The 238,190-nt window shown below is 38.7% G+C and overlaps 4 protein-coding genes and 2 long non-coding RNA genes across 19 annotated transcripts; 4 read left to right on the forward strand and 2 right to left on the reverse strand.

Annotated features, from left to right (window-relative positions):
* Positions 1-14,256: 14,256 nt before the first annotated feature.
* On the forward strand, positions 14,257-47,663 carry EDNRA (endothelin receptor type A). The gene is made up of 8 exons (XM_023926292.2): positions 14,257-15,042; positions 17,836-18,337; positions 31,596-31,723; positions 37,213-37,411; positions 41,636-41,788; positions 43,734-43,867; positions 44,270-44,378; positions 45,716-47,663. The coding sequence occupies exons 2-8, from the start codon at positions 17,936-17,938 to the stop codon at positions 45,854-45,856; spliced, it is 1,266 nt and encodes a 421-aa protein (XP_023782060.1). The 5' UTR covers positions 14,257-15,042; positions 17,836-17,935; the 3' UTR covers positions 45,857-47,663.
* An 8,859-nt stretch (positions 47,664-56,522) lies between these two features.
* LOC147653153 (uncharacterized) lies at positions 56,523-64,056 on the reverse strand. Its single transcript, XR_015286887.1, has 2 exons — positions 63,369-64,056; positions 56,523-59,847 (listed from the first exon to the last, which is right to left on the reverse strand). It is a non-coding gene; the product is annotated as an uncharacterized LOC147653153 (long non-coding RNA).
* A 90-nt stretch (positions 64,057-64,146) lies between these two features.
* TMEM184C (transmembrane protein 184C) lies at positions 64,147-74,040 on the forward strand. Its single transcript, XM_023926294.2, has 10 exons — positions 64,147-64,472; positions 66,231-66,361; positions 66,459-66,495; positions 67,245-67,450; positions 68,363-68,437; positions 69,235-69,328; positions 70,266-70,378; positions 71,078-71,177; positions 71,637-71,808; positions 72,232-74,040. Exons 1-10 carry the CDS (start codon positions 64,356-64,358, stop codon positions 72,522-72,524), a joined length of 1,338 nt encoding a protein of 445 aa, XP_023782062.1. The 5' UTR covers positions 64,147-64,355; the 3' UTR covers positions 72,525-74,040.
* Positions 74,041-77,769: 3,729 nt separating this feature from the next.
* On the reverse strand, positions 77,770-93,639 carry PRMT9 (protein arginine methyltransferase 9). Of its 8 annotated transcripts, none has more exons than XM_086889401.1 (14): positions 93,137-93,639; positions 92,780-92,882; positions 92,008-92,220; positions 91,450-91,598; positions 90,327-90,563; positions 89,665-89,832; positions 88,496-88,598; positions 87,334-87,440; positions 85,259-85,451; positions 81,487-81,670; positions 79,651-80,362; positions 78,807-78,960; positions 78,290-78,412; positions 77,770-78,099 (listed from the first exon to the last, which is right to left on the reverse strand). In XM_086889401.1, the coding sequence occupies exons 3-14, from the start codon at positions 92,191-92,193 to the stop codon at positions 77,884-77,886; spliced, it is 2,532 nt and encodes an 843-aa protein (XP_086745527.1). In that variant the 5' UTR covers positions 92,194-92,220; positions 92,780-92,882; positions 93,137-93,639; the 3' UTR covers positions 77,770-77,883. The 8 variants fall into 8 exon arrangements, with proteins under 8 accessions (XP_086745527.1, XP_023782065.2, XP_023782064.2 ...); XM_023926297.2 differs by having other exon boundaries at positions 93,159-93,633; XM_023926296.2 differs by having other exon boundaries at positions 92,008-92,217; positions 92,776-92,882; positions 93,159-93,495.
* On the forward strand, positions 93,263-95,954 carry LOC111928845 (uncharacterized). The gene is made up of 2 exons (XR_002864338.2): positions 93,263-94,087; positions 94,364-95,954. It is a non-coding gene; the product is annotated as an uncharacterized LOC111928845 (long non-coding RNA).
* A 2,708-nt stretch (positions 95,955-98,662) lies between these two features.
* On the forward strand, positions 98,663-235,118 carry ARHGAP10 (Rho GTPase activating protein 10). Of its 7 annotated transcripts, XR_002864339.2 has the most exons (24): positions 98,663-99,052; positions 138,874-138,969; positions 139,061-139,122; positions 150,814-150,885; positions 153,842-153,943; positions 156,882-156,992; positions 159,021-159,125; positions 162,587-162,716; positions 163,996-164,102; positions 165,717-165,811; positions 168,558-168,639; positions 169,648-169,690; positions 170,973-171,038; positions 177,217-177,291; positions 182,190-182,277; positions 183,459-183,517; positions 186,033-186,138; positions 186,761-186,920; positions 200,319-200,469; positions 215,135-215,297; positions 225,498-225,629; positions 226,587-226,678; positions 228,880-229,022; positions 234,165-235,118. XR_002864339.2 is itself a non-coding variant. In XM_023926299.2 (23 exons), exons 1-23 carry the CDS (start codon positions 98,899-98,901, stop codon positions 234,251-234,253), a joined length of 2,340 nt encoding a protein of 779 aa, XP_023782067.1. In that variant the 5' UTR covers positions 98,663-98,898; the 3' UTR covers positions 234,254-235,118. The 7 variants fall into 7 exon arrangements, 6 of the variants coding, with proteins under 6 accessions (XP_023782067.1, XP_086745537.1, XP_086745540.1 ...); XM_023926299.2 differs by lacking the exon at positions 228,880-229,022; XM_086889411.1 differs by lacking the exons at positions 228,880-229,022; positions 234,165-235,118 and adding an exon at positions 227,755-227,967.
* The last annotated feature ends 3,072 nt before the right edge of the window (positions 235,119-238,190 follow it).

Raw genomic sequence — 238,190 nt, forward strand, 5'->3', positions numbered from 1 at the left:
ATGTTAATAAAGATGGCTGAAGGCAGAAAGGATGGTATTTAAATCATCACATGTAGGTGCCTATCTTAGCAGGGCTTTGAGTTTTGTCTTTACAGCAAAGATCTCTCTCCCCAGCAATTAGGAAAGATTCTAGACAGATGACCCTTCTAGTTTAGGTGCATCAATTTGGTGGGATGAGTACAGACACCTCTGTGCGTCCTTTGCCAACATTTAAATGTCAAAACATTCCCTGATCATGCAAATCAGGACATTAGGTATATCATCATCATAGATATCATCTCTGAAGGCAAATAGATAACCTTTACATATAGAGGCAAGCAAATAAATGCAATATGCACTTATTTCTCAAACGGATCACATGGGACTTCACCAGAGCTTTGTAGAACTTCCCTGAATCTGTGGGAAATGCTCCTACCTGCCACTGCATCTAAATACTGCACTTTCTGCACTGATCATTAAAGCTCCATCCAACCCCAGCTATTCTGCAAGTCTGTGATCTGTTTCACATTGCTGGCTTGTACTCAAATGTTGACTAAATGCTGTTGGCTTTTTTTTATTTTTGTCCTTTCTGGTTGTCCTGGTTCACAAAAAAAGTTTAAATTCTCCAGAGCAAGGCAAGATCCTATGTGAAGAATCCAGCACCTGCTAAGAAATCCAAAAATTTGTAGAAATGTACAAAGAAAAGAACACAATAGATAAGCAATTAGATAAACAGGAAACTACTGAAACACTCTAATTTACAGGTAGAATAAGATGTATGCCTTGGATTCAGAAGTGTTCTCCTCAAGAAAACACACTTAAAAAGTATTTCTGTGAATGTAAATTAAACCAATTTCACTGACTGTCAACATCAGCTCAGTCTGAGATTTGGTAAGTTACATTTTTAAATATTCAAGAAGCTTCTTTAGACAAAGCCAAGTCTCACAGCACCAAAATGCTGTGGGAAAGATGGTCTGAAGAGTACTTCCATCAAAGACGGAACAATTCCAAGAAAGCCTGGTCTCCCGAGGCTTCCAGACTAGTTTTGTTCTTCTCAAGAGTGGGCAATACATTTTTGAGAAGCATCATGGAATCATAGGAGGATTGTATGTGTTTATTGGAAGCACAGATGCTTTTCAAAAATAAAAATTTAGTAAAAATGATCTCCCTCATTTCTTTCAAAATCTACAGTAATATTATTAATGTCAATGTTGAGAGAATTGACAAAATACCTGCAAAACCAAGTAATCAAATTAGTTGAAACCCATGGAATTCATCATGGTCAAAAAAAAAGAGGGTGTCCTCATATGAACATGATCTGCAAGGCAGAGTTTTGTGACCCAAGGTCTTTACTACCAACTTTTCTGACAAGTCACACAGTACAATCTTATCTCTTCATTTAGGGCAATGCCACTACATCCTGGACTGACCTCAGGTATTAATCTTGACCACTGAAAACTTTTTCACCATGGGCTCAAACTGATTTTATATGATACTGGTTTTATGGCACAGGGAAAGATTGCCTTTTTTTCTTTATCCAGTTACATAAACTTCACACACGGGATAAATGCAATGATAGAGTCATTATATGTATATATTTTAAAATATGCATTTGTAACTTAATTACATCATCTGCTTCCTTCCTCATAAGGGGAAGGGACAGGAAGCCAAGAAAAATATATAATGGCTGTGAGCCAATAACTCAGGTCTAGGGATAAATAAAACCTGTTCATCTCCATGGGGGGTTACATTTTTCCCATGCCCTATAAACATTCAAATATAAACTTGTTCTATAGATTACAAGCTATCACTTATTATTTACTAGCTTTACTTACTTCACCATACTTGTTTATGGACTATATTACTGGATACCCTCTACAGGATGTTGCTATATTGAAAGGAATTTGGACTGGGTTTATAGTAAAAAACATACTATGCTTCTTGTAGCTCTGGAAACACAAACAAATTTTTCTTGGCAAGACATACCCTGAGCTTTTCATCCTCTTTCTTGGAGCATCTACTATCTTTTCTATCTGTGTTCTGCTCAATATTTTATCCCATGTAGTTTCAGAAGTGTTACAGTTTACTTTCCTGGCAATAAAAAAAAAAGAAAAAAAATGTAGTTTGTAACGTTGACATGGTTTACATCAGGCCTGGACAAGCTACCAGTTCTGCATCCACAGAATATTCTATGCCAGACACAGAAAAGGGAAAGGGGTTTAGAAACTCCATACAAATTGCTGAGATTTTTTAAGTCCTACTGATAGCAGATCTTTAAAGTCATCACTTTGACAACTGTGACCTCACTAAGTGTCTCTTCCAACACAGAGCTTGTTATGTCTGCTGAATTAGTGTAAACCCACAAAATCTTGAATGCTATGATGATAATAATCACAAAACAAGCACAATATTTCCAGACAAAAAATGAACCGGCAGAAAATAAATGGAAGCAAAGTAATCAATTGGAAATGCACAAATAAAAACTCTTAATGAGTGCCAAATCCCTCCTCTGCAATAGGTTTGTAATCAGTGGAGAGAAACCCAAAAACTTCTAATGTAATGTCAGTGAAATAGGAACTCTGACTCTCCAGGAATCATGTCTGTTGGACTTGCTGCTTTTTGTTGCAGAAAACTTCCTTAATTCTCCTGAAGCAATCTTTCTGTATAAAATCTTCAATGTACAGTCAGAGGAGCATAAACACTTATAGTGCTTTCTGTTTTTCAGTATGCAAATGTCAAAAAGTCCATATTGGTTCTCAGATCTCTGTCACAAGGTAGGGCAGCTGAAAAGAATAATCTAAGGACTTCAAGCAAGATGCCAGTTGGAATTTTTTTTAAAGTCTGAAACGGAAAAATGGTATAATATGGCAATCTGATGTCCTCCACAATGCAATTTAGAATAACATAATATTTGAGTCACTTGGGGTGAAATTCTAGCTTCACCGAGAGACAAAAAGAATTTTTCAAGTATCTTGACAGTGGTCAGGATTACATTCCTTCTATGCTTCAGATATTTTATTCAGAGGAGGAAGAAGCTGGTGAAATATAAAAAATACGCTTGCTTTAGTTAATTTTCAAATGCACCAAGATGCTGGAAGTGCACAAATACTTTAGCTGTAAACAGGCAAAAAAAATCTTTTAAAATGTCACTTTAAAGAAAAAAACTGGGCTTCTTATTAAAGGGTCTTATTTGGTAACAACAAATTGTAGCATGCATTCTCCTCTTACAACTATTATTTCTTACCATTACTGGGATGTGTTCTATAATTGGATTCTGGCACAGATCAGTGGAAAGAAGAAAACTTTCCAATCTGATTCCAAATAGGTTTTACTATATAAAAACACATATGCAAGAGTGGAAGATTATCTCTTTGCTCACCAGTAGATATTCAAATCATTTAGACATTTTAGTCTAGGCAGATGTTGAATGTACTGGAACTTGTGGAGCTGTTTTTATAAACTGTGGGTGATTTGGAGTTAGGGTAAATTTTTTCATATTTGTCAGATAGCTTTCTAATCATAGAGTGTGACTGAGAAAGTATTGTGTTCCTTTCAAGAAATATACTTTGAATGAAGTTTTCCTTCCAACAAAGAGTCACACACACCACAATCATAAATAAAACAAATACAATATTTTATAAACAGACTTAAAAGCTGAAAATCAGGCATGTTGATTAGGCATGAATCTGTGGTTCTACTTCAGCACCTATTCAGAAAGCATACTGAAGGAATTCAGTAAATATAAGTAAACACAGTAGTACAATAAAAGAACAGATACAAATGACAAGAAACAAAAAATCAAGTTAAGGCTTCTTCTGTTTAGAAGTTGGTCTTCCACAATTGAAGAACTTTTTCAAACATAACAGATTTCAACATAAAAGTGGCTAAGGTGAGAAGTGTAAAACACATTCATGTAGTATCAGCAAAGTATAAACTGAAAGTTTCAACTTTCAGGCTCATCAGAACAATACCCATAAGCTAATAAGAAACAAAAATATAAGGAAAAGTCAAACTGTGCAAAACAAGAAGCTGAAAGCACTAAACTAAATCAGTTTAGACTTTCGCTCCTGTCTACAAAGCTTAAGTTTAGCAACTACCAGCACACACTAGTTAACCAGCTCTCCCCAAGAAGTACTGCAGTTTTGACATAAAAATAATTGAAAAATATTCCTGAGTTTTAGAACAACCTCCAGAGTTAGAGCCACAGACTAACATCTCTTTTGACCAACATCACCTACCCCTCACTACCTACTCTTTCAGACAGATGGTCTGGCCAAGGTTCTCTTTATTTGTTTCAGACCAACTCAGCTGTGGTGATTTAACGCCTAAGTGCAAGTAGGGATTATCATCAGGTGGAGTTGGCATGGAGAGAATCAGAAATACATCTAACTTTACTTCACATAACAGAGTTTTAAGAGATCGATCTGTTCAGTTTCTAGTTGATAACAAGCAACGGATGGGTAGCACCACATGAAATTTGGGTAACTACATTCAGAAGATGCCTGTTTGTGGTCTACTTTGAACAGGGAGAGAGGAGCTATTTTACTTCAAAGCAATCAGAGACCAGATTCTGTGTACTGGTTCCTCCTACTGAAACCCCAGAATACCACAGACTTGCAGAAATGTTCTAATTTCTGTGCAAAGATATTTCTTTTCTAGTGCTGGCAATTTTAGAAGCTTAGTACCAGCTTGTTTTCATTAAGTGCTTGAGAACATCTCACTCAATCATTTTTAAATCAAAAAACCCTAAAATCCTTTATTTCTTTAACAAGCCCATAGGACTGCAACAGAGAATTTCACAGGTAATTACAGCAATGTTACATACAAAGAGTGTATTTTTTTAAAATATTGGTAGTGTTATTTCCTTGGATGTTTGTGAGTACAGGGAGGAGAGAATTAGATATGTTTAATGAAAGATCAGGTTAAACTGACAGTTCAGTCCTCTGCATGCTTTCCAGGATCAACATAGTCCATGAATATTTCTCTGAAGTTTATTATGTGTGCATACATTATCTAGCCTGTAGAATACTGTAGGTCATCATCGGGGACATAATCAAGTGAAGGAAAATAAGATAAACATAAGAATGGACAAGCAAATTAGAGAGTAAGAAAGCACAAGAAAGAGTTGCTTTCTTTGAAAAAGAATCTTCCTAAGATGGTGACTGGGTGATGCCATCACTTGATCAGCAAGGCAAGTGGTGTGAAGCTCAGCCAAGGAAAGCATTAGAACACAATAATACTCTGCGTCACTCTCTCTATTTACTGGCATTTAAAGCTGTTCTGAGCATGTGTTCCATGAAGGAGCGTTGTCATACAGAACTGAGGTCCCCAATGAGCCAATGTATTTTCACATAAGTGGTTTGACAATGGTTAAATAAGAGACCAAAAATTGCTGTAGTCTTCCAGAAGAAATATTTTTTTTAAAAAGTTGAGTCAATATCATTACACATCCAAAGTTCTAAGTGAAGAGGAGTCTCTTTGTGTGTCACTCATCCACATTCCTGAGCATGGGAGATGCTTTGTCAACTATAGTTGACAGAACCTTCAATTGACAATGGAAGGCAAGGGGTACTATTATGGGACAAACTTCTAGAATGAGATAGCCTGACCCTAATAGAAATTGCCAAACACATCGGTTAAAACTAGAATTTCTTAATATTGCAAATCATACCAGCCCTCCAGGGCAGAAGGAATTAAACTATCAGCTCCTATTCACCACCAAGAAAACCCTTAAAATTTGTTTCATGTTGAGACACTTCATGAGGGGTGGGAACTTAAATCTACAGACAGCATTATAGTAAGTAATAATAAATTTTTAAAAACAAAACACAACAATTGAGAATTTGAACCCTTTAGAAAACTGAAGAGACAAGGCATATGACTATCTGCAGGCAACAATTATTGTTACTATCGCTAGAGAGTGCTTGGCCCAGACATGTCTATTAATACCAGACTTACTAGGTCTTGACAGCTTCTAGGACATCTGTTTGTTTCATTTCCCTTTAGTCTCGCCAAATGCTAGCAGCAAAAAACATACACTTTTTGTTCCTACTTCTGCATAACTTGAAAGACTTCTTTGCATATATGAATTTTGACAATACATGAGATCTAGTGTTCTGTATCTGATATATATGTACAGGCATGTGTATTCAAAGAACTGCAAAGGTGGGTTAATTTCTTTCATCTGAGGGCATTTATCTAGGAGTAAAGGTGCTAACAAACACCTTTGTGTTTCTGGAGCTAACAAGTGGAGCTAACAAACATTCCTCAGAGGTGGGACAGTTTTCATAGATTTTTCAACCTGAACTAAGAAAAGGTTGCAGAGACCAAAATATCTCATCAGGAGTTTTGCACAAGCAACTCCCTCAAGTATTTCAGTATATTGCAATATTCTAAGTAAGCATTACAAAATTACAACAAATAATATTGAGGCTTTTAATACAGCTTTCCCTATTTTTCCAGAAGTCATCACACAGGTCCTGACCCAAATAAAGCTCAGTCTAAGGTATAAAATAAAGGTTCTAAGTTAAACTCTTGAATTTTGCTAGACTGTTACTGTATTCTAGGCCTAAATCCAAAAGGCATTTCTGTCCTAAATTGTTCATAATTCTAGTTCATAATTCTGTTCTTCTTGGCCATCACTTCAAAAGTAATAGTATGGGTGAGATTTAAAGATCACCTACTGGAAACAGAAGGAAAAGGAGATAGCTACTTGTATACTATAAATTAACCACAGGCAGTTGCTGATGCTTTGATCCAGATATTTCACTGTGACTATATGCCAAACAGCTAAACTATTTTATTTACAAGAATCCAGCCTTGCCCACTCATTTAATTTTCATATGGATGTATAAATAATTTGTTTACATTTTTTAAAATAACTTCATATTTTCTTATAAACTTTATATGATCAATATAACCTTACTCATATACATTATTTTGAGTTAATTTTAAAAATGCCCTCACTCAAGCTGTAGGGCCCATTCAGAATGTCAGTGCAAAGTACTTTTATTTCAGTTTAAAGCCTGTTTGGATGCATATTTTTAAAAACATTTTTATTCTCAGGTGAATGCTCAAATTAGAGATTATTTCAGAATTGAAATTTGATTTTCAACTTTTTTCAGCACTTATTGAAACCTTGCCTATCTAAATTATTATAGCCACTAGGTAATTAATAATCATTAAAAAATCAGGAAGTACTAAAAAATATTCAAATCAATCAAAATTCTTACAATGGAGGATCAGCTTTTGCAGAAAATTGCAGTATCTGTTCCATTTCAGGTATATTTTGAGAAACATGCACATGTTGGCATGGTTCCCCTTAACGTCCACTAATGTGACTTGAAAAGAATTACACCATTTGTGATCACTCCCTGAAAATACAAATACATGTATTTCCATTTCCAGCAAGAGATTTACACTTGATTATACCAGCTGAGAATCTGATCCAACAGTGCTGTAAGAGTCCCCCAAGAAATCTTTGACTTCAGTGGGTCTGCAGGAAATAACACATGACCACAAGCTTGGTATGGATGCTTTCAGCACCTGTATATGTAGTATATTCATAATCCAATACTCTAAATACAGTGGTTTCATGGGGAAAACAGAGCATTACATTCCCACCATCTTAGATCTAACCAAGTTAAGTTGAGCATTTATTCATGGGTAGAAAACATGAATTTTACATCTGAAAGTAAGTGGAAAGCATTTTTTCAGATGTTCTTCCCCAGGAAAGTATGATGCAAATAATAAACTTGGTAGTTCAAAGAGTACATAAATTTCTATTTGCATGCATTTATTTGCTGTACTTTTATCCTCCTTCCTAAATAATTTAATTGAATAACACATTAAATCATTTAAGAGGAGATGAAATTTTGTGATTAGGGTAATTGTTAGTTAAAAATACAAAACCTTAGCTTACTGTTGCTTGATACCTAAAATACATTATTTTAATTATTGACAATAGTTTGCTTTTGGATATTTTCATAGAAAACCACTATAATTTTTGACCTCACTGTGCTCAGGAATTGTGTCAGTCTCAAACTTTATTTTTTTTAGTCTATACAAGCATAATAGTCTTGTGTTACAGCTTGATACAAAGGACTTACTGTATACTCACTTCTATATATTATTTATGACAAAAATACAATATCATAAAATGAAAGTCCTTACAACTGTAATGGAATATCAGCCAGGAAAGGGAGACTGACAACAATATCTCTTGTTCCTTTTCATTTCATATTCTGAGCTATCTGTAAGTAGTGACTGTGACAAGAATAAAAATAAACAATACACATCTATTATTATATGCTGGTATATTTTAATAGAATCATTAGTTTACCTTTGCATAATTTCCCTTTATTTGAGAGGACATAGCAGCTTGACACATGGAAATTGTCTTAGTTTCAAGCTATTTTATAAGACCAAATAAAATTGCTGTTACCAGAGAAAGAAATATTTCTGTCCAAAGATAGCAGAACTCAGTTGTATCTTTTTTCTGGGATGGACTAAGGACTACGACACAGAAATTGATGCCCTCTTTTCTTCCCAGCACACCCTCCTTCTGTCAGGGAGCAGCAAGGGATGGCCAGCAGCCAAAGGGAATGCCACAGTCCACCCACGTTGCTTGTCTGCCTGTCTGACCCCACCAGGCCCCAGCACTGGGACTGGGATTAAGGGTAAAACAGCAAAATCCAACCTGTTCAGTGTATGAAGAAATGGGCACACTCCCAGCTGCTGGAGAAACCACAGTGGGTCATCAGTAGGACATGGGTCAGGAAGAGGAAGACGGCTGATGAACACTGGTGTCAGTGGCTGAGGACTACCAGGCACATGTGGAGATGCGAGGGGTTCTCATTAGACAGAACACAGCAGAAAAGACAAGGCTCTCTATGAAGAAGCTGGGATGCAAGAGGAATGAAGCCATAGTTAATTGCCTCCCAATCCTCTGGCTCCTTTAGACAAAATTCAGATTTCTTGACGATTCTGAAACTTAGTATCACTAAGTTTGCATTAACACCAGCAAGTACCACAGAAACACATCTTACACACACTCGGTAGAAGCCACTGCAGTGGAAATCCAGGGCACAGTAAGGCCATGACAACACGAGACAGCGCACCATACCAATCCTATGGCCAGGAATACAATCATGTCCCAACCCAGCCTTTCTGAACTTGAGATGGAGCCAGCTGCACTGTTAAAACAAACAGACAGAATACTCTCATGCATGAACATAAAAATAGAAGGATCCCTTTTTAAAGGATTGAGAGCCTTTATCACCAGCATCTAAAGAACTGTCAGTTCCTTCTCTCACAAGTATTATATATCTAAATTTTTCTATTCATACTGTCTTAATGCCATGTTAGTTTCCTAAATATGTGCTTTGGTTTCCAATAAACAATATTTTCTAGATAGTAGAAAAGAATGGTGAATCGTTTTCCAGAAACCATGATCATTTATCTCAAAATTGCATTGCAGAGAATTCCTTACATCTATAATAATAGTCAGAAGTTTCTAATTAATCTACCACTGAATAAGTCTGTAAATAGGCCTGCATATATGGCTTACAGTAAGATAATATGTGGAATAGTTTATGCTAGCCATTTAATATTGGATAGTATAAGAATGGGAACTTACTGAATCAAAGTAAATGCTTGTTTGTACAAGCAGCTTATTTCAAGTCAGCTTTAGTTACACTAGCAAAATTTAGATAATGTAGAAACATTAGAAAGAAGTGAGATGAGTCAGGGTTTTCCATGAAAAACAGCTTCACTTCAGAGTAGCCAATAGAAAGAATTTTAACCTTATTTAGATTAAGATTAAATGGCATTCTAATATCTCACTATCTTATCTAGATAATTTTATTAGTGCTTAAAATAATAAAAGATGCATCTGGCAGCGGAACAGCATTCCTCTATCGCAGAATTTGTGTTCTGCACAGGCTCACATCTGCAAATGCAGATTAACACTTTTGTAAATTATGGAAGATTTTCTGATCTAAGACATTCTCTTCCTCTTACTGTTCTTTAAATCATATTTTGATTTATATCAGGCATTCCTTCCTTCTGGTTTCTTTTTCTTTTGTATGCTTATAAACTCATTGCATAATTTCACTTGCATGATTATGTAACAGGCATCTTTGCTATTTTATTCTTCTTCATGTATATATATTTTACTGCATATTGTGGAGTTTATGTAAAAATATTTTTATCTGTCACCATTGAAGTCTGGCCTTTTTGGAGCAGGTTCCTTTGCTCACAGCTAGTTTCAGGATTGCCTGAAACAACAGGGATGAAGATCCCCAAATGCTCCCTACAGTCACTTGTTTTGCTATCTTGGCCTCAAAAGGGAAGAAGAAAATAATTGTTTTATTCTATAGAGCTGATATTAAAAAAGTACACCCTTTTCTAAATATTTCAGTTACCATCACCCATTATCCTTTTGGACAGTATCCAGCTCGCCACAGGACAATAACTTATAAGCATTCTTTTTTTGTTTGTTTGGTTGGTTTGGTTTGGTTTTTTTTGTTTTGTGTGTGTGTGTGTGTTTAGCTCATGCTCAACCCAATACCATGCCAGCTCCCAATACAAACAACATAGCTTGAAGAATTTTGAACGCCATAAATTCCAGAGCTCAAATCAAAATACCCTTGACATAAAGGAGGTCTCACCTGAATCACAGAATCACAGATTTGCAGACTTTTGAGACTGGAAGAGACCCTTAGAAGTCACCTGGCCCATGTCCCTGCTCAGAGCCCTGCTCAGAGCCCAGCCACCTAAAGCAGGTTACTTGGGACTGTGTCCAGTGGGGGTTTGAATATCTTCAAGGATGGAGATTCTCCAGCCTCTCTGGGCACCCTGTGCCACTCTTTGATGAACCTTAGAGTAAAAGTGGTTTTTCCTATATTCAAATTTAATTTATTGTATTTCAAGAACACATTCCTTGTGTCCTTTGCCTCCTCTTCTGTCACTGAGCATCAGGGAGAAGAGTCTGGTTCTCTCTTCTTTACTGCCTCCCACCAAATAGATTGATAAGATCCAGACCTTGAAAATTAGGGCTTCCATCTATGGAAATGGAGACCAGCAGCATTACCTCTTCCAGTAAATCTTTCTGGAATGTTCTTAGTCCATCGTATATAACACAATAGGTAAACCCTCCCCGGGGGAATCTGAAATGCTCAGCAGTTGAAGGGAATTAACAACACATATTATTATTTCTTCAATCTTCACACTAAAGGCCCAGAAAGCTCACTTCTTATTAAAACTTTTCCATCAAGATTCTGCAAAATTTAGACACACCCAATCCACAATTCTTGACTAATATTCCCTTTTGGGGTGCAGTAGCTCCTGCAGTTGTTCCTGTAGTAATTGTTTGGCTCCAAGGTTAGTTGCCCTTTAAACTTCAATCTTTTATCCCTTTTGATTCTATCACAGCTTCAGGTTCCCATAGTCAAAGGGCAGGAATATTTCAGTGGTTCTAACACAAGCACCTTTCCAGTTATAAGAATAAATTAATACAATAGTATTCTCTCTATAATTCTCTTTGAATTATAAATTCCTATTGTAAATTCCCAAGATTTTCTATTTACATGAAGGAAACAGATGAGAGAAACAGAGAAAGGGGAAGATGGAGGGAGGAAAGAAGGAAGGGAAGACGGCAAGAAGGGAGGGAGGAGCAAGACAGCCTTGCCAGAAAAAGGATTTATTTGTGCTAAGCACATAAATAGAGTTATAGATATGGCATTAGTGTAGAGAGAGAGATGGCATTAGTAGAGACACAACTGAAATAAAGCAGCTGCTGGGAGACAGAAATGTTATGAAACAGAAGCAAATAACTGGTTCAGTGATCACTGGAATTAATGAGCCCTGAGTTTCAATGAATTTAAATTTTCTGGATAGTGCCCTTTTAAAATGAATTCTTCTAAAGCAGCTGCATAGGTGCATCTCTTGTCAACGAACAGATAATCTACACAAGATAGAAATATTCCCTATGGTTTCAATGATTCTTCTTTTTTGTTCAGTGAGGTGCAACTTCTGACTCAACGGGGGTACTAAAAGCTGAAAAACCTGCCCAACAAGTGTTGTTCGAAATTAACATGATTCCATGAGAAGTTTTCTGAGTTCTTGTTCACTAGATGAATTCAAAGTGAAACAGCTATCCAGTATTGTTATCAAAGTATTTAGGTGTATTTTTCCACGTTCTCCAAGTGCTTACTATTTTCTATTGTTTGTATTGCTTCTGATAAAAAACTGTATCAGAAATCTAGTGAAAGAATTCAGAATAATTAGATATTGGTAATCTTTGTGATTAATAACTCTCGATTTTCTGAAAATACTACAGATTATAAACGCACCAACTGACTGCTTATGGAAATGCCAATTATAGACAATGCCTGGTTTTAGTTTTGGTTTCTTGAATCTCACCAATTCAATTTAGGACACCTGATGATCATATGTTCCTATTTTGTACTAAATCTGTGAAGGTAAGTGGCTTAACTGGTAATACATTTGCTTAGCACACCTTTCAATCCAATAAAATGAAAGGATTTTTTTCTAATACCTGAAGGCTTCATGGAAATTAATAACATTACAAAGGCTGATATTTGCTGATAGTCTTCTTGACTCCAGCTGAAAATCCAATTGTCTTTTTTAATGAGATTGATACGTTGCCCTTACTCTGAATCTCTGGAGTTACGCAAGAGAAGCTAAGCATTGTTGAAGACACTAAACAGAAGAGGTCAAAGGAAACACTTTCCCTGAGCTGAAACTGGTACAGAGTCCTCAGTCTAGAACTCTTCCCCACACAGGACAGCAGTACTACAATGATGGTGGAAGTGTCTCTAAAAGCTGAAAATGCATTTTATCACTTTTCTCAGTAGCTGAGGTCAGCTGCATTTCCAACTGAAGTTTTTACATAATTCCTATGTGAAAACGTCCTTTTCTATTTTACTTTCCTGAATACTATAAAAGCAGGAACAATTAAATATAGATTTTGAATTTATCTTAGTTTAAGACAAGATATCAACTGAGCTTTATACACCTAGAAGATTAAAGACAAAAACAAAGGTTCACTTAAAAAATCAGCAACAATAAAAATAACAAAGAACATGGATCAGTAATTTCTAATAGCTGATGCTACTTATGTGGGTTGGCAGTAAAAGGAGCACTCATAAAGACTGTCTAGAAATAGATCTTTAACAGCATAGTAAATATGATAATTACATTTATTTAATGTAATAGTAAATATAGTTATGCATGGAATTATGGTATTATGAATTGGAAGAACAAATGTGTGTTTGAATTAGACCAGAAATATACTTTTTGGCTTTGTTTTGTTGTTTTGTTTTTGCTTTGCTTTTTTTTTGTTTTTTTTTTTTTTTTTGGTTACAGCTCTAATTGTTTAGACATAAAGGTCAAATGATACCAGGAAATGAATTGGGTCATAACAATGTTTAGAAAACACACAAGAGATTTAAGGATTGCACTCAATAAAGCAGTCCATAAAGTGCACATGGTCTTTAATAACAGCCTTTCCAGCTCTTCAATGGTTTCTCCAACAAATTACCATGAAGATGATTCTTAACAAAGCAAATCATTAATACGAAGCATCTATGACAAAACTGTAAAGAATTTTTTTTAGTAGTATATGGATAATTTAGTGCCTTTATCAGCATTTATTCAACTTCACAGCAACTTGAGATTTTTAATTAAACTTTCTACCTGATTTGCAAACAGTAGGCTCCTTGTGATTCTCAGCCTGAACTTGTATGTTCCTTCAAAGATTCTGTGCTTTGACATTTCATTTAACTGAATGACTTTCTAGAAGTAATAAAGTACTGCTAATCCAGTTGATCTAGATGCTGGTTTTTCCTGTTCAAGATTTATCAGATTATTTCAAACAGAGAAGCATATTTTAACTATGCAAAACGGAAAAAATTCAAAAAAATTCCCACATGATTTAGTGCCAGATAGTTTAATTCTTCAGACCACTAGCATCACATTTTCTATTGTTCTTTTCAGTCTGCTTTTGTGGTTTTAGGATGACATATTTTTACATCTTATTTAGGAAGGTTGCCTTTTTTATTCAGAAGAAGCCCATATATGTTTATAAAATAATTTTTTGTGATACAAGCAGATGAAAACTTGCCAGGAAATGAGAAACCTGAAATGATTCAACAAAGGACTTAAAATTTCATAAACCTGCTATCATGAAAGAAAGGGTTTTGAAACTCTTTCCTGTACAAGCTGGTCTCTCTGATACAGTGGCATTTTTTTCTCATTGTGGGAAAATATCATTAGGTATAAGTGAAGTTTCCACTTTTTTTGCACAATTTCTTTGCACCTCTGCCTTGACAGAAGAACAGTAATATGAAACATAGGAACGACAGAAAATGCCACAAATGCCACACTCTCATTATCCTTGCAAATGCAACTACAGTGTATTAGCAAGGTGTGTACTGGATGGATCAAAGACATTTTCACTCAGGAGCAGTTTCTGTTTACGGATCCAGCATTTTTGAAACTCTCTCACATAATTTTACTGATTGTCTCAGAGACTGACCCCGGCCAGCCCCGGGGCAAATGCAATGCAAAAGCGGTTTATTTAATCAGATTTCCCCGTTTTGTCCATGGCTTTTCTGCCACGATGGGATCAGGTACAGACCCTTGCTGGGAACCCTGCGTGCCATTAGCGGGCAGCAATGGCAGTGGGTTCCCGGGGCTGTGGTTTAGATGAGTCCGGCAGAGCAGCCGTGCTCAGTTTCAGCGAGGAAAGAGTTAAAGAGCTCCGTGTTCCCCTGTGCCCGGGAGGCAGCCTTTGTGTTTAACATTGGCAGGGGCTCAGCTCGGGCTGGAGGTTTGTTTTAATTGGGGGAGGGGGCAGAGAACAGGGGACGCTCCGACTTCTTCAGTCTGTCTCTTTCGTTCACTCATTTAGCGGAGGTGGAGATTTTCAATTCCGCCCAGTCAGACGCAGGCAGGAGGATCTGGTAAGACTATCCCAGGAAAAGGCACTCAGAAGAAATTCTCCGAGGCGGCGGCGGCGCCAGCAGCCCCAGCATGAGGGTGAGCCGGGCGGGGAGGCGCGGGGGGAAGTGCGCGGGATGCTGCGGGAGCCCCATCCCGAGCCCACGCCGGGAACAGCCCGGCCCCAGCCGCGGGCACCTTCCGCACCGCTGGGATTCGGTGCCGGTGGTGCGCCTCTGTGTGCGGCTGTGAGTGTGTGAGAGAGAGGAAGGGAGAGAGAACGAGAGACGGGCACAAGGCAGCTTGGGGGGACTGCTATTCCGTAAAGTTAACAATGCATGGATCTTGCCAGAGGCTCTCTATATAGGCTGCAGGGCAGGCAGCACTGGTTTGCCAATTGATGTTGGAATTGATCCTTCCCTGGCGGTGCAAGGAGTGTGTTACTTCTCTTGGAGAAGGAGCAGCGGGCTGCTCTCGCTGGGAGCAGCCCAGAGGATCCCCCTTGCCGGCGTTGTTCCCCTCCGTGCCCTCCTGCCCTGCTCCGCTTCATTTGCTCCTGCTCGCATCTCAGCTGCCTTACACTCACCGGGCACTGTGAACGTTCTAGCTGGTCTTTAATACTTGGAACAATTTCATTTCCACTAGTACCGTCTCCTCGCGAATCTCGGCATGGGAATTTTCCCGGCTTGATACTCAGGCAAGTCAGGAATTTAGTTCCCTGCATCCGCGGCTGCTCCTGCAGCACTGCAGGAGCACAGGCACAACACAGGCGGGTGGCTCCCACATCAACAGAGCGCCCTTACACCCTCCAGGTACCCAGGCTTCGTGTGAAGAAGGACAATCCTAGATTACCTTATCACAGAAAGTTATCAGGGATGCCAGTGTGTTATTCATACCAGGTAAGCTGCATGTTATATTCTGCAGCAAGATAAATACTTTTAAAATACGCACAGAGGAATGAAGGGATGTCAGTAATCTATAAAAAAAGTACCCTTAAGTAGTTAGCCTATTAAAAAGCTTTCTAGTTTTGCTTCTTAGGGAAAAGTTTCTTCTGGGAGAGGAAGAGATGGAAAATGACGATTTTGTTCCCAGCTTTGTATGCTGGCGGCACGACTGCCATGCTGCCACCATGTTCATATGATACATATATCAAATTTTCACAAAAAGGGTCACAAAGTAAGGAGGAAACTGATATAACTACTAAAGCATAGGGCTGTGGGTTCTGTTCATAGCTTTATCACATTTACTTGGGAAAGCCATTTAATAGTGATACTTGTTTCCCATTTGTAAATTGAGGAACTGTAGTCATAGGAAATAATACAAGTATTAATCCTTGCCTGAAAAGAATTAAAGTCTAACATCTCTGTTGTTTCTGGTAAGATTTAGAAACCTAAAGTGAACACACTTGCACTACACTACTGCTAAGTGCCCTGAGATACCACCATAACCAACATTTAATTTAATTAAATAAAGAAGGATTTACTATGTGCTATGCTAAACTTTGAAATCAAGTCCATGGGAACTCACAGTTGGCCAGTTCCTGATCTCAAATCCAGTTGTATAATGATTGAAAGGTGGATCTGTGAGGGACAGCACTCTGCATGCCAGACTGAAATACTCAGGTTAGCATCGCATCTGCTGCTCTACAGACGTACACACACACTTCCACAGACCACATACAACAGCAGCTTGCAATACTAGTAAATATTTATACTCTGCCTGCTCCAGAAGTACTCTCAGTAAATTTTCTCCCTCCTCCTCTGGTAAATGTCATGCTATAAACTCTAACAGCCCCACAAGGAATGAAATTAGGATTCATTTATTTAAAAGGATCCTCCCAAATACTTCAGGCAAGTCCCTTGAAATCGGAAAGTTATAAATACTTTATTGTCTATTTTTCTTTTGTCAACACTGCAGCAATTCATCTTGTTTTCCAGATATATGGCATGTAAAAAAAAAAAAAATCTTAAATTAAATCAAGGCTTCAGGAAAATGGACGTAAGTGGCATCCCTGGTTTCAGAAGAGGTTTGGTATCTACAGTGCCTGTGGCAGCAGTTACACACACTTACTAGAGCAGGCTTCTATGATGCTTTCTTCCCTACCTGGAAATGTCATGAATCGTTGCTTAGAGTAATAAACCAAGTATTTTTATCCTTAAAGAGCTTAATTTTTTATTATTAACTTCACTGTGGCTAAGTATTGAGCATGAGTTGCAATTAAATTCAGGATCAAATGACAAAGTTTGAAGGTATTTTCCTGACCAGAGGTCTATCTGGCCAGAGGTCTATAAAATTTTCCTCCTAATATTTAGGGATTTTGGATCTGGTCCAGATTTTGATTTGAAATACATGTCTTTTCATTTTTCATTTGAAATCCAGGTGCTAAGTCAGACAAAAATAATATAAAGACTAATTATTGCAGTGTATCAAAAATACTCAGAAAATTGATGAATTTACTACCTTTAATTTTTTATGTAGTGCTTTTGCCCTTCTTTTTCAAAGAAAAAAGAATAAGTTCTTATTTTAGCTAAAATACCATTCAGCAGCCTCTAACACAGGTCGACTTTTCCTGCAAGACTATATTTTAAAACAGAATTTCATCTACCTTATATTTTCCATCCCTATACAAATTCTATCTCAAGTTAACAGGGTTTTATGGGAGCTTATTTGCATAAGCTATCACTTCAGGAATTTTTTGCATTTGCATTTGTCAGACAGGTAATGGGGGTAATCTAGATTTCAGAGCAGCCCAGTGAGTATAAACAGGTGTTTATACATATGTGCTGCAGAGGCTGAACATTCAGATACCCTCCCTAAGGGAGAAACAGGATGTGTAAGACTACCTGTTGTACTGATTATGTGCTCTTTTTTTTTTTTTCCTTTTGCTTACAGTTTCTCTCTGCAGGTGAAAAAGTGAGAAGTATCTCACTGAAATACTGAAGAAAAAAGCGAAACCCTTGTCTCATTGAATTTGCTCACTGGGGACTCCAGGATGGAAGCCTTGTGTTTAAGAGTTTCCTTCCTGCTGCTGGTCCCGGGATTTGTACTCAGTGACAGCTCTGACAGAGATGTTTCCAACAGGAGCGACTCAGGAAACCCCCTTTCCACCTTCTCAGGGATGGAATCCAGCATTCTCCTCACCACCATACAGCCCCCGGTGTCCAACCAAACTGTCAAATGCTCCCAGCAGACTAAGATTGCTGAAACTTTCAAATACATTAACACCGTGGTGTCCTGCGCTATTTTCATCATTGGGATGGTTGGGAATGCAACTCTGCTGAGGATCATTTACCAGAACAAGTGTATGAGGAACGGCCCCAACGCACTGATAGCCAGCCTGGCACTGGGAGACCTTATCTACATTGTCATTGATATCCCCATCATCGTGTACAAGGTAGGACACCATGACCCCTTCCACCTGCAGTTCCCTAAGAGTTCCCCGGCTGTTCCCTGTGCTTCCTCCTCTATTTAGTGCTCTTTTGTCAATGAATAGTGCACTTAAGGAAATAAAACTCCTTTTTGTTCTGCAACAAACTCCTTGCTCTCAGGTCCCACCTCCAACAAGAAAAAGTGCATTTCCCACTAAAGATTATGTAGCTCTTAGCTCTTAACCAGAGTGTGGCCTTGGGCATTTCACAGGAGCTCTTCATTTCTCATAGCTGTTACAGCTAGCAAAAGAATTTATGAGGGAAGACTTTTTATAAACTACTCTCCTCCTTGATAGACTAGTTGCTATTTTTATATTATCCAGTCCTTACTTTATATTTTTACAGAAAATACTCCGTGATATGCAGGTCTCATATTATGATTTTGCAGGGAGAGATTATGTCAGTTAAGCCTAAGTTGAGCCTTAAGGTTTTCATTTAATATTCATTAATAGCAGAGTCTCAAAATTAATCCAATTATATCACAGACCATTTCTGAAATATTAAATTTCATCTGGATTTGTCAAAGTGTAAAAAGGCTCCTCAGCAGTTCTTTTATCTGGTATAAAGTTATCTTGTCCCAGTGTTTTGATTTTCCATTTTAATTAAACAAAGCCACAAAACAGTGCTTTTTCTGATGCAATTTATATTTACCAATATAACTCAAGCCAGAACATGCTTGAATAAACAGAACTGAGCCCTTTTTAAATATATTTCATTGATACTAACTTCTCTTAGAAAATCATCAAAGAATTTTGTAAGCTTGTGTCTCTCTCTTTGTGGACCATGCATAGGTACATAGCTGACAGGATATTGGACTTTTTCTTCCTTTTTTCAGCAGAAACATGAAGTGTTTCTGTTTGTAAATAAAACTCTAAGTTATATAATATATATAATTATTCTATAATTAAGAAAAAGTATTCTTCACAATTTCAGCCCTTAAAGATTCTAATTACTTTTATTTACATGTGTTTTAAATGAAACATTTTAATGCATGGTTTTATAATAATTGGTGGCCTGTGGTTTTGAACTGGATTTTAAAATTAAAGAAACAATTATTTTAAGTCATGCATTTTGCATTTTTATAACATGGACATCATAACTGTGTTATAACACAGGTATTCATATCACAAAATGATAAAATTTGAATTAATTAATGGAAAAAAAAAATTCACTCTGTGCATATATTACATTTGTACAGAGGCACTGGGAGTCTGTTAACATTCACCAACCAGGAAGAGGAGGTGGAAAACTTAATTCTATAAACAGTTGGAGAATGTTTCAGGATCACCAGCCCTTGTTCTTGTAGATGACTTTAACCTTCCGGACATCTGCTGGGAACTTAATACAGCAGAAAAGAGGCAGTCTAGGAAGTTTTTAGAATGTGTGGAGGACAGCTTTTTGTTGCAGCTGGTGAGTGAGCCCACCAGGGGAGGGACTATGTAAGACCTATTGTTTGCCAATAGAGAAGGGCTGGTGGGAGATGTGGTGGCTGAAGGCCACTTGTGGCACAGTGATCATGGAATTCTAGAGTTCTCGATATTCGGTGAAAGCAGGAAGAACATCAATAAGATTTTTACATTGGACTTCCGGAGGGCAAACTTTGGCCTGTTTAGGAGACTTATACAGAGAGTTCCTTGGGAAGCAGCCTTTAAAAACAAAGAATTCAGAAAAGATGGGAGTGCTTCAAAACAGAGATCTTGAGGGCACAGGAACAGACTGTCCCTGTGTGCCGAAAGATGAGTCGATGAGGCAAACGTGCAGTCTGGATGGGCAATGAGGTTTGAAAGGAACTTGGGAATAAAAAGAGAATGTATCATCTTTGGAAGGAGGGTCAGGAAGCATTTGGAAGCTTCTCAGGAAGCATTTAAGGGGGCTGCTAGGACATGTAGGAAAAAAATAAGGGAGGCTAAACTCAGTTTGAACTTAATTTGGCAACTTTTGTAAAGGGTAATAAAAAATAATTTTACAATTTTATTGATGGCAAAAGGAAGGATAAACCAACCTTTGTTCTCTACTGGATGAGGGAGGGAACATAGTAACTACAGATGAGAAGGTGGAAGTGCTTAAAGCCTTCTTTTCTTCTTCAGTGGGAAGATGGCTTGTCCTCAGGACAACTGTTCTCCTGGGTTGGTAGATGGTGTCAGGGAGCAGAATGGCCCCCGTTATCCAGGAGGAGGCAGCCAGAGAGCCACTGCTGAGCAGCTTGAATGTTTATAAATCTATGGGAGCAGATGGGATCTATCCCAGGGTGATGAGGGAGATGGCAGATGAGCTTGTGAAGCCACTCTCCATCATTTACCAGCAGTCCTGGCTCACTGGTGAGGTTCCAGATGACTGGAAGCTGGCCAATGTGATGCTCATTCACAGAAAGGGCAGGAAGGAGGACCCTGGTAATTATAGGCCTGTTAGTCTGACCTCAGTGCCCAGCAAGGTAATGGAGCAGTTTATACTGAGTGTCATCACTCACAGGATGACCAGGGCATCAGATCCAGCCAGCATGGGTTTAGGAGGGGTAGGTCATGTTTGGCCAACCTGGACTCCTTTTATGACCAGGTGACCCACCTGGTGGGTGCAGGAAAGGCTGTGGATGTGTCTATTTGGACTTCAGCAAGGCCTCTGACTCTGTCTCCCACAGCACACTCCTGGAGAAGCTCTGGCAGCCCATGGCTTGGACAGGAGCATTCTTTGCTGGGTTAGGAACTGGCTGGATGGCCAAGCCCAGAGAGTGGTGGTGAATGGTGCTGCATCCAGCTGGGGGCCAGTCACCAGTGGTGTCCCTCAGGGGTCTGTTTTTTTGTTTAAAAAAGACTGGATGTGGTACTTGGTGCCATGGTTTAGTTGAGGTGTTAGGGCTGAGTTGGACTCACTGATCTTGGAGGTCTTTTCTAGCCTAGTGATTCTGTGGTATTATCTATGGTGAAATGTAGCACCTGGTTCTGATCTTCCAGTTGTATAAATTACAGATAAGTCTTTTAACTTTAACTGGGTTTAATATAACATGAATTTGAAACTAGGATGACAGTAAATAATTATGGATGTGTTTTAATGGCAATTCTTTCAATAATTTCACTTTTCAATACTCCACCTGGAAATTTAAATTCGTTGATTTTACCAATTTGCTGATAAGATATCTGTAGAGTATTTTGGATTAACAAGTTGACGAGAAAGATTGAAAGATTAGCTTCTGCATGACTTGAGATCCATCCGTCTTCCACAGATGGGTGAATGTCTAATGGGGCATCAGACTGGGGTTCTTAGCTGGACTCAGAGTCTACAGAAGGCCAGGCTGGATGGGACTCTGAGCAACCTGGGCTAATGGCAGGTGTCCCTGTCCATGGCTGGGGGGTTGGAACTGGATGATCTGTAAGGTCCCTTCTAACCCAAAGCATTCAGTGATTCTATAAATGCACCTCCCAGGATGTATTACAGTTTCCTCCCTGGTAAATTGCCCTTATGTCTTTATGGATAATTGCTAAGGCAGCATTCTCAATTCTCATGGTATATGTGATAGTACATTTTAAGGAAAAATGGCATGAGTTCTTTTCAGAGCCAAGTTTGAGAAAGAACAAGCAGTTTTATTACACAATTTTTTCTAACCTTTAAAGTGCTCTGCTTCTTTTTGCAAAGAGGAATGGAAATCTGGAATTAATTTTGCCTTTCAGAGTTGCCTTTTGATGGTCCTCTGAAAGTTCTTTAGAAGTCCAGTTGAAAGTAAAAAACAATTTTTTTATATTATCTTTATTATTTTGCAATAATTTTTTTTCCTATTAATTTTCTATCGCTTCTCTGGAATTCCATAGGTGCATTTTCCTTGCTCTGTCTTATATCATGATCTGATCTATGGTTCTGATTTGATGAATGAAATTTCTTTAGCCTACATGAGAAACTATTTTTGTGCTGCAGAGAAGTATTGGATAAATAAAGGCTATGAACAAAACTGCAGCCCCTTGACACCAATTTCCACATGTAAGGAGGCAGAATTCAAGTAACCTTTAAAGCTTAATTCTAGCTTTTAGTTATTTTTTCAGTTACTTAACTTTCAGAATAAATTATTTATAAATTACCATATGTAACCACCTTGTTGTCTGAGGTTATCTGCATTTACGAGAAGCATTTATGGCTTTATAAGGGAGCTCTGGCACACCCGATAAGAAATGCAATTATTATTATTATAGTCCATTTTTCATATGAACCAGCAAAGATTCTTACATTAGAAATTGGGATTAAAATCTGTTAAATGCCATTCCTGTTTGTACCACTAGGGATCCTAAAATCTGTGTCACATTTCAGCTCCTCTTGTTGAGTGACAGTGTGAAGGGTGGCCACTGGAAATATCATGATTGGATAATTGAAGTGATAGGCTTTTAAGGAAAAAAAATTCAAGTGTTTTTATTTTTGTTTTAAAGTAATTCATACCCTTCTGAACTTAATTTTAAAAGATTCTTTTAGTTTCAGAGTCAGCCTCATGTTGAAGCATATATCAGTATCCTATATGTAGTGTCAAACACTTCATACCTTTTAGGCCAGATCTTTATTTTTAGGACAAAACAGGTCTGAAATCAGAGTAAAAAAGCCTATTAAAATAACAAATAATACAGTGTTAAGATGGCCACATTGTATAGAACAAAATGTATAATACCTGTAATTATAATTGAAATAGTTATAATCACTTTCCTGAAACATAATGTAGTCTTAACTATTCTGAACTATTTTTGGACTATTTTGAAATGACTTTCAAAAGAGAAGTAGATAATGCTGCTGGTACGCAAATCATTTTACAAGCCCTTAGAAAGAAGCAGCTATAAAACTGTAATAACTGGCAATGTAAGATCCCAGGAGAATTGAGTCCTTCATTCTGTTATGCATTTACACAATTAACAAAGGTACAGTGTTGGGAAAAAAGTAATTATATAATTTATGTCAACTAAAGATGTGGTCACAGGTGTTTGACATTTTTAACCTTTCTTTTTGGTACGGTAGACTCAAAAACTCACTTTTTACTTTCTCCAATTACTGTAATTATATAGTGGATTCCCCTAGTTGTTAAGTGGATTGCAATGTGAGTAATATTCACTGTCCTTTGAAGATATTTTGGATGTATTAAAGCCTCATTATACTTAATTACCACAATATATCCACTTGCAGTATCAAATCAGTACTAAAAATCTAAATAAATTGAGTTTCACAGGAAGGGTGACTGTTATAAATCTAACCTTAATTGACCAAACTAAGAGAATTTAATTTTCAGTCACATTTTTATACCACCAGGACCCAAATAGTCTCATTTACCCAAAACATACCCATTTCAGACATTCAAGATGTCCAAGCCTGAAGCCCCGTATCAGTAAGAATTACTTCTCTTCAGGGAAAAGAAAAGCAGAAAATAAAAGTTTTTTACACTGCTCTAGAGGTAGGGTTAAGGCATTGAAGAAGAGACAAGTTTCTTTTCTTGTTTCAGGTGGCATTAGCACATAACTGAAAACTGCTGATCACCTGCATTACCCATCACTGCCATGTGCATTTTTTATCAAATATATTCAGATGCAATGCAAGAAAATTTCTTTAGAGGGCTGCTTTCCATGAAGGCTTTACATTGTTTCCTAAGGCTGTACAAAGGCAGCAGCAGAATATTCACAGCACCACTGTTGCCTTGGCTGTTCTGAGCTCTGGCAAATCCTTATGGCTGTTCCTGCTGCTGCTCTCATAGCTGAAGTTCAGCAGAGCAACAGGAACAACCACAGGCACTCACCACAGACATTGCTGTCTGCTGTTCTTTCCTGAGATCATTTAGCTTAAAACACTCTAGACCAAGGCTCTCACCTTGGCAAATGGAATGGCAAAATTCTAACTCTTATTGGGAAGTCCTGAGTTGTCTCTGCTTCCAGTTTTATGCACTTTAGAGAAAAAACATAAAAATGAGCTCTATTTCCTGGAAACAGGCTGGAAAAAATAGGACTGACATAAACTGTATTGCCTCAGATCAGAATATGCTTAACTCCTTAAACCATTACTTTATAAAGCAGATGAAGCTTTCATTAGGCATCTTTTTACCTGTTTCTTTAATAACATTTTCCTAATAATTTCATTGGTATAAAGGGGAAGACATCTACCCAGGAAAAAAGCAAGTGTTCACTCAGACAGATCAAGAAGATATTTTCTTGAATAAAACAGGGATTTTTGATTAGTTAACTGGTATTCTTACTTGCTTGAGTTGCAACATTATCTAAATCTGAGTCTCCCACATAGAACATTAAAAATCTATGTCTAGAAGGTAGCTGACAGCAAGCAAACACATTCATCTATTTTGTCTTCAGTGAAGGCTCAGTTAAGACATTTCTAGTCATGGACATTTTTTAACATCAGAGCATGTGCATAAGTGTCAGAGCAAACCCTTCTGAATCAAAAAGTATTTGGCATATCTGAATACCTTCACCAACAGAATTAGTAATTATACATACAAGGGGATGATAATTAACCATATTGGCACTGATCTTGTAGCTGACAGAAAAAGTGGTATCTTTTGTGCCAAAGGAGTATAAAGCCAAGCCAACAGCACACAAAATGTTAAGGGCACTTAGAAAAGAAACCCTTTAAAGGCAGAATTTTTCATATGTATAGTGTGTATTTCTCAATGAAGTACCAACACAAGTAGGAAATTCTGAGACTTCAACTTAACAACTACATTCTGGCTCTCAATAAATTCTTATCAGGGATTCCAAGAAGCAATCCCAGTGTGATGCAGAAATCCATAGAACCTGCTCCAAGCAGGACTTGTTATTTGGGTATATGTCTCCATATAGTGACCAAACACAGCAGAAACCCAGAGGTAGCACAGGATTGATCACTGAGTCCTGAAGGCAGAAATTTCCCAAAATGGAGCAGGGAATGGAAACCCATCAGGAATCTGTTCTATTTACAAACTGCAGCTTCCCAGCAGAGTGTGTTTAATGTGCATACCAGGGTAGCAGTTAAGGAAGAGATTTTATATTCTAGGTCTTAGTTCAAGATCCACTCTGCCTTTAACTCATAGTTCTTTAGGACTATGCAGGACATATGTTCCTATCAATGCACAGCTCCTCTCTCATCTTCAGTTCCTCATCTCATGCCTGCCCTGCTGCTCTGTGGATTTGAAATAGTGTACAGTACTTAGAGACTCTAGGTTTAAGAGAATATTTTAGTGTGTTTTCTTCTTTATTTCTCAACCAGCTGAACTCTACAGATAACAAGGAATTGTTTTGATTGCGCATATCCAGGGCTTACCAGTTCTGCAGTAACTTCTAAGAAATCCTGTCACTCTTTTTAGCAACACACAAAAGAAAACACAGCTGGAAGAATAACAAAAGAAATTTTATGCCCAGGGATTGAAATAATTCCTTTCAACAAATCACCATGCACATAAGCACACCTTGCAGCTCCTTTCCCTGAAGAAGAGCAGCCCAGCTTGAGAAACAGTTTACCTAATGAACGGGAAGATAGCCAAAACCATGGAAAGTAATCCTGCTTTGTAAACAGCAAAAATACCACAGGTGAGATGCCTAGAGTTTTTAGGAATGCTTTACTGCTAAGTAGATTTTTGTAATAAATATAAGCATTTTAATAAGAGCCTAAAACTTAGGATTTCTTTTTTTCCAATCAGTTGAGACAGAATGTTCTGCTGCAAAACCAGAGATTTTTTTTCCTTACTTTTCAGGATCTCTTGAAGTATAATCTATTTTCCCTTGTGTAAAAACTATACATTCCCTTCAACAGCTGCCTAAGCAGGAGAAACTGTAGGCATTCAGTGAATGGCATGAGACCATTTGCTACCTTCACCTTTACTCAGCTGGGCTAAAATAAACAAAATAGCAGAAAAAACTCTGGCAGGGCAATTCAGAGTAAAAAATGCCTTTGATGGTTCTCATGCATCCCCACATAACCTTTCTTCCTTCCAGGAAGAAAACCAGTCAGTCTTTTATCCACCCAAAGTGGAAAAAAAGACAGTTCTTGGTTGTAGCAAAATCAGGAATGTATTTCCTGCAAAGAAGAGTTGAAGAGATACAGTGTGTTTTCTCTACCATGCCAGTGTTGTGAATCTAAGTATAAGGAAATAAACAAATGATCCCAAAGCTGGAAGAAGCTTAAATAATCATCTCATTATGTACTCAATACTGGCCTTATCCCCTGCACTATAAAAGCTACCCTCATTCTTAGTTTTCCTCTACTCTTTGTTTCCCTCTAGTCACTGTCCTTTCAAAATCTGAGGTCTTTCACTTCAGCAGGGGGAAGGAATACTTAGAGACAGCCTGTGTTCCTCTCCACCTTGACAGCTCTCCTTCTTTCCTACTAAGTGGTGGGGCACAGCTGAGTTGTGAAGCAAGAAATGGATGAGCTTTGTCCAGCAGTGCAATTCTCTCCTGTATATATGGGTTTTAAGAAGAAGGGAAAGGCTTGAAAACATGCAATGAATTCTTACCCTATGACATTTCATGAGGACAGAAGAGTCCTGTTTCAGTCACCACAACCAAAATACAGTGAGCCAAGGACTCAATACATCCTTATTCCTAACTAAGCAGTCTTACAGATCAGAGGTGAGACATTTCATTCAGAATCATCATCTTTTGTCACTTAATGCAGTCAACTCAGTAGTATAGAACTTCTTCTGTGCTAAGCCAGATATCACCTAGATTCCACCCAAAACTCAAGATACCTTGTCTGGCCCATACCTTGAAGCAGACAACGGCATATATAATTGTAGAACACAATTTAAGACAGAGCTTTATCAAGACAGCTCATAGAGGAAACTGGCCTTAAAAAATATAAAATGGAAAAAGAAAACCCAGAAAAACCAAATGTGCTGATGTAACAAAACCAAAAGAATTTCCCTTATCTTTCATTCTGGGCTATATGGCAAGGAAAGAAAATCACCCCAGACTACACTGGTTTTGTAATTCCTGTTCCACAGTTAGGAGATGTTGGTCACTTACACGCCTGGATCGTACCTATACAGACAGAATCTGTTGGCTTGGTCCCTTTCTCCATTACTGCACAAATATAACTTAAGTCACGGAATAAAGAAGATATTTCTATTTTTCCCGGAGACAGAAGAGAAGCTGACTTCCATGGTGGTGCCAGAGTTGTTCCAGCAGTGTCATGAAACAAGTAAATGGCATGAAACTCAGGAGAGTGTCCTGGATGGTGGCAGCATCAGGGACAAGCACCTCATGTAAAGAACACAGTTCAGTTTCTGGGAAGAACGTCTTGTGTGCCAGCACAACAATGGTCCCAAGTGGATATAAGCAGAGGCAGTCTCTAGAGCACTAGGATGAGATCAGAGCAGGAAAGAGCAGGTATGAAGCCTTTGCTGCCACCCTTAATGTCACATGGCAGAGAGAGGTGCATGCATCCTGACATGCACTTGTTGAGCTGAAGGAGTTTTAATAGAGCAGCTCACAGCCGGTTCATATTCAGCACTCAATCAAGTCCATCTATTTTGGGCTAAGCTCCAGGACCATCATCTGCCTGCAAACACACAGTATCAGCCTGGCATGAGATAGGATGATGTGGCTGGACTTGAGTGTGCTCTGGCCAGCACTCACGTGGTGGGTTTACAATATTCTCTCCTTCAGACTATATATAAATTGCTTGGGATGCACAGTGGGACTTGATGTTTTGTACATCAGCTACCATACCGAGGGGGGTTAGAAAATAGAAGCAACAGCAGAATAAAATCAATGGAGTGACATTTAAAAATCACTGCAAAGGAATGTTCTCAGTGCTGATGTTTTGTTTGTCTTCAGCTGCAGCTCAGGGCAGAGAGGCCATATAAAGCAGCAGAGAAGGGAGGATGCTCAAGGAAGCTGTGGCTGTCTGGTCACTTTGCTGAGTTTTTACAGAGCAGTCTTGATTTCTGATTTCAGTGCAGAAATACATGTTGACCACACTCTTTTCTCAGGAATTGCACCACAGTATGAAATACCCCTAAGTTCCAAACTGCACAAGGGGAAAGTGCGTTTCCTTTGCCATATGTCTTATTTTGGAACCTCAGGGATTTCATAAGTGGGTTTGCAAAAGCACAATCCACTTCCATAACTCATAGAGAACTGGGACACAAGTAGGAGCAATCAGTCTGATTTCTTCTGTCCTAGAGCCTTGAGAGAAAATGTAATTTTCTAGAATTTTATAATCATTTTGTTTGGATAATAAAATATGCAAAAGCATTCAAAGAGCAAAGCCAGTAGTTCCAGTTCTTGTATTGTACCTAAGTAAATCAGGATTAGTTAAATTAAATTTCTGGGCTCATTTTTTTTAATACAAAATAAATGTATTATTTCCTTCTGAAATTTCCATTCCATGCTAGGGCAGAACAGAGGGAAATGGACTAGTTTTTATGCAAAAATTAGTAAAACTAAAGACAGGATCATTTTTGCTGACTAAAAATATCTACAGAAGAAAAATATAAATGGCACCTGATCCAAAGGGAAGTAATGAATGCATAGCTGATGCAGAGTGATAATGGAGTACACCCCCAGAAATGATTGTAAAGTGAATCTTGAAATCAAAAAACCTTATTTCTGGTCCCAGGAATTTTGATTAAAATCCACTTGAAAAGGAAGTCTAATGATTTGGTACTGATATTACTTCAATTAGTGGAAAGTGTAAGAAACAAAAGGAATAAAATACTTTTAATCTCAAAAGAGGAGAGCTTCCTGGGGTGTGGGGTTGAAGCGTACATGCTGGAAGCATGATAAAGCTTCCCTGTCAGGAGTAATGAGTTAGTGAACCTTTTTCAAGTACAGCACTTTTCCTTTTGAAGCTAATATTTGCCTTGTAGTAACAGTTTTGCAGTCACTACAAAGTGCTTGTTCATTTCTACTGCTGGTGTAGCTCCAGCCACAGTCAGGGCACTGAAATGAATAGGTAGCTTTCAGTTGCCTTTTAAAGTGCCATCTGTAATGATAAATGGGTTTGGGGGCTCTGGTAGGCACAGCGGATACCAGAACTGAGACTTCTGCAGAAGTCTGTTAGAGCTGCTTTTCTGTGGCAGTGCCACTTATAATTTAGCCTTCCCAGTCTAAGAGCTACTCTGATTTTACTCAAGCTCAGCCAAGAGTTTGGAGCTGAAATTCCATGTGACTACAACATGGTTGAATTCCTATGGGTCCTAATCATCCCTTCATTTTTCAACTTTTTTTCTGATAAAAACTAAAACCTCATATGAGAGTTCTAGGCAAAATGCAGAATATGCTCTGCAAACATTTGTTACACTATTGCAAACCTATCTGGAAAAGAGCTCTGCTGGAGCTTTCAATGTATTTCAGTCTATAAATACAGACAGAATCAGAGGAATTAATCAAGAGCTTGCAGATCTAAACTTATCACCTTTGCTACTGAAGGTACTGACTGCAGTACCTTCCTAGTGACTACACCAATCCCAGCAATCCAATCCCTAGCCTTTTGAGAAAAGGGGATTTCCTTTCTTCAAATGTGACTAACCTGAACTGGGGTACCATAGCAAAGGTGTTTGCACATGTAAGTTTTACCCACAGTTTCCACCCAGTTGGCTGAAAGCTGTGAGTTGCTAAAACCTGTCCTGAAATACAAATAATCAGGTGACAACATTAATACAGTTTTAGAGAGGCACAGGCAATTTGGAGCGCATAGCTGCTTCCAGCATTTTTGAGGTATCATTTGGGGGACAAAATCACAACTAATTCACCATTGTGATGAATGACAATAAAATAGAGGGGGTGAAAAAAATCCACAGCAGGAGTATGAGAAGATTAATTTCTTCTTAGGCAGAATTTTGTGATAAACATCCATACACCACAGCAAAGTTCTCTTAAAAACTCATGCTATGAAAAAACTGAAATGTAACACCTACCTTAACTGAGATAAAGACAGATGTGAATTTGAACTTCCCACAGTTAACTTTTGTATTGCTAAACGAAGTGATTATTAGCATGCTTCAATTTAACACTAATTTAAATAGAAATAAAATGTTTACTTTCAGTATTACAGTGCTGAGTTAAAACCAGAATTTGTTTTTCTAATTCTACAGCTAGAATACACCCACTTTTACCAGGTTAATGTGTTTTAGGACTAAGCTTCTACTGAAAAATATTTCTAGTCCTTGTGGTTGCAAAGCTAACTCTCAAAACATGAACATCCTACCACTGAGAAAGTCTCAGCAGCAGAGACTTAGAGAAGAACAACAAAATGGTAATGCATGAGTGAGAAGGTTTAGTGACTTTGTTTTTCAATAGCACTATTCATGAGGGCTGAAATATCCCACTTGAGTTAAAATAGCTAAGTTAGGGCTTAGTACTTTGTATGTACTTAATAATTTTTCATTTATTACACTTACACTGAATGTAATCTGCCATTTTACTGTCAGCACAAGTAAAGGCTGATCTTCTGTGACCCTGCAGCCAGTTGTAGATTTGATTATTCTGAATAATTTCATGTCCTGTATTTTGTGTGTATTCATGCTATCAGAGCTCAGTTCAAAGACATTTTCAAAGCTTTAACAATTATAGCTAGAAATATTACTTTTTATATGCTAATTCTTCACAACTGTGCACATGAATCATTGTACTAATATTTATTATGTAAATGCCTCCTTGGAAAAACTGCTCTAAACCTCAGTCAGTCACATCTTTCCAGAGGATCCCTTTCTGCTGCCTTGAAGCACTGCCCACATGTTTGCACGGTTGTCCTTTAAAATGTAATATGGAACAAATTATGTATGCACAGTGTTTTCTTCACACTCCTCAGAGCCTGGCACTGAATATTGCCATGAGTTACACAATAGTACATTTACAATGACAAGAATCTACTTGCGTGCAGCATCAAGATTTGGCTCTGAGCTATTTCATTATGAGCCCAGAGTTACGTTTTGACTGCCTGGTTCTGGGCATGCCAATTGCAACCATTTATGACAGGCTTGAGTTAAATTTTCATTATTTAGTACTGCTGGTAGATTCACAATAATAAAGAAAAAAAACTTCTTTACAATGCAATTTGCTCTTGCAAGAACACAAAGTCAAGACTTCAGTGTAAACTTTCAACTTCTGTGCTTCCACAGTAGCAGTTTTTTCCCAGATTCACTCAGGAATAAGGATATGTTTGAGGTGTGAAGAATTCAAGGTTACAATGGCTGTGTCTAAGACAAGAAATAACTACAATTGTGATGTACTTGTCAGGTTAATATTTAAATATTCTGATTATTTTGTATCTTCTCTTTAGCTCCTCGCTCAAAAGTGGCCTTTTGGAAATACAGAATTTGGACAGTTTCTTTGCAAATTCCTTCCCTTTATCCAGAAGGCATCAGTGGGAATCACAGTCCTTAACCTGTGTGCCCTTAGTGTGGACAGGTACAGTATGTTTTACTCTCTTGGCACTGTTCTTGCACATGCAGATTTCCTAAATCTGGGAGCACAAAGCATGGTTTTCTTAGCAGGCAGACTAAAATATAGATATAACTTAGATTCTGGTCTTTAATATTCTGGCTAATGCCAAGCATCACATTTGTGGCTCAAAGTATAATATTAAGTCCTTGGACTAATGAACTTTACATGCTTTTTAAAGGTATTTAAAAGCTCTAGTAAAGAATTATTTCAGCTTCTTTTACCAGACAAAAATGTATCGAGGTTTGACTCAGTATTCAGATTTCTTTCTTTCATATGAACTCATCTTTGTTTTGTATTTGAACAAGAGCATAATCTTTAGGCTTAAAAATCAGTTTTTCAGCCCACTGCCTATGGACAATAAACAAGGGTTTATTCTGATAACTTTCAGAACTAACAGAGCCCTACTGAAAAACATGTTGGAACTTGCTCTGATAGTTTGAAAATTAATGCCTCTGCTGTTTTTTCTTAATACATAAAATGCAATAGCAGATGAAAACTTGACTTCTGTAAAAGTCGGTTTTATGTCTTGAGTTACTTCATTGTGTTCTACTCCAAAACACCACTACCTCTAAGTACAGAAAATACTGTTAAATAAAATGCACTGTGTATTAGTACAGGGATGTAAAGAAGCTTTAAAATTAATTTTGGTTTGGTTTTACAGAAAAAGTTAATGTACAAGGTTTGCTTGTATTACTTAAATAAAGTAATACAGGTAACTGTTCTACTTCCATTTTTTGAGTCAGAGAACTACAAAAAGAATCACATTTCTCAAACAATATCTACCTACCATTAAATAAAATCCCATGGACCACTCTAAGGAATAAAACATAGATCAAGCACATGAAACAGACAGTTTGCTAGATAAATTCTGACAATCGCAGTTTCGCTAGATGAAGTTCCACTGTTATAGACATTTTTATAAATTGGAACTAACTCAGCTGAAGCTACCTTTTTGTAGATGCAGCCATACTTTTACAAGGATTGATTTGCTAATCCTCACAACAACCAAATGCTGTTTCCATTTGACTACAAAGTCTGGTTTGGGATCAGACTCAGACTATTTAATTTCCTCCCTTAGCTTAGACACTTTGCCAAGAACATATTCTTTATCATCTGTTGCTACTCTAGTAAGTGGTTGCAGAGGATGTGTGCTAGAAAACAGATGTATAGAGCCAGGTTCTGATATTGGCTAACAAGAACTGAATCTTGGTTCAATCACCATGAAAGCTCAGAGAACCTTCAGTAAGTTTGGTTGGACAGTGGAAGTTTGGCACCTTAACACAAAATTCCACATTAACTAATGGTTGCTTTCTAGAATGGAAAATGAGTAAATATGAAAGAGTGTGCTGTCACAGCTGGACTGTTTCTGGTCTATAGGTTATTTAATTCTTATTTTAAAACAGCTCCTGAAAGCTATCTTGTTTATAATTTTTTTGGGTCTGTAAATATTGCATTCCATGATACAAAAAAGATGTAGTCAACTGGTAGAGTGAATACAGAGCTTCATGTTTTTAATCATTGTTGACTCTCTGTCCCTGTTGCAGACTACAGCCTTAAGTTAGAACAGGATTCTTTTTTTTTGCTATCAGGACAGTTCCCTGTGCTAACTACATCCCATAGTGAAACTCCCCTCATTACTACTACCCTGGAGTGGCTTGCCCTGACAGCGTATTAAGGTTAAAGTGTGTGTGCCCAAGGGGAACAATGGCCACTCACATGTGTGGAAAGGGTTTTAAGAGGCTGACAGAAAGCCTGGGAGGAAGCTGACTTCGAAGTTGCCTCAGATGCCCCTAAGGCATTTTTAAACTCCAGGTCACAATGGTGACGATAGTGTGACTCTTTTTCTAAACAGTGCCTGAGTGTGACTAAGAGGAAGGATATTTCCCTGCCTGGATTTTTACTCTTGCTTACATGTTGAGCATAATGCATTTGATGAAGAAATGGGTTGAAGAAGAAAAGTTAAGATATGGGTCTCGTTTCACGTGTATACACCCTCTTCTTGATTCCTTTCTATAGCACATTGCATAGAACAGTAATCCTAAAGTAGATATTTTTATCTGGACCAGCTCTCATACACTCAGTAAGTGTATGAGACAAGTTGAGATTTTGCCACTGAAACAAAACTCTAAGAGCTTTATGGTATTAAGATATTTGCATAAAATGAAGAACAGCTGTGGTTGCTAACAATGAAGCAGAACAGTTCGGTATCAGCAACAGTGGGGACATTTAGGAACTGTCCTGGCACCCATCTTGATAGCCACTGCTTCATACCTGCTTGATTTTGTCCTTTACGTTTCCTGCATTGCTTTTCACTCTTACTAAGGGCTGATGATAGTCGCAGGACAGACACTGTTATATTACAGGGCCATCTGAACATCAATTTTTTTAATTAACACCTAATTCCCTAATTAACACCTAATTTCTAATCTAAGTTAAAAGGAATAGGGGAACAAAAGCACTCACTGGTGTTATCAGATCCAGACAAGGTGTCCTTCTGAAAGAAATGCTTTAAGCATGTTATAACTGGATAGGAGTACAAAATATTTAATTGTGTGCATGTATACAAGGGGACAGCACATGCATGAGCAGTTGGAAATGAAAATGGGAGAGAGAAGAGGAGCCACAACATCAAATAGAGAGCACAAAGTGATCTGGGGAAAAAAGTGAACACTTCAGACAAGATTAGAGACAAGAGGAAAATAAACCGAATAAAAGGAAAGTTAGGCAAATCTCATACAGATTTTAGAATAAGGAGTTAAATGCAATGCATTATGTATGTATTTTATATCAGCTCTCTGGCAGATATCCTATGTTTTCCAAGTATGAGGGAAACAAACCCTGCAGTACTTTGTCACTCTTAATTTTGGAAGATTTGTGGCTAGACAGAAGTCCTGTATATTACATAACCCACAGAACACCCACCTTAAAAATGATTACTACTAAAATTATTATTACAGCCACTATTTTTCAAATCACTCCTACAGCAGTGAGTAAAGAAACCGAGTAATTGCAGATTAATACACATTCAGAAAATTCTGATCTAATTACTGAGCTTCTTATGTTTTAGCTGAAAATATTCAGAAAATTATTCATCTAAAAATTCCTTATTTGAGAGTTATTTGAATTGTAAATGGGGAAAAAAAATCAGTAAAATGCATACAGGACCCAAATCCTTACTTTCTGCAAAACATCTCTTGTGCAAAACAGATGTTTTTGTTCAAAAGAATAGGTATAAAAATGAAAGAAAGGAAATAACTGGATTTGCAGTTTGCAACCCATTGGTTTCAGAGGTATCACAAAACAAATTTTACATTTGATACTTGAAAAATATATACAGTGAAATATACAGTGTACAAGACCCTGTTTGCTAAGAGCATCAGTTATTCAAGGATGGGGTTGTACCTTGTGCAGCTGACAGAAATGATTGTAAAATTGCCAGTCTGTAGAAAGTAAACTTTGAACTGATTGTTAAGTTTCCAAAGTTCACAAATAATTGAGCATTTGTGTGAAAGGCTAAGTTTCTATGAATATTCCATTTGGCAATGAAAGCCAGAATTTGATATTTGGCAAAATGAAATATGACAGGATGACAAATTATTTAAAATTAAATTTGGTTTTTAATATGAATATTTGTTAGAAGATATGATTCTGGATATTTCTTTCTTAATTCTCCCATGATAGTTTTGTTTCGATGGTCTCAAAATTCTAATCTCAGAGACCTCTTCCCCATCAGTGAACCATTGCCTCCCTCCTTTTTCACATTCTTGCAAGATAAGGATGTCTTTAGATGATATTTTTATTTTTAATGTGCAATTCCAAGTTGTAGTTTGCTTTATTATGCTCTAAGTATTTATACACACATTTCTGTAGAAATGATGCTCTGAGAGCCTGTGTGCAGTACACCTGTGCTATGCTGTGCATGACACTGCTGTAGATATCAAGGCAAAGCTTTCCAGTCTGTTTCCTGCAGGGGTGATGAAGGCATGCCAGGCCCTGACACCTTCCAGTGATGCTGGATAACAATGCTTGCTGAATTTTTTGTGAGGGGCTTTAGCCTGGGTTTGCACTCAGGTATTGTCATTCCCCTTACACTGGGGCTACAGGGGATGGAATTCCCTAGTCTTTCATCTAGTTAATAAGCACACCTCCAAACTAAAAAGGGGTTGCAATACAAGAAATCAGAATAAATGCTTTGTGTGTGAATCCAATGTCACTGTATCAGCTAAAGGAGGACTGAGAAAGCCTTTTAATAACTAAATTTTCCTGATCTCTGTAGCCTAGGTCCTGTAGCCCTCTTTTTCCCGTTGGAAGCTCTTCATTCCTTCCATCTTTGTTGGACTTGAAGATCTCAAAGGTCTTTTCCAGCCTAGTTCATTCTGTGATTCTGTGATCTCAAAAATTCAAAATCCAGTATTTCTCTTCTTAATCTGATACTTTTCTGAGCAGACAAACAACCTTTCTTGACGTTTTTTATCCTCAACTAAAGAAGACTATTTCATCAGTGGATGCCATGATATATCCATGCAGCACAGTCACTCCAAATGGGAAGGTGCTATTATTTTAGGGAAGTAAAATAAGCAGTTCAGAAGCTGTTGCATCATTAATGACAGAGAAATCTCTAGAATGAATTTCAGGTTATTACAAGGTCAAAAAATAATATTGGTTCTTTCTACTGATTCTGTCTTTGCTAAATTGTTGGAAATGCTAAGTAGTTTACTGCAGTCATTGTAGGACAAGAGTTAAATCTACTACTGAAAATTTAATTTATGGACTGGATTGTACTCTGTATTCTATGCCTATCAGCCTTCTCTGAAAAATTTTACAGCCTTCTGACCAGAGCTGACAGTGATTGAGGTCTCAAAGCTAATAAATTTCTAGAAGCTCATTGAAAACTGAGAGACAAGTAGAGGGGAAAGATCCTCTCAGTTCATTAAACTGTATAAACACAACAAATGCATTTTCACTTCATCAGGAGTATTTTCCCAGTCTTTCATTGCCTGGAAGCTGACAGCTTCACTTTGGATAGCACTGCTGCTACAGCTGAGGTAGCTGAAGGAGATGGATGTTTTGTGTCTGTTAGAATGGCTGTGTGCCTGGAAGCTTTTTTTCCTCTGTTGTGGCAGTTATTTAGTGAAAGATACAGTCTGTCCTCACAAGCATTGCCTACTTGAATTAGAAATCACTAGTCCATCGGTCCACCTAGCAGAATTCCACACAATCCCACACCCAAGTGGGACAGGAGCAGTCGCCTCTCTGCTCTCCACTCTTTGATGTGCCCTATTTTGTCCTAGGTAAGTTGACAGCTGGCAGAGGCCCTGGAATAGGCAAAAAAACCAAGTAATACAAATCTCAGATGTCAGCTTTAGGATTTTACTTGCCATATGACACTGACCGTGATTAAGTGATTGTTTTAAGGAAACTGCGGGCTGGAAACTAACGCCTGTCTCTTTCAGGTACAGAGCAGTGGCGTCCTGGAGCCGTGTTCAGGGGATTGGAATCCCAATGATCACTGCTATTGAAATTTTCTCCATTTGGCTTCTGTCCTTCATACTGGCCATCCCAGAAGCAATTGGCTTTGCTGTGGTACCTTTCAGATACAAGGATGCAAGTTATGTTACCTGCATGCTCAAACCTACAAACGATTTCATGTTGGTAAGTAACATCCTGTCTTCTCTTTTTTGGAACCCACAGTACATGGCCTAGACAATTAAGATACTGGATGATATCAGAGTTTATTCATCATTAAACTGAAAAATGTGTTCTAATGTGTATTGGTGCAAAGTTCACAGTGACTTGTCTCTGTTTTCAACCAGAGAGATTAAATGGGCCTTTACAGCATTTTCATTTTTTTGCTACTAAGGATTCTTACTACAGACATTTGCAATTCACACCTGCTTCAAGTACTATCAAGAGATGTATCAGGGTAGTCAGAGCCTTGAAAAGTTTTGAGTTTCAAAGTACAACACCTTGGAGCTTGTAAATGTCAAAACACATGTTTTACCATGATTAGTCATCTTTTTGTATGCAGTAGTCAGCTCTCCTGGCACATAAAGACAAGGGTGGGGCCACGCTACACGCATTAAAGTCAAATAAAAAATCATGCTTTAGTTTACAAGAATTCATGACTACAAAGCTGACAGACCCACACCTCCAGCTAGGTGCTTGTGCAGTGTTAGCTGCCATGAGATACAGCAGCTCAAGAGAGAGAGGAGTGCCTGAGACATGCCAGGCTGCTTTGGCATATATCCTACCACTCACCCTCTATGCTTCTGCAGATTAACAGCTGTCAATACCCACATCAACTTCTGCAAAGCAGCTCAGGTGAGAAGTCACTACAAAATCAATAGATTACTGCGTAAGGGTGTAGTGGCTTTCCACCTGGCCTTACAATGAGACAGTATCTTAATTTTTAAATTTCTGAATCCAGAGAAAGGCCAGGTACCATTCATTCAGTAATAAAAAGAAGGAGTAAGATTCTGATTTGTTGCAGAGAAAGCAGATAGCACCAGGTCCTAAGTCTTGAGAAAAACTCAGTATTTTTTTATGGACTAGAATTTTTCATAATAGAGTATAAGTTTCTCTTCTTTGAATGTCTAATGCTTCTCCTTTTATTGGACCATAACATAACATGGCCTAGAATTGGGAACAATAGGGTGAAGTGGAGCTAGGAATTTTAGAAAATAAGAAGTGTGGATAATTATTTTTTCAGAGGAACATCCCCAACTTTGGTAGGGTTACACAGACTATAGTGATGGCAAAAAGAGCATGAGATTGCAATACATGGCACGAAAAGATTTGTGCTAAAGTTATAATCTCATCTGAAAAGAATCCTAGCATATTTCCAGGAAACCTTCTCTGACAAGATTATAGTGATATGCACCAAGGCTAGTATGAATATTTGTCTGCAAGAAGTGTATTTCCTGGAAACTTCTGTCCAACAAGATTACAACGATGTGCACCAAAACCAGCATGAATATTTGTCTGCAAGAAGCGTATTCCAAGGGACCCCCAAAAAGCCTGAGAACATATAAAAAGCACCATGTGATAGTCACATTTTGTGAAACACAGCAGAGGGTGCTACAGAGAACCCCCCCTTCTCACCTGACGCTGTTTGCCCGGTACAGCATCAATCTGATATTTTCTAGTGGCTTTTACAATTGTATTTTGATAATAGAATAAATTCTTTTTGTTAATCAAATTGGATATTCATTTATAACAAGGTAATTGAAAGAGAAGACAAAAGGAATTCCCTAATGGAAATAATTAATTCAGGTAAAGACGGAATGGAATTTCCCAGAGCTTATTATATTTTTGTTTCTTAACTCCACAACCTATATGACTGTAGATACAGTAGTTACAAGACTGTGATTTATGAATTACACACTGCAGCAAAATTTCCCATCTCTACAAGCTGTTTTTCTCTTCAAATGTGCCTGGACAATCTTCACTTCCTCTCTCCCTAAGAAAAATAGTAGTTTTCCCTCTTCTCAAAAACATTACAGTTCAGGTCTTCCATAGGCATGCTAACTTTAATGATTACTGTTCTGGTCTTAATGTTACAAGTTGAATAGCTTGGTTTGTTTTCCTAGCAGGAAGTAGTATCTCTTACTTGCTCAGTATAATTCAAAAGTGCCAATCTCCCCACAGCAGCTTGATTTTTAAGGAAACAAACCAGAAGTTATGTCCAAGCTGAGAGTAAAATGTTGGATGTGTCAGCCAGAATGCAGAGCTTTGTGTTTCAATGTGTTGCAAGAAAATACAAACAAAATACAAATGAGATGAAAGTGGAAATAGTATTTTAACCTTAACTATAGTATTTACTACCACAAACACCACAATAAACAATTACTAAACTTCAGGAAGGGTTTATTATTAACTTTTGTTTTTAATAGGAGCTTTATTCATGTTTAAAACTATCTTTGAAAGATTTAAAAGATTCATGCAAGACCATGATTCCCAAGAGGCTGAGTGCACTAGGAAACTTGTTTAAAATGCACATTTCCTGTAGAAAACTGGTTCCATGTGGGCTTTCAAGACAAACAAAAGAATGTCTACTTCTCTTTAATCAACCCATTTTTGTGCTTTGATGTAAGCTTTGTGAAACTCAGATTCCTCAATTAATCATTTACAGACATTTTAGAGTAGGTTTTACAACTCCACAAGGCCAACTCCTCATTCAGCAGTGATGTATTGGTCAGGGCTGTGACACAGACCTTTGGTGTGTATTCTTGACCAACAGGCAATGCTCACGGAGGCTGGAACACTGGTAGGACACAAAGTTTTCCTTGTAAACATGGAGTGGATTCATGTAGTGCACATTTTGTTGCTGCCCAGCCAATGTGATTCTAGCCTGACTTGGAGGAATTTGCCGTGGAAAAGATAATTGTCTCCATGTACATGTAATCCTTGTCTCTGCAGAAGGAGCAGTAATTACATTTGCCCTCAGTACAAACTCCTCACATACAAGGCATATTGTTTTCAGGTTCTCTGCTGGCAAAAGCTCTGCTCCCAGAGGGGGAAATTCTGCCCCCAAGGAAAGTGCAGCTATGCAGGAGACTGTAGCCCCTCCTCAGGGAGGAGGTAATGAGGAGGAGGAAACAAGTTAATCAACACAACACAGTGTCCCAGAGTGAGGTGGGATTGTGGCCTAGAAACCAGCAGCATAATCTAAACTAGCAAATTCTGTATGCAGCTGTGTTGGGGCAGAGGGAAAAAAAATCAAAAGCATTAAATTTTTCTCAGTAAATCAACTTTCTAAAGTAACTGAAGTAGATTTTTAAAGTAACATTATTAAACACCAGTATATTAATTGTATCAACTTTTTTTCATCTTTCAAAGTTTAATGCTTTTTGGTTTTAAATGTAAACACGATGTCAAAAGTTTGACTTTTTGAAACAGGATTCATAACATCCTCAGGCATAAGAATTTTGACATTTGGTGTGGGAACTGTGATGTTACAAAAGCACATCCTCTAGGAACAAACAAGCTGGGGGAAAGAGTGACACATCCCTTTTATACTAATAACCTAGACACAGGAAGTATTTGAAATGCCATATTTCAGTGCATACTTTTGGCTGAACATAAAAATTAAAAACAAAGATACGGTATTTTCTAAAATCTGAAAACACAATCCTCTACAGAAAAGAGCTATTTTAAATGTTTTCTCAAATGTAATATTTTCCACAATACATAAATATATTCATTTACAAAACTGCTTACAATCACAGCTTATACTTAAAATTACACAGAGCGAAGTACTGCTATTCTATCAATACCTTAATGTCCTGTCACAACAGGCAAATGGTGGAAATGGCAGTCAAGGGGTTAAAAGTAATTGTACCACTGGAAGCCATCCCTAAGCTTTGCACATATCAGACAAACACTTACAAAGTGGCTCCTATCTGCACAGTACATAAGCAAACCAACTGCCAACCTTTTCACTGATAACAAAAGGTGATTAAACTTGCAAGACATCTTGAATTTTCCTTTTTTGGTATCAGGACAGAAGCTGTAGAGGTAAATGGCATTTCCTGAGACAGGCTTTTAGTAAGATTTGTTATCTCAGACTGACACTGTCTACATTTTGGCATGTCATTTTCATGCAGCTGTATTCCAGTTTTCACGAATGACTGTAAATGTTCAGAAAGTACAACCAAAAATATTAATTCCAACCCAAGACAGATTGCAACAAAGGTACAAGAAGGCAATCTATGTTTACACTGTCACAATTCCTATTTTGATATTGGTCAAAAAGAGATCAACAATAAGGAAACAGACTTACAGTGTACCAACCATCATGTTTTTCCAAGGCCTTTCTACTGTATTTTGCATTGAATCATAAGAAAATATCTGCTCTCTTCTTTTCCTTATCTACAGTTTTACAAAGATGCAAAGGACTGGTGGCTGTTTGGTTTCTATTTCTGCATGCCACTGGCATGTACTGCCATCTTTTATACACTAATGACTTGTGAAATGTTAAACAGAAGAAACAGCAACTTGAGAATTGCTCTCAGTGAACACCTGAAGCAGGTAAATATATTAGAAACACCAATTCTTGAAAATATTGTTCTTCTCTCTACGGGTTACATTAGAAATATTTCAAAGCATACTTGAATACAGTAAACTACCAAAGTAGAAAGTGAGTATGTGGGTTATTTATGATGTTAAGGCAGTCATTTAAACCTGGAACAAAAGACTAAATCATAGTATAACTAGGCATTGAAGACAGTATGCTCAGGAAACGAAACCTTTTCTTTCTTTTCTTATTTTGACAGTTGTGCCCTCTTTCTCTTCAACCTCAAATCACTAGTGCTAAATGCTTTGAAATTTAACTACAAAGATATGCCAAAATATGTTTCTTTTTCTGTATAAAGATATGACTCCATGGATCCTCCCTCCTTTTGGCACTCTTTGATATGTAATTGTAGTTTCATATAAAAAGCAATTGTAGAATAACCTGGTTTAGAAAAGAATGGATTTTGTATCTCAGGGTTATTGCACTGCTGCAGTACCACTGCTGTAGTTGCTTTGAAAAGAGCAACAGGAGAGCAGAACAAACAAATGATCACAGAACAAAGTTGCTCACGGAGCCGTCAGGTCTCTTTGCTGGTTTGGCAGCGCTGGCTGATGTTTAATGCTTAACTGAAATTTTAAAAACAATCTGGAGCTTTTCCCCAGTGTTAACATCAGCCCTTCAAGTTCCACCCTTTTAAATTCCATGTTCACAGCTGTGAATTCCTAAAGCAGTCCTCTCTGCATCAGAGCAAGTTCCTCCTCTGCTGGTTCATTCCAGATCAGGGCTGAGTGGAAAAACCTTCCCTTGTGCAGATTCTCCACTTCTTACCCTCATCAGGCCCTAGGACTGCAACACAGTGTGTCCTAGGGCCACACACAGGCTACTCCACCCTTTAGAACTAGAATGGTATGTACTAGGAGGTGGGGGAATCCACCCTTTCCCATCCTAAAATGCACTGCCCACCAAGCTTTTTAGACTGGCTGCTGCAGGATGTCTTTATGCCACGATTTACAACTGCTTGTCTTTTTAACTCTCACCTTTTTCCTTCCCTCCCTCCCTCCCTCCCTCCCTTCCTCCCTTCCTTCCTTCCTTCCTTCCTTTCCTTCCCTTCCTTCCTTCCTTCCCTTCCTTCCCTTCCTTGCCTGCCTGCCTGCCTGCCTTCCTGCCTGTCTGCCTTCCTGCCTTCCTGCCTGCCTTCCTGCCTCCCTGCCTCCCTCCCTGCCTCCCTCCCAACATTAATGTCTTAACAGAATTCTTTTCATATTTTGATAAAAGTTGCTATAACAAAAAAGAGGAAACTATAATAGTCATATTCAAAACTTAACAAGACTGTAATCACTTATTTGACCTCAAGTTCTTTCATGGCAGAGCCTTGCAGTGCTTGTCACTGTTACACTACATTGGAATCCTTAATTCTTCATATGCTTCTCTTTATCAAATCCATGCCTACCAAACACCACTGGTATTTGTTGTCAAAAATCCACTGAAACATCTGTAACTCTCTAGAGCCACATAAAATACCCATTAAAGTGCAATTATTTCTTAAGTGTTACAAGATTAAGCTGTAATAATGACATTTCTAAAATGTTTGTAGAGGAACTATTTACCTGAGAATATCAAAATCTCATAGTAAGGATCACATAGCAAAATCAAGATACTGGGCAGTATCCCTTTACAGAACCAGATATCAGAGAGACTCCTACAATATTCTAGCAACACAAATACTTGTGTGCCCAGCTGCTGCAGCCTCAGTGATGAGCAGGTTCTGTTGAGGATGGCCAGGATCAAGAACGTGACAAACCCCATAAGAAAGAGTAGTACATCAGTCTGGGAAGCTTCACTTTGGGAATTCTTTCATAATTTACCTATATTACTGACTTTGCTGTCATCATTACTAGCTACAATCACCTGCTAGTATGAATTTGGCATTCAGTATGTACTCTTATCTCCTTTATCTAGCGCCGAGAAGTTGCCAAGACAGTTTTCTGTTTAGTTGTGATTTTTGCTCTTTGCTGGTTCCCTCTCCATCTGAGCCGGATTTTGAAGAAAATGGTATACAATGAAAAAGACCCCAGCAGATGTGAACTGCTCAGGTACTTCATTTTCTATGCCAATAGTTTGTACTGAAAAAATATAATGCTGCATGCTTAGAATTTCTATGAGGAATGTCACTGTGCAATGCAACTGTGATGTTTATTAATTTTAAGCTGCAGCCACTTTCAGCAGTTTCAGTTTTAATGGGGAAGCATAATCTTAACAAATGTTGTCTATCATTATCAATCACTTTGCTTTGGATTTTTTTTTAATATCTGTGAGACCTTTTTTTAATTTATTTTATTTTTTTAATATCTGTGAGGTTACTATAGACATGGCATGGTACGAGATTAGATTGAGGGAGCTAGGTAAGAGAGAATCGTGTGACAGAAGAGCCTGTAACCACATGGATGCTTCTGTAGCATATGAACAGTTTAAATGTTTTTCTTCCTCTTCCCCAGTTTCTTGCTGCCCTTGGATTACATCAGCATTAACCTGGCAACCATGAACTCTTGCATAAACCCCATAGCTCTGTATTTTGTGAGCAAGAAGTTTAAAAACTGTTTCCAGGTAAGATTCTCTTGGTAAGGTTTTATATCCAGTTAACTAACTGTATTGAACCTATTGTATTGCTTGTTACCTATTTTAACAGCTGGGAGAAGAGACATGCAAAGGAATGAAAGAATATGCATTATCTGGTTTAGCAGCTAGCAGTTCACATAGCATATGTACCAACCTGAAAGTGAAACTATCCACTTTATCTGAAATACTAAACCAGTAAATTAGTTTGACATAGTCTTCATATGTGTAAACTGAGATAGACATGCTCTTGTAAAAAACTGCACATGACATGCACATGAAACAGAATTTGGTTGATAACAATTTTCCACTCTTGATGACACCAAGCTGCCTCTATTAAACAATCTCATTAATAACTAAAATTTTCAGGCTTGAATACCAAATCAGGTACCTGAATTGACTTTGGCATGAAATATGCATTATGTCTCTACCTGAATTTTCTAGTTCCTACACATGCAAACGTATTTTAAGGCTAAAATAATTTCTTTGTGACAATGTGCCTCTGCAAGTCCCTGTCCACCTATTAAAGGCAACACAGGGAGCAAAAAAATGAAAGTAAAGAAAATAATGAAATGGAAAACTGAAATAGCTTTATCTGCAATGAAAAACAAAGGATGATAGGACTGTACCCCTAAACTTTAAGTCTGAGAATAGGCCAAATGCAAACTACTGAGAAAAATGTAAAGAATTATTAGACAAAAGGAATACCTGTTTGTCCGTAGCCTGCTCAGATTTACAAACTATTTTAAGGGAGCATTTTCACCTGATAAGTATGAAGTCAGCTTCTATTCCTAACTGTGCAAAATGTTACACCTCAGTATGTTCACTGAACCTTTTCTGAAACAATATTGTCTTTTTTCTGAGATGTGAGAAGAGACCTAAGTCATGGCCTGAGGAATTTTTCTTCTTTTCTTTTCCACATGCTGATCCTTAAGTTTGTCAAGTACAATGATAAAGAGAGGGAAAAAAACAAACAACACAGCACCTAATAATATGTATTGAATTCTGTCAGTTCTCAATCTACTTACCTTAGTTGTACAAATTTCCCTTTTCATACAGTGGAAGACTTTTTTCTGAATAAGAGGCACAAGCTGGGCCTAATTTGCTGCATTTGTGATGTTCAATCACAAGAATCCTTTATGTCCTAGGATAAAAATTTCCCTGAATATAGCTAGCACTCCCTTCAGCTAGAATTATCTGTCATTTCTGAATGAAAAATATGGCTAGCAAACTGCACAGAACTGAGAGATTTGTCTTAACTTTTTATTTATTTATTTATTTACTTACTTACTTACTTATTTACTTATTAATTTTTTATTCATTTTCAGTCATGTCTTTGCTGTTGCTGCTCCCAGTCTAAGAGTTTGGTGACTTCAGTGCCCATGAATGGAACAAGCATTCAATGGAAAAACCAAGAACTAAATAATCACAACACAGACCGAAGCAGCCATAAAGACAGCATAAACTGAAAATTAAGGACTCTCACACCATTTCAGAATGAAACAGGAAAAGAAAGTCACTACAAAGCTATTACAACAGGAAGCCCAGTGACTGTTCCATTAAGAATTGAGACATGTGCACCATTGTACCTAATTCTAGAGGTGACTGAGTAGATGGAGTGAGTGTAACTGTGATGTTCTGTGAACTGAGATCCACTGGATGGTAATTCTGCCTCTGTAAAGGATATTGATGTGTCATTATGACACAAAAAAACTGGCTTGAACTACACAGGTGGTTTTGCTGTTCTGAAGCAGGCAGGAACTGTCCAGTGTACTGGTACAATGCAATCTTTTTACCTGATTTAAGGTCACCTAGAATTAATCACTCTGGAACTTTTGAGAAGATATCAAAATGGAATCTATCTGTGACTATATTTTCTCTCTGCCCATTTGTCTTTTAAGTTCTATTTCTGTGGTGGATAAAGTCCACACACCAGTTTGTTTTGCATGTTGTTGTTGTTGCTGTTTTTCAGGTTTGTGTTGGAAAATGTTTTGGTCCACACCAGCATTTTACTTACTTATGTTACAATGGATCAGAACATTAGCTGGGCAATTCTTATTTGTAGCACTTCAGTATTCAAATATAGGAAGAGATCATTTAAACAGCATCAACATTTGGCACTTAAGCACAGATTAATACCAAAAAAAAAAAAAAGAGGTATTAATAATACAGTACTATACTGTGTTATTTATTCTAATGCTCTGTACAAAATAAACATAATCTGTATCAGCAAAAAGAATGGAAGATGCTCGGAGATGGGCACTTTACAATGTGTTTCTATTAATCTGACATGTTAATTCTTAAACTGTATGAACCATTTAATCTATTTAGACTATAGCTGCATTAAATCTAAGTTGAAATGAGGGTAGTGGAGCATAGTGAAACATTATTAAAGCTGTCCACAGCTTTCTAAGAAAATGGTAATTATCAGAGCAGCTATGCACTCTATTTTCACTTGTGAACATGAAGTTATAGTCAGAGTGAATGTAGAAATGTGGAAGTCCATAACAGATGTGCAGAAGGATATTTTGTGCCTTATTTCTTACAGAATATTTCTCTGTCTTACACAACACTCAAAGATTTTAATGGGGTTTAGTAGGTTATCAGCATTGTTAACCATTCAAATGCTATTAACAATATATAGAAACTATTGCTTGCATATATGTAAACTGATGATTTCCTTATTTTTTCCATCCATTAAGACTACATGGCAAGAGATTCCTGGTTTGCCTATAAAAAATTTTAATAGGTAGCCTTTCATTAAATAGTGGAACTCAATAGTGTGGTGTCATATATAATATGTCTCATGCACAAATCTGTTAGGCAATTTATAGCATCTTTTGTGCTAGGCTAAGAAGCAGTAATCAAAATTCCACAAATTTTTAAACATCCATTTCATTTCCAGTGAAAGATGTAATCCTGCATAGTTTTATTTAAGAGGTCAAAATGCTACTGCCTACAGTGACTTCTGCTGCACAAGTTTCCCCAATGTTTACATTCACACAAATCTTCTGAAGTATATTTAAAAAAAAGGTTCTTTAAATTGGTTTGTGTATTTTTTGTGTGCTTATGTCTCTGTGATATATATGCGTGTATAAATACATATAAATCTATGTTCATATGTTATAAACGTAAATACAGTCCTCTGACAGTGCTCTGTGGTAGTGCCTAAGAGCATGGTATGGAATGAGACAGCTGAATTTTAAAGTAAAACATTTCATCCTCAAACTGTATCAGAAATCATAGTAAATGAGTGACAATGCTCTCCTTTGAGAAGACTGAGTTACTGAGTCTCTTTGCATCCTGAAATCTTTCATGCTGCTTTGACTGAACATATCGAGGAGATGATAAAGGTAAACAGAAAAAAGTCATGAAGAATGGATTTAAGTTTTAAAATCTTCCTTCTGTATTTCAAGGCATGAGAAAGCTTTGTGTGCATTACCCTTTCCTGCTATTTATCTGGTGGCTAGATGAACCAAAGAATTCATACCCCTGCAAACCAGAAATATGATTGCTGAGAGACAATATTTCTACCTATCTACAAAAAACAGTGGGCAATAGAGACAATCTAGGTCAGTTTAGAGTTCTTAGCTTCTACCCAAAAGCCCCATCTACCTGCAAAAGTTTCAGACTGTGAAATGGGTCATTTTTACACTTTACAAGCACTGATGCAAACCACGAGTCATGAAAATTTAAAATTTTTCTTTTCAGCACTGAGATTTCTAAATCTATTGCCTTCAACCCAAGAGCTGGCTCTTATGTGGCAGAGATACATGAACCTGCATACACAAAGCATCCTTTAAAGCACTTCAACCTAGATGGAAAGACTATCTTCCTACTACTCATAATGCTGACTGACCTTAGCAGCAGCATTAAAAAATACAAAACTTTTTAACTAATGAAAAGAAGAGGGTAAATTATCTAACAGAAGTGAGAGGTACTTTTTGGAATACCTTCAGAATTTTTTTGGTGAGCTTACTTAGGGATCAGAGCCTGCAAAAACTAACTGGTGACCCTCATGCCATTTCTCCAGCCTGTGGAAAGACAGAGAAAGTTTAAATAACAGTGACAAGTGAAGTCCTGGGATACATATACTGTTATACTATATATACTGTTTTTTGCCATGTTTGTCTTTTTGTATTTTTACTGGTGGCTGCTGCTCCCAGTCACAATCCAATTGTAAGAACAAAGGGTGCTGTGATGTGACAGCTGCAATCAGGGAGGGGTAAATGCTTCTGAAAAACTTCCCAAGATATTTTTTTAATTCTCTCCCCTTCTTCCCACTGAGAATGGCAAATATTGCTCCTGGTACAGTATCTACTCTCAGTTCTGAGAAAACTTTCTTTCAAAAAGAACCAACAAAAGTACTCCACAATTCTGGTGTCACACAGAATCTGCTTCCTCTTTTACATCAGTTCAACTTTCCACAAGTATCCTTCCATTCTCTCCCTATTTTATAGGCATTTTTTAATACTGCTGTTTGCATTCAACTCAACTGAATCAAGCCTAGTTTTCCTCTGAAGATAACAGGGTCTATTCCACAAGTTTCAGATTAACTTCATAAACTTTGTGTCTGTTCATCATAATCAAAATCTATTTAACTGTCACATTCCTCTTTTTTGTGAACTTCCGAAGTCCAAACTTCTGCCAGACCATTCAGTGTAAAATTTCACTGACAGTCTCACTTCTTAACTCAGTTTTAGAATACAGCTGTTCTCCTTGTTTTCAATATGCATTTTTCAAACTATCTCACTAAACATTTCGTCTTTGGTATATTTTATACTTATTTGCTTCAAGGAGACAGCGTACATGGGCTTTCACTTGTATCTATGTCTGTATTTATTTACATAAGAAACTCTGTGCTTCAGACCTGACCTATCCAGCTCTGTGCATTAAAAAATAGTGTTCATATAGTTCATCATAAATCTCACCTGACAAAACTATCAGCTTGGTTCTGAGAAAAGATACTTGTGCTATTAGAATATATATCTGAATATGTTTATTTTTGGTTTTAATACAGTCAGTTTCAGGTGTTTACCTGTCTGTCCCTCCATCCTTCCAAATCAACTATCAACCCCCTGTCTAATTTCAACAAATTTTACAGAACAGAGTTATCACCATTATGAAGCTCCAGAGAATTTCACCAGAACTGCAAGATGGCAGGAAGAACAAAATTCTACTTGTGCTCTATGCAGAAAATTTCTGAAATGTAGTTTGTGCATAATAATAAATTCACTTGTTAAAAAGATGTTACAAACATTACAGATGCAGAAAAAGCCTTGATCAGAGCATGCAACTTGTAAGACATCTGAGAATCAAACCACAACCCGCAAATTCTTGGAAGCCAGTATTTGTAAGTTCCCTTGCTTGTGGAATTACTTGCTGCTTCTTTTTATTTTCCTGCCTCTCTTTCATCATTTACATATTTACTGCAATCTTGTTACTATATAATTTTATTCTGTGAAACCTTATGGGTTTCAGTGTGTGAGAAGACATGGTAAAAATTTTAATACTGCTGCATTTCTATGAACAGATGCCTGCTGAAATGTCCCGGAGGCAAAGCACACATTTTCATTAGAAGAAACACCGGGACTGCATGCTAATATTGCCTTGCAAAGTTTCTTCCACACAATCAGTGCTGCAAAGTATTGGCTCAGCAAAGTATTCCTAATTTACACTCCTCACTCTTTCAAAGACTAAATAAAGGCAATTTTCCAAAATCAGAGTAAAAGAAGATGCATAAAAAGTTTACAGACCAGAAACAGCTCTCAAGGTTCAAAGAAGAAAAAACAAGACACCAAACCCAGGCATGTTTAAAATGTGGATCTAAAAGAAACATAGCTTATCATTACTCCAAGTGTGGGAAAGGAAGATATGAACTAAATAAAAAAATGTAGGTCATCTCCAGTTTTTCTAAAGGATTATGAAATTAATTGACCTCTACTATCTCAGTAGAATCTCTAGAATCAGTTTTTCCCCTGTACAAACACCACTGCTTCTGAACTGAGCTGTCACTTGAGTCACAGCCTTGCAGTCCTGTTAGTTACAGTAGCTTACTACAATCATAAAGCTCAACAGACTAAGCAATACAACTGGTAAGGAAAAGAAAAAAAAATCTGAACTTCAGCAGCACTCTGCCCAAATTTCTGAGAGTAACTGAATGTCTGCCAACTGCTCTGAAATCAATTATTTGGGGCATCTCAGAAGGCCTTTACTTCAGTCTCGTAACCTTAGTCCTTGGGAGCAAAAAGATTGAGAAGTTACTGAATCAAGCATCCAGAACAATTAATGAGAAGCACTTCTAAGCTCTCCAAGCTCTGCTACATGTTTTAAAGAGGGGAAGATGAGAAATCCATCATTACTCCATCATGCTATCCTGTAGCCACATTTCGTATTTCTTGAAGCATCTATGTCTCAAGTTTTTCTTGCCTTCTCCCCTCTAATATTGTTGTACAGTGGTCTCTTTGGTATTGCCTCTGAATAAAGTATACATTTAGATTATCTTTCTTTTCAGTATCTACACAATGTTAAGAAAGCATTCATCTCCAGATACACAGTATATTCCAATAGGGAAGCACAATTAAACCATGCTACCATAAAAGTCACAAATTTTTACAGTCAAGTTTTAAGTAGAAAATTAAGAGAGTACTCTTGGGACAAATGACTACAGTTGAGTACTACTAGTGGAAAATACACTGATTTTTTAATAGATAAAGAAGAAACCATACCACTTTTTCTAATTCAAGAAAAAGCAGGTGTTTACAAGAATAATGAGAAACTCTTCATTACACGAGCTGGAAAAAAAGTAGTGTAAGGGCAATAAATCTTCATGCTCTATTATATAAAATACATGTAAATTCTGGGGATTAGGAAACAACTCTCCAAAGCAAGATTCTTTGATTTCTTTGACATGTTTCTATAAAGTATTACTTTCAAGACACATCTCAGAGATAATTGTGCAGAAAGGGAGATGCTTACTGAGTTCACCTTGCACCGCAAAAAATCTTTGACTAACATTTTTTGTAATATCCAGCATGTTCTGGCTTTCCTGTACCAAAAATTAACTGCAACAATGGCAATACCAGGGATTACTCCAAAATCAAGGAATCCAGTGTTGAATTAGTTCCTTTCCACAACTGTTTGTAAGTATTTGTATACACATGTATATACATATCACTTGAGAATTCACTTGGAAGAACCTTAAACAGTGGTTGTTCTTCCATATAAAGTGCATTATTAATATACCCCCCCACAAAAAAAACAAATCTTCTCTTCCATTTACTTTAGCAGTATAAGACCTCAATCAAATTTAAAACTAGACAATAAAGTAATGCCAAGTTTCAAGTAGTAACCTGGGGAAAAGTGCTGAACCTACTGACTTCACTAGGATTTGGATTTCAGTCAGAATGTGTGATGGAGTCACAACATGACTAAGCTCACTACAGCTAAGCAGGAGAGAAGTAAGAGATTCTGTGGGGCTTGGATGAATAATTATGAAATTATCATCTCATATGCTCAGGTAAGGAAGAAGCCTTGGCATACTTTGCTTCCCAAAAAATCAGTTTAATAAATGAAGTCAGAGGTAACAATGTTCTCCCCTCACATCACTCACCAAGAGAGACAGAATAGAAGAAAAGAAATATTGTCTGCTTTCAAAGAGCAATCCCCATTGTAGAATACTGGTATTCTGAAAATTCAGAGTATTGTCCTGATCCTGTCATTCCTCCAAGATGTCTCTTATTTAAACCAGTTATTGCACAGATATCAATGGAATAATCTATGTCAATGTCCTTGCCGCTGTATCTTCCTCCCCGTTCAGGCAAATATTGGGAAAGCACCATTGACCTGAATATCCTCACTTTATGTATCCCTGAGATGCCTGCTGTAATTATGTAGATTAGTTTTACTGGACCAATTCTGGCCTACACTGAAATCAATGTGGACATATTATAGCATGAGCACATACGTCTCAAAAATGTAGTGATCCTGTGTCAGAGGAATCATGGATCAATATTACTGCAGGGGATGTAGCATACTGTACTCCTGAAGAATCCCACACGCACAAAAATATCTCTGTGGGAGCTTACCCTGCTGAGTCAAACTGAAAACCCTTACAATTATCCCATATATGCAGGCTTTTGGGATCTGCCTCCTTTCAGAAAATTTCATGTCCTGTAGCTGATTACACAGCTGGCTGTTCTAGGGATGTATTTTCTAGGCTTTGGGAAAACACAGTTTGCTCTAACTAAACACAGTATAAGAAGTCTCATGTACAGCCATTTACTTTGCAGTTTTTTTGCCATGGGGATGAAATTTCGTAAGTATTGCTCTGTATGCAAATAAAACAATAAATCAAAATAATATGGAAAAAGGATTCCATGAAAATTAATTAGATGTCAAGAAAAGGAGTGCTCTCTAAATAAGCCAACCTGACACACTTCTTATGAAGATCCACTTGGTAACAGTAGATTACTTTTTTCCATGTTGATTCTTAAAACTGAACACATATAACTAATTTAACGTATTGCTTATGTCTTAGTTCAAGTGAGGCTACTTTGACTTGCCAGGCTACCCACAGAACTGGTTAACAGTTCCAGACGTGTTAGCAACAATTTGTTATAGTGGGTGCCAAGATGGAAAATGGAAAGGAGTGACCAACCCAAATAAACAAACAATAAAATTCAAGAACAATTTTGAGCTCACCAGGGAGCTGAAAATCTATTCCAAACGCTGCTTTAACTGCCTGTTGTATAAATACTTTAATATTTTTTTTTCCAAAACTATGCTCTGCAAGCTCATGGCAACATAGGCTGCATAACAACTTTATGGAACATGAAAAATACAACTTCATATTGTTTAGTCCTACAAGTTTGATGATGAGCAGTGACCTGCAAGAAATTTTCAGTGTTAACTAATTTTCCTTATCCGAACTCTACAGAACCCTGAGAACTCTGCAAATTCAAAGTTAAGAGAAACATTTTCTAAAAAATGCAATGTACAAGTTAAAGACATTTGAAGTTGAAAATTCCAATTTCTACGACTTGGTGCTTACAGTTTTCCCTTGAAATATTTTTTGTTACCTTGTCCTTCTCTCTGAGATCCTTTCTTGACTTATTGTTGCCAATAAGCAGGATAAATTAACTTATGCTCAACTCTTTATTGCTTCCACTTCTTCAGACTTTAGCGTTATCCATGCCTAAAACTGGCCAGAAGTATTACTGCTCTATAACAAAAGTTCTTATGTGAACATACTTGGAATTGTTCAGGTAGTTTCTGATGGTAAAGTGATAAAAATATAACAGTTTTAGGGAAGGTGATTACAGGAAATAGTGAAAAAATAACAAGGGAAAACAAATTAAAGATTGTACTGAAATGAGCTTTCCACCTTTAGGAATTGCTTTCTATCATTTTTCCACAATTGTTCTCTCAAAGCTTCTTCAGAGTCATAATCAATAAAAAGATGCATGCTTCTGTTTCACATCAAGGAAGCAAAAGGTTTTATGCAGCCTTTACACTAAACTAAGAGTAATAAACAGCATTTTAAACTTTTAGATATACATAGTATAGAAGATTTTTGATGTCTAATTTGCAATGGATTTGTTTCAGAGCTACTGAACTAAAGATAGAAAGAGAGACAACCAAAGTAATTTTAATCTAGATTCATTAATTTTAATCCCACTATACAGACAAAAAGCTCGGCCTAGAGAGCCCAAACTTTGCTCAGCAGCACAGCAAACATGATGACATGAAAGTGCAATTCATGGTTACATGAATTAATGGTTATGAATTAATTTAGAAACAGACCAAGTGTAGATTTGGCAGTCATGATTTGTGTTAGGAATTTTAAGAAAAGAACAAAGGTCCAGAACACAAAGCCTCATCTGGACTCCAATTAGAAAATGTATCCTTTAAGAGGAATCTAACACAAATTAGCTTCTCATCCCAAAACTGCATTCTTACAAGAAAAAGAAAGAAAACCCAAACCTAAATCATTAGATTTTAACTGTGGAGTGGCAGGAGTGCTGCATTAGAAATTTCACTAATATAAACACTACTCAGAAAAAGCCCTTTCAAGTCAAATTTGGAGCGTATTAATAAAGCAATGTGCGAAATTTAACAGTATAGGAGTTTAGAATCTTTCCCTATTGATCAAGATCCAGAATAGCTGGAGAATTTATGTTTTTGGACAATCAACCTGACACTTTTCAGAAGTATTACTTAAAAAAAACAAACCCAAAGGGATTTAGATGATAAAAGATTTGCTATAAACAAGTAAGTAAATCAATTTAATTTTACAATAACATCATGGAACAGATTAAAGCCTAAAAAGATAAATATAGACAGAAGATAAATCATCATTGTGAAAAAGGATAAGAATGCATCTAAAGAAGACAATCAAAAGCTACTCTCTAACGGGAAGATGGAATCATGGAAACAGATCTCCAGGTGACTGTGATCACCAAGTAAGTAATGTGTTTGCAATTGAAATATGGCATCAAGAAAGAGAAGTGCTGTTTGGGATTAATACATGGAGATATTAAGTGTCACAAGGTAAGGATTTAATTTGTGACTGTCGTGTGATTATATGTGAAATAATTCAGACTGCACAACTGTGATTTAAAACATTCCATTTTGGTAGCATACAGTTTAGGGAGTGAAAAAGCCCAGGGTCAAATGAGAGGCCCTTCAACAGTAAAAGTAATTGTTTAAGAAATCATACAGGACAAAATTAATGCTATAAAAATAGAATAGTTTAAAACTCTCCATATAAAATTAACACATTCCTGACTAGCTCTGTTTTGTACATGTATGAGCTGTGTGCTAATGATGAAAAAGATCTAAAAACCTAAAGCAGCTATTCTGGGTCAGACCTTCCTGTCACCCATGATGCAAAGCAGGCACTTAGGAAAGGGCATAAGGACAGTATAAGGATACAACACTTCCCTGGTAGAGTGCCCAAGCCTTCACCAAACTGAGGTAAGAATAGGTATATTTCTGGTAAATGATGGGTATTCCTCCACGAATTAATCTTTTGGTAATAAATAATTATATTCTCTTCACTCTAGAAAAGCTCAGTCAGAAATGGAATTAACTGCTGGTTTACATGCTAAACTGTATTCTTGGAGGTTGGTGGGAGCTTTGCCTGAGCGAGCAGGGTAACGATCAGAAAATTAAAAGGTGAGTCAATGTCTTCTTTCAGATATTGTCAGTGTCTTCCAGGACTGAGTTAACCATTTGACTCAGATTTTTCTTCTGAATTATGTGAAATCAACTTCCAGCCAAATCCACAGGAGTGCTCACATGCACCTGGGAATGCTGGCTCAGAAAACAGGACCAAGCTTGTGATAATGATCCCCTGCTGCATAAATGATCGATGTGTATTGATGTATAAACACTCTATAAATTAACTGAAACCATCAGGTTCAGTGTTCCTGCCCACAACTGGAGCAGCAGCTGTAGCACTGACTAGGAGTCTGAGGTGACTAATGGGAATCTTTTTGCTGTAGTTCTTTCTTTATTACCTCCTGTAAATTTCTTGTTCTGTGTCTAAACACTTTGTAGTTGGAAGTATTTTCATGTGGTTGTAGGTAAATATAAGTATGGCTTCATGTCTGGCAAAATCAAAGTATCCTTGCTTTAGGATAAGCATATCTAATTTATAAAACAGGAATCATATTGGTGGTAACAGAAAAGCAAAATGCTAAACCATTGTAAGACACAGAACTGCATTTCTTGTATTTGTAAGAAATCCAAGGAAAAGTATTGCTGGGTTCATTCAGAGGCTAGCTTCTATACTGTACACATTTTGGAATCCTGTAGTGAAATCTCTCTTTGGGAATTGCACTACTCTTCTGTCCAGCACTCAAAGTTTATTAAAGTTTTGTGGGAAAAAAGCTGTTTGGCAGCATCCCAGTCCATAAGGGTCTGAGAATGATGTGCCAGAAAGACTCGAGAGGCCTAAAAAGCCACTTTGAAATATGGAAAAGCTTTTTTTTTTTTTTCTAGGGGCCCAGTTCAGGGGGTTTCAGTCTGTTTCATGGATTTTTCTAGGCTGCAGCACAGAAAAAAAAAGCCATTAAAATTATCATTTTTAAACAAAAATGCTGGTTAGAATGAAAGTACTTGGGTTTATGGTTTTTATTGATTATTGAAAAATGGGGGTTTTTTTCCACTAATAGTTATCTATCTGTAGATATTTAGAAATGTATTTAGTGTGAAGACTTTCTTTCAGTCACATCACTGTTTACATGACTGGCAGAGATTAAAGTCCCTTTGCAGCTCCAACTTTGTGTTTCTTTATACGAACATTTGTCAACAAGCAAAAACTCTGTCTTCACAATTTTGTGCCACAATGACTGCCTAGTCATAGACACAGGCTGTTACAAATATGTTTGCTAAACATGTCCTTGCAAGGATAAAAGCACAAGCATTCATGTATTCTGGAAAGAAAAGCCTATTTATTTTTCTTTTCCTCCTTTTTGGCTGTCTTTTCAGTCACTTAACAGACATCTCAAGAGCATTTGAGTTTAAATTACTATGAAATTGCTTTTTAATTAAGTTGTTTTAAAGTACTGAGGCAGGAATTGACTTGGGAATAGCAGTTTGGAGAAATCAGAGCAGAAATGCAGGAATTTTAGGTAATGGGTTCTATACAGGAAACATCTTCAAAAAATCTTCCTCCATTAATATTTGGAGCCGTGTTCTAATTTAATGAACATCACAAGGAGTTCTCTTTGACTTCTGGAGGAAAAGGACAGGCTCAGACTATCTTTTTCATCAGCTCATTTTAAGGACTGACCACAAGCCGGGAGAGAAACAGAGAAACAAGGCAAGAGAGAAAGAAAGAGTTGGATCCTTCTATATTTGACAGATCCCTATGCCTGAACCTGAGACAGAACAAGAAGACAAAGCACTGCACAGCCAAGTACCACACCATCTGATTTTAATCTGCATAATTGAGTCCAGAGTTTAGGGTATTTATACAGAGCATGGAGGACATTTTTTTGCATTTGGTGCACCCACAAAGTCATCGTGTGGTACAGAGAGCAGACTAATATAAGCAGGCACTCACTGAAGAGCACTAGGTTCTAGTCCCAGCTCCTACAACTATTTTTATACTTCTCCAGAACTGAATATTTCTCTATTTTCTGTGAAATTTCACAGTAATTCCTCTTTTTCACCAACAGTGCCGTAACTGCAAGACTGAAACGCTGACAGTGAATAGTGAGTATTTTCATTGGAAAGTGGAATTGAAAAGAAGAAGAGAATCCTTCCTGTGTTCCAAAACATCTTCTGCCTGCTGACTAAAGCATGGTCCAAAGGAGAGGCTGGACCCTTTGAGACAGACAAGGGAATTAAACCTGGACCTCATCCACGTTTCTGTCTGTACTGAGCACAGAGCTACAGTCTGAAGGGAAATATTTTTCCACTGTGGGGCCAGCATTTTCAGAGCTCACCTAGTGGATTGAACTCTCCAGGGGGACATGCAGAGGAATGCCTCATTTCTGGACACCTACAGGGTATTAGCCTGAGTTAATTACAAAGCTGCTCAGTCCTATTAGGACTTAAGTACCTTTGAGAGCATAAATGAGCACTGCTGAAGTACAAAATGCACCTCATAATAAAAAATTCCAGGGCTTCCAATCAACCTTATGAACCTCCAGGGTTTCATGGCAGATGTGCAAAGATTTTTATGACTGTAATTTTGACCCAGGGCATCTAAATTCCACCTGACTTGTGCATCAGTTGTTTATGTCCTTTTCTGGGCCTCATCCCAGATTAGAACCCACAGTTCCGAAATAATCACAATATCTGCATAATGCTGATTTTCAGAACGATTTATAAATATTAAGTAATTAATCTTCATCATGCCCATGGGCAAATATTTCCATTTTACATACACAAAAAATTGTGATAAATTGCCATAGGCTACAACAGAGTCAGTATCAGAATGAGAATGGAGGAATTCCCGTCTCTCAGACTAGAACTAAGTTCATGGCTCTCAGAAGGAGAAAAAATCTTGTTCTTCAGAAAGAAGAGTTGCGCTGTTGACATGTTTTAATTGACCATGGACTTCTTTAAAAGTGGTTTATGTTGTAGACTGGGGATCTTCCAGAGTATACACAAAACTCTGCAGCATTACTTTTCAGTTCTAGTCGACTATTAGCAACACTGATTGTTAAAGAACTCAGAATACATGACCAAAACTTAGTTTCAGTAAAAATCAGTTTTTCTCTGGAGTTAGAAAGGAATTACTGTAAAGACTAGATTTAATATTATGCCAGCCTGATGAATCAGTTAGACAATCACTCAAATTAAAGAAAAGGCTTATTAGATCACTTAATCAGCACCACTGACATTGAAGTATTTTAGGAATCTTTAACATTTTATGCTCCTGCTTTATTTTTTAAGATGGAAAATCCAGAAGAAAATGAATAGGAAGATTCTTTTTCCCTTTGTTGCTAAATTAATTCTAAAATTCTGGGTGCCTGCAAAAACTGTTGTTGGCATGAAAGGAAGGACTGTCAGCTACCAAGGCCCTCACATCACATTCTAGGTTTGAACAGTTCAAGAAGACCCTTCCCCAAGTTCTCTTGCACACCTTATTAATCTACTTTCTACATACACAACTTTAGAGTATGCTGGCTACTGAAAAGTTGCAAGTGCTGGAAAATTCTTACATAGGAAACCATTTCTAGGCTAAAGTATCAGAACTGATAAATGTCAGTACTACTGAAATGACAAACCACAAGATTTAGCAATGATGCATCAAATATTTCCATCATATAAGTTTTCAGAACTCTGTGTCTTGACAAATGTACATTGTTTTACACGTAGTAACACAATATAGTGGTTAAGATCCACAAATCCTAGCTGAACACTGTTTAATACGTGTTTACATTCACAACAGGCAAAAAGACCAAAACTACAAGTAATTCACTATAGAACACTGGGGAGGTTTTGTTTGTTGTTTGTTTGTGGGGGTTTTTTTCTGTAAAAGTGTTACATTTATTGCCCATGTGATATATACAGGAGGTCTTAGCAGAGAGACCATACCTTCCAACAGAAATTTCTGGCTGTAGTTCTAATGTTAGATATTAATGAATAAATTTAATATGGTCATGGCTGTGACAGTCCTTTGGGAAACTCTCCCTTCAAGGATAACTATCTCACTAAGGATAGTTGCATGATAGGAAAATTTTCCCCATGCTTTTTCTTACAATACCCTGTATTTTGTACTTCTCTGAAATCTCCAAGTGAGAATACCATGGGGATTATGTTTACATCACACTTAAGAATTTTTCAATTTCAGTTTCTTAAGTACCAGGGCTTCAATTTTAGGCCGACAGCACATCCTAGTGGGTACTCACACTATTCCATGGCTTTTAAACTATACTTCAGTCACAGCTGCATAAATACTCTTGTGGCATCATTCAGTGCATGCACTTTTCTTCCTTCCCTATATGGAATGACAAAGAATGAAGTTAGAAATTTGGAAGTATGTGCCAATTAATAAAACTGAGATAATTCAGGAACACAGAAGACTTTACAATTGGTTCCATATATCTTTTAAGCAAAACCATGCTTCTGAATATGCACAATCTTTAACCAATTTTAGGCAGAACATACAATGAATGGTAGTGTTGTTTGTTCTTTTGTTTTCATTTGCCATTAGGAAAAAACATCTTCAGTTTCATCAGGGCAGCTTTAGGTGAGAAATATGAGGTTAGTAATACATGCACATTATGAAGCACTAGGCTAATCAATAAAATGATATATTTACTCATCAAAAATGCATCTATTACAGCATTTTAATGAGCAACTTTGTCAGTCAAGCATGCAGCACAGTTGGAGAGCTGTCTGTTGGAGCAGACAAAAATCAAGAGGAAATGGAAAGCAAACACATTTTAACTGTCACATTTTATAACAGTCCCGTTAAGAGACTGTTAAATGACTTCATATGGGAAGGGTTGTGAAGTGGGGAATACACACGTGGAAAATCTCCAAGATATTTTCTCCCAGGTAAGTTCACAATTTTGCATAGCTGCAAAACCTTTCAGCATATTTCTCACTCTCTGGTATTGTCATATTCATAGTATGCATTTTCCACAGGAAAAGTGAGGTGACGTGTGTCTCTTAAAGAAGCAGGCCTGTGAATGGAGTGCTGTATCCTTAACAGGCTCCATATGCTGAATTTTGCTGGAAGAGGGTTTGGGGGCACATCTTATGAGAAGCACCTAAGAAATCCATGATTGCGTAGTCTGGAGAAACAGATGTTGAAGAGTGACCCCCTTAATTTCTAAAGCCTCCTGAAGAGAGGAAGTAGAAAGGGAGGTGCTGATTTATTCTCCCTGGCATCCAGTGATAGGACAGCTGGGAACAGTTCAAAGCTGCATCAGGGCAGGCTTAGACTGGACATCAGGATGCATTTCCTTAACAAAAGAGGAGTGAGTGGAACACTGGAACAGGATTCTTGGTCAGTTATTTGATGGCCCAAGCCTGTCAATGTTTCAGAGGTGTCTGGACAAGGCCTTTAATAACATACTTTAACTTTTGGTCAGCACTGAAGCAGTCAAAGAGATGATTGTTGTAGGTCCTTTCCACCTGAAATTATTCTATTCTATTCTATTCTATTCTATTCTATTCTATTCTATTCTATTCTATTCTATTCTATTCTATTCTATTCTATTCTATTCTATTCTATTCCATCATTTGCCTGCTGAACATCTGTAATAAACAGCAGGAAGCACCCCTCTGCAGCAGAACCTGATACAATGAAGGAAGAAAGGCAGTGACCCTTCTGTACTTGGGTTCACATATTTCTTTCCCCTTCTTGAACCAGTTTCAGTTGTTCCAGGGCAATTTCATCACCTGATAGATTTTTAGTATTTTGTTCATGGTGAAAGTGTTCCAAATCATTATATCAGAGAAACAGATTTTCTGCTACTAATATGTGGCTTTTCCAAAGGCTCAAAAATCAGAAGTCAGTTAAAAGGATCCCCATTTTTAGTTCATGGTCTTCTGCTGCTTGACTCGCGTTCAATGTGTTACTGCCAGTGCTAACGTCTTAATTTGGCTGAGAGGAAAAGCTGCCCAGAAATAGTCCCTGTGCCCCACCTACAGGCGAATCCATCATTTCCTGTAATGCTGTGCAGGTCTCAAAAATTCTGTCCTGAGAAGGGGAGTGAAAGAAGGGAGAGGCTCCAGCACTCTCAGCTTTGTTAGCAACCCCAGCTGAGTACATACTGTATTTTAAAGCTGTAGTTGCAAGGTGAGAGATAACAGAGGGGTTTTTTGTCGGTCCCCAAACGTTTCCTAAATGAGCGTTGACAGTGTACCTGTTGCAGCAGGTACAGCCTAAGCAACAATACTGCCCACTTCTCTACCAGGCCAGTACCAGATTATTTTCTGGAATAATTTCCATACCAGTGTTCAGGAATCCTTGCTGTAAATAAAACAGTTAACATGAGGAATTTTCAGCAAAAATCTAATAACTTATCAACAGAAGGACACATAATAGGTAAAGGAGAAAAGGTGCTCTTCAGGTAATACAGTTTACTATAAATAAATAAATAAATAAATTTTTATGCTTAATGAAAGAATTTTTAGTTAGAAGGGACCTCTGATCATGGTCCACATTCGTTTTCTTTCTTCACAGATTATGGGGTATGGGTGGGATTTGTTTCTATAATCTTTTTTTGAGCTGAAAAATTTTATTGTAGAGCTGTCGAGTAGCAACTTTTTCCACCATGTTTCATCACCATATTATTATGGCAGCAGTTTTATTCCCACAAATGCCATAATCCGAATGGTTGAGGTTTGAAGGGACATGTGGAGGCAGCTAAAAAGTCCCCAGGTAATTAACATGCACAAATCTGAGTGACCAAGAGAACAAAGAAATTGCATCTAAAGTTACCACCCAAGGTACTGATTACAGATGCTTCTAGCTCCAATACCCAATCACTCTCTACCATGAGCACCCCCAAAAGAAACAAGGAAGTAATCAGAATGTGGTGGCAGCATTTCTGTAACAAAGATCAATTTCTTGTAACTGGTGACAGCCCTCTGGCAGAGAAATAGTGATGGAAAAGAAAAAAGAAATTAAATCGAGTTTTTAACCCTCATTAAGTTTTAATAAAATGAAATAAAAATGCTCTAGAAAGGTTGGTGGTGTAAGCACGAGAGAGGAGAGTGGACTGATCAGATTCTTGCTGTTGGATGTGATATCAAAGGGCTGACAGTAAGACCACCATAAATGAGGGGAAATCTCTGACTTTTCACTGTATGAGAATTTAAATTTAGTTCTTACTGTCCACCTCACAAGGAAATTATGATCAGGCAAGAGGAACAGCCCCTAGTTATCACCATGCATCTGCACTTGCATAACACAAAGCAACAACAAAAAATGATGAAACCTATGAAACAAATGGCATACAAACAAAAAAGTATTTCATAAATAATAAATACCACATAGTTTTCCAATCATAATTATAAAATAGTCTATTTTCTCTGCCATTTTAATTTAGTAAATGTTTTATAGGCTTCCACGTGCTAAGGAATAATCCCAGTTTATTATATTTTGACATAACTCTCCTTTAAATAAATTTGAAATTCATGAGAGTACAATGTACATAATGATTGACATCAACAATAATTCACATCAGACTTTCCAGCAGCAGGGAATGCTGCTAGTACAGCTGTCATCTGCAAGTTCTGGGGAGTAGCTTTGTTACTTTCTCTAGTACTAGAAGCCCTAATATTTAGTGAAGGTGAACTCTTTCAATTTGTTTTTTTCCAGTATTTTACAAGTAGCTTCCCGATAAAAAACCAGGAAGAATATGTGTGTTCTGGAGGTGGAATTAGTGCCGCACAGCGCTGCTCGCTCACCGACAGCCCACACAATGCTTGGGAAACTGACCCTGTCTCTTAGCTGCCAATTACAACTTTTCCACAGAAATAAAAGATCCTGGTCCTTAGTACCTCTTCATTCATGGCGGTTCTTCCAGCACGTTTTAGTGACGCCTCAAAGTAAAATCTGCATTTGCCTCCTTGCAAGACTTCGGAGCTGCAGCTCCTGGGGCATTTGGCCTTGTTATCACCTGCGGTCCTGACTTTGTTCCTCACCTGAGGGCCCGTCTTTGCCACTGACTGCTACGGGCTTAGCTGGCAATTTCGCAGCTTTTAGACGGCACTCCCAAAACACGAAAACAAACGCTCAACAAATAGTTGAAGTTTAACACCTGTTTTGAATTATTTTGCATTATTGGTGTGCCCGCTGGAGCATGTCTCGGCTGTGTCGCAATCCGTGCCTGGCACTGCGATGCGCGGCTCTCCCGGGCATTGTTCACCCCGGGCGGCTCCCAGGGGAGGCGGCTGAGGCAGGGGCTGTGCTGAGCAGCGCAGGTGGAGCAGCGGCTCCGCTTCAGCCGGCACCGCTGCCGCTCCCGCACAACCCCTGCCGCCCATTCCCTCCATTCCCTCAGCTCCAGCGGCTCCGCTTCAGCCGGCACCGCTGCCGCTGCCGCTCCCGCACAATCCCTGCCGCCCATTCCCTCCATTCCCTCAGCTCCAGCAGCTCGGGGAACGTGGCACAGCCCACTGCCGGCGGCGGGGGGGGGGGCGGGTGGAGCACACCAACGCTCTCGGAGCTGGGGGGGAGGACGGCCGCGCGGTTCCCCCTGGCTGGCCCCCCGGTGGGCGGGGCAGCGGTGATGGGCAGGGCGAGGAGCCAATCAGAGAGGCCATCGGGGAAGCCGGAAGCGGTGCCGGGCGGAAGCGCCACGGGGGCGTGAGCGGGGCAGGGCAGGGCAGGGCTGGGAGCGCCGGGGCGGGACGGGGCCGAGCCGGGATACGGAGCGCGGCCGGGAGACTCAACCGAGGCGGCGGTCCCGCCGGTGATGCGCACTCCTCAGGGGCTGCCGGCCCGCTGAGGTCGGTGCGAGGAGCGCTGGCGGCGGCGCCGCGGCCATGCCGTGCACCTGCGGGAACTGGCGACGATGGATCCGGCCGCTCGTGGTGCTGCTCTACATCGTGGGGCTGCTGGTGGTGGTGCCGCTCTGCGTGTGGGAGCTGCAGAAGCTGGAGGTGAGGGGCGCGGCCGGGGCCGCTGGCAGTGGGCTCGGCCCCGGGCAGAGGTGCGGCGGGGAAATGTGTTACCTCATCAGTGTATAAAAGTATCGAAATCACGGGTGCCAGGAGGTTGGATCCAGGCTCTGCTTGGTGGTGCTGAGCAATAGGACAAGAGGCAGTGGGCAGAAACTGATGCACAGGAAGTTCCATCTGAATATGAGGAAGAACTTTACTGTGCAGTGGTTGCACACTGGAGCAGATTGTGTAGTGAGGGTGTGGAGTTTCCCCTGCTGAACATGTTCAAGAACAGTCTGGACACAATCCCGTGCCATGTGCTCTGGGATGACCCTGCTGCAGCAAGGAGGTTGGACCAGATGACCCATTGTGGTCCCTCCCAACCCGACCCACTCCATGAAAGTAGAGGGTAGAGAAGGGCCATGGTGCTGCTGGACACATTTTTCCTGCTGCCAAAGCCCTAGCGAACTTCTAAGGAACAGGGCAGTGGTTTCTTCCCCTTCTATTTCCATAACAGTTGGTGTTTGAGCAATTGGCACAATTCTGAAAAAATTCGAGTCAGCCAAGTGTCACAGAGTGACAGAATAAGTCAGGGACCACAGTGGGTCACCTGGTCCAGCAGGATCATCCCAGAGCACATGGCATTGGATTGTGTCAAGATGGTTCTTGGATATCTCCAGCAGAGGAGACTCCATACCCTCACTGGACGATCTGTTCCAGTGTGTGGTCCCTGCACAGCAAGGAAGTTCTTCCTCATGGTCAGGTGAAACTTCCTGAGCAATGGGCATCAGTTTCTGCCCATTGCCTCTTATCCTGTTGCTGGGCACCAGCAAGAAGAGACTGGCTTTCTCCATAAGTTCATCCCAGAAGTCAGATTTTGAAACTTAGTACTAGTGCTGGCATTCATAAAGGTGTTTCTGTCTGTTTTGGGAGAATTTAGTAGAGTATCTCTATGGATAGAGAAGCTCCTCTTTCATGCTGGTGGTACCATAACTGTGGTGTGTGAATTACGCACACATATGATCACATAGCTTCTCTAACAAGAAGTAAAATTTTAACCTTAAAATATATGTATTTTTCAATGTGATACAGGTCTATGCCCCTGGAGGTAGGCTTTTTCAGGGTATAATTTTCAGGACTTAATGACATTGAGATCTGTCTTGAATGTGTTTAAAATTTTCAGGTTTGAGTTCCTGTTCTGATGCATAATGCATGTTCAGCACAATAGATGTTTATATCCAAGTTTATACCATTAAGTCTTGTCTTGACACTTGTAGGGAAACTGATCAGAAGTAAAACCAGAAAACAACAAGAGATACTGGATGCTGATATAAAGTAGGGCATCAGAGAAAAGATTCTCCTCAGAGGAAACTGAGAAGGGTCTCCTATGTTCCTCAGGTTTTGGTACTTAGGATTATTAGTTGTTTATCAGAGAGCTTTGGTTTAAAATTTTAGCACTGTATTTTAGCAGACATTGTGGTTTTATGTATCTACATGTATATCTACTTCAGTTTGTTAAATAAAAACTAATTCATTACTATTTGGAACTTGATTATAAAGCTAAAAATGTTTTTAAATCCACAGGTTTTCAGAAACTTTATAATGCAGCAGTGAATCAAGACAAGTTCCGTACATAAAGCAAGGAATCTGTTGTGGGTTTCAGTAAATTAAGTACTAGGCATTACTCTGTTTTTATGGAATGTTTTGTGTACTTGTAAATACTTGAAAGTATTAAGACTGGAACTTTGATCTTGCAAGGTTGGAATTCATACCAAGGCATGGTTTATCGCTGGGATATTTCTGCTAATGACTATACCAATATCTCTCTGGGGGATACTACAACACTTAGTCCATTATACTCAACCTGAATTACAGAAACCAATAATAAGGTAATATTTCACATTGTACCTATGCTACAAATACTGGATTTAATTCAGACTAAAAATAGTTCTAGTAATATAAAATGTTCTTTTGTTGTTGTAACAGGATTCTGTGGATGGTGCCGATTTACAGTTTAGACAGTGTAAGTGTTCTCTTACTGTTACCAGCTCAATCAAGTAAATTCTGTTTGTTGTGGGAGGGAGGGAAAACAGTGCCATGGCAGAAGCTGCATGGAGGGGGTAGTCCTAGAAACTTCTGGGCATTCCTGTTTATGAAGTATGTCAGGAGCATAGTTCTCATCATACTTATTCTTCTTCTGGAGATTTGGGGTTTCTTTTGATAACCTGTCCTTGGGTGTCCTTTATGATGGATGTGGAGGGGGTATTACAGGAGCCTGCTTTTGGCCCTTCCATCTTATTAGCAGAAGTAGAAACTGGGCTGACCCAAGAGCTGCCTCAAAATTCAGTTCTGTACCTTCCTTACCAAAGTTAGGCTTACTACTAGAATTATTTCCTGAGCTTAGTGCTAAAATGATTCCCTTTTGGTTCAGGGTAGAAAGGATAACATCCTTTGCAACATCACTGTGATAGTCAGAAACTGAGAGCTCTGACAGTTGATGCATAACCACAGTTTCACTAAAAATAAAAAATCCCATTTTGCACTCTTTCTTTGAAACTCAGCAATTTGGCTGCTACCGTTGGAATCTGGAGTTTTGTGCGTGTTTTATAGAATGTTACTTTGTTGCTGTAGTATTGCTCTCCCCTTAGCCCAATGCTCCCAGCCCCGTTTGATCAGTGCCTGCTGGCTCAAGGGCTTGCTGAACCGGTGCTGTTGCTGGAATCCTTTTTGTGTTTCTTGCATGTAACCTTTTGTGTACCTCTCTTCTTGCAGTGGATAGCTTTGAAATACCCCAAGATTGCAATATATGTGGATACATGTCGAGAATGCTATGAAGCTTATGTCATCTATAACTTTATGGTTTTTCTTTCAAATTACCTAACCAACCGGTACCCAAACCTTGTGTTAATAATAGAAGCAAAAGATCAGCAGAGGCATCTGCCCCCTCTCTGTTGCTGTCCATCGTGGGCTATGGGAGAGTGAGTATATGATATCTTCAAGCTTTGTGCTGTGTAGGCAGATCCAAACATTTAGTTTTCATGTTTCCCAGCATAACTTTTGCTGCTTGACAGAGTCAGTTTATGGCTTGTATGTGTGTGATCAACTGTGAACCTCTGCTGAAAGCAGCTGTGGATGAGTGACAATCAAGCTATAAAACATCCTGTGAATTGGACTTAGTTATTAACATGGATTGATTGACTCAGGCGGTGCTGAAGGAAACTTTATTATTTTTGAAAAATATTTAAGAAAGGTCTCCTGTAATCTGCTTCTTTTGCTATCAGAAAATATTTGCCAAAAGCCTCATGTGGAATTAGGAGTAGACTGGGTAGCCTGTTGTTTTTACTTCAGGTGAAGGCTGAAAGGCACCTTATGCACCTAAACTGTTTATTTCTGAATGCTTAAACTGATAAAATCTCTCTCTCTCTCTCTCCCTCCCTCTCTCTCTCTCTCTCTCTCTCTCTTAGGAGATTTTGATTTTGATAAAGCTGTTTGGGGTGAGGGGAGGGGAAGGTGGGCCTCAGTGGTCACAGCTTCTTTATACAGTTTGCCATAGTGGGAAAAGAGCTTTGGCTCTCTTAAGTGTTTAGGGCAATTATTATGATTCAAGCATAGCAAAACTTGCAATATCTTTATTTAGCCCTGCCGGAAGCTTTTCATGGCTAAAATAAGTGAATCGTTGAGTATTTTATGTAATGTGTCTGTAAAAATCCAGCTGTTTTGTGTATTTTGTGTATATACACCATATACTGTAACATCTGAAGTCCTGGATGCAGAAGTTGAAAGAGTCATAAAATTAAAATTTACCTTAGTAAATATACTGAGAATAGGAATTTTCCATAAATGAGTTGTATTTAAATCCTTGTGCAATGAATTTTGTGTTTCTTTTTCAGAGTTTTATTATTCAGATGTAAACTGGGTGTTTTGCAGTACACTGTTGTCAGACCATTTACTACCATTATTGCTTTGTAAGTACACTGATAAATAATTAATATTGATCTTCAGGATATGATCCTGAGTTACACTGGAAAGAATTTTCATGCTCTTTGTATAGGATCAAGGCAGTTTGAAACCAGACTTGTATTACATGCTAAATGCGTCCCAACAATTTGAATCAACCTGTAATTTCTTTATGACTTTCTCTATAGCAAATGACCTTTTGCAGAATTGAAATCATAAATACTTAATGCCAGCTTCTGTAATCAGTGGCTTAGAATGTGAAGTACTGTTAGGGTGGGAAACACATTTTTATGATCTCTTAATTTTTAGATTCTTTTTTCCTCCTCCCTTTTTGCATCAACTTAAACAAATGAGTATTTTTAAAGACAGGTTTCATATAACTTCTAAAAATGTTTGAACTTCGCATGTGACAAGCTTGACTGTGTGTCTTTATATCATATAGCCTGTGTTTGTAAAGAAACAGTAGGCAGTCATGCATGATGATGCTAAAAGCTTAATTTCATGATCTTTGCATTGATGGTCATTAGTGTTAATTCTGTGGGACTGTGGAAAAAGTTGCTACTCACCATAAATTTCCGTATTGGTATTTCTATATTATATATATATATATATATATATATATATATATATGTGTGTGTGTGTGTGTGTGTGTGTGCTGTTGGAAACACATTCTTGTGCAGGCCCCCAGTGCCTATACTTGAGTACCAGAAGAGGTTTTCTAAGGGTTGATTGATATAGTGAAGATGTAGCACTTGAGGGAGATGATCTGCTACTCCATAGTGATTAATTCTAAAAATTCTTCCAGAATTTGTGAACTAGTGGGAGTGTATGATGAAGGAAACTTCAGCTTCAACAATGCATGGACTTACCTGGTTATACTTAACAACATGTCACAACTAGTGAGTATCAGGAGTACATCTTTCTGCTCCTTGAATTCATCAGTATTATGTGAATCTTCCATGTCAACTGTTGCCAGTGATTGTGTTAATGTCTGTTAATTCTTACACGTAGAATAGTTTCCATTGTAAGTCAAAATTGCTGCCTGTTAAATATTATGTATGAAAAACACGGGAAAAACAGATAATCTAAAACTTTTATTATTTTTACTATGAAGCTCCATAAAGCCTTTCTATCCCAAATTATTTGATGGGTGAGGTGGTATGGCCTAGGCATTAGAGCTGCAGACTTACCCTCTCTGGTAAGAGATGATTCCACTTGCCCCCAGAGCTTCCTCCCAGCACTCATACAAAGAATCAATATGTTAAAAATTCTGTTTTAAAAATGGTGATAACATTCACAGGGAAAAAAGAAAATAGTGTGTGCAGTGCTGAGAGTCTGGCCTGCCCAACACCTTTTCTTGTTGGGTCAGCTGTCAGATTATGTCAGGGTAAGATGTCAGCCCCTTAAATTGAGAGTTTCATTTTGGAGTCCAGGGATTGGTTTTACTTCTCTTGGCAACAGCAGTAGGAGTCAGAACAGCATAACAACTGGGATAATTTGAAAATTCTGTCCTCCTCTTACTGCCACCGCTGTGTTTGATGGGTGACTGTCACAGAAGGAGCTGTAATTGCTTTCTGCTGGGACAACAGTCCCAGAAGCAGCATGAACCTCTGTGTCCTGGTTGAAATTATTGGAATTTCAAGAATAAAAAAAAAGGAAGTGCTTTAAAACAGAAAGGCAAAGATTCCATTAAACCAAAGTCTCTTTTTTAAAAAAGCATTTTCAGGTTGTATCATACTGTGATACATATTTTAACTGCAGAGGTGGTGTAACACAACTCCCTCACAAAATAAACAAGGATTTGAAACCTTTCATTCATTTTCTTTTCCTTGTCAGTTTGCCATGTATTGTCTGGTGCTGTTTTATAAAGTACTGCGTGAGGAACTGAATCCTATCCAGCCTGTTGGCAAGTTCCTTTGTGTGAAGATGGTAGTTTTTGTTTCTTTCTGGTAAGTGGATTTTTCACTTATTACTTCTTGCTCTCAGGGCGGTTCATAAAAGAGCTAAAAAGTCTGGATTTGTTACTGAGGTTAGAAGCCTTAAAGTATCTACCCATAATCCTAGTGAGCTGCAGTGAGGGGAAGAGGGTACTAATATTTTGGAGAGAGCAGTCTTGTTTACTTAAGATTATTTTTTAGAGTTGCTCTTTTGCAAGGTGATTCTCAAGAACAGAACTTATTTTAGAATCTGCACTTGCAGTTATTGTATATATAAAACCTTTTTTTTTTCTTTTAAAAGTAAAAAAAAATACTTTTTCAAAATAAGTTACTGTAAGTTAAATAAAAATTGCTGTTTGGGCATTGCTCACACTTAGCTGCTAATGAGGGAGTGTATGTGACTATCAGAGCATTACTCCCTGAGCTACAGCAACATCCTGAAAGAGAAGCAACTTGTTTTAATGACTGACTGGAACAACAAACTCTCCTTTGGTTCTCTGTTCATTCAGTTGACCTTCAGGGTCAGGGATGAATCACATCTCTTGTTAAGTTTGTTTCCTCCTCTTAAAATCTAAGTATATAAACAGAAAAGTTGTTTTTTTTTTTTAAGATTCTTCCTATGTATATGTATGACCAGATTTGCTTGCAGATTTTTGGCACTACTGTTACAATTCTAATACAAATACTTCTTATAATCAATTCTCTTTATAGGCAGGCTGTGCTTATTGCATTGCTGGTGAAAGTTGGTGTTATTTCTGAGAAACACACCTGGGATTGGCAGAGTGTGGAAGCTGTGGCTACAGGTTTACAGGTAGGAGCAGATGGTTATTTCTGGGGAGGAATGGTTATATGTATAAGATGACATAGCTGATCTCAAGGAAATATTACCATACTCACTGTAATTAACACAGGCTTGATTAGTAATGATTTATTTTAAGCTGAGCTAAGTTTCAGCCAATGAGCCCATGTGAGTTTTACGCTCAGCACTTCTATATCCATGTACTGGGTAGAAGGAATGTGCCCCAGTGAAATGTGTCTGGATAGCCTTGCATTTCTTCTTGCAGGTATTCATTTTAAAGCTGCTGCTTGTTAAAATATGTTTAAGTCAAGTCCTGTATGTATAGCTCTCTGAAAGCTGCCAAGAATATCCTGGTGGAAGAGTAGCTAATGTCAGTATCTCAGGGCAATTGCAGTGTTTCAGTTGTAGAAAAAAGCCAGAACTATTTTTCTCCAGTTATGAATGATTAAGTCAGTATCTCTGTCATTACAGGATTTTATCATTTGTGTGGAGATGTTTCTGGCTGCTATTGCACATCACTACAGTTTTTCCTATAAACCCTATGTTCAAGAAGCTGAAGAAGGCTCATGCTTTGACTCCTTCCTTGCAATGTGGGATATTTCTGATCTAAGGGCAGATATCTCCGAACAGGTTCGAAATGTGGGTAAGTAACAGACAAGATTTGAACTATCTATCAACAGATTCTGTATTTCCAGATTCATGTCACACTATTGCCCACCTTTATAGTAGCCTGAGAACATTCTATTACCAAATCAGTGGCAGCTGCATCCCTAGAGAATTTCATAGTTTATCTGACTCTTTTTCCTTTGCAGAATTCCTGATTGATTTAGTCTAGTTTTTAATTTTTCTTTTAAAAAGAAAAGGTGTTAGGTAAGTAGAGGAACGTACTTTGTTTTTCTCTTAAAATGAAAGACATACTTTTCTTTATTAAAACTAACAATGCCCATATAAAACCAATACAAAACAAAGAGTCATCTTCTAATTTAACATGACTGTTTTAGAGTTGATATGTTCGAAGACTGGTGTTGGAAGGATTAAAAAACCTTTTCATTTCACATAATTCTAGGGAGGACAGTTTTGGGCCAGCCAAGGAAAATGTTTTTTGCTGAGGATCATGAACAAAATGAGCATACAAGTTTACTGTCTTCATCTACTCAAGACCCAATTTCTGATGCTTCTTCAATGCCATCTTCACCCATGGGTCACTATCAGGGGTTTGGACACACTGTGACTCCTCTCACAACACCAACGACAGCCCCTGCAGTTGATGGGATTTTTAACCCCTCCACCAGTCAGGATGCTGAGGAATCACCTGAACTAGAGAACAACTTGGCAGAGAAAGCTTTGGATAAAAGTTAAACTCACCTCTTCTTTGAATGTGTCAAGAAGTCGTTACATACTTGCCACATGTGTCCTGTTAACATGTGCTATTAAGGATGAAAGTTGAAAAGCTTGGGGAAGGTGCTGCGTGGACATGAAGAGGATATGGTATGGCTGTAACTGTCACCTGAATCCAGAATCTGTAATGGATGTGAACATCTGCAGGTACCCCATGGATATGAAACACGCACACTGTAAAGGTTTCTGCATAACTTTAAGCATCATCTCCTTAAACTGCTAAATGCTTCCACATCATACCAAAATTTCACTGAATTTCATTAGTGCAAAAGAAACATTTGAAAAAAATCCTCTGCTCATATAAAAATGAAGTGCAAGTACTATTAGCAATGGGAAAGCATAATTAAAAGAATGTAATTTAAGGAGAGCAGTAGCAAAAACTGTTTGTGTTAATTTTGCTTGTCTTAATGATGGTTAACTTCCATACCCAATGCTGAATGGAGTGTGGGTGAAATGATAGCTTCTGTACAGATGCCACCTTCTTCCCATTCCTACATAGCTAAATAAAGTCCCTTCATGAAGATAGTTACTAGTGAGCATTAGTAAAGAACCTCTACAAAGAGAACATTCCCTACAGGCCTTGCTATCAAAGCCCATGCACAGATGATAGGGTTGGTGTGTCTGTTGTCCTTGAGGCTCATAGTTTGTAAGTCTTTTGTATCCAGAAGAGACAGCCAGGATGGTTTTGGATTAATACTTTACCATGACTATTCTTTTCCCTATCCTTCTAAAATACAAGTAATGGTTACTACCTTAAAATACATGGAAGGGGAATGAAGGATATCGAAAAGGAAGTAGAAAAACTGATTTCTTTATTCTGGGCTGCAATAAGTTCTTTAACACTTAAGTTTTTATTTAAGCTGTTAAAGCAGGCTATCTTGTGTCTGTAGTAATTTGTGTTCTTAAATTTGTGTCTGTGTGTGATTGTATTATGCTTCTACTATAGCCTGGATTCAAATGTAATAGTTGTTTTTTCCCCCCCAAGAAAGACCTTTGCTGAGGTAAAACTATATAGCTAGTCTTAATACTGGAGTTTCTAGGACTAGATTTCAGCCCAAGAAGCAGTACACTTGTATCAAAATGTTACTTTGCAAAAACTGACAATGTCAGAGAGGAATTGTTTTTATCCCATTACCAGATTTTTACTATTATTGCATGTTTTCAATCTGACAAAAACAACCAAACCAGTAGAGCACTACTTTTTAAATGGCAAGATCTTAAGTTTCTTTTTCAGCATTGTTAGCATTTCCAGGATAAATGTTTAACTTCTGGCTGTCAGTAAATTCATCTTAAGTGCTTTTTTTGCAGTACTAGTGTGATGTAAATATTGCGCCTTACTCACTAGGCTGCATATTTTATAGCTGAGTATGTACTTGCTGTATCCGAAGTTAGTGAGAAAGTGAAAATCATGATTTTCAATTTGCCAACTCATTGCCTTTGTTGTAAATAAGCAATTAAAGATTTTATTTAAACTGTTCACCTTCTATCAATTTGATTTGCTGCTACAGTAATTTAAGAGTGTGAATGACACATGACTACAACTGTCCTCATGGAAGAAGAGGATCTTATGTAGAACTACTGAAAGAATTTGTGCTTTCAGTATTTCATGGCTTATACTGTAAAGGGAATTCTTGTTTGGGCTTATGAAGAATCAGAATCTTCTAATCCATGCTTCATCCCAGGTATCACCTTATGCATGTAATAGCTTTCTCTAAAAGGAAACAACTTGTACAGGTTCATAATGCATTGGGACCTCAGTGCCCCCTGCAGCCACTACCAGAAATAATCTGATTTCCTGCGTGTATACAGGTAAAAGGGTCAGGGGTAGGAATAATATCTGAGAGAGCAGGGCTGCTGCAAGTAGAGTTAGCTACTGTGCTCCAGCTCTTCAAAAACCTCACTCTGAAGAATTTTATTTTTTTTTAATACTTGAAGTTATGTCTGTTTGGTGTAAAACTAAGGTTCAGAGGGGACCTTGATTGGAAAACAGCTATTTAAGTCTTTGTTACTTCTTTCAGAGTATTTCTTGAAAGCTATTAAGTTATTTTATTATTATTCATTTACTCTATTTGCACAATATAGTATTCCTGCTTTTTTTTTCTGGGAGAAAAGTTATTTTTTTAATTGCAGCAGCTTATAGGATCATACCTTTCCCTAAGGACTCCTACTGAACTTAAAAAATAAACAGAAATCTTGCAGTGATACCTCCCCTGTCTTTTGAAAACCACTACCACAGTATTCCACAGCGTAACCTATCATGATTCTATAAAAAGTTCATTTGCATATAGTTCATTTTCCTCTTAAACGTATTTATTCTTCTGCTGTTTTATGCCAAATCTCTACCCAAGTTTTTTTATCAGAAGTCCTGAGGATTGCTCTTGCCTTATTCAAGGAAACTAGAATGTCTTTCATTTGTCTTGAAGTCATTTTGCTTTCATCTTAATTACTAAAATCTTAATAAATACACCTAACCTACTCTGTAAAGTTTTTGTTTTTATTAGAGGTCTTTCTGCACAAGAAAGCTAAACACTTTTCTATAAAACTGCTCTGTGGTGAAATCGCCATGTACCTGCCAGGTTTAGTTGTGTCAGACTAATTTAAATTTTTTTGGATCGTGGTTTTAGGTTTTGGGTTTAAGAAACACTAGTTTTTATGTGCTATCAAAAGCCTCTGTCCTACTCTAATTCACTTGCATTTCATTATACATTGTACCCCTTGGATAAAGGATGGTATCCAGTTAGTGGTCTTCAGAAAATACGACTTCGTGCCTCAGCTTTGGAAAAACATAAAATATTTTTATTTTATGGAGATATTTCCTCCAGCCTTCCAAAAGGAGCTTTATTACAGCAATTTATCAGGTGCAGGTTCAGCAGAGGCTGGGACAACTCCAGATCTAACAGTCCCTGAAGTTAACTGAGAAAACTTGATAGAAATAAATAGAAATTAATAGATAGAAATAAGTTAAACTATCTGAAATGTTTGACCTAATGAAGAGTTGTTGGGGGTTGGGTGTCCTTCCTTTTGTTCCATCTCACCTATGGAATTTTTTGCCCATTAGTTTCAGGAAAACCAGATTGATGGTACTTGGTGGGTTCTTGCGAAGCACAGGGAATTTGGCTGGGCCTAGGGGGAGGGTGGGGGCAGCTGGGGGCTGGCTGGTTTCTTGGGCTGGGGAGGGAGACACTCTCAGAGCTGTTGTGGTGGGGAGAAGGGAATTCACCATCACCCAGACGGAGCTGCTGCTTCTGCTTCTCCTTCTCCCCTCTTTGTTGGTGGCCTCGCACCCCCTGTCCTGCCGGGACATGTGGCAGTGCCAGCCACCGCCGCGGAGCTGCTGATGCACCTCAGCCACCGGCCCAGGATCTCAGCTCATCCCTGCTGTTCCAGCTGAGTGTTCCTCAGAGCCCTGCAGGAGCACCGGGACTGACTGCCCGAGGGGTTTGTGAAACAAAGCCTCTCCTCCATCCCATCTCAGCCGGGAAGGCTGTCACGGGGTCCCTGGTTCTGTTTTCTTGCTAATGCTATAGTTATTGTTTGTTTCCCTTGTTATACACACTAGTAAAGAACTGTTATTCCTACCCCCAGATCTCTTCTTGAGAGCCCCTTGATTTCAAAATTATAGTAGTTCAGAGGGAAGGGGTCTACATTTTTGTTCCAGGGGAGACTCCTGCCCTCCCTAGCAGACACCCGTCTTCCAAACCAAGACAAGAGTATATAATAACTCCAGCAGGCCCAGTACTCCTAGAATAATAATTTTTGTATGGCTCTTTATACAGGCTGCTGTTAAAGGAAAGATCACACAATTGCCTCTTCTCATTGAACAGACTGCACAGTTTAGAAGCTTAACTACAGAAAAATCTTGCTAACGGTCTTCCTCCTCTCTGCAGAGGTAGAATCAGTGCTGAGTTCAAAGCTTTTATTAAGTCTTCCACTTGTATACAAATTTAACAGAAGGAACTGGTTACCTGGATTACACCAAGATGTAACTCTGTAGAAGATATTCAGGAGCACTGCAGTGACTGATATATTTGATACAACTTACTACAGACAAGCTAATGCCCACTGTATTCCCAGAAAAAGATTCTCTGGGGGATTCTACAAAGTTTACCAGTTTTACCTTCCATTATATAGATTGAGCTACCCAACATCACTCCTTTATGTCTCTTCAGAATGCTCCGTGTGCAGCACTGATTTGTGATACTGCAGCTGGAATGCTGTTCCACAGCATGTCCTCCCACAAGGCTAACATCTCAGGACACTGATGTAGGAGGCTCTGGCAACTGAGTAGTGGAATCAGAGTTTGAGAAACAAGGACTCTATCCCAAACAGCCACAGCTGTTTATTGCTGCTACAGGTGCCTGGATGCTTCTTTTCCCTGACTACAGCTGACCTGGTGACAGAGCTCTGTCCCACTGCTGCAGTCACTACATGAGCCTGTCATGGGGTGACTATGATACTGGTATCCCAAATCACCTGGTTTATGTTACATATTGAGTTCTGCACCTTTAGGACTGGCTCTGAGAGCGAAGGCGGGGGGAAGAAGAAGCCGCACTTTGTGTCAAAAGAAAACATCACTCCCCCGCATCCTGCTGCTGCACTGTGGTGTCTGCAGCACGGACAGACAGCGGGACAGAGCTTCTCTCTGGCTTTTAGTTAGTTTTAGCTAGCTGAGGCAGAGGAGTTCCCTGGACTTTTTTTTTTTTTTTTCCTCTTGGATCTGTGCAAGCCTGCTCTGGACTGAACACCCAGCCAAACCCCGGGAGCTCACGCCTGTGGCCCACCGGGGCCTGGGCCTCGGCACTTTTCCAGCGCTGGAGGGACTGATAAGAACCTGAGCGAGCTGAGCTACACCACATGAAAAGGACTTTTCTTCCTGGATTTGCCATCCCATCAAACAGTGAGAAGTTTTATTGCATAATATTATTCAATTTCTGTTAAAGAAACAGTTTTTTCCACTTCTCTTCAAAGAAATCTCTTTTTCCCAAACCAGTTGGAGAGAGAGGTCATTTGAATTTTGCTTTCCTGGGGGAACCCCATTTAGAGGTTCTCTCCCTAATTTGCCCTAAACTAGGACAGAGCCAGCTGTCAGGTTTGATCTGCAGTGAAGACAATACCTCCTCTAATTGCTTGGTAAGATACCCTTACACTGCAAATTTTAGTCCACAAGTGGAACATAAGTATTTATTATTAAAGCAACAAATCAGCCTTTTTGATCAGTAAATAAAATTTAGACTTTAATACGAAGTAACAGCAGTGTTGTTCTGAACAGTTCATTTATGCATAGGTAATTGAGCACAAATCACTTCACACAGGACATTCTTCACCTTTTAACTGTAATGCTGATATTACTTTTATGGTGTTGGACATCAAGTACAAGTTCATCTCCAACCTGAACTGGGATGGGCTCATCCAGAACAACTGCAGCTTGTTTCCAGTGTGAGGACTCATCTGATGTGTTCAAGCTATGGTCTTCATCTAGATGGATGTGATACCAGAAGGGAATGGCAGTGACCCGGCCAGACTTACAAATTTGTATCTAAAAATATTTGAAATAATAATCAGTTACACTACTTTGTTCTTTCAAAAGGAAGTAGTTCAAACTATTTCAATCCTTTTCAGGGACAGCTGCAGATAAGTAAATCTTGTATTGAAATGTTTAACCCACAGGAGCAAATAAGCAGCACTGAAGAAGAGTAGTTAAATGCACTTTGGGCCCCAGAACTCACCTTGACTTCTCTGCTGGGGCTGTTCAGCAGAGGGTTCATGAGATCCAGCCTTAAGAGCTCTGCTGGCTTGCTCAAGGGTACACAGGGTAATGTGGAAAGATCCAAATACACACGAACAGGTACCTGAAAGTACAGACCAGAACTTCAGACAGCAGCAGCCATTACAAAGGGAAAAGGTAGAAAACTTAAATTGTAACACAAAAGTTGCCAAGAATTACTGGAATGGCTGTCAGAGATACACAAAAATGCAAAATATAGCCCTCTAATCCCTTTAAAAACATTGGAATATAATTGCCTGGGAACAGTAATAGCACAGGCACTCCTCTGTACAGTAACTGGAACAAAACTTTGAAGCCAGTTCTAAAACAAACATCACCCATTTTAGTTAAGTTTAGGTCCCTGTGTGGTCACAAAAACCTCTCTTGCTAATTTCAACAGTGTTTTTTTACAGTTCACGCCAAATCTAAACAGCTGCAGCTTTGAAACCATGCCTGGAAGCCATCCACCAGCTTCCTACCTTGAACTGGTTGATGAAAGGGGCTATATTAAACCCCAGGGTTGGTTCTGTTCCTTGAACAGCACTCTCCAGCAGCAGAGACTCCGATTCTACAAGCATTCCATATACCAACACATACTGTGGGAAAATCTTCCCTCCACTGTGGAGTAAACACCTGTAAAATGAGAGGGGTTTCACCTGTAAAACTGATCAATCAACAATAATCAAAGTACAGTAACTACATTTAAGAGAGGCACGGTGGTTTTTCCTCTGTCAAGTGCTCCTAAGCATAACGTGCCATCACTGAACACAAAGGTTAACTGTAAGGTTTCCCTAGGCCCACAAAAGGGATAAATCCATTTCACACTTAGTTACCCATTTCCATTATTTTACTTCTCCTCCTCTGCCTTCCAGCTCCTGGAAGTTGCTGTGAGGAACAGCAGCTTTGCTGCTGCCTCCCTGGCTGTTCTAACACTACGTGTTTGTCTTTTAGCAGGACCAGTTTGTTCCGACAACCATTTGACATGTACACGAATCTGGGCTTTTTTAACCTTGCATTAAAAGCTACCTTGGTTATTCTTTGCTATCCTGAAAACTTCTGACAGACCAAGGAATATGATCATTCATTCATATTCTTGCATTAAAAAAAAGATAAAGGAATCTGAGATGATGAAATCTTAATGCTTTTTTAAAAAATATAATGTATACAATGGTCATGCCAGAAACACTGGGAGGTTCAATCCAAGGCAAAAACCTTCTTCTACAGATGCAACATAACAGTAATTAGACAGTTATGAGGAATAGTCTTAAAATTTTTCAAGTAATTACAGATTCCTAGGAATATTTTTGTCCTTTTAAACCATACCTGGATATTGCAGCCTTTTCCATCACTTCCTGCTGGATTAAACCTGATGTCTCTATAACATCCAAAATAATAATACTCCATAATTTGTCTGATTTGGGTCTCTGTAGCACTACACTTTCTTCTTCTAAGTGGCTGAGCCAAAACTCTAATGTTTCCTTAGGGAAATTGTTTGCTTCTGCAATGACATTTAGTGCTGCCTGATGCTGTTCTTTCTCAACAGAACTGTAGGCTCTAACCGGTCCAAGCTTGCCAGCTATAATTGGCAGGATAGAGAAGCCTTCAGAAACATCTAAAATGTACAAAGCATCAGGATCCACATCTATAGAGCCCTTGTTTTGATGCTCTTGGAGGTTCATCCTGCTGCCATGTCCATCAATGTCCATGGAGTGCAAGTCCTTACTTGGATTTAATGACAGCAGCACTTTGCTCATGGCAGCTTTAAAGCATTCGTGATAGGCTATGTCATTCAGCAGGGCTATTTCTGTGGATTCCAGCACACACACTGGAGTGCTGCCATCCTGTTTGGTGCTTGTCTGAAGTCCAGCCAGAGCATTACATAATTCAGCCTCATTGCCCAAACTCAGCGTGTCGTCTCTGTCACTGAAATCCATCCCACACTCTGAAGGCAAAGAAGAAATCTTCTGAATCTTCAAGTAGCAGTCTTGGCAGCAAACTTCCATCACCACAGTATCTCCAGTCTTCACAGAATAGTCTTAGCAAAAGAGCATATAAAAAGTCATGTCAGTTACTTTACAGACACATCACTGAAGAGCCTTACAGTGCTTGAAACAAGGAAACAAACCAACCAACCCATCCCATTATCTCATTTGTTCATATCTGTGCCACAATATGAGGCCATCAAACCATAAGAGTGCATGCAGAGCACGATGACCAAGATAGAGAAAGGCCTCAGGGGCAAGACTTATGAAGTTCTAACACTCCAGCCTGTTTTGTTTAACCTGGAGAAGAGCAGGCTGAGGGAAAATCTCATCACAGTCTGGAACCCCCTCAAGGGTGGCAGTGGAGGGGAAGGTGCTGATCTCTCTGAGAGACACCACGTGAGAAAATGGAATGAAGCTGCATCAGGGAAGTTCAGATGGGACATTCAGAAAAGGTTCCTCATGCACAGAATTATCAGTCACTGGAACAGGTCCTCAGGATAGTAGTCACAGTACCAAGCCTGCCAGAGTGCAAAGAGCACCTGGATAATGCTCTCAGGTGATTTAATTTTAGGTAGTCCTGCAAAAAGCAGGAAGCTGGACTCTATGATCCTTATGGGTGTCTTCCAGCTTGAGATATTCTAAAATTCTAGGAAACAGGAAAATAAAAGATGGGTGAATAATACAGAGTGGACACTGTTAAAAACACTGCCAATGCCTGTATGTGGAGAGTATCCAAGATGAATCCCACATGGGGTAGAAATGTTTAGTTCTGGTTTTGTGGCAGTAGCAGCTAGCAATTCGTACCTCACCTTGTCCCCCTCCCTCTCCTAAGTCAGATGTTCACTAAGTGATCCGGTCAGTAGCCCCACTTTTTGGAGATGTTCCACGGTGTATTGAATTCAGTACAGTAAATAACCCAACTTAATGAAAAGTATTCTCCCAAATTTCATCTGCTTAACAGCAAAGTCCCACAAACAAGCCCTGATGCAGGGACTGGGCTCTACAGACCAGAAACACAATCAGGAACCTGTTTCTGTTCATTGCTGTTGAACTTCTATTTAGACTTCCTAGTTAGTCTCTGAGATAAACAAATTTATCAAAATGAAAAAAAAAACCAAAACACCAAAATGAAACCAAGTTAATGTACCACAACAAGCAAACCAACAGGACATACCAAGGAGACCCTGCACAGGATACACTGCCTGTTCCCAGCAACTTTCCTCACTGGGACTTGTAGATAGAGAGTGCTCATCATCAAGCTGCAGTACAAACCACACCACAACAGCATCCAGTACTCCTCCTTCAGTGACTGGAAGGCTGAGCTTCCAGGGCTTTCTAGCTGCCAGGCTTTTCAGCTCCTGACCAAAGCAGAAAAAGAAAAAAAAAAAAGTGGGGGAGTTTATTTCCATAAATAAAATTTGGTTTAATTAAACTAAATAATCCAAAACTTCTGCACCAATCCATGAGGGCATCCAACAGAAACTTGAAGTTACCGAGCCTCTACAATAATCATTAGTACTCACGAGCATAGGAACTGTCTTCCCACATGACAAGAGCCATTTCCAATATGGATAAGCTGTATCTATGAGAAGGAATCACGCCTACAACTAAGAGCACACACATTTAAACCCACTGAAAACTGCAAGAAAGACTTCAGACTGGCAGGGCTTGCCTTATGAGAAGGAATAAAAACAGATCCAGGTTTTTGTCTGGGCTCAAGCCAATGCTCAGGGACATGTTTTACTTAAAACCTATGCTCAGTTCTAGAAATACTGTGTACTGTGAATTTGCTCAAATATAGGCCTGCAGAGTCATTATAAAAACAGGAAGTCAAACACCTTTGAGGGTGTTTTATCTGCTATCTGGACTGTGTAGGCCTTGTGTAAAAGCTCAGGCATGTACAGTCTCACTACTGGGAAGACCTTAAGGTCTATCCAAAAGGCATAATTTATAAATTCTCCAATACTCCTAAAAAGTTTTGAATATGAATTAAGTCTTTTTCCATGTTTATTTTTTTCAGGAATTACCTTCTGCTACCAACATTCACAAGCACAAAAGGACCAGCACATAAGTTTTAGTTCCAGCATAAACCAATTAACAACAGGTCAAGCACAAGGGACCAAAGATTCTCTCAGAAACATCTATTCTGCTTAGTAATAGTAAAACATTTATCAACTTCCTGATCTGCTCTGAGGACAGGAGTAGCTGTCACATGCTGGGTTTCTCGTTCTTCCTTCTTCATTCTGCCTTCTCTAAGAGCTTGTCTATCCCTCTTCTCACAACTGAGATGGCTGAACAATGGGCAAGTTAAAATTACAGGATGATAACAAAGTTCATTGTAAGAACTCACTGTTCTCCGATAGAAATGCTTTGCTGCCAGTCATCTTTTTGGTACCTCCTCAGCTAGTGAAGAATAGTTAGTTGAAGCTTTGCTGGCATCAAGCCCCTTCAAGTAAGACTGCAAGAGCACAATCATGTATCTGGTTTTTGGTTTCTGGGAAGCTGAACAGGTAGAGAAGTGCATTTGATACTAGAAGTATTCTTCTTGATTATTCCTCAAAAGCAGCAGGCCCAAGGTTCTCATCCAGTGGGTTCTAATAACTGCAGTGTTACATTGCTATCACTTAAAAACCCATTTGAAGGCTTATTTCAGCTTTCCCTGCTCACTTCCATGCTACTTAACCCATATTTATTCCTCACATTTGAGACTTCATAAACCTTCTTCTATTATTTATGCCAATTACAGATTTAAACAGCCATAGCACATCAGGATGGCAATTTATCAAGTATCTTTGCTAAAGAAAGAGCAAAGGAAATAAAGAAATGGAACAGGAATAGGCAGTAAAACACCAAAATTATTCAAGCCACATGTGTCCTCTGAATGAAAAAGACCTATAAACAGAAGGAAGATCTACAGAAAGAATGCAGTTATGGAGTTTCCTATGTCTTGATCCACCATTTCTCACATATTCCATCATGAATGATTAGGAAGAGCCAAAATCTGTAACTGTTGGCAAAAGCACAGTTCCTTTAGGGCCTGAAAGTGAGACTGAGCTTTAATTACTGGCTACAGAGGTAAACACTTCCCCTGCCAGTGGCACTGATTTGCTGCCAGCAAACATAAAAGTAGCACCTGGCTGTGTGCAAATATAATTAGAGCCACACCTCATTCCCCTGCCTGGGAGGGACTGAGCTGCTGCTGCTAATAACAGCAGTAATAAAGTAATCACCATAAAGCAGCTTCTTTTTTGAAATTATTATTATTTGTGAATTTTGACTTATTATTGCTGTGATCTGTACTGATGTCTTTGGAGCCTCCTACAACACAATTTGAGAAACGCTGCTGTACTGTATTTTAAGCCTTCTCAGTTCTGCCAGTTTAGGTCTGTATAATCAGCACAAGCAGAATAAATGCAACATCCCTCTAGTTCTTTGAAACAGGAGTTTAGAAAATAGGTCTTGGAAATTACCTTACTAGTTCTAATTGATTTCTTATCTGAATTTCTGCTCTTAGTCGGTAATTCTGCTACTGTTTCTAAGTTTAGGAGAATTTTTTCTTCTTACAGTAGGAACAAAGACAATTTTTTCTCATTTTTAGAGAAAATTCTCATTCTACATTGATTGAACATCCAGATGTGGCCATAACATAACATAAAAAAAAAGCTACAAAACAAAAACAAACAAACAAAAAAAAATCCATGCTGGAAGTAACCTTCCAACCAGTGTCTGGAACTGCCGCATTTGCCCAGTGACAAAGTAACAACAAACAGTAACCAAGGATTCCCAAACACATCAGTGATTCATAACAGTGGCATTTCTTCCTTTTTCCTTAAGTATCTTAACATTTCATGACAGGAGCGCTCCATTAGTCTAACTGAAACTTCAAAGGAGCACTTCCGAAACATGACTTAAAGAATAACACTGTTCTTTACTCTTCAAAATTATTGTTACATGTTTGCCAGCAGGCAGATGCTTAAGAACAGACATCTCTCAGATGAGAGCAATAGTTTCTTATTGATGCTGGAAGCAGAAGCAACATTAGGTCACGGAGATTGCTCCCAATAGTATACTGAAGAGCCTTGTCTTATTTCATTTCTCATCTCAGGATGTCAGACAAGCCAACTAGGAAAAGCTATTGATTCAGAAACTGCAACTCCTGGCCAAGCAGCAGCCAAGAATAATTTCATTTATATAACAGAATCTATTTTAAGCTCTGACTCAATGCTAGCTCCTCACCACAGGTCAATGAGCAAGAAGTACACCAGAGATCAGATGTATCATCTTTTTAGCAAGCTCAGCTGCAGGGGCTGAGCTCTTTGCCTTCCAGTTCAGGCATACTTAGCACACACATACAAATGCATTTTGTGCTAAATACACAAAATTATGTGACTAGATTTTAGAATGCTCTATTACAGAACTACCCCAAGACACAAAAGAGCTGAAGTGTGGAACCAAATGGTCGAATAATTTCTTCATCTCCTCTTTTACATTTACCCACTAACATTCATATTTTTATGTCAGATGGAAAATACTGTCTTCAAGAGCTTCGTGAAGACTGACTTTGGAGGAATAAACTAAGTCAGCTCCACAAATGCATAAATCATTTAGGATGGATCTCTTGCATCCCACTTTTGCCTCCCTGTACTGAGGCCTGTAGCTGTTTGATCTTATGGTGAGGTAGTTTATAAAGTTCCCTAAGCTATGGGAAACAAAATGTTATATGTCATAAACAAAAAAACTTCACCTTCAAAAAAATTGCACTGTCATCTGAGGAATCACATCACCACACAACCAGACAAGCATCAAAACCACCAGAGGATTTCAGTGCAACCCTGCCATCATTGCACCTGTGAACTGTTTTGAAGCTGAACCCAAAACCAAGATAGATATGGGACTTTCACTATCATAAAAAGATTACTTAAGAAGAGTGTAAGAAAAATCATTACCTGCAGATCGTTGAAATCTACTGTCATGACCTGACAGGGTTCTGTGAGGGCTCTGTAACCCCCAGGAATACGACTGAGCTTCTCTGTGGTGTAGGGCTCCACAGTTTCCTCTGAGCCAGCAGCAGCATACGTGGGACTGAAGAACTGCACTGAATTTGACAAGCACACACCAGCAATTTCTTGCATTCCCACTCTGGGAGTAAAAGCAAACAGAGGAGAAATTAAATTCCACGTAATTTGACCAAAAACCTAAAGGAAATTCTCCCTAGGTTGACTAATTATTTTTAAATGCACAGTGTGTTAGAATAGAGAAGTTAAAAAAACACCAAAATAATTCTGTGGGTTGTCATGTTCAGAGCAGCTCTAAAGCACAGAAAATGTGCCTCGCTTGCAAGAATCAGAACTGAATGCTGTCTCCAGAAACTAAGAAAAAACCCAATACATGTTAAGAATTTCACTACATCCTAGGAAAAAAACACCAATACCAATCAGAGCACAAGCAATGAAGCATAACTTAAAATTGCTGAAAGAATGGGAGAGAATACAAGGCAGAAGATCAGACACAGAGAGATGGCTGTGATATGCAAGATTATCAACAATTGGCCTGAAAGGGGTTTCTCTCAGCAAGATAAATCAGTGTTTGATGATAAATTAAACACACTTTTAAAGGCACTTTGGGAAAAAAAATCACATATTCTTTCAATTCTGGGCTCTATGTCTACTTCTAACCAATTAAAAAAAAATTAAAGCATAAGTAAAAGCTCAAACAAAAGTTATATTAAGTGGTCAAGGCAGATGCTGTACTAGATGATATAAAAATAATGAGAAAAAAGATACTTCCACACTGCTATTTCATGAAGCCTCCTGCTCAGAAAAAAACATCCAAACCCCAAAGCTTTCCCATTGATGTGAAAACACTTAAGGAAATGTGAAGGCATGAACATCAAAATATTTCAAAGAGATCTGCATAGTTGAAATCTGAGAACAGGGAAGTGTTTTACATAAAAACAGGACTTGTTAAAATAGTCTTAAATATTTTTACTGGAGCAAAAGGGGATCTCAAACTATAAAGGCAAGAAATTTAAAAGTGACATTTTTTTTCTCTACAGCATATAATTAATTTGTGACAGTCACTTCAGTCCTGCTAATCACCTGACCTTAAGCTATTAAAATGGAATGTCAATTCAACAATCCAAAGTTAACAGCAAATTAACTTTCATTCTATTTAAATTTTGTTTCAAGGCAAAACCTCTTCTAATTGATGAATAATTAACTTATAAAAGAAATTATTCTGAGACCATCTATCATGAGAATTTCCTTCTCTTTCTGACCACTTTCTAAGTCTACTGCACTAGAGAAATCACTGATGCAGCCTGGCTGCTCTTCTTCCAGTGTGCTGGAGCTCCTCTAGAAGTTAGCATTTTCTCTAATCTACAACAATATTAATCCTAAACAAAATACATCAAGTCCAAACCTTTCAGAGACTGTCTCCATACAACGATACTGTTCTAAAAGATTAGAATAAATATGAAAGTAATTGATACACAGTCAGAACTGGTCTCAGCAAAGAAACCCTACTGTATGCCAGTTCAGAACTAGGCAAAGGACATTCAGATAGGTAGGGACAGCTGAAGTCATCAACACTAAGGCTTTACAGGATCCAGGGTTAGATCCAGAAGTGAGGTATAGAACAGATTATAAAGAGGGTAAAATGGTTAAAGAGGATAAAGAGGATAAAGGCCAAGTGTTAATCCAAGAATCTCCAATTCAGAAATTGAGACAAAATTTTACTATGAAGAAATTAAATAACTTTAGCATGTGTTCAAGGCAGGTGTTTCAGCATAACTGTATGAATAATGGGTCCAGAAAATCTGAAGGGGTAGGGAGCTGGTAAAAAAAAAAAAAGCCTGGGAAAGGGGTGTGGATGGTGAGAGCAGGAATCTTTTTAGTTAAACAGATAATCAGCCATTCAAAAAATAAAGAGCAAAGTAAATGAACAATGGTCTATAAAAACAACCAGTCTCTCTTCCCAAATAAAAAATGTGAGTTCAAGCTGTGCTAGAGTTTAAACACACCTGTGATGTCTACGTATCTCCTTGCATTCCACTGCCACCCCAAATATTGTAGCACTTGCAGGAATAACTCTGCCATAGTCTCCAGCACTATTGTCTTGGTTTTTAGGCTGTGAAAACATGAACAACAACATGCAATGAGACTGTGGCCTATTTCTACCATTACTGAAAAGCCTAAGTTACATATTAGTGAGCCATTCAAGTGACAGTCAAAACATCACCAAGTTCTTAGTGACTGGTACAGTCACCAGCCTTTGGCATTCTGTTGACCATTAAGGGAGTCTTTTAAATACAGTGTTTCAATGTGACCAGGCATCACCTTCACTCTTCAGTCTATTACTTCCTCCGTGTAACTCTAACGAAGCGCAGATTGAAAAACACGAGTATAGTGAAACATGCGATGACTTTTCTGTTATGGATCATTCCTTAACACTAGAGGTCATCAGTTTCAATTCAGTATAACACAAAGGGTTTCAGCCCACTAAAACTTTTTTTTAAGTGAGTTGGAATCAAGGCAAGGACAAAATAAAGAGAAGTCCTTCTATTAGGAAGAATATTAGCTTAACAGAGATTGGGCTATGTAAGACTCCTTGTCATATATTGCTTGTCATACATATTGCTTAATGTACTAGCAAAACCACAAAATATTGAGTAAAATCTGAAACCCAATGGAATTGCTCATTCTTCCAAAAAGGTTCAAATCAGCAAAAATACATTTATTTATTCACCAAAGTATAATTGAGTGTTCCCAAATGTTACAGTGAGAAATAATTCTACCATAATTCAGCATTTTCTGCTTAGACTGACTGTGCATTTAAAATCCACACAAAATCTTTGGGTTTACTTGATGCTATGTATAAAGATAGGGGACAAGAAAGATTTTAAATAAATGAATGAACCGTGATTAAGAGTGAACCATCTGAGATGAAGGAAGGTTACATCAGGGAAACGTGCTTTGCAAATACCTGTTTACTCAGAACACAGAGCTCACAGAAGTACAATGTATGTTCTGCCTCAATGCCTCTCACCAAAATCAAATTCATGGAGCAAGCCCAGATTGCTCATTTTTAGCATACCGAAAGGTATGAAATATTTTCAAGACAACTGTTTCTCATTCCCATATGCCTGGAATATGTGCACATGCACAGGTACCCATGTCACGTACCTTTGGTTGTAAAAGCAGATGTTCCCAAGCATGTATCAAGCTCTCCACAATTCCTTCTCCAAATAAGCCAGCATCAACTGTTTCTGTGACAACCAAGGAAACTCTAGACAAGAAAAATATGATGTACAACAAACACTCCTGTCAACAATCAATCATTCTTTTAAAATAAAAAACCCACCATACCAATATGAGCTCAGAGCAAAACTTTTAACAACATTCTGGAGTTTCAGTGCATGTGAGCAATTTAATTCTTCCAAAAAATTATGTGTTTTGAATTGTTGTTAGAAGTAATTGAAGATAGAGATAAAAGAGAGCAAATATTGAGCAAGAATTTACTGTAAAGCTTCTTCCTCAGCATTTATAAATAAATTGTGTGGGAAGAATCTAGCCAAAACAGGAAGATGTTTCAGCCTGGGCACACAGCCAATGATACTGCAGAATATATATTTTGTGCAATAGCATGTACTCGTGCATGTGTATGAAAGGAAATTAAAACCTCCAAAACTATAATCAAAGCACAATAAAATTCCTACACAGACTAACAACCCTAAAATCTTAAGTCCTCTGGAATTAAACCAAAAAACATACAGCATAATAAGAGGTGACATTTCCAGAACAGCAGTAATTTATTTATTAATAGTTGACATCTAGTAACTCATTATATACATTAAAGGGTTAGATATGTTACAGTAGCTCAGCTGACACAATTAGGCAAGGCTTGATTGGCCTAAACCAAGAGCTTCATCATTTCAGATCACAAGCTTGTACCATCACCAAAACTTTATTAAATGCCAGTAACTCCATCCTATTCAAAGGCTGCAGAAGTGAGCCACAAGATCTTAAAAGTATAAAAGCATGTTAAAATTACTTTTATGACATAGTAATCTAATTTTTTTTCCCCATTGCTGCAGTATGCCCCAAAGCTCCCACCATCAAAGAATTAAACTCTTTAATTTACGACATTGTTCATCTACCACAGAAATTAGGATGATTTGAAGAATATGTTGTCATTTTTGCTCTTTAAACACATAAAAGATACAGAGAACCTTTCCACATTATGAGCAATATCACAGCAATGTTATTTCCTGTTTGGGTCACAAGACATTTCCTATTTTCTAGAACTTAACAGCAAACTCAAAATACCATCAGAAGAGAAAGCAACAACATACCTTTCAGGTATGTCCTTTGGAATTTCTATATCAAGTGACTTCAAATGCAGAAGTTTGATCTCTCTTTCCATATTATTTGCTGCCACCACATCACGGGCAAGTTCATACATGGTTTTGGATAATTCGCAGGCATAGACAAAAGATGCTCCCGCCTTTTTTGCAAACATACTGAAAAACAAGAATCAGGGGTTTTCCCCTCCTCCACATCTGCTTCAAGTCTAAAAATGACCCTGAAATTAACTGGTATCTCTTGTGTGAACACTGATATTGCACAAGTTGATATCCTCTTGATATGTTATCAGCAAAAAAACCACCACAGTTAGCATAAGGACACTCCCTCAGCTCTGTTGAATCTACTCTTTACAGTCAATATTTAAAGACAGGATAAATAACATTACAACTTCAAAACCCACATGAGTAATTAAATTTGAACAGCACTTATTGACACAAAAAGCATCTACAACAAATAATGAAAAAAGGTTCAAAAAATACTACTAGACACTAATCTCCAGACTCACTGGCTTCTGAAAGCTTTGCTTGCTTTCTCAAGTTCTGTCTCCATGAAAGGATCAAAGTAGTTATTTTTTCCATTCTCAGCCAAATTTTGTCAGGCAACCACTACTTTTCTACTAAATTCACGTGAAACGTGCATTGTGGCGTACCTCAAAATTCCTGTTCCCGTTCCGATATCCAGGACAGATTTGCTCCCTGAGTGCACGGCGTTCTCAATGGCCCTGAGATAGGTGAAGTTCCTCTTGGCATCGTTGAGCATGATGAAGTGCCAGCGCTCCACCAGCCAGTTTGCAACGCGGTAAAAATTCTCCTTGGCATCGGCAAAGTCGGGGTTGAGCTTCACTGCTTTATGAAAATACCCAGCTGCTTCGTCTCTGAAGCCCATTCTAAGAGCAAAAATGACAAACAAATGGAAAGTATGCATGCAGCTGTGAACATCTGAGGGTCTGTAAAGAAGTCTGAAGTTAGCTAAAAGATAACAGAAATATTTTGCCTTAGCTAGAAAAATTATCTTTAGAAAAAGTGGCATTCCTTTATGAAAAACAATGATTTATAGCTTTACATCAAGCCACTGTAAAATACAAAGCCAGTTCAGAAACACCACCGTGTGTGCTAACCTTCATACAGTACTGCATCCTTTGACAAAGTAAAACAGGTTTCATTTACGAGAACTCACTGCAACAATATGACAGCAGCAGCTCTGCAATCCATTCTCACAGATATTCAACTCAAGAGAATGTTATAAACTCATGAGAATGCTATAAAACTGCTGGTACTCTATTTAACTGCAACATCCTACAAAACCACTGAATTTTGAGTTGTCAGCTTTTGCATTAAGTGCCAATTTTGAAAAATGAAATTAAAAGAAACCAAAAAGAAACTAAATAGTGAATCTGAATCAAGTTTTGATACCTACAGCATAATTTCAAATCAGACAGCACTGAAAAAAGCCCTCAATCTATCAAATATTTGTATACATTTTAATGCTCAATGCTCAGACAGGTGTTCCTTTAAAACAAAGAAATAACAAAAAGGAAACCTAACTAAAACCACCTGGATTATGATCTACGATTTCAGTCTTAAAATTCCAGCCTTAGAAGACCTGAACAACAACAAAACATGGTGGTGCTTTTTTCCCCCACTTCTTCTGTGATTAACAACATTTATTTTAGCACTGGCTACTCTTTTAAAGCTATTGAAAACAAACAGATGTAAATGTGTTTGTATTTACAACATGACCCTTACAAAAACTGGATATACATCACTACAAACCTGAAGAGATGTTCTCCCATACTGTTACAGATCACTTCATCATTGGGATACAGTTCAAGTGCTTGTTCATAGCAGTTAAACAGATCTTGAATCCGTGCCAGAGAATCCAGTTCTTCTGCCCATTTAAAGAGAGTAAACTGAAATGTTTCCTAGAAAATAAAGCATAGACCACTGAGGTGCTGGGAGTAGGGAACTGAAGCCCTGAAAATGTCTGGAGGTGTCCTGACATAGACCTGGACAGCCACACACGAGGATGAGCACCCAGCAGTGTTTACTGAGAGCCTGTGCGTATATTAATGCATGCTCCAATACTAACAAGGCTCTGTTTTTATTAAATGCCATTGACACACAGAGACTAAAAGAAGATTCTATGAACTCCCTTCATACAGAGCTCCTTAAAGAAGTCATTTGCCATCCCAATTATTACTGATTTTCCCAATTGTCTTCAATAAAAACAGAAGTCAGTTATATGCAACAAATCACAAGTACAAAACATGTGACAAAGACCTCAAGAGAATTACAATAAATACAGTTGCAAGCAATTTGGAGAGCACTTACTTTGACAGTAGTTTTTAACTCAGGAGCTAGATTTAGTACCAAGAGATAGTGAGCATATGCAGTTCCAAAATCCTGGTTCTCGAGGCAATGCTGAGCACTCTGTAAAGACCTGGAAACCAATTCCCGTCTGCTGGCTTCTCGGCCACCCCTGTGGTTAGAATGAAGTTTGGCATTGGAGTTGGGCATTCTGAAGGATCTAAATACTCACTTCTTCTAAAAAAAAAAAAAAAAGAAAAAAGAAAAAAGAAAAAAAAGTCACACATACTGTAGGCCAGAATGTTTGTACACGAAGTTGACAGATCAAAAAACATTTCAGTTTTCACTGGCATTTAGTAAAGACATCTCTCCTCCCACCAAGCCCTAAAGATTTAAAACCATCTAATCTTCACGCTGCTGACAATTCCATCAGCTCTGAGTGTTCACCATTCAAAAATCAAGTGTGCACCACATCTAGATTAAACCAGGTCCTGGAAATACATTACATTTCTGACTTTGTAAAAATCATTTTTGTAACAGACATTTTAGCACATCTCTGACCAAACAGTTTTACACACTGGAAGTTCATGCATTCAATAAATTTCACAATCAACCACAAAATCTGCAGGTTAAATTTCTTCTGCTTGCACAACAGCATCTTCATAAATCAAAGCCTCACAGAACACAGAGCTAATGAGTTCATAGTTTATTTTAGACAAGGTACCACGGCTATTTTTTCCTTCAAGAAAACATTAAAAAGAGTGACCAGAACGAATATGCACATTTTTATACCTGCCTGCGTTACGCCTGTAACTTTCAAAGGTACTCAGGTGAGCAGGGCTATAGTATGTAGAGATGGGTCCCAAAGCTGAAGAACACGAAGGTTTCCTGGAGAAGGACTGCAAGAAACACAACACCATCACGACTAGACCTTTTTTTTTTTTTTTTTCTGTTTTCTTAAAAATAAAGTAAAATAAGCAACAAAACGCAGAACAAAGTTCGGCCACTCAAGCGCGCCCCGGGACGCGCAGAGCCGGACAGGCCCCGCCGCTCGCATTTGGGCCGGGCCAGGGCTCCAGGCACTGCCCTACGACGGGCTGCCCCGGCAGGCTGCGGGGGGAGGTGGAGGCTCCCCCCTGCTCCGGGCCATCACCTGCTCCGGGACCATTCATCACCTGCTCCGGGACCATCCATCACGGGCTCCAGGGCCGGCCGTCAGGGCCCGCTCTCCCAGGCCGCCGCCATAGCGCTGCCGGGCCGCGGCCATCGCGCAGGCGCCGGGCGGCAGCCGGCCCTCTGGGATAAGGTGTTCTCATTTTCCCCGTCCTCTCCCGGCCCGCATCCTGCCCTCTGGAAACCGGCAGTGCGGCTCGTGCTGAGGCAGGGCTGTGGAAGCGATCCGCAGCAATGCCCGGTGCGGTCCCTTGGCGGCCAGTGCTGGTCAGGGCCAGCACGAAAGCACCACCACCTTAAATGCCGCCCAGCGCTGAGCAGGCGCTGCCTCCCTCCAGTGCCCTGCGGTCACGGCGCTCCCGACTCGTAGTTTTCATTCCCGTCTCGATAAATCCCGAGGACCTCAGATGAGAACAACAGAGGCTTTAAGTCATAAACAAGCTTTTCTTGGACCTTCGGCTGACAGCTGTGCTCGGCGGCAGCAGATCGCGAGGAGCAAAACGCAGAGCTTTGCTCCCCATCTCAAATTCCGTATCCTGCTCCCTTCCATGCCTGTGACTCCACTGACCTTCCCTGTGGAGCTGCCTGCTGCGGGGACAGCCCCGTCCTGAGCCCTGGAGTGCAGCTCTGAAAAGGCAGGGTTCATTTGGTCATGTCCTACTTCTGGGACAGGAACAGGCCGTGGCATTGTTTACTAATTATGGAGCGTTTGGAAGCTGCTCATCTTTACTTTCCCGTTTTAAAGCATGAATGCAGCTCTTCCATGCTTTTACAGCTGTGGATACTGTGTGTGAATACTCTTTTCAGAAACAAATGAGCATTGTGCAAAAATGCCAGGCCAGCATTTTGAGCAAGATGAAAAGAGCACATATGGAGTGGGGGCACGGAACACTGTAAATGGAACTAAATGGAACACCGTAGGAGCTAAACTGTAAGTTGTGCTAGAAAAAAACACAACTTGTAAAGCACTTGGGCTGAACGAAGTCCATGAGGATGTGCAAGTATCAGTATCAAAAAGTATAAAATACTTTATATGAGGACTGAGCTCCAAAGGAGGATATTGGATAAGGATATTTAATTACCTTATTAAATCAATTGGTACCAGCAAGCCTTCATTCAGTTTTGAAAGAAAATAAAGCTGTGAACTTCAAATTAGTTACAGATATGGAGCAACCTTCTCTGACTTTGGCTTAATTATGCTTTCCAGCTAGAAGATGACAGTACGAGGCAAAGAAAATGTTAGCACCTGCGGGATATCAGGAGAGAGAATGAGAGAGAAAAAACCCAATGCAATTATCACCTGTGGTCAGTGAGGTGTAACAAGAGCTGGACTGTACCAAATACTGTAATGAGCAATTATCTATGGCACTCCATGGCTCTCCAAACTAATTAATCTTTTTTTGTCAGAGCAAATAAATGCTAGTGGATAGTATATATTCTTTATAGTGCATATTTCTAAGCATAAATTAAATAGTCAAGTGTGCTAATTTGACCCATTTGTGAAGGGAGAATACTAAAATATGTCAGTGTAAAATCTCTGGAACTCACAAGAACCCATTAATTTCAAAGGCAGGGGAGAATACTTGTTAATTTCATGCTCACAACTTTTTGATGGAACACCTCAGGAAAAAATGGCCCCAGAATAAAATGCTTTGTAACACTGACAAAGCATAGAGCTGCTTTCTAAAATAATTTGTTGGGTAAAGCTTGTGCTGTAAAGGAGTGCCAGAAAGGAATGCCCATCAGAGATATACATGATTGCCATAATAATCATCATATTGGTTTACAGTAGAATAAATAATGTTGGTCTGCGTCATGGCTGGCTGGAAACCAACCTGTTTATATATATGAAGTGCTGATGGATGAGAGGAGAGTGAGCATGCAGCCTCGAGGTATCTCACATATGCACCAGACCCCTAAGATCTTGCAAGCCAATCGTGATGACAGTCATAAGCAAAATGGGAGTTAAAAGGAAACTTTTCAAACTCTCTATTAAACCCATGACAGGACTTAAAGAGGTAAAAAGTGCTTAGACAAGACAAAAAATGATAATTCCTTGGAAGACTGCTATGGCTAATGATGTTTTGAACAACACAGCTGTGCTGGAAATGGTGGGAGCTGATATCAGTGGTCTGTAACAAACTGTCAGTAAAACTGAAAGTTGAATTCACTAATTTCTAACCTGTCTCTCCTTAACACGCAACCTGGAGACACAATCAGCTACACATCAGAATATGACTTTGGTAAAAATCAGAATGGTGATCTGAAAAGAACATAAGGAAGGAAAGATGGAACAAAACATATGATATGCTGGTGTATGCCTGTTGTATAAAATGATGGGTGTTTCCTGAAACCACAGTGAACGCCAAAGGAAAATAATCAAAGCAAAGATAAATACAAAGTTTATGGACAGGATATTACTACAGCTTCACACAGTCAATCTATGTCATAGTCTCCTAAAAAAGGCTACAAGAAGGCTGTAACATTTGATGACCTTGAGTAGGGAGTGGCAGAAAAGCAGAGATTTTTCTGATATAAAGCTACTTCAAGCTTTAATTAGTGGTAAAAGGGCAACTCCTTTTATTGCTCATTAGATAGGTAATTGTTGTGCATGAATTAGCAAGTGTTAATTTCTCCTCAGTGTTACATCTTTTGTTTTAAATCACAACTCTGCTGTTTCAGAGTGCAACAATATTTTGAACTGGTGGATCAATTTTAGGAAAACATATTTAATAATTGTGGTGGAAGGAATCCATTCTGTTGCCTTGGTTAACTGGATAAACAGTGTAGAATATAAATTTAATAGTGAGTTTGCTTTTTTGCTTTCTTGTTTTATTATGTAAATAGAAGCTGACTCTCTTTATTCTGGGAAAAAAATTGTGCTATGCATTTCTGTTGGACAGACTGCTCTTTTTAGCTTGCTAAAAGCTCTTTTTAGCAGCTAGAAAGGAATACATCTTTACTTCACATGATTGAGGCAGGTGGACCAATTTCCCTTGATGGGCCTGTCAGACCTGGTGTGTTTTTATGCCAGCTAAAAAACCCCAAGACTAAGACAAACACTCAAATAAACAAAAAAAAAAAAAACAACATTTGAATACAAGCAACTCCACACAAAACATGAGACCTGACTACATTACAACACATCAGCGGAATTATAATAGCAAAATTAAAATAACTATAAACAGCCAAGAAAAATATTATTCTAACTTTAATGCTGAAGACAACTACAGTTGTCTTTGTACTGACAGCAGTACAAAGTAAACAAACTATCCATGGAAAGAATACCTATTCTTGAAATTCTGCTCCAGTAATCTAAACAGATAAAAGGATTGTTTATTATTTAAAGTGTTTGGGTTTTTTTTTCTAATTCTTTTAAAACTGATTTTTGAACAGCATAGAAACTTCTCAGCTAAGTAATATTAGAAAATGAGTATCAGCAGATAATGTGATCTAGCAGATGGAACACTTAGCTGAAAAATTGGATGTTCAGGATCAGCCCTCAATAGCCCCTCCTGGTCTGCTGTGATTGCAGGCAAATCATCTGCATGTTTAGCATCTCATTTAGAGGGGCCATACTAATTTTCACACTACTTTCAGAAACTACACTTACTCGTGGGCCTTCATGTCAAGTCCCTTCTCCCTGCCCTTGTCTTTGCATAATTGTGTTTTCTTATCATCCTTATCTACACGAACAATGAGAATATTATCTTGGCCTTTGATCACGAATTTCTTTGTTTACTCTCTTGAGCTCTGTGATTGCCAGATGAGTAATACATATCCTCAGTCTGGTTTCTAAAGCAGGCTCTGAAGTGGACAGGTATTAAAAAAACCCAAATATCTGCGAAATTGAATACTACCCAATACACAGCTCTATGAAGAGGAGCAATTAAAAATTAGATTTGTAAAGTGCCCACCTGTTTCTGCACTTCTGCAGGTGAGTGCATGGGGTCATACAGAAAAAGCTTGATAGTTACACCACCAGTTATCTTCATCTCAGACATGCAGTTTAGGCTTCACTGTGGGCTCAACAATTATACATTTAATTAATACTAAAGATTATTGCTTCAAATGGAGAGGGAACTAATACTGTTTGCCAAAATACAGAAAAAAAAATAGATTGAATTGACTCTCAAAGTAGACACTCATGACTAATTTATATATATTCCTCAATCACCTGAGAAAATGTCACAAAAGCACTCTGAATTGCACTACTGTCAAACCACTGAAATCATGAATTATAGCTAAGTTATAGCTATAAGCCTTTTCTGTCTCCTTCATGAGTTTCCTAACATTTTTAACTGAAACAATTCAGCATTGAGTGGTCTTCTCGAGGTCTCGCTCTTGACGCAGTTCTTGTTCACAAGACTGTAGTAGTTTATTGAATGAAGATGTAAAGAGTCTGTATCTACTTTATAGAGTATTTAACGTGCGGACACAAGCGGGACAGGGTGAGCAACACCAGCTTTCTCAGCTGGCAGACAACCACCACCACGGCCAATTTTGGATCAAGCAGCCCATGTACTGCCCTGTTCATCTTCCGAGAGCCTGCTCAGCCCCTTCCTAAAGCTCACAGAGGTTTCCATGAGGCGCAGGGAGCTCAGTGGCTGGCACAATCATAGAACCATAGAATATGCTGAATTGGAAAGGACCCATCAGAATCATTGAGTCCAACTCTGGCCCTACACAGGACATCTCAAGAATCCCACCATGTGCCTGACAGCACTGTCCAAATGCTTCTTGAGCTCTGTCAGGCTTGAGGCTGTGACCACTGTCCTGGGATGCCTGTTCCAGTGCTTAACCACCCTCTGGGTGAAAAGCCTTTTCCTGATACACAACCTAAACCACCTATGACTCAGCTTCATGCTGTTTTCTCAAGTCCTGTCACTGGGTACCACAGAGATCAGTATCTGCCTCTCTTCCCCTCATGGACAAGTGGAAGACTGCAATGAGGTCTTTCATCAGTTTCCTCCAGCCTGAACTGACCAAGTGACTTCAGCCGCTCCTTATACGGCATCCCCTCAAGGCCTCTCACCGTCCTTGCAGCCCTCCTTTGGATGCTCTCAAACAGCTTAATGTCGTTTTTGTACTGTGGCACCCCAAACTGCCCCCAGCACTCGAGGTGCAGCCGCCCCAGCTCGGAACAATCAGCGTTCCCCCAGCGGCGGGACCTGTGCCTGATGGCCACCAGCCCGGACGGGGCTGGCTCTCCTGGCTGCCAGGGCACTGCTGATTGACATTCAGCTTTCCATCGCCCAGGACCCCTAGGTCCCTTTGCAGAGCGCTGTTCTCCCGTTCCCCAGGCTATACACACGGCCAGGGCTCTCCCGGCCCAGGTGCAGAATCCGACCAGCGATCGTCCATCTCTAACTTGTCGAGGCGTCACTGCGGAGCGGAGGGCTCTCTCTGGCAGCGGTACCTGCCCACGTTCTCCGCTCGGGGACGCCCGCAGCGCCTCAGCCGAGCAGCCCCGCCCGGGGGCCGAGCGCAGCGGGGCGGCCTCAGCGCCCCGCCCGCTGCCGCCGCGGGGAGCTCGGGAGGGGCGGGCCCCGGGCTCTGCCCGCCCCGCTCGGGCGTGTCCCGGCGGGGCTGCCGGGAGGGCGGCTTCGCTGAGCTCGGCTGTCTGGTCCGTGCCCAGCCGTGCTCGGGGGGAGCTGCTGCTCCGTCTTTGTGGCCTCGGCTGCGGAGGGCGGCGGTGCTGCGGTTCGCAGGGAGGCGAGCCCCGGCGCGGCGGCGGCAGCCATGGGGCTGCAGCCCCTGGAGTTCAGCGACTGCTACCTGGACAGCCCCTGGTTCAGGGAGAGGGTGAGAGCCCACGAGGCCGAGCTGGAGAAGACCAATAAGTTTATCAAGGAGTTGCTGAAGGATGGGAAGAACCTGATCGCCGCGACCAAGAGTGAGTGGCGGGAAGCGGGGGGAGCCGCGGGGGCGGCTGCCGGCGCCGGGAGCTGTCGCCTTTCAGCCGGCGGCGCTCGCCTTTGTGGCACTGAGCTTTGCACTGGCGTTCTCCAGCCTCTCCCTTGGCATCTCCATCCACCACTCGGGGACGCAGGTCCTCTCCAGCCCTTCTCCGCGGAGGGGAATAAGGGATAGAGGCGGTGGCAGCGCCGGGTGACTCCTGTTGCATCTGCCCGGGTCCTGGGCCGGGCCTGGCTTCTGTGTTGGGCCGTGCCGAGCCCGGAGCGGGCCCGGCTGCCGTGTGAGATCCGCCGGGAGGATCCGTGCCAGGCGCTGCTGGAGTGCTGCAAGCTGTGAATCGCCTACCTGACCGTAACCATGTCGTGCCTGTGCACTGCAGCCTGTGGAGAGGCTGCCGGAAAATACCTCTGTCTAAAGAAGCGTGTGCAGGAATTACCCGACTTAGTTTTGTGCTGACAGCGCTGGTTATCAGTTCTATGCCTTTGGCCTCTTAAAACGTGATTATGTAAAATGTAAAATTGTTAATTTTGCGTTTACTTGTTGAGTATATGCATAGTGTATATAAATAGTTAACTATAATGTGTTTTATACGCGTTATAGCAATCATGGCTTTGCCTCGAATGACCATGTTCATGCATGTTCTTAGTGTAGTATTGTGCTAATGTATTTTTTTCCGTTTAACCTAGTAGGCTGATTTGCTATACCAATTATTCAAATAAACCACTAATACGGTGTTCTAGCACTGTGTTCTCGGAAATGTACGGCACCTCTGGTATGGCAAACTTCTGAAGCCAGGAAACCATGCTGGTCAGGATGTTTCCATTAAACTGGTAGGGGTTTGATCAGTGTAGCTGCCTGGATATGGTGAAGTTTTTAAAGCCAGAATTAACTCATTTCTGTAACTAAACAAAAGAAACATTATTTTCTGGTTTTGTCTCTGATAGAAAATTCCATATCATATTTCACTTCTCTGTAACTCTTATTCTTTGGCCCGTTAACATTCAGTTACTGCCAAATGTGATCTTAGACGATTAATCAAAATTTCTGACTTGAAGTGTCAGTATAAATCATCTTAACTTGGAGTGTAAAGTAAAAAAGTATCCCGAAAATTGGATAAGAACAGTAGAGGGAAATCATTCCACTTCTCTTCCTCAAGCATCTAGACAGTATTTTGGCAACTGCCCCAAACCCTCAGTTGCTCATGGGAATGTATACAGAAGAAAGTGTGGAGCTGGCTGGGGTGAGGAAAGCCCTAACTCAAATGAGTGTCCTGTCCACAGCACACCAGAATCCTGTGCTGGTAAATTGGCTTTGTGCGCAGTTTTCAGGGTGCTTTGCTGTGTGTGGTGGAAGCCAAGTCTGCTGGCTAGAGCCACCTGGCCTGAGAGTGCTCAATGAAATACTTAGGGCTAGCCCATGAGGAATATTTAGAGAAGCTATCTGAGATCCTGCCTGGTGTTCAGGTCTAAACACTGCCTTCTTTTCTGAGATGACAGTCAGAAGGTTTATTCTTGAGTTTAGTTACTGTACCTTATTCTAATATCTTCAGGATACTTGTTTGAAAAGTACAAACAGGTTAGACCCTTCTTCCCACATTTCAGGTTTCTGCAGCTGTCTCTCCTCTTCAGAGTGCCCTGAGTGATTTGTTTGAAGCTTAGTTGCCTTCCTCTGGTGCTGGTGAAGGAGTGCTACTGTTCAACAGACATTTAAAGACTAATTTCAGCAGAAGAAGGACAAGAAGCCCAGTGGTTAAAACCCCAGTGGTTAGGGTATTTGTCCTTGTGTTTTCAGAAGAAAATGTTATAATCCAAATTCTTTGAGGAGCCTGATTCATTTGCTGTCAGGAAACCAAATGGAATTAGTATTTGTTCCAAAAACCCAGTTTAAGAAGTGGTCTAGACACAATGGTCTGTTCATTTGTGTCCAAACTGCGTTTTCTGCACAAAGATAGTCTCTCTGCAATTCTGAGAATGTGATAATAAAGCAGGGTGTAGTGAGTTTAGACGACTGCTTCTTAAAGTGCAGTAGCTGACAATTTTTAGAAAATTATTTTAGTCTTTGAAACAAAAAAAATGTCATCTTGATAATAGCTAAATTATTTCTTTGTTTCTAGAACCAGGTAAAATAAGAGATTTGTACCTGGTGTAATTGATATGCGAGTGTGATGAGCTGCTCTGGATGGTGTGTAAAGTATAAATTGTTGTAGGTGCTCTATTGTTCTTGGATTTGTGGGACTGCAGTAGACACCACCAGCATTTCTCTCCCTTAGCAACTTCCTTGTGAAGCTGGCAGCAAACGTTATGGGGATTATTTAGGTGTGAATAACTGATGCAGTTGAATAGATCACTCTTCCTGCCTGACAGTTTTGTAAGTGACTTTAATGCTGCCTGCACTGGGTTACATCTTGACAGGTGAAAGCAGATACTGCTACCACTCCCTCTAATTCATTGGAATCATCAGTGTCTTGCAGGGCACAACAGTACCATGACGTGGATTCTCTCACTGGCTCCTTTCCAGTTGTCTTCTCAGTTGTATGGGGTTGTATTTTTCACCTAAAACTCGGGAAAATTGATTTTTGTTAGTACAGTACTATACTGCTGAAGAAAGAGAACAAAAAAGAATTTGCATTTTTAAATTGTTGAATTTCCAGAGTAAAGCATACTTCAAGTGTATCTTTACACTTTAAAATTTCAGTAGTTTCAAGAATGTGATAGAAAGATAAACAAGAGTGACTCAAAACTGTCGGTTTCCTGTGTAAAGTTTTGAATCACTGAGTTGTCTAGCTCAAGCTAAATGTTGGAAGGATGAATAAACAAGGTGGCTCTTCCTTTTTTTGACAGCTAAATATGTTTACAAGGTGTACAAATCAATTTTTTCCCTATTGTTACTGATCAGTAAGTACAAGTGGTATACACATATGCTTTTTAAAACAGAAATGTGATATTTCTTAGGGGGTTCCAGTTCAGTTAAACAAGTTAGGATCAATAGAGTTTATAAATAACTTCTGGGTGGAGGTAGTTGTGCTTTAGTGAAAGTGAATTTAAAGGTGCCTGATAAGAGAATCCTTATTCTGAATCATGAAGGGAATGTAAGAGAGTTAGTTCTGAGCTCTTACAAATCTGCAGTGCAATTTGTTGGAAGCTACAGAATACACTGGATAAATACTATATATTCTGTCTGAATTCTTCTCCCCATGTTGGTTTAACTCTTGGTCTCTTCACACAAGTATAAGATTTTTGTGGGGCTTTTGAGGATATTTTTGGAAGGTTTTTCTTGTATGCCTACAGCAGGAGCTGCCACTGCCAAGGTGGAGTAGGAAGCATCAGGATGAGTATAGGTTTTGGCCCTGCATATCTCACAGGGCCTTTGCAAAGGATCTTTGTGAGCACATGCTCACAGCTGTTCTGTGTGACTGAAAGCAGAGCCTCCCCATTCTTGGATTTAGGCTCAAATGAACAGAATTCTGTTTGAGTCAACTGCAATGACTTTGTGGTGGGCTGGTGAAGACAGAAGATGGATGTATTTGTGGCAGTGGACATTATGGCTGTCCAGTGCAGCCCAATATACTCAGTGACTGTTTCTTATTGCTATTTTCATTTTGTGTTCTTCGTGGAAGAGTTATTTTTTGCACTCTTCCAGACAGAATACAAAATGGGAACCAAATTTATTTTTTGTGTAGAAAGAGTTTGTTGGAATATACAGAGTTACTGATGAGTATTTGTTTTAACAAAGATGACTGAAGAACCTAATCCAGTCCCAAGCCCTGGTGTGATATCCAAGTTGTCCAAACCCATATTCTTTTTCTTGGCTGGTTCTTGTGGTATGTGTTGGTGGTTGACCTTCCAGACACTGGTATAGGGTAGATTTTTGCCTGACCTGGTGTATATATTGTTATGTAAATATAAAAGCTGTGGTTATCCACATAATAACACCACATAAAGACCTCTCAGACCACTTGAGCCGTGGTGCATTCTTTTCTTAAGCACTAATTGTCTATTTTTTAAAGCTTTCCTTTATATAATCTGCAGTTATGAAACCATGTGTAGTGTGTGCCAGCTTTCAAAGTCTTAGGAATTTTTTTTGCAACAAAAATGTTCTACTGACATTCCAGTACATGTCAAAGAAGTAAGATAAAACCACTAATATAGGGCTTATTAATAACTTCTAAACAAGAAATAGACACTCAAATTTACTAAAGATTTAGGTAGAATCCAAAGATTAAGTAAAAGCTTAATGCCATTCTTTCTTAATGAGGAAGGGGGGAATATAGTGAGAGGGTATTAGTTGAACCTGTGTGCAAAGTTTCCTAAATCAACTGTGATTACTTAGGGCTCTATATATGATTATTTTGCCTTGAATTCAGTGAGACCTCTGAATTAATACATCTTTGTATTTAGCATTTTAGAAAGCTATTTTATTTTTCAATTAGTAGCTCAAACACAGACTTTATTTCTATTGCAAGGTGTGCTTTAGGTGTGATAACCATAAGCAAATCAGTGCTGTATGTGAATGCTCTGAGATTTGAAATACACTCTGCTAGAGTCACGTTAGGTAAAAATTACTGCAAGGGCAGTATTGCAAAGGCTACTGAGATGTTTGTACCTTAAAAAAAACCCCAACTTTCTATTGGACGTGTTTCCATTTTTGTGCTCATTAGAAAGCTAAGGCAAACAGGTACTTTGGGGCCCATCTAATAGAGGTTTCCCTTAAAAGCTGCTGATGATAACATAATAAAATGTTGGTTTTCCCCTTCCTTCAAGATAATTGCCACAGCTGGGGACTAATTAACTATGGCAGAACTTTTTTTTTTTTTTTTGGCTTGTAGATAAATTTGCTTCTGTACAAGGACCAGGGAAATGCTAATATTTAAGAAAGTGCTCTAAAGAACATTTTGTTTAGCTCCACCCCAAGTAGAGCATTCGTTACTGTGTCAGTGACTATAAAAAGTGTCAGGCTCATTCTGTGGAGGATGTCAGTTTGTCAGCTTGAATCTCGTCTCTTCAGCTTGAATTACTAACTAGCTCCATTACTGTCTTTATCCTGTAGATGTTCCACTGGTCTTTTTTTTTTTTTTTTTCTGTATTGAAAGCAGAGCATTGTGCTACCGAACATCTGTGATATCAGAAAATATGAAATTTCATTAATTTATATGGATTTTCTTAGTTTGAGAGATGTGAAAAGCTGTCATTAAATGAAGTGATTTTGTCTTTTAATCATTGGGGAAAAGGTATGATTTTCCAGCTTTAAGTAAAATGTGTGAGTGGTTATTAAAGAAAGCATTACTGATAGGTGTAATTGTCAGTCTCCAGGACAAAACCAACAGAAATAAGTTTAGAATTTTTAGAGAAGTTGTCTGGTAGATCATGTTGGGAAGGTTTTTTTCCTTGTGGTTTTTTTTTTTTTAAAGACAAGAGTTTCAGAAAGGTAATTTTAGAATTATAAGGAATTCCAGTCTATCTTAAGGAGCTGTAAAAAAGAGTGGATTTGCTCTACAGTCTGTAAAGTGCCAACACCTGCTTGCAATAGGCCCACTGCTAAGGCTGTAGGTGTATGCTGTTCCTAAAACTATCCTGTGCTTGCCAGCACTGCATTGAAAAACATAGCAAATTTTAGCAAGCTAACCTTTTGACACTGATAACACTTCTCAAGTCCAGTCTGAAATAACTCGGTAAGTTTTATTGAGGCAGAAAATCTCTTTCTGCCTGGCACAGATGTTTTTCCAAGGGGGCAGGAAGGAGAGTGCTATAGAATTTTTCTATTTTTTTTTTGTGAAGTAGCAAACAGGCTGGGTGCTCTGCCCTTGCTTTAGACAGGGAGCACGTGGAAACACGTTTGGAATGGCGCTGAAGAGCTGCATCCCAGTACTTGTCCCCTCCTTCCCAGCTGTTTTGTAACATTACATAATTAATGTATAAAGTTTACATTGACTGTAATGCTTTTGTTTTACAATGCCAGCTTCAGTCACAACTGCAACACTTAGCACATTAACCTAAAAAACAGGGGCTTGGCTGTTTTAGAGAGAGTTCACAGCATATGAATCTTGGCAATATGCTTAGTGTTTTGACAGTGTGGTTTGTGGCTTCTTGAGATAATTTTTATGATTTGCTCTTGTCTGACGGGGCTTTCTTTTGTGTCTAATGCCACTTTTCTGAGTTTCAGTACCACATTTACTGTTCTTTGACAGTTGTCCTTAAGATGTTAAAATATGCTCAGTGTTTTAGTTTGCTTTTAAAAGTCTTCAAGTTTCTGAGTTGGCTAATTAAGATACTTGGAGCAGTTGAATGCTTTCTGGAATATCTAATGAATGTAAAATATATGATCAAATAAACTTGGGCACATATTGGCAGAATAGTTTAAGAAACTACTGTTCAGGGAATATCTCTACTGGTGGTTGTTGCCACCCACTGTAGGGTCAATTTTAATCAGCACCCAAAATCTGCCTTCTTGCTAAGTCAAACCCATCTTCCGTGCCAAATTTAAACTCAGCCATCAGTTTTGCAATGAGTTGAAGCAGGTACTTGTACTCCATCCCAGCAGCTCCTGTGGAGGTTGCTTTTCTCTGGGTGTGACTTTGATGGAGAGAGGGCAGTAATTTATGAAGGCCCGTATTATATATCTGGGATAAATGTGTGCCTTCTGTCCAAAGCACGTATTTTGGTATCTCACTGGGAAATGAGATACTTGAAAGGGAAGTCTGTGGCCTGGTTTACACTATCCTCCAATTCTTTTTCTAAACAGGTATTTTCGGCAAATTTTGACAGACAATCTTGATGTCATGTTGTTTTTCCATACCTGTTTGTAACTATTGATGGAGCTTCTTGCAGATACCATGTTCTTTGTTTTTTACTCCTTCTTCTCTGTTTTTGTTTCCTCCCTATGTTGTTCTTTTCCATCCTGTGCGTTTGCTCATCTTTCAGGATAAAAATAGAGAGAAAATACCCAGGCCCTCAGAAGCTATGAGGCCATCACAGGCCAAGGCCAAATCAGAAGTTCCTGTAAATCATTCATGCTAGGCTTGTCCTTTGTGGGAAAGGAGCAGCGTGAGGGGAAAATAATCTACAGGGATGGAAAATCACAATGTTATTAAACAGATTGTGGTTTTACTGCAGCCCAGACCTTTAAATAAACCTCCTGTTGTTGCCTCTTTAAATGAGAGCCCTGGGCAGGTGAAGGTTCTTGGCTCAAGAGGTAGGTCAGAGAGGAGCTTTGCTTCTCAGTAGATCTGGTTGTTACAGCTTCCCTGGGTCCTTGTCAGCTTTTGTATGTGCACCTGGCTGGTTGGGACTGCATGTCCTTGAAGAGGAAAAACAATGCTTTGTTTAATTTGGCAGGGAAAATTGAATATCCAGGATGAAACTGAGCAGGGCTTTGTACCAGAGCTGGGCCTTGAAGGACATTTTAGTATGTGTGGCGTCCAGAAATAGGTTCTCAGCCACTTTGTTGCTGGTAAATGGTTTTTAGCTTTGAAATGTGTCCATTTCCTCCATTAGGTTGGTGCATGGGGGCCTGGAAATAATGAATGAATAAATTAATATTGAGGAGTATGAAGTTTGTCATACATCAAGTGTTTAAACCTGAAAGATGTGAAAAAAACAGATTGTAATGCATTAAATCTCAAAAATTGAGCTGTTTTCCCAAGCAGAGAGAGAGAGAGCATCATATTTTTGTTTGTTTGGTTTAATCTGTGATTTTGTCAGTCATTAGAGTTGCTTGCTTTGAAAAATACTAATAATATTTGAATGTGGGTGTGTTGGAACAAAAAAAAATATATATACATGGAGACTAGTAGCAGTTCTACATAAAAATATAATTGCTTAGAATGTGCTCCTTCAAAAGAAATCCCTCTGTCTTGCAAACAGGTGGAGGGAGCATGCTGCCAGGTCACAGAGGACCTGACACAAACTTGTCAAAATACCATTTAGACAGTGAGTCCCAGTTCTTAGAAATGTGTTGTGGGGCTGAGCTTGCAGCTTATGTGGATTAACAGAATGTGAGTGCTGTGTAATGTCAGCCTTCGGAACACTTCAGTGCTCTGAGAGCAAAGCAGTGTCCATAGCTTTGTCCATACTTTTTTCCTCTTAAAATCCCAGGTTGTAAGCTCTCTCTGTTGGAGAGGCCTGGACTGACTGACAAACTCAGTCATGAGCCAAAGGAGTGTTTCTCCAAAGCTTTTGTCTGTTCAACTCCTTAGCCTGCAAGCTATTCAGGAACAAAGCTGACTTTGTCCAGTCTGCTCTCAAGCACTTGCTCTGTGGTAATATTACTGTTCTTTTATTGTGCTTCAATTTATGCTTTCAGTCATTTGAAAATGCAGTTTCAGATTTCTGTTGTGCCTCTTCCTAACTCTTCCCTTGTTCCAGGGGATTCAGCATCTTTGCTAAAAGAAATCAAACTACCTGGAATTATTGTGCTTTTTTTTTTTTTTTTAAGTTTTAGAAGTGTCATGGCTTAACCCCAGCTAACAACTGAGAATCACACAGCCACTTGCTCACTCTCCCAGCCAGTGGGACTGAGGAGAAAATTAGAAGGGTAAAAGTTAGAAAACTCCTGGACTGGGCTATAGACAGTTCAACAGGGAAAGCAAAAGCCATGCACAAAAATGGAGCAAAACAAGGAATTATTCACCGCTTCCCATGGGCAGGCAGGTGTTCAGTCATTTCCAGGAGAGCAGAGCCCAATCATTTGTAAGGTTACTTGGAAAGACAAATGCTGTTACTCCAAACATTTCCCCACTTCCTCCTTCTTTCCTCTTTACCTATGGAGTATGACACCAGAGGTATAGAAATTCCTGCTTATCTAACCCAATCTCCTTTTATGACAAGGTAACATGCCTAGTTGATCAAGGGAAGCCAGCTGATGTAAATGTTTTGGATTTCAGTAAAGCTTTGGATGCTGTCTCTCACAAAGAAGAAGCTTCTGAACAAGCTGTATAAACAGACCGTGGGGTGGGTGAGCAGCTGGCTCACAGGTCCAGCACAAAGGGCTGTAGTGAAGGAGGTGGACTGGAGACCTCTCACTTGTGGGGTTCTGCAGGGCTCCATCTTAAGCCCTGTGCTCTTCAACATCTTCATTAACAACTTGGATGCAGGACTGGAAGGGATACTAAACAAGTTTGCAGATAACACAAAACTGGGAGGAGCTGTTGACTCCGTGAGGGCAGGGAAGCCCTTCAGAGAGCCCTTGATAAAATAGAGGGATGGGCAATCACCAACCACGTCGAGTTCAGCCAGGGCAAGTGCCAGATTCTGCACCTGGGATGTGGCAATCCTGGATGTAGGGACAGACTGTGGAATGAGAGGCTGGAGAGTAGCACTGTGCAAAGGGACCTGGGGGTGCTGGTCTATGGAAAGTTGAATTGAGTCAGCAGTGCCCTGGGAGCCAGGAGAGCCAACCCTGTCCTGAGGGGCATCAGGGACAGCAATGCCAAGTGGGCAAGGGAGGGGATTGTCCTGCTCTGCTCTGCACTGGGGCAGCCTCACCTTGAGTGCTGGGAGCAGTTATGGGTGCCTCAGTATAAAAAAAGATGTTAAACTATTAGAGAGCATCCGAAGGAGAGCTGTGAGGATAGTGAAGGGTTTTGAGGAGGCCTTATGAGGAGCAGCTGAAATCACTTGGTCTCTTCAGTCTGGAGTAGGGGAGACTGGGGAGAGACTTCATTGCAGTTGCAACTTGTTCGTGAGAGGAAAAGGAGGGGCAGACACTGATCTCTTCTGTGTGGTGCTGAGTGACAGGACCCCAGGGAATGGCCTGAAGTTGTGTCAGGGGAAGTTTAGGTTGGATATCAGGAAAAAGTTCTTTCCCCAGAGGGTGGTTTGGTACTGGAATGGACTCCTCAGGAAAGTGGTCACAGCACTGACTCTGGCAGAGTTCAAGAAGCGTTTGGACATGTGGTGTCACTTGGGGATTGTGCTCTGCAGGGCCAGGAGTTGCACTTGATGATCTTCATGGATCCATTCTAACTCAGCATATTCTGTGTAATATCCCTTCAGTCAGTTGGGGTCACCTGTCCCAGCTGGGTCTTGTCATAACCTCCCACACACCCACAGTCTCCTCACCAGCATGGCTATGAGAAAACGAGAAAAGACTCTGGCTCTGTGCAAGCCCTGCTCAGCAGTAACACAAGCATCCCTATTACTGTCACTGTGTTCAGCACAAATCCAAAACTCAGCCCTCTACCAGCCGCTATGAAGAAAATTTGCTCTCTCCAAGCCAAAACCAGCACAAGAAGTAGAAGAATCTTATGCTGAAAAGAAGTGCTCTGCTCTCACATGACAATTGGTTTTGTTTCACAAAACACATCTATGTGTCTTCCAACACCATTACTGCTTGTCCAACGAGGTTCTGTATGGTTGTACCTGGGCGGGAAGGCTGCCATCCTGAGGGGTAGGGAGCTAGCTAGTCAAGCATGGAAATTTGTTTTTGCCACCTGTGTCTTCCTCTCATTGCAGTTTTTTTGCAGTGTTTTGTGAAGGAATAGTTCTTAGCTCCAGATACGCAGCTCAAGTTTTTGTGTAGTTAGTATAACGAACTAAAGAAATGTTTGTGTTTCATACTTGCATATCATGTGTCGGACTTGGCTCTCTATTTAGGTGAGCTTTGCTGAGGGCCTATAGCAAAACTAAAGGAATTGGAATCTAGTAAGCCAAGCAGTGCAACCTGCTCTGAAGGAGGGTGCTGATGACTAGAAATGCCCTTTGAGAGGGCTGAGACCTGAAAACAAGCAGATTTGAACATCTTCGAGAAAGCTCAGTCGCATACAACCTAACAGAAAATTTTGCTGTGTGTATACAAATATTACACTGTACATGTAATATGTGATACCCAAGATGTAAATTTTATTTGGAAAATGTAGCTTTGAGACTCAGCAGAAATGATTCTTTGCCTTCACTTACCTGGACATTCCATTTCCCTTCCTGACTCCATTACCCACTTTAATATATCTGTAATTAGAATCTGTCTTAGGTAATAATTCCTCTTTATTAATTTACAGAAGTGTAATTTTTGTAAGTAATTTTTTTTTAAAGAAAAGTATATTTTGGTGCAAGATACTTTGTAAATAAGGTACTTTTTTTTTTCAGCTGCTGCAAATAGGTTGCTGTCTGTCTTGAGGATCCTTCCATAGAGGACATGGTTTATGCCTCCAGAGTCAGTTCTCTTTTCATATGCATAAATAATTTTATGTTATGAATGGAAAACCAAGCTGTGTCTAGAGAAGTGACTTTGTGAGCAGCTTTGGGCAAACCCTTCACCTGTTAATATCTATCTTCCCATCACTGTTGAATCTATTGCTTCAAATTTAGGGTTATTTATCTGTTAAGCATTTCACGAATATTGTAATGTCACAAAGAAGTGTTGTGTATGAGTCCTTTCTGCATTAGGGGAGGCTGCACTCACTGCTCTTTTTCTGTAGTCATTATTTGAATTGAGCAGTAGTTATAAACTGTTTTTATCCTCTTCAAGTAAATTAGATAAATATAGACTCCGAGAGGAGGATGTTCCATATTCTCCTGCAGTCATGTGGTGGACATCTCAGTAGGGAGGGCATGGCAGTATGAGCTCAGAAAGCAGCTGTTCTGCCCTTGCCATGCAGACTATTCCAGTGGAAATTTCAGTCAGCAGTTTGGCTTTTCTAAGGTTTACAGAATTTTGTCATTCACATTTTTTTAACAGAAAGCATACAGATACAAGGAAAAACAGATTTGCCCACCTTGCTATAACACTTCATGGATGAACTGATGTCCGCTTCATGTTGGTAAAGTTATTGCAAAGCTTGCTTCATTGAGGAGGGTTTTTCTCTTGTACACTTTTTTTGTTGTTCTTGAAATGAAAGTGTTTAGAAGCTAGCTTTAATATCTTCTTGGAAATTAGCTTGGAATAATTATCATTGATGCATTGAAAAATGGAATTAGGAGCTAACATATTGGGCAGGAAAAATAGCAATTTTTTTTGGATGGAGGAAGCAACTGGACCACACGGGCAATTAATCTGATAGTGCCTCCTCCACTGCTTCTCTCTGGTACAGAAAAGGTTTTTTCCAGTGGAAATTAACTGTGTTTGTAAGCAACATGTAATCAAAACAAGTAATCAAAATCCCTCCTGAAACAAAAGATTCTGAAACCAAAAAAATGTCAAATAACTCCCAAATAATTCTATCAACGTTTATTTCAATCCTTTTATAAATAAAGCTTTCTGTATGTGCTTTCTGTTCCTGTAGTGATAGCTATGGTTTGCTTGCTCTTAGGATCTTGAAGACTTGTGAGCAGATGAAAGGGATTGTATGCTTTTGGTGTGTCAGGTTTGATAGCAAAGCCTTAAGAGAATTTATCTTTAAAGACTGTTGTCTTTTGAAAAAGGATGCTGTTTTTCATAGATTTTTTTTTTCCTGAAACCCTTTCTTTCAGTTTCTATTTTAAATATAGAATATTTCCATATTTAATAGTGGTCTGGAGGTGATCTCACATATCATGAGGACATTATTGAATAGCCTTATTGGAACATTGCTCCCTAGACACTATTATTAGTGTAGTAGCTGAGAGAGATATGAGCAGCTGCTGAGTTTTGTTCTGAGTGCCTGGGTGGGTGTGTTGGGGAGGCATTCCCAGTGACAAGCAGGGGCACTAGGGGATGCCAGGAAGGAATTTTGATTGAAAAATAGTTGACATGAGGTCAGGGGTTGGTGATTCTCTTCTCTCTCTGAGAGGTCTGAGTAGCGTAACTTTTCAGATGATTCCTGCCATAGTCAGCAGAAATTTCTGCCTTCTTCACCTCATTTGGTGTCTTTAGCTGCCTTTCTGGTGAGCGTTTATAGAGCAAACTCAGGTGAATGTTCAAGTTTGAGTATCAGGGATGAGCAGCAAAGGTCTTACAGGCATGGGTTTTAGCACATGCTACCATGGAGACATGCTCGTGGTTCCTAAGAGATTTTGGGATAGAGCTGCAGGACAGAACAATGGCTGAATCAAGTCCTCTTTGAAGTATGTACCTCTAATTCCTTGCTAGGCTTTGAAAAAGATATGCTCAGACCAGTGTTGCCAGTGCCAGTTGAATTTTTAGTCACAGCAGAACAATTAGAAGGGGGAAAGACATGTATGTACTTTGTGGCTCTGTAAAACAGTGGGTAGATTGATGTCAGTATTTAGTAATGTCAGAGGAAGAGAGCACCTCAGTTCTCTTTTGAGGAGGGTTGTGGTGGGGTTTCTTGCTTGCTTGCTTTCTTTAACACACTTGCTTATTCCCTGTTGCTTTGCTTCCAGAGAGGGACCCATTATACTGCTCTCTAGTGCAGCTTGCCTCAGCCTTTTCTGGTGTTGGATTCTCTAACCTTTTCCAGGGGGAAAAAGAAAAAAAACATACTGTTTTGTATAACATTATAATATTGCATAATATTGAATTGTAGCATTCATTTATTGAGCATTATAGAGTGAATTTGCTAATTTGTTTTCCATTTCCCTTGTGTTTTTTGTTTGCTTAAACTGTGGATTTGATTTCTGGCAGTCACTTTTCCCAAATTGCCTTTTGATACTTCATGGACTTGTCATGGTTTTTGGATCAATGCCCATGGGAATGTTTTAGTGGTATGTGCAGTATAGGGAGCTGAGAATTCCTCGGTGTAGTAAACAGTTCCATTAATGTTTGTTTTCTTAAGTTATAATGATATTTGTCTGTGAGCTTGTTTAATGTTTGTTTTCATTTCAAGGAGAAACATAGTTACAGCTGTAAGTGGGTAATGAATGTGAATAGAGGGAATTGAGAGTTGTTGTTTTGTGTCCCAGGAAAATGAAGCATGTCTGTCTGGCAATGACTAATTCTTCTGCATACACTTAGTGATACCAGATACATAGGAATTTGAGTCAAAGGGAAGTTCCTTGCTTTGCACTATACTCCTGCAGTGAACATCTTGGTGTGGTTGGGATTGATTGCATGAAGCTCCTTATTTAAGGTTGCCACTAGAAAAACTCACTAGAAGGATTAATGTGCAGGAAATGTCATCAGGAGAATTAAAGGTGAGTTCATTTATTTATGATCAGCCAAGTCACAACCCATTTTAAAGTCTTGCTAATGTTTCCTGTGTTCTATTTGTAGCACTGTGTTTTTTTGTCAGGTAAATATATACCTATTAAAACACATTAATATGAGATTATTCTTAAAAATAAATAAACAAAGTGCTTAACCTATATAGCACTTAAAAATCTGAAGTGTGTAAAGCATTTTAGGTGGGAACCTTTCAACATCCTGTACAGTAGGTTGGGCTGTGGTTCTGTTTACACATGGGTGAAATGACAGGCCAAGTGATTAGATAGGATTGCACATCAAGCCCTCATTGGAGATGGAGTTAGTTATTAGGAGGCCCTGATGTTTAACCTTTTTACCCATGCATTGGCATATTTTGTTTTGTAAGACAGCTTGGAGATGTTGGTATTGTGCTGTGAGTTGTGAGAGTTTTGCCCATTGAATTCCCTAACCAGAGATCAGAACTGTTTTGGTGTAGATTCTTGCAGATTTGAAGGCATGTGTTGGATTTCAAATGCTCAGTTTAACCATGCAGTCATGTTAAATGTTCCAGTGAGGTGGTGAACCAATCTGTTTGATTCTTTGTACCTTCTGGAATATTAAGGACATGGGACTGTTCTTACCTTGGTGCTCTGATAGAATTGGGGATGTTTTGGCTTGGCTTGTCCAAACCTCACCTTGTGCCCAGCAGCCCACTCAGGCTGAAAGTGCAGGTGGCTGTGCCACCCTGTGCCCATGCAGGAGTGTCCACTGGCTCCGTGCTGCCTCTCTGCTGCTCCTGGCTTCAGTCTGCCTCTCAGGGAGCCAGAGCCAGCTGCACCCTTTGAAGCTCACCGCCAGTTTTGACTCCATTTTCTCCTTTTCCTATCAGTGACCCTACCCAGCTTAGTCCCTGCCTTTACAGATGGTTACTACTGACACCAGTCCTAAATTTAGCCCTAAATTTTTCCTTCTGATCCCATCCTTAGTCCTAATTTGGTGATTGTAGCCTTTCGCAGATACAAGCCAAGAAAGGAAATTTTCCCCAACGATGCTAACGTCTCTCATCATCTGGTAAACCTCTGCTGAACCCAGCAATGAGTATTCCTGCTGGCTGCTATCCAGCCCTAAAAGTAATTGACTGAATTTTTGGATCCTTCTCTTTCTGTCTGTTGACAGTGGTAACTAATAACAAGAAAAAAAAAAATCAAAAAAATCTGAAAGCCTTGCAAGTGAATTCTAGCTCAAGTCTTGCCTTAACACAAAGCAGGTGGCTCCCACTGAACTGCTAAATGAGGCATGAACTAAATCTTACTTGGGTCCATTGTTTTATATTGATTAATTATGGAGAAATGTCTTAGAGTAGTGTGAATCTTTGGAAACCAGGGGTTTACATAATGTATGTAAAGCCAGTGTGCCTTTTATTTCCACCAAAGGGAAAGAAGATAAATTGAGAATCAGGAAGGATTTGGGGTTTTTCATGGTCAACAGTCAGCAAGCCAGCTTAACTGTAAGTTGACAATAGTCAAAGTTTTCAATATTTAAGCTGTTTTTGTATTAGTAATTTTACTTGTGTTATAAAGCATTTTTTTTATCTCTCTTACTCATAAGGACAAGAGGATGGTTGTGCTTTGCAGTTGACATCAGACCAAGGACACAAGAAGTCTGTTCATGCAGAGGTTCCCGTTTACAGATGCCTGCTGTGGGACTGAGACATATCAGGGGAAGATTCCCCTCCTCCTTCCCACAGCCATACTTGAGAGAGAGAACACAATTCCTTTTCTTTTCCCTTTGTATCCATATAGCTGGTTGTATGTGAACTATTTGTCTCATCTGTCTTGATGGCACTTTAATTAAAGTTTTGAATACTGAAGGATTAGATAATGATTTTATACATCTTTTACTGAGAGAAATTAATTTTTGTGGGAAAAACTCTCTTCATTTACCTGGCTGTAATTAGGAGGTCACCATCCATTTTCTGCCCTCAGTTCTATATAATCTGTGCAACTGTGAGCACTGTTCAAAATTTACTGTACTATCTTTGTCTGGGAATTTTACACTGGTCATTGGTATGTTTTACTTTGTTTTGGTGGAAGTTGCTGTGATGCAGAAATAGGGAGGCTCAGCTTGTGGTACTCCTGTTTGGTTTTATTAAGTGCCTGTTACTGCTAACTCTACTCTCTAAATAAATTTGAGATAAAATCACTTGTTTTGAAAGAGTGGGCTGGGCTGGAGAAAAGCCATTATATTTTGCTGTAGGTTTTGGCCACAAGAACTTCTCAAAGTTCTCAAAGTCTTCTCAAAGGAGTGAATTTGATCTTATTTCTATTTTTCTTTAAAGGTTTCTTTCTCATCAGACTCTGCTTCTTCACATCCCAGGGCATCTCTTCTCTCTCTTGCATCACCCCAGAATTACACAGTACTTTGGTGAACATTCTTGTGGTCAGGAACATATGTTAATACAGGTTGCACTTCCAGCTTTGAATGTACCTTTAGAGAAGATGAAAAAGTAAACAAATACTTGACAGTACTGAAGACCCATGTTCACCTGAGCACACGTTTCTGTTTGGAGCCTCGCACACCCCAGGTGCAAAGCTGTGATGCTAGAATATTGCAAGGCCCTGCTGGAGCTTCCAGAGCAAAAGCTAATGATGCTTTGCAGCACGAGGCCTGGGGTTTGATATTATCTCTTACTTCCAGTGCAACCTTCCTGATTAATACAACTTCTGTAAGAGCCAGGGCCTGTTCATGAGAGACTTTGTCCTGTGCTGGAGCTTTTGTGCAAAGTCTCAGTCAACTCCCTCCTGTTGGCTCTCCTGTGCCCTTGCAGAACATTTTCTTTCCCTTCCTGCTCTGCCTCTATGCCTGGAACATGTAGCTGTCATTTCTATTTAAACAATTATTTGTATAATTTCTGTACACAGAAACAAAGGAGTTGAAGCATGAATTGTTGCAGAACTTTTATTCTAGGGTCTGTGAAGGAAGTGGATATTGTACTTTCCTTTCTTGCTTTATCCACTATACTGGACGCTTGCTTAATCAGATGTGCCAACATGCTTCCCCTTGGGTAATATTCCTTGTCTTCTTAACTTAGACATTTCTGCTTGAAACACTGCCTGAACATTTAATTGCTTTGGATGGGTATTTCTGCAGGAAAACTGTGGTAATATGAGTTATGCTTGTGTTCCCATGAACTCCAGATACCTGTATGCGTGCTTGTGTGATGCATCCTGGTATCTGTGTACCGTTCACCCGTGACAGGAAATGAAGGGAAGGAACACCCACTAACTAGAAAAACTTGTAATTCAGTCCTTACACCTTCTTTGATATCCTGTCCCTTCCTAGACAGGGTTGTTATTTGAATTGCAGGATTTGAAGCTGAGGGCAGAATAGCCTGAAGCACTCTGTCATACTAACACAGAAGCTTTCATAATTGGTACAATTAATACCAGTATAATTTCTGTTGCAGTCATCATGTAGGAAGAAAACCTCATTCATTTGACTGTAAACATTGAGGGCAGTATTTCTTACACATTGTGGGTCACTAAATTTCTCACAGTACTCACACAGGCTTGCTAGACTGATATTATTTATGTGAAATGATTTATTGGGCAAAACTGTCAGCAGAACTGCAAGCCTCAGTAGGGCTGGGTGAGATTTGTTATATGCCATGGCCTCCACTAGGGTTTTGGCAAGTGCACCTTTCCTGAATAATGTGAAAGACCTTGTCAAGCTGTCTCTGATAATTAGATTTGACATAGCTAATACCTGAAATACAGGCAGGACAGTCATGTGGCCAAATCATGGCTTGTCAGCAGTGAATGTGTTTGTATTGGGTTGCCAGTGTTGTTTTTGGGAAGGGAGCATTGCAGAAAGAACATCTAGAAAAAAGCATGTAAATGCTTTGTCCATTCTGTGCTGAAATAAAAGGCTATAGTTTTGCCATGCCAAATGGTTATTTATGTGTTTAATTAATGCAAAAGAACTTTTCTTGTTTGCTAAGAAGAGATTGGGAGATGTGCAGATGTTGTAAAATACTTCAAACATTTTAATTCTGAGTATCTGATACTGGAAGAGCCTATGTTGTCAGTCCTTCCTAGTGCTGAGGAACAGAAACACTTAACCATCTATCACTCTAGTTTACTGACCTCATGTCTCCTGTCTCCCTTTTTTTTTAATGGATTATAGTGTTGGATTAAGTGAGGCTGTCATGCAATGTATTAGGTGCTGCTGTTGCTTTCTTTAATGACTGGGGAGGGATGCAATTTAGAAAAAGAAAGCAACTAAAACATGAGTGTGCAGAAGTGTCCCTGTGCTTGATTGCTGAAATTGCAGATAACATGACCGAGATTTGTTGGAAGAATCCTCTAAGCAACCTGGGATTTCTATGGGCATCATTTCTCCAGAATAAATACACAATGTGCAAATGCTGGCTTTTGAGTTTAAGAAAAAGCATAAACAATTGGTTTCTGTTCACTTAATGCCTTTGTGTTCTTCAGATCAAAATTTGCTCATTTATATCAAGAAATGAAAATATATTTAGCTTGCTGATAAATGAAAGAGAGCTGCTTTTTAATCATATCATAGGCAAATTCATAAGAGAGGCAGGGAAGGTAAGTGCATGATGCAAGGTGAAGTAAAGATTCTTTTCTTCTTTCCTTTAAAAGAGCTTGGATGAGTGTGTTTTGTCACTTTCTAGCTTTAAGATTTTCTTAATTTTAATTTCCTAGTGTCAGGGGAAAAGTCTTTCTGGATTACTGTGACAAACAGGATAAATTGGTATAGTCAGAAATAGTTGTGGTTGCTTTCAACCAAACGAGGCCAGTTGCTCAATTGCCTTCATAATTCTTTCATCTGCTTTTTAATTTGGTTGGCTGTGCCTTTTTCCTTCTAGCTCCAAAAGAAAATTCACAGTTCAAGGAAAGAAAGAACTGGAACAGTTGGCATTTTTCTGAAATGCACATTCCTGTAGGTAGCAGCAGTTGCACCAGTTGAGCAAAACTTTGCCTATTGATGTTTTGCTTGGAACCATAGACTGGATTATGAAATTCCTGGAGCTGAATGAAACTTCAAATATACAAAACATAAAAAATGTGGTGATCTTGTGGTTTGTGTTATCTCTAGGTTTTGGGGTGTTTCTTTTTTGTGTTTCAAATTTTTTCTAAACTGTCAGGCTTTGGACACAGAGAACTTGAGTGTCTGTGACTGAAACCCCTTTGAAAGCATTAAGAAAGCCAAAGAAAATATAGGTTTGCAGCTGTCTAAAGCAATTTCTAGCTGATGGCCTGGCTGCATTATGCAGATCTGGCTGCTGGATCTCTTTGGTGCAGTGCTGTGCAGCAGCCAGAGGTTCCTTTGGTCCAGTCGATGGGAGGTTAGAGTTGAGCTTCTCTGAAGAAGTGTTAGTTCTGGTTTATGGAGTCATTAACCCCACTGCTTTTTCAAATAAATAGAAGAAATACTGGAACAAATGTTGTCTCTTATATGGTCTGTTTGGCTGTATCACAGCATATTATTTAAGCTGTGTCACAGAGTTGGTAGTGTGATGTTATTTTTCCCCCCCTAGTGTATTGCTAGCTCTCTTGTTTTTTCCTTTTGTTGTCCTTTTACTTCTCTCTGATTTCAGTGATGTTGTTAGACTTTTTTTCAACCAAGGAAAAAGCAAACTTATTAGGGAAAGGGAGTTTCCTACTTTACAGAAGTGAAGATCCATGAGACAATTCATGCTACATAAAAATTTATTTATACAGATTTCAGCACTTTTTTTTCCTGAAGATGCTTGGATATCCTGAGAAGTGCTATAACGCCTCCTGGTTTCCCAGTTCATACTTAGCTAAACTGTGTGTGTACAGAATGGATGGGGAAACTTATTGCCTGATGCCTGGTGAAATTTCCCTCCCCTCAATTAGCTGAATCACATCAGTACTGCAAGAGAGAAACTGTGATAACTTCTGTTTCTAGTTAGAGACTAACACTTAGAAAATACTGGAGGAAGTTCAGGTGTGGCTGTAAGCAAATTAAACTGTTTCCAGCTTCCATAAATCCTAAAATAACCCCTTACTTACTAACTTGTTCAAGTTTTTATAAATATTGACTGATTTATCTCACATACTTGCATTTTGTGAATGTGACTTGATGGGCATGTCTTCATAGCATGATGAAGAATTTGGCAGCTAGAGGATTCAACATCATTCTAGTTGCTTGTGATCTAGGTCAGATATGAATCTGGTGATCTGGATAATAAACCCCCAACTTGTTGACAATTAGCTTGCAGTGGACCTTCACTATAAATTACAGCATTTGTCTAACACTATGTACAAGTGTAAAGTTGCAGCATCATCCTTTTTTGTTCTTTTGTATTATTTAAGGGAACTTAAAAATATTGTGAAATACAGCCAAGAAATGAAACTAATTTCTACATGAAGACACTTGACTTACTCTGTTTGGGTCATTCATCATTTTAAAAGAATGAAGATTAGTGATGATACTAATTTTTTCTATGTAGTTGAAGCCATTGCTTCTTTACCTATGCTGTACAGAGCCATCAAGGTTATGATTTACAGTGGCTATCTATTCTTATAATGGAAGATCTGATTAAATATTTTTATATTTCCATCTCCAGGTTGCATTGGGATAATGTCAGTGCCTGTAGACTGATTTGTGTGAAAAGGTAGATTACAAAAGTGCTGTTTTTTCATTATTCACATGTCTTTTCAAAGGTTTTAATTGTGGTTTATGCATTTTTTCCCCCTGAAGAGTAACTAATGCTCCCTTTAACATATAACCAGCGTAAGTTCTGCCCATTGTTATAAAATCCAAGGATTTAAGATTCACAGGCATTCTAGTGGGATAGCTGTACCCTGTTTCATTACCAGTGAATCTGTAGCAGAAGTGGTGAGAGGAAGATGTGGTGACCTGAATAGCTGAGTATATTGTTCACTAATAGATTTTATCCTGCTGATAAGAGGCTGAGGTACCTTCCTGTGTAATAGCTGGGGCACAGCATGAGTCAGTGACTTTATCAAAGTCTGTTCATGGGCTGGCACATGAAACAAAGTCTCTTGAGCCTGGCTCTGTTGTTTTGTGCATAAAGCCAGTTTTCCTAATTCAATATATTTATTTCTACTTTTAAACACAATTTGTGCCAAGACGCTTGAGTGCTGGCAGACATGCACTATTTCTATTTATTTATTCATAAATTTATATGTTTTCTCAGGGTATTTCACTAGTGTGAAATCATTGCCCCCTACCCCTTCAGGATTCCTGCCTAACCACTGCTGTTTTGAGCTTGGGATGCTCCAACACTGGCAGTTGTATGAAGCTAGACAGATAATTTGCAGCTGGGAGTTTGCCAACATTCAGGTGCCAGTTCAGTTTGGGAAGAAGGTGTGTTTCTAGTGCTGTGGCCAGGCTGTTGTGTGCAGAGAACATGGATGTGTATGATATTTGTCAGGTGCTGAGCTGTTGTAAATGATATAATCAGAAATGTAAATGATATAATCAGAATCACTTTGTGTCTTGCTGTGGGCTCGTGATTTGGCTTTGGCCAGCAGCAGGTCAGACTTGCTTCATGTTTCAATCCAGTTTTCCTTGCAGTATTGGCCATCAGTTTGCCCTTGTGGCTCTTAAAAGGATGAGTGTGATGTGCTTTCCTCCATGTGTGCTGTGTGTCCCTGGTGGTCCTTTTCCCGTGGTTGCAGGATTTGCACGAGCCCAGTGATGGGTGTTTGCATCTTGGTCCCACATTTAGTTGTGGAATTATATTTGCACATGGTGGAGTAGCAGAAATAAAGGCAGTGCTGTCACTGATCAGAGATTTCAGTGATGTCTGTTGAACATGCAATTTGGTCAAATTACCAGCTTACTTGTTCTAATACAGTCTTTCTTGGAAAATGAATCCTACTGATATTATGTGTATGTGTTTTATGTCCCAAAATAGTGTCTCAGTTGGGGTTTAAAAAATAAAAAAAAAAGAAAATGTTGTTCTTTTGGTCTTTTAAAAATCTATGTCCCCCATCATCATCTAACATTATTTGCAGGCTTGGAAGTGATGGATCCAAAGGCATCAAGATACCTTAGAAAATGTTTGCTTTAGATGCTCCCTGTGCTTCTGTATGTGTTTTTGCTCCTTGGGAATTGAATTCTGTGTTTCCAACTGTATTTTTTGTTGTTGTTGCTGTTTTTTGATTTTTTTTTTTTGTTTGCACTAAATGCACTACTATCTTTTCCCTGTACTTGGTGAACCAGGGCAGAGTGTTGTCTGTGTGTTGGCCTTTTTCCAGCTCAGACGCCCCACAGTCACATGTATAGGGGTTATCATACTGGTTTGAACTTTGTTCTAGCTTTTGGATGTGATAAAGGCTCCAGGATCAACAAGACAGCAGTTAATGAAACTGTAGGACATCAGTGTTTGTTTCTGAAGTGGAAACTGGCTGTGGGAGGGGAAATGTATTTCCTCTTACTTCATATGTGGAAGCAAGGGATCTGCCTGGACTTCTGTGTTCTGCTCTTCAGGGCTGCAGGGCTGCTTTCAGCTGAATGAACTGGTGGAGGAAGGTGGGAAGGATGTCTATGTGGACTTCGATGTTTTGTGGTGCACATGTCATTCAAGATGCTATTCAGTGCAACACTGTGCAGTGAATTTCTGGATGCCTTGTGTACCTGGTTTTCATGTTTGTATCGTGGCTAGGTGGCCACTTCCAGTGACATGAAAATAAGAGGGAAAAATAAAGTTTCATTTCTTTGTGTCATAGGCACTTTGTTGGCCTGTGTGCTTATTATTGTAGTATCCTGGACATCCAAAGCACCGTGGGCAGCAGGGGAGGGAGGGGATTCTGCCCCTCTCCTCTGGTATAATCCCATCTGCACTTCTGTATCCAGCTCTGGGGTCCCAGCACAGGAAGGTCATGGATCTGTTGGAACAAGTCCAGAGGAGGGGGATGCCAACATAATAAAAGGGATGAGCATCTGTTCAACGAGGAAGAACTGAGAGAACTGGGATTATTCATCCTGGAAGAGTGAAGGCTTCAGGGTGACCTAATTGCAGCCTATGAAAAAGATTGAGAGTATTTACAAGGGCATGTAGTGACAGGACAAGGGGGAATGGCTTCAAATGGAGAGACAATTGGTTTAGATTATATTTGAGGGAAGAATTCTTTACTGTGAGGGTGGTGAGGCACTGGAACAGGCTGCCCAGAGAACTTCTGGATGCCCCATCCCTGTAAATGTTCAGTGCCAGACTGGATGGAGCTCTGAGCAACCTCGTCTAGTGGAAGGCATTCCTGTCTGTGGAAAGGGTTTTGAACTAAATCATCTTTAAGGTCCCATCTAACCCAAATCATCCTATGATTCTATGAAATATGTAATAAATAATAAGTTACTAAAGTGTAACTTCTTACAATACTCTAGAGTGCATAATGAAACAAAGAGATTATAGAATTGGAAAAAGTGAATTTACTAATTGATTATTTCACCTAAAGGTCTGATTTGAGCATATTTATATTATGAATAGACTACACTATGTATCCAGCAATACATTTTTATGTCATTATATTTTTATATATCATTAAAATTAGCCATCTACATATGGAGTCAGGCCACCATGCTCTCTCAATTTGTGCTTGTGTCCTGCCTTTGCTTTTCTTTAGTCTTCCCTGTTCCCCAGTATTAAATTTGAAATTTCTTCTTTGTTGATAACTAGAAAATGCTTGTGGGCCATGTAAGCAAAATGTGAACAAAATATCTGTGTCTTAGCTATGCCCCCAAATAATTATTTCTGCTGTAGCTGCAAGTATGCTGGAATTGGTAGAAAGAATTTGGTAAAAATCCCAACCAATACAATGATTTACAGTCCTCTTTCTCAATAGATCTGTTACTTCTGGAGAGCTGCAGTTGTAATGCTGGTATGGGAATTTTTACTATGGACCAGCAAAGATCCTTGATATCTGTTCTCCAGCATGCATGTGGATTTTCCGGATTTTCTCATCTGTCTCTAAGTCAACAAAAATAAGAAGAAAGGTAAATAAAAGTCAGTGAGTCTGTTGCATTTCTTTTAGTTGGGCATTCCTGTTCTTGAATTAGCATTGCAAAATACCTCTGTCATAAGATGAAGTGGCACTTACAGGTCTGCACATGCTCTGTTGTTTGTGCCATATGCAGCCTCTCCAAAAACCTCCCCACATTTATTTTTGCTGGTGTCACCCCTCAAAGTTTCTCATGGACTTTGATCTTTTTGGGTAGAAAGATAGAGGAGTTGTAACTGAGCCACATAACTGGTTTTGCAGGTTACGAGAGGTCCAGGGGACTGCAGTTGGAGAGTCACAAACATGGGGGGGGGGCTGTACAGCTCTAAAGCTTTGGCAACAGGGTGAATTGTGACTGAAAATGCCAATTCAAAAGTACAGCAGCCTTACTTGTTGAAGCTAATCATCCTTAAAGGCTTAATGTTCTTTGTTACGTAGCTTCTGACTGATCCTGTCTGAGGTTTTTGTGCCAGCGTGGCCTTCATCTGTTCAGGACAGTACGATACAATACTGCCATGAACCTGTCATGTTTTTAACATGCAGGTTCTCCTAAATCATGGTGACAGTGGGAGGAAGCACAAACCTACTGTGGCTGTATCTGTGCTGCTAAGCACCACTGAGCTACTTTATCTGCTTCTCCTTCCCTCTCTCCCCAGAGTCTGGAAGGTGCTGATTGATTGCTCTTGATTCTGTTTGGTGCTGCACATACTCAGTGCAGCAGTGGAACACATTGAAAAAGCCTAGACCTTGAACAGCTGCTTTTCACTGAGTTTGTAGTGTGTATGGTTGCATACATATGTTTACATAAATGTAAAGCATGGCAAAGTGCTGGTTTAAATGGGCAAATAAAAAAAAATTGCAGCCTGATTTTGACTGATCAATGTAGAGCCTAATGCTTAAGAAACCAATTAAGTATGAAATACCACAGCTAATGTGTTAAAATGAGTTTTCTTTTCACCTGCTTCAGCAATAATTTTATTATAAACCTGGACATGAGAAGAAATGTTAGTAAATGAAGAAAGAAATGCATTGAAGAACTTTCAGTGTATTAACTTGAATTAACTTGTGCCAACTGGGACTAGAAAATGAGATTAAGGAAGAACTTTAAGGCATATGGCTTAGTTGGCTGAGGGATCTATCACATATCTTGCAGAGTTTTGCAACAATCCTAAGGAGCTTTTTCTTGTGAGAATCAGAAGAAAAAGCATGAAGATTTGAACTGATGCTTTGTCTTGAATACTTACTTCACTTATCCCAAAACAAAAACATTGTGTTTGTATGATGTGATATGCAGGAGAGTTGCTGGTGCCAGTACAGTTCACTGGGTTGTTCAGTGTAGTTCAGAGGACCATGTATGGACAGACCACTTTTGTCTGTGCTGTCTGCCATGGACCAATATTGTTAGAAACTGCTTTGATTTACATCATTAGGACTCATTCAGAATCCCCTGTGTCCTACAGAAATCAGTGAATGTTTTTTCCAGCTGTCATTGGCAAATGCATTCACTGAACACTTCAGGGTTTCCAGTGTTTTGCTGCCTTTTTTTCATATGTGGTAGACTAAATGAAGCCAGTTTCTTTGGTGTAGGGAGGTTTTATTGACATTTATGGTTTGGGGTTTGTTTTGTGGCTATTTCATTGATAGTGTAGTCCTACAATTAAACAGCAGCAGTGCAGCACAAATGAGATAGGAGACTGGGAGTCCTGACCCCTTCCTTCTGGTCTGTGTGGCAGAGCTGTGAATTATCCAAAGTAAGGTTTGAGCAAATGAAACTATACTTAATTTGTCTTGTGCCAGGCTCTTCTCTTTAATCAGAAAACTACTGACAGCCTTTCAGAAGCTTGCCATGTGATAACTGCTTCACAATACTCCTCTAATTACGTTTGCTTTTTAAATACTTGTGTGTTGAGTAGCTCTTGAGCATGCTGTTGTTGCAGGACTGAATTTGACATGTCAGAGTATCTGTCACTGCTCTGGAGCAACAATGTATAGCTGTTATTCCAGGTGCTTGGAAGTTGTCTCATAAAGGTAGTGCTCCAGATACACAAAGTAAACTGTTCCCAAAGTTAAAAAGATCTTCTCCGTGGATTCTTCTAGTTACCCGTATGAAACTACCTGTGAGAAGTAGTAGCAGAATTTCAGGAACAGGCTTAGCCAGTTAAAGAGCCACCATGAGCTTTAGCTGGATCCAGGGATACTGGTTCATCATTCATGGTGGTTCTTCAGGGGAAAGAGCAGACTTTTCAAGTGTGCTAATAGGTTATCTTGCATTAAGGAGCCCAACTGTGAAATATTTGCTCTCTTAGTTTTTTTTTTGGTTTGTTTTTTGGTCTATTTTGGTTGTTGTTGTTCCTTTTGGGCTTTGCTTTTGATATAGAAAGCATGGCTGAATGTCCAGCCAGAATAACTGTTGCTGTACATCATTATGTGTGTCTCTTGTGTGCATTTAAAAGGAAGGTATTTAGATTACAGTGGCACTTGAAAAGGCAGGGGGAAATTAACTCCCTATAGCTGAGCAGGACTGAGCATGGTTGTGGTAAGACCAGAGACCAAAACCTGAGGGGACACTTTTATGTCTGGTGTTACTATTGCTGTTTTCCCAGCTACGGAACTTGTTCAAGTAGTTTTCAGGCTTTTTCTTGGATTTTAATCTTTCTGAGGGAGGAAGGGAAGAGATTACAATTATTTCAGTTCTCTAGAACAAGGTGCTTTTGACAGTACATCTCCTTTAATACTATTTTAGGTGCTAAAGTGGGATAAATACTAAATTGTAGGTAAAATCCATGCTGTCCTGTGAGCATCAGCTGAGTAATCACTGCGCTCATGGTCAGTCTGTCTTTCCCTCTCTTGCTTTCAGCTTAAGAGTTTAAATTTATGGAAATCCTGTATCTCTTTCATGTTAGTCTGAGCTGTAGATTTTCTTTTTCCCTTGAGTGTGGGAAGATGCAGACTGCTGAAGGAGCCAGATAGAAAGGTGTAATTTTGGGAGATATGTATGTTACGCTGTCTAACAACTCTGCCACTCCCATATCTGTTGTAATGTGGGGTTCAATTTTGTTACTTAGGTTACTTTCAGGGTGTTCTTCATTGCTTGAGTGACTCTTATCTCATAGTTAATTTGTATGTTTTGATAAGTATTTGTTAAAGGTTTCTGTTTTGTAGCTAGAATAAATGTAGTGTAAAACTTGTAAGAAAGTAAGGGATGTATTGCATCAGGGAAGACATGGATTTGTTTTCTTAAAGGAAAAGGTCAGAGAGAAGGGAGAGGACTAAAAAAAATTAATGAAATCCTCTCTTAACCCCCCCACCAATCATCAAGATCAGGTTCTTTTTAATTTTAGTAAGTAACTCTGGGCAATATTTCCCAGCCTTACTAAAGTATTTTTACGTGTTTTCAGGAATATATGAATAAATATCCTTCTTTTTCTCTGTGACCATTCCTGTCACCCATTAGAGCGCTTTAAAGAAAAAGGAGAAAGGGTCCAGAGTTATTCCTAGTTTATTTCAAATAAACCAAGTGTTTATTTTTCTAAAGGTCTGTGATGTCCTGAAGAAAGATTTTTAAAAACTAAACTTAAATGAGTATTTTTCCTTAACAGCCTATGGTTTTCTTTTCCCCCGCTTGGAGATCAGGAGTTTCCATGTAGCAGTTTTGTCATCTTCTCTTTCAAAAGACACAGGCCTGGTCACTTGAGAATGAGTCCTTTCTTTTGCTCCAAACCAGAGATCAGAGAGTATTTAAGCACCACCTCTTTAGTGCGATCCACACAAACCTGTGTAAATCTGGTTATTATTTTTAAGACAGTTTACAAAAGAGCCCTTTTCCCTGAAATGTCAGCCAAGTGAATTGCTTTCTTGTTGATTTGTACTCTAAATGTATAAACTTAACCACATGGCAGTCGGGTAAGTTGAATGATTATTTTAACTGCTAATATTTTCAAGTTTTTCTTTTTTATGGTAATGTGTGTTGTGGCAGAGAGTGGGACAAACAAAGGACAGCTACTTAGTCTTCCCTATCAGTCTGATAAAATCTAGACCTAGTCAAGCAATTATACCCTGCAGTTGTCATGATAATTCACACGTGATGCTTTGTTCAAATTTTTGTTTTGTTTGATGTTTGTTATTAGTTAAATACTTCAATTTCTTCCATCATCTCAAGTGTTTTCTGCTTGCTTCCAATCTTGATCTATGAATAAATAATCAAAAATAAAGGGCATGTGCATTTCAAGTTCTGTGAGCACACAGGACAGTTTGTACCAGTGAGTGCTGAAGCTGAGCTATAAAGCCAGTCCAGCTGGAGTACAGAATGCAGCATGGTTTGTCCTCACAGAACAGTTCACTGTAGGTGTACATTTCCCTTCCCTGGATTGTACAGAGGCAGTGCACTCACTGCTGAAAGCTGAAGCTTTTCGTTCAGATTGTTGTGTAATTTATCGTTCTGTACTTGTGTATATAATTAGGTATATTTATCATTCCCCATATTTGGAATTTGGGGTTCTTCTGTGAGTATAGTACGTTTAAGAGTGTGCCCAGGTTTGGGGATAGGCAGCCTGGCCTGGGTCAGCAAGCGTGGCCAGCAGGAGCAGGGCAGTACAGTCCCCCTGTACTTGGCACTGGTGGGGCTGCACCCCAAATCCTGTGTTCATTTTGGGGCCCCTTCTGACAAGAAGGGCACTGAGGGGCTGGAGCGTGTCCAGAGAAGGAGCTGTTGAAGGGTCTGGAGCACAGGTCTGATGGAGAGCAGCTGAGGGAGCTGGGGGTTTAGCCTGGAGAGATGAAGGCTCAGGGGAGACCTTATCCCTTTTTGTAACTCCCTGGAAGGAGGCTGTAGCCAGGTAGGGATTGGCCTTTTCTCCCAAGGAACAAACAACAGGGCAAGAGGAAATTGCTGCAGGGTTGAACCAGGCGAGGGCTAGGTTTGTATTAGGGGAAAATTCTTCACTGAAAGTGTTTATCAAGCCTTGGAACAGGCTGCCCAGGGAAGTGGTGAAGTCACCATCCCTGGAGGTATTTAAGTGGAAGTGTTAGGCTTTGGCTGGACTCAATCTTCAAGGGTCTTTTGCAACCGAAATGATTCCATGACTCTGTAACATAGATTGTCACAGTCCAAGCAGCTTCTCATTCCAGCTCTTAGCCTGGCAAAGTGTTTTGAGGATTTTTTTCCTTCATTTTGTCATGTTCTAGAGAAGGGAACCCACGTCTAGAGTAAATTGACAACATTTGTTGGCAGCCATGGGTTGCTTTAGTCTCTGTTCTGGTTTTGTCTGCGTCTCACTTGTTCTGATGTGCAGTTACAGCTTCAAGTGTGTTGAGTGTGTCAGGGCTATGAAGACAAGGTTGTGGATCCTTAGGCTGATGATAAGCAGGGACAGTATTTGAATATGAACTGCTGTTTACAGGATCCAGAGCAGAAAGACAAAGGAGAAATCAATTGTTTTATAAACAAATTATCCCAAGCTTAGTAATGCCTCAACTCCAGAAATGGCAATAGAAACACTTTAGAAAACATCTATTTGGAAATCCTGGCTTGCTCCTTTTCCCTCAGATTCCACCAATGAAACTCAAACATGACTGAACCAAGTCCTGAACTTCTGTATTCCTACTCTGCAGTAAGTCTTCCACTGCAGGAGATACACACAGGAGTTTCTAAGGGAGGTTGTGAATTCTTTCATGGTATTGCTTATCGTGGGCAAGAAACTGCTTTATCTGCTCTCTCATGAGTATGTTGTATAGCAAAAGGCACAGTATGTAGTAATGCAGCTGGAACAGTTCAGTGAGGGGAAAAATCAAAAAGTTATTTAGGCTTGTGCTTTCACTCAAACTTTACATGTTTTTTCTTACTTAGAAACAAAACCAGCTTGACTTTTCCCCAAAAAACATTATAGTATATTTAAACTAATTCTTGAGTCAAAGCGTGAAGGATATAAATAATATAAAAATATTTTCACTGTATTATTATATACTGTGTTCTATTTGTTTGAAAAAAGAATTGAATATGGAATTGCATTAGAAGACGAAAACATTTTTTCCTTTCTACTTTCTTTTTCTACTGCAAGACGTTTCTTTTGTGTCTTGCACTTCTCATGAGGATATGGTGGTTGCTCTTGACTATCTTTAATTGCTTTTGCTCAGTTATTTTGTTTTTTGATCATTTTGTCATCTTTGATTCAAGAAGTGAGTGCCACTAGGTTTGGAAACTCATTTTTGGATAAATGTGCTGAAACCCAAAGCAGTGAGGCTTTCACGAAAGTTTTTTCCCAGTCAGTCAGTCAGTGAGTTTTACTGTGTGTCACTTTTGAAATGCACTTTATTAACTTACATTTGATTCATTGGCCTCTTGTAAAATTTCTAATCTGAAACTGTCAGAAGGATTACAGGATTTCTTTGCACACAGAGTCCAATTCTTGCACAACTGTCCAGACCGAAGATAAGTGAAGTTTCTCCTTTGGCATGTACCACACTACATGACTGACTATTTAAATCAGTATTTCCTGCTAAGCTCTCTTAGCAGTTATTGGTGGCAGAAGTAATAATTTTATTCTTTTGCCCAGACAAATAAATTACAATAATTGGAGAAGCTGGCAGGTGAAATGATACTGGAACATCTGGGCTTTCTGTAGCAATAACCTTTTAAAAAGAACAACAGTGAGAGCAGGAAAAGGGGAGTATAAAACTCATCCTTTAAAATCAAGTTTCTTATATTTTGATGCTTTCTGCAATTTTTGTTTATTTAAAGGAATCTTGTATTCACAATAAAGTTCTTTAAATATTCTGTGGTGCTCATGTAAGGCTTTGGTCTGAACTAATTAGAAGCTTAATTTTTAATATGTTTTATTCAGAAATAAGCTCATATGAGAGCTGTCAGAAGTTTTTTTTGACACACAACTTCTGTGTCACTTTGCACTTAAAGTCCCTATTTGACAGTTTTGGAAAGGTGTGAAATAATTATTTTTTTTTTCTTTTTAATTTGGGTATCTATTTAAGTTACCCATTGCTGTGCTGTCTGCTGCTTTTTCTGGAAGCTATATGTGACAGAAGTACTGGCTGTCCCCTTCACTACAGTTGCTGCCAGCTGTTTTTTCTGTCAAAACTTGGATTCATTTCACTTCTGTGCCAAGCTGCAGCTTATTCTTGAATTCTTCCAACTTTGGGAGCCTGTTGTAGTCATTCTGTCCTTCTTGATGCTGAAGATTCATCTTTTAATAAATAAGTAAATAAATTGCCCAAGGATTGAGCACTTGGTCGTTATGTGTTGAATTATAGATCTCTGCTGCTCATTTACCTGATTTCTTATTGTATTTTCTTCTCTCCTCTCCCACTTGAATCCTGTTGCACTTGGGAAAATAAAGCTGTGCTGTTTCAAGTCTTTGCCTACTGGGAGAATTTTGTTTAATGTTCATGACTCATGAGCAGAAGAATTGGTGAAAATCTAACTTTATTTTCTGAGCCTTGTATGGGCTTTCTGATGATGAAGTATTTGGTAGCCATTTCATGTAACACCCTAATTATAGGTGTGCACTTGGATGCGTGTTAGGGCACGATTTCTTGTGGAGAAATCACAGTATTGTGCAAGTTTGATCTCCTTCTGGGTTTTTCCTCTAAATATACAAATATTTAGGTAGTAATTCCATACAAGTGGCGAAGTTTTGAGGTATCTGCCATTTTAGAGGGAGAAAACATTGTGAATGCTATTTTTCCCTGCAAAGTTATTTAATGTTTAATGTTGACATTTCTGCAAAAAAAGGTCTTGCTGGAAATATTTCTTGGATGTGAACTCTGAGATGTTCTTCCCAGTGGCAGCAGATGTCGCATGTGAAGACCTACAAGCGGGTGTCTTTGTTGTGACCTTCCCATCCCAGGCTGAGCTGAGCTTCCCCTCCAGCTTTCCCAACCCAATGAATTTTCAGTCACATGTGTGCTTTCTGTGACAAGAGACTTCAAGTACTGAAATCAGTCCTGTCTCTTGGAAGGGGGAATCTCCTTAACTTGGTGGTGGGTCAGGACCTCTGCTGGGTTGATGCCACAACTTGCCGTGACTGCCATGAGCAAATTTTGCCGACTGAAGAAAGTAGATGTGTTCTGTCAGATGTTTGGATTTAGAAAAGTGCTTTGAATATAGCAGTTATTTCATTTAAGATGAGTTGTGTGTGGTTAATCCTTCATTGCCCATTTTCACAGTGAAGATTTGATTATGTGGGGTTGCCTCCAGACCACAAACCTCCACAAGCAGGCTACAATGGCAGAAATTGGGTTCTGACCAATAGTGAATTGTTATTTTTCTTTTGCAATCAAAACAGTATTTCAACACCATATTTTCTTTTTTTATGTAAACATTGTAGTTGTCTGGGAACTCAGTCTGGGAATGAAAGCAATGCTCCAGAATTTAAACATTCAGAATGCTGATGTTGAATAAGTATCTGTAGAATAAAAACATTTTTTTTCCTTTAGGTACTTAATTTATTTCACAGTTTCCCAGCTGAGAATATTTTCAGTTAATTAGCACAATTTTTCATCCTTAAGCAGTATGGTCTTCTGATTTACTTGCTATTGAACAGCAGTAGTGCATGAAGGCATTCAAATCTGTGGTGTTTGACAAGAATTTTAATTGAAGAATAAGCCTTCTGGAAATCTATGATTTAGTGATCAGAGTTGTCTTATAAATGCTATCAGTTTTAAATTTCCATTTCAAAATTTGTTGTTAGTGGTGTAATCTCACCTTCTGAATTCATGCATCTTCACATTAATAATAGTACTACTTGAAGAGTAGTAGATATTGTAGGAAGTTTTACCAGGGGCTAAAATGTGTGCCAGCATTGCTTCTGGGTTGATGAGGGGGTTTTTTTGGGAACCAATTATAGAACAGTGGTGTCCCTCTTGCTGCCATTTGGTGCAGTATGGCAACGGGAAACCTTTGCAGCAAATCCTGAGCTGCTGGTTTTTATCTTTGGGAACCATGTGAATTTGGTGCAATGCCCTCATAGTTTTCTTCATTACAAATTTGTTTTTCCATATTCTTTGCTTTCTTATTTGTTTCGCTGTGTTTTGTTGTAAGAGGTACAGAGTTTGTAGGGATCAAGATGGTTCTGATTCCTTTGAAGGCATTATCTTTGTGGTGCTCCACAGGAACTTCTCTCAGATTTGCAAGACCCTTCGGCTGAGACTTTGGGATACAGGTCTGATCTCAAGGTGGTTGCAGGTATGTTTCTTCACCACTGAAGCAGTGAATTTACCTGCAGGATTGTAGGACCAGGAATGGAGCTTCTCTTTTGTTTTCATAATGTAATTTATGCTGTGTTCCTGAAAAGCAAAACCAAAACGTGTAGTCACCATCTGAGTTAGCAGAGGGGTGGGGTCACTTTTTCATAAGAGCTGATGGAGATGCTTTAGAAAAACCTTAATCACTGCTGAGATACTAAATGTGCTTTTTTGCCTAATGCCTGTGATGCAAAGAGGAAAATGCCCTTGGCAGGGTGGAGTAGGGCTGCTGGCATATTTCAACTAAAAAGGCAAATAACCAGAGCCCAAGAAGGTGTGGTGCAGCCGAAGGACAGTACCAGCAGGATTTGGCACTTTTCCCACACTCTCATAAGATGCTACTTTATTTCATTTATGGTAATTAACATGTTGATTACATGTTTCTTGATGTGGAGGATTATGGTGTTTGTACCCTTGTAATTGCAGGGGTAGAAAGAGGAGAAATGAGTCAAGTGTGTTTTCACTGATAAAAGTTGTAGAACTAGAGAAGGTAGATAAATTGATACATGTTTTGTGTTATTGTGTTGCGTACTTTCTATAGGAGAAAACAATGGTTGGAGGTTGTGGCATTTAAACAATTTTGCATATTTATGAAAAAAATGAACTGACTCTGCTGACAGCTGAAAGATTTCTTAACGTGTCTGTTCTGATTGGTATGGGGAATAATGGTGTTTAGAGCATGGGATTATGCATTTTGGAAGAAGGAAAATCATAAAATATTGCTGATTTAACCTATGAAGTAGAATTCTTGCAAGAATTGCGTTTTCTCTTTTAAGAAGTGGGAATGTTAGAATGTGTCTTTTGTGCTATTCCATGTGACTTTTTTAGACTAAATATCCTGGTTTTACTTGTCCCAAAATTATACAACAATTAATGACCCCAGCATGCAGTCAAGCTGGTAATAGGGAACGTCCAACACTGTGGAATAAACATTTGGGACCAGTAGGTTCCTAACAGAGGCACTGTTTGGAAGACTGGTATTCATTACCCCAATATTAGTTGTTCTCTTTTTGTTAGATTGAACACAAAATGTTTTTGTTTTTTTTGCTTCTGGGTTGTCATTAGTGGGGAGAGCCATGACAAAATCTGGACTTTAGTATAGTAGAAGAATGATATTGGTTCTTACCTATGTCAAGTTAAGAAGGAAAATTCTATTAGTGATTAAGATTGCTAAAATTCTTATTGATCTCATGTTTTTACATATAAATTACCTTAGAGTTTTATTTTTCATTTTACTCCTGCAATTTCCTTTTTTCTGTTTGATGCAAAATGTTTGGTTGTGTGTGGCTTTTTTCTTTTCAGCTTGCAAAAAACTTTTGTTAAAATTAGAAAGACTTTTCCCAAAAATTTCCTTCTACCATCCCTCTTTTTTGTTGTATTTTGAAAATTTAAACTCTCATTTACGTGTCTGGAAAAATTTCTGAGGGTTTTTCCAAAATAATGAAATAATTTGTAACTTTGGTGCACTTAATGTGGAGTTGCCTCAGACCTGAGCATATGAATGAGGAGGGTGTGAAGCTGTCCACAGCTGGAGTGGAGCCTTTGGGCCAGCAGGAACAGGATGCTAGCTGGATTAAACTGAAATGGTGAGAGGCTGAGTTTTTCCTTATTTGTTTTAAAGGTCTGGGATGGACCAAATGCACTGTATTATGCAGGGAAGGTGGGGGAAGTCGGACCACTTGACAAATCAGTAATGATTTGCTTTATAATCTTCATAGCCAAAATTGCTAAGCTTTCAGAAACTTGTGAGCTGCCATGGATAATGTGACATGATTAAAATGAGACTCCAGAAACCTCTTAGACTTTGAGCTTGATTTCTGTTCAGGTTTTGGATAGGAATAAGTAACTGTGCTTTAGCCTCATACATTCAATATATTTGTCAGATAAAAATGAAGAATAAGAAGTTTATTTGTTTTTAGGGAGTTGGAATGTGTTACTGCTCTTAGGACTGGCCTGCATCTGCTAAGTTACTAAATTAATCCTGTTTATCCACCTTGCTACGGTAGTGACTAAATCCTGTTCATGTTCTCAGTGTCATGGATTATATTAGATTCATTGTTCACCTTGTGAAAGGGGCCACAGAGAAGGAACACAGAGTTGCTTTTAAAGTGTTGAGATGGTGCATTTTTTGTATAAAACATTATATGAGTCTGTGCTGCAGCTCTTGGACAAGCTATTTTAAGTGCTCTGTTCCTCTGAAGCTGCTTTGTTGGCTCTTGTAGGAGATTGATGCCTGGGAAGAAGAGGGGAGAGGCCACCTCTGGCTCATCTTGTTCTTGCCTGTTTCACGATGGTGTTTGGCTTGCCTGATCTTGGCCCACTGCAAAGAAAATACCTTGAGAAGTCTAATATTAGTCCTGAAACTAGCTTGAAGATGAGTTTGGTAGTTAAATCTAAGTGTTTGTTAACCTTTTAGCTTTTTGGGGAGGATGTTGTTCAATGAAGCCAGAGCAGTTTTAATCCATGTTAAATAAAGCTTCTAGAAATCTGTCATTCCTGGAGCATATCTGTTAAAGATCAGTAAACTTGAAGTTAGGAAATAGGAATGGTGATGTAATTCTTTCAAGTTAGTTGCAGAAATGCATATATTGTTGTAGAAAAACATTACCACTTATACAAATGGGTGGAATTCTTCTGCCTCCCAAAAGAGATCTAGAATAGCCTTAGAAAGCAATATTGTCTGGCTGTGTCCAAGACTTCTGGTTTGTGTGGCTAGCACTGAGATTAGTACTGATCTTAAAGGGAATCATTGGATTCTGGTGCTGTTAAGTGAGGCTTGGCCACCACCCAGCAACTAATGGTGTCATGTTGGCTCAGCTTGACCCAGATAAGGAACAAAAGTATTTTCTTTCAAATCCAAATGGAAAAAATATTGAGATTTGTGTTTGGGGTACTGACAGCGCATCTGGCACTGGACAAACTCACAGGAGCACTTGTTACCAAGGTGTTTCAGAGCAAAGTGAGGAGGCAGGCAGCTGCTCCTGTCTCTCTTGCTGTATTTTTAAATAGTTCCATCCAAACATGAAAGTAGTACAGTGTACCGATGTGAGCAATGCCAAAGAAAAAAGTTAAAAGCCCTGGTGTCCTTGGGACCCTCCCTTCTCTTCTTGGAAATCTGTCTTCAGCCTTTTGGTCAAAACATTTAGCAGATGCTTAGTTTCTTTTTGTGTTTTAGAAGGTGAGTCTTTGAAATTACTTTGGCTTATGGGTTTGCTAGGATTCCACTGTATTCAGCAGTGTTAGTGTTTGGTTGATATTTAAAGCAGTCTTTGATCTTGAATGCCTTGTTTCTCCCTTTCAATGATAGCAGCAGCCTGTAACAAGCAGCAACCCTATTGCTGCTTCCTTTAACTTCCTTTACCTTTCAGTTTGGTGTTACTTTGTAAAAGGGAATAAAATAGTTACTCTTCAGTAGGGCACAGCATTATTCACATAGCCAGCGTAACTGGTCGTTCTGTTTGATACATAATTGTACTCAAGTGCTGTTTTATTCTAGTGTTAGTAGCTGGAATGCATTCGGGTTTGCAGTCTACTATATAACAATGTTCTGGTCTTGCAGGCTCTCATGCTGGTGTGGAACAATGCTGGGATGTATCTGTCAGTGCCAGACAAATACTTTTGCTCTAGTAAAGGTCTTCTGACACATCGTGGAAGAAAGCCAAGTTACATTTATGAAATTTCTAATTTAAGCAACAATGCTCAGCATTTAAATTGTAGCACAGTGGTCAGAGACTATAGTACTTATGATGATATCAGCATCTAGTGCGTTTTTATAAATGTTTGTTGTTGGGTGAACTTCTCCCTATGTACTAGAGGACATTTGGAATTTATCATAGCAGTCTCATGTTGCTTGCCCCACAGTGGAAGGTTTGACTGCAGTTGTTCTCAGGTATCTTACTCTGGCTGTGTTTTGTCAGGTGGCAGGAAAATCCACCACAAGGCTGTGTTATCTTTTCTTGTTTCCAGCCACCATCTTTGTAATTTTTCCTGTGCCTCAACAAAAATGAAATCAGTATTCTCACTCTCACCTGAGAAAGTTTTCCTCCATTGCTACTTGATACTTGGTTTTGATTTTTCTCCAGTGACGTCTTACCTTTGTTGAAAGTGCCAAGTTCTTAAAATCCAGAAAATCTCTTCCTGTTTTCTTCCAGATAATGGTTCAATAGTCAGGTATCTGCAGCTTTTCTTGACCCATTGTGTTGTTATTCTGTGATCCAAATCTACAACTCCCTCCACTCACTGATGGTTTCCAAAATTTTCTGTAAAGGTTCTTAAATGTTTCAGAAATTATTTGTGGAAAGATGTTGCAAAAATTTAATGTGTCTTCATGGTTTTAATGAGGAACTCTACAAATATAGCTTTCATGTTAAAAGGTTACTGCTTCTTCTGACAGCATACTCAGTCCTCAGATCAGTCATTTCTGATCCCTGAGCAGATTCAGTAATGAGAAATGCATAAATGTGGGTTTCTGATCCAGTGAGAAACAGAGTGTTTTAATTCAGCTCATTCTCAAGCTGACTGAAGATGTTGGACTTTGCACTGAAAGAGTCTGGGTGTGGCCCTAGGTTTTGTTTGCTGTCACTGTCACAAGAGATGTGGCAATTTGACAGCACTCTAGAAAGGCTCATAAGCTCACAAATATTGTACCTGCACAGTCCCTGAAGGGAGATGGGGCTGTTGTGTGCCTGTGGTGCTGCATGAATCTCTTAGTGTGTACCTTGCTCAGCATTATTTGAATGCTTCATGTCTACAAGTAGAAAAAAACATAATAAACTATTCCTTCCTCTAGTGTGGGGCTAGCTCTCATGTGACAGGGCTTTGGGAGGGGATTATCGGATTCAAGAAAATTTAATAAGTTGGGGAGTGTGTGTGTTGTTGGAATCATTCTCCCATAAATAAACTCTCTTCAGCCTTGCACTGTGACCTGGCTCACAAATAAGTGTAACATTAGATGGTTAAGAACCTTGTTTTTCCATTTCCATTTTCCATGTTTAAGCCTTTCACAGCCAGCAGAACTTGTTTCTTTCGCTGTCTGCTTTATGAACAGCTGTTCAGCCCACAAGGCATTTGAATTAAAACGCCCGTGTTTCCTTTCACATGGGAGTTACATTTCTCCTTCCTTCAGCCTTCTTATCCTTGTTATTTCAACCCTGTGCAGCATCCTGCTACATCATGTGTTGGAGGGCACATGCACAGGTTTAGGAGGGAACAGCTCTGTTACACAATGGGCGAGGAGAGAACTAATGAGAAATGGGTGAAAAGAAAAAGCTTTTTTTTTAATTTTAGACTGTGATTTGCTGTTTGTAGAGTATTTGACTTAGCCTTTTCAGTTATTTTCTTATATTATGACATGTGATAAAATACATGATGTGTTGGGTGCAGGACTGGTTATACAACTGAGTGACTTTTTTGTTCGTTGTTGGTAAAAAAAAGCCAACAAACCAAAAGAAAACCCCAAAACAAATAACCTCCCTCCTAAAACTGGAACAAGAAAGCCCAAGCAGATAATCTTTTAGTGCTTGTTAATATTAAAGAGCAAAGTGCTTAGGTGGCCTGTTAGAGTTCTTCTTAGCCCTTTGGAACTGCATGTGATAAGAAAAGGATTATAGATTAACTAAACACTTTAAGTTGTCCTTAACTTTGGCTAACAACAAAAATGTGAGTAAAACCTTCACTAATGGGTAGAGGTATACTAGGACATGCATCCTTTTTTATCCTACTGAACAACTGAGTCCTTCTACTACTTGACATTCCCAACCTACACATGTCAGCACAACAGAAAAGTGTGTGTACACTGTTTATTTACAACTTTATGAAGTAAAGGTTTATCATGATGATGTTGTGACTGACTATGGAGTCTGACTACTTCCTGAGGAATGTAAGAGTGCAGCCTCTGATCTCAAATTGTCAAATGTTAGTGGGTAAAATTTGGGTTGCTGAAAATGTTTTATGGCTATCACAAAACACTTATTATATAAAATTAGTTTTAATGCTGTGCATTTAAGTTAGCTTTTGGCAGAGTTTAACTCCATGGGATTTTTAGTTCAAGTGCAGCAATTCTTTTGTATTTCGTTTATGTATATTTATGCATAAAGGTTTCACTAGCAGAGCTATCTTTGTATAGTATCTACAAAATTCCAAGATGTGTATTTGTGCTGATGAATATACGAGTGAATTTAGGTTAGCAGAGCAAGACAACTGGTACAACTTAGTGTCGTGCCCTTAACTTCTGTAATTAAAGATCTGTTTTCTGTAATTACAGATCTTTTTTTAAACTGAGGTGAACTGTAAGCATAGATGTAATACTATACACATGATTGCATGTACTTTCTACTGTATAGCTTTGCATAAAGAAACCTGTGTGACAGATTCCTTATCAGAAGAGGGTTAGGCAACACTGGATATCCTGTAATGTCCTTAGGCAGACCTGTGTTCAGAGTTTCTTGAAAAACTTGGTTACTCTATGGATAGAGAGATCTTATGGCCTACTTAAAATAACTGCTTACCCTTCAACCTGTGCTTTTTCTTGCAGACCTCTCAGCAGCCCAGAGAAAATTTGCCCATTCTCTCAGAGACTTTAAATTTGAATTCATTGGTGATGCAGAGACTGATGATGAAAGATACATAGGTAGGTAAGAAGTGACTATGAGTGGCTATATTTTGTCAATGCCATCCTGCAACATGATTAAACTTTTTTTTTTTATTGTTTTGTGTTACAGATGCATCACTTCATGAGTTTTCAAACTTTTTAAAAAATCTTGAAGAACAAAGAGAAATTTTGGTGAGTTGAAATAAATTATTTAAAAAGCTGTGCACATTAGGTGAAGTTGCTTTTATTGCTTTGTTAACCACCAAGGTGTTGATATCACTGGCTTAACAGTGCTTAACAGTCTCATTGTGCAGCTTCTGGTTCTGTAGTCTGGAGTACAGACAACAACTAGTTCTCATTAAAGCAGAAATCTGTATGGTAAGGATGAATAAATATGAGTAGGTTTGAAATAGTCATGCCCGGATTAATGGGGTGAATGGGAAAACCGCTGTAAGTTTGTTTACCATTTCCAGTAAAATGCAAAATGAAGGAGTTAATAGTGCTGTGGCAGGGGGGACACTCAAGTTTTGGCAATTGACCAATTTTGGATCCAGGATCTCTGTAGCTCTGGTTTCAGTGATTATGTGGATCTGGGATGCAATCTGTTGTATTTATGAAGTAGCAGACATAGAAACCTTTACCTTTATTTGAGCTTTGTGGTGAGAGGTTGGAACTGCAGACAGCTGCTCTGTTGTGTGAAAGTTCTCTGTCTTGGTTCTGTTGTCTGTGATTGCTTGGGGTGTACTTAGTGAAATATGGCTCACATTGGCTGCAGACAGAGCAGGGGCTGAGAGCTCTGCAAAACACCTTGCTAACTTTTCCAGAAAATGGGGGGTTTCTTTCTGGTTCTTCCCAGCAGCTGCATGCCCAGCTTTTGTTTCAGAGCAAGGATTCATAGAGCAGCTGCTGTGTACCCAGTTTCCTTCTGAGTTAGGCTAGACTCTCCATCTGGGAAATATGCTTAGATCTGACTTGATAGCAACTGCATTTCTCGGTATTTGTCATGTGATTATATCTTTGCCTTCCTGGAAATCAGTGATCCCTTGGCATCACTGAGAGGAAGCTGAGACTAATCTGCTGTCATCCCTGTTTCTTTCTGCCAGAAGCTGTGCCTGCAGTGCAGAAATATATAGATAAGTGATAAAAGAACTTGTGAACAATTCTTTTTTCCATGTTTCTCTCTCCAGTCCTGATCCCAGTAATAGTCATGGTTCCTTGTAAGTGTTATATTCTGTTCTCTTACACTCTTCTCATCTGGAACTACATTCAGGTCTGCATTAGGTTCAGTGTGGTTCTTCACACTTTCCTAAAAACTGTTGTTGCATAGTAGAGACAATTTTTCAATGTTTTGAGTCGTTTTGCCAAATTATAGGGATTGCCTCAAGTACGTTTCAATATTTCTCTTGTTTTTCACAATTCTGCAGTGTAGTCTACTCTGCTTTTTCCTGCCATCCAAAACTGTATTTTATTTTAATGAATTTTACAAATCTAGTTAGTGAAAATCTTCATGAAGTTTTATAATAAAAAATGCTTAATGAACTGCCACATTATTTTGATATCAGGCTTTTGAGGGATGACTTAAGAATTACACAGCACATTTCAGTGACTCTGTCAGTAACTCTTCAGCAGGGATAGATCACCACCACAGCAGGCTGTGCAGAATCCAGTGCTGTCTGTCTGGAAAATACTTCCATTGTTCACACTGAATGCCATGAAACTGTATTAACTTACTTTTTTGGTGTGGTGCCCACGCTTACACAGAAGGTGCTATCATATTGAAAGCTAACTAGTGTCAGTTTCTTGATAGGAAAAGGATGAAATGCAGTTTTTGTTAGAACTGTGGCTGATGAAAAACAAGGAGTATAAATTGTAATGGGGAAAATATTTACTACCAAATAGAAGCAGCATATATTCTCTGAGTTACCAGATATTAGGCCTTTTTATTGGATCTGTAGTTTGGCAAATGTTATGTATCATTTCTGGAGCGAGCATATGTAACAATGGCCATAAGTCTCTGAGAAAATGATTGTGTGGTGACTGGAAAAGATAATTTCCAGCATCTGCTCCTCTGACTTTTTTTTTTTTATTATTTTTTTTATTTCTTAGTGGATGTTTTAACAGTGGCATGAGCTCTGGAGATACTCCCATAGAGAGTATTAGGGCATGCTGCATTCACAGATGTTTGGAATAAGGTCAGGGATCCAAAGACTTTCCACTAAGATGCAAAGTATGTAGCCTGCTATATACTTTATCTAATTTTTTATATATATATATATATATATATGATTTTTTTTCAAAAAGCATTCAGTCTTTGTTAAGAATACTCATTATTGAGCATTTCCCCTCTTACCATATTGAAGATGACCAGAGGATTTTGGACTGCTCTCTTCAGTGTCAGTTCATAGTTAAATAGATAAATTTCAGTCTTACAAAATAATATTAAAGCAGTCAATGAATAATTACAGGACTAAGGGCATTTCAGACACTGCTGTTCATTTTGGATTTTTAGATACTTGAGAAAAGCATTAATTTTTTCAGAATCACTTTGTAAAAGAAAAAAAATTGCATTTAAAAGGCATTCTATACTGAAAGTAAATGTTCATCATCTATACTTCTCATGATTTTCTGAAATTGTGGTGAATCTAGAGTCCATAAAACTTGCTGTCAGTGTTTACAATGAATGATGACCAAAAAAGTAAATTTATCTGGTGAATATTTATTTGGTGGATATAATTTCTTTCAGATGTTGGAGTCTTGCACTTCATGGCTTTACCATTTCTCCCATCTCCATCAAAGATTGCTGAAATTATATCCCAGGTAGAGGATTTAGTTGCATATAAAAAGGGTAGTTGGCAATAATCCAAACATTTCACTAAAATTATTACAGAGTGGTAAATACAAAACCAAGTTACGTTTTTCCATAGCACTGTAGCTTGGTGATGCTCCCCAGGGCAGATATGGAATAGATCACTTTGTGCCTGAGAATATTCTGGAAATTATTTTTACATGTTGAGGATTAATGGAGTCATAGGACTTAGATTCTGCTCCTTTGGCATTGCAGAAGTGCTGTAGAAATTCAGGGATGACAGGGAACTTGGCAAAGTGGTAGGAAAAGGTGGGGATGCACATGGCCCAGCATAGTGATCCTCAGATGCTCTGTCCCCTGCTTTCCAGGGAGAGCACCAAACCCTCCCTCCCAGCCCCAGTTTTCCTGGCAGCAGAAAGGAGCTTTGATTCTTGTGAGGGCCTGAGAACAGCAGGCTTCAGTCTGCCCTCATTTGAGCTGTGGTGACAAGAAGCGTTACCTGGTAGGTACCAGTAGCCTGTGGTTGTTGGTCCTTTCCTTCATACCTCCCTTTCTCCATCCCAGATTTCTCCTAAATGACCCCTAATTAGTTTTCTCTGTTGATTCCAGTCTTGCTAAGTCATAACCAAATTTGGTAGCTGTTGTATTGTTCCCTCAGTAATCTTGCTGTGGTCACCTTGGTGTGCTGGCTCTGAGGGCTTTCCCTCCTTGGAGTTCCTCTGCCCTGTCCTTTATCTGCTTCTGGAGCTCACATGATCCTTCTCAAGAGCTGGTCTAACCTATTCTTAAAGAAGTTCCAGGAACATGGATTTCTCTTTATTCTGATGTTTAGTCTTCATTTGTTTCACTTGATGTTCATACTTAGTCACCTTTACTACAAGTTGGGAAATTTTTGAGACTTTTTCTACATTAGTCATGGAATAAAATTGGTAACTTTTCCTTCACAGTAGTATTTTCATGGTTACCCTTTCCAATTGGTGTTTTACATCTGTATTTTTCCTTGTTCAATTGAATTACACTGTGTTTAGACCTTCTGTCTTTTACGTTAGAATTACTGCTTTCTCATCCTCTTTTTGCTTTTATGTTGCTCCTATATTTGCTCTTCTGCCATCCTCTGGGACCTTGCTTTAGTTTGCCTTGCTGACTTACTAAACTATTCTGAAGCAAAGCCCCTTCTGACTTGAATGCCATTAATACTTCAGTTGTGTAATGTAGGAATACATCTAACATCTCTTAAGGAGTCCTTACTCCCCTTAACACCTGTTTTTCCCCACTTTGTTAGATAGTTTGCTGTAATTTAACTGAGGGTTTTTTCCTTTGTTATGGTAATTAAAATCTGTTGTGTTATGCTCCATCATAGATTTAACACTCATTTCAGTTCCATAATGGTTTTGTAGCTTCCTTCCTCTTTCTTTTCAGATACATTTGAGGAGCCTCTTTTTCTAAATTTTTTTATTTTTTTGGCTGTTGCCAAATAAAACATGATTTTTACCTTCTTTTTAACTTTGTCCCTAAGTGCTCCATTTATTTTCTTTTTACTTCACCACATTACTCTTGATATAGGATTTCTGATATGCCTTACTATATTTTCTGTGATTTCCCTAGGGAATATAACAAGCTGTTTTACTTTGATATGTTCTCTTCTATTTCCGGCTACACTTCTTGCACACTTCTCTTCCTTCAGATGTCTTAAGAGGAAAGGTATTATGCAGCTATATCTTAAACGAATTTTCCACTTTTTTTTTTTTTTTCTCTCTATGGATTTTTAAAGAAATATCCCCCTGAAGTCACTCTTCTAGTCTTTTTTTTTTCATTTATTTCTTCTTAAAAAAAAAAAAAACAAAGGGGGAAAGGGTTTCTCAGTTGTGCTTTCACAAGTTAAAAGAAATTACTAACATTCAAAAGTGTACACTCAAAAGGGTAAAGATATACTCTAAGTGATATGTACAAATATGTACAATTACTTATTTATGCTTACTTAAACTAACTCTTATGATTAGATATTGAAGTGTATGTGTACTTGTTTCACAGGTGAAGTGCTCACTTAACACACAGTGTTCCTGAATAGCCTGTTACCTTTTGTCCAGTGACTTTGGTATCTGGATTTGATTCAGCAGTTGACTGCTGTGGAGATGGTGCTATTAATTTTTCTAAGCTTTTCTTTGGCACTCTGCATGTAGTTATTTAGGGGTGTGTAAATCTTAATCTGTCTTGACAGTAATCTGAAGAAATCTGTGTGCAGGAGCAGTCAGTTTACTCACTGATGTATAGTAAAAAAGTACCCAGTAGTCTTGGATGTGTGATGCATTCAAGATCTGTTCAATAGGAGTTCAAGACATTGTGTAGTGCTCCATATATTCAGATCCTTTTAAGTCTGCTGAGAGTGCAGACTGCTAAATATATCTGCCAAGACAGTGGAAAGGACATAACTGTTGACCACTTCTGAAAAATTAGGCTGCCAACAGTACATTGAATATCTCAGATATAGAGATAGAGATGCGGGTAAAATAGCATTTGAGTACCTTAATTGCAGGATCTACATTCTTTTCTGCACAAGTTTTCCAATTTAATAAAAGATTTTATAGTTTTAGAAAGAAGCAGAACATCTGCTTCCCTATCCCATTGCCCAGCCTTCACTTTTCCTCTGGTGGGCTTGAGACCAAATGACAATCATGTAATTATGAGAATATAGAACACAGATTAGAACTGAGTATTTCAGGCACATCTTGTTCTGTTTTGGTGATTCCTGATACTGAGTGCTTCATTTATTTATTGGGGTTTGAATGCCATATAGTTCTGGTATAACTTTGTGAATTACATATGAACTTGTGCACATTAATCTATAAAGCAAAGATTATTTGTCTGTACAATAGGAAAAAAAAAGTGCAAAGCTAGATCTGGGTGTGTTCCTCCCACCTCTGAGTGAACAAAGCTGACAAGTTCTGTTGCCACTGGCTTCCTCTTCCAGATAACTCTGTGGTCTCACATGCATCAACATAATCCACTAGAGAATTTAATTCTGTTAGTTCATCATTGGGAAATGTTTGGAATTTGCATTGTAAAGCTGTCACCAGTTTGGATTTTGCTGGTTGTTAATAACACCACTGTTTCTTCTGGAGGAAGGCGCTGACAATTGAGCAATTCATTCTTGACTGAACACTGATGCCGTTGTTCTCTGCTGGATTCCTTGACTTTCAGAAGCATCTTTTTGCTCAGTGGTGAGCTTTGGCATGCACCAAGAAAATGGGCATTATGCAGTTTTCTTTTCTGAGCAGCCTTTTTGCTTGGTAAGGATCATTGTATGACCACGTACCATGTCTGTGTTATGAGAACCAGAGCAGTATTCTGGTGTGTTGTAGTTTGCAAAGTGAAGGTCTTTCTCAGAGGAATTATCCCCAGCTTTCCTTCACTGCAGATGGGGAAAGCTGATTTGTTGCAGTGTGTGAAAGTCTGTTTCTCTTTATTTTGTTTTGATTATGACTTTGTAATATTTTTCTCTTTATAGTGGAATGTATTGCATAAGAATATCTTTCTTTAAAAAGGAAATTCAGTATTGTTTCCTTACAATACCAATCTCATTTTGGAGGCCAGTGGTTTCATGACAAGAGAATCAATGAGGGCAGCAATTCAGAGTAGGGCATAGCATAGCAGATGGATCATAGGAGGCTCTTTTAGCTGTCTGTCCTTTAGGTTACTCAAGAACTTCCAGGAGTTGAACAGGAAATAACTTTTCACTAGAAGGGTGAGCTCAGGAGTCCAGCTGTTGCATTTCCTGTAAGCCAAGGCTGCCTCTTGTGAAAGAATTAGCAAGTGCAGAGGACATGATTTTACCTGTGAGGCGGTGGCTCAATGGTATGGGAAATTCCCCTGGGAGCATTTGAGAAACTTCTTGTCTTCTTACCAAACCCTGAGGGGTAGTTTTCTGGAACACCGATGAGGGAGGTGATGTGTTTTGTTACAGAGGCCTCATGGTGCTTCAGTAGTGCACAAAATATGTTGTATTTAAGTCAGATTATCACCTGTCCACCTGGCTCTTTTGTTACCAGATGGGTTCCTCCACAGCAGATGAATCCACAGCAATGGATATCACTTTTTTTTTATAGTTCCTCCATACATGCAAGGAGATACAAGTATTAATGGGCAATGAGACTTCCTTAAAAATCCTTTAGTCTATATACTGCAGGCCTTCTAAAAACTAAAAAAATCCTGTCTTTATTCCTAATGTGTACCTGAATCCCTTTTGTTATCTAAGATTTGAAAGCTACAGGGAAAGCTCTAGAACAGGGAGAAAATCCAGACCTGTTTAAAAGAAAACTTGAAGAAAACTTGATTTGAAAACAAAATAATGAGCCTTGGAGGGTGGGTTGCACTCTTCGGTGCTCCAACTAAATACCAAACCAGTGTTGAGGAGTAGTTAGAGAGAGACACCTCTGTCTGTAGGGCTGGCAGGGGGGTTGGCTGTGCAGCTGACTGGGGGCATGTGTAACTATAACAGCAAATCATCTTCTCATGGGAAGAGAGAGAATTCAGGCTTTGCAAGTAAGATCTGATGTCTTCAGCAGTGAAATTGTATCTGCAGTTTTTAATAACACAGGGTTTCAGGCATAGATCTTAATGCTTTGAGACATTTCAGTAGCAAATCAGTATGTTAAGTAGGAAAGGTTTTTTGAGAAAATAATATTTTTTTATATATTTCTCTCTCCCCCAACATTGGAGGTATCAGAATTGGCTTTTTTATTAGGCTGAATGGTGCATTTTCTTAGGGAAAACACAACCTGTAAGTAGAAGAGCAGCTGTAGTGGTAAATATCTTTATTGGAAAGTAAACTTCATTATCTAGCAGTGTTGCCAACTATTTTGTTATTGAATCACTGCTAGGTATGTCTTCCTTTCTGCCTCCTCTGTTGCACTCACTAAGGCAAAGCTTCCTTCCCAGATCACGTTTCATTGACACTTGCTCAGTTTCATGAGCTTTGCCTTACTGACTTGGTGGCCTCCCTTGTAGCTTTGTTGAGGAGAGAAGCAATCCTGCCCCTGACTACAAATAAATCTTTCCAGTTGGTATGCTCAGAAACAAAACCTCCTCTTCTATGTAAGACATCCAATCTGCATTCCAATTCCTGAGATGGGAACTGGGAACTCAGCACTCCCATGTTGCAGTGCAGTCTTATGGCTTATTTTTTTTTTCTTTCTCAGTAAACATTTTTATTTATTTTTTTTTTTTTTTTAATGGGAGAATGCTTCAATTCAGAATGGAGCAGAGTCAAGATATGTGTTCATCTCACCACCAGAGTTGTTGAGCAGTGTGCATTTCCCAGCTTCCAGTAAAGGCTTAGCTCCAAGGACGTTTTTAGGATGAAGGCTGGGAGGCCAGTGTTGCATTTGTCTAATAAAGTTTGTCTAACTTAAGCTGGTTTTTAAGTTTTTTAGCCCCTGAACTCTGGGTGAGCTCTTGTGGGTTGTTACTCCTGTACAGGCCATGCAAGCAGCCTTCCTCTATAGATGTCTGGTTGTGCCTGGAGAGGGAGTGGGAACTTAGGGAAGCTGCTCCTGCCTACTGCAGGAGAAAGCAAGAGGAGCATTGAACGCTGGTGCCTGGTCTTCTCCATCAGGTTACAGTGCATGGGAGGAGGTGTTGGTGGAAGCAGTTTCTCCTTAGAAACTTCTAGTCCCACCTTTTGTGGGAAGGGAACAGATCACAGTCTAAATGGAGTCATCTTGTGGACTGACTCTGACTGTTCAGTGACCAGTTGGGTCTGGTTGACTTGACTGAGGAAGTATCCAACAGCTGTCAGTGAGCTTGCTGAAGGATTTAGCCTGTGCCTTGGAGGGTTGGGGCCCCTTAATCTATGGTCTGTACAACTTCTCTGCCTGAGCAAGTGGAGTTTTGTAAAGACATCTAAAATAGATAAACCCAAAGCTGACAATGTGCTTCAGGATGTTGGAAATGTCAGATAGAGTGATCTTCTGAGGTGGTGATGGCACTGATGACTTTATTGCTGCTCTTGTGAGGTTTATGTTGAAGTTAAGTTAATTCCTTGACCTTTCTGTAGGTGCTGCAAACAGAGCAGGAATAGTGTTCGAGACTGTCTGCCCCAGACACGTATGCACATTGGGTTAAACATTTCTGAGAGCATTCCTGAGACTTTGACATTTGTAAAGCTGGTTAAGATTCTGTTACCTGAAATATGACCTCATTAGATTGATTCACTTATGACTTGCATGCCACAGTTTGCCTGCCAGATAGAATTGAAAATATATTTGTCTCATGTAGGTTTGGGTAGATGTGAGAGGTAAAGAAGGAAAAAAAGAAAGAAAGGGGTTTTTAAATGTCCTTTTAAATAGTACATTCCTGTCATTATCTGTCAGAATTACAGAAATAGAGGGATGAATGTAACATTCAAGACAGAAGTTGAAAAAGGAAGGAACATCTAGTTTCATATTAACAAACTTAAATGCCTAGTTTAACTTTTGCTGGAAATTTTACATTTTAACATGTTTCTAGTTCTAAAGGAAGGTACAAGGGATAATGACAAATATATTCAGGTAATCCCTCACTTATTTCCCATTTGCTAATTTTTAATCTATAGTTTTAAAAAAAGAGTTGTTTTAGATTTTCAAGTTATAAATTAGAATGAATAGCAGTGCAAATAATGTTTTTTTTTTTTCTATAAATAATAATATATCTTTTTGTAACTTTTCATGACAAGCACTGGATTCTCTGTACTGGAAACCAGAAGAAATGCCTCTCTATTTAATCTTGTATTGGATGTATTTTAATTATAAACTTTGTCAGTTAGAAGAGCAACAGTGAGTCACTGTTGAATTTACTGGTGTTGTATTTTAATATATGGCCTGGTATGGAGCTCCTTGAGAACGACCAAAGATCTGCAAAATCTCACTCCTCCCAGAAGTAATCAAGAGTCCTGTTATTTAACCCAGGCACAGAAAGCAGAGGGGGTGACAAATCTAAGTACCTTTATGGCAGGCACCTGGGAATGCATCTGTTAACAAAAGTTTAAGTTGTGCAAAATGAGAAATGTCTTTTCTGGAAGGAGGGGAAGCTTGTTTTTCTTTTAATGAAAGAATTACTGGCCTGTCATCCCACTGGCAGCAGTGGAATCTTCTTTGTTGGCAGTCGCTGAAGAGAACATCCCATTTTGATTTGAAGATTATTTTCTGCTTCAAAAAAATTCCTGTAGTGGTTTCCATGGTTAATACTGCACAGGAATAGCAGAACAAGAGATTTACAGTCAGCCCTGCTGTTATATGAAGCCCAGCCTTTTATGCATGTGTTTTCCTTGTTTAAAATTTTTCCTTTGTTACATAAAGGTGCTACGGTTTTGATTTGGACTTTGTGTTCAGCATACATTCAATGTGTGTTAACCTAACACTTTTTTGTGTAAAAGTTCAAACAGCTAATGAGCAACTTGTCATTTGTTAATTATTTTTAACCCTCTAACCACGTGAGTGCACAGTTGTTACCTTTAAATGCTTTGAAACTATTCCAGTAAATGTGGTGCTCTGCCTCGTGGAAACTTGTGTCATCCTCTCTGAGTTTTCCGAGGAGGAGCTTTCTCCTTCACTTTGTTAGAACAGAGGAACAATTTAAAGTTTTCCAATATAAAAGGACTGATTGTGTGGTTTCCACGCTCTCCACTCTGACTTGAGAGTTCTTCCTTTTGCTGTTGCTCCCACCGAGGGTGCACCGAACATTTGGCAGAATCAGGGAACGGATGCAGAAGGAGGTTTTGTGCTGAGAGGATGTGCTCTGAAGTTAGGATGTAGCTGTTAGACGGATGACTGTGCAGCACACAGTTTGGCCCAGACTTGCCAGCTCTTTGGGTTTCCAGTTAGCTGCAGGTTAGTGTGCTGTGCTGGCCGTTTAGGAGTGTGGGTTGCTTTGGTTACACTGAACTGGCAGGATGACTCCCACAGTAATCCCTCATGGCTCCAGGGATGGGTGGGAGCAGACAGTGCTGTTCAGATTTGTGCTGTGCCAGATCTCCAGTACATCCCTTGTGTGTTTTATGATAAGAACTTTTCAGAAGTGTTCCAGAAGGCCGGTTTAAGCCTGTGATGTTTTATCTGAAGATTTTCCCTATAAAGGGAGGGGAAAGGGGAGGAAAGAGGGAAAGGCTTCTGTTGTATGTCAGGGGGATTCCAGAGAGCTCTGCCTGAACTCTTGGCATCCCAGCCCAGTGGCTGTGCTAAGCCCAGTCCTGGGCATGATTTATTCTGTAGGTCTGCCTTAGGACACACCAAAAGTATCCCACCTGCTCCCCCACACATGCAATGCTCTTGCCATCTTTTCCATGCTGCTGTTGTGTACAAAAAGTGATAGCCTTTCCTGAAATTTCAAGTATTTTTAAAATTTTTTAAAATTTTCTTGTTTGCACAAATCTTCAGTGAAATTTCATGTAGCTGTGCAGATCTAATAAGCTGCAGTTTTCTGTCTTTTGATGGACTGTTGTGTCCTCCTTTTTTCTTTTTACTATGGTGGATGCTCATCCAGTCATCTCTACCTCTTGTTTAATGACTTTGCACCTCTTTGATTTTATAATCTAGCTTAAGGTATTACTAATGTATTTAAGTGTGTAAATATTTGGAGATTTGTATGAATGCCTAATGGCTTTAACTGTCTTAAAAGACTATTATATGCTCCTCCCTGGTCTATTCCACAGTTGTCTGTAGTGCTTCTTGTTGCAGAAATTTTTGCATCCCTTAATGAAACTCATTTGTTCTCTGTCTCATTCTGGTGTTCAGTCATTGAGGCCTTCAACCTGATCTGCAAGACTGGCACAAATGAAGCAGTTGCAATTTTGCGTTCAACCTGGAAATTTCTGAAATTTTTGCATTTGTTTTAATTTGATTTTCCTGATAGTGGATTGAATTAAGAAATTTTGAAAGCTTGAATGAACTCAGAGATGTAATTTTTTTTTTGAGTTAGAAGTTCTAACTCGCATGCTTCTGTTATTTTACCCCAGAGCTTGCTTGCTTTTTCCTTTTTATTGCTGATGCTGATGTGACTCATCAGTTTGGCTACAGAAACCTAACCCATGCTTTTTATTTCTTTAGGCACTCAGTGTTACTGAAACTCTGATCAAACCTTTGGAAAGATTTAGGAAAGAGCAACTAGGAGCTGTAAAGGTTTGTCCCTCCTTGCCTTTATAAGTTTGTTTAATTTCTCTGTTTGGATTGCATTGTAATAATGACATGTAATGGCAGAAACATATTATTGTTTATATTTCATGTGTTCACACTTTTTTTGTTTCTACTTTGAGAACTTGCTTCAGAAACACATGGAATGTTTCAAGAAGAGAAGAATGTGTCCTTTCCCTTCCTTCTCTCCACCTCCCTTTTCTCCTCTGTCTGGAATAGTAGGAATTCTGCTAACAGCCTGTCCCCCCTTTCCTAATGGGTAATCCTGTTCTGCTTCATATTTGCCTGCAGTTGCACAATCAGAGGCTGAAAAATATTTACTAGCTAAAGGAGCTCACTCACCTATATGCTTTTAACTGCATTTTTGCTACCTGCAAGTGAGAATTGTCTTTACTTAATTTTTTGTTTTGAATAAATAACTCATTGTCTCGGTATGCATGGGAATAATAGGGATGAGGAGGCTAAACTCAATACATTTTCAAAATATCTGCATATGGTTTATTTTACAATTTCGTTACTTCATCACCAGTGGTATTTAGTAGCTAAGACAGTATTTCACTTATGAGAGCACTATGCATTTTGACTTTGGCAGGAGTGATTAATATGTTCTGAATATGATTTCAGTGTTCATGAACTGAAAAAGCTCTGTTGATTATAAATCCTTTCAGTTCAATGGTACAGTAAGCTTTGTTTAATTTTATGGACTTGAGAGATGTGTATTAGGTGACCCAGCCAACACACACAATAAAACTTGGTCTGTAATATAGCCAGTCTTCCAGGGAAAGAGAGAATTTGTTCTGAATGTAACTGAGTGTCATAGAAGCAGGTGTGTAATGAATGCATTATTTCAGCAGTATTTTTGCTGTTAAAGAATATTGCTGGTTTTGGGGTGAGAGCTCCTATTGCTTTAAGTTATATCTTCACTCACTTCCTACTCAGAATTCTCTCCCTGATGCTTCCAACACAAATTACATTCTCACAGCCTACATCTCCCACTTTGGATGGATGTTTCTTTCCTTGTGTCCCTGCATACTGTTTCTGTGGAGCTGTGGCTTTTATAGCTGATCTAAACCCTTTTTTTTTTTTTTTTGACAGAATCCTCAGTGACCTTTAAATAGAAGTCTTAGATAATTGTGTAATGTTTAAATAAAAAAACCTCTAAAATATTTAGGTCTTGGAATATTCTTAATATTCATTCAATGTAATCAAAACACTGACATGGGAATATAACTCTGCTTAGCTTTGAAAACCAAGCTATGGCATCTAGTGGTGAAATACATCTGCAATGTTGTGTAGTATTTGCTTTAGGAGAGATTTATGCTCTACCATTACAAAATAGTCGTAATTTTGGATCTGCTGCCTCAGGTTTTTTCTGCATCTTAATTCCCTTTGCTGATGACATGGTCTAAGTTAAGATTAAGAACAAAAGGAAGAGGAGGAAAGTTTAGCTTCATAGAGCTGGAAGCTGAGACACTTACTGAGTTACCCCTTAGTGAAAGGTGTTGCTGCACTAATCCCAAGCTATGTGTGTAAAGTTGCTGGCTTTGCCTGCTAAGAAGTTGAGAACTCTTTTTTTTATTTTCTTTTTTTCTTTTATTTTTTTTCCTTTTTCTTTTTTTTTTTTTTTTTTCTGGGAGCATTCAAACGTTCACCACATCAGTGGAAATTTTGCTAATATAAACACAAAGATTCATCTCTTTCCCTGCACACTACTTTGTTTTGAATTCCCCATATTACTAATATGTTGTCTCTAACCACCCTGATACTATACACATATCTTCATGATTCTCAGTTGATAACAAATATTTTTTAAAGATCCCTTTTTTAAAGGAAATTCTGAGTCTCAGAGTGGAGAAAGGAAATTCTGGTAGAAGTCCTTGCTAAGAATCAATTTTAAACAGCCTCGTTAGTGTAATTTCAGATTCAGAGCCCAAAAATGTCTCTTATAATATAGTATATCTAGTATTATTCAAAATGAAAGGTTAAGAGGAGAAAAAAAGAACAATTGTCTGTAGATTTTAACCAAGGGTTTGGTTAGAATACATTTAAATGTGTTTTCAAATCTACAGATGATGAAAAATATTTTAATTGAATTAGTATCTTTCTGATGAGTAAATCTGCCATTTTTAAATATGTAGTTAAGTACTTGATTTTATTTATTTGAGGTTATTTTCAACTGCAATTAGATATACTAAAAATAGCTTCAGAACTGATTGGTTGAATTAATGAATTCTGATTTTTGCCTTAATACATTGGAACTGAGGAATCAAAAAAATTTGTTTTACAATATCTTCTACTAAATTTGATTCAGAAACCCGGATTTCTGAAAAAAATGTAATGACTGTCCCTCTTTCAACTCATTGCTTTTGGTGGTCAGATAAATGGGAGTTTCTCTTTTGATACTATGATATTAAGTTTTATGGGTATTTTTTATTTTTATAGGGTTTTTGTCATGGGCACAATAGAACTCTGGTAGAAATAGGAATTCAGCACTGAGGTTGTCATATAGCTTTAAAATGAAGAAATCCTTTTGAATATTGAGGTGCATTTGCTTTGGGTTTTGAGCTGTTGGAACTTTTCCCTTGCAAATTTTAGAAAGTTATCTTTTCAGTGAAACTGCTATTTCCTTGTAATGCCTTTTATTCAAATAGAAGATGGTGTGGATGATGCCTGAAAGTAATGAAAAATGCAATAAATCAAGAAGAGGTCAGGTTTTTTCTTTTTTAACTTAAAGATGTAAACATCTCTGTGATAAGCTACACCATAATGATGCAATGGGATTTCAAATTAGCCTTTAGATTAATTTTTAAAATGAGATGGAGCATATTTTTCTCTGCTTATTGGAGCTACGATATTTTTTTCTCTTTGTTCAGATGAACTAGAAATTTAAAAGAAAAATAGTACATTTATATTTACATGGTTGTTACTTTGTTTCTGTGTCTAGGAGGAAAAGAAGAAGTTTGATAAAGAGACAGAGAAAAACTACAGTTTGTTAGAAAAGCATTTGACTTTATCAGCTAAGAAGAAAGAGCTACAATTACAAGAGGTATTGTTGCCTCTACTTTTTTATGCAGGCTGAAGGCTTTGGAATAGGTAACTATACTTACGCAAATGAAGAAACAACATTCTTAGTGGTAAAACAAACCAATTTTCTCATCTGGTGAGAAAATCAGTATTTGCTGAACTTAGTACCTCAGCCATTTTCTGAGTCAAGGGTTTTATGTGTATGAAGCTCTGAGCATCATGTAATTTTTTATGTATAATTGAGGGAAGAGTGAAGTGCAAACATACTGTGAAAAACTCTGCATTTCTTACAAGGCTTTACCACTGATGTAATTTGCATTGCGTTGTGAGTATTGACTGGATGTCCTGTGGTAACGCTTTATGCAGAGGACAGCAAGACTTTTATATTCCCAAATAAAGTGGGTTTGTGCCTTTTCTTTTTCTCACGTTTTGAAGATTTGTTTTGGGATTTTAAGTAGTGCTATAAAAAAGTTTGTTGACAATTTATAACTGATATGTTTTGCCTGGCATTCCTTCTGTCCCTCTGGGTTTATTATCATCATCAACTTATTTGTAATAGGTTTTATTTCTAGAGCAACAGCAAGTAATATGTGACAAGACTGCTGGGAAATCTTGTACAGACTTGCTGTAGCCAGAAGGACTTTTTTTCCCAGATAAATGTAATTATGTCAGAATTATTAATGCTTAGACTAAAAAAAACTTAATGTTTTCCTCAGGGATAACTCCTGTCTCTGCTTTTTCTACCCCATCCCAAATATTCTATGCCATTTTGCCTAAAAATGGTTAATATTACTGATGAAGTTAGCCAGGAACTTCTCTACTCTTGAGTTTCACTAAAATGTCACTTCACCCTCCTGCCTTTGCAACTTAGACCCTTAAACATGTAAACAAGTGTCTTTTGGGGAGTTGAGTTGTCCCAGTGAAGTTACTGGGCATGGCTCATATGTCAGGACCTGTACTTTTGTCAAATTGATCAGCTGCCAAAGAACTTGACGCAGAGAAAATGATAAAGGGCTGATTATGATCGCTTGATGAAATATGGTTCTTGATATCAAATCTGAAATGAGGCCTAACCTCAATGGAAAAATACATAATGCCTGTAAGAGGCATTTTGAAGCTGTATCAAATATAGCCTGAAGCTTTAGGGCATGTGTGAAATCTAGAATGAGCAAACAGATTTGTTTTAAGTGTCCTTCAGAGTTTCATGAGCAAAAGTTCTGAGATTCTTCAGTCAGGCTCTCACATTTGTGTGTTCAATTTTGAAGTATAAATGTATAAGTAATTTAAAGAAAAAAGGCCCTTGCAGCATATTGTCAGAGGAAATAGAAAACAATTTCTTGCACAAGCTTAGAGAACATGCATATATAGTTGCACTATGATGTATATGATTTAGTTTTATCCATGTCTAGTTGTGTCAGTTCCTGACAGGAGTAAATAGCACAGGGATAAATTTGACAAAAATTTGATGAAAAACATGCTATGTTCTGGAGTGTGTCTTAACATGAACACAACTTTTGACCCTCCTGGTGGCAGGAGAGTCCCTTAATTTCACTGAGGCACAGTGTGTGTCTTATTTCTCTCTTTCTTTGGCAGTACACAAACTAAAAAGCAACTTGCTGGGTGCATGGGGACGCTCATGCCTCAAAAAACTGAGAGATGTGATAATGTATTCTGGACTGTGTGGTGAACCAGATGGCCTCCAAGATCCGCTTCAGAGTCTTTCCAGGGTGTTGTGGTACCCTTCATGTGTATATGATTAGAAGCTTAGCTGACAACTAAAACAATTCCACAGTTTATGGGATGTATCAAAATGGCATGGCTTGTTGAAACCAGTTTTCTTACTGAAATACTTATTAGGGCTTTATTTATTTAATGGCATTTGTGGTAATGCCCCTTTAACTGCTGAGAGTTGTCCAGCACAGAGCAGTAAAGCCAAGCGCGTCTTAAGGCAAAACTGTCTTAAAGCTAATTTGGCTTATCCTCTTAGAGCACAGCAGTCACTGCTCTGCCTGAAGGATGTAGTCTCAGTATTTAAGAGAGAGTCTGATAGTAAGTCTTGTCCTTTCACCTAACCCCTTCTCCATTTCCTTTGGCAATTCACTGTATAGAAGCATTTTGTATTACCTTTGTAGACAAAGAGTAAGTGTTAGTTACTTAGAGTAACCTTTTATTTAATGTATTTTAATAACAGTTTCTGTTACCAAGTTTTAAGATTCATTTAAACGAATCTTACATGTACCTTAAATAATAACTTCATAAAATAATAGGTAGATGCTAGAAAGTGAAATATTTATATGCAGATGGATGGCAGCTGAAATGTAACTGTTCAGCATTAATATAGTGTTGGCATTTCTGCAAAGCAGTGCTTAATATCAGCTGCAGTTAGAAAGGCTGCATTTTTAAATACTTGATGCTCTGGGGAAACTTGTGGAGTGTTGTACCAATGAGTGAATATTTTTCTTTTGCATTTCTTGCCAGTCAGAATGAGTACAGGTGTGGGATGGGTACAACAGCATTCTGGCTATTTACAGCAGTTATTTGGAATATAGGGTAAAACTTACAGCACCAGCACTGTGGTTTTCAAGAATAACATTTTCTTCCTTAATTTGATTGGAGAGATGATTTCCACCTTTTCTAATAGAAGATGCTCTTAGCTCCCGCTCTCTGTCAAAGGTCAAAGGCACCTTTGCAGTGCTGTTAAAGTTGGATTCCCTTGAAAAGAAGCCTGAAGAGGTGTTTCTGGAATTTTTCTAAACAATCTAGCCTGATGGTTCAAAACAACATATGTTACCTATTGAAAAGGAATTGCTGCTGCTGTTTCAAAATAAATGAATGATCTATGTTGTAACAAATCCCTCAAGTATGCTGAAAATTATCTGCTTGCCACTTAAGTGTGTGTATTATCCTGAAGCTGTCTGCAAAACGTCTGTGAAACTCCATGAGGTGTGCTCTGTGTGCAGGCTGACAGCCAAGTGGAGCAGAACAGGAAGCACTTCTATGAGCTGTCCCTTGAGTATGTGTGCAAGCTGCAGGAGATACAGGAGCGGAAGAAATTTGAGTGTGTGGAGCCTGTAAGTATCAGTGAACTCAAACTACTCTACCTTTCATAAGGGATGGAGAGGGAATGCATTTGGACAAAAGCCACGCTCTGCTGTCTGGAAAACACAACCAATTGCATGACTTCACAGAATTTAAAGCAACTTGTTACATCTGCACAGATTCCTAACGCAGATAAACTTAACCAGGAATGTCAAATCTTACTTCAGTAAGAAGGGCTGATTTGGACCCACTGACAGTGATTTTGAGAAAATGTGTGAAACCTTTTGTTGTACTGCAAAAACCTCAGTTCACATTGTGAGATAGAATAGAGGCTTCAAGAAGATTTCGCTGTAAGGATTCTTGCCTTGGATTTTCTAAGTAATGAAATGTTATTGCTGACTAATGCAAGGAATCTAATTTTAATTCTGAAGGTTGGGCTTAGAGGCCTGTAGTAAAAAATTGCAGATATAAATCAATTAGGAGGGTGCTGCTGTGTAAGAAGCTTTTACTGGGTAGCCTGATATTTCACTTCCAGTTGAATCTGTGCAAAAATTAAGGGCTTTAATTGAATTTTGCTGAAAAATCACGCACGCACTGATGAGGCTTTCTTAAATCTCTGAGAAGAACTTATTCTAAAATCTTCTAAAAGGTACATTAGCTTGGTATTTTAAATATAAATTTTTGAAACAACAAGAGAACAGTAAGTGTAATACTGAGAATAAGGGGAGGATGCGTTGTAGAAGCGAATTCCATTCTCTCATGCTCTGAAGTCTGTGCTTTTGGGCCAAGTCTGTCCTTTTATTCTGAGAGAGTTGCTTTAATGAAATACTGAAAGAAAAATTTCAAATGACCCTAGTCAAAATCGCTGGTCATGATGCAGTTAGTAAGAACTGTCTATTTTAATGTAGATAAATTCCTCTATGAAAAAAATTGCTAAAATGCTTAAGGGGGAATGAATTACTGCAATTATATTAGCATTGTTTAAAGAATGGTAAAATACTGTGAAAAGAATGGTTGTGTGTATTTTGGTGTAGATATGTTGGCTTTTTGCTTTTTTTTAAAAAAATGTTTATTTTTAAAATAGTTTTCTAATCCTAAATAGCTTTGCTTTTGGTTATTGTGTTTCAGACCATTTGAAGTTTGCTCAGAGCAATTAATCTTCAAATTATATTCTTGCAGTATTTTTCATATCTGAAAGCCCCTTCTGGATGGGGCTCAACTTTTTGTTGCTTAATTTGTACTTGAAGTTTACACTAGACTACAAACCTGAGATTATTTTGTACCAAATTCTTATTTCCTTTTCCCTTAATAATACTTAAAGTTTATGGGTTTTTTTGCATTTTTTGAAAATGGTTTGCTATATGAGTTGAGATGTTTATTAAATGGGTTGTCTTGTTCTCTTTAGAGATGTTCTTTTATGTCTCACTTGCTTTGTTGTGGAAACCTGAACTGAATAGGAGAGTTAGACCGGACTGCACCTCATTGCTGCTTGCAGTGCAGTACAACTTGTTTCTTCTTTTAAATTGAAATACTAATGTCAGCATATGCCAAGTGGATTGCTTGCTGGCTCTGACAGAAGGGTCAGATCTGTGCACAAAAAGCAGCAATGGGGAAAGCTTCCTTCTTCCAGCAAACCAGATGGCTGATGTGAAAGTCATCTCCACGTGGTCATTAGCAGAGAGAGGAATGACCAGGGAAATGCTGACTAAAAGACAGAATGATCATTATCTCCTTGTATACAAATATGTGTTCCAGACATATTTCAGAGCAGTTGTAGGAAAATGTTACACAGGAAAGTTTGGGAACACGGGATATACATTCCCTATGGTCAAATGGAAAGTAGAGATGAGTTGTGAAATTCCAGACAGGACCATCCAAAATGTCTGTATGCATAGATCATGATTTGGATTTTAATATTACTCACATAGGGTAGGCATTAGTGGAAAATTATTTTAAAATAATCATTTTGTGGTCTATCTTTCCAAAAAAGCCTATGTGCAGCAATTGTATTGAAGAAAGTGGAGTTTTTTGTTCTAACATATCTTTTATTTCTGTTGCAGGTGCTATCATTTTTTCAGGGTTTATTCACTTTCTATCACCAGGGATATGAACTTGCTAAAGACTTCAATCATTACAAAACGACCCTGCAGATAAATATACAAAATGTAAGTCGAGTCTACTTTTGTGAGTTAAATTGCTGAAGTTGCTGCATGTGCAGTACCTGCATTGCCAACACTTAGTTCCATGAGAGTGCATTGTCTATGAATTTTGGGGATATGGTGCCATCTCCTGGATAACCAACCACATCACTGAACAAATCATCACTAATTCCAGTGAGTTCTTTGTAATTTTTTTTGAGACAGAAATAATGCAAGGATTATTTAAAAATGAATGAAGTCTGGTAAAAATGCATACAACGCTGGATAATTCAGAGTATGGGTAACGAAATACAAGTTCTCAGTGTTTTGGGTGTGCTTTGAAATTGAGTATGTGGTGGCCATGTCTGAGGGTCGTTTTCCTATAGGGCTACATTATCCATAACTAAGGAAAGAAAAATAGGTGGTCACAGCAGTGTGGAGTTTGTGTTTGTCTTGTCACAGCCCTTTCAGACCTGAAGATGCCTGTTGGTTTGGGGTATAGAACTGTGTAAGGAGATTTGGTATTGACACCCATGGCGTATTTGACAAAATGATGTTTTCCTTCAAGGATAGGCAAACCCCTAGTTTAGTGTGCCCTCATCCCAAATCTCCCCGTGTGATCTGGACTGGGAGAGCAGGAAACAAGGTGAACTCTGTAGCAGTGGGATTGACAGAGTCACTAGTCAAATGGTCTGTTTGCTTACTTGAGATTTATGAAGAATAAAGCTTGCTCAGAGGAACTTGGGTGTGCCAGAGGCCTCTTGGTAGGAAGCAAACCACACACCTTACTGCAAACGAGTAATTCCTGATAGTGCATTTGTTTTGTTGACCTCTGAGGGCATCTGGAATTAAGACACAGAAACTACTTCTTGGAGAGGACAGTCTGTTTTTAGAAATGGCTTAACTAGCAGGGAGGCAGAAGGGTGGAAGGGAGGATTACAGTTGTTGTAATGCAGAGTGACGCGATTCACGTGTCATGATACCACTCTTTTAATTTTCTTCCTGTATGTTCAAGTGTCAGGTTTCCTTTTGACCTGCTGTTTGGTTTGAGAAGGGGAACTGATTAATGGTAACTTCATAAGCAGACTTTAGTGGCAGAAGTCAGTGCTTGTGGGGGAAATGTCAGGACAGACTTGCTTCTTACGTGTGTTTAACAGAGTGAGGATCAGCATAGATGATGCTAGATGAAATGTGAGAGGGAAAGTCTGATACTTAGTTTTGAAGAGCTGGATTTCAGAATACAGATGGAAAAGAGCCAGTGGAGTGATCTGAAGAACTGATGAGCAGTAAGAAAGTAAGATAATCTCAGCAGCTGCATTTTCAATTGACTGAATGGTATCACAGTTCCCCCCACCAAATTCTAAAGAGCTTGAGCTTTGCAGCTCAAGTTTTATGAATAGATAGAGGCTGTAGAGAGAAGGCAGAACAAAGCTCAGCAACTGTCCGAGGTAAAATGAGAATAGAAGGAAGTATTTGAAGTGATTGTGAGAGGACATGACACATTCTCCTCTGTGCTGAAGATCAACAAGACATTCCAAAGGAAAAATGAATTGGGGTTTGCCTGTGGTACAGCTGAGCTGCTGGCAGAACACTGGATTGATGAGTTAGAAACTGAAGGGTACAAGATCTAGTACAGACAGCCTAGCTGCATATAGAGAGTGATTTAAGATTAGCTGTAGTAGTTGCCTTTCCTTTCGTTCAGGTTGTCTTTACTGTGAGAATTATTCTGTGGATTTCCTCTCCACATCCTACCACAAACCCTGCCTTCCTCTCACTGCCCATCTCTTCCCCTCAAATGAAAGAAAGGAAAAGACCCACCCCAGCTTTTCTAGGCCAAGCTCTAGGAAACTGATTCTTCCAAAATTTGGGCTATCTTGTATGCTTGTCCTGGGAAAAAGACAAAAGTGAGGCTGCACATTCAGAAAAATAAAGCTCTCAGAAAGCAAAAAGGCACATAAGCATGCATCTGGAACTATGTGCTTTCCTCAAAACACATGTACCAGCTTGGATTTTAAAGTTTTTTTCAGTGTTTGCAGCTTGGACAGATGCATATGTAGAGAAAACCCGGCATTGCCATGATTATTTTTATTTGCTCATTGACCAATTACCAGTGTTTTTTAGAACAAACCAAAGAGTTTCTTGTGTCAGGTATGAGCTAGTCTGTTGTTTTATGTAGTCCTGTCATATAATTTGTGGGTGGCATGGTTAGTTTCTGATTATTTTTGCTAATATTCTGATAAATATTTCCCTTCCGGCTGCTTGCAGACTTTGGAATAAGTGACATTCAGGAATAATAATCAACTGGACTTCTGAGTTATTTTGGGTTGTTTTTGAATGTTTCTGCTTGTGTGTGGTCAAAACATTTGGCACATATATAGTCTCAATCTGCATACATTGTTGATCACCTTCCTGACACTTTTTTTTCTCAATTACAACAGAAAGTCCTCTACTCCCTGACAAGTAAGAGTCTCATGAATTAAGCCAGTATTTGTAGTAATATTTTGCTAAGAAAATTTCAATATTCAAATTAATTTTGCACTCAGTATTTCACTTCTCTCTGAACAGGTTGTTTTAGAAACCACTTAGTGTGCTTTCCACAGTCACAGCAGCTGATATCTAAACCCCACATTGATACTGAAGAGTATCAGAAAACTTGGAGAGTAAACACATATATGGAGAATGTGCACTGACTGTCCTAAAATGTCCTGGATCATTTGTAGTTATTGGTGGTGGGTTGGCCCTGGCTGCATGCCAGAGGCCCACTAAAGCTGCTCTGTCAGCTGGAGAGTCTGTGGATCAAGAACAGGACAGAACAGGGAGACCAATTACACACCAATTAGAGGCAAAACAGTCTTAACTGGGAAAATTCAGTGTATTTTATTACCAGATTAGTGTAGGGTAATGAGAAAAAAAACCCCAAATCTTAAGCACACCTTTCCATCAGCCCTGCCTTCTTCCCTCAGTGGTGCAGGAGAATGAGGGTTATGGTCATTTCTTCACATGATGCCTCTAGTGCTACTTCCTCCTCCAGGGGAAGACTCCTGACACTCTTCCCCTGCTCCAGCACAGGGTTTCTCCCACTTGTGACAGTTCTCCATGGATTTATCCAATGTCCACAGGGAGTTCAGGGGAATCTCTGCACCTGGAGCATCTGCTGCCCCTCCTTCTGCAGAGTTATTCCTCTCACATATTCTTGCTCCACACTCTGGCTGCATTTGGCATTGTGTGGGCTTTTCATCTTAAATACATTATTCCAGGGGCTCTGCCATGGTCACTGGTGGGCTCAGCCTTGGCCAGTGGCTGGTCTGTCTGGCAGTGGCTCCATGGGACACAGGGGATGCTTGTATCACCTTATCACAGAGGCCCCCTCTGTAGCCCCCACCACCAAAACCTTGCTGTGCAAACCCAGTACGTGATTTCTATCAGCCAGGAAGAGTAAGTCTTTCTTCCACTCTCATTACCAAAGGGTTCTTGCTGTCTTGTTTTAGACACGAAATCGTTTTGAAGGAACAAGATCAGAGGTAGAGGAGCTCATGAACAAGATCAGAAGAAATCCTCAGGAGCATAAAAGAGCAAATCACTTCACGATGGAAGGCTACCTCTATGTACAGGAAAAAAGTAAGGTGTATTTTGTATTCAACAGTGCCCATATTGGGCATATGGGCAAGTCTTACCTCTAGAGGTAACATGAAGATGCAAAGAATTTGCAGTTTATTAAAGAGTCATCCAAGTATATTTTAAAAATTTTAACAGCATTGTTACTGTGGCTCATAAAAAGAATATGGAGCTGAAAATGTGACAGTTTTTAGTAAAAGTGACTGAATTCAGGGAAGTTTTGTTTGACCAAAGAATGGATTTCATCTTATTTTTAATCCCTTACTAATGACCTTCCCTGGAACTGTCAAACATTTGTTGTCAGCCAGCAACATGAGTTGTCAAATTAGCCTCTGAAAATTTGGCTTGTTGAGTATGATGAAATTGAGTGTCATTTCTTTGCTTCATTGATACTTTCATTACCTAACTGTGATGATAGGGTCAAATAAAGCAGGCTATATGTTAGGTAGCTGGTGTTAAAATTCTTGCTGTGAAGGTGCATGTCGCATAAATTGTATCCTGTCAACACTTCAAACAATTATAAATCTTTCTCACACTAGTAAAAAAGCCAAACAAGATGCAGAGCTCATGTTGCTCAAGGAATGACAATTTATTGTAATTTATTATTTATTTTTAAACATTTTGATAAATTATATTTTTGCCCTTATAGAGTGAGAAGGTTCATTTATAGACCTATTTTTTTAAGAAAAGTTAAGCAATAGAAGTGAGGAGATACAAAGGGTCAAAATCCAAGTTTGAGCAATTAGCATTATGATGCAAATCTCAGCAATAGTATTTGCAGTAAGCTGGCTCTAAAGTGTCTTCTGTATAGAGTATGCAGTGATTAATGGGAGAGAGTTCTGGTGTCAGAAGTTGTGATCAGGCCTTAATCAAGAGATTGTTTAGAACTTGCAACAGACGTGTGGTAATCTGTGGTTGTTTAGTTTCAAGTTACCAGGTGTAAATCTAGCTTTCTGTGTTCTGCTAAATAAAGTCTCAAGGGGGTATTTAGTTTATAAGGAAAAAATATTTTGTCTGTAGTGGTGAGAGAAAGATACATTAATAATTCTTTCCATTTGTCATTAAGCATAAGAGGGAAGTACAAGATGCATTGGTTCTTAGATTAATAAGCAGTGGCTAACATTTGTATGATATTGTATAATATTCTTAATTTGTCCCTTTGCTTTAAATACTGCATTATTAGGAATTAAGTAGGGCTCTTAAGTATCACTTTAGAAAGCAGGAGAAGAGAATGCAGAAATTGGAAAAAGTACATACTATTTATTACTTTTGTGTTATGTAGGGCCTGCTCCCTTTGGTTCCAGTTGGGTGAAGCACTATTGCATGTACAGGAAAGAGACAAAGAAGTTCTCCATGATCCCATTTGAACACAGATCAGGAGGGAAAGTTGTATGTATATTTATATATTCTTACTGTTATTCCTGTATTAAGATCAGAAAATGTGTCAGATGTGTCAAGTTTCCCCCTCTACACTCCTTGTCCTGTTTTTTCATCTTCCCTCATGCAATTCAGTCTGCCTTTGAAGGACATTAACCTAAAGTAGGGGATGGATTAATAGATAAGAATTCTCTAGACTTTTCAGTTGCTTCCTTTCAGAAGACCAGAAGATCTGGCACAAAGTTTCACCATTTAGAATCCTGTTTATCCATGAGGCCTTTAACTTTCTAAAGTATAAATCAGGAAAATATAACTAATCTAGAAATTTCTTTATTAATTGTTCAGCTGTAGTTTTCTTTTGGAGATTTAAATAGTAGAAGTGGGACTAGAAAAGTGGATTTTCATAGGAATATAATTTGAATTGATAACTGAATGTAATTTCAGATATCTTTAAAAGCATCTGAAATATTCATGACCCAAGACTTTATTTATCTTTAAATGGCTTTAATTCTACTGAAATAGTTGGGAATTGATGGCACTCATTACCTTTAAAGATAACACATTAAATGAATGTATTGATAGGGGTAAAATGCATTTTGTTGCAAGGAAAAAGGATATCTGAATCTGGAAACTATGGCTTCAGTCAGTATGCCTGTAAATGCAGCATCCTGCCCTGTCTTCAAATTAGGTTAGAAAACCACGTTGTTGGAATTTTATCAAGTTATTGTATCATGTTAGTTTCAGCAGAGGGGAGATTGCTTTCATTATTTTGAGGACTCTGTATTTAGGAACATATTGGATTTGGAAGAATCTTTCAAAAGCTTTGGAAAACCTGTTGTACTGAAAAATGGTAGCATTTGGTTTCCTTAATCACTTCAGTACTTCTGAGTTTTTTATCCTAATTTACTCTAATTGTAATAAACCATTTTAGTTAGTATAGTATATAGTGTGTGTGTGTGTATCTGATCATTCAGCATTCTAAAACACCTATGAAACAATTTCTGCTGTATTAAAAGATCTCCCATTTGGAAACCTCTGCAGTTACTCCTTCAGTGACAGCCTTCTATGTCTGGAGATGCTGAATAAGACAAGAAATAATTAAAATGTGCTGTTAATCCTGATTTAATCTGGTACAACTCAGGCATTCACAGATGAGATTGTGATTCCTGGATAAAATAAGATCCTGGTGTTGGTCTTGAAGAAAGAAGTTTCTGTAAGACGTGTTATAGATAGTAAAGAACATTTCCTTTGTTCTAGTTAGTGTATCTTTTACTATGGAAATAACTGTGCCTGACATAAAATGGGAAAAGTCTCTTTGTGTGTTTATATTGTAACTAGTGCAAAATATTTTTATTAGTTGAACTTATTGTGGTACTGAATAGTAAAGTACCAGCTAAAATGGACTCAATATTTTTTGATTTATGTCTCAGAATTGACCAGAATTTATGTAATTGTGTAGAAAAGTAAACTGCAAACATGGGCGAATTCTTTTGCAAGTGTCCATTTTCAGTATAGCTTTTGCCATTTAATGTAAATTTACCTTACTTGCCTTGTACAGCTGGCTCACTGGAGCTTATAAAAACTTACAAAAACTGGGTCAAGCTTATAAAAACTTTCTTTTCACAGGGTGATGCGGAACTCTTTGTCCTTACGTATTGTACCAAAAGAAATACAGATACAATAGACAGGCGATTCTGTTTTGACTTAGAAGCTTCAGACAGGTAAGCTTGTGAATCACACTAGGAAGAGCTCTTTTTAAGTAGTAGTTAAAACTACTGCAAAATTACTGTTGTGTTTTCTGCTGATTTCTTCAATGCTCAGTAAGAATTTCAATGGGAATGGTCACTGGAGGAGCAGGCAAACACTGCCGTGGCTCACTGGGTTTTACCTCAGCTGAGTGTAGCAGAAGCAAAGAGGAACTAAACTGAAATGTAGACATTGCCTGAGCTCACATTAAAGAAAGGCACAGACAGAGTTAAGAGGAGCTATTAAGAGTTGTTTTCATAGTGAAGGAACACGGCTTAAATTGAAGTACATACAGATATAGTGAAAGACTGATTGCAGTAATAATTTATATAGGCATGTCCATATTGTATCACAAACCTGTATTCCAAAATGATGGGTTGCTGAGGAGATGTGCTGGATTTTCAGACTGAAATAAGGTTATTGGGATTTTTGTGCCTGGTATAATTATCTACTGCATTTTGATCATTGCTGCCACTGTCTTTTTGAGGCACCACTTGTTGCTCTATTTCTAAAGAAAAGACTTGCTAATCTTTTTCTCGAAAGGATCGCAAAATTTCAACAGCATTCTAGTTTTCCTTTGTTTATGAAGGAGAGGGTGTCTAACTTAATAAGGTACTGCAAATAAATATGGCTGTGGTAATGCTATATCCTTTTGATGCAGAAATGGATCATGTCTAGAATTAAATGCTAGATATAAATTAGTGGATTGCTGCTGAGTTTTTGCATCCACCCCCTCTGAGCTGTTTTTAATCTATATGTTTGCTCCTTACTTTTACCAATTAACTACATGCTAATTTATAATGTAGGAGTCTTCAAGTTTTATAGGCTTTTAGTTTTTTTTGTGTCAGATTCTTAGCATTTTTCACTTCAAAAGCAGCGGGGCCAATGCTGTCAGGCCTCCCTGTCCTTGATTACTAATGGTCTGCATATATGTCTGTGATTATGTGCTCAAATTTTAATCAGAGTCTGTGCTGAGCTTGTGTGACCAGTTAGACTGGTCACACATGGCCTGAAGCATGTTCATTCCTACAGCAAGCAATGGGTAAAGGGATGTGAAGCTCCCACTGCATCAGAAATCTTCTAGGCCATGTGGCAGATGACAAGATGCTCATTTACAGCTCAGGTGATGTTTGTCATGAGCATGGTTTGAACTTGCATTTTTGAGTTGAGGAGGATGTGTTTTAGCTATTCTAACACTGTGTCCCAACTATATGAAAGGGATTAAAGATTTATACTCCAGGCATCAGCTCCTCTTGGGTCAGTGTATGGATTGGTCAGTAGGGATAACAGATTTCAAACTGAGTCTGATAAAATTGCTAAAAAATAGCAAGAAAAATGTCAGTCTGTCCCCCTCCATGTGTCATCTGTTCAGTGGGGTATCTGGAGTTTATAAAGAGCTGGATGGAGAGCAGGGTTTCCTTGATCCTGAAAAACACTTTTTCATTCTCTTCTCTGGTAAAAAGGGGAAAAATCTAGTTCATCTTTCTGTCTTGACATAATAGACACAATTTGATCCACTGTGACCTTGATATCAGACATTTTTCTTTTAATAATATATGTGTGTAGTACTGAGATGTTCCCATGGAGATTAGCTCTGTGCTGCAGGCCATTAGCTTGTTTCCTTGGTATCAGTTCAGGGCACACTTATCCCTCAGCTTGTCCAAGTTAAAAAATAACACAGGGATTGACAGCTGGGCATGGGGGTTTTCTTTGGTACTGTGCTTTGGAAGGAGGCAAGGTCGTAAAATTTTAGGGAAGACTTAAGTAGCAAACATTTGGCCTTGTGTGTGACTTAAGCATAACTTGGAGCTAGCTGAAAATTTGCATATTTTACTTTCAAAAGGAAAGCTGAGATGGTTGTATTTTCTTTAAATTCTGATATTTATGGCTCTGAGGGTGCTAAGATTCTGGTGAATTCTCTAGGAAGGAATACTTTTTTCTGTTTCTAGTACTACATCATGTTTTCTTGAAGGTAACTAGTGGTAAATGCAGAGAAATTCAAATCTTAAGGAGAGAGCAGAGGTTGTCTAGATAGGAAAAAGTTATTTTACTGATAAAGAGCATTATCCTTCTGAAATACTACCTAGATTTTAATTTTGTCCAATACAGGACAATGAGGGAAGGTTTTGTTTTCTTTGACTTTATTTTGAAGACAAAAAAATGATCTTTTATGCAGTATATACTGAGTTTGATGTATTGCTTCTGGGTTGATACTCAGATACCTTGACAATTGTAATTTAGTGAAAAGAACTAAATGGTTTTGTTTCTATTTTTACTGAATTAAGGTGGTTGCTCTCACAAGATATTTATTTGCTAAAATCATTGCTGCTGCTTTAAAGATGAAGATTATATATTGAGTTAACAAATGCCGTTTTTCATCCAACAACAATGGAAGTTCAGGTTTATTTACAATTCACAAAATTCAGTAACGGCAGCAAGTGTTGGAATCAGCAGGTGATCAACAATAAGCTATTTCAAATAAATTGTTTGCAGATTGCATTCACTTTCCTTTTTCCTCCCTGTTCTCCCAATTCCTTACTGCGTGTATCACTTCTATACCTTTTATTTTCAAGATCAGCAGTGTTCAGTTATTAAGCAAAAGAAAATGAACCCAGACTTTTAGGACAATGGGCTTTTGCTTGTAGATGGAAATAGAATTTGAAAAGCATTTTTTTAGTTGCTGATGAATGCAGTTACTTTATGTTGTTCATGCATTTGCAGGCCTGGCGTTCCTGTGACCATGCAGGCATTTTCTGAAGAAGACAGGAAGCTGTGGATGGAAGCCTTGGATGGAAAAGAAGCTGTAAGCGTAATTTTTTAAATATTCTTTTTTAGTATAATGGGGTATTCTCTCACCCTCTGCTTTCTGATCCCAGTTATACTTCAATAAACGGAGATTATGTAGCTTTGATACATTCAATGCATAAAGGATAAAAGTGAAATAAAACTCAGGAGACGTGAATAACTTGGTAAAGTTCAGTGTAGATAACTGCTAATATGAGAATTTTTCATTGTAATGACAGCATCTGTTTTTATAAATGGTTTCCCATCCCAATAATAATAATATTTGTGTTGTAGAAAATGTCTAGTATAAGCATGTTCACTTAGTCTTATGTTGACATGCTGCATTCCAGTGGCAAAACTTGCATGAGTGAGTTACATGATGTTATTATTTTATTTTTTAAAACCAGATCAAAAAAGTTCTTGTCATTGGGACTGAGGCTGTACATGAATTGGCTTTATTTCTGCCTTGCATCAGGAAACTGCTCTGAAATGTTGAACTGAAACACACTATTCATTCTTACAGTGATAAATATATTGGTCTTGTGGACCAGAAATAATGGGGATTTCTAGACAACGACACAGTCACGTGTCTGCCCCAGTAGCTGTAGGTTTGATTGACCTCATTGTTACACTAGTCTGGTTTCATTTGCAGAGGTGTTTATTATCGTGACACGTTGGCTGAGATGGACTCCCCAATAAGGTTGCAACTTCTGGGAAAGCCACACTGGGAAATAAGTCCCAGGAATCATCAATTTGCATGACCTGAAACTGTGGGAATTGAACCTGCAGAGAAACGTAGGAATAGGGAGCGCACAAATCCCAGTTAATTTCAGTGGCTGTAGTGACATTGTTCTGAGGGGGCACAGACCTGGTCTAACAGCAGGCTGTTAGAGCTGCTGGTGGTGCTGTGTTCTGGCTGTAAACAGCTGTATTTGTGCCTACTGAGCATTAAGATTGAGAGTATTTTTTTCTGGTTTCATGAAATTCTTTAAAATAATTTATGTCTTTTTTACTCCTTTTGTGTTAGCTGCTCATCAACTTGAATAGAGCGAATGCAAAACAAGAGGGAAGTAAGTATTTGAATTAGCATTAAGACTGATTATGTTAATATTTTACAATTGAGAAAGGCAAAGATAATTTGTTTTGTTTTGATTTTTTTCCTCTGGACCCAGATTAATTATTTTACTTTTAAATCTTGGGTTTTGAATATTACTTGTAGATTTTGTAATTAATGGATTTTCACACTAACTCAGTACATATGTAAGAATTATAGGACTGGACATAAGCTGGAGAAACAGTCTGATTGTTTTTGCCAGTTTACTTCATGCCTGAAATTCGAGGGTGAATTTGTATGTAAATGCATCACAATTTCTTAATCCAGACTGTGTGTACATTTCTGTTAGAATGTTTAGGTATGGTTTTAAAAGCAGCTGAATGTCAAGATAAGCAAAAAAGCTGAATTTGTGCATTTAAAATATAAACCAAAATAGAGAAGTAGAAGAGATGGCTTTCTTTAGACAACATTAGCATTCTTCTGTTGGCAAAGAACAGGTATCTTTTGATTATGAGGCAGTTTATGCTTGCTTTTTTAAAATCTTGAAATTGCTGATTAAAGCTGGATTTTGGTGTTATTAATAGAAACATTTCCTCAGATTTGTCTTTTCATGGTGCAAGACCAGGTCCCCAGGAGCGGAAGGCCAGATGTTTGGGGGAAGGGCAGTTTTGCAATGTAAGCTTTTAAATGAAGTTTTGATGTGAAGAAAACAGTATGATAGGAACAACAAAGGAATGCTGGAGCTCAGCTGTTGTCCTGTTCATACATCTGCTTTCATGTAGTCAGATCATTAACTGCTGTGAAATTATATACATGTGTCCTGTATCTTTAGTGTGGGAATTTCTTTGGCTGAGGGTAGGACTCAGTAAAAGCCTTGCTGTTGATAATTACGTTTTTTCATCATAAGTACTTCCTTGTCCCATTTGGTGAACTCTCTCAGATGTTGTCGATGTTGCAGTAAGTACTGTTAAATTCCATCTTGCATCTGCCAACATGTGTAACTAATCAGAGATCCCATTCTTCAAAGGATGCTGCTGTGAACAGATTCACTGAAGCCACTATCACTGGAACAAGCCTTTACTTTGGCTAGGCAGGCTTGTGAAGGAGAAAAGCAGAATTTCTCTATAGAAAGTGATGCATTCTACCAGTTTCAGAATATTTACTGTTTTGCCTCAAAGGTACTAGATTTATGATTAAGTCCAGCCTTATTTTCAGAGAAAGACATAATTGTAATGCTACTTTAAAACTGTTCAGCCCTTTTTTCTTTTTTTCTTTTTTTTTTTTTTTTTTTTTTGTAGGTGCACAGTTGGATAAGATAGGGTTCACCATCATCAAAAAGTGCATCAGTGCTGTTGAAACACGAGGTAATGATCAACCCAATCTGTTTGTGAGGAGGGTGAAGCATCTGGTCTGCTCTGTCAAGAAGGCTTGTGTGGTAAAGTCTCCTGCAGATCTCTGGAAAAGACTTTACCATGGAAGACATTTAACTGATTGCAGTGATCAAGACAGGAATCTATCCAGTCTCATCCTTTTATGCATGGCTTTCTTTCAAGAAGTGTGTTTGCCAGAAGTGCTCACAAGTGGGAAATGGCACCTCTCTTGAAAAAGGGAGCCAATTTTTGTGCACAATAGCTAAGGGAAACCTGTGTTTTGTAGGCAGTGCCTGCACCTTTGCTTTGCCATTGGAACAGAGTAATTTATTTCAGTGTTTCCTTTCTGTTCAGTCTCTTAAGGCAGAAGAACAGGAGCTGAGCAGGCAAGTGATTAACAAAAAGTGTTGAAGTACTTTTTGTGGAGTTAGCATCACCCCAGGGATAAAGAGGAATTTGGGATTGATTTTGGAGAGGCTGTGCTTAAGTGTGTGGTGAGCAGCCACTCTGAGTCTCACTGCGTTGTACATGGCATTGTGTGGAGAACCAGATATTTGGTTATGTTTTTTTTTAAAAAAAGAGGTGAAGACATGAAAGTAGGCAAAGTTACAGTATATATCTCAGCTTTTTAAAGGAAATGTTATAATTTCTCTGTATGCAGTTTGATTTTCTCCTAAATTCTGTCTTTCCTACCCCCAAAGGGGTCACTTAGAATTTTTCAGGAATTGTATCTTTTTCTAGAGGTCTGGCATTGCAGAATACTTACATCTTTCTGTGTATCACAGTCTATCTTAAATAAGATGAGCAGAAGAGCAGGTTCATGCTTGCTGTCAGTGCAGCATCTTACTGAAAAACAGTGTCGTCCATGTACTATACAAGATTTTTAGGAACACAAGCAGCATTTGTGATACTTAAAATTTTGCATTTAAACAGCAAGAAGTACCTGAAGTCCTGTTTCTCTTAGACCTTTTTGTATCAATGTCTGGTGCATTAAAGATGTTATTCCAGATTAGGCCATATTCTCTCTTGTGTTATTTTTGCTCATTCTGTTCTTCTGAATATTTTTCAGATAACTTTGCCTGTCTCATGACTTTAAAATTTCAGTTACTGGCATTTACAATTTGAATATTTGAGCTGGGAAACATTGCAGATAAAGCTGGCATCCTACAGATAAGTTGTCTTCACTGCAAAACCCTGTCTCAATATAGTTTGGATCTTCTCTTTAGAGTGAATGAGGCAGATTTAATAAAAAGGGTGGCATGTGCTCATGTAATGAAAGGCCAGTTTTGGCCTATAGTACAGTTACAGATACCTTACAATAGTAAGTAACTTATAGTAGTTACAGCTACTTTACAATAAGCAGTGTGGAGTGTACTATTATGTAGCTTTATTATTTATAAATGTGTTGAAATAGTTGTCTTCAATATTGTTAAAATAGTGGGTAATTTTTTGTTTTTCTGATACCCTACAAGAAAAGTGAAATGAGCAGAACTGTGGAAAAAATGTGAACTTTTCTCCATGAAATAACTATTTGGAAAAATATTTTCTGTTGCCTTTTTTTTTTTTTTCCTTTTTCTCCCTCAAGGCTGTGGGTGGATAGGTTAAACTGGATGGAGGTTTAAGTTTACTCTGTCTTTTATGCCTTGATTAAGAAGGTACAAAGTACTTGCATAACTCTCTTGCTTAAGACAAATGATGAGCTTTCATGGGTTAGCAGCATGTCTCCCCATAGTGGGATCTACCCAGAAACGTACCTGGGAAAGAATTAAAGTTCCCTGAGTCTGTGGAGACTTTGCAGCTTTGCTGTCCCTTGTACACAGCCTTTGTAAGATGTGCAGTCAGTAGAGTGCTTTGTGGTAATTACTACCAATGAGAAAGACTTGTGTCTATTAATTTTGTTTTGGAGAGTACTCAAGAAAGAAAATAAATCAGTTTTCAATTAATATGTCTTATCCTGGGGTTCCAAAAATATATTCAGGTGAAGTATTACCTTACAGGAACCCAGAAATGCACTTGATTTGTCCATTACATTTCAAGCAGTCGTTGATGATTTTCTGTTTACTGATTCTGAACTTTAACATCAACTGCATTTTAAAAACAAAACAAGCAAACAACTCCAAAAAAAAATCTCTAAAGGACCTTATGCTGATGTCTGCTGAGCTAAACAAATGGAGGGCCAGGAGAGCATTCAATTGTTTGTCTCAAAAGAGTTTGGACAAATAGTTGTATGATGAAGAAAATCCATCTCTCAAGCTGCAGAATTTTCTACCTGTACATTTTCTTGAAAACAGTTTTTACTTGGTTTTTTTACTTTAATGATAACACATCAAAAGTGAGTTATATTCAGCAGGAGAAAACAGGACAGATGCTTCTTCAGAGACGGTGCTTGTGTGCCATGTTTTTATCTCTTTTAATCATAATGGGTGTGAGGTTGGCGTGGGTGGAAAGAGAGGACAGTCTAGTGTGGGTGGAAACTGAGAATAGTCTTGTCATGTCACAGCAGAAGTAGTCTGGTATTCAGAGAGAGAAGAGCATAACAGAGATATTGAACATAAACTTGTCAATGGCTGGATAATTTTTTTTTCGGTTATGTTCCATTTTATAAAGCCAAGAAGGGAATTATTTGCTCTGAATGAATAGAAGTGCAGAAATCAGTGTGTTGGTTAAAATGCATGTGATTCAGCATTGCCTTACAAGAGATTTGCTGTGCTTTACCTGGTAGGAAATGCTGAGGCGTCAGGATATGCATCCCATCTCTCTCAGTGCTGGTTGGATGTGCACCTGTGTTTTGTCTTGGAGAGAGCATTTTGGGATTCTCTTTGGAGTTTTTCATTTATTATTCTCTACTGAGAATAATAGAACAGGGTAGATGTTTATGGAAACATCAAAGAGCTGCTTGCTCCACTAGTAAAGGCTCTGTGCATGTTTTTGTGTGCAAGTAGTTGGTTGTACCTTCTGAGGGGATGTGATGGGTGAAGCTTGCCAGAGCAGTGTTTGTCTTGAGCTTAGAGCTCCCGGAGCCGCCAGTCTGAGCTGCAGAGAGAGATGGCAGCATTGAGCTGCGTGTCCAGGCCGGCTGCTCCTTAGGCAGAAGTACACGGTGAGGAGGGAGTAGAAAACCTTTCTAAGTGACAAAAACCCCTCTGTCATTACCTTGAATTTACAGTGTCACTCGTATGGCTGTCTCTGTGCCATGGGCTTTGGTATAAGAGGTTGTATTTGCAGCTATATTGCGAGTCTGTGTCAGCCTCATGTACAGTGCCAGTCACAAAGTAAACTTGCCTGCTATGTACCTTGCTTACAATAGTATAAATTACCATCTTGCTTACAGTACCTTCTATTTCTAAGCATGCTTCACAAACTGCGTGCCTGTGCCAAATTCTGGTATCAGGCAGCCAAACATCTTGAGATAATGTAAATATGAAGGAAGTTGTGCTGCAGGGCTTTACCGCTCCAGGTTGCCAATAGCGGTTGAGCCGGCAGACACGGCGTCGGAACCCTTCAGCATTTCAGGCAGTGGTGAGCTATTCCTTGCAGTGAGTCATCCTGTCAATTGTGTTCCGTAAATGCCAGGCAATACCAGTGCTGGATGTGCTGCAGATCTGAAATGTGCAGATTAAATCAGAAATAGGACTGTTTCAAACCAGGTTTGTATATTTTAAATAAAACATCATTTGAAAGTATGGTTAAAGGTATCATCAAAAACTGTGTTGAAATATTAATGCCTCTTTGCACTCCTTGATGGCTGCTAGCAATTAGCTGTGCTTTTTTCAGGTTGATGAATTTGAAACCGATCAATTATCTGATAATTTCTATCACAGACTCATGATTATTGCTGGAGGATTGTCATAGTTTCAATACTGCGATTTTTCAGAGATTTCTGCATTATCACATCTCTTTTAATACTGAGCAGTAGGTTTTGTGGTTTGACCTTGATTATTTCTAAGCCCGTAAATGTACGTTTGGGGTCAGCACAGTTGGTTCCCCCCACTTTTAATGTTAGAAGCGCAGGAAGTCACAAATCAACTTCTGAGATAAGCAAAAGCTGAGTGTGACAGTATTTTTTCAGCTTTTTAGCATCTTGCATATGATGCAGAAGGCTTGTTCTGTGTTACTAAAAGTAGTGGAAGACATTGTATAAAAAAAGTGTGATGCATTTTGGCAAAGCTTGGTGTTAGTTTGGTACCAGAATTTTCCTGGACACGTCTGAGAAGTTTGAAGCAAAAAGTGTTTGCTGCTCTCAGGACAGATTTGTAGTGCTTTCTTGTTTGGAGTGTATCAAGGACTATATTATTGAGGTTTTTTTAGTCTCTCCAAGTGGTGCATAGCATGCTATCATACTTGTTCTAAGGATTGCTTATTTGGTTGTGTTGATAACTTCATATTTTGAGAAGAACAGTGTTGTGGCCCCATAGCTGGTTTTTTTTTCCTGTTTTGTTCTTTTGTGCACGGCTAGACTGTGAGCATACTCCTGAGATGTGTGTTTTGATGAGCACAGATAAAATAAAGGCGATTTGGCTTATTCTGTTGATTTGAGCCAGCTCTGAAGCTGGCATCTAGCTTAAGGCTCAGCACCATTCCAGCAGTGCCTACATCCTGGGGAGGAAAAAGGGCTATTTTGGCCCAGGTGGAGCAAGCAAGGGAAGGAGCAGCTGCAGCCCTAGCCTGGCAGCTCCCTGCTGGGACAGAGGAAGGAGCAGTGCTGGCAGGGAGGAGTTCAGCAGGCTCAAGAATGTGAGATGGCCGAGGAGGCTGCTGCAGACTGTTTGAGGAAGAGGAAGGCATCAGAGAGGAGAGAAAAGATGCAGCAAGGCTAAGCAGCAGCAGGAGGAGGAGGAGGAGGAGGTAGAAAATGCCAAGTTCTCTCTACCATATTGAGAATTATTGCTGTGTATTATGGCTCTGTCTGACAGTAATTCATTAAAAGGCTAATGATTTTTACATACTTCATCTAATATTTATTTGGGAAGAAACTTTTTCTCATATGACTGGTTTTAATTTTCCTTCTCTGTGTTGGAACAGCTTGGTATTGAAGCTGGGAATTCTTCACAATTCTTCCTTTGTTGAAGGATATTTTGAATAAGAATACCACATAATCTGTTATTTGAAAAGATTTCTTTGGAGTAGAAACATAGGTATTTTGTGGCATTTCTACTCTTCCAGGCCAGTGTGATTATGAAGGTAGATTTTGTTTGTAGATGTCTGCTAATTGTGAGGCCTCTCAAACATCTGTGTACTGTAGAATTTAACCTCCCCCTATCTGGGCTGTGAAACAATGCAGCATACAAGGACTATATTTTGCCCTTTTTCTTCCTTGCCCCTTCTCTCCCTCCTGTTTTTCTTCAATTTATATTCACAATTTTACTTCCCTGCTGGTAAAACTGGGTAATTTAATGGAAAGCAAACTGGGGGAGAAAAAGGGGTAGAGAAATGAATGTATGTGAGATGATGGAAGGGCACAGAGAAATGCCAGGAAAGTGGTCCAGTGTCCATTTAGAATGGGAGTAGGGGACTGAAAATACTGTGCTGGTTATGGCTCTTCTGTTCATCTCAGGCTAAACTGTTCAATAGCTTTTGGTGGGGCCTCTGGATGTAACTCCTATGAGGACCACAGTGGTTTGGAATGAGGCCTTGTATCTTAAATGGAAAGCATTTATAAACTTGAAAAAGTACTGGTTTTGAGGACTGGGAATTGGCTTAAGTTTTTCTTCATCCAAAGTGTTTTAGTCACTATATGTTGGGAGGGTAAAAAGAAATGTTAAAGTTATTGAAGAAATCTCAATTTAGCATTTGTTGTTTCACTTCTTGCATTATTAGAATGTGGCTGTTGATATACCCAAAACACAATTTAAAAAATTTGAAATTAGACAGTGGTTTATTTATTTATTTTCAAGCAAAGCTTTGTCCCCGTTTGCTTCGCTTGTCAGTTTCAGAAGTGGAATTTAGGTACATGAAATCTTTATCAAAATATAACATGAATTTACCTTAAAAACAGAGTAACAAAAGGATTCTTGTAATACTTAATTTATAATGTTGTTCTCGAGACTGTTGATACTATGTAGTCTGTCTGTCTTGGAAGAAAATTTGTTGCCTGGGGCAAAAATTTCAGTGATAAATTTGACTGTGGTTGATCTCATGCTTTTCTTTTTTTTTTTTTTCCCCTTCATAATAGGTATAAATGACCAAGGATTGTACAGAGTTGTGGGGGTGAGTTCAAAGGTCCAGAGACTTCTGAGTTTGTTGATGGGTATGCCTCTATTTTACAAATATTTTTTCAGTATTTTGTTTCATGTTGTTTTGCTGTCAACATTTAGTTTCTAAAGCACCTGCCAGTAGTTTGCTCTAGTCCATGCAAATAATCACCACATCATTGTAAGTTTCCCTACTTTAGAAAGACCTGGATTTGTTGGTATGAATAAATTAAGAGCTGCTATCAGACATGTAGGAGCAAAGAATGTGCTTTGTGCAAGGTTGATGGAAGTGGGATTAAAGCAGCCTAAGTTGAAGGGTCTGATCAGAAAATTCAAAATACCAAAGTCAGGAAAGCTTGAAGCTGGTTGCTTCACTGTCTGAAGTTTCCAGCTTCCTTCTCCCTTGTCTGGAATGTGCAAGTGTACGTGCCCATGTGTCTTTAGTTAATTGCTGTGCAAAATAAGACAGTTAGTCTAAGCCTACTGTTAAAGTGCTATTTGGTTTAAGAGGAGGGATATGATATATGTATTAATAATAACTGTGTGTCAAGGCAGGAGACAGATGGAGAAAGGATTTGGTTTTGTAAACTTAAACATCTTAGGCTCTTTTATACCCAGTCAGCTAAAATAATTTGCAGAAACTTTTTTCTCCCTTTTCTTTCTGGAAATTTTAATGCATCTTTAATTCCAGTGGCTGGAGTTCTCTTGCCACTCTGCTGTCCCTGGGGAAGGGAAAATGAGAGAAATATTGGCACCTGGATGAGATCCCTTGTCTGCATGATATCTCTCACCAAAGTAGAAGCCATGACTGCAAAATGTGCCGTGTTCCCCCATTTCTTGTCCTGAGCACTGACAGTACATGCAGTCAGACAAGACCACTGGGATTAGTTCATTTTTATAGAGCTTCCAAACCTGTCACTTGACAGCAAAGGTCTGATTCTCAGGGATTCATTGGTATGCAAAGAAGCTTGTTTGCAGTTTGCACCAGGCTCTTCTCCAGAACCATGCATGCTCCATCTGTGCTGATAACACAGTGTTCTTTGGCACTGCAAACTGAAGGAAGCCAGAAAGTGAATTCATTTCATTACCCCAGACATTATGTGAATGACAAAGCGCTTTTATATTATATGCTGCTGTCAGTTCAGTGCCACCTGTAAGACTTTTTCTTTTCCTTCCTTTATTTTTTTCAAACAGCCTGTCTCCTCAGAAATGATAAGACATCTCGAGACATGAGGACCTGCATGTCATATCAATCTGTCATAATGACCTTGCTAAATATTAATTTATGATGTCTTACTTTAATCAATATTAACAGCACCCTGAAGTACTCCATTAGTAAACCTTTAAATATTATAGAAAAAAGGCTCTTCTTGGAAACATGAACTGGGTTTAATAAAAATGACTGATCTATAACAGATTTTCATAATTGTTTATCTGTGTTGGAGTTAGCCTCAGTAAGCAATAACCATCTTTAGCCATTGACCATGGGGAGAATGACATGCTATCACTCAGAGAGCCTTGATTAAATGCATTTGATATCACAAGATGCTTTTCAGTTTCATTCTTGCTGGCTTAGCTTGGGTGTGCAGGTCTGGCAGACAGATTTTCCTTGCTGCCATTACTGGTACCCAAATGGAATAGACTCAGGTTGCCAGTGGTTCAGTAGCAGCTGGAAGAGTTTACTGGGGATTCCAGCATCTGCTTTTAGTTACTTTTTAAAATTAGGAACATTTTTTGTCATTTCCAAGTTTCATGTATTTATTTGACTTAGGAAGAATACAGTGGTACCAAGATGAGGCAAAATACTGAACAGGAAAAAGTTAGGGTGCAAGCAGGTGCTCTTTTCTGATGATTTGTTGAAAGTGGTCCTATCTCTGCTCTTCATCTATCTGTCCTCAGAGGAGAACAAAGAGGGTTCCTTTTTGATATACAGTGATACAGAGAATTTAAAATGACTGATTAATCTTTAATCCTTTGTCTCTGGGCATACTCTTAGATACCCTTTCATATGAAAGATTTTTCAGAATTGTAAAAAACTCACATTAACTTTCTGTGTTTTAAAATGTTTGATAAGATTTCAAAGTATTTTAGGCTACCTATTGCTGACCATGAAGTTCACAGTTGGAAAGGCCTGATATGAGAAAAGTCTTCCAAAAAGTCTTCATGGTAACCAGGGCGTAATTTTTTTTTTTGTAGTTTTGTCTCTTTTTCAGACTATTTTCTTTAGAATTTTAGAAAGTAGACTGAGAGTCAAGAGAGTATGAGAAGACTGACATATGCTTTTCTAGTACTATGAATGCATAGATTTTCATCAGTAATGCAAAAATCTAGTGGAGCTAAGTCTCTGCAAAATAAGGCTTAGCAATCTAATGTACAATTCTACTTGAAAAAGGGGGGTATTTTACAATTAAAATTCCATGAAGTTACCTGTAGCTGGTATTCTATTTTGCAGCAGCGATCTTGTTTAAATTTAGAGGGAGGCATCTGGTGTGGAAAGCACTCTCTACCTTTTAAGGGAAAATGTTAAATTAACCAGATATCTCATTGTAAATAGGGATAGAAAGCTAGAGCTTCCAATGTTATGGAAATGTGTTACAAGCACTGCAGTGTGAGTTGTCAGCCATCAGGAGTCTCAGTTCTGGAAATACATCAGGGCCCAGTTCCTGTTTCATTGATAATCTGTGTTATAGATCTGACGTGGCTCATTTCCTACACGCTGTTATATAGATTTTGTACGAGCCACTGCATAGATCAGCTTTCAGATGGACCAGTGCCTGTGGGAAGGGACTGCAGAGGACTTGCTGTTTCTGCTGATGAGCTCAGGTTTGATTTCTGAAGCTGCCTGGTGTGAAAAATACCAGGTATTACATGTAGCAGGAAGCCTTCAGGTAGTTCTGCCTTCCCAAAAGTAGCAGGTTTCAAAACAATTCCATGGAATTCCTTGTTCTTTTATATATAGTGGATGACAGTATACATGGACATCTACGTGGGCATATTGCATAGGAAAGCAGAGAGAGTCTCCTCCTAACCAACTTTAGTGACCTGGACAGTTTTTATAAACTCTGGATCCCTTATTGTCAGAAAGATGTGCATAAAATTGAGAACTGATCTGTCAAAAGCTGTTCCTAAAACATGCACAGTTAGTTTTACAGGCATAAAGTTGCCCTTCAGTGCACAGTGGCTGTTACTTGAAAAAGTAGCATGAAAAAAGCTAGAGTAATTTTTACTGAAATCTTCCAGTTTTTACTGAAATGGGATGTTCCAAGTAGAGGGGAAAAATGGAGCAGCAATAGTGAAATCAGTTGGGTGGTAGGTACACTTATACACAGCAATGTAAAGCAAATGCCAAACCAAAAATGAAGAAAATGTCTTTAAATCTTGATGGCTACTACAATCAAACCAGGAGTTTGTAGCTTTTTTTTCCTCCAAGAGATAATGAAATGTTTCAACAATAACTTCTATTTTTTATTTTAAGAGGCTTGCTTTGGAATTCAGACGCCTGTTGTTTTCCTCCCAAAATTCATCAACAAATTTCAATGAACAGAGTGCTTACTTTGAATGTAAAGGAGCTTGATGATTATGAAGCAGCTATTTAAAAACTGAATCTTACATAGTGGTTTAGTAACAAAACCCCCATAGATTTTGTAGCTTCTGATGTGATGGCAGTTTTTATTTAATTAATTCAGGATACAAATTTTCTTCTCGAAAAAGAGAATTCGAACATGGAAACAGCTAGCATGCTAAAAAGAGAAAAAAGCTTATATCTAAGACAATCCTGAGTATTTTGGGTGGTGGCTGGCTAGTAGCAGTTTGCTAGAAAATGTTATCTGACCTGTATTTTAAAATGAGATTTAAATAATTGATATAATGAGGGAGAATATTCAGTTACAGAAATAATTGCTTGGCACAGCTTTTAGAACAAAATTATTTAGTCCCAGTAAAAGGACTGTACCTTTAATCAGGGATCCTAATTTGATTTTTTAAATGTGTCTGTCGTTTGTCTGACAAGCCAAGTAACAAATGAGTTCTGAATTGTATGAACGGGTCCACACGTAATCTGTGTCAGCCACTGCAGTGACGGGCGGAAAGATGTGGCAGTAAATAATAACAGGAAAGTCAGCAAACACATTGGGTTAGGCTGGCCATATGCATGGGGCCTGCTTTTTGTGTTGGCTAGCTATGGCTTCATGTTTTGAGACCAAAGAGCGTTTTTTTGATTGCAAAACATTCCAGTGTGATGTGCTGGTTTTGATCTGTCAAAAAGTGGTCTTTGGTCAATCAGACAAAACTTCTGGTTTGGTCTGTCTTGTTCTGAGGCTCTACCAACTAACTTGGAGAAGGTGAGGGTTCTGTGGAGCTGACAAATGGTCAAGCAAACAATTATTTCTTGTCTGGTGAATAAAACTGATCAAGTAAGGCAAACATTCAGCAAAGACTCCTTTTCCTGCTTTGGAAGCACCTCTTAAAGGTTTTCACACGATGCAGAGGGTCATGCTGTACTTTGACTGTTCTCATCACCAGTTTACAAGCAAAACTATGGAAAGAATATATCACTTTAAATAAGAAAGAAGAGTAAAAGAATAAAATTCTTCTTAAAGGGTCTTTTTTTTCCCTAAACTGTTTTTGTACATCTTTTTGTGTACATCTCTCTGTTTGATTAGAAGTGTGAAAATTTCAACTGTAGAGATCTTTTTACATGAGAGTGATTTTTCATCCTTCATTAAAGAAAAAAAATCAGCAGTAAATAGTATTTAAAAAAATATGAAAATGGAATTTATAAATAGATTTGGATTTTTTGTCTTCTTCACCCAATTATAATAAAAAGGATGTTGCTTCTGTGCTTATGTGAGCAAACACGTGTTGTTGAAAGTTAATGTGTTACTGTTCATGTAGCTCATACTGATTTAGCATTCCCTTTTTTCATGTCCCTTTTCTCTTTCTGGTTATTTCCTAGATTCAAAAACCTGCAATGAAATTGACCTGGAAAACTCTGTAGATTGGGAAGTGAAGACAATTACTAGTGCTATGAAGCAGTATCTGCGGTAAGGCTCTCTCTTGTTTATTTGGTTATTTAGACTATAAATCCTTATTTTAGTTCTTGTACACAGTGTGTTAAGCTGCTCTAGTTAGTTTTACTAGGTTTTGGAATAGGAGCTCATTTTGTACAAATACCATGCTTGTTATTTGTTTTGGGGAAAGCAAAATACTTTAGCAACCTTAATACTCATGTTCATGTGAGACGGGCCCCCAAACACTTTGGTGTTAGACACAGAAGCATTTCACTGATGCTTCAGAAACCTGAAGTGTAATTAAACTTACTGAGAGTCATTACTGAAAGTTAGCTAAGATTGTTAAAATTTCTTTCCTTTTTGTATTTGTGCAGTGGAATAAAAAGGGAGAAGGCTGTGAAATTTTTAATATTTTCCTCTTTTCCTTCTGACCCTTGCTCTGCTGTTCTGTGTGCAATAGTAATAATATTTTGAGTGTTAAAATTTTTAAATAAGTATTAAAAATATTCAAATTGCTTTGCCAGTTCCTGATAAAGCTATTTTACTAAATTGCCTAAGTACATAAAATGTCCCACTTTTGTGTATCTCTTGTAGTGGAGCACAAACAGTATACTTTTAGTGTGCTGCTTTTATTAAACAGAATATTATTACAGCCACTGTCAATGAATGCTGCAGAAATATTGTAAGGATACAAGTCTTTCAGAGCATAGAAAAGAAAAAATAAAAAGAAGTGCACACAATGAAGTATTTCTCTCCTACAGTATTTCCCATCTGACTGTTCGCTCCAGTATTTCATAAGCATCAGTAAAGTCAATATAATAAATGGTTTTAACTCTGGTGGTGGTGGTTGTTGTTAGGACTTTAGTGTCTTTCCAGTAAGGCATTGACTTGTCATTCTTAGCATTTAAAAAGTGCTAATGCATAATGAATTGCACATACTTGTGTACAATCTTGGTGTTGGAACTGGAAAGGTATCTTACGATAGAGGCATCACTTCAGCTCATGGAAGGTGAATGGATGCATATAGTCTTATTTTCCTGATAATACCAAGCTTTCCTTTTGTTCTAGAAATCATTGAATTCAGGGGCCTTTGTAAAAAAGGTTGCTTCCAGTGTTAGGATTATGCTACTGAATGTTAAAAAGGTTTCCTGCATAGAGTAAATGCAGCTAGAAGAAAATACAGTTAAATTTATGATGTCATCCCTGTTTTACAGAAGCCTTCCAGAGCCACTGATGACGTACGAGTTGCATGGAGAATTCATCCTTCCTGCCAGTAAATACATGACTGTAGTTCAAATAGAAATCTTTTGCTGTTGTGACCTCAGAAGCACTCTACAAATGCAATTTCAGAAAAATGCTTCATCCCAGCAAAAATACAGGCACAAGAAATAATAAATGATTTAAGAACATGTTTTAATCGGTATTTAGTTCTAGTGTGTGTCACATATAATGTGACTGCCTAGCACAGTTTTTACTTTTATGGAAAAACTCTTGGATAGCCAGTGTAAACATGTATTCTTATTATCTTAATTGTATAATGATAAACATCTACTTAATCTGTGAATTTTTTTTTTTTTTTTTGCCTTCCATTTATAAAGAGTAAGAAGCTTAGCAGAAGAAAGTATACTAATTTGAGCTCATTTGAGTCCTTACAGCACAGCTGCCTGACCCTTGTTTTCAGTCCCTTGCTAGCTCTGTGTGCAGGCTGGCTTGAATGTTCTTCATGTATCAGAAGAAAGGAAAGAGCAGGCCAGATAACTCTGTGGCAGTTCAAATACAGACTTGGAGAAGACATAACAGCATTTGTAGCTCAGTTGTGTGGTATCTAGTGTATACAGAATTTTTTTGGAAGAGGATAGACGGGAAACTGTGTAAGAAAATTTTTGGCAAAGTATCAAACAGATATTTAGCTGATTTTCTTTCCAGCCTGTAGCACTTCTGGCAAACTGTGGAAAGCAAAATTAAAATAAACTTTGAGACAATTGCTTTATCATCTTCAGATTGCTATAATGACTTTCCAGGACTGCAGAATGTGTTTTCTTCTGGTCCTTAATTCAAAATGAGAATTGCCATGCTAGCAGGCAAGCGCTTAAACAAAATTCGACGTCCTTACCTACATAGTGAGTCTTCATGTTTGTATTGGAAAATGTTAAAATAATTTCTCTACTTCTGAAGTTTTGCCAGCAGTTTCTCACTTCATTTTTCTTTATTTTATAATCTCTTTCAGTAAAGGAATTCAGTTGAAGTTAGATGTTTGAGACAGTACAGTGTTCAAAAGTAGTAAACAGCTCAGTAAAGGAGTTGATTCTGAGGAGGGAAATTCAATTAACATTGTAGATCTGAGTTATATACTCAAAAATAGGTAGTCAGTTTTGTTTCCTATGTTGGCTATAAAAAACCAACACTGGAAATAGCATGGAGTATCCTTTTCCCTGAAACTATTGGAGGTGGAGCCAAAATTAAAAGGTTTTCCTTCAATTTTGTCCTCTTTATGTGTATCAGTATAGACTGAAACTGTATGAACTTTCACTGTATCTTGTAATTAAATCTTGTAATTGTTTAGCTATTTTTTAATTAGAATTTGTGATTTCACATATACATAAAATACTCTCACTTTAAAGAAGGGATGTTTTTTCTATGAGAATTTGGAGTAGCTCACCAGAAGTTAAAGATTTTGCTTTTTGGTAGCCTTTTTTCTTGCAATCTGTGCAGGGGTGTTCACTGCAAAAGAATAAAATACAGCCCTAAAATCTACAGCAATATGCAAAGAAAAAAAAAATAATCTGAAGCAATATGCACTGAAGAAATATGGTGGTATTTTATAGGAAATACACTTAGCAATCGAAGTTGCCTTAGAGAAAAATGGGACCTGATCAGTGGTCCTCATGTCAAAACTTCTTGCATTCAGAAAAAATGGTAAAACTTTCTCATTCTGTATTTAATAGTAAATATTACCACAGGAAATAGAAATACTTCCATTCCTCTTATTATAACCACTACAGAGATGTAATTTTGTGATTTAATGCTACTTGGAGAAGTTGGAAGATGGTTTATTTTCATCTTTTACAGGTTCTTGTTTTCATCTGTGTACAATGAAAGCTGTAGGGGCCTAAATTATTCAATTTAACATGCAACAGAGCAAGAAAAAAACCAAAACTCTTTGCTTCTCTTTGCTTTATTTTTGTCCTGTACTAGAGATGCCATTGTTATTCGGGATCTTTGTCATAGTATTCTCAGTAGGTTTTTCTGCATGTTTATTCTTCGGTGTCTTCAGAAGTCATTAGGTTTTCTAAGCATTTGGATCTGCATGCAGTTTCCAATGCAAGGTAGCATAACTGCAGCATCATTAAGAGCACAGTACCAACAGAACTGAATTCTAATCATGAGGACAATCAGTTAATGATGCTGAAGTGGAAAGCAGTACAGTTCCTCTCTGTGGCGCCCGATAACATTGCTGCTCACCTTGCTGCGTATTTGTAAGCAGATGAGTCCAGTGCAGCAAAACAATAACTGCATCTGTCAGTCTCCAAAAATAGATGAACAAAGGCATCCTTTTGCAGGTGGATTGAAAGATAGGTTCTTAGAATAAGTAAATAAGTTGATAATTCTGGAACAATATTACTTGTGAAAACAAGCACATATGTTCCATGTTGCTATGTTTAGAGATACATAGCTGGTCAAGTGAAGTGTGTGCAGTATGTTTCCATGCAGGAGTGGGAGAAGGTTTGTGTTTATGTGGGTCTTGTTTTATGGTTTTTTTTTGAGATATTTATTTCTATATCCCATAGAAAGTGGGAGTCCTGAATCTCGAGTCAGTGCTGTTCACTTCTTGGTCCACAAACTCCCAGAAAAGAACAAGGAGATGCTGGAAATTTTGGTGAAACATTTAGCGAAGTGAGTGCTATGACCTGCTTTTCTACCTTGTCAGAATTCTTGTCTTTACCTTTCTTTAGCTACAGAGAGCTTTAGTGAAGTGTGGCTGGAGCTGAAGCCCATTTTGATGCTGTCATCCTCAACCCCAAGCACCAAACGTGCAAAAGCAGACAAGACGTTTGACTCACGCTGTGCATATTTTGGCGGGAAAGACAGAAATCTAAGACGTTAATGAAGCCATAGAAGTATTTACTTTAGCAGTCCTGCCAGCAGCTGAGGGTTTGATTGAAGTGAGAAAGGGAACATTATACTTTCTTTTCACAAATTCTGGCAGAGGGAATAGTGGAGATCTGTTAGCAAATTTAAGTTGGTTTCACACTTGCCCTGGTCCAAGGCTAAGTGCATTTTATATATCTAAGTTCAGTAAGAGACTGGTTTTGTTTCTAAGTTGCCAGTGGAAGAATGTCTTTTCAGTTTTCCAGAATTTAGTAAGGCTTTATTTGACAAAACTTTGCACAAAACAGACTTCTAAAACATAGATTAAGGAAATGTAATGTTGTCATTTGTAGACTGCAGTTTCGAACAGTAATGGAAATTTTTCATAACCCAATTCCTGCTTTTTCCATCAATTCTTTTCAAAAAGTGTTTCAAAGCATGCCAAGAGGAATCTAATGACTGTGGCAAACCTAGGGGTAGTATTTGGACCAACCTTAATGAGGCCACAGGAAGAAACTGTAGCAGCCATCATGGACCTGAAGTTTCAGAATATTGTCGTTGAAATCCTGATAGAAAATCATGAAAAGGTAAGTTTTGCTACATGTTCATGTTTCTGAGCATTGTTTGAAACAACCTGCTAGCTTTAACGGGGTTAAGCATGGAATGAAGCATGACATTAAACTAATAGTTTAATTCTAAAGAATATTCTCTATCGACTGTATGCTTTTGGTTATTTATCCTTGATAATCATTCCTGTTCATAGGTAAACTGACATTTTGAAATGCATTTTTCCTGGCAGTAGTAGTGGTTCTGTGTGTATAGTACATCAGTAGATTTGGATTATGATATTTGTATTTGCTTTTTTTCTGAGCAAAAATGATACAGAACTGGAAAAGAGAAAGCCCAGGCTCAATTTCTAGCTCTTCCACCAAGTACTTTGACCAGGGTCTGAATTCAGTGTTTTTTGTCTTCGTTTTATCTCAGAATTCCCAGAGTAAAAAAGAAGACTTTACTGTACTCTAAATTTTATGTGTAAAAAACATAATGAGAGAGCCAGGTATTAACACTTCCTTTGTTTTCAGCTGAATGTGTGTTATTTTAAGCCTTTGTATTTGAGGTAGTACTGAAAATAGAAGTTGTTGTTTCTGCTGTTACTAAAGTGCTTCAGATGTACAAAGTACTGTCCAGGATATCCCTGCATGTAATCTGGGATCTGAAATTAAAAATAAAAATAGTAAAAAAAGTTCTTTACTTTTCTCCTTATTTGGGTACTCCTTTGGGAGTCCCTTGTGTCTAAGCTGACTTCTGTAGCTGGATGTTTAAGGTACTTTGTACCGGGAGATGGACAGCATCTCCCTAACTCTTACTGTCAAAAAAAAGTGCTTTGGAAAAATCCGAAATGTGCTTTTTCCTCTCTCCTTTCTTGAGCACTCGGAGCATTGAAATGGTTATTTCCTTTAAAGGTTAACAGTGCTGAAACTGGCTATTTAAGTCAAGTGTTATCTACTCTAAATAATACATGTCTCAGGTTTTTGTGACAATGTAATTACCCTCCCTCCCTGATTGATACAGGCTGCACAAAGCTGCTGTTGGCATAGCTGTGTCCACATGGTGGGTTTTGTTGGCTTAGTTGACTTAGGGTGTAATGCTGTCCTCACACGCACACTGAGCAGATATGGTATTGTTCTGCTGGAAAAATACTGGGCTGCACATGTGGCTCAAGTTCCAGGCAATAAATATTCCAAGAGCTGTAAGCCACGGTATTAATTTTGGATCTTAGAAATGAAAGTAAACCTTGCAGTTGAGCTCATGATTTTAAAGCTATTGAGGTGACCACACGAATTAAAGCTGAGAGAGAGCAAGCAGAGCCAGGGTGTTTTAATAACATGTGGAGGTTGAGTTGTGTTTATTCAAATCACCACAGATGAGCACCATCCTATTCTTATGCCAGCTCAGTCACATGTCTCTAAAACTGGACATCAGTTTTACATTTGAAACATTAGTGGCCTTTCTTGCTCCTCTGAAAATGTGGAGAAGTAAGGAATGGAAAGTACATCAATATAATACTGCATCATTTTCCATAATTCCTCGGTTTTATGCCTTCTTTAGAACTAGAAGGGTATAATTTTTTTTAAGGTATTTCTGTCATTTCACTGCCATTTCTAACAGTGAACTTGCCATCAGTGGTCTGCCTGCAGCAACCTCTCCCTCACTAGAGCTGCTTCCAAATGTAAGGCAGCCCCAAGTGTGACCTCTGTGTGTTCATAACAGAGGCAGTGGAGAGGTGTGTTGAGGCATTACAAAAATTTTATTGTCAAACTGAGTATGCTGCTATTACACGTGACCTTTCTTTGTTTAGGGCAGATCAAGGACCCACTTTTAAAGGCAAGCAAGGTTGTTGCAGTCTAATGTTTTTGTATTGTTATTTTGTATTTCTCTGTATTTTAGACTTACTGAGAGTCTTGCGTTAGATATTTTTATTTATAGCCATAGTGAAGTCCTATGAAAAGTCACCGGCTGTGGGTTAAAATATTTCAAAATATTTTGTTCAGCCACTACTCCAACTCTGCTAACTTTTGGCAGCTTCTGCTGATAGGAGCCAAGTTTGGAATTGTAGGAGTGTGACAGAGTCAAGATGGAGCTGTGCTGACCCTTCACACTCGGTGCATATGTAATTTCCAGCTCTGGTACTCTGCAGAGAGGCATTGCTTTTCCCCCATAGCAAAGGAAATGACCAACAAGCTCTCCAACTGTAGGAGCAGTAGCCATCAGTGTTTCTGGTACAAATACAATGACCTGGTAGGCAAAATGGGAAAAAATGGTTAGGATTCCTCAAATATTTCAAAATTCCATCAATGCCCATGTCTTTTGTGGCTTTATTGAACGAGAATCACTGTTCATTTTTAGGAGACATAATTGGGTTACTGGCTTTGAAATACTGGTGCAGTCATTTCAGTATCATCACTTTTCTGGGCTCAAATTAGAGAAATTGTGTGCAATTAATGTGTGGAAACCTGAACACAATGACATACCCTAAGATGAGAGTATTATGCTTAGTGAATAAGCTGGGTTTGTTTGTTTTTGTGTTTTTTTAAGCTTTGTTGATATGTGCATTTATTTCCTGCTGGCTAGAAACCAGTCAGTACCACTTCCCCCTTGTTTATGGGCTGCATATGTACATCTAATCCATATCTGTGAACCAATTACAGTGTGTTGAGAAGGGGATGTTTTGCAAAACGCTGAGACTGGAACACCAGACAGTACAGCTTGATGTGTTGCTTAAATGGCTTTAGAATTACACAATAAGTAAGAGTAGGAAGGGATAGAGGAGCATCAGAGACCAAATTGTTTAGCTTTTTTCAGTTCTAGACAAGTCTCTACTAGCAGAGTATTTCACAGTGCCCATTCAGAAGGTGAGCTGTATAAGTAGATCTCTGCTTTGAAAGAAAAAGACAAAAAGTAGACCCAAGCTGAGGTATTTTACTCAGGACCCTCAGGACCGCCTGCTGTGGAAGCAAGGACAATCCAGAGGATAATTAGAGCCATAAAATGTCTTGCTTTGCTTCTGTCCTATGGCTATAGGGGAAGGATAGCCAGATTTTGTGTCCTGTATCTTTCCCTTCACCAAAGAAGCAGCAAGAAATTAACGTTTGTGTCTCATCATTATGTTTATTTTACTTTGAGGTAACAAGCTCAGGAGCTGACTGCAGCTGTGCTTGTACAGTGCCTGGAACAATCTTGGCCTTTAGGTAATCTTCTAATGAAATGTCTTAGTCAACTTGGCCCAGAAAGAAAGGTTTTGATTTCACTTCTCTGTCTCCTCCAAATGAGTTTCAAGTCTTTAAATTAATTTTTTTCTTCCAGTGGGCTTAATAGATTGGAAATCTTGGACTTTTCAGCTCTTCTGGTCTTTTCTCTGACTTGTGGTGAGGAAGAAGTGTGGTCCATGCCATGGCAGCATGAAGAGCTTGCAGATGTTTATCTTTCTGTTTGTGAAAATGTTTTGGCATGTTGTTGGAGTGAATGTCACTATTCAAAGGGGTTATTTATTTGCCATTTAGAGATGCCTCAGTGGTAATGCGAGCCATTTTGGTTTCTCAATTCCCTGAACATTATTTTAAGAAGGGAAAAAAAAAGGCACCAGGATAAAAAAAAGCCTAAGAAATGTAAGAAGATGAGGGAGGAGGTTGGAATAAAAATCTCAGTGGGACTGGAATATTTAAACCAGTGTGTGGGGGAGGAAAGAATAGTGAGTACAAATAGCAAGATTATAAAAACAGAAAGATGAAAATTACAATGGAAGAAAATTAGAAGGAAAAAAGCAAGGGGCTAGACAGAAGTTCCTCCTGGAGACTGGAAGGCCAGAATCTGAGGAAAGGGAACAGGCTTTGTAAAAGATACCCTTTTCTTAAATTCAAACCACCTATGGGCAAAATTATCTCCAAGACAATCCTGCTGAAAAGCTCAGTAGTTCTTATATATAGGGCAGATACCTTTTTTTAATCAATCTTTCTATAATGGGGTAAGATTTTACATATTTTAGACAAAAAGTCTTTGGCTTAGCTTTGATTTGTTCAAAACAGTTTTAAGGGGAATTTTTTTAATGAAATACTGTTTTTTTTGTGCTTTGGGGACTTTCATGATTTCTTTTTTAAACTAAAAAGGGAAGAGAAGAATTTAATACTACTGAGCTCTTAAGCCAACATCAGCCTCATGTAGTAATCCTTGAAAAATCTTGTCTTAAAACGTATTACAGTGCATAATACATGCAATATTCGTGAGACAGAAGGAATGGAAGTGGGTGAAGTCAGTTGTTTGTTTTAGAGCATGAAGCAGCAGTCTCCCCTTGGCAATCCAGCTTTTCTATTGCAGGTAAATGCTTTATGGTGGAATGCCATGCCTCCATGTAAATTTAAGGCTGTGTTTTGGCAGCAGAGCAGATCTTTTGAAGGCCTACTGAAGGGACACATGAGGAGTACTAAAGTGGGCTTGTTTCAGCTTTCCTGTTGCTTTGCTTTTGGCTGCAAAGGAGGACCAAGAGGCAATGCAGTGTAATTATGGTGGTTTGCTGTGGTACAGCAATTTGAAACCTCCACAAGCTGAATGTTTCTCAAGTCAACAAATGTTGGGCTTGGAGGGGGGAAAAAATGACACTAAAACATCTCCATTAGCACTGAGTTTGTGGTAAAAACAGGTGAGGGTATTCAGCACGTGCTTAACTTGAAGCATGTAACTAATCAGAGCTGTCGTTTAAACTGCTCCTGAACTTTATTCTAATTGCATTCCTTAATCATTAGCTGAGTCTCAAGCAGAAGGGGCAACAGACACAGCAAAGAAATTCTGGTAGGAGTCAGAGCAGCTCTTTTGTTGTACTGTAGTGTGAGTGAGTCTTTAAATCCTTTCTCTGCCCTGTGGATAGCATAAAGCCCTTCTGTATGAGACACGTGTGATGGTAATTTGACTGCAAATTTTTTTTTTTTTTTTTTTTTAAAGACTCCAGTTTTCTAAATGTGGTCTATGCATAGTAAGAAGACTGAATATCAAATCTCTACTCACATTTGTGACTGCAGTTGATGATATCAGAAGCAGTCTGGATCAATACCTGGATTAGTATGCTGCTAGACTGGTCTAAGAGAAGCAAAACATACACTGTGAGAAAAGAGATTATATTAATTTAAAAAATCAAAACAAAAGCTGTGATCTCAGGGGTGGAAGAGACCTGCTGAGATGCTGTACTACAAATACATGGCAGTACATAGATTTCTGACTTCTTGATTTGCCTACCTTATTTATAGTTAATTTGGGGAAACTTCCCTCCACTTCATACAAAGTTTCGAAGTGATAGATATGTTCTGCTGCCCACAAGCAATGTTCCTAAGTAAAGAGAAAGGACGATAAAGGAGTAGAATTCAGCTGACTAATATTTGCTTCTTGGTCTTGATGGTCAGGGTGCTGTGCTTGCATGTGTGGAGGAGGAGGCAAGGGAGAAATCCTTATGGAGACTGCTAAAATGGATGTTCTTAAATAAAATCTTGCTAGTAAAAGAAAATACTCTGTAAAATATTGCAAGTGGCATGAAGAGGGGGAAAAGTTGTTACACTTCTTAAAAGTTTAAGAAGTAAATTCTTATAGAGAAACTGTGTGGCATCACGTTTTTTGTATGTACTCTTTAGAATTCTAGTAAGCTTTTGCCTTACCAGAAGGGCTAGTGTATTTGAAACCATTAGACAGATTTTTGTATTAAAAATATGTGGCAGTCAGCTGACAATACTTTTATTTCCAATATTTTCAAGTGCCTGCTACTTGCACTAATAAACCATCAATATTTTATTTGGACATACAGTAGAACAGTTAGTGTGTTCTTTGCTTCCAAAAAGCCTATGGTCATAATGCAAGGTAAAAAAATGTATTTTAACAAAGACAATGAGCAGAAAATACTTGAAAAAGCAGTGATGGTGTAAATCCTTGTGAAGGCAGCAAGGATATCTGTGAAAAAGAAAATCCTGGCAAGGCTGTGTAGTTGGCTATGGTTGGAACCATGTCGTTTGCAATGATCTTGAAGATCGCGTAATTTTATTCTGATGCTTTGCTCAATGACTGTGGTGGGGGTCAAATGTGGGGTTTTATCCTCAATTAATTATCTGTTCATAAAATCTGCAGTAGAACAGATGTGTATATATACGGTGTTTTTGTCTATATATGCACATGTATATATATGTTTATATATTTATTCCAAAGGAAGGGGAGATCAATGTTATCTAAGCTGTGTTTGGCCATAGTTGTTGTTTTTGCTGGGTGTTGACTTAGTTTTCCAAGTGCCATCTTTCATACTCTTGGGACTTCTCACACTCTTTATAAGAGAAAATGCATGCAAACATCTTCCTTCTGCATTGTTTTCCTTTGAGGAGTTTGTCATGTTTTAGAAATCAGGATAATTAGATTGACAATTCATCCTTCAATTTTAAGGCGTTTCTCTGCTATTTGAAGTAGTTTCAGTAACTAAACAAGACACACTGTTATGTGTAACAGGGAAAGATAACCTTTTTAGAATACTGTCCTTGGTGTGAGTGGGAGCAGGTGAGCACAGAAGTGAACCTGCTGTTGCTGCTGGTGCAGTGGACAAACGTGGAGGTGTCCCCAGCCTGGTGTGTGGTTAACTCGCATTTCCCTCTATGGCTAAAATGGATAGGTTGATAGCAGTGAATGGTCTGCCATCAGGAGTGTTCTTCTCATGACTTGTTCAAAGGTGGAGCGCTATGTGATACGATGGAAGCTGCAGCCTTTGTGTCAGGAGTGCTAATTTTAGAAGGGCTGACTCAACAAACTCATAATTCGTGAGCAATCAAAGGACATGCATTCTTAACCTTGGTATGGTTTTCCTTTTTTCCCCCCTCCTTCTCAGCTTCCTTCAGACTGTAATGTTGTGTTTTGCAGGCTTTTTAGTTTATTCTTTACATCTCAAAACTTGAACTACACAGTTCAAGGCAATCAGGGCAAATGAGTGCCTATTAGTCTACTGATACGTCAGGTCTGTCTGAAACTTCCCTGTCTGAAATTTCCCATCCAGATCTGTAGTTGTTCTTGTATAAGAAGAGCAGATAGCAGATGTTCCAGTCAGAAGGAGATTGAGACTCACAGTGTCCACAAATCCCTATAAGCAATGTTTCATTTAGTTAGGGGTGGTCTGGCTGCCAGGCAGATGGGCTCGGCAAATGATATCTTTGCAATGAAGAAAAGGCTGTCTTGGATGGATTCAATTGTAATTTATTTATTTAGAGAGCTTTGTGGTTTGGCTCACAGCCAAGGATATTTCCTGTTTCTCATTTTGACTTATACCTGGTTACTTTCCAGGCTGCATCCAATGTTGCACTGTAATTCAACCGTGTGTGCCAGGCAGCATCAAGAGCATTATTGATGCCTTCTGGTTGGTGGCCCTCTAGAGACTGAGCCACAGGTAGTTTTCAGCTCTGGATCTGATTTTACCCCCCACCCCCCAATATAATGATTGTAAATAATGAATAAAGGTGTTTTGTGGTTTGTAGTGGAATTCAAGCCTCAAAATCCAAAGCCTCAGAAAATCTGTATCTTGTACGATCTCATAGAGAGCAGCTCACAGCACGTCATATTTTACACTGTGTAAATGTTGAAGTGCAAAAGTCAGGATAACTAATTTGAGGCAGGCACACCTGGAGTGGACATGATGATAACCTTTGGGGAGGTAAGCTATTTAAGAATTCTGATGAAGTTGTTGATTTTTTTTCTTGGAGAATTTTGCAAACATTTAAAAATCCTGAATATGAATTTTAGAAGTAATCAACTTTAATTGTATTTTACGCATTGACTACAGGTTCTGTTTAGATACCAAGAATTCCTAGTGCATGTAGTTTTTATTTATTGAATTGTGGTTTAGAACAAGAAAAAGAAGTGGATCATTTTGACTAAAACTAGGAATGAAGCATGTTGATCTAGTGTTGTCCATAGTAAAGTAAAAATGTGAACCAGTAAGAAACTACAATAACAAAGGATCATTTTTTAAAAGATTTCAGTACTCTGAAAGTTTTATAAAATTGGTAGAATTGGTCCAGAAATCAGTTTTGAAATAAAACTTTTGTCCTAGCTCTCTAGAAGTTGATATTTTGTAACTTCTATTATGATTAAACTTTTAATAACTCAAATTAGCTTCTGTAATCCCTTCAAATAGGGAATAAACCCCCTATATTTCATGTTATTGAATGTGGTTTTTACTGTTAAAAAATGGATTACAGTTAGTGTACAATTAGTGGTTAGTGGTTATAATTAGTGGCTGAACTACTGTAGTAGTGTTTTAGGATGCTTATTTTCACCTTGCAATTTCTGAAATGCTTATATCTACAGTAAAATTGTAATTTGACATAAAAGACATTGTTGCTTTGGTTTCAGAAAATGGCAAAAAGCAGGGTATGACCACTGTCTTCGTTACCCTAAGAGGAAAAAAAATTTAAAATTTATCTGAGTTAAGAGCACAATGTGAACCACAAAGACAGTTGGCCTTTTTTTTAGTCTCTAATATATATTTTTTTTGTCTCTAATATAAATACATAATTTTTGGTTTTGTGCAGATTGCTGGGTTTAACCTGAATTGGGCTTGCATTACATTGAAAAGAAGCTAAGTCAAGGAAAGACCATGGTGATAAGCTCCTGTTGCACTATCCCATTAATTGCTAAAGTATCAGATATTCTTTGACCAGCTTCTATTATAGGCAGTTGCTATGGAAATGCAGGGGGTACCATAGGGGCAAAATGTGCAAGGGGAGAGTAGTATATGTGCCATAGCTGGATGGTGTTCTATATTACTCAGTGAACATTAGTGGAAGTACCTGTGTTTCTGTCTTTTATTTAACAATGGCAAATCACGTTGGCATTGAAGGGAAATTGCCCAGATAGAAACTTATGTTGTGCTTCTCTTGAGAAATACTCTCTACAACGTATGAATCTATAGTGGAGCCTATCCTGCTAGTGGAATTCCAAGGAATTTGGAATGACCTTGCATGTTCTAGCTTCCTTTGCATTACACAGTGACTTCTGGTGCTTTGGTTTGTGTTTGTGTATTCCAAGGAGATAGATGCATGCTCTGGGTGGTTGGTGAAATGAGAGTGATAGAGGCTTTGTCTTGCAACAAAATCATGGCACAGCTTTAAGCTGATTTTTTTATAAGTTTGTCCTCATTAGCTCTATTACTAAGCCTCCAGTATTTTCTCCCCTCTTTTTCATCCCACTCTGTCCTTGCTGTTTGCTTCCCACTGATTTTTAGAGGAAATTTTAATTACCCCAGTGAAACAAAGCAGACAGAGATGACCTGATGGCTGGGTCTATTCCTAAAGTGATTCCTGGCAAACATACTGAAATTCATTAATTAGTTCTGCTTGAGACCCAGAATGAACAGATCAGTATTCTCTTGTAGAACAGAATCTAATCTACATTTCCATGTACAGCTATACATCTAGTCATAAACTTGTGGAATAGGCCAAGTTAAATCCTCCCAGCCATGGGTTTTTTTGAATATCTAAAATAGGCTCTCGTGAGATTTCAGGATCTAGAGTCCAACACTGTTGTTGCAGATTAAGGGGAATCTGGCAAAATTCCTTGGGCTGCTGCCATGTGGATCTGCTGGTAGAATACAGTGTGATAATATGTTGAATTTGGCTCATTACTCTCAAGAAATGCTGCCATAGGCTTTGTGGGACACAGATTTAGGAATTGGAATGGTTATACGTAGGGATGATCTTGGGCTCACTGCTCTAGACAGAGCTGTTATTAGTGCTGTATGCCCAAGATGGTTTGTGGTTTGTTTAGCCTTGTAAAGCATCCATTTTATACTCCTACATAGAGAGAAATAGGTCAGACTTACCAGAGTTTTAAATTGCTCCACTAGAGCTTCATCTTTTCTTTTGTAACTTTTACACTGCAGATTCAGAGATTCGTCCTCTGTTTCCTTCAGTGTGTACTTTGAAATTCTGCTTTCATATAAGATCAGACTTAAAGAGCCATTTACCGTATTGGACTAACTGGGACTGACTGAGGGATTTGTTGCTGGATTAAAATTTTGAGTGCTACATATATTAGTCTTCTCCCAAGTGTCAATTGTTACACTTAGCTTCAGAGTTTACTCCCAGGTAGGTCAATAGCAGGATGCTAGTGCTTTTGAGAACTAAATTGTAGGGAAGTGATAGTCTCAAAAACCACAGTCTCAAAAGTCTCAAAAACCATGTTAACGCTGGATGTGACTGTGAAATCTTTAAACTTTGAGGTTGGCTTAGTGTATTTTTATTGCTTCTAGAACGATGTAGTTCAATGAGCGTACTTCGCTCTTTATTACAGGAATCAGTCTAAGCTGTGGTGACTTCTGCAGTCTAGATTACTGATAGTGGTAGATCTGACCTTAAAGGGAGCATGGCTTTTTGAGTAGCAAAACAATTATCTCTTAAATAGCACATTCCAATCTCTTCTTCCTTAGGAGAGTTTCCCTCCAGTTGGATATGTATGGTTGCCTTGCCATGCATCTGACAACACCTGCTTGTAGTGCAGGGCTTGCTCCTGAACTTGCTCCCATGCTTTTGTGCAAGTCAGGCAGCACACAGCGCTGCTGGGGCCATTTCAGGTGCTCATACTGTGTGTGTGATGTTGAATTCAGTTCTCTGTGCACATGCACTGGGCTTCTGACAGCAGGTCACTCACAGCTGGCATATTTTATTAGCCATGAAACATTTATACTTCAGTGATGTTTAAATAGTTAATAAGGTTAGAAGGAAATTTGAATAAAACCAAAACCAACTTTTTTCCCCACAGCCTAAATAAAGCAGGTCACCATCCCCTCATTTTCAGGCAGACCAGGCTTCTGTCAGAGCAGGAGAAAAATATCCAAGTCATGATGAAACACATTTGTCTATTTAAGTGAAAATAAGGCAGGAAAGGTAAGCTGAATGCTGTATGTGCGCTTCTGAAGATGGAGGTTGATGTTCTGCTTGGTTTTCAGATGCTCTTTGCAAAACTGTAGTATGAGCTCTGAGGCTTTTGCCTGCAACAGAAAGAGATTGCTGCTGCTGAAAAATGTCTAGTTAGGGATGAACTAGATTATATTTTCCTACTAAAAAGACCAAAAAAGATACCAAAGTAGGGATGAACACAACCATGAACTGCTTGAAAGAGCAGTCTTTTTTTCTTTTGCCTTTGTGACTCTTAGTTTCTCATGCTAATAGTTTTGGAAGAGTATATTGCAATATTTGTGAGAGACAAGAGAAAAACACTGAAGAACTCTGCTACCTGTGCAAGTTACCTAGAAGTATACAAGAAAGCTCATCTCTTATGAAGTACTCCTGGGAAATACTTGTTCTTCTCACCAACCATCATTAATTTTAGCAGAGATCCGTAGAGAAGCCTGTAGAAATAAACACAGCTGTGGAATGTGACATAGTAAACAACATGCTGAAACCTCTTGGCAGAGAGTTGTTTGCCAGAGAGCCCAAATGCAATGCTTAGTCCATGGAAAAGATGGCATTTCAAGTTTTGGTACCTTTGAATATTGCAGAAGCAAATATTTATCCCTAAACCTGCTCAATCTAGCCTTGTATTTACACATAAGGGGGCAGTGTGGTACTGTTAGCCAAGTGCCGTGGAGGTGCGCGTTAGATTTCACTGTTATATATTGCATCATGTTTTAAGAAATGGCTTTAGAACTCTGAGCACAACTAGAGCTTTGTCACTGCCTGAGAGTGCTGCTTTGTCTGAGCTGGGGAGAACCAGGTTGGACAGCTTCCTCTCTTCTTTGTAAACATTTTGTTTTTAGAGAGTGGCAATTTTGGCTCTCTCTCGTAGTCCCTTGTTCATAGGCATGTGGAGGGGGAGACAGTTTTCCTAATGCTGGGATGGGGAACTTCAAATTACAGCATTTTTACCTCACCCATGGCAGCATTCACTTACTGGGAAGGAAGGTAATGTTTCCACTGGAGCTTTCCTGTGTGCACCATGCATGGGTTTCTGTGGCCTACTGCTGCCCAGTTTTTGGAATATGATTCCACCGTTTTCGTGGAGTATGTGCTCTCCTGATTATTTTGTACCAGCACAGTCTTTTACCTGCCAGTACAGAAGTGATGATTAAGTGGCTATAAGTCAATGCATGGGATCTTGGGTCATCTTCCTACACATTAATATTTAAGGTTAGCAGGCCAGGATATGATGGCATTTAGGGTTTCTATTACTTTAACACTGTGTTTTGAGTGCCTTACTACAGAATGCTTATGGTATTATTTCTCACCTGTCTGACTTTTAGCGTCATACTGCACCTGGCACATTTATTATCCAAAAATGTTATCTGTGTTGTCCTGTTATAGTTTCTGCATGAATTTCTACTTCATAAAAAGCTTCCCCTTCAAATATTGATTACAGCTCTCTTCTTTGCCACGTATCCTCATACTCAATATTATAAAGTTGCAGAGTACAAGAACATCATACACTGTTTCATTATGTCTTGTTATATCACTGTGTTGCATTGCTGTGAGGTGCTGTGCAGACACAGGAGTTTTCTTACACAGCTCCTGTTTGTGTTTTTCTTTATCTGCTGCTTTGTCTTTGCTGAAATACGTATGAAGCCAATTTGTTCATGCCATGACCACTTGTAGAAGGCTGCTGGTAAATTGTATGCCAGCACACTGATAATTTCTAGCACTGTTAGACTGTCCCATTTGTGTGACAGTTAAAGTGCTATCGGGTACAGTGAATCTATGCTGTTGGTTAATTCACAGAGAAATGACATGGTACTCTGTGTGGAGTGGTGATATGCTGGTGGTCATGATTCAAAAGATAAAATGATGACAGAAAATGCAATCCTTTTTATATGCATCTTTGTGAATGTCAGTATTTAATATAAAAATTTCTCAATATGCAATAGTTAACAGAATAAATTCTCACATGGTTTGTTACTATGGTATTTCTCACTAAAAACCCCTGCCCAACAAAATTTTCCCTTTGCTCTCTTCAAGAGTGTGGTGTTTCTTTAATTAAAATGGCTGATATCATGATATCACAAGCTTTGAAAATTAAAATGGGTATTCTGGAAAAATTTCAGGTTCTAGCTAAACCTATAAAGCATTTTGGTTACTGGATCCTAAGTTCATATCCTTCATTTTCTCCTTCCCCTCCATCCTAGCTGGTAAGTGTGGCTGCAAATGTTTTGTGTTTGAATTAACTGATTGACAGCTTGGTTAATGTGTAGACAGTGCTCTTGGTTATTTCCATATTATATTTATCTATCTATCTATTTATTTATTTATTTTAAAGGCACTCATTAAAAACCCACAGCATACTCCCAAACTTGAAGGAATGGATTTTTTGGCTCCTGTCTGCTTTGAATGAAATCCAAAACAAATGTTGTTTGATAATGGTTTACAGTTGCATTGCACAGGTTGCTCTTCATGATAAATAATTAACACCCTTTGTGTTCTTGATTGCAGATTTTCAAAACCCTGCCTGATGCTACTTTCCCTGAGCCAATCTCTATGTCAGTATCTCCTCCAAATGCCCCACCAAGGCAGTCAAGAAGACAAGGACAGCGTATTAAGAGGCCTCTGGCTGTTTACAATCTCTGCCTGGAGTTGGAAGATGGTAAGATGTTAGTAATAATTTCATTCCTTGCATCAGATGGGCTGTGTATCCTATCTCCAGGAGGTGTTTTCACTTCATGTTTCATTTGTATACATGTGTGGATGCACATGCACACTGGTTTCATTGCTTAGGAACATGCAAAGAAGCGAGGAGAGCTACAGAAAGAGGACAGCAGGGAGTACTGTCCTGTGACTTATGCTTAAAAGTAGGACGGACTGTCTTAAATATGCTTTTCTCCTCTAAAAAAGAAGCAGCTCCTGTTTCTTTGGGGAAATCTCTTTGACCTCTACTGAAGATTACACAGCCATAAGATAAATGGAGAGAGAACTAAAATTAAAGCAAATCTTTTATGAGAAGAGCTAATGCACTTTACAGTTAAATTCATCTGGATTAAAGGCTCAGGTCACCACTGCACTGGAGAATACCACTACTTCACTTGAATCTTTAATACCTTGCTGTAACTAGCAGTAAATAATTGTCGACTTCCCTTACCACTGAAAAGCAATGAAAAAAAAAAAAAAGTCTTCCTTTTACATGGAGTCTGCAGTGGCAACATACAGTGAGACAAAGGGTGTATAGAACCTTATATATTCTAACTGTTGGCTAGAACCATAATCATTTTCCTGAAATTTCATTGCTTGGGGGTACGTACAGTACTGAGGAGGCAAGTCAGGGCTCATTTTGTGTTACAGTTTTTCTCCTCCCTATTCCTTTTCTCTCGCCTAATGATTTTAGCCAATTGTATTTTCAGATGAGGAGCCATGGGATCAAGGCACAAAGTCCAGTTACAGCAAGTGAAAATAAGCAGGAAGGTTTTGAACTTCATGCAGCAGTAAGAGATTCTGCTGGTGAGCTGTCACTAAATTGGTGGTTAACAGTGGTTGAGTTCATAAGGCAAGAATACAAATACCTACAATAGCTGTTAAGTGCAGGTCTTAGAAATAAACTCAGGACTGTTTATAGTTTCAAAGCCAGTTTTGCAAAGAGTCAGCAAGAAACTCAGCATTCCTGCCATTTGATTTGATTCACCAGAGAGATACATAATCTGTGTCTTTCTTTTGCATCAAATGTGAAACTAAATGCCTTGACCAGAAGGTGTTTAAGGTGTGTCTGCTCAAAAAGCTTAAGCTGTGTTAATTTCAATAATATCTCCCAAAAGCTAAGAAAGCTCTCAAGCTACATCTGCAATAATAAATTTATCCTCATTTGAAATACAAAACAAAACAAAACTGAAGCCACTCACAGAGCTATTTACATCTAATTTTGAATGTGAATGCTAGCAGGATGCAAGAAGTACTGCAACTTCTCCAATTCCGTGAAGCAAGGTGTGCGCTGAGGAGTTGATTTTGACACAAATACTACAGACAGAAAGCACTTGGTAGGTTATTTTCATTCTAGGAGGCAAAAATACAGTGTTACTAATGTAAACTGTTATACAGATTCTATTTTGCCTAAATGCAGTCCATATTCTTGTCTAATTTGGGCATCTTGGCAAAGAGCTGGGATTGTTAAAGGCTGTAATAGTTACATTTCATGCAGAATTTTGATGCTTGTCTGGGAGTTGTAGTGGGCTGAACTGCAGAACAGCGCAGTACATCATGGTGCACATTAGAACCGTAGTGAAGGCTGGAATTTCGGTGGGATCTGGCAATAACATTTCCCCTTGTAACTGCTGAAAAAACGCCCTCTGTGGTCTCTAAAGCCACTACCAAAGGAAGCAGGATCCTCAGGCTGTTGGTAGCTGCTGGCCACGTGCTAATGGTTCTTTTCCTTGTTCAGCCAGCCAGCTGTGTTGGGACAGTGGTCACTAGCTGGGACAATGACTCTCGGGCACGTGTGCCATGCACATGCAGCGCTGCAGTCCCTCGAGCCCCGCTGCATCACTGCATGCTCTCAGCTACTGCCCCAGTGGCTGCAGGCTGTGCGGCACAGCCAGGCTCATGAATTATCTAGTCCCTGAGTAGAGCTCAGTGCCTCCAAATACACTCCTTCAGTTGCTTTCTTTTTTGAAGAGGGGGGGGTGAAGGAATAGAATGGGCTTCATTCCATATTTACCTAGTTTCTTGGCTAACAAATGCATGTTTTATAACTGCTCTTTGGAAGATTTTATCCTGTGTGTGTTTTTAACAGGAAATTAAACATTAAACCCCTTCCCTCCCCCCCGCCCCCCCTTATTCACAATGGCATGAGTTAAGCACCAGGCACAAGCCAGTGTTTTGTATTTCCTGGATATGGCAAAATTATCATAATCTTGTTTTAAACAAGCAGCTGATACATATTTATATGTAAATATATTTGTAGACAAATATATCCCTAAAGTTATTGTAACTGCATATAAATATTCTCTGTGCCTTGAAACTAGAACTATGTTGGAGACAAAATCTCTCTGTGCTGGAAAACTTCTTGAGTGTGTTTCTTTTAGGATTGTTATGCAAACCAGGAAATTGTTAGAAAAGCGGAAACAAGTCTTTAGCTATCAGCTGCTCCAGGGAGTTAACAGGCTTCAGAATCCACTGCTTGAATTGGAAATGCAGGGTTCGGGCCAGCTTTCTTTTTAAAAGCACGTTTGCAGTCGAGAAGCTTCTTGACTGCGCACAAAATGTATGCGGCAACCACCCAGAAAGGGCTGTAAGATGTAGAAATATTGATAGTTATAGTAGCTGAAGAACACACACCACATCTTTATTTTGCCTTCCAGTAATTAGCTGTACTGAATTCTGATAGTGCATAGATTTTCCTTTCCTTGTACATGGCAATTAGGTGATTAAACCTATTTGCAAACAATTCAAGGATTATATTTACTACCATGAGGATCTTTGTTTCCTGAAAGACCAACTTAAGTCACAGATGATACTGTTTGTTTTTCTTTCAACTTCTTTCTTATTTTCTCTATGGTTAGCCAGTTACTAAATTTTCACTGAAGTTTTTTGACGTCCTAGTGTCTCAAGTAGAACTAGACCTAATGGGGAACTCTGAGCTACTTTCATATGTGGCCTAGACCCAAAATTCTTGTTTCAGCAAAATGCAGATTTGTCTGAGATTTACATTAGGACCATTTCCAGGGTTTTCTAGCCTTCTAAATGAAGATTTGGGATTTGTTTTTTTGGGGGGATTTTTTTTTTTTTTAATCAATCAGAATTGCTTTCTTCTTGCCCCCTCTCTATCTGAATGAATTTTAGAGTGAATAGCAGTGCACAAACTCCTGTGACTTACAGTCTTAGCTGTGTACTAATGACTTTTCATTGTCTGTCTCTCTTTGCAGAGAGGGAAAGACTGTTGGCTAGAACTGGGAGTTGTTTATCCTGTTCTAAACATGTCATTGGGTCTTTATTTTTCATTTGGTCAGTCAGTATATATCAGAGGAGACCTCTGCTTACATTTCTCCCGCAGGGCAATGCAGATTTAAAATTCTGTACCCTTACAGTTTTATTTAGATTTTATGTATCTTTCTTGTCTTGTAGCAAATGCAACAGGTTTGGGATTTCTCTTGTTCGTTTCATTCTTTTTTTAGTTTTTTCAGCACCAGAGACTTGGAGATTGTTAAACAATTTTGCAGGGCTGTTAGAGCAATATGGGAAGAAAAGTCCTGTGTAAGGTAGGCAGTGTAATGCAGTCCATCCAGGATGAGCAGAGAATCAGAACAAGTTGCATAAGTCACACCTGGAGTCAAGAAATGGGTCATGCGTAGCACTTTGTCCAACTGCAGAACAACTTGTTTTCTAAACAAACCAGACTATACATCTCAAACCACATGGCCTGCTGATGCCTTATTCTATTTGAATACCCTCGAGGTGCCTAAATTTCTCCTTGGCACATACATGGACATAGCACATTAGTGTCAAAGGGGGTGCTGCCTTGTTCTTTTTTTACGGTATTTGTGTCCTGTCCCCCACCTCTGGAATCACGTGGACTGTTTCTGATAGCAACAGCACCAAGCTATAAACTAAATACTATATTTATAGTGATATAGAAAACAGATTCTTCTGTAGAATTCAAAAATGAATAAAATTAGAACTGCTATTTAACCCTTCAAAACTTTTTGGTAACTTCTATTGTCCTTTGAAGTATTTAGGGAAGCACGGTTATGAATGGTATGTTAGTGTTGAATAAGCGTTGGTCTTGAATTTTTTGTGGGGATTGGATTGAGACACTGTCTTAACCTGGGTAATAAATTACTTTGCATTACTTACTGTGGCAGTCAATTAAATTACTTTATCAGAGTAAAATGTGATACATGTAATGGCTACATAGCAATATTCCCTCTCCCTACTACCCCCCATATCCCTTCCTGACCAAAACACAAGTAAAAAAATCATAAACTTCATTTGGAATTACTGAAGAGAAAACCTGGATGTTAGAGGAAGCCTTGAACTTAGAGTGAGACTGGTCTTCAGGGCTGAAACAGCCCAGAACTGCAAGGTTGCAGGTGTGAAACCTGGCCTTGAACTCTTTCTATTTCTGAATCTGCTGCTTGGAAGTGTTTCTGTAACCTGGCACATAGTAGGGGAAATGGAAAGAAAAGAAGCTACATAGGCATATCAAAAAGCCATAAGGCCCTGCAATGCTTGCTTACAAAGCTATTGTTAACAGCTGAGTAGAACACAGCAATGCTGTCACAAAATAAGTGCACCAGTGTAAGTCATGAGGGGAAGATCAGAATGACTGCTTGTTTGCCATGTGGAATTTCAGACAGTTTGTATTTCATCTTGCTGCAAGAGTAGTTCCTGCAATTCTGTGTGATCCATCACAGGTTTTCCCACCTGATGGCTCTGAGTAGGATGTGTGCTATACAAAGTTAAAAGTCTTAGAAGTCTTTTTGAGCTACTGCTAGTGAAGATAAAGCTTTTTCTCATGTAATTGTGGGTCCTACTTTCCTGTCAGAGAGTTGATTTCTGCTTGGAGAGCTTTGGGACCATAGAAGCTTTTTCTTTTTTTTTTTTTTTTTTGAGATACAAAATAATTTTGATCCATACTTTGCATACACAATGAACATTATCTGGCCATTTTATCCCTGTGAGCAATCTTTTTGCTACAGTCTACTTTCTGTGCTGTTACAAAAAATCAAGTTTGTGTCATGATGTAGTAAACATCTCCTAAGTTTTACATCTCGTTGAATGAGGTGTATCAGATCTTCATGGTTAGTGTGAGAATTGTCTTAGTTTCATTGCCAGTACTTGTCTGCTTTCAGTGCCTGAAATCTAGAGGCTGTAGAAATGTTCAAAGTAAACACATACACATGTTCACACACATGCATACAACAGGAGTCAAGGGGCAGGGGAAGGGAACTTGAATAGACTTAAAATTAGAATCTGAATTGAAAGAGGGAACAGTGAATTCAGGAGAGTGGGTCAGTCTTTCCTTGAGGCCAGACATTATTAAAAATCTGATCTCCTGTAATAATCCTTCATCTCTTTAATTCTCTACCTTCTGCACACAGACATGCAGGGGCAGATAATGCTGTAAGAAGGCCAATTTGGCATGCTAAAAGCCATTAATCCCAGGCATGGAAGTCGCTGACATCTTTGCTACATGCCAGCTGTGCCCTGGCCAGCCTCTATTGGTAAAAGTAAATTCTCTCACCCAGCACACAAGAGTGTAAGTGGAACAAAGACTTATAGCTGTTCAGCTCTTCAGTCACCTTCCTATGGGTGAGAGCATGCATTGCACTGAATTAGGGGGTTCCTCGCATGCTTCTCTTCACTGGTGACAAGGACAGCAGAGATCTTGCAGGGGAGAGCTGGTGAATTTTTTATAAGGTTGATATGCAAGTTAGAAAATATTCCTCTTCTTCTTTTGCTCCTACTCCTTCAGTGTTTTTCATTCAGTCAGAAAAAAATGTATTCTTGTTTTCTCATTAGCTTCTGAAAGTCTTTGTCCCATTTGCTCTTCTTTTTCTCTCTAATTTTCTGTTTTGTTCTTTTGAAAGTTGCACTTAGTGCAAGGTGAATTTCATTACTGTCACTTCTTTCCTTCCCAGCTGTTCTCACGACTTGCTGAACCAACAGGGAGATTGAAGGTGTTCTTAGGGGAGATCAACAAACCTGTCACCTGGATGCTCAATTGAAACAACTGACAAAACTTCCCCCAAGGGCTGCTTATCTTGTTTTCAGTAATTTTTTTAACAAGCCATAGGTATCCAGCTTGGTCCATTCCTCTACAGAAGTCACTGTTATGGCAAAAGGAGAGAGGTGTACAAAATGAGCAAGGAGGCACAGCCAGGTGTCAGCAGCATGGAGAGAATATTTCAGAGTGGCTTTCTTGTGAGAGACCCATCATATACACAATGTGGTAACAGTCAGTCTTTGTCATTGGCCAAATTGTGGAATTATTGGTTAGGAACTTCTTTTAAGAAGTCATAGGAAGTGACTGGAAGCTTAATACAAGAGAAAAAGAGACAACAGCATGATGTTTGTTATGTTTGTTATCTCAGGGACAGAGCTTTTGAACAGCTCACCTTTTGAGGGTGGAAGACACGTTTTCCAGCTGATTGGTGCCTGAATTACCAGCAAAACAGAAAAGGAAGCATAGAAGAATATTTTCATAGACTTGGAGGTTTTGATGGTATTTAAGAAGTGCTACTGAGTTAGGGAACTTTTAGGCCTGGTGGCTGTAGCCCTTTTTGATTTGCTCTGTTTTTTCACAGTACTCATTCTCAGGGATGAGACTAGAGCTGTCCTGTTGCATGTTTCACTGCAGGGTTGGACTGTTGGTTAATGTTGCCTGGGCTGGTGGAAACCCACACTCAGTGCTACAAAAAAAACTCACAAAAGCAGTGGGACAGCCTGTTTATCTTACCATTTGTCAGGGTTTTCAGGAAGCAGCTTCAGTTCATCGTTGTGTTTTTCAGGCATGAAATTGGTTGGCACCTGGCCAGCCTGGTAAGGCTGGAGATCATGTGTGGTTTCCTGCCAAGCCAACCCTGGTAAAAATGAGTAATCTTTGAGTTTAGATACTGCTCTTGTTATCATGGTGTACATAAATCAAAAGAGGAAGTTCTCTGCATGCTTGTATCTGATTTCTGTTGTGTTTCAAAATTTAATTATGTGATAGAATTAACATACCAACGTTGTATCTGTGACTGTCTTGAACTGTTTTTCCACAGCTTGGTGAATAAATTTGGATTCTTTACCCATTTTACTTTTAGCTTGCTCAGCAAAAGCCTGTGTGTGTTTTGGATTTTATTGATGTAGAATAATCCAAGCAGTATTTCTCCTGAATTTTGAGAAATGACGTGCAGTAAGGGGGATATTTTTTGCAATAATTGCTTAATTTTTTACAGGTTAATTGTTTAATGATACCAGGTATGTGTATCTCTAGAAAGATGCTTGTTTAAAATTGAACTTTGTGTTTTAAAAATGGATGAAAAAATCCAAAAGGAAGAGGCCAGAACAGGATGATGGTCCCCAAACTCTACTTGCCCCTAAGTAACTTGCATATGAGCACATTGCTTTCCCCTTTCCTAACCCCTGCTCAAGCACCTTGTGGCCCTTTTGGCTACAAATCTTGAGTTGCATCATTTAGTCATGAGGCAAATTCTTGTCTTTTCCTGATGTAGCTGAACCATTATGGAGCTGGGAAAAACAACCTTTCTACAGGAAAGCTACTTTGTGCCTAACATACACATGCTGCTACATGCACATATTTTAAAAATATATCAAAGTTGATCTTTATCTAGGAAAAAACTGTAGTCAGCTTGAATAATTGTGTTAATTATTTTGTCTGAGAGAAAAAAGTAGCTGGTGCAGGGATCTGATTCTTGCTGCATGTGTTCTGCGTGAAACTGATGGGAATGTGGATTGTCTGCTGTCCATTTGCTCTGCTGTCTTGAGGCTGGATGAGTCTATGATACCTAAATTTATGTAAGAACTAACTGCATACCAGGGCAGGGCTGCAGTGTGTAGGATTTGCTACACACTGGGGTTATGAATGAATACTTTTGGATAATGGAATGTGGTAATACAAATCTATTTTTCTAAGTATTTACAAGAATCTGACCTCCAAAATAGCCATTATTCAGGAGCAATGAAATAACTCTTTTGTTTAGTTTTAGAATTCACTATGGTTACTTTTTAAACCAAATAATAGGTCACTATTAGCTTTCAATCAAGCTTTCACCTTGATTTGGAAACGTGTTTAAAAAGCATAATTTCTGTGATATGGAGGTAATAAACAATTGATCAGTTTTAGTGGCATGACAAATGAAAGTACATGGTTTCTTAATTTCCTTGTGAAACTGATGACTTGGCTTCATTGATTAAGAAAACTTTAAAAAAGTTTGAAGAAGTAGAAGAATGTCTGAGTTCACCTGGTTTTTGGTGTGATTTACTACAAGATGAGTGGTAGTGTAAATAGTTGAATAAAGGGTGCAGCCCTGCATCTAGAAAAGGCTCTTCTTGACTGCAGAGTCCTCTGATAACTATCAAAGAAAACTTTCCCCAGTGAAGTTACTTCTGGCTTTCCAGGAATGGTTGAATCCTTTCCAGAATAGTTGGTACATGGGATCCTTTAAAGATTTATTAACTGTGTGAGGAAATTTGGGTATGGGTTTTCTGTCTGTTTTCTGTACATGCAGAAAATTTAACACTTGGAACTAAGTACTTGCTTGATGAAGGATATTTGTGGTACCAATATTTCTTCTCTATCCCTGATCCATGAGATTCCTGTTAAAATGAAAATATAGTAGATACCCACAAATGAATGTAAGAGCAAAGCTACTTTCTGCTTGGTTGGACTTCTGTATTGCTGTGGGAAGTTAGCTATTTATGGGGAACGAATGTTGTTGCAGAGCGGGATGCAGCTGTGGTGCTGATGGGGGAGGATGGGTGGCTGCACAGGAGTGCAGCTGCTGCTTCCTCCACCTTGTGATGCAGAAAATGGCAGACTTGAAGCTGGCAACAGGGATTTTGCAGCATCTTTAGCCTACTCTCCTCAGTAATTGTCCCCATCATCCCTTGTCTATGACTCTGTTTGTGTCAAAGTCAAGATGGATTTTTATCCTCTTATTGTACCATGATTTGTCTATGTAATGACCATTTAAAACATATATGATTGTTTTGTTTGGTGTGTTCTGTGTATCTCAACAGAAACAGTCACATATTCCTCATTTACTCCAGAAAAATTCTCTTTCATAAACTGTTTTCATTCTCTGGTTACCCTTAAACTATAGACATTGGTTGTACTGTTGACATTTAAGGTTAGTTTTGCTTTTAACATTAAAGAATGTAATTCTTCAGTTTACTTAAGCTGAAGTTGGAAGAAAACTGTCACTTAAGTAACTGATAGTGTTAATTCTCTGCTTTTCATGGTTCTTAATACAAATGCTTTTTTCTTATTTAGAATTCTCAGAGTAAAGTAAGGATCTGATTATTGACACTGCCAAAGTATTTCAGGTTTTTTTTTCAACTTTGGATGCCAACAAAAAATATTCTTAGACTAGCCAGATGGAAAAAAGGAGAAAAAAAAAAGGCAGTGGGGAGACATGTCATGCTCAGTTAGGTAGAAGCTTAGTTCAGATTTCTGGTAAGGAGGGTCTGAGAGCCTTAACTATCTGCGGCTCCTTCAGATAAAAGGGAAAAGAAATTGAGGGGTTTTTTTGCTAGAGAAAAGCTGGATATGAGTTAGGTCTTAGTCTGTGCTGGTATTTTGGGGGTATCTGTTATTATGAGAAAGGGTGACACGAGGCAGGGAAGGAGGAGGGATATTTGATTTAGAAGCTGAAGGGTTAGTAGTACGAGCTAGACACACCACACAGTAAATTGTTAGTATCAACCTAAGATATTTATTATTTTCTAGATGGGGCTGGTCTGAACTATGAACAGCCAGAAAGGCAGAGCTGAGGGTGTCTGTTGCAGAGGCACAGTGAAAGCTCAAAGGCTTGGATGTGTGTTGTGATTAGATCAGTGAAACAAGAAGATAATTTACATGACAGTTTAAAAGGATCCAAGCAGTCAAAAAATTTAAATAGTCTGCAAAAGGTGGTGAGAATGTGAAACAAGTTTTTAACTCTCTTGAGGGTAAAATTGGATCTTACACCTATTTGTGTAGGATGGGGGCATGAATTGTAGAAGCAGCTTGACGGCAGCTCTAGAAAGATGGCCAAGCTGAAGGCACTCAGAGCCTTCCCACAAATATGACGAAGGAAAGGTGAAGAGTTGATGGCTGGAATGTTGACAGAAATTTGTGAGATGTCATACAGACTTACTGCTTTTGTACTGAGAACCTTCGTGTCCTTCATCTGTTCAGGCACTCTTTGGCACCCAAAACTGAGTGTAATAAGAGAGAAAAAGGAGGGGGATTGACATTTTTAGAAGGAGAAGGTGAAGGCACCAAGAACACCAGACTGTATGCTCAAAGAATAATATAAATGAGATTTAAAGGCAATCACATCTTGCATGTTTTATAAGGTAAGAGCTTATTAAAATTCAGGTTGTAGGAAAGAAGAATGGGAAGTTTCTGGAGCTCCTCTTCGAAGGGACCTGTCAGTCCAATGTGGCACTCAGCATTTTCATAGGAGTGGGAGACCTGACAATTCTGCTCACTGGAGAACAATGCTGGAGATAAAGAGGAGTGAGAGGAGAGAAACAGTAGACTATCAATATTAGGAGCTCCTGACTTCTGAGGTAAAAGAAAACCCATAAAGCTGATTCAATTCCAGCAATGTCCTCAACATGAACTTTAAGAGACAAACAATGTCAAAACTTAAAAGGCAGGTCTCCAGCAGCTTAGAGTCTTCAGTGGTTCTACAAAGCAAAGTGAAGGAAAAGGGCAGGGTTGTGGGAAAAGAGGAAATGGCTAGAAGTCAGTGTATGTCACGAGTTTTGAACAAGTGTCAGAAAGAACTTAGTTATGATAATCGATGTGTAATCAAGCAGAGAAGCTGACAGGTAGGTCTGTTGCTAGGTGAATATTTTGAATAATGCAAAGTCACCTAACTTGTATGAAAAAAAGATCACTGGTCATGGAGTTGTATAGCTTGGCGGTGTTAAATTTTAAAACATCTTGCAGCCTGCTGAAGAAGTTAGAAGCAACTGGAGGAATGCTGATAGAGTAGCAGTATTTAGAAAGGTAAATACAAATGTTTGACAATGTATTTGTACATGGGACAAAGTTAGGAGAATTGCAAATAAAGACAGGCAGTAGGAGTTGTGGCTGTGTGCTAAGCTGCACCCATTCAAACAAAATAAACGTGGTTGTATTGAGAAACAAATGTATGGATTTTAGAGGGAAAACATAGCCCAGAATTACAGAAAGGAGCACATCCTTGGAAACAATGATTCTGCTATGTCTGTTGGTCATAGAGGCCAATCAGCTCATCATATTATTAATTTAAATTCATGGCAAAAACTAGAGCCAGCCCTGGATGTACAAACAGGACTGATGAGTAGGAGTAAGTGGTGGAATTAATGTTTAATGTCATTCTGATGGAACCACAACAAAACCCCACAGAATCACATCTGATGTAGCCTCTTCAGAGAGAGCAGTGGGAAATTTTAACAGCTTTATAAAACAGGTATATGATTCCAAAGCTGCAGAATCCCTGCCAGTAAGAGATTCTGTGTTAAACCTAAAAACGAGACCATTGAAATACTGTCACACAGCACAAAAACCTGATTTGAGAGGTAATATAATAATTAGGAGTGCATATTACATGGGTCATGCCTGAAAATAAGGGCTAAAAAAGTGAAGGTACACGCATTTGTTGGCAAGTCTGTTAATTAGTAACCAATTGATTCTTCATTCCCTTTATCATCTACTGATGTTTTCAGACAATGACTATTTGGAAGATGTAGTTTGACCCCACTGTGAGACAGGTATTAATCAAAAGCAGGTTATTAAGCTGAATGAAGAGATAATGAGACACATTTCTGTGGCCTTTGCCATGTACAGGAGTTACTATAATTTTTGAAGTTAGCAGAACTTTTGGCACTGACATACAGGGTGAGATCTTTGTGCTGGTGGAGTCATAGCAATGACCCTGTATTTTGAAGACTTAGGTTTGGAGCATATATTGTTTTTAATCATGAAAATGTGCTAGATTTCCACTAGTCATCTGTATTTGCAGTTATACAGAATTGCCTCTTCCTGAGTAAAAATATTGTTTTACTTTACAAAAGGAGATAATTGAAGACTTCAGAAATGTAAAGTGTCTTTGAACATGTTTTTAGAGGGTCTTTACTTAATCCCATAGAATTTAGCAGGCGTTTTTCTGTTTAAATACCTGATTTGTTAGTGTTCAAAACCAAATCTTAGTTTTGGGAGCTCAGTGCAGTACAGACTGTGAGAAAACACTGGCTCAGGAAGGAAGAAGTAAAATTTGAGGAAAGATTTAACACACAGTTTAATTTAAGATAATGTCAAACATAATTGCCTGTATACTACAATCTCCACTGTTGACTCTGCTGTGCGTGACTGAAGTGTTCAGTGTTCTTTTTTTTTTAAAAAACTTTTTCTTTGTGTTCTGAGAAACAATTCAACAGAATATCCTCTGCTTTCTGTAGGAAGGTGCTGTGAGTTGGTCATACTTGTAATATTAAAAACCAGATTAATATTCCTGTAAATTGTGTTTTAGTAATGCTAAGTGAATGATTGAGGTAAATGGTATGTATAGTTTGATAATCTAGACTGTGCTACTACTATTGCTTTTAAAAGGGATTGTGGTGGATTAAAAGGACTTAAGTCTAGTTCTAAGGAATTTATGAAACAAGGTTGCATGCAGTACCACTGTCTAATCTCTCAGATGTTTATCACTGTGACACATACATCTGCAAATGAGGTGTAATTAATTCGTTTTTACCTGACACTCCTGTGATTCTCATGTCATGTAAATGTGGAGCAGCAGCACCATGGCCTTGTGCAGTGGGGAGGTGCCAGGTGAGCAGGATTGGGCCACTGTGCAAGTGACTCACTTTCCCAGGTTAATGTTTTCCTCCTCAGAGCGAATCACTCTTCGGTACTGTGGGCTAATTTAGGTCCTTAAATTAGCAGCTGCTTGGGGAGAAATTTCCAGATGATCATTTTTTATCATTTCACTGTTTCTAGTTGTATGTCATTTTGCTCTCTAGGGAAGTTGTTCTCTCAGAGCTGCTGGGAGAGGGGTGAGGATGAGGTGGCTGGGGACACAGCTGAGGGTATTGCTAAGTCTAAGCTATTGTAGCAGAAGGAATTGAGGCTGTGATAGAGTTATGAGAAGGATTTTATCCAGCAAGGGTGGCTTTGCATTGTCCACATTTTTTGTTGTGGTGTTACACTTTTCTTTAATTAAGAAAAAAAATCGTAAATGAAAGAAATCATTGCAACAATAGTGCTTGATGAAGTAGAATTAAGCTCAGTTGTTCCCTGAGCAGATAATAATTAATTTAGAAATAGAAGGTAATGTCAAACAGGACTTAATCTTGCATATTACTTGTATATGTAGGAGATATAACTTGTCAAGCCAGCACAATATTTGAACTTTTTGATTGTATTTGATTTGAGCTTTTGATTGTATTATTTTGATGCTGTGTTAGGACTTAGTTGTTATTTTTTTTTCCCAAAAAACTTTTGGTCCCAAAAGCACAGAACTCTTTTACAAAGCCTGTGGGGGCAGTGGTGTCTAATCCACTCTAGATTTTTCTGGTGGTGTTATTTGGCAGACCTTTGGGTTGTGTTCATGAGTGCAACTGGGAGTAGGATGGGTGGATAAAAGGATGCAGGGAGCCTTGGTAAGGGTGGCTGGAATTGATCCTTGTAACTGTTAAATATTAATATATTGAAAACAACTACAGGCCCCATTTGAGACTGCTGGCTTAGCTGTGCTGGATACTTTAATGCTTGCAAACATCCTCATTTCACATACCTCCTTTAGAATTTATGGAATGTACAGCTGATGTTTAAAAAATAAAGATGGAAAGGAAGAAGTTACGTGGGTGAAGGTTAGCTTTTCAGTGAAGAACGTGCTATTTGACTTGATGTGTCAGCATGGTTTGCAGTGACTGCTCTGACACATTAGTAACTTTATCTTACAGTCCTTGGGATAGGAAGGCTGTTCCTTTAATGTTTTACTAATCAATCATATCTGAATATGTTGCCTCTTGAGTGATATCCTAAGAGTAGCCTTGGAAAACAAATAGTAGATCAGAATACAATGAGCTCTCTTAAAACATCATTAAAAAGGAGCAATAAAAGTAACATTCTTGGATATTGTGTGTTTGTTAGAGATCTCTTGCTTATTCTGACCTTTCTAAATGTCATTGTTTCATGTTTGAGAAGACTGTGCTTATTGTATTTGAGAGCACTCATTTCCTCAAATGTGTGTTAAATTGTCTTCAGAGACTGTGTTTTTAGGGAGATGTGCAAATGTGCATAGCCTAAACTATTTTCTTATCAGAAGTGATGCCTTTGTCTAAAAATACCTCCCTAAAATTTAGCATTTCATTCACATAAAACACATACTGAAATGGGACTGGGAATATGTTGTAGGTGAAGATAGCCTGGCAAGAACAGTAGGGGAAATTGTGCAGTGATGCCTTCTGGGGAAATACTGGGAGGTTGCTTGTCCTCCAAAATACCTGGTGGAGATGGGATGAGGTTTCTTCTCTTAAATATTTCAGGACATTATATCCAAGGCAGATTATTTGGCTTTATGAGATAATTCCTGGAGTATTCTGACTCGTGCTCTCTTTTCTAGCTGACAGTCACAGCTCTCCCAGAGAAGACACCCCAACTGGGAGCATGGATTCTCTTTCTTCCCAGTCCCCAACACCTGCCTTCTCCAGCAGCCCGCCTGGGCTCTTGGATGGAAATCACCTTATCATGGACAGCGGGGATCTTGCAGGCTGGACAACAAACCTGTGAGTAACTTGAGTATTAAGTAAGAATGTTTCCACTGGTATGATTGTGAAACACATTTCTCTTTTCAGTTTGGTGAGGAGTGATTTTTAGAAATTGCATGTAATTGTGTTTGTTCTCTTCTGCTACAGAAGGATGTGTTTGTATGTTGTGGTGGGGCTTAGAGCCTACTTGAATGCTTGTAGGAAAAAAATGTTCTTGTTCTGTTGAAATCTACTTCATTTTCCTGTGACCTGTTATAGCATTTAAAATAGTTTTTTAATTAATTTTTTTTAAGCAGTGAATATATGTTATTCTCTATATGATGCATTACCCTAGTTTTATTTCAAGAAAATATTAAGGTAGACTTATTGTTAAGATTTTGGGCCCAGCTTTGGGTTTGGACAAACACACTGCAGTGAGTGTGTGCTCAGATGCTATTATCTGATAACAGTACCGTTTTTTATCTCTTAACAAATTAAATGTCTGGTTTCCAGTGGAAGTCTGTCACTTTCAGTAGATGCTGTAAGTGTTCAGTTTTTGAGTGTGACTTAAATTTAACAAAAATTGTCATTGAAATGTTAGTCCTGTCTCTCTAATATGTATTCAGGTTTGATACACAAAAAGCTGACCATAACTTGTTTTTAAATCAGAGTTGAACTTGAATTGAATTCTCAGGTTTGCTATTCATTCAAACTTTAACCACTATCAAGACAAACTTTTCCAGCCTTTAGTGCCAAGAAGAGTGGAAGGATCAGGTCTGGAGAAAAGATCTGTTACAAATATTTTCCATAATGGCATTCTGAGTAGCCAACTCTGGTGATGAAAGAAGTGTAAAATATATGTGTAGATGTATGTAACACATGAGAATATATCGATAATCATAAAATAATTCATTATAATTAACTGATGACTTGAGTGTTTTTTAGCTAGAACAATTTTTTTTCTTTCATATATATTGAAAGAATTCCATATTTATAGGTGTTTTCCATAAATTATATTTCTTTAGCAGAGGTCTGAAGTTCCTCTTCCCTTAGCCTCCTGTACTATCCTGTAGAAGTGAGTAGAATTAGCAGTAAATTGTACTTACCAAAGAGAGGTGCATGTGTGGGATAGATGCTGTAGCTGGTATAAAACTGGACTGTCAGTGAAAGCTAATTAAGGAACACAGGGTCAGCAGGACAGTGATAATTTCAAAGAATAAATGGAGGAATGTTGGTTTTTTCCAGAGAGTTTGGGAACTTCAGGTGTTTGAAGGAACATTTTTTTTGTTTTTGTTGGGTTGGGTTTTTTTTTTTTTTCATTTGTTAATTTTCATAAAAAATTATACTGCACTGGTGTTTTGGAAACCTGACTTGATGGCTTGAGGTTTTCTGCTCAGTTGGAAACAGTACTTAGAGTTCTCTTTGGAAGAGAAAAAATAAAGGTGCATGGTATGTGCATTTAGATTATTTGTCAAAAGTAGTTTCTTCCACTCGCCTGTCTGTGAAGTCTGCTTAAGAGCTACCTCTGTAACAAGCCTGGACAGTGACAGAGAGTTGTCTGGGTATGTTACATTCTTTCTTCCCTCTGCTTTCTCACTTCAAATTGGCTTCCCCTTCTAGTTTGGGTGACTCAGAGGGCCCTGCCTTAACAAATAAAACCCCAACCAAAACACAGAGCAGCTCCTGTGTAGTAATGGCAGAATGTAGCTCTGGTAGCTCTCACGGCTCCAGGAAATAAATGTAGCACTGGCTGTTGGTTGTAGACTGTTCTTATAAACTGGACCAGTCCTTAGAGTTAGGTGAAGAATAACCCTTTCTCTTTGTGCAGGATTTCAAAATGTTTTGTATTTTGAGCCAAACTGGGACAAAATAAATTCTTAAAGCCACGGTATCATCTCTCAAATGGTATTGCAGGTGTTCACTGAGCTACTGCAGATGCCATACTGAGTCTAGGGGAGATGGAATTATACCAGAGGATCTGGTTTCACAAGTTTCTGCTGATGTTTATAACACGTGGGTGTTACTTGTCGGAGATCAATCACTCAGGAGTTATGCAGTCAACAAGGTGATGGTGACTTCTTGGTGGCAGAAGAGTTAGTTGCAGTGTTTCCTGGGGGATGGACGTTCCATTGTGGGTCAAGATGTGCAGATATCCCAAGATCTGGTTTACACCAGTAGTTTGCTTTAAGCAAGAGTACATGATGGGTAGCAAGAATACTTTTTGTGGTATTTGTTTCCAAGAAAGAAGTTTGTTTTTTTCCAGAATGATTGCTGTTGTCACCATGATATTTCCTGGCAGAGATTTTTGTGATGCGTGCCCTTTCCTTGTCCCACCTTCCAAAGCAAAAGGAACTACAGCTTCCAGCATGGCGAGCTGAGCACCAAATGGAAGCAAATACACCCTCGCTTCCTGATGGGCTCTGTGAGGGGCTTCATGGCCTGTGTGGTGAAAGAAGCTAAGAGAGTGAGGGCTTTGCCACCAGTCTGAAATATCTCACAAAGCCCCGACTGCTCAATTGTCATGTCAGTATTTAAAGATGTGCCGTGCATACGGTGTAACTCGAAGGTGATGTTTCACATATGTGCCATTTTGAAGCCCTGTTAAGCTGTTGGTTTTCATGTCTGTAAGTGTGTGTCAGCCTGATGCTAGATTTTCTCTGAAATATCTGTGTGGATCAGACATATGTCCTGTGTTGTCACGTGCTGCTGTAGGGGTGAGTAGGGACTTGGGTGATGCTTGGCAGGGGTGGTTCTCAGTGGAGACCTGAGTTTGCTGCTTTAAGACTATCATGCACCCTAAACTTTTTTCAACCTTTTTTCTGACGTTAAAAATAACTTCACACTTCCATCTAGAGCCAAATACTAAAAATAAATATGTTTTATTTTTGCATCTACACTCTGTGGTAGAACATAGCTTCCCCCCCCTCCCGTCAATCACCAAGTTACAGAGTAGTTTTTGTAGACACAGGATTCAAATTTCAAATAACCTAGGATGGGCAAATTACCACTTCTACTTGATGGAGCACTGTGTCATAAATGTCTACTGTTTGAAAATACCTTCTATCCAAGGATGCTTTGCACAAGGGGATCTCAAACATAAGCTCATAATTAGTTGTGAGCTGGGTAAAGGATTGCTCTCCTCTAGTATGGACCTTTTTTCCCTTTAAGGTAGAGAAGCAACAGCAATCTCAGTTTAATGTTAACCATAGCACTTGTATTCTTCCTTTTTTCCTCTCTTATTTAAGCGTCCATACAGACTCTCTCCTAAACAGTTTCTGGTTTTTCTATTGCATTTGCCCAAAAGAGTAAGTAAATCTTCCCCATCTTTTCTTTGAGAGGTTTGATAGCTTTTTGCTGGAGGATGTAACCTTGACATTGCTTTCAGTGCCATCCTAATTGGCACTGGAAAATATGCACCCTAATCACTCAGGCTTTTTTTTTTTTTTCCTGTGGTGTATGAAACTCAAATTTTTAATAGTTTAAAATGTGTAGTTTCCTAAGAGGAGTTCAGGATTTCAGATACTAAGAGGCTGGATAGTCTTTCTAAGCTATTCCCCAAACTGTTTTGATAATAGTGATGGTCTTGGGATTAGAAAGGGTTATGGGTAGCTCTTAAACTGCATTTGAACTGTGGAGCTATAGTCAATCTTCCCTTTTACCTGCAGTCGAAATTTAGTGATACAAAGTTGGAATTTCACCCTACTGCATGGCTTTGCACATGCACTTATCTTCTATAAGTGATAGCTAAACAGGTTATGCACTTTGGTGTGTAATACCTAAGCAAGTAAAGACAAAGTGTAATTTAAAGTCCTTTTGTAGTGAAGGAGGTGGTATCGCCAGTTTCGGTATCAGATGCGGAGTGATGTAGTAAATTAAAAATGGTGAGGGAAACTTTTTTTTGCAGCTGCTGTGGTTTGATTATAGGATTTACTTACAGCATCATTTATTGATATGAGGCCTGTCCTATTCAGCCTTTCCAGAGTTCTGGCTTTAATGGCAGCTCACCTCTGATGGATTAGTACAGGTTTCCCTTTATTGCAATGACTGATTTGTCAAAAGGTGGATTACAAGTCATGTCCTAAAATGCTGTAGGCTGCCTGATGTCTGTTTTCACTTGACCTCAGAATGAACCAAAAAAGCTGAACACTTGGTATTCTTTGGACTCGCTATGTGTTGTAATTAATCTTTCTGAGGACCTCTTTCTGATAAGGAAAGATTTGTTGCTGTAACTGGCCCCTTGTTGTCACGAGATTTCTTTGTGCTTACAGCAGTACAATGCTCTGTGCCAGGGCTTATCTACAGACCTTACAGACTTACCCCTCACAGTGCTGGGTTTTCAGAACTGGGTCAGTCTTCCCTTTTTTGTTGGAAGTATCCTGCACTTACTGCATGATCACTTCTTAATTCAAATAATGAAAACTAATCTCTTGCTTCTCAGCTGGAGAGTTCATTTTTGGTATCTGAGACTGCGGGATGTCTGGGTTTCCCAGGGGGCTGGAACATGGTGACTTCTGATGGTCGTTCTGGATGGAGTTATGATGCAGGATATGGAATAGCCTTCCTCAAGATGATACTGAGTGTCTGTTTACCTTGCCTGTTCACCTTTCCCTCTCTAAGCCTTTGGGATTTTGCAGTTGGAGGAGATGGAAAGCATTCCTGTCCCTCAAACGTTTCCGCTAGTGTGGGTGGGTGGGTGAAGGGCTTATTAAAGCAATTACATTCCTGGGCTAAGAATAGTAGGATTCCTAGTTTCCAAACTGAATCCCACCTTGGATGCTTCTATAGGAGCATGCAAGGTACAGTCCTGACAGTCCAAATACCAAAGGTGTTCAAAGCCAGAGGAGAAATGGATGCACTGATATAAATGGATTTTCAGGAATGTGCAAGGGACTAATGGAAAATGAAATAATTCAGTCTTTTTTTCCCATTTCTTATGAGTTTTTTTAAATTTGCTTTCCTAACAGTAAAATATTCTGTTGTGCAGCTCAATGGTATATAAGTGCTATGCTGTGGGCCTAGTTTTAGGGTTTTTGATATCCAGAATGGTGACAAGATCTGTGCAGTGCAGCATCCAGGGTCTTTGTGAGCAGGCTGGGAAGACGTTACTCATTCTTCATGAAATCTCAAGCTGTTCAAATTGCTGGTGAGCAAACTGATGTTAAAAGAGCCATCAGATGGCAAGGGCAGGCAGAGATAGTGGTGTTCTGCACATAATAGAAGCCTTGGAGATAGTTATTAATTTTGACTGCTGAGTGAATTCCCATCAGCTTTGTTACATCTACATCAGTAGACTGCATGTCTAGTCTCCTTAAAACGGTAATACTTCCTTTTTTGTACTTTCTGGCAGTGGTGTGAATTTGCAGTTTTGCATAAATGATAAGTGACTTCAGTTTCACTGTCTTGAAAACTTTTTATAATATCTAATGCCATCATCCTATTTTATTGAAAGAAGGTTCTGTAGCCGCTGTTGGGTCCTTGTGCTTATTCTGCAGTTTGTTTTTGTTTCAGCTGCCACCTCTCCAGTGACTCAGCACTTTGAGAGCGGGTTTAGCGGAGCAGGCACTTCTTTTTGTGCCCTTTCGTTATGCAAGCAGAGCAAGAGCCCTCATTTTGCAGTTTCTTTGAGACAGGCATAATAGAACTTAGTCATGTGGTTCGTACAAAACAGACCTTGCCATCTCCTTGGCTGCCAGGGAGCTTGACAGCAGCACTGCTGTGTGAGCACAGGGGAAATGGTGTGTGCTCAGGGCAGGGAGGGGTGTGCGTGCAACCACATGGGATGAGCTAAAGTTTTTGTGTATTTTTTGGGCTTTTTTTTGGTGTGTTTGTTTTTGTTTGGGTTTTTCCCTTTTATTTTCTTCTCATGCTTCCAGGGGAACACAGCCCCCTCATTTTTTTTTAACATAAAGGAGCAGCAGTAAGCTTTAAGCTTATAGATGTACATATTTCACTTCTGCTTTGTCTGAGTTATCATTTAAAAATGCTTTAACTTGGGACAGCTGCTGTAGACATTAGCTTTGGATTTACCAGACTGGTGTGAAAGATCGTTTCACTAACGTGTTAGCTGCTTCACTGAGACTTCACAATCCAAGTTAAAAACCTCTCTATTTCAGTGCTGACTGATGTGCTCTGTATAAATAAGGGTTCAGGAAAGCTGCTTGCATGTCGCATACTTTAAATTTTGAGGATGCAGTTTCTTTCCAGGGGGAACACAGATGGGGAAATTCTGGCCTTCTGTTTGTCTCCAGCTTTGCTGCAGCTACGACAATTTCTAGAATTTTGGCCACATATTTTTTCTTCTCCCCACGGCACAGGGGATTTTAATGTGAGGGAAGACATGGTGGTGGTTACTACTGGATTGGTTGTAGAGTGAGAAATAACCAACACCCTTAGATACACAATGTCATCTTGTAATGAAACCTTTCAAGAACGTTTTCATTGAGTTTGTCAGTCAGACACTGTGATACAACAGCCGTGGCGCTGCCAAACTTGTCTATGAAACAACCCTTTTTTTCTCAAGAGTTGCAGTGTAGATTTTTTTCACAGACTCTCTTCTTTGCTCTCAAGATAAGAGGCTGCTCTTTAGCTGTGTTACCTTAGGAACCAGTCAGATAAACATCCAATAAAATCTTGTTTTCAGAAGTTCCTTTCTGAATATCAGTATAAAATCTCTAGCTTATTTTCAGTAAAGCCATTCCCCCCTCCTCCCTTTTCCCATCATTCACTATACTAGACAGTAGCATTTTTTCCTCAAAGAGAGATGGTTATGTCAGCCTTTTTGGGTTTTTTTCTTACCCACAGGAAAAGCATTGCCTTCATTTTAGCCTTAGGAGAAAGACTTTCTTCAACATACCTTCTTAAAGTTGAGATGCTGTGTGATAACACGTGCAATACTTTAATATATTGTCATCTTGATAAACAAGGTGTGCAAATCTTTACAGCAAGGTAGCCTTGCTACGAAAAGAACCTTTGCAAGGAAAAAAACCAATAAAATGTAACCTTTTGTTGCTTACACAAGAAATTATTTTTCTTATTGAGTGAAACCTTCTGTTTCAGTAACAAGAATTAAGTGGTTCCTGAGGTAACCAAGTACAATAAATAAATAAAAAAACCCCAAATCTCACAACCAAATCCATAAATTCTAGAATGTGTTTAATAGTTAAAGCTATCAACTTTTTTTTTTTTTTTTTCTTTGTTTCTTTCTTACCATGGTGAAATTATTGCTATTGAAAAATGTGTTGGATTTCTTTTGTCTGTCTCCTGCTGGATCGTAGAGCATGATCTCTTGCTGGGTAACCAGGAGCCTAAAGTGACAGGAAATTCTGCTGTAGTGTTTTCCCTACAGCTGAAAAGTATTAAGGGAATTCAGCAAAAAAGTGGGGGAGGGAGCACTCCACATACCTGTACTTCTGGCGTGTTTTTCCACTACAACTGTTGGAGTGGCTCAGAATTTGTAGAAAACTTGCCAATTTTACAATGCTCCTGTACAATCCTGTCTGGTAAAGGACAGTGTAGTCTTACTTGGTGATAGATTATGCTTCTTGCTGGGTCTCTGTAACTTGAGAAATTAACATGCCATGGCATAGAGCTGAACATTTTATTTTATCTTCCATTCCTTTATGTGCACACCTTTTGCCTTTTTTGTTTTCTTCCCTCTTTCTTTCCTCTCCAAGTCTCAGCAAGAAACCATCTGGTATTTATTCTGAGTATTCTTATGAATGACCAATGTTTCCCTGGGTCAGAGGGTTCCTTTTGTGTTCTCTCTGTTCTGAGCATTGCTTTGAAGTCGTTATTTCTGCATGTGAGGTGCAGGTGGTGTGTGTTTTTCTGAGCTGATTGAGTAAATTAGAGATTAACATGATGCATATATTAATGAAATATTTCACAAATGCAAGTTTTAATATTCACTTGTTGGAAATCAAACCACAAATCCGAGGTGTGCACTACAAAAGGCCACTTGAATAGAATATTCTTGAATTATGGATAGTTTCCATTAAAGACATTTTTATACTCCTTTGGCAGTATACTTGCATTGTTACTTTTCTGTTTTCAGTAGTTTTACAGGTTTCAGAAATGAGCCTAACACCGGTCCTAATCACAGAATCATGGAATGGCTTAGATTGGAAGGGACCTTAAAGATCATATCATTCCAACCATCCCTGCCAAGAGATTGATTTGAATTTAATAAATAGCAAGGAAAATATTTTTTATCTAAGTGTCAGGATTGTTTTAAGTAGAAGAGTTTCATCTATGCAAGTATGATCTTTTTTTAAAAATGTACTTTTAAAAAACTTTTTTTTGTGTTGACCTGCTGAGTTAAAATTAACTCTGCATGTATACATTATGTGTGGGAAATTATGAAGAAATCATTTACTTTCTGGCAAACTTTATAAACTTTACAGTACCACTGAGAAATGTTTTATTCTCAGTATTTAGAGAAAATGATCCAAATGCTGGTGTTCATTTTTTTGGTTTGTCTCTGAATGAAGTCACTTTTAACTAAAGGTTTTCCTTTTATTTGAGGAAAATTTTTCTATTATTAAGTAAAAATGGAAGAAAGAAGACAAGTTCAAGTAAAAGAAAACCCCAAAATTTTTTAGGTGTTGTTCTCAAGTGTATGCCATTATTGGAAGATGTAAAAAATTGTGCAGTGGAAGATTCCCAGGCAGAAAAGATGACTGGCTATCCTCTTCCCAAAGTTAAGCATGAAATAGGTTTCTAGACAGCATAATCCAGCTCGTCATTCGGTTTAATACATATAATTCCTTCCCTTATTTGGTAAATGTGATAAATTTTAAAAGCAGCGTATGTTTTGATAAACTCTCTGGTTATGATTCCAGAACACTTAAGTTTCATTTTTACTGGTGGAATTAACTGTAGAATGCTGTTTTATAAACTGTGAATTCCAGTTTTTATTCAAATGCCGTCTGACACATTTCCAAAGGAAAAGCCATTGTCTTGTAATAAGGAATGCAGCATTCACATTATAATGTACTAAATTAAAAAAAAATGATTAATCAAAATAAATGCCTGCTTAACTATGTAATTGCTAGAATGAGATATAATGAGTTTGTAAAAGTTGAATTTGACTGTAAATTGTGTACTGCAAACCAACAAATACTGGTAATTTCTTCTAGAAATTAAATATCCTAGTGTACAATAAGATTAAAATTAGTTATCTGAGTTAGGTTTCCTGCTTTTCTTTTATTCATCTACAATCACTGGGCTGATTCTTGATTCCTCTTTTTGCTTGTGTTCACTCCATCTTGATTAGATGCACATTTAGACCCCCACAAAAACCTTCTTGACCGAGTTCTTGGATGTTGGTGGTGCTTTTCAGATGAAGGCTATCTATGGTGTCAATCTTGGAGTAAGACAAAGTCATAAATGCTGTATTGGGAAGTCTCTGCTTCTGAGAAACGATTGCTGCATGCAAATGATTTTAATTCTGTTTCTGCTTAGAAACTGCCTGAAGTCCAGCTCTTTGTTCCAAAGACATGCTGACAGCCAGCTTTTGGACTATTTGTTTTTTGTCCATGCAATGAAGGAGAACCTTCCAGTACTGGAACACTTCAGTTCTTTAAGGCGTAAAATTAGAAATGCTCTTTTTGTTGGAGACAACTTTGTGTGTTTACTAATACAAGTTTTAGATTTTGCCTGCTGTTTCTTCTCCTCTTGTGGCACCTTTGTGTTCAGCCATTAACTTGATAGGTGTTTGAGCAGTGTGTTGGTGAGGGCAGCCACTGAGGCAGTGTTTGCACAGCTCCATGAGGGAGATCTGAATCCAGAGCCAGCATTGTGATCCCAATACCGTAATAGCTGCAGCCTCTTCAGAAATCCTCCCAGTTGTGCATGCCTTTGTACAGCACCGAGGAGATTTTTAAATAGATTCATCAAAACTTGTAAAGGCAGAGTGGCAGTTCAAATAATAGCTTGCTCTATGCAATTTCACTTTGTCTGTCTTTATTAGATAAGGAATGGGGAATTTTGCCCTTTTATTGCTTATGTCATGCATCTCAGGTAATACTCCTTAGCTTAGGATGTAGGGCATGTAGGAAAAAGGATTCTAAGGAGGAGTGCAGAATCATATGATGGCCATTTCTGCAAAATCAGCTTGACAACGTGATTTGGTTTGAATTTGAAAATCTAACAGGTTGTCCAGTTATAAAGATTCAAATATTTTGTTATGATAAAATTTATTCACATTGTTAATTCTGCCTTGAATATATTTCCTTTTAGTCCCGCTCAGAGCCGCCCGTCAATGGTCTCATGGATGAATATTCCATCTGCTAACCCAGCTGCCACAAATGCTGCACTACCCACTTTCTTCTTCCCCAACCCTGCCTCTGGCACTGACAGAGCAGTGGAAAGGTATGGTGTGCACTTCAACTTCTGCTGGCTCTTTATTTGCCTCCTTTTTCCATGTCTTTATAAAAATATACGCGGCATGTGAGTTATTGTCTCAAACCAGGAAATGCAACCGTAGCAGTTTTTACAGAATGAAATACCTGTCAAAAAATGTTCATCACATTTTTCCTTTGCACACCTTGCTTGGTGGAGGGCCCATAGTACACTGAGCCAGTGGTCTGTTGCTTAATGCAGGAGGACTTTGTTTTGGGTGGACAATTCATAGTGTCTCTCTCCTGCAGTGTTTCTCTGAGAATCTTTTAAAGTACAGATTCTTCCACCTTTGACACGTTTAAGTTTCTCATCCTAACCTTCCTGCCTCTGAAAGATTTTCTTCCATCTCTACCTTCCTCTGTGGTTTCATTCTTTTCTTTCACTCTTTTGTCCAGCTTTCCTTCCATCCTGTTTCTGCTTCTTTTCATGTTGTTTTCCATGTTTTGAAGTATTCTGAGTTTTTTCTTTGAAGGTCTTCACCATCTTAGCTTTTCCCTTCAAATTTAGTAATATTTGCTTTTCTAATTAGTTTCGTATATTCTTCCCAAACAAATTCTTCCCAACACTTGATAAAAAAAAAAAAAATCCTATTTCTTATTACTGGCTGAATTTTTGAAGTATATTATGCTTTGCCTGCTACTGAGTTCATTGCAGACTAGCACATGAAAAAAATGTAACTATAGTTGAAAGTCAAGTTTGTCATAAAAGTAAGTGTGCAGAAAGTTGAGAGTATGATATTCAGAAATGCCAACACTAAGCTGTGAAGCTTCAGCTTTGGCTGTGTGTATGAATTGTAAGCCTGTAATGATGCATGTGAGATTGTGTTTAAAGTTTTAGTCGTCTCCAAATGTGAATGGAGAGAGAGTGGTTGAGACAGTGCCTTCATAATAGTAAAAAGTTGCTACAATTCATAATTTCATTTTTCAGTGTTGCCCACCGAAAAGCAAGAGCAGTTTATCCATGTGAAGCAGAACACAGCTCTGAATTGTCATTTCAGATAGGAGCAATATTTGAAGATGGTAAGTACTGCTTGAGTAAATATAAAGCAATGAAAAACAAATTGACAAAACTGCTAAAATGGCTTTGGATAAAAATACAAGCCTGACTGCTATTCTGCCAACATTGCTGGTGGCACACAGTTGGTGATGGAGATATTTTCTGGTATGAAGAAGCTACTTAACATATCCTTAGGACCGTGAGGCAATGCTTTTGATTTTTGAGTGAATAGACTCTTCCAATTGGTATAATTTTTCAGCATCATTTAAATGTATTGTAGTACCAAAAAAAAGGTTATTCAGTAATAGAAGAGAACGCCTTGGCCCACGAAAGTGAATTCTTTAAAATGTGAACTCTTTTTATAAAATAACACAGGGGTTTTCCTTTAAAGGAAAAAAATTCTGTTTCAGGATTTTCAAGCAGAGTGCCAAGTAAATCAGGTGAACAGTGCAGGAAAAAAGACAGTGTTTATACTGACTTAGATCAAGGTTTGCATTAATGTGTGCGTGTACTTGTAGAAAAAGGCATATTCACCAAGGTATGGAATGAAGGCATGTGTTTAATGATTTCTGTGGATCTATATATAGCACTACATATGAGCATCCAGAAGGTGATTCCTGTGCTCAAGACTGTGTTCTCAGTGAACTTCCAGGGATGTACCCTTCAGCAAATGCACAGGGACTTCAAACTGATAGGAAAGGTTTTAGCTTTTAAACCTTATGCCAATGACTACTGTCATTGCTCAGCAAAATCTTATTTTTTTCTAATAGCATGTATAATAGGATATTCCTGTCCTCTGTCTCCTCTCAAACAAGGAAATAGAAAGCCTGGCCCAGACTTCAGTTCTGCTTTTATTGTTTTTTTCAGTATAAAGTGGTCTGGGGTCCCCACTAGGTTCTTCCCTACTAGCACCCGCTTTACAGAATCATTCTTGATGTTTCCTATTAGAGCTGCCTTGCAGGCAAATCATGTCTGAATCAAGTTAGGTGGGAAACCTTTTAAAGATGAATTAGCTAAATGATTGCTCTTTTTAAAGTCCTTAACACCAGCTATTTTAATTTAAGTTTTTTAAAACATGACTGATAGGGCTCTTCCGCAGATATCAAACTGTGTACAGGAAAGAAAAATCTATTGCATGGTGGAAAAGATTTGATGTCTGGGAGAGGCATTTCTGCTGCAGAACAGCAAGGTTGTGTTGGCTTGGGGTAAGAAAGTCTTTCAAAAAGTAGTTCCTTGTGTGTCATGTTTTTAACATGCGAGAGCAATGTTAAGATTCTCTCCTTGTATAAGAACTCAAGAGGTGGTCACAAAGCCCCCATCATTTGGTGCATTGCAGCCTCAGTTGAGTTTTTCAGCTGGAGAGTTGGATTGCCTCAAAACAAGTATAGAATTTGACTCTGGCATCTGTGGAGAAAAGTTTCAACTGTAACTTTTTCCATGTCATCAGACAAAAAAGATTTAAAGCTTGGGAAAAAGGTTGCATGGATTGCATTTGGAAAACCCAATTGCAGGTTTCCAATAGCAAAGCTCACATGTCCTTAAACACATTAGTTTTGATTCGTTCTGCTGTATCCTGGTTATTTCACAGGTGTTGTCCTTGCCCTGCATGGCTCTCACCCTCAAGTAGGCTGTGGATTGGCAGGAAAAATTAGGAGAACATGCAAGCAATAAGGCAGTAATTGTATGTAATGGTCATTTCATAACTTTTCCCAGTAGGTTATGTCATGGATGGCTCTTTTCATGCCAAGTGCAGACCTGGCTCCACATTTGAAACCTCTGAAATGCTTCAACATGGGCCTTTTCTTTCTGTATCAGGCACCCCTGTGTCTGCGCTGAAATCAGATTGCAGTGAATCAATTCAGCTTCTTTAGTTACTCAATTTAAATTCCCATATGCCCTAATAAAGCCCCCAAATGAAGAATTAAAGTAATAATACATCAATTCTGCAGCTCTACCAATAACCTTAACTATCAAAGTGACAACGCATCAATCAAGTTGACATACAGCTAGTATCAACCATTAAAGTAACTGTTAAATTAATGTCTACTAAAAAGTGCTGCTTCCATTAGTGAAGATTTTATCCGTCTCTCCTTTCTCTACCCGGCCTGTCTCACTTTCTAATACTGTCTCTTTTTTTTTCCCTTTTTCTTTCCTCTCTTTTCTGCTTTGTTTCTTTTTTTCCTGTTTCCTTGCCCGTTCTTGGTTTGTCTCTCTTGGTCCATAGATGTTGATAGCAGTGGTTCTCTCTCACCTGTCATTACTCTGGATGAATCTTTCTGGCTGCTCCAGCCTCAGACAGGATAATGGCATTTAGGGAAGTAGTCTTGCACCTGTCATAGCTGCCAAATGCAATACTGGTGCAAGAAGGTGAGTTTAACCTTTGCTCCCATCTCCTATTTCTAAATGGGGGGGAAAAAAGTCTGTCTCAGTCTGCCAAGGTTAGATTTGCAAATATTTTAAGTTAAGCTTTGCATCCCATGATAGGAATCTGTATAGAACCTGTGAATTTTCACATTCAGGTGTTTTCAGTACTGCATGTACATTGTGCTTCCCCAAATCCCAGTCTTTCCATTAAAGTGCCATAGAATATAAATGTTAACACACCATCTGGTAAGATGAAAAGAAAAGGCAAAGTTTTCTATTTAATTGAATTGTGTAAGAAAATGAATAATGTAATCTGAACAATATCCACTGGATGATTTTTTTTTTTTTTTAAATCTTCAATTTGCCTTAGGCTGTGCCAATATTTTTATTTCCCAGTTGTTACAGGCTATATTATTGACAGCACATAACAATATAATTCAAGTGGTTGGAAGCAAATCTTGAAGAGTTTGCAGCTGGATAAGGGCACATACGAGAAGAAGCAGAGGAGGATCTGAGATTGAGAGACATATGCTGGCTGTGTATGTCTGTTGTTGTTGAGGCAGATATACCCAATAATCAGGGAAAGAATAATCAGACTGCCTGGCACTGGAATTTTGCCAGTCTTGGAACCAAGTGTTATTAAATTTCTGGTTCTTGAAAGAGACTGCTTAGAAGTCAGTAAATGGGAATTTCACTTGGGAGAAATGTTTCAGATAGGTTAAATGGTATTTACACAATAAAAATTCCTTGGCAGAACTGCTAGCAGGACGGCTTCCTGAAAACTTGTCAAGATAGCTCTTATCAAGCTTTTTACAATTCTTAAAATCTGATTTTAGGGGAGAGAAAACATGAGAAAAACTGTGAGAGTTCCTAAGGAAAAGTGGGGCACCCATCGTCCCCACTAAGTATAAAAGGAACACAAAAAGCCACATTCACACAACCCTTGTCGTCCCCATCTCTCTCTCCCACTGTAACAAAGTGCCAGCCTTTGTTAATGTTCCTGGTTTAAACTCCAAGGCACTCTCTGCCCTCTAATTCATGCTGTGGCTCCTGGACTGTCTCTTTTTATGGTCCTGACCAATCCAGGATTTACATCAAAGAGAAGTGGTACTCCCAAAATACTGTATTGCACTGTATGTGCAAATGGTTCTTTTGCTGAACTAAAAATGGAGATAGAGCTACTTCTTGGTGCACCTTTCATCTGTGTATTTCAGAACACTTGGAAAGACAGGGAGAAGACTCCCTGACTCCTAGTCCTGTGTTCCATCCATGACATAATTCTGATTCTCACAGCATAATTAAAGGAAACAGTAAGTTTTGAAATTCCAAATTCCAGGTTAACCCTAAACATGATAAATATTTTCTGCATTTCTGCTATCAACTCAATCCACAGGGATTGTTTCAAAAACCCAAAGGGATTTCTAAACAGAGGGCTTGCAGCACATTTGGTTGCTTTAATTGAATTTCCTGATGAAAAATTGGGCAGCATCATTGAATTCTGTGGAAGTGTGTTCAGTAGTGCTCTAGTGGCTTTAGCAGAGATTTCTGTTGCCTTCAGTAATCCTCATTTATGTTGCTTTTTGAGGGTTTTACTCTGACAGCCCATAAGAAAGGGAGACCCTCTTGTGCCAGACACCATGCAGGTTAGATTTGCTCCCAAAACAGCCAGTTTCCACAAAGATGTGGAAATCACTGTGAACCAGTGTCTGATTCAGTCTTGCTGAAGTTAGTGGCACCCAGACCATGGACTAATAATACTGCTGAGGAAGTGAGTCTTGCTCTCAATAATGGTTGAGACCTGGGAAACTTTTGAGCTGCCAGAGCAGAGCAAAGTCTGCTTATGGCATTGGGTCTCTGGGAAGAGCTGATTGCAAATTTTATGTATTTGCAGTTAGAAAATAATAACGTTGGCAATATCAAAGCTATTTCCTTTGGAGAATACAGAAAAGTAAGAGGCAAGGCTGCACATGCCAAGCTGACCTGATGGTGTTTCTTGATTAGAAGAAATCAGATCTCACTACAAGTTCCAAGTCTATAGATTTTGTTGGGATTTGAGTTGGGATGATTGTTCCATAGCACTTGCTGTCATACTGATGCTCAGAGATCTTCCTTCTCTGCACTTTGCTTCCATGAGTGAGACTGCTGAAAAGGCTTTACAGCAGGTACTGAGGAAGCCACTGCCCCCTCTGAGCTCTCAACTTGGCTGCTATTTGCACTGTCCTAAGAGGTGATGGCTTTTAGTGCTGGTTATGTGCTTGGGCTTGTTGTACAGTTCTGCTATGCACTCGTTAAATCTTGCTGAAAATGTTTCCTGTTTAGTTCTCTGTTCTGTACCTTTTATACTGAAGGTATTTGCCCCTCCTGTCCCGTGCCAACACAAACCCTAGTCCTGTGGGATGCTTGCTCTCCTAATGAGTTGTAGTTTTAAGGGCAAGTGTTTAGTTTCTACAGCAAGGTATTTTTAAATGAGGCAGGCCTGAGAAAGTGCTAAGAACTGTAATTGTTGTTGACTGAGAAGAAATGACAGAAAGGGGACACTACAGGAGTCTTCAGTTGAGCAGGGTATTTTTTCAGAAATAGGCTGTGCTGGGTTTAAGAACTCTGCATGATAGAGGAATGGGGTTTGTGTGGTTAAGTGATTTTGATTTTAAAGGAATGCATGCTGTTGTACACTGTATTTCAGAAATGGATTAGCAAAGAAAACAGGATCACTGGAGCTTAAAGCAGCTTTGCTTTTGGATGGCACCTTCATTAATACAATTTGCCTACAGAAGCAGTCAGTGATGTACACGAGTATCTTACCTTTTCTTGCACAAGGTGATTGGAGTGGGGACAGCAGCCTTCCCTGCTGAGAGAGTCACCACATCTGCTGAACATTAAGAATTACTTTTTGCTGTGTTGTTTTAATATACAAAGATCTCTAGAAATGGTGGCCTTAGGTATAATTGAGTGGTAATTCCTTCTTCAGTCTTCCTGGAGTCTGAAAGAACTGTCTGCCAGCAAGTGAGGCCCTCAGCTGTGTAATGCACATGTGCAATATTGAATTTCCTGAGCCCAGAGCTCAGTTGTGCCAGCTAGGTCTCATCTTCTGGGGTGATAATGGTGTTTGCCACTCAAACCCAGCTGCTGGGCCATGACTGTGCCGCAGTGTGCCGAGTTCACCATCATCTTACCAAACTTGCTTAGAAAATATCTCTTTGGAAGTTTGCTGTTGTGTTGAGTGATGTGATTCAGCATAGTTTGAGCATTTCCTCCCCTGCATATAAACTTTAGGTAAATTTTAATTTCAGTGTGATTCCCCCTCAGCTGGGGGCTCCCCTCAGTTTGAGCAGGCCTTGGATTTATAAACACTCACATGCCAGTGGTATCTACTGTCCTTCTAATGGAAATTAAGGTTAAGCACCAGAGGGCAGGTAGAAATTTCCTACTGCTACATTTTCTAGTTTTTCTTCCTAATATGTCTTTTTTTTTTTTGAGTTTGTTTCCTTTAATACAGAAGTGCTCCATAGGTATGGGAGACCTCAGGGAGGGGTTTGGCTGCTTCTGGCGCATTTGCTGGAAATGTAGAATTACAGCTTCTGGAGGGAGGTTTGTGGTGGTGTCAGCCATGCAGCTTCAAATGCATGTGTACTCTGTAATTGCAGAATAGTAATGACAAAAGGAGAGGAGGGCCTGCTAATTACTAATGGTAATGTAAGTTACTGTGTGAGCACATATCCTAAAAGGTAATTTGTCTGTGCACATTCTTCCTTTGGAATCTTTTTGTTGAACATATTTATTACAAATACAAGCCCAGAATTTCGTGCTGAATCTAAACTATCAGTAGCATTTGAAAGCAGTTTTATCTTCTGGGTTCTTTGGAGCTATAGCTGCTGTTTAAAGTGTGGTTTCTGGGCACAGCTGTCTGACACAAAGAAAAAAATAGAGAAAGTATGTTTTTAAGTCCTCAAGTTAAGAGCCTTAAAATGCTTTTGGAAGTGAGACTTAACATGTTGCTCTCTCTCAACTGTTATTTCCCTGATATGTAAAAGGCTACAAATATCACATTTCCCAATGTGTTAATGTGTTTTAAATAAAGCACTGACATGGCTGGCAGCATGTTTCAGCATTTGTCTGATGTCTTCCCTAAATACTGTCTAAGAAGCACTGTGAGGATAAATTAATACAGTAGAGAATGTTGTGGGTTGCTAAAAAGTGTGGGATTTTACAGTTACATAGGTAAATAGGTATCTCTATTATATCCTTAAAAGACATCTCAGAGGGGAATTTGAGGACTTTTTAGTCTATTTTCCAAAGAAAGGAGGCTTATGCTTCTTTTTTAACTTCCTGTCAAATATGGTCAACATATATATACAGGAAGTCAGATTTCATTACTTCTCTTGCTCACAGAGTAACTTCTGGGGCATTGAGAGTCCAAGCTGAAATATTTCTTATTTTATATTCATGGATACTCTTGCATAAACTTTGGGATCAGCAGCGGTAAGCACTTAGGATGGCACAAGGAGCTGTTCAAGCCTTTGCTTTATGTTTTGTGAATTGCACTATGTATTTGAATTTTAGAGAGAGGATTTAATCAGAAGAATGATTCAGATTTTGTCCACTGGTCACTTCTAATAGCAGCTCTACTCTGAAGAGATGATACTTGGAATGACATCTGGCTCATTTCTATTTTCCCTATAATTCTTTCCATGCTTACTTTCCATGCCAAGTAAGGTCCCATGCTGTGCTTCTCTGGCTCTGAGCTTCCAGATTCATCACTTCTGCTCAAGACAGGTTTTGCTCTTGTTTTGCCCCACCTACTGAAAGTGTTCTCCACTGCTTGATATAAATTCTGACTTTTCCCCTATGGCACAGATTTTTCTATTTTATAAATATGTCCTAAGCTCCATTAACCATTTCCTTAATGAAGTCTCCTGCACCTAAAAGCAATAGTTTTTACCATGTAGACTTTGCAGAAGTATATTATGAAGTATTTAAGTCAAGTTAATAATCCTCTTTATCTTTCCTAGCCAGATTCTTAAACTGGTCATTGCAGATGATGGGAAGTTTTTATGGATGCTTTGTCTGGTGTTGTGGAGCTAAAGCTGAAAAGAACTAATTCAAACATAAAAAGATGCAGTAATTTTCTCTCCCTTTCTTTTGCAGTGCAATTTTCCAGAGAGCCAGGATGGCTAGAAGGCACGTTAAATGGCAAGAGAGGACTAATTCCACAAAATTATGTTCAGTTTTTATAGCTTTGTGCATTGAACGCCAAGAAGGTGTACATGGTATCCATGGATTTTTGTTCTAGTCACTTGTCTCTACTTCTGTGACTGCTTTTAATCAGTGAAGAGCTGGACTATGGATTGAAGATCTTAAATCTGTATAAAGACATTAAGTGTTGCCAAATATGAAATACAAAAGATTTTTTGGGGGTTGGAATGGGTGGGGGCAAGAAAGAGGGATGGAGGGATAGCTTAATTTTTTAATAGGTTGCTTGTTTTTTCAGTTGTAAAGAGCAGTAGTAGTATGTTTGTTTGCAAGATAAATAGCTTTTGAAGTCAAGTATTTGGTTGATCTGTGAATCAACTTAGTGTCCTGGAGATTATGCTTTGATAACCAGCACTTTTAACTTTTGATAACCACCCAGAATGTGAGGGTGCTGAGGCCCTGGCACAGGGAAGTCCCTGGAAGTGTCCAAGGCCAGGTTGGATGAGGCTCTGACCAACCTGGTCTAGTGGAAGGGGTCCCTGCCCATGGCAGGGGATTGGAACTACATGATCTTTAAGGTCCCTCCCTACCCAATCCATTCTATGATTCTATGATCATTTTAGGTTTGGAAGATACTGATGGATAAAAAAAGCTATCATGCTGACAATTAAATTATATTTCAGAGTGGAATAGCCAGTGCAGAACAGACATCAGTAAGTAAAAATAATAGTTACCAAGACATGACATTTTTCAAATGTCTTCAAAGAGCACATTCATTTATGTTGCGTGTATGATTTCATTTATTTTATAAAGATAAGACACATGAACTTTTATTACAGGCTCCTATATGTCATGGTTCCTTTGCTACTCAAAAATATCACTGTAAATGAAATAAAATGTTATTTGTTATTTGACTTGTCATTCCTATGTTGCAGAGTATTTTGCTCTGGTTCTGGAAGTTGTGGCATGAAATAATTATTGGCAGCTCTGTGCAGTCAGCCTCAAGCAGGCTCCAAAAGGGATGGGGAGCTTTTCTCACAAAAAATAGGCAGCTCTGGAAGTTCAAACCAAAAGTGAAAAGAGAATCTCTGGCTTTTGCATCCTGGAGAATTTCTGCATTTTATCTCTTGTCTCTTTTATCTGCTTGCTCACCTTGCCTGTCTTCCTTCCCTCTGATTGCCAACTACGAAGTCTTATTGATGCCTCAAGATTTGTAGAACTTTTTAAAAGTCACATGCAGTTTATCACAATTTTTTTTATTTTTCTCTCCTTCAAGTAAGACAGTGGAGAGGATGCAGGGAAGTGACAGGATGACATGCTAATACAGAATCACTTTTTTGTTAAATTCAGTTTTGTTAAATGTCAAATTTGTTAAATTTGACTCTGTGGATTTCAAGTCATTTACTGCAGCTCTACTTAGCTTTGCAAGTTTTCCTAACAAATGAGATTAGTAAACCAGTTAATGGTTAATGGTACCTTGGGCTTGGGATGGCTTTTTCCCTCCTGAGGGTTTAACTCCATGCCATTAATTTGTTCTTTGCCCAGACTGCACGGACCACTGGAGTATGCACAAATAATTTCCAGATGGAGCAATGGTGGAGCAAGCCAGTACAGCTCTCCAGCACTGACCCTCATGGCTTGGAGTAGCTTCATTTGGTAAATTCTTCTGGTACTGGATTGGTGACTCCCTGCCACAAAGCTTTTAGGCAGTTCTTGTCTTGGCTAAGTGACCCAAGCACTGAAAATGCCTTCTGATTTGCTCCTTGATTCAGTGTAAAGGAAATAGCTGCACCAGTATTTGCAGCAACAGCTTGCAGGTTTCCTTGCTCAGATTTGTTCACATGGCAAAGCTCCGTTCTGGCTGGGTTCCAGGTTGGACTCACAGCTCTATCAACTCATCTGTGGCCTTAAAGGTTCATTCTGGAGGCAGGATGCTATTTGTGTGCCAGACTTAGTTTTCATGGCTACCAGTTGGTAGGAAATGTTGAAAGAAGAGGGAGAATATAAATCTTTGCTGTTAGCCTTGCAGGTGTGGCAGCTAGGTATGCTGGCTTGTCAGATGGTGAAGCTCTGATAACTTGAAGCTTACAAGCTTTGGAAGTTGCTTCCATTTGTTTTGTTGTTGTTTTAAACCTGCAGGGCAGTTTGATCTTGTTCTGGCTGCTCTCCTCCAAAATTCTCAATGTGCTTCTCAGCTCTAGCTCTGGGTGGTGGGGCTTTTTTTCCTTATAACTGAGGTTGTTTAAAAAAGGCAGATACATAGGGAAGGAGTAATAGTCTTAGTGTCTCTTCCATGCAGTTCTGAGAGCCTGTTTCACCTTTAGGTGAGGTGTTTTGAGACTCCTGTTACTCCTGGAGCTACACAGAACCCAAACGAGAAGAAAACTTTTCTACTCAGAAGTGATACACTGAACAGAAGTAACACTAATGCAAACTTTCTCACATCCCAGCCGTTGTCTGAAGGCAGTGGTCTGAGCGGAGCCAGATCTGATCTGGCTTTCAGGCTAACCACACTGCCTCTGAGGAATTCAGCTGTGGGAACTGCTACCCACCAGATGGGTTTCCACATCAGCCCAGTTACACCAATGCCAAGTACAGACTTGCACAGCCCAGTAGCCACGGCACAGCTCGTTCTTCATCCTTGCTGCTGAGAAGAGCTGGAAGCGATGCCCTCAGTACTGACTGCTTGGAAGTGGAAATTAAAAGATGCTAAAATTAAAAAAAACAACAACAAAAAAAGCAAACCAAAAGAAAGTCTTTGAGAATGCTTGCTTTCCTGAAGGTAGCCTTTAGGGCATGCTTCTTGTCTGTCTTATCTGTGGCTTGGTAGGTTTTGGAGGAGTGCAACAACGTGCTGTTGAGACAGGAGGGAGGACAGGGAGTCCATTCTGGAGGAAGCTGGTAGCAGGATCCTTCTATTGGCCTGGCAGCAGGAGTGCTCATTCTCCATGGGTCTGCCCTCTGTCCTCTTTCATGGAACTGCTCCCCTGTCACACCTGTGGGCACAGAGGAATTAATCCTTGGGTTGGGTTCCCTTCCCTTGCTCTGTGCTGGTTACTGTGGGCAGAGCCGTGGACTTGTCAGTTTTCAAGAGCTGAGGCTGCTGGTAGTGAATGCATGACATGGGCTGAAAATTAGAGTGTGAATTAGGAAAAAATTCACAAATGTGAATTTTTTGCATAAAAAGCACCCCAAATGTGTTTTTTATGCAAAACAGCATTGGCCTTGCCATCACTGTGGGACAGAGATTGAATCCCTCAGCCTGGGGATTAAGGTCGAATGTGTTTGCTGAATAATTAATGGTCAAGCTGAGACTCCTGCCCAGCTGGGCTCAGCAGAAATTTATAGCCTGTTAGTCACTGGCCAGGGTGCAGTGCTGGGCCTTGGCCAGCAGCACTTCCAGTCCCCTGGGTAAAAAGCCCTTGGGTTTCCAGGATGCTGAAGGTTGTTAAGTGTTGTCCCAGCTGATCTTCACGGCAGGTTTCCTTCTGATGCCGTCTTTTATGAGGAGTGAGAGAAAAATCTCATTAGCTGATTTATCTGTCCTGTAATGAAAATACATGTTCCTGCCACACTGCTTGCAGCTTTTGCTACCCAAGCCTCTGTAATTGTGTCACAGAAGAGACTTGGGCAGAAACTTGCCTTCCTCAATGCTGCTCCTTGTTCTCTTAACCCATTTCACAATTCTTACCTGGTTTGCAGTTTAAGGAGAAAAGCTGCTGACAGAGGGTCTGTGTAGGCTGTAAATGCACCACTGCTAAACTGGGTTTCACTGAAAGTCTTCACTGGAGTTTCACCTCTTCAGCTGAATGTGTCTTGGACATTATTTTCTACATTAGAGTCCAACAGCCTGCCCTCATCTGTCCTTACAGTAGCCACAGGTAAGCACCAAATAAACTTCACCCTGTCAACATCTACAATTAAAGGAAGAACACCTCAAAAACCTTATGGCAGGGCATGGTTTACCAAACAAAATCTGTG

Source organism: Cyanistes caeruleus, chromosome 5 (genome assembly GCF_971803275.1).
Source record: "Cyanistes caeruleus chromosome 5, bCyaCae1.hap1.1, whole genome shotgun sequence".
In the NCBI taxonomy this organism is placed as follows: domain Eukaryota; kingdom Metazoa; phylum Chordata; class Aves; order Passeriformes; family Paridae; genus Cyanistes; species Cyanistes caeruleus.

Excerpts from the sequence above, each read along its gene's own strand:
- TMEM184C (XM_023926294.2), top strand. The coding sequence starts at position 64,356 with ATGCCGTGCACCTGCGGGAACTGGCGACGATGGATCCGGCCGCTCGTG. Across the intron at positions 64,473-66,230 it reads GGGAGCTGCAGAAGCTGGAG|GTTGGAATTCATACCAAGGC; the intron begins GTGAGGGGCGCG and ends TGATCTTGCAAG. Across the intron at positions 66,362-66,458 it reads TTACAGAAACCAATAATAAG|GATTCTGTGGATGGTGCCGA; the intron begins GTAATATTTCAC and ends TTGTTGTAACAG.
- ARHGAP10 (XM_086889411.1), top strand. The coding sequence starts at position 98,899 with ATGGGGCTGCAGCCCCTGGAGTTCAGCGACTGCTACCTGGACAGCCCC. Across the intron at positions 168,640-169,647 it reads CCTTGGATGGAAAAGAAGCT|CTGCTCATCAACTTGAATAG; the intron begins GTAAGCGTAATT and ends CTTTTGTGTTAG. Across the intron at positions 186,921-200,318 it reads TGATAGAAAATCATGAAAAG|ATTTTCAAAACCCTGCCTGA; the intron begins GTAAGTTTTGCT and ends TCTTGATTGCAG.
- EDNRA (XM_023926292.2), top strand. The coding sequence starts at position 17,936 with ATGGAAGCCTTGTGTTTAAGAGTTTCCTTCCTGCTGCTGGTCCCGGGA. Across the intron at positions 18,338-31,595 it reads TCCCCATCATCGTGTACAAG|CTCCTCGCTCAAAAGTGGCC; the intron begins GTAGGACACCAT and ends TCTTCTCTTTAG. Across the intron at positions 37,412-41,635 it reads CTACAAACGATTTCATGTTG|TTTTACAAAGATGCAAAGGA; the intron begins GTAAGTAACATC and ends CCTTATCTACAG.
- PRMT9 (XM_086889401.1), bottom strand. The coding sequence starts at position 92,193 with ATGCCCAACTCCAATGCCAAACTTCATTCTAACCACAGGGGTGGCCGA. Across the intron at positions 88,599-89,664 it reads CCAAAGGACATACCTGAAAG|AGTTTCCTTGGTTGTCACAG; the intron begins GTATGTTGTTGC and ends TTTCTTGTCTAG. Across the intron at positions 78,100-78,289 it reads GCCCCAGCAGAGAAGTCAAG|ATACAAATTTGTAAGTCTGG; the intron begins GTGAGTTCTGGG and ends AAATATTTTTAG.